The sequence below is a fragment of the Nothobranchius furzeri genome, chromosome 15 (genome assembly GCF_043380555.1).
Source record: "Nothobranchius furzeri strain GRZ-AD chromosome 15, NfurGRZ-RIMD1, whole genome shotgun sequence".
In the NCBI taxonomy this organism is placed as follows: domain Eukaryota; kingdom Metazoa; phylum Chordata; class Actinopteri; order Cyprinodontiformes; family Nothobranchiidae; genus Nothobranchius; species Nothobranchius furzeri.
This window is the reverse complement of record NC_091755.1, coordinates 56829463-57117820: the sequence shown is the minus strand read 5'-3', so window position 1 is coordinate 57117820 and position 288358 is coordinate 56829463. Positions and strand designations below refer to the sequence as shown.

General features: G+C 42.1%; 4 protein-coding genes across 15 annotated transcripts; 2 read left to right on the top strand and 2 right to left on the bottom strand.

Annotated features, from left to right (window-relative positions):
- Nucleotides 1-31280: 31280 nt before the first annotated feature.
- On the bottom strand, nucleotides 31281-35942 carry ren (renin). Its single transcript, XM_015968231.3, has 9 exons — nucleotides 35631-35942; nucleotides 35099-35246; nucleotides 34584-34707; nucleotides 34209-34327; nucleotides 33899-34095; nucleotides 32313-32435; nucleotides 32097-32238; nucleotides 31904-32002; nucleotides 31281-31782 (listed from the first exon to the last, which is right to left on the bottom strand). Exons 1-9 carry the CDS (start codon nucleotides 35705-35707, stop codon nucleotides 31621-31623), a joined length of 1191 nt encoding a protein of 396 aa, XP_015823717.3. The 5' UTR covers nucleotides 35708-35942; the 3' UTR covers nucleotides 31281-31620.
- A 29363-nt stretch (nucleotides 35943-65305) lies between these two features.
- magi1a (membrane associated guanylate kinase, WW and PDZ domain containing 1a) lies at nucleotides 65306-202337 on the top strand. 11 transcript variants are annotated; one of them, XM_015968242.3, is made up of 24 exons: nucleotides 65306-65829; nucleotides 105949-106065; nucleotides 155198-155317; nucleotides 158351-158539; nucleotides 159499-159721; nucleotides 160142-160224; nucleotides 160704-160739; nucleotides 161772-161829; nucleotides 161998-162110; nucleotides 164043-164165; nucleotides 164279-164464; nucleotides 164638-165249; nucleotides 178770-178804; nucleotides 181525-181780; nucleotides 184478-184569; nucleotides 187922-188117; nucleotides 188224-188526; nucleotides 189905-190108; nucleotides 194354-194438; nucleotides 194529-194586; nucleotides 196396-196539; nucleotides 196625-196763; nucleotides 197127-197218; nucleotides 200691-200977. In XM_015968242.3, exons 1-24 carry the CDS (start codon nucleotides 65532-65534, stop codon nucleotides 200745-200747), a joined length of 3819 nt encoding a protein of 1272 aa, XP_015823728.3. In that variant the 5' UTR covers nucleotides 65306-65531; the 3' UTR covers nucleotides 200748-200977. The 11 variants fall into 11 exon arrangements, with proteins under 11 accessions (XP_015823728.3, XP_015823727.3, XP_015823724.3 ...); XM_015968241.3 differs by having other exon boundaries at nucleotides 159454-159721; nucleotides 160701-160739; XM_015968238.3 differs by lacking the exon at nucleotides 197127-197218 and having other exon boundaries at nucleotides 161998-162092; nucleotides 200691-202337.
- Nucleotides 202338-205656: 3319 nt separating this feature from the next.
- On the bottom strand, nucleotides 205657-207561 carry LOC107391139 (rhodopsin). The gene has a single exon (XM_015968243.3). The coding sequence runs from the start codon at nucleotides 207162-207164 to the stop codon at nucleotides 206103-206105; it is 1062 nt and encodes a 353-aa protein (XP_015823729.1). The 5' UTR covers nucleotides 207165-207561; the 3' UTR covers nucleotides 205657-206102.
- Nucleotides 207562-237703: 30142 nt separating this feature from the next.
- LOC107391140 (prickle-like protein 2) lies at nucleotides 237704-288091 on the top strand. Of its 2 annotated transcripts, none has more exons than XM_015968245.3 (9): nucleotides 237704-237842; nucleotides 275833-276016; nucleotides 282412-282525; nucleotides 282624-282761; nucleotides 283306-283509; nucleotides 285228-285414; nucleotides 285851-286005; nucleotides 286123-286924; nucleotides 287002-288091. In XM_015968245.3, the coding sequence occupies exons 2-9, from the start codon at nucleotides 275885-275887 to the stop codon at nucleotides 287949-287951; spliced, it is 2682 nt and encodes an 893-aa protein (XP_015823731.1). In that variant the 5' UTR covers nucleotides 237704-237842; nucleotides 275833-275884; the 3' UTR covers nucleotides 287952-288091. The 2 variants fall into 2 exon arrangements, with proteins under 2 accessions (XP_015823731.1, XP_015823730.1); XM_015968244.3 differs by having other exon boundaries at nucleotides 286999-288091.
- The last annotated feature ends 267 nt before the right edge of the window (nucleotides 288092-288358 follow it).

Sequence of the window (288358 nt, the reverse complement as noted above, 5' to 3'; positions counted from 1 at the left end):
GCATGCTCTTCCACAAAGTATTTGTGCATTCTGAACAAACATTGTTTTTGAAAGCCATTAGTCATATGATCTTCATCCTAAGGTCATAGGTCATACTTGATCACCTAGAGTGTTATATGGCTAACTTGTAACATATTTGCTCCGACTGACACAAGAAAAGACGATTATTAAGTGAACAGCTCATTCTCTTCATGCACACTCGAGTCTACATGAACTCCAAAGGATAAACTGACCGTACTTCATAAAATCTGGGACCAAATACATAAAGCAAAGAAATGTGCACATGTATTCTTTCTAACAACGTTTAGAAGTGAAGCCATTAATGGAGTTCTATGAACCAGAAACTGCTTCCCTTTTGTGTTCCGTGTCCATTACTGATTGCTGTGATGTTGACCTGAAAACAAAAAGAAATAACAACAAAAGTTTTTAACTAAACATGAAATAAGTTTTCTTTCATGGTTTTGTATCTGCAATCCTGAACAATAAAAGAAAAATGACAGAAAATAAAAGTCTGTGGCAAAAAAGGGAAAAGAGAAATGATAATCAGATCAATGACAAGTCCTCCAATGGGTGCTGTAAACACCTTAACCATTTCTGTGGCCATTTCATTATTCATTTAAAATAAAATATGAAAAAGAAAAGATAATTGTATCAGATACAGACGTGGACAAAATTGTTGGTACCCTTTGGTCAATGAAAGAAAAAGGCAATCACTGCAAGCAAATGATTCCTCTTGCTTTCAATGAGACTTCTGCACCTCTCAGCGGGTATTTTGGCCCACTCCTCATGAGCAAACTGCTCCAGTTGTCTCGGGTTTGAAGGACACCTTTTCCAAATGGTACGTTTCAGGTCCTTCCAAAGATGATCAATAGGATTGAGGTCAGGGCTCATACGGCCACTTTAGAATAATTCAATGGTTTCTTCTTAGCCATTCTTGGTGTCGTTAGCTGTGTGTTTTGAATCATTGTCCTGTTGCGAGACCCATGACCTCTGACTGAGACCAAGCTTTCTGACACTGGCCAGCACATTTCTCTGTAGAATCCCTTGATAGTCATGACATGTCATTGTTCCCTACACAGATTCAGGATCCTATGCTGCAAAGCAGCCCAGAACATAGAGCCTCCTCTGTGTTTCACATTAGAGACAGTGTTCTTTTTTCATATGCTTAATTTTTCTGTCTGTGAACATAGAGCTGAAGTGCTGGGCAAAAAGTTCCTTTTTTGTTTCATCTGTCCATAGGACATTCTCCCAGAAACTTTGTGGCTTTCCATCATGCAGTTTGACATGTTCCTGTCTGGCTTTTTTATGATTTGGTCATCTCCTATGTCACTATAACTTTGGCTCAAAAAATGACAAATGGTGCGATCTGACACAGATGTTCCTTGAGCTTGAAATTCACCTTGGATCTTTTTAGAAGTTTTTCTGGGCTCTTGTGTTCCCTCTCAGATTATTCCCTCTGCTTCCTCTGGTCCATGCTGAGTGTGGTACATGTCATCTCACCAACAACGCAGTGACGACCTGGAGCCCTATATATAGGCCCACTGACTGATTGCAAGACTGTAGACACCTGTGATGTTGATTAGTGGTGGACACACCTTTAATTAACATGTTCATTTGGTCACATTATTTTCAGTCTTTACTAGGGGTACCTTCATTTTTGTCCTGGCCTGTTCCATGAGTTAATTTTTTTTCTCCATTGAAGCATGGTTGAAAAGCAATGTCTGACTTTCACTGGTTAAATTTCATAGATTTTTTATTATTATAACTTTTGTCTGATTCAAGTTATTTCTGTGACCATTGTGGGTTTTTCTTTCAAGGGTATTAACAATTTAGTCCATGTCTTTAAGTGCAGTTTATAAAAAGGAATTAACTTATTGTTAGTTATGTTTCATGGACTGGTCAACATCTTCATTAAAATGATAAAACAGAAATTTTGGCTCAATTTCTTTCACAACATTGCTTCAGTCTATTGAGATCTGTAGACATCACAAGTCCAAATCCAGCACCAGGACCATTCCATAATCTGGATTATTCTCTTTTTTGTTCATTCTCTTATAGATTTGTGCAGGACCAACCTTCAGTTGTTGATCAGATGGACTTGTTTAGAACTTTAGAATATGTTTGCATACAGATGAATTTAAGGTAACTGCAAGGTCCTAAACAAGTCCAAGAACCTGCTCCACAAAGGCATAAAGACAAATAACTACTAAGCAGAACAGAACAAAATGGTTTTGTCCTGGTGGTCATTAGTGATATCTGTCTATTTACATGTCACCACTCATTTTATGGCCATTAGAAGATTAGTCATTGGAAAAGGTCTTCAGAAATAACCATTTTATAAACATCATTACACATTTCTGTTAACACACGCTTGTATGCTCCAGACTAGCAGGGAACACACCTGGTGAGGTTCAGTTAATCAAGAATATTTGATCAGGGCTTTTAAAAAATATTGTTTGTATAGAATTAGTAAAAGGTGTCACACTTTGAGTCATTTTGGGCTGTTTTTCGATGGTGTTGTGAAATTTTGTCTTGTTCTTCAGAGGCAGTATTTTTCTAACCAGTCTGTTGAGGATCAGATTTGCTTTGTCCTATAAAGGCTTTGAATTAAAATTCTTACTTACCACAAGTGCAATTTGTTTCACAACTGCACCAGATCTGACATGATTAACCCTGAAATTATTTTAAATGCTACATTGACTGCGGTCTGTATATTGTGAGAAACGTACATGAAATCACAGATTAGTTTGATGTAAATACCACTTTCTGTGGTGGAGACCTGTTTTATTTTATGTTATGTGTTTTCAGTAATTTTAGCCCTCAGACTCGTCTTACCACAGTTCATGTAGAGATCTGACATGCCGGCATACCAGGATGGGTCACCAAATGGGTGGAGGGAAGGTCATAAAATGTGACTGTTGTGGAAACTCAGAAATATTCCTAAGAATATAGTTTTAGGGCTTGTATGCAACAGGAAAATAATTGTTATACTGTCATGACTTGTGGAAGGCGTTTAACCCAAGACATGCAGAATCAGCTCAGGAGTCAGGAGGTAAGAAATTAAAGTCTTTATTTAAACAAACGGGAACTGAAGTAGCACTGAAATCCAGTGAATGATGCCGAGGGCGATTGCTCAGAGTTCTTAGCTCAGCGAGCTGCGGGGTGCCAAGGAGACGAGTGTAGTAATCCAGCCGGACGGGAGGTGAGGAAGCAGAGAGGAGAAATGCAGGAGCGGTGGAGGAGGATGAGACGTGAATGAGGATCCGTGGTTCTTAGCAGAATTTGGTGAAGGTTGGGGTGGTAATCCTAGGAGGGCAAACAAACGGAGCTTCAGGAGCAAGTTCAAAGCCGTAATCCAATAAACAGTCCAAGGTCAAAATATAAGTAATCCAAACATGCGAGGTCAAACAAGTACGAGTGGCAGGCGTTACCTATACTGGAGTAATCATCCGGCTTCGAGTAGTGTCTCCATCCTCCTTTTAAACCCGAGCTCCAAATGAGTAACTCAGAACAGCTGGTACCTCTCCGCTCCTCACCTGTGGAACACAGAACCCCAAAGATTGTTAGTTGAGGAGGAGGACTCACCTAGACCCGAGAACGATGATATTACCCCCCCTCAACGGGCACCTCCTGGTGCCCCAGCGGTGGTCCTAGAGGCCTCGAAGTCTGAGATGAGGGAGGGATCCTCGATGAACGCCCGGGGGACCCACGAACGCTCCTCCGGGCCGTACCCCTCCCAGTCCACCAGGTACTGTACTCCCCGACCCCGAGGATGAGAGTCAAGTATCCGCCGAACCCGGTAGACCAGACCACCCTTGTAGTACCGAGCAGGCGGAGGCGGGTCCGGGGTCGGACAGAGAGGACTGGTGGCCACTGGTTTGATCAAGGACACGTGGAAAACTGGATGAATCCGGAGAGATCACAGAAGGTCCAGACGAACGGTCACAGGGCTGGGAACCGCCATAATCTTAAAAAGACCTAGAAACCTGGGAGGAAATTTCTTGGATGTGGCTTTAAGAGGTACATCCCTGGAGGACAGCCAGACCATCTGTCCAGGAGCGTAGGCTGGTGCCGGGCGGCGATGACGATCCGCCAACTGCCAGTTCCGTTCAGCAGTGCGTAGTAGTGTGGCTCTGGTAGCCGTCCAAGCTCGATGTGCCCGGCGGAGAAACTGTGGTGTAGTGACGGTGGAGTCTGACTGGTGGGGAAACAGAGAGGGTTGGTAGCCAAGAGAAGCTTCGAAGGGAGACTGACCTGTGGCTGTGGACACATGGCTGTTGTGGGCATACTCCATCCAGGCCAGGTGGTCGCTCCAAGAGGTGGGGTTGGTAGCACATACACAACGCAGCATAGCTCCCAGCTCCTGATTCATGTGCTCACACTGTCCGTTGGTCTGCGGGTGAAATCTGGAGGTTAATGCTACACGGGCACCCAAGGCGTTGGCAAATTCCTTCCAGACTCTGGAAATGAACTGGGGGCCACGGTCAGACAGAATCTCCTCAGGAATCCCATGTAGACGAAACACGTGTTTGATCAGGAGCTGGGCAGTGATGGCTGAAGATGGGAGAGATTTCAGAGGTACAAGACAGAGAACCTGTCTACGATAGTCAATATGGTATTGAAACCACGAGAGGCGGGCAATCCACACACAAAATCCAAGGCGATGTGCGACCAGGGACGAGACGGAACAGGAAGAGGACAGAGTAGACCAGCAGGTGAGCGGTTGTTACCTTTATGTTGGGCACACACATGGCACGCCAAGATGTATTCCTTCACTTCCTTGTAAATAGACGGCCACCAGAAGGAGCGCTTAATGAGGGCCAAAGTCCGACTGACACCAGGGTGAATGGAGAACTTTCCAGTATGAGCCAAGTGGATAACCTTGCCTCGCATGACCTGAGGAACAAAAAGTCTGTTTGAAGGACCGTTACCAGGACCGGGATCGACCCTGAGGGCTTCCAGAACTCTGTCTCTGATCTCCCAGGTGACTCCCGCCACCACGCAGGACGGAGGCAGGATAGTGCTCGGAACGGGATCATCCTCAGACGAGTACTGACGGGAAAGGGCATCTGGTTTAATGTTCTTAGACCCTGGCCGGTAGGAAATGACAAAGTTAAATCGAGTAAAGAAAAGTGACCAACGGTATTGGCGTGGGTTTAGCCGTTTAGCTTCCTTGAGGTAGGTCAAGTTCTTGTGGTCGGTCCAGATCACGAAAGGATGTTCTGCTCCCTCCAGCCAGTGCCTCCATTCTTCGAGGGCCAACTTCACTGCCAACAACTCTCGATCCCCCACATCGTACCGACTCTCTGTCGGCGTCAAACGTCTAGAAAAGAAGGCACAGGGATGGAGTCTATGATCGACGGGAGATACCTGGGACAAAACGGCTCCAACCCCAGTGTCAGAAGCGTCCACTTCAACAGTGAACTGCTGGCTTGGATCTTGCCTGGTGAGAACAGGAGCCTCCGTGAACTTCTTCTTGAGGGTCCTAAAGGCCACTTCTGCTTCTGGGGACCAGGAGAAGGTTCAAGTGTTAGAGGTAAGACAGGTTAAAGGAGCGGCTGTCTGGCTATAGTTCCTAATAAACCGCCGATAAAAATTGGCAAGCCCCAGAAACCGTTGCAACTGCTTCCTGGTAGTGGGCTTAGGCCAGTCTGCCACTGCCTGTACCTTCTCGGGGTCAGCCTTTAACCGCCCACTCTCCAGAACAAAACCTATAAACTTCACCACAGAGACATGGAACTCGCATTTTTCAGCTTTCACATAGAGTCTGTTCTCTAGAACACGTTGAAGCACAGCCCTGACATGCTTCTGGTGTTGGGCGATCGCACTGGAAAAAATCAGAACATCATCTAGATAAACAGTCACGAAGTCATTGATATAATCACCCAACACAGCGTTGACCAGTCTCTGAAAAACAGCCGGCGCGTTGGTGAGTCCAAAAGGCATAACCAAGTATTCGAAATGCCCCAGCGGTGTCTTGAAGGCTGTCTTCCATTCGTCCCCCTGGCGGATCCGAACCAGGTGGTAGGTGTTTCGGAGGTCCAGACGAGTAAAAACGGTAGCATCCTGGACGGGCTCGAAGGTGGAGGACAGCAGTGGAAGAGGGTATTTATCCTTCACGGTGATCTGGTTAAGACTTCGATAATCGATACAGGGACGAAGTGAACCGTCCTTCTTAGTGACGAAGAAGAAACCAGCACCCAGGGGAGATGTTGAAGGCCTGACTGTCCCGTTGGCCAGGGCCTCAGATATGTAGCTCTCCATGCTGTCCCTTTCCGGTTTGGAGAGGCTGTAGAGGCGGCTGGAAGGCAGCGGGGCACCGGGAAGCAAATCAATACCACAATCGAAAGGACGGTGCGGGGGAAGCGTCGCTGCTCGGTCCCTGCTAAAAACCTGTTGCAGGTCATGGTAGATAGCTGGTACTTGGGAGAGGTCAGGAGGCTCAACCAGGGTCGTGTTGGAGCCCTTCGAGACCGGAGAGGCCGAGTTGAGGCACATCTGGTAACACATCGGACTCCACGCCTCGATTCTGTTGTCCTGCCAATCAAGGTGTGGGTTGTGTTGCACAAGCCATGAGTGTCCAAGCACCAACAGGTTCTGAGGGGATGGAAATACAAAGAGTGAAATTGTCTCAATGTGATTACCTGAGGCTCTGAGCTGGAGCGGCGTAGTCCTGTGTGAGATGGTGGATAACGACCTCACGTCTAAAGAAGAAACAGTCATAGGTTCCTGAAGAGGAACTGTGGGGATCTCCCAGTCTCTGATTAATTGAGGGTCGATAAGGGACTGCTCACAACCGGAGTCCACCAGAGCAGTGACCTGGTGGTGTTGTCCCTTCCACATCACAGAGCAGGCGAGGTTGAATCGGGAGGTTGTATGTCCAAAACTGCTACCCACCAGTACACCCGGACCTACTGGTGGGCTCTTCCTTTTACCCTGGGACGTAATTTTTGGGGGGGACGGGTGGGACATGTCCCCCCCACTTTTTCAAAAGGCAGTTTTGGTCCCCTGCAATTTTTTCCGTCCAAAAACAATGTTACGCTCCATTAAATGGATTTGGTTGAGCACTAGGACCGAAACGGAAACCGCTTTACTATTAGACCCGCCCAAAAGCTAATCTATTGGCTCTGCTGATACTTGCTAACGTATTATTGGCTGTTGTTGCTGTCACTCAAGTTGTAAACAGTCAGAACATGCTCACATTGTTTTGCTAGTTTGGAGCCGCTAGGGAACACCGGTACTGAGTCACATCGTCAACTAGACGCTGTGTAATATCAGAGCTCAGCTCAGCTTCCACTACATAACATTTGAATAAGTGTTCATTTGTGAGTCTTTGGTAGTTAGGCACAGCTAGGAGGCAGCATGTCAAGAAAACGAAAAGTGGATATAAGAGACTTCTTTCAAAGTCAAAACGTAAGTTGGACATGTGACACCCCTGCATTAAGCTCAGACTCACCTCCTCCTTCACAAACATACTCAAAACTAACTTTTACAAACTCATCTCCTCCACATAACTGACTCCTCAGACACAATTTATTCGTATTATTATAATTATTATTTTTTTATTATTACTATTATCATCATAATTATTATTACTAGTAGTAGTAGTAGTAGAAGTGTAACTTCAAACTTTTATCATTTAACTTTATTGTAAACTTATCTATTGCAATGCATATTTTCACATTAAAAAGCTCTGAAAAATGAACAGTATCATCATCGTCAACAGATTTTTTTAAGCTTAATGTCAAAGCTGTACACTTTTCATTAGATTTATCTTATTTTTTCCATTTATTTTTTGTGTGTTGAAATGCAACAACTGTTTAAACACTTTTAAGGGGAAAAACATATTTAATATGTTTTTATACACTCAAATGTTAGGGTGATGATCATGTGTAAAACATTAGCTCAGCATGTCCTCTAACACAGCAAATGAACAAACGGCCAGATCTCAGGAGGGACCGTTTATGTATAAATAATTTTTATACTTTTGACTAGGCCTGGGAAAGTAACACATTTTGCTGGACGATATTTTGTCCAACAAATTGTTGATGATAAACGATATTGTCAACATTATCTAGACCAAAATAACCACTAATATAATGTTAATATATCATAATAATGCAAGTACACCCTTTAAAATGCAACAAAGAAACCTTCATTTAACATTGAAATGTCCAGAACCAGAACTTCTAAATGAATTAAAAATAACAAACAAAAATTAAATAAAAAAGGAATCTCACTCCCTGTTAGAAAATGTTGCACCAAAAACAATAAAAAAATACCCAAAACAATAAATACAATGGCCTATCCATTGTCAACAGCCAAAACTGCACTTCAATAATGATAATAAATAAAAATAATAATAGAGTTGTAAATTTTTTAACTTTGATTATATATATATATATATATATATATATATATATATATATATATATATGTATATATATATATATATATATATGTATATATTGAGGATGGAAAAATTATTGAGATGGGCACATGACGTGTCAAGGGGTCTTTACATAACACCCCCCACCCCAAATCCGCACAAGCCTGCTGTGTCCCCCCCACTTCTGAAATCAAAATTTCGTCCCTGCTTTTACCAAAGCCGGACAGGTCTGGACGAAATGCCCAGGCAGTCCACAGTACAAGCAGAGACCCTTACTCATCCGGTGGTGTCATTCCTCCTGGGTAAGGTGGGCCCTTCCCAGTTGCATGGGCTCCTCTGCCGGTTCTGCCTGGAACGGTGGTCTTGAGCTGGGTTGACGGCGCATTGAAGAGGAAGACGAAGCCAATGAAGAAGTTCCGTTAAACTCTCTATGTCTTTTATCGATTGAGATAGAGAGTGTAATGAGACCCTCCAGGGTGGGTGGCTCAGGACACAGAGCTAGCTGGTTCTTGACCTTGTCATTAAGTGCCTCAATAAAAGCTGCTTTTAAGGCCTCGTTGTTCCAAGTGGTCATTGCAGCCAAAGTCCTAAATTCCAGTGCCATGTCAGCTACCGTTCTCCGACCCTGGGAGAGGTGTAACAACTTCTTGCGTATGTCCGTAACTGTTTCAGAGCTACAAAAGGTCAATTTAAACTCCTCCAAAAAATCCTCATAGGAACCAGATAAAAACTCAGGGTTGCGACTCTTTGCCTCAGCCCATCTAAGAGCCTTGCCTCTTAACAGTCCCACAATAAAAGAGTTTTTTGCAGAATCGGAAGAATTAGCGCTTGGACAACGCTCGAAAGCCAGGCGACATTGTAATAAAAATCCATATCCGTCCTCGAATTCACCGGAAAACATTGGACAAGATGGCGGCGGAGCTAGACGGAAGTGGGTGAGTTCCGGATGTCCGGGTACTTCCGGTCCGGGCTGAATCAGAGCCGGTGACGCTAGTTCCGGGACCGCTACCGGAGCCTGGGCGGGAGCTGGAGGTGCTGCTGGAGCCGGTAATCGATCGTGGAGTTGTTGAACCAGAGCCTCCAACTGCTGGTACCGTTGATTAGCTACCGCCAGTTGATCGAGCAGGACAGGAAGTGTTTGTTCCTGCTGTGCCATCCGGTTAGCCAGGTCTGCTAGAGATGATTCCGCTGGGTTATCTTGTTGGCCGGATGATTCTGTCATGACTTGTGGAAGGCGTTTAACCCAAGACATGCAGAATCAGCTCAGGAGTCAGGAGGTAAGAAATTAAAGTCTTTATTTAAACAAACGGGAACTGAAGTAGCACTGAAATCCAGTGAATGATGCCGAGGGCGATTGCTCAGAGTTCTTAGCTCAGTGAGCTGCGGGGTTCCAAGGAGACGAGTGTAGTAATCCAGCCGGACGGGAGGTGAGGAAGCAGAGAGGAGAAATGCAGGAGCGGTGGAGGAGGATGAGACGTGAATGAGGATCCGTGGTTCTTAGCAGAATTTGGTGAAGGTTGGGGTGGTAATCCTAGGAGGGCAAACAAACGGAGCTTCAGGAGCAAGTTCAAAGCAGTAATCCAATAAACAGTCCAAGGTCAAAATCCAAGTAATCCAAACATGCGAGGTCAAACAAGTACGAGTGGCAGGCGTTACCTATACTGGAGTAATCATCCGGCTTCGAGTAGTGTCTCCATCCTCCTTTTAAACCCGAGCTCCAATTGAGTAACTCAGAACAGCTGGTACCTCTCCGCTCCTCACCTGTGGAACACAGAACCCCAAAGATTGTTAGTTGAGGAGGAGGACTCACCTAGACTCGAGAACGATGACATATACAGGTGCTGGCCAGTAAATTAGAATATCATCAAAAGGTTGAAAATATTTCAGTAATTCCATTCAAAACGTGAAACTTGTACATTATATTCATGCAATGCACACAGACCAATGTATTTCCAATGTTCATTACATTTAAATTTGATATTCATAAGTGACAACTAATGAAAACTCCAAATTTGGTATCTCAAAAAATTAGAATATTCTGAAAAGGCTGAATATAGAAGACACCTGCTGCCACTCTAATCAGCTGATTTACTCAAAACACCTGCAAAGGCCTTTAAAAGGTCCCTCAGTCTTGTTTTGAAGGCACCACAATCATGGGGAAGACTTCTGACTTAACAGCTGTCCAAAAGACAATCATTGACACCTTGCACAAGGAGGGCAAGACACAAAAGGTGATTGCTAAAGAAGCTGGCTGTTCGCAGAGCTCTGTGTCCAAGCACATTAACAGACAGGCGAAGGGACGGAAAAAATGTGGTAGAAAAAAGTGTACAAGCTCTAGGGATAACCGCACCCTGCAGAGAATTGTGACGACAAACCCATTCAAAAATGTGGGGGAGATCCACAAAGAGTGGACTGCAGCTGGAGTCAGCGCTTCAAGAACCACCACGAGGAGACTCATGAAAGACATGGGATTCAGGTGTCGCATTCCGTGTGTCAAGCCACTCTTGAACATGAAACAGCGCAAGAAGCGTCTCGCCTGGGCCAAGGACAAAAAGGACTGGACTGATGCTGAGTGGTCCAAAGTTATGTTTTCTGATGAAAGCAAGTTCTGCATTTCCTTTGGAAATCAAGGACCCAGAGTCTGGAGGAAGAGCGGAGAAGCACAGAATCCACGTTGCATGAGGTCCAGTGTAAAGTTTCCACCGTCAGTGATGGTGTGGGGTGCCATGTCATCTGCCGGTGTTGGCCCACTCTGTTTCCTGAGGTCCAGGGTCAATGCAGCCGTCTACCAGGAAGTTTTAGAGCACTTCATGCTTCCTGCTGCTGACCAACTTTATGGGGATGCAGACTTCACCTTTCAACAGGACTTGGCACCTGCACACAGTGCCAAAACCACCAGCACCTGGTTCAAGGACCATGGTATCCCTGTCCTTGATTGGCCAGCAAACTCGCCTGACCTTAACCCCATAGAAAATCTATGGGGTATTGTGAAGCGGAGGATGCAATACGCTAGACCCAACAATGCAGAGGAGCTGAAGACGACTATCAGAGCAACCTGGGCTCTCATGACACCTGAGCAGTGCCACAGACTGATCGAGTCCATGCCACGCCGCATTACTGCAGTTATTGAGGCAAAAGGAGCCCCGACTAAGTATTGAGTGCTATACATGCACATTCTTTTCATGTTCATTCTTTTCAGTTGGCCAACATTAGAGAAACAAACATTTTTTCATTGGCCTTTAGAATATTCTAATTTTCTGAGATACCAGATTTGATGTTTTCATTGGTTGTCACCTATAAATATCAAAATTAAACGTAATAAACATCGGAAATACATTGGTCTGTGTGCATTGCATGAATATAATGTACAAGTTTCACGTTTTGAATGGAATTACTGAAATATTTTCAACCTTTTGATGATATTCTAATTTACTGGCCAGCACCTGTACTCATAATATCGACAGAGGGTATACCAAGAAAATTGGAAAGAAAAATCCCACGTTTATACTTTAATGACACAAGGTCATGCATTTACTACTTCTTTGTTGGAATGTTGGAATTCTTAATTATCCTCAATAACTGTAAACTAACTTTCTGAAAGCTCAAGTTCTGCAACCAGAAAGACTGTTCTTTGATTCTCAGACCTGAGTCTTATATCGTTTTTGTGTTTAAAACTCATAATTACCAAGTTCCTTTTTCCATTTTACTCTTTTACAGACTGCAAACAGAACCTTCAGCTATCAGGCTGCATAGGCTTGGATACACCTAGCTGTTCCTGTGTAAAATTTATATATTTATGGAGTAAGTTCCATGACGTGCTGCTCAGTTCTTTCTTTGCAGTTAATGCTGTCATTAATTTTGTTTTTTCTTCCCTCATGGCTTTATGTTTATTTCCCCTCTGCAGATGGTTCAGGCAGATGTTGGTCTTTTCTGAGTCTGAATTTTTTAATGACTTTCTGTTTTCCAGGCACTGAAAACATGTTTCCTGATTCAATTAACTGAGTTTGATGAAACGAGAAAACTCATCCTGCGTACATCTACAACTAATTAACTTTTGGAGTTGGCCCCATTCAGGATGATAGCCGCAGTGCTACCCCTTCAAATAGCAGAACATGCTTTCTGATCGTATGAATATTCATTAAATTCAGTGCTTTATTTATTGACCTAATAACTGAAAATAATAATTCCTGTTTCATTGTTTATTGCCTTAGGATTTGTGCCTGATCTGTAGTTAACAGTCAAGAAGAGCTGTAAGCTACTGCTCAGTGTTAAAGTACGCTGCAACTTTGTCTTTCTTTGAGTTTCTGTTTGCTTTATTGCGCTAGCAACATTTTTTCTTTTATAAACTGAGTTTAAGTATCAGCTTCTGTTTGATTAAACTTGCTGGCTTCATGGAAATAAACAACTTTTAAACCTTTATAAAAAAACTCATAAAAAAGATTTCTAATTTTTACACATTTTTTGATAAGTTTTGGTAATGATGGTAATGTAAAGTAAGAATATGATAACTTAAAAGAAACAAATTGTTAATAGTGTAATACTAATGTAACATTTCTTGACTTATTATTCAAAAGTTCCTAAAATTTGTTTATTATTATTTTTCTTCTTCTTCTTCTTCTTCTTCTTATTATTATTATTATTATTATTATTATGAAGGGTTTGAACACAATTCCAACTGTATTAAATTGAATTAAGAGTTTCAATAAATTGATTTGGATCTAGTTTGATTTAATTGATTTACATTGAATTACTTTTAAAGAGACAATGTGCTGTTTTTTTCTGTTAATCTCTGGAAATATCCATCGAAATGTTGTTGACAATGAATTAAATGCTGCCCAGTTCAGTTGTTGAAAAATAGTTATTTGTAACAAATAACCATAAAAATTAGGTTTAAAATACATGGAAGCGGGTCTAAGGCCCAATCCCAATACTCGCACTACGCCCTACGGGCTTCTGGGAAGTGCATTTGAAGGAAGTGCGCTGTCAGGCTTTGAGTGTGTTGTACACAAGTGTGCAAATAATTGCCAAACTGGGACAGTGAGCATTGCATCATTAACTGCAACGCAGGATGCTGATCGCTGTGCAACTTTTCTTAAAAACCTTTATTAACAACTTTCAAACAAACAACAACTATTTAAAATACATTTACAGTCAGTGCTGCTCAGTCTAAAACATTCAGAGCATCAATTATCCTAAAATCAGCTACTTTCATTTGAAAATACACGTTCTCAAAAAAGGCACCTGAGCCCTTTCTCCTGCAGCAATGGATTGTGGGCAATATCCTTTCCCCAAGTCCACAACAATTCAGACTTAGACGAAGTGCAGATTAAAGTGCAGAAGGGACGTGATCAACTGAAGGTTGGTTTATGCTTGACGCGTCTGCGAGGTCCGCACGGCTCCGCGCGGAAAAGTTGCGTCATTGTGCGTCATTTTAACAACCACTCCCCTCCACCGCGCCTCCGCACGGCCCAGAATTTCCGCAACGCGCACCTCGGAAAATTTCTAACCACGCGGATGGACAGACGCAGAAAAACATGGCGGACCGGCAAGAACTATTACGGCAGAGGTTCATAAATACAGACATTTGTATGATTCAGCTCTCAGAGATCACCGTGATCAACGTGTTGTTAATAATTCTTGGAGAGAAATAGCTCGCACTGTCGGAAAAGACGAGAACGCTGTTAAAAATGCTAAACAGTAATTTCTACTTCTACTATGGTCAGTGGCGGCTGGCCAGTAGAGGGCGATAGGGTGCCGCCCTCCCAGTTTCCCCTGTGTTTTTAATTTTTATTGAAAAAATAAATAAATAAAATTAACAATAATCACATATTCTAAGTTAATTGTGTGTTTTGTAACAAAAATAAATCATATATATATATATATATATCTATATTGGTCTCTGCCGATCTCTGCCGGTCTCTGCCGAGCGGTGGAGGCTGTGTGCTGTTTTTCAATCGCCCAAACAAGACGGGACCAGTTGTCCAATTGCTGACAAGAAAATCAAAGGGTAGGAATGGGAATGTATCCAATCAGCGTCGACGTTGTTTCAGAACGTTTCAGAAGCATGATGGGCGATAGAGCTACCGCCAAGGCTTTCGTTGGTGTTCGGTAGAACTCGGAGAGTCTCGACTCCAGCACGTTTTTGGTCGTGACTCGTGACGGTCAAGACGCAGACATAGACATGGACGCCAGTGCGCCTAAAACATGGATACCGGATCTCAGCAGCCGCTGAATTCAGTTCGGTCTCTTCTCCAGTATCCGTTCGAGAGGAGAACTATGGTGGAAAAACTTAATGTCAAAGAGCTTGGACCAGATCAGCCCGACGTAAAGATAAGCCAGCAGGACAATGAGAGAGGTAAACTGTACACACGACGCTTCTCCCAAAATTGGTACACCAGGAAGCAGTGGCTAGCTGGATGCAATCACGCTAATGCGTTATTTTGCTTTCTGTGTTTGTTATTCAAAACGGCTGGGATCCACAGAAGGTGGATGTGGAACTTGTGTCTCATTGGGGACTCCATTCATTCTCTGACTGAGGAATGCAGCGCATCAGTGCAGCAGCCAACAAAGAAACGGAGGACGTTTGGACAGGGAGAACAGCAGCTGGGTGCAGAGGTAAGCTGTACATTACATTTCTGTAAACAAGACAATCAGAATCAGAAATCCTTGGTTGTTCCACAAACCGGGACATTTGTTTAATAACATGTACATTGTTAAATGTGCAATAACTGTAAAAACTAATTTCAACACACATACCTATTATACATATTTAATCATGTAAATGTGTATTTCAAGTAAATTTTGTACATACATCAATCTGATTCCATTTTACTTGTTACACTTCTGTTGCAGCAAACAAATTTCCCAGCTTTTGGGACAATAAAACATTTCTGATTCTCAATGAGATGTTTTTGCATTTGAAGTAATTGCCTATTTACCATTTATGGTCATGTTATTTTATGTGCAATTTAATGCAGTATTTTTCAACCTTGGTCCGCAAGGCAGCGTGCCAATAGTCAGACACACCTGGATTAATCAGTTTGTCCAATGATGTAAGACAGGAAATAAAAGAGCTGTGCTTAATTCAGGAAATAGTGAAGTTGTGCACAAAGCTCAGAAAGCACAAGTTTGTTTAAAAAAAAATAGCACAGCCCCACCAAAAATATTTTTCACCAGCCGCCACTGACTATGGTGTAGTGTTGGATGCTTGCCGTAGAGCTCCATGCTGCCCCATTCAGTTTGGGAGAATATTGGCTCACCGCAGAGACGAGCCGCACGAACCATAAACACTGCGAGCTGTGAAGCGCGTTCCATCCGCGAGCCGCATCACCGCGCGGAAAGTGAATGCGTCAAGCATAAACCAAGCTTTACGCACTTTTATTGAAAATTTGAGAACAAATCTGAGCAAAACTCCTATTTCAAAGCAAACTATCAACCTTTGTGGACATGGGAAATCTAAAGTCAAATGAGGCTTTAATTCACAGACATCCTCTGCCTCGCTGTAGGCTACTCACTCACTTTCATGCTGCTGTGGTCCCGGTGCACCATCTGATCACTAAGCCTGCCGGACCCTCCCATTGAACGTCCTCCTCACTGCCATCCAATGCCTCCAAGCATGCAATGTTTGACGCTTCTGCTGAATTGTCCACCATCATCTTAAAATTAGCATCATAACTCAGCTTTACTAGCTTGCTCCACTTTCAGTCCACTCTACTTTGGACCTCTCGTCTCCATTTTTTTTCTCCTTTTGAGAACATACAGCCTGCCGCCCTCTGCTGTTAAGAGCGTGTAATGACCCCCCAGACAAATATCAGCACATGTGAATGCTTAGACCCCGATTATAAGGCGACTCCACATTTCAAAATTATTTTCAATGAAAAAAACCTCGTCTTTTAGTCGGGTCAATACAGTATTGGGATAAGGCCAAAGTCTCTGGGTGACCCCATATTCGGTGCCATGTTTCCTTCTACAGGAGCCCATGAGGACAAAATTAGTTCACTGATTTGTAAGAAAAAACTTTCACCATCCATTAACATTGTTGTTTTACACTTACTCTTCAATTGTTGGCAGTGATGAAAGGGAGTTTGATGTTTGTCATTTTGATGGAGGTGGTGCTCCCGGGAATTTTGACCCTAATGGCCATCCGTTGTTAACTCATTCACTGTCAGCCATTTCCTGATCGCTACTGGCCTTCGCTGCCAGCATTTCTCATCGTTTTTACTGTTTTTTTAAGAGTCACAGAATGTTGCGCGCTAGCATGATGTCGATGCCAAAACAACCAAAACAAAGCGGAGACTCACCTCTTACATCAGGAAGAATCCGTGTGTTTCGAGCGTTATCCTTTCTTTCATAATCTGTTGTCGAATTGTGATCGGCAGACACTTTTCCGGTTCGCGCCTCACTTTTTTTTTTACTGGAACGGCCCAAAACGATCTCCTAATACATGGATGGTGTGCTTCCTGATCATGTGACGTGTGATGTATGCAGATGAAGATCGGCTTCAGGGCTGAGATGTTTGTTCTCTCAGCGCGGGGGCTCGTTCTGATGCTCAAACAGTAAAAAAAATGCAGTGCATTGGCAGTGAACGGTTGGATCTAAAATGACGACTTTAGTCGTCAATGGCAGTGAATGAGTTAAGGTCTTACTCAAACACAAAAATACTGCTTGCTTGCAATGATTTAGGTCTGCACTGCCCCCTATCACCAGGGAAAATAGACACACCATCACTTTAATTTTGAAACTAACTATATTGAGATGGACTACTCTGTAAGTGGAATAAAAAACACTTGTTTGTTCATTTATTTTATGTATTTACAATGAGATGACTGTTACACAAGTGAAGAGTTTAAATAGACTGAATTTCATTGAAAAAAAAACATAAATAATTTGCAATAAACACAGGAAAAGTATATGTCAGATGAAAAGTAAAGATCAGATGATAATCAGTTTTCATATTTCCTTTCAATTTATTCCCACTCTTTTTGTCGCTTTCAACAGCCTTGCTCTTCTCTGCCGCATCAACCTGATGTGATCAGTGCCTTTTCCTTGTGCTTACTTCTTGCATTTCACCCTTTCCTGGTAATTGAGTGCAGCCTTCCAACAAATCATTATTGAACGTTGTTGCCAGAGTTCATCTGTGTTCCCATAAAGCAAGCCCTTGTCTGGGTTTGCTGGATTTATTTGGTCACACACACATTATCTCGTGATCTGGCCTTTATACGTTAATATAACATGAGGTTTAGATCTTAGTTTGTGTGTTTTAATACACACAAGTCCTCCAGTCATGTTACACATCCCACTGAAGTGTGATTTGTGTAATTTCCTAAAGTTGTAAATAACATCCAAGATTTAAATGCTGCAGATTAATGAATGGTTCTCATTAGTGTTTCCAACAAGGCATGTTCTCCTTTTTTCTCAAATTATAAACCAGTTGTAATAAAAAGACTTTCATATGTTCTGGTTTTCACAGGTGTGTGAGAACATTTCCTGTATAGCAATTCACCATAGACAGATACAAAATTGTGAAAAAAAAATTCTAATTTTTGAACCACCTAATATTCTACATGTATCACATATTAAATAGCAAAGTTTTCAATTAAGCTGCGGTATGATGTAGAATCCTTATTAATGAACATTTGCTTTATAAAGGTGATCAAGTGAAATAAGTAAAATATTGTCACTTTATTCATCCATAAAAATCGTCAAAACAAATACCAGTTTTGGACGTTTGTGTCAGTGTGCAACTAGTCAAAGTCTTGGTGCAACTTTATTTCATCATGGATAAGAGTCCAAAGGGGTCAAAAAGCAGCACGACAACTTCAGATCATAAAAATTAAAGACAGCAATAGTGTAATTTTCTTTTCATCGCTAACCCTAACCCTAACTCAAAACGACAAACAGAAACACTAACACAGCACTTAAATAACACTGACGACACAGGCAACATAAAGTTCACATATGAGTCAGAAACAGATGGCAGTATAGCATTTATGGACATGAAAATAAGCAGGCAGACCGACGGGATCTTAAACATAAACACATATAGGAAACCAACACACACAGACCAATATCTATTATGGACATCAGAACACCCTACCATATACAAAATGTCAGAAATCAGAACATTATATTACCGAGCAAACATGGTAACAGAAGGACAAACACTTACAACATGCTTTAAAGACCTGCGGATACCCGACATGGGCAATAAACAAAGGAAAACAACAAACAACAACAGAAAGAAAAAACAACCAAAGCAAAGAACCAGAAACCCATAAAGACAAGAACAAAAACCTGTGATAACCTTACCATACATCAAAGGCATAACAGAAAAAAATCAGAGCAACAATAAAAAAACACAACATAAACACACCAACAAAACCATACACAACAGTTAGAAACAGACTAGTGCACCCAAAAGACAAGATACCAGCTGGACTTAAATGGGGAGTCGTTTACGAAATCCCATGCAAACTCTGCAATAAAACATACATAGGAGAAACCGGATGCCAACTCAACACACGAACAATAGAACATAGAAAGGAGTGTGAGAAAGAAACAAGTCGAAAACACACAAGAGCAGCACAACAAGAAGCAGGAAGCACAATAAAGAAGTCAGCCGTAACAGATCACTGCACAAGAGAAAACATATAATGGCCTGGGACAACACAAGGATCATAAACACCGAACAACAGAAATACAAAAAAAAAAGATGGATGAAAGAAGCTATCGAGATAAGGAGAAGTGGCTGTGAGACCATGAACAGAGACGATGGAGTTTACTTGTTGAATCGCGCATGAGACTGCATCATCGAAGAGGGGAGAGCGGGCAGCAGAGGGCGACAACGTCCTCTGCTGCCCGCAGATAAACGAAGGAAGTGACGCCACCATCAGCGTCAGCTCTGATGATGTTTGCAGCCGCAAACGAAATGTTGCAGGTAAATAAACCTTTTCTGTGTTTTAAAAAGAACTGAAAGATGGAATTTGAAACTCAACACAGCAAGAACACTCCAAAGTTGGCATTACTGTGTTTGGTCCTATCAGCACCTATCCTTCAATGAGGCTAGCGTTACGCTCATAGCTAAGGAAGGTAAAGACCCGACCAATTGTGCCTCATACAGGCCTATATCCCTTTTGAACACAGATGTAAACACTTCTTTACTTTATGGATTAGGCTGCTTTTCTCTCAACCCATCGCTAGGATACAAACAAATTCTTTACTCTCAGAGTCCTTTAGCTTGTAGCTGACAATGGTGCCCCCCTAAGCCTAGTTAATACTTCTCCACAAGAGAGCGACATGCACGCACTGACAGAGACATTTTTCCTTTGGACTTCTCCATCTGCTGGGGAGCATTGCAAAGCAATTCCCCTCCAGGGCAACAGAGGGCGTAGCATTGTTCAGTGGTATAAAATGTTCATATTTTTAGAGTTAAGCTGCTCCGTGTCTGCTCCTATATCTTCGGTTCTCTAAATGTTTTTGAAGGCACTGTAGCGTTATGGATGACCGTCCTTCTGGGACAAAGTTCACGTTCCAGCTAGGTCACAGCTGGGTCAAGAAGTAACCTTTATCCACAGATTAAAGCCATCAGGAGCCGGAGCGTCTGAAGAATAATCATCAGCCTGACTGTTTATCTGTGTCCATCCCAAGATGAAGGACATCTTCAACTATTATCAAATAACTCAATAAAAGCTTATTATTATTAAGGTTTATAATAACCATCATAAATAATCATCCTTTTCATATTAAATGTATTCTAAATAATGAAATGACTTATTAACCTTTGGGTAATAATTATTATTATTTATGATAATCAATAATGTTTAATCAGTAACCAGAAGATGCCTTTGCACGTGTCCAGCTCGTGCAGGATTCACTTCAAGGTAAATACTTCACACATGTTATTTTTTTTTTACCGTGTCCTGTCTGGCTGTGAAGCAAGCAGAATTGATGTCTGAATGCTGGTGACAAGCCTTACAGATTTACTCTCAGGTGGAGCATCAAACGTCTGCTTTTAATGTCACACCTGATACTTAAAACTTTATTGTTATTGTTGTTGAATGCTTTGTAATTCCGATCAGACACGGAGACAGAGGTGAAAGAGAAAGGAAAAGAAAAGGTGGGGAGAGAGGAGGGGGTGGGGGTGTTTCCACAAAAATAAAAAAATTAACAAGAGTCTGCTTCTAGACCTGCAGAAAAAGACAAACAAAAAGCAAAAGGACAAAAAAATGGGACACAACAACAATACAACAAGATCTAGCTATCACTGCGTCAACTTGATGAAAATATATAAAATCAACAGTGTTGGGAGTAATGCGGTACAAAAGTAATCAATTACTGTAATGCATTGCTTTTTGCTGTAATGTGGTAATGTAAGGCATTACAGGGAAAGAAAATGGTAATTTTTACTCGGTACAATTGTCAGTAACGCGGTAATTACAATGCATTTTAAAACCCAGAATCAAGATGTGTTCCTTAAAAATTCAAACTGCGGGAAACCCGAAGAAAGATCCAGTATCTGCATATATTACGTCATTTATGGACTCAGCTTTGCGGGCAGAGAGGACGCAGCGGTAACGGCTCGGCTGCGTCCTACACGCGGCCGCTGTAACATTCACAAAATCGCTCCACTAAAACAAAATAATTCACTTGCGATTGTTCATATCAGCGCATATTCTCTGGTATTTTGTGCTTTTCTGATGTGCTTTGCCTCAGCTGAGTTCATAATCTGTGCCCCGGTGATTTCAACTCATTACTGCTGGAGCGCAGCGCATGTGTAGATCCCTCTGGCTGATCATTAGAAAGTAGGAAGTCTAGGAAACAGTTTTTTTCTGGAAGACGGAGAAAACATGCAGCATGCAGGAAGGTTAGAGAGAAAAAGGGCCGGAAATTATTCAAATAAAATCAAGAAAAAAAGAAAGAAGTAGGTAGATTTATCCCCAATACACATTTTTACCAGTGAAAAGCAATAATATATAAGCATTTAATATTTATACATGTGATAGAATCAGATCACCCCAGAAGTCAGTCCCACATCTGTTAATATTAATATGGCTCTTTTAAATGTTTGTTCTCTGCTGAACTAAACGTTTTTAATAAATGACCTGATTTTAGATCGTAATCTTCACTGTCTGCTTTTAACAGAAACATGGCTGAGCTCAGATGCACCTGTTGTTCTCTCAGAGGCCTCTCCGCCAGATTTTAATTTAAAATTTTCAATGAGGAGTAGCAAAAGGGGAGGCGGTACTGCTTTTATTAGTTCATCAATACTTTCTGCCAAACCTGTTTTATTTGATAATTTTACCACTTTTGAATATACAGCAGCAGTTTTTAGCTCTCCTCAGATTTTATGTGTCACAGTTTATCGGCCTCCTAAGCAGAGTGCCATTTTTATTCAAGAATTTTCAGAGTTTTTATCAATCCTTCACAACTCCTTTGAAAGGATCATTTTAGCCGGTGATTTTAATCTACATATAGATAATCCTTCTGATCCTTTTTCAAAGGAGTTTTTAAATATTCTGAGTTATATGGATTTTAGTAAACATGTCACACAGCCAACTCACAACAGAGGACACACCCTGGACTTGGTCATCACATATGGCCTGTCCACCAGTATGTCCTCTGTTATTGATTTGGCTGTATCTGATCACTACTGTGTATTTTTTAGAATCACCAGTTTTATCCAGCTGGAACCCTCTGTGAGAACTGTAAGGAAGTGTCATCTCACCCCTGAAGTGGCTGCAGGTTTTCTTGAAGTTTTTAGAAAGATCCCTCCCACTCCGGTAACTGCCTCTTGTGATTTTACTGTCAATGATTTTAACAGTAGACTGAAATCCGCTCTCGACCTGCTTGCTCCACTTAAAATAAAAAGTTTTTATTCAAAACGTGCTTCACCGTGGAGAAATGAAAATCTAAAGAAACTAAAGAGAAATTGCAGGGTTGCAGAACGGAGATGGAGAAAGAACAAAACAACTATAAATCATCAAATATATACAGAGCTACTTAAATCATATAATAACGCAGTGAGAAATTCAAGACACGCATACCTTTCCAAACTCATTCTAGACAATAAACACAATCCCAGAATATTTTTTTCCACCATAAACAACATTTTAAACCGTACATCCAATTCACTTCAGAAAACACCCTCAAATGCACTCTGTGAGGAGTTTGCAGCCCACTTCAAAGGGAAGGTAGACACCATCAGACGGAATATTTTATCCTCCATAAGTAATAAGGTTTTAGATAAATCTGAATGTGTGTCTATACCAGAGGAAACACTGGACAGCTTTGTCCTGGTAGAAGCTGAGACTCTTAATAAAGTTTTTTCCTCAGTGAGACCCACCACATGTGTTCTGGACCCAATTCGACCTTCGTTCTTTAAACAATTTTATGGATCTTTTAGTGATGAGATTTTAACCCTGATGAATTGCTCACTTCAGACGGGGGTCTTTCCTGCTGCCTTTAAAAGGGCGGTGGTGAGGCCCCTGTTGAAGAAGAGCAATTTAGATTTTAACGAATTAAACAATTATCGACCGGTGTCCAACTTACCATTTTTAAGCAACATTTTAGAAAAGTTGGTTTTAAATCAACTAAATGATTTTATAAACACTAATAATGTCCTAGAGAAATTTCAGTCTGGTTTTAGGGTGAACCACAGCACCGAGACAGCCCTTCTGAAGATTTTAAATGATTTTAGAGTAAATCATGATAAACAGAAGTTGACAGTGTTGGTTCTACTGGATCTAAGTGCTGCCTTCGATACAGTAGACCACACTATTATTTTAACTCGTTTACAACAGATCGGCCTCTCTGGTGCTGTACATAGATGGTTCACATCCTACCTCACAGACAGGACTTTCATGGTGAGTTTGGATACCTGTTCCTCTAGGGTCCATGGGATTACATGTGGTGTGCCCCAGGGTTCAATTTTAGGCCCAGTGTTTTTTAATCTTTATATGCTCCCTCTTGGCGGAGTCATCAGGAGACACGGGGTTAACTTTCACAGTTATGCTGATGATACACAGTTGTACATCTCCGTGTCTCCGGATGACTCTCGGTCAATGGATGCACTTTTTAACTGTATTTTAGACATCGAATCCTGGATGGCAGAGAACTTTCTCCAGCTCAACCAGGACAAAACTGAAGTTTTAGTCATTGGTCCTGAGGCCCAGAGAGAGAGAAGCTTTTACCGAAATTACAATCTCTGTCTTTTAATCCATCTGAACAAGTGAAGAATCTGGGTGTGATTTTTGACTCTGAGCTGACTTTTATCCCACACATTAAAAATATCACAAAAATAGGTTTTTATCATCTAAAGAACATCGCCAGAGTCCGCCCCATTCTCTCTCGGGCCAATACGGAGACGTTGATGCATGCTTTTATCACCAGTAGGATAGATTACTGCAATGCCCTGCTTTCTGGTCTTCCCAAAAAGAGCATCTCAGGCTTACAAATTCTACAAAATTCGGCAGCACGTGTCCTGATGAAGACCAGGAGGCGGGAGCACATGACACCAGTTTTAGAATCATTGCATTGGCTCCCCGTATGTTTCAGGATCAATTTTAAGGTTCTTCTAATGGTTTTTAAGTGTCTTAACGGTCTTGGGCCTGCTTATCTATCAGAACTGCTTTTACAATATGAACTCTTGCGGACTCTGCGCTCCTCTGGCAGGCGTCTCCTGGTCATCCCTAAAGTCAGGACACACACTCACGGCGAGGCGTCCTTCCAGTGTTATGGCCCTCGCCTCTGGAACGAGTTGCCAGAGGACCTCAGGGCCGCAGAGAACGTTCATGTTTTTAAGTCAAGACTCAAGACCCATCTTTTTAGGTTAGCTTTTATCTAAATATTTACCACAGTTTTATTTCTCGTTTTACATGATTATATTTTATTACTTGCTTTGCATGTTCTATATGATTATATTTTAGCACAGTTTTATTATTTAAATTATTATTTTACTGTTTATATCATTTTATTTATTACTTATTTTCTAATTTTTGTCATTTATATTAGCTCTTTTATTACATTTTTACTCATTTTAATCCAGTGTTTCCTCTGTGGGGGCCCTCTGCCCCGGGAGCGGTAGTCGACTGTAGCTTCCTGGGCGCTCTATGGGTGGGGGTCTGCCCCCCCTCCAATGAGCGCCCTGACTTAGTGTGGAAGATCTGATGCTGCCGGGACAGACGGCTCCTCTGATGGCGTTTCCTTGCGTTACCATACTTGGCTCATCTGGACTCAGCCTAATATAATTTTTACTTGTGTGTGTGTGAGTCTGTGTGTGTGTGCGTGTGCGTGTGATTGCATATGTTTGTTAATGTTTTTAACCTGTTATGGGAATCTGGGGTCATTTTGTAAAGCACTTTGAATAACACTTTGTTTGAAAAGCGCTTTAGAAATAAAATTTGATTGATTGATTGATTGATCCAGGGCCGTATCAAGGCATTTGGGGACCAAGGCAAATATAGGCTTGGAGCCCCCACCACCTCACTCCCTGCTCAGTTAATATAAGATGGCAGTGTGCTGAGAGTACAGATTGTTGTTGCTTTTATTTAATAAACAATCATTTTAAAGCACTGTTATTATATCTGACTGTTTTTAACAGCAATCCTAGCTCAGACACCACATCACTTTCCACATATATGTCATGAGCTCACTGAGCGTCACATTACCAGATTCATACTGAAGTTGTATCGGTGAAAGTAACTTAAAGTAATGCAAAAGTAGTGTAATGCCTTACATTTTAAAATCAGTAATATTGTAATGTAATGAATTACTTTAAAATGAGGGTAACAAGTAATAAATAATGCATTACAGTTTTGAAGTAACTTGCCCAACACTGATAATCAACATTGCTTAACTGAAGAATCACGATAATAAATCACAGTGCATTAAGTGCCCACCATAGTCTTAAGACCTGTGTTTAACGTGCCCAAGCCCATACTTTTGAGAGCACCATGTGAGCACCTGTGTGTGTACACGCGCTTGTTTATTTAAGGTTTCTCTATAGGAGCGTCCAACAGAGAGTGTGAGGGACCACAGATCCGCCCCCCGAAGATGCGCAGGAGACGGGGGGAGCTCCAATTCCCAGAGATCCAGGTGCTGCCCCAGAACACAGGAACCCCAAGGAGACTGCAACCAGAAAGGCCCCCGCCCCCCTCAAGAGGCACAGAGGATCGCCCCGGGGCGCCACAACCAGCAGCCGGCCGAGCCTGGGACCCAGCGACCCGGGACCCAGGGGCGACCACCCCCCACCGGGGACCCAGCAGAGCCCAGGGACCCAGACCCCACCAGGCAGCCACCAGGATCTATCAGGCAGATGCCAAAATCTTAAACCCCCAGACCCGGTTGCCACAAACACTCAGGCAGACCAAGGCACAACCCCTCACACCAGGTGTGGCAGGGGGAGGGGGGGACGAAGATCTATATCATCAAGAGAAGTTCCAGGAGAGGGGAGGAATCAAAGGCCCCACCTGACATATACAGTCATACACAAACACAGTCACACACTCCCTCCCTCATGCTCACACATGCACATACAACCCAAGACTTACAAAAATGCATGCCGGACACCCACTCATGCTCCCCATACACACCCTATTCACTCTGGTCACACATGTTTTTGACGCATGTACAAAGCTTTCTTCCTGAGAGAGTGGGCGTGTCCTGGAGCTTGGTAAAACTATCCACCCCCAGCTTCAGAGAGAGTTCTTGAACCAACACCAGGAGAAAGGGGAACGGCCATCCCTGAATCTCCACCTGCTGTTCAGTCACGCCGACTAGAATAGCTAAAGAATAAACGAACTGTAACCAGCTAACGGAGACTCTCCCAGAGTCATTGAATTCTGAAGTTAAGTTAAGACAAGAACATCCATCTGCCAAACGCTTGACCAACCGGGTACCCAGGACAACTCTGGGCCAGACGATCGGACACTTGCGTCTCCTCTACCAGACTGTGTCATCTTGGAGGAACCATATCCTCCTGATCTCCGGATCCACAAGAGGGTCCTGTTTGGGTGAGGTAGCACACAAGAATGCGTTTGATGTGGTTTTTTCTCTAAATAACTCAGTTAGCCTCAAAACATCATCTTCATCCAGAATGCTTCCAACTCTGTGGGAAAGAAACCTTCTCATAACTTCATCCACGCATCCAAACTCGTATTTTCCATTAATCTTCCATTCAGACACAGGTTTGCTTTTAAAACAAGTTTAATATCAAAGCTGTTGAAAATTGTCATTTAAATTGCCTTCCATGAATTGTCATTTTATAATTGTCGTCTCAAATCTCTAAGCTTAAAATTGTTAGTAATGAAATTTCTTCATTTTTAAACTTGCCTCCGTATTGAAACGGAACACAGAAAAGGTATAATATTTCTGGTTATTTGAAAGCAAAGATCCTAGTTTCTGATTTAAAATAACTTTGCTATTAAATTTAATTATCTAAATTAAACATTAATCTTTGGATTTAAAATTAGATCAAATAGGTTGATGTATGAACTTAGAGCGATATATAAGTATCCGGGATATTTATATATGATCTAAGCCTCATAGGTTAATCTGATTGGTCATTTTTTGGACTCTCCACTGAATAGCACAGAGGTGATTTCAGTATGCAGATTTAACTCTACAGCTCAATGGCAGAGCTGTTTACAAAAGCGGCACCCTGACCAATCACAAGCTTCCATTTTCTGTCTAGTTGGGCGGATGTTTAGAAAACAGAGCTCGACTCCATCTGTCCTTGCAAGCCTCCTGAAGAGCCTTCAAAAGGACGGATAATGGCGTTGCGTGCATGTGTCTGTCCTGATGTCCCAATAACTTTAGTCCCACACTGTTTGATCTAGCCATAGAACCCCTTGCCATTGCTCGTCATTCATGCAATGGGCTAACTGGGGTCCTGAGAGGATGGGCAGAACACAGGGGTTCCCTTTATGCTGATGACCTTTTTCTTAGAGTAACAGTAGCTCAGGAGTTGGAGTGGGTTGTCCAGAAATCGAAAGGTTGTAGATTTGATTCAAGTCAATTCAATTCAAAGATACTTTATAAATCCCAGAGGGAAATTAGAGTTTCAGTACACACAATTCTGAGATCAGACATACATACATAGGCATAGACACATGACAAGAATTGGTGACTGTGGCCATTTGCAACCCGAGTCGCGCTACCTTAATAGAGATCAGAGGGTTTATATATGAGGATTGAGTCAAGTGGAGGAAAAAAAAAGACACTTCAGAGTTACCCGCCACAGGGAGGGCAGCTTTGCTATGCAAAATACACCTCAGACAGAAATGCAACAGACTTCAGACATTACACAACATAAGTGTCCACTAGGTGGGGAGGTAGGGTTGGGGACTCCCCACACATCAGTGCATGCAGCTGCGATAAGCAGTACTCGTCACCCCCGTTTGGACAGGGGAGGGAGGTATTTGGGTTTAGAAAGCACAGTGACTCCTGGAAATGATTCAATGGTCTACACCGGTCGCAGTCCAGCCAAGGCTGGGATAGGGAGACAGAGTTGCCATGGCGATGACAGCATTCCACATTTCTTCTGAGGGGGAGTAATCACTTCAGCCTCACAGGCTCAAGGGCACCAAATTCAGATAAGAACTTGTTTTGGGGCCAGACAGCGATAACTTCCTCTCTGTCTTAAAGTTCTGTTGGTCCTCAACCCCTCTAAATCCAATAATGGCATAATTAATCTATCCCAATCTGTGCTGATCCTTAAACTTTCTCCTTGATCAGATCCACCTTCTGTGCCAGAGTCTGAATCTCAGCCAAAGTCCCAAGCTTGCGACTCATCTCGACAATTATATGAGTTTGTGCGTTCACAGTCCGGTGTAATCCATCCCTGAGCTCCGGGATTGAGCCAATATTCCTCTACAGCTCATTAGTTTTTCGGTAAGCAAGGTAACCGCTCAGGCCAAACAGCAAGAAACCTGACACCAACACCACGAATATCCAGACGTCTTCAGAATCCTCTACAGACAGATGAGAGAGGCAGACCAGGTTCCACTGTTTCCAGGAGTCCATGATATACCCAGCTGGCTCTGTCCCAGAGGGGCATCCGGGAGCCCCTTCTCCCACTCTCGTTGTTGGAAAAATTTTGTCAATCGCGTTGAGAGACCAACTGACCAGGTCCATTTTTAATAATTTCCAGTTTCCAGAAAAAAATGCAGAAGTGCCGTACACCCAAAGAGAGACAAAGAGCCTTGGGGTAAGATAGGGAGGAGAGGAAGAAAAAAGCATCTGTACTCTCCAGAGCCCTTTTCAGATAGACATTCTGGAACATTTGTGGACAATTCAATCCGGTTTTCAACCGGAACTGTGTTTTCAGACACACCACTTTTGTACCGGAACTTGTCCTTTCGGCAGGGAAAAGTTCCAGATGTCTGACGGCGGCGGGGGGGAGAAGAAGAAGAAGAAGAAAATATCATTTCTATAGCGCCTCTCAAGATAAAAATCACGAGGCGCTTAAGCATAATTCTGCGCACACGACGACGCATAAGAGACCTGGATGATGAAGCTCAATTGTTAAAGGAATCACTGAAGCGGTGTGAAGCGGTGTGAAGCGCTCCGTCGCGCGTCTAGGCGGTACCGTAGGAGGCGAGCTGCCATGGTTCGCCGCATTCTACAGCAGCGGGCTATCTAGGTGCGCACAGCGTCCCCCGGTCCCCTCCTCCTCCCCCTCCCCCTTGTCCGGAACTTTACCTCACCAGTCTGAATCAGCCACCCTGTCCGTAACAAGTCCGGACCTGTTACTAGGGGCTTCGTCCGGATAAATTCCGGAACACGTTATCCGGATGTTTGTATTCAGACACAAAGGTCTTATGGACAGAGTCCGGAACATTTCCGTTTTTCATGGCCTGTCTGAAGGGGGCTCAAGAGTCGGAAGAAGAATCCCAGCTCCCCCCAGAGAATGCAGATGTTGTGTCCTTGAGCAAGACATTTAAACGCTTACCTGCCGGTGGTGGTTGGAGGGATCGGTGGTGCGAGTGCTCAGCAGTCTCACCTCTGTCAGTGCACCCCAGGGTAACTGTGGCTGCATTGTAGCTCATCACCAGCAGCATGTGAATGGGTGGATGACTGATTGTGGTATGCCTTGGGGGGTTGTAGATACAAATACAGCCCATTTACATTTTAATCCCAACAGAATTCCTTATGATGGTGAAGGTTCTCAGTCATCCATATTATGGTAATCCAAAAGGGTTCAAATGAAGGCAATTGGACTTCTTTGGTTTCTTGAAGACATTTCACTTCTCATCCGAGGAGCTTTGTCAATTCTGACTTGAAAATGAGTCAAGCTTATAAACTGTGTCAATTGTTGTTTACCAAGCCGAAACTACTCTGTGCACCCCTCCTCTCTACCCCCAGATGAGTCGAGAAAGACTCAAACCAAATCCCACTGTGGCTCTTCTTGGGGTCCTTGAAAATCAACAAAACCTTAATGCTTCCAAAAACATTCTTTATCATTTGCCCTGCTTCTGGACTGCCATGTTATTTTACTCAAATGAAAAGGTACCGCTCCTCTCACACACACAGTGGCTGCAGGATTTCAAGTCCTCTCTAAAGCTAGAAAAGAGATGTTCACTCCTGGCTTTTTTGAAGAGGCATGGGGCTGTTTCCTGCAAGCATTTCCAGCCTTGTGAAAAATACATGATGATTGTGTATGGTCCTGCATTATCAAACCTGTTCCTTGGTTTTACGTGAAGGTACCATCCGTGTATGGTTTTGTTTTTGTTTAGATTTCAGTTATAATTTTTGTTGGTTCTGCCCAACTTTTTTCTTATTGTTCAGATGTTTGTTCACAAACTTTTCATATTTGTTCATATATCTTGCTTATGCCAGAGGTCAGTTGCTAAGTGTAGTCGTTGATGACACAATCCCAAGCTTTATTGAGTGGAAATAAGGTTATGAATGTTTTAGTTTGAACATGAACACCGAGGTTTTATTTATTTTTGTTGTGCTATCTCACCAACTCAAATATGCTCCAGTTTCAACCTCCAGAAGTTACCTGGGAAAAATGTGCAAGTGTGAAACAACCATGCTTTTGTTTGAAGAGCTACAGCAGGCTTTGTGTGTTTTATAGTGGGGTGCATAATCTCATTTTCAGACTATTATGATAACTCTGCCAGAAATAACACAGATTATTCAGCTGTGTCTCCTGTAATATCTGTCTGCTATGTTTGTGTGAATGTTTTCTTTATTTCTTTTTTCTGGCAGGTTTCCAGACTGAAAAGTTTGGTTGACTCATACTGAGACGTGTTTCTGCAGCGGTTGGACTTCTGATTAGATGCCAGCGTGCTCGCTCAGATAGCTGCACCCTTCCAACAGATAAAGTCCCGAACAGACAATTCATGGATGCAAGCCCAAAGAAAGCGTGACATGTCCCATTGTCACTTTTGAGTAGGATGAGTGGACTTCCTGGTCATTTCAGGGAAAAGAGGCCAAAACATCTGACAGCAGCACCTGATAGATTTGGGTTTATTTTTGCTATTTTATTGTCTTGGTATGGCCCTTGTCCTCTTGGTGAGGGGAAGATTATGGTTTAGGTGAGCCAGTTTGATTTGACTCACATTTATTATCCACATCACTTTTTTTTTCAGTTAAATTCAAAACGCTTTTGCTTCCAAATGAGAAATTCCACTTAATGCTTTTTGTCACGAAGCTCCAAACCAGTTTTAAAAAGCGGCCAAGTTAACATGACAGAAAGAAAGCATGTGGCACGCTTTATTTGAAGAGATTGGGTCATGTGACGTGGATGCAGTCCACTGCAGCATCTGTTTCGAGCTTCTAGATTAGCTTTCACATCTTGGTCACAAAACCAGGTTAAGATTAAAACAATGAGGTCGATACTGGAATCCAAATTAAATAAAAATAAAATTTCAAACGAAACATTTTATTATCATTACGCTGAACCAAGGCAGACTTTATTTCTAACATCAAGCAGAGCGACAAGCAGAAAGAATTGACTGGCTTAAAAAAACATGTATAAAGAACAAGGTGTTTGCTGTGATCAGTACAAACCAAGTCAGAAAAAAGAAAGAGAAAAGTATGAGACATTATACAACCTTTTCTTTTTGTTGCTGGAGTAAACAAAAAGCTTTTTAAATCATGAATTTTTTTTTTTTAAAATTCACCAAGAATTCCGCTCGGCTAAAAAGAGACAGGAATCTACTGGGACATAGCAGCAAGAGACATTAAAGCACTGACATAGCAGAAAGTGATTAAAGTTGAACTTCCTGTCAGACCGCTGTAGCGAACCCGATACGATTGTTGCGACGATCAAACTCAGTGTAGTACCGGGCGATGAAGTTGGCTCCTAGGATCCAGATGGGCCCAGCAGGAGGTGGAATGTCCAAACCCCTGAAGGTGACGATGCAGACGTCCCCCTCAATCTGTGTCTGCTGCAACAGTATTATTAATACAAGCTAACTAAAAGGCACATGCTGCAGTTTAAGCATACTTAACTCCTAATTAATTTAAATGTGAGTATGATTACACTAAATATAGTGAGCCTTTGCTTACCCATAAGATATAATCCTCATAAGTAAGTGAGTACTCCTGACTTCCCAGGTGAAAAGTGACACTTGGCAACGTCTTCACTTTGTCACAGCTGACTTTGTACTGGTGAACAACATGAGAGGCATACAGCTGAGGATTAGTTTTAACAGACCTTTTAATGTGAATTCATGTGTTATCGTGTGTTTTTAGGACTTACTCCACTTTCATCCAACTGAGCTCCAAAGGCTTTCATCAGTGCTGACACGGAAGAGGCGGGACCTGTGATGTAGGAGGAGCCCGTGTCAATGATAGCCGTGCAGCCCTCTGCGCAAAACATATGCTCCGTCCCAACAGAGACGCTGAAAGAATAAAAGCTTCAACAGTAAATGCGTAGCCTCATTTTGACCTAAAACACTGAAACAATGTAGCTCACCCTTTCATTGATACATCCCATTTTCCTATTTCTCTGGTGTCTACATAGTTAAAGTGTCCGGTGTAGTAGTTTGGGTCAGTGCCCCCGAGAACCAGCTCTCCGCCGGGGGAGTGTTTTGGGTCTCTGAGAAATATGGAACAAACATGAAGAGATTAATGAGTGGGCCTCTTGGGTCCAGGCCACCAGGTCCAAGGGTTCAGAACGTCACTGGGCTTCTGTTCAAAGTTGCTGCAAACGTTCTATGAAAAGCTGCACAATAACAGAGCACACAAGATAACAAGAAATTACACAGATATAACTGTAATTATCAGAAATAGTCTGTGAATGGTCAAAATTCTACACAACGTGACAGCGTCATTACAAAAACAACCCAGAAAACTACCACAAAAACACACAAAGGACTACAAAGAGAACACAGCTCGCCACAAAATAAAACATTTGATCATGAAGTGATTAACCCGACCAAAACTAAATGAACAAAACCTGTGCAAAAGACATATAAACCATCTCTAAAGAGACTTCAAAACACATCTGTGCTGTCTTTTGCTCTAACAGCTCTGTGGCCAGAGGCTCCAACCCTCATCCCTCATAATGTGTCAGTGTTTTCAACTCTGTGTCGCTGCTGTCAGACGTTTGCCATTCATTCTCTCCTCATCACTGTTGAAAGTGCAAGTTTGGTGATTTATGTTTGCTGAAAATATCTCTGAGTAAATGGTTTAATTTGTGACTGCTTATTATTTAAAGGTCCACTACTATGCTTTTAAAAATATGGGTTAATATTAGGGGTACAAAAGTAGGGTTAAGGTAGTGTTAGTAAGTTAATGTAAAGATATAGACATGTTGGTATTCTCACTAAAGAGCATTGTCCCTGTCATTTGTGCTTTTGATTTAGATTTGTGTCTAATTCTAGATACAGATTGTAATTTGGGATATTATTCTGCTGTTTTACCATTAGAGAGGAAGCTCATGTTAAAGTGACGGTGTGCATTTTTCCTGGCGATAGGGGGCAGTACATACCTAAATCATAACAAGCAAGCAGCATTTTTGTGTTTGAGTAAGACCTTACAAACGGAGGACCATTAGGGTCAAAATCCCTGGGAGCTCCAGCAAATTGACAAGCACATCCCTTTGATCATTGGCAACAGGTGAAGAAGTAAATGTGTAAAATGTTTATGAATGTTAAAAGGTTTGTAACTATTTGCTACAAATTAGTATATGCGTTTTGTCCTCACAGGCTCCCGTTGATCTAATATGGTGTCACCTAGAGACATTGGCCCAATCCCAATAGTTGCACTTCCACCCTTGCACATCGATGCAGACTTGGGTGAAGGATATTACCCACAATCTAGTGCTGCGTGGGAATTTTGAGGAAAGAAGTTAATTTTAAGACGATAAATATTTATTCATGCTCTGAATGTTTTACACTAAGATGTGGACAGCAACAAATGTAAATTTTGTCAATTGTTTGTTTGAAAGCTGTTAATAAAGATTTTTTTTACATACACATGATTTAGTGTATTTTACTCAATGCACTTTCTGAACATGCATAACCCAGAAGTGTTGCCAAGTGGATCCATTAACCATACCTGCTGTAGTAGACAGAAAACACCTCTTCTTTGAGGACATGCTGAGACATAATGCGGTCAAACACCGGAGTGATCCCATCAATGGCCACGTTCGGGTAACCCATCCCCAGGACGCCATCAAACTTGGCAAAAATGAAGGGCATGGCCGACAGAGAGGTGGCTTCTGCAAATACCTGCACCACAGGGATGCCACCAACCTGCAGGGATCAAACAAGCTGAAGTTAAAAGGAGTGACATGCCATAGTGAGTGCAGGCGTATGTCATAGAAAGGGATAATTCTGATTTACAGCGTCCTGACTTTTGAACTCACCACAACCACATCCTCACTCAGGAATCCCCTGACATTTCCAGAGGCGTATTGGATGGAAAATCCGGTGCCGTTCTCAACATAAGTGTGGGATTTGGATGCATCGTACCTGTTGTGGGTGTCTGAAGAATTCATAGAACAGTTTTTAGCCCAAAAAATGGTATTAAGTGTTTTCACACCAACTGTCTGCCTCAGCTTTGTGTCTAAAACAACAGTGAGAGGGATCCAACCCAGAGCTTTCCACAAGTATCTATTGTCATCTATTGTATGAGTCATTCAGCTCATCACTCCCAAATAATTTCCTTTGATTTCTTCTCTTTGTCCAGTATTTTAATACCGTGTTATAGATTGTCAAATGCTATCCGTACTGACACTTACAACAGGCTGTGGAGAAAGGTGAGCAGCTCTGAGACGGCACCCACAAGTTGGCAGAACCGGTGTCAAACACCACGTTGAACATCTGGGCTGGAGAGCCGATGCTGATCTCACCGAAGTACTGGGTCTGTTCAAAAGAAACAGCATTGTGGTTTTGATGCTCTTTGTATCTTTTTAGAATAACTTTCATTCACTTCCTTGTGTGCAAACTCCACAAATATAGTAATAGGAAATAAAATATGACATTTAAAATGTGAAGCCAGGCAAAAGGTTCCCACAAAGTCTAATGGATCTGTTCAACTTCCCTCCAAGAGCAACATAAAGGTTCTTAGAAGTGTGGGGCCCTTTAACCCTAAAACTAGTCTGGTTTCATCTAAAGAGTAAAGCCAGATGCCTTCAGTTAAACATATCTTGATTTATTCTCACCTGGAGAACCTCTCACAGAACAACAAGGTGGGCGGCTTCAAACGTGTGTGTATATTATAGAAAATACATGATATTACATAATAGTGACTCACATCCAAGTAGTTGGTCAGAGGTGTGGGAACGGTTCCGTTGTTGGTCTCAGCAGAGCTCATCTGGGCCAGTTCAGACAACACCTGCTCTGCAGAAACCCCCATCTCCTGCAGCGTCTCTCTGATGGATGGCATCTTCTTCAGGGCGATTCTGCAAATATAACACAAGCAAAAAGGAGGAAATTCAGATACTCAACAAGAAAAGATAAACATAAACAACAGATGTGATGGTTCTGTGAAGTAAATATTTCATGCATCTGACACATGTTCCTGGTCATGGTCCCAGTATGACAATACAGACGTGCTTTTTCTTCCAGCTCCAAGTCAGAAAAATTAACAGAACCATGCTCGGCCACTGCGGAAATCACCAGCTTTTGTAATGAACCAATAGAACATGGTTGTTTTCTTGTCGTTATTTATTTAGCTGTACATGAAAAGAAAAAAATTTCAGCATGGTGTCTCTTGTTGGAACGCTCTCAAACTGTGACTTCTGTTCTATTGTTTTTCTAATAGCATGATAAAATACGTGTTATACCTCCTTAAACCATGGCTCGGGGTGGCCCTCAGTGAGAAAGCAACCAGACACATCCAGAAGCTGAGCAGTGGAGTCATGGTGATTTCTCTGGCAGCAGGCAGACGTTGTGGGTGTGACGAGCTCCTGGTTTAGTATAGATCCTGGTTTATTGAATCTGGGTTTGTGGAAGCTGGTTCTCTCAGTCTGGCCCAGGTCCTTTTAATACTCTGTCCGCTTTACCCATCTGCCATTTATTGTACAGCTTTCCTGGAAATGGCCAAACTCTCCTTCCCCCTCCCCTCCCCCACTATCAATCTTACTTCTTTGCAATGATCCAGTCTCTCCTGTGATAAACGTCCTAGAGAGACATTTGAACTTTGACCCAGTGAAAAACACTGAGGACTAAAAGGTTATGTACAGATCTCTGCAGACTGTTGACGTCAGGGAGCTGGACGTCTTCCCCGCAGGGCTCTGGGAAGCTACAGGAAATGAAACAGACTGTGACCTGTAAGAACATTTAGTGGATTATCTTAAAAAGAAAAACTCAACATAATGTAAAGCTTGGCTGTTGCACGCTGAGAAGGACACGTTACATATTTCATCTCTTTAATCCGACTACTTTGCATGTCTCATAGTGCCTGCGGCACCATTTCTAGGACTGCCAGGGAGATCCCAGTTTCTGCAACCAGGCACACCTCCCACAGATTGGCTTCATCCTTTACCTGTCTGCTCACTCACCTAATCACCTTTTTTTATTTTAATCTAGTCAGGCTGTGCTTTTGTTTCATCATCTGAGCGATCTCTCCAGTTCACCAACTGTTTTGCTTCCTGTAGTGAAGAAAAAAAAGCTTTCTTTGTAGATTGGACCCAGATTTCCTCACTGCTGCTTTCATTTCAGTGCTGTCTTGTAACCAATATGAAGTCTATCAATAGTTCTCTAAGAAGAAATAATTTTATTTTTTCATTAGTTTTCCAGTTTTGTATTTTTAATCACCTGCTTGCATCCATATGCCTGTGATTTCCAGGTTCTGCTACAACAAAGTTCTTCCTAAAAGCTCCTTCATAGCAGATATCTAAATTCAATATAGTTGATATTATTCAGGCCGCATGTATCCTAAAACAAAAACAGGATTCTTTTTCATCTTGCATCTTCTTCAGTCATCTTGGTCCAGGAATTCTGGAGAATTTTATAAAGCTTATGAGGACACCACATATCATAATCTATTTATCAAACTGCATTAAACTATGTCTGACTTGGTTTCCTGTTTTTCATATTATTGTTTTTTTTAGCTTTATCTGTCTGCTGGTTTAGTCTAGAATAATACAATAACAAGCCTTGAAAGCTGACAGAACAAACATTTTACTCATGAGAAAAAAAGGCTATAAATATAATATTGTTACTATATTTTTAATGATTGTTTTCATAATTATTATTACACACTGTATTGATATTAAAGAGACAATGTGTCGTTTTTAACTGTTAATCTCTGGAAATATTAATTGAAGTGTTGTTTAAAATGAATTAAATTGTGTTGTTGAAAAGGATAGTCAGCTTCATAACAAACAACCATAGAAATCGGGTCTAAAATAGATGGGAGAGGGCTAAAGGAATATCTGGCTTTTCTGGTTGCCTAGAACATGCTAGCATGATCTGGCACCAGATCCAAATGGCAAAGACAGAGAAAAGAGACCTCCATGAGACCTTGCAAATGCCTTCGGCTCTGTACCCCATGAGCTTCTCTGGACTACTTTTAGGTTTTTTAACATCCCGGACACCATCACAACCCTTGTCAAAAACTACTTTCAGGACCTGCAATTTTGCTTTTCTACGCCTGAGTTTACCACCTCTTGGCAGTGTCTGGAAGTAGGCATTATGGCCGGATGTACTGTTTCTCCCCTGACTTTCACCATGGCAAGGGAGATAATCATCCGAGCCTCAAAGTGGGTCGTAGGTGGACAAAGAATCAGCTCCTGCCGGTGTCTTCCTCCCCTCAGAGCCTATGTGGATGACATTACCACCTTGACTACCACCGTTCCATGCACCAGGAGGTTACTCGGTAAATTGGAGGAGAACATCACGTGGGCCCGTACGAAGATTAAACCGTCTAAGTCACGCAGCATCTCAGTGGTGAAGGGAGTGCTTACTGACTTGCAGTTCTTCATCGGTGATGACCCAATTCCTACTGTATCCGAGCAGCCAGTCAAAAGTCTTGGGAGGTTCTATGATGGAAGCCTGAAAGATAAACAACATGTGAAGCAATGACATCAATGCAGGCCTACAGGCAATTGGCAAAATCCAACTACATGGGAAACTCAAGACCTGGTTCTTCCATTTCGGCCTTCTACCCGAGTGCTGCGGCCCTTGGCACTCTATGAGGTGCCCATCACAACAGTAGAGAAGCTGGAGAGAAGAGTCACAGCTTACATCAAGAAATGGCTGGGAGTTCCACGTTGCTTCACCACCACAAACCTCTACGGAGACAGTGTCCTCAAACTGCCACTTACCAGCCTTACGGAAGAGTTCAAGTGTGCCAAAGCACGGTTGCAGATGACCTTGAACAATACCACAGATCCAGTGATCAGAAAAAATGTGTCAAACCTGGTTACCGGGCGCAAGTGGAGACCAGCAAGAACAGTAGAGGAGGCAACGACAGCTCTTAGACATGCTGACATAGTGGGGAATGTTAACCTAGGAAGGGGAGGGCTTAGACTAAAAACCAGCCGCCCAGCCTGGAGAACTGCTACTGCTCCAGCAATGGAAAATGGTGGTGGATGAGGTGCGACGTCAGGAGGAATCTGCAAGGTGGGCCAAGGCAGTCGTCCTTGGCAAACAGGGACAGTGGACACGGTGGGAAAGTGTCGAAAGGAGGAGATTGTGCTGGAGGGATGTATGGGCCATGGAAGCTAGGAACTTGAGCTTTTCCATCAGAGCCACATATGATGTCCTACCAACACCAACTAATCTCCACCAGTGGTTTGGTGAAGATCGTGGGTGCATCCTGTGTTCCAAGCCAGCCTCCCTCCGGCACATACTCACTGGGTGTAAAACCAGCCTTACCCAAGGACGATACACTTGGCGGCACAACCAAGTTTTGAAATGCCTTGCTGCTACACTGGAGGAAAAATGATCCAGCATCAACGCCCTTTCAGTACCTAACATCTCAACACCACCATGGGCAACTGCCTTCATCCGTGAAGGCACAGCAGCCACTAAGAGCAGCTTTAAATCATCAGAGAGAAGCCAGCTGTGCCTAGCACGTGACTGGAAGATGCTGGCAGACATTGGCAAACAACTGGTGTTTCCCTCAGAGATAGCTACCACAACCGTTAGGCCTGACCTGGTGCTATGGTCCTCCTCCATAAAGAAGGTTTACATAATCAAACTCACCGTACCCTGGGAGGATTCCATGGAGGAGGCCTTTGAGCGGAAGCATCTGCAGTATGCTGACCTAGCCGTCGAAGCAAAACATCGTGGCTGGAATGTGGAGGTCCGCCCAGTGGAGGTCGGTTGCAGAGGGTATGTGGGAACATCTACCACAAAACTATTAAGGGACCTAGGAATCATGGGCCAGAAACAGTGCAGATGCAAGTATGCAAGTATGCTCTTGCACAAGGAAATACCATCTGATCCTGTGTTTTCTGGAATCCGAAAAGGCCCAATCCCAATACTCACACTTCCAAAATTGCATGATCCTGGCCAAGGGTACAAGTGCGTAGAGTGTCCCAGTCCTCATCCTTTTGCATCCTCTATGTACACTTCACACAAGTCTGCATCGGTGTGGACTTGTTTGAAGGTTATTACCCACGATACATTGTTGCAGGAGAAAAGGCTCAAGTTCCTTTACAGAAAATATGTATTTTCAAATTAAAGTTGTTCATTATATGATGATTAATTTATTCTCTGAATGTTTTAGACAAAACAGCTCTGAATGTAAATTTATTTCAAACAATCGTTTGATTGTTTATTTGAAAGTAGTTAATAAAGTTTTTTTTTTAATGGAGTGACCGGCATCCCGGCATGCGTTGCAGTCGATGACACAATGCTCCCTGTCTTAATTCGGCAATTATTTGCACACTTGTGTACCGCACACTCAAAGCCTTACTGAGCACTTCCTCCAAGAGCACTTCATAGATGTATTGCGAGTATTGAGATTGGGCCTGGGTCACTGAGTGACACCATGCCATGTTTCCTTCTACAGGGGCCTGTGAGGACAAAATGCATTTACTGGTTTGTAACAAACGGTTATAAAACATTCCCCATTCATGAATGTAGTTTTACACATTTACCTCTTCATTCGTTGTCAGTGATGAAAGGGAGCCTGATGTGCTCGTCTTTTGGTGATGGTTGTGCTCTCTGGGATTTTTGACCCTAATGGCCATCGGTTGGTAAGGTCTTACTCCAACACAAAAATACTGCTTGCTTGCAGTGATTTAGGTTAAATCAATTAAAATTACAAAATGCGCATAAAAATAAAGACAGACTTATTAAAAGTAGTTCTTATTATTTCAAGGCGACCCTGTACTAAACAATCCATGCACTGTAGCAGTTCTGGGCCCAGTAACCTGAGGCAGCTGTTTCAATTCAATTCAATTCAATTCAAAAATACTTTATTAATCCCAGAGGGAAATTAGAGTTCCAGTACACACAATTCTGAGATCAGACATACATACATAGGCATAGACACATGACAACAATTGGTGACTGTGGTCATTCGCAACCCGAGTCGTGCTACCATAATAGAGATCAGAGGGTTTATATGAGGACTGAGTCACTTGGAGGAAAAAAAGGCACTTCAGAGTTACCCTCCACAGGGAGGGCAGCTTTGCTCTGCAAAAAACAGCTCAGACAGAAATGCAACAGACTTCAGACATTACACAACATAAGTGTCGACTAGGTGGGGAGGCAGGGTTGGGGACTGTCCTCACATTAGTTTATGCAGCCGCAGTGAGCAGTGCTCATCACCTCCGTTTGGAAATGGGAGGGAGGTAATTGGGTTAGAAAGCACAGTGACTCCTGGAAACGGTTCCACGGCCTTCACCAGTCACAGTCCCGCTCGGACTGGGATAGGGAGACAGAGTTGCCATGGTGACAGCAGCATTCCACATTTCTTCTGAGGGGGAGTAATCACTTCAGCCTCACAGGCTCAAGGGCACCAGATTCAGATAAGAACTTGTTTTGGGGCCAGACAGAGATAATTTCCTCTCTGTCTTAAAGTTCTGTTGGTCTCCAACCCCTCTAAATCCAATAATGGCGTAAATTAATCTATTCCCAACCGTGCTGTCCCGTCAACTCTCTCCTTGATCGAATCCACCTTCAGTACCAGAGCCTGAATCTCAGCCAAAGTTCCAAGCTTATGACTCATCTCGACAATTATATGAGTTTGTGCATTCACAGTGCGGTGTAATCCTTCTCTGAGCTCCGGGATTGAGCCAATATTCCTCGAAAGCTCATTCATTTTCTGATAAGCCAGGTAACCGCTCAGGCCAAACAGCAAGAAATCTGACACCAACACCACAAATAACCAGACATCTTCAGAATCCTCTACAGACAGTTGAGAGAGGCATCTAAGGTTCCAATGTTTCCAGGAGTCCATGTTATACCCAGCTGGCTCTGTCCCAGAGGGGCATCCGGGAGCCCCTTCACCCATTCTCATTGTTGAAAAAATCTTGTCAATCGCGTTGAGTGACCAGCTGACCAGGTCCACTTTTAATAATTTCCGGTTTCCAGAAAAAAATGCAGAAGCGCCATTCACCCAAAGACAGACAAAGAGCCTTGGGATAAGATAGGGAGGAGAGGAGGAAAAAAGTGTCTGTACTCTCCAAGAACCGAAAGAGAAGAGGAAGCTAAAGTTGCTGTTCACTTAGCTCAACAGAACTTATTGAGTGTGAACATCAGGGTCTACCATTTCAAGGCTGAATCAGTGACAGTAGTAGGAGGAATGTCATGGCTTCAGGCAGTCTACAAGAGATTTCATTTAGATTGCCTCTTTCCGCAGCATCATTTAGCTTTATCCATAGAGCTTACATGTCTGCGATGTATAACTCTCTGCGGCTCGAGCACTAACTCAGTATTTATTTTTATAAAACAGGGAAATGGAGAAGCAGATGACACGTCTGTGGGTTCAGATCACAGCCTCTTAGATAAAGATCACTGGCAGGAGGCAGAGCCCATGTTGAGTATCTTTTGCAGCACGAGGGTGTTGGCAGCATCCTGTGTTTTCCTTCACACCTTGTGCTGCTGCGCTGAGACTCAACACACACTTAACACAGAGCCTTTTCTGATTTTTTAACATCAGAGAGGATTCCCACAGTAACTGCTTTGCCAGGATTGGAGGAGTGGAGGATTATAGGACTGACCACCCAGCTGAGCCTGGGGAAATGTGGCTTTTCATGTCAGAGAGCTTTAGCAAAGGTTAAAGGTCAGTCACTTTATTATTCCCCGTGGCGTGGAGGGAGCTTTAAGAGCAAAAGCGTGCTTCCACTCAGCATAGATGCTACGTGGTTTGGAAAGAAGCCTCAGAGTGGGTTCAGTCCATTGACATATAAATATTGGACAATGGGTTTCCAAAGGCTCCAATAACACATTTTTGAAGAAAAATGGGAGGTGGCCACCACCGCCATTTTGACCGTGTCACAGGTTCCGTCAAGCCCACACAATTCCACAAAAGGGAAGAGAGGTGGAGCTGAGGGTGGGGCTGTAAGGCTGGGATCAACTGACGACACCCGGTCGAACTAGCTACAAGCTAACCTGAAGCTAACTCAAAGCTAACACGGAGGTGGGGGCTAAGCTAATGGAGGTAGCAACCTAGCTACAACCGGAGTTAACTGTGCACAACACCAGAGCTTCTGAGTCAGAGATACGCCGGGCTGACCACTGGGTAAAACCGGGTGGAACACAGAGGTCACCCGAGAGCTCCACAAGCAGGCAACCGCACAGCAGACAAGCGCCTCTGCGATCTGAGATGCACAGAGCTGCCGCTGGGGAGAACCGGGTAGAATGGTTTCCATCCCAGAGCTCCACAAGCCGGCAACCCGCGCAGCAGACAGAAGCCGCAATCAGACAGAGATGCGCCGAGCTGCGGGGAGGGGAGAACCGGGTGGAAAACATCGGTCTCCCGAGAGCTCCACAAGCCGATAGTCGGAACCCAGCTCCACCAACATGTTATATTTCAACCCATTTTCTAAAGTGCAGCATTATGTTAAATGCACTGGGTTTTACCCTATTATATTTAAATTTCATGGTTAAACAGTACATGTTAAAATCTAAGCTCAGCTCGGCAGTGACCTAAAATACATAAATATAATTTTACTTACCGAAAAAAATGAAGTGGAGACTCCTTGGACGCTCTATTAGTGCAATTAATGCCACAGCTAGTCATTTTGTCCAACAATTGCACAAATAATATCCAAAAAAGAATACACAAACACAGAGACTCTAAATCCCGGAACAGTTTCCAGGCCAGACCGAGGCTCTACTGAGGCCTTTCCACGGAGCTAGCTCTGTGGTCATGTGGGTCTGATGCTCATTAATTATACAGAATTTTAGGCTTTTAATACACTTAAACAGAAGAGTGAGACAAAACTTCACCCCCCTCAGAGTTGTCATGAGTGTAAACTAGATCATTTAAACCAAAAACATGTTTTGGTACCAGGCTGTAAACATGTTTATTTCTGCTATGAAATTGATATTTTTAACATGGGAGTCAATGAGGATTTGCTCGCTTCTGACACCTGCCCCTAGCGGATGAGGGTGGAACTGCAATTTTTGTCACTTCCGCGTTGGCCTCAATTTTTCACCCGCATTGTGGGGGCTTGGTTCAGTCTTATTGTTTGGACCATTTTGGTTCCTTCTGGGGTCTTACTGATGCATCAAGTAGCTACAGCCAGTAGAAAAACCAATCCTCAGTTCTCAACCGTCGCATAAGCTCCTAACAGTGTTTAGGGGATGAATATCTGCGTTGCATGAATTACAGACAGAATCAAGTAATCTTTTGTGGTCTAACTTTTCTGGCTTCTAAAATGAAAAATAGCAAGCAATAAAGACACTGAAATAGCTCAATTAGGCGTAAAAAGTATTAACAAGTCATTATTTACTCACAGTTTGGTCAGGGCTGGGGGGTGGAGGGGATGCATGCTGCTTTGGAAACAACAGGAGAGCGTACTGGAGGGAGTTTTCAACCACAGTGGTGTTTGCAAATGTGTTGCTTACTTTAAAGCAGACTTAAAAATGCATCTCAGTCTCACAGACGTTTGTCTCCTAACCTTTCTGGAGAAATAAACGACTAAGTTTCTTTCCCACACTGCAAAGCAAGACTCATACGTCACTTCTACATGGCCTCCCACCTTTCCGGTGAGTCTGCCCAACTGTTGGGCATGAGAAACATGAAAGCGCCTCCTCGGTGGTGATTTATTCCATGTTCAGGGTTTTGTTTATAATGTCTGTAAAATTGGCCTGAGTCCGTTCTCTCTGTTTCAAAAGATTTATAGAATAACGTGAAGGACACACAAACAAAATCTGTAAACACATCAGAAGCAGAATTAACAGATCTTGTTTTAGGAACTTGCATGACCAGATAGATATGAAGCACAAAGCAGTGATTGTTGGATGGAAATGAAGCTCAAGTGAAGTTCTTTCTGGAAAAAACAAGCCAGAAATACAAAGTCACAAAAATTAAACATCAAATTCTAAACAGCTGCTATGAACATAAAAAACAACAATGTGTTTGCATGCTTTAGACTTATTTTACAATCACCGACTTTTTGCAGTTTAGCAAATTAAAAATAATCTTGGTTGTAGTGATTATCTGCATAGTTATGCCTTTGAGTTTTGATCCAGAGATGACTTAGACTGCGATTCCATCTGGAGTCAATATGCATTCAAATGTGTAGGCCAGTCTTCACAACAGGAGGTAAAAAATTGAGACCAAAGATGTATTAAAAACATATTTGAAGCAGGCCTGAAGGATTTTCACTCAAGGACCTCCTGAGTGTTTCGTGTTTTTTTCCAGGATTATTTAAGGTTTCTAAACAGATAAATAGGAGTTTTTTCAAGTCACATCCAGACTTACGTTGACAAATGCACAAACGGTCAGCAGAGGGCAGCATCAGACTTTAAACTCATCAGAACTGAAGTTAGATTGTGTTTTTATTTTAGTCAGATGGATTCTGTTCACTCAAATTATTAAGGTTTATGAAGCAGGGGCCATGAGAACTTTCATGAAGGTTCGGCTTGTAACTTCATTTTTGGGTATAAATGTATTCTGGTAATCTTCAAGTTTGCTTTCACAACATGAGGTTGCATTGTCAACCAAGTGCTTAAAAATAAAATACAAACATCTTTGAAATTTCTGAAAAGAAAATAATACATTTATTGTAATATACAAGAATTATTTCCTAAAAATGCATCGCACATTTTGCACAAACATGACCTGAAATAGGAATTTTCTTATTTCTTGTGCTTTTCAATGTGAGCTTGTTATTTGCTTTGCTTGTTTAGTGTGGGACATCACATTAAAATGAATGCAGCAAAACACGTATGAAAGAAATTTGACTTTGACCAGCAATGTCATGATCCACCACGATTACATCCATCCATCGTCTGCACCTGCTTGTCCATGCAGGTTTGTAGGGGACTGGTGCCTATCTCCAGCAGACTTGAGACACACTGGCAGGGTACACCCTGGACAGGTTGCCAGTCCATCACAGGGCAACACAGAGACACACAGGACAAACAGCCGTGCACACACACACACACCTGAGGATTATTTAGACATCAATTATTCTGACAGTCATGTTTTGGGACTGTGGGAGGAAGCTGGACCCACACATGCACAGGGAGAACATGCAAATGTCATGTAGAAAGGCCCCGGGCCCGGATGCAAACCCAGGTCCCTGATGCTGCAAGGCAACAATGCTAACCACTCCCAGCATTTAACAGAAATTAGACATATCAAATGATAGTTTGGCATCATTTTAGATTAGGTTGCTATTCTGCGAAAAAGTTTATTTACTATTTTTACTTTTTTTGTTTCTTCTTCCGGCTCTCGGAGGGTGCAGATGCTTTTTTCCTCGTCTCCTCCATATCTTATCCTCAAGGCCCTTTGTCTGTCTCTGTGTGCTGGGTGCACGGCTGCTTCTGCATTTTTTCTGGAAACTGGAAACTGAAGCGGGACAGACCCAGTTGGACACATCATGGACTCCTGGAAACAGTGGAACTTGATTTGTTTATATCAGCTGTCTGTGGAGGACTCTGAAGATGTGTGGATATTTGTGGTGTTGGTGTCAGGTTTCCTGCTCATTGGCCTTGGAGGCTTCCTGGCTTACCGGAAAATTAATGAGCTGTCAAGGAATATTGGCCTGCTCCCGGAGCTCAGAGATGGTTTGCACCACGCTGTGAATTCACAGACTCGCATAATTGTCGGGATGAACTGTAAGCTTGGAACTTTGGCCGAGATTCATTCATTGGCACAAAAGATGGATGCCATCAAGGATAGGGTGGACGAATCAGCACGGATTGGGATAGATTAATGTCCATTATTGGGATTTTGAGAGGTTGAGGACCATCAAACTGTAAGACAGAGAGGAAATTATCTCTGTCTGGCCCCAAAACAATTTCTAATCGGAATCTGGTGCCCTTGAGCCTGCAAGGCTCCAACGAAAACTCCCCCCTCAGAAGAAATGTGGAATGTGCTGTCGCTATGGCAACTCAACTTTGTCTCCTATCTCAGCCTGAGCGGGACTGCGGGAAGGCCGCCGAATCGTTCCACGGTCACTGCAACCCTCCAACCCTCAATGCTCCTCCCCCTGTTCAGACTGAGGTGACATGCGCTGCTTGTAGTGGCTGCAGGAACTGAAGTGTGGATAGTCCCAAACCCACCACCCCAAGCCGACACTTATGTTGTGTGATGTCTGAAGTCTGTCGCATTTCTGTCTGAGGTGTTTTTTTTGCAGAGCAAAGCTGCCCTCCCGGTGGAGGGTAACTCTGAAGTGCCTTTTTTTCCCCTCCACCTGAACCAATCCTCATGTAACCCTCTGATCTCTATTAAGATAGCACAACTCAGGGTTGCGAATGACCACAGTCACCAATGCTTGTCACGTGTCTTGCCAATGTATGTCTGATCTCTGAATTGTGTGTACTGAAACTCTAATTTCCCTCTGAGATTAATAAAGTATCTTTGAATTGAATTGAATTGTATTCTGCGAAAAAGTGGTCCACAGTCTCTTTGCACTTCTACTGATAAACATCTATAAATAAACAAAGAAAGCAAGCTAAACTGATCAAGTTAAATCAAAGTGACATCACTGTGCAGGAATAAAACATGTCAACCCTGACAAGATGAGACACGTTACTAGCATGTTCTGCTACATCTCCAGAGAGCTCAATCATAAAACAGCTCCTCTACATAAACAAAAAACATCTGGTGCATGCAGGTAACCATGGAAACTGCTACGGTTACAGATGTTCTGCTGTACGGTTAAATATTTGATTAGAACAGACTTGCTGTACACGGTAATAGGCTCACTGATCACCTCAGCTTTTTTAGGAGGTTCTAATCATTAGTTTTGTTCTCTTTGCCACTTCACTTCCAGTAGAATTCTAAACAGAACATTTATGTTCATTTGTTCTGTGTCACAAATGTGCATTCAGGCTAATAGAGATTGTTACATCCATCACACAAATATTTAGTAATAATGCACATGTGCATATTATGGACTGAAACAGAGTGCGGCTGTTTACACAGCATCCAGAGCAGAAGGCAACAGCACTCCCAGCCAGGAAAGTTAAATCGATTCAGTAGATGAAAGAGCAAAGCTGGGGTGCAAGTCATTATGTAGCCAACATTTTTTGTTCTTCAAAGTTTTCCTAAGTGATTAAAAAAAGTACACAACTCAGATTATACACTTTCAGATCATAGCATATAAAAAGGGACAAAAAGCTGAAAATGGTTGTTGTTTAGGCAGTGCTATAACCCCAAATATCTTGTTGAGCTCATTGTAATTATTTTTTATCACTGGCTCTAATTATACAGGCTGGTATCATTTCTTCTATCTTTGATCTCAGGTCCAAGTAAGTCATAACGCCATCATTTAGCTTTTTCAGAGCCCTTTTAAGGCCAAAAACATTCACATGAATGCTCATTAAAACAGGACGACAGTTTGCATTCAGATGTTTTTAGTCAGCTCTGGAAAAAAATATTAAATATAAAACAAAATAAAATAAAATGTGAAGAAGAATAAAATGACGTAAATAATGTTTTGAACTTCCTTTATTTATTGGATGTTTTGCACATGATAACCATCAACAAGACATGAAAGATGCTTCCTTGAGACGTTGCCCGATGCTGGGAGTGTGTATGTAGGAGCAGTGTGCCTTGGAAAATGTACTGCAAAGCTTATGATTTCTACATGGTCTCTAAATACTCGAGTAGTCATAACAAATATTGGACTCAAATGGTCTCCTCATGTACGAAAGCCATCCATTTTCATCCACTTGTAGCCTAAGGCGAGAGGCCCAGACTTCCCTCTCCCCAGCCACTTGGGCCAGCTCCTCCGGGGGAATCCCAAGGCGTTCCCGGGCCAGGTGAGAGACATAGTCCCTCCACCGTGTCCTGGGTCTACCTTTAGGTCTCCTCCCGGTTGGACCTGCCCGGAAAACCTCACCAGGGAAGCATCCAGGAGTTATCCTGACCAGATGTCCAAGCCACCTCAAATGGCTCCTCTCGATGTGGAGGAACAGTGGGTCTACACTGAGCCCCTCCCAAATGACCGAGCTTCTCACCCTGTTTCTAAGGGAGAGACCAGCCACTCTTCGGAGAAAACTCATTTTGGTCGCTTGTATCCGCGATCTCGTTCTTTCGGTCACTACCCAATGCTCATGACCATAGGTGAGGGTAGGAACGTAGATCGACTGGTAAATCGAGAGATTTGCCTTCTAACTCAGCTCTCTCTTCACCACGACAGACCGGTACAACACCCACATCACTGCAGATGCAGCACCAATCCGCCTATCGATCTCACGCTCCAGTTTTCCCTCACTCATGAACAAGACCCGAGATACTTAAACTCCTCCACTTGAGGCAGGACCTCATCCCTGACCCGGAGAAGGCATTCTACCCTTTTCCAAATCAAGACCATGGTCTCAGATTTAGAGGAGCTGATTCTCATCCCAGCTGCTTCACACTCGGCTGCGACCCGCTCCAGCAAAAGCTGAAGATCACGTTCTGATGAAGCCAACAGGACCACATCATCTGCAAAAAGCAGAGACTTGATCCTCAGGCCGTGCGAAAGCCCAGATGGGCAATTTAGGTCATTAATGACTCTCATGGATCTCGCATGCAAATGTTGGCTGGTGTCTGAGAAAGATCTATTTATTAGGGTGAACAAATATTTTATTATTTATACATTTTATGTGAATCAGACCAATTTGTGAACAGTCATACATTATGTAAGTCACCATTACCATTCAATAAGGACCTCTTTTCCACAGGATGCTACCAATTTTAAAAATAAATCAGCCACAAAGTTGTCCCTGCAGTGTTTAGGTGAGGTTTCTGGACACTTATTAGGTGCATTATTTTTGATGCAGTTTTATGGGTTTAGAGCCCAAAAACCACTTAGTAGTATATTGTCATAGAAGCAGAGTGCCAAAGTCCAGGACTGCTTGGCTTGGACAACAAGGACTCTAAGAAATGCTGTATGTGGTCTCAGGGCCTTACCACCACTGTGTGGTCTGTGTTGTGTTTGCATGGCATCACGCCAGGAAGGTATCTCAAATATGTGGAGAATGGCAGGAGAAAAATCTATTTATGCAGCTTCATTTTAATGGATCATACAGCTCAGAAAAAGTAGTATTGTCCTAATTCAGTGCAAAGAAGTATTGGAAGCAATTTCTAAAAGTAAATAAAGACGTCGACAAAACTGTTGGTAACCATTGGTCAATGAAAGAAAATCCCACAATGGTCACAGAAACAACTTGAATTTGACAAAAAATGTAAAAAAATAAAATTTCCATGAAATTTTACCAGTGAAAGTCAGACATTGCTTTTCAACCATGATTCAATGAAATTATTTTAAAACATAAAATGATGGAAAAGGCCTGGGCAGAAATGATGGAACACCTAACTTAACCCTTTAGGCGCCATAGTTTTTTCAGTAAAATATGAATTTTTTACATCAGTATTTAAAGAGCTTGTAGCTTAAAACTGGTTAGAGATAGAGGAATATTGTAAATTAGAAAAATCTTCAGTATGAGCCAAGTTTTGTGATAGGAACAAATTCACTCACATAATTTGCATATTATGACGTCATCAGGTGGCAGCCATATTGGATTGCATCACATTTGCAGATAATTTTCTTTTTTTGATGTTTTTGTTTTATTTTCTTAGTGTTGTTATTGTTTATGATACATATATACCTATGTAGACATATATAACTATGTATGTATGCATATATATAATATTTATTACTTTATTGGTATTTTGTTATGTGTACTGCGTATCAATCAAGAACACTGTTTTTGGTGCTTCAGTGTCATGAACACATTTCACTCATCGTGGGTTGGGTGGGGTTCAAGCGCTAAATACTCCATAAATTTGAAGAGTAACACACCCACAAATGCTGCTTGGACTGAACTTACAGGTGTCTGCCACCCCGCTGTGTAATGTATTAACTGCATCATCATGACATCTGCCTCTGTTGCGTCAGGGCGCATACGACAGACCATTACCGCAATATTACTACCAAGCGAGGCGGAACGAATGCCGCAAAATTCGCGCAACGCCATGCTGGCATGGCGCGTTTATAGACATACCATTGCGGTAATATTATGCCGATTTGCCGCCATGGTGTGTCTTATAAAAGTATATAAGTGCATCATCTGTCCCAGAAGCCCCGGGACAGATGATGCCATTCATACCTTTCTAAACCCCCTAAATCAGCCTTGCTGTGAAAAGAGCTGTTTACCCCTCCCACTTGGCCAGAACATGAATATGATATTGAGAGGCTTGCTGATTGGTTGGTTTAAACCAGAAGGCCTCAGACACTGGAGACTGCAGATTGGAGGAGGAAGGGCTCCACGTTGTAACGTTTTTATGAGAGGTTTCTCGGGAAAGGGAGGTTTGTCTTGCATTTTTAAACGTTCTAATTTACATAAAAAGTGGGTCACACACACAGTTTTGACTTTTTGGTATGCTTTATTCACAAACAAGAAAATGTTGGTTTAGATTCTTTGTCCCCTTTAATATTTTGTTGCACATCTTTTGAGGCAATCACAGCAATCAGACGATTCTTATGACTGTCAATTAGACTTCAGCACCTCTCAGCAGGAATTTTGGCCCACTCCTCATGAGCAAACTTCTCCAGTTTGAAGGGTGCCTTTTCAGCTCCTTTCAAAGATGCTGAATAGGATTGAGGTCAGAGCTCATAGAAGGCCACTTTAGAATGATCCAATGTTTTCCTCTTAGCCATTCTTGGTGTTGTTAGCTTTGTGTTTTGGGTCATTGTCCTGTTGCGAGACCCATGACCTCTGACTGAGACCAAGCTTTCTGACACTGGCCAGCACATTTCTTTGTAGAATCCCTTGATAGTCTTGAGATTTCATTGTACACTACATAAATTCAAGAGACCCTGTCGGACATGCAGCAAAGCAGACCAGAACATAACAAAGCCTCCTCCATGTTTCACACTAGAGACAGTGTTTTTTATATGTTTAATTTTTCTGTCTGTGAACATAGAGCTGATGTGCCTTGGCAAAAAGTTTAATTTCTGTCTCATCTGTCCATAGGACATTCTCCTAGAAGATTTGTAGCTTTCTGACACGCAGTTTGACATGTTCCAGTCTGGCTTTTTTATGATTTGTTTTCAACAATGGTGTCCTCCTTGGTCATCTCCTATGTAGTCCACTTTGGCTAAAACAAGGATGGATGGTGCAATCTGACACTGATGTTCCTTGAACTTGGAATTCATCTTGGATCTCTTTAGAAGTTTTTCCGGGCTCTTTTGTTACCATTCAGATAATCCGTCTCTCTAACTCTTCCTCCTGCGGCCACGTCTAGGGAGGTTGGCTACAGTCCCATGGATCTTAGATTTCTGAATAATATATGCAACTGTAGTCAGAGGAACATCTAGCTGCTTGGAGATTATCTTATAGCCTTTACCTTTCCTCTGGTCTATGCTGAGTGTGGTACACACCATGTCACCAAACAACACAGTGAATATCTGGAGCCCTAACAAGACTGTAGTCACATGTGATGCTGATTAGTGGACACACCTTTAATTAACATGTTCCTTTGGTCACATTATTATCAGTCTTTTCTAGGGGTACCTTCATTTTTGTTCAGACCTGTTCAATAAGTAAATTTTAAAAATAATTTCATTGAAGCATGGTTGAAAAACAATGTCTGACTTTCAATGGTTAATTTTTTTATTGTTATTACTTTAGTTAAAGTTATTTTTGTAATCATTATGGATTTTTCATTCATTGATCAAAGGGTACAAATATTTCTGTCCACATCTGTACCTTACATTATTAGGCAAACTGTGAAGTTTATAAATATAAATATTTTTCCTTTGGAGGGCTAAGCTGCACCAAAATATATCAAAAGACAACTCACAGGACAAAATCAAGCAATACCACCCATCTTTAGTCCATAGTGTTGGTCTATAAATGAAACAATAGAAAGAAACCATCCTATAATTACATTTTTTTAATATAAAAAAAGTTGGTAAACAATAAAAACCTTGGTTTTATGCCACATGTTATGCACACCTCACACTGGCTCAAACTAATAACTGGAAAACACCTGAGTCCAGAAGGGTTCAGTCCCACCCAGGGCAAAGAGGCGTTTTTGTTATGTGCATTGGACTTGTACTCTAACTTTGCACTCTAACTGCTTTGTGTGTCTCTGAGTGTGTTAATGGCTCAACTGTTTGCCAACTCACTTGAAAAACTTAACAGGGCTATAATTATAAGTGATGTGTTTTCTGTTTGTTCTGCTGCACAAAAGCTTATGAAGTAGTCCAAAAGGCCACAAACATAAAGCCATGAATCGCGTTTGATTGATGTATTATAATGAAATCTTAACACCTGACCATTGGTGCTGCAGGATCTCTTTACCTCTTTGGCTGTATTAACTCTATTCACTCAGAAACATCTGTGTGGCAAAGGCAACCCCACTCAGTCTTCAGAGAATAGATTTCTGGAAACCATTGCCTTGATCATGTGACATTTAGTTGATTGTGTGTGCAGGATATCCTCATTTAAAAAAGACATCCTCTCCTAATTGCTTAGCTGTGCGACTTCCTGTACAAGTGTCCACATCCTTCACATTCACCAAACATCCTCTGTGTTCTTCACAATAACGGCCTGAAAAGACCTCTGAAGCAGACCGTAAAACATCACACTCAAGTTCCTCCATTGTTCTAAGTGGGACTTTTCAATGCTTTATTGTTTAGGCCTAAATATAGTTTAATTGTTTCTTTCTTTATTCCCCAGAATGCATTGCATTTTCCAGTGCTTCATTGTTAACTGTTGCTAAGCAAAGCAAAGCTGTTAGATGGATAAAATCAAAATCTCGTTTTTCTAAAAAAATTAAAATAAACACACGCACACACACACACACACACACACACACACACACACACACACACACACACACACACACACGAAACACCAATACAAGCATGATGAGTTAGTTTTTATCTAATCTTTTAGTTGTCCAGGACTTTTGTCTAAATGCTAACATGTTTATTTAAACTAGTGTTAGGAGCTGGCATGTCCAATAATTTTGACACATTGACCTAAAATGAAAAATATACAATTATCACACTTTATTCAAATGTGCACATGTGCATATGTAACATCTATAAACTGCCAACTATCCGCCCCATAACAACCTGTGGTTGTTTTTATGACTGTTTGCACATGCCTGTGGTTTCAAAGTCATTGAGACAGAAAAGTTACACAGATAAATTAGAAAATTCATTAGGATTCTACTGGAAACACTTTGCAAGCCTTTGCATCAGAAAACAAGGAACAACTCCTAAAATAAACTACAACAAATTATTCTAACTTTTCTATCACGTGAGAATGTTAAAAAAACAAGATTATATGAGATCACATGCATGAATATTTAGAAAATGTCCCAAAATCACACAGGAAAAAAGGTTTTATACATAGAGTTCATATGTCAGATATGAATTTAATGTCAATGTAAAATAAAAGAATTTAGGATTTAATTTTCTTAAAAAACAAACAAATATATTTTGAATTAAATTGGCCTAGAAGGACATTATAGAATGATCTTTAGAGAAATGTCATGTTATGTCACAATTAAACATAAAATACATAACTGGCTTCAGTCTTTGAGTTGGATTGTCTATGCTTGATTGAAGCTGTGAGAAGATGTAGAGGAATGTGAGATCATCTTGTTTGTTTTTAAACCAATGAGGTCTGATGTGAATCTCGTGGGTGGTAATTAAGTTCCCCAGACTGGATTCAACTCATGTGTGAGACCAAGAAGATTTCATCAACAGTCAACAAAACTCTTGTTAAAAACAAATAACTGTTTTTTGTTAAGTGTTCATTAAAAATAATGAGCAACCAATGCTGAAGTGAGTTTTAAGGCATCTGATTTATCATTCAGGTGAAACTAAACGTTTAATGTGATCAAACTGTGTTTAAATCAAATATTTGACAGCTGAACATAACACACTGTCCTGGGAGGAAGTCGGTTGTACTGTGGAAATACTGAATTTAGGTGCCTTGTTTGCTCTGCAGCTAACACTTTAATGTGTCAGGTGCAGATGTGACAGGGTGGGTATCACTGTATCCCAATTGATCACGCGTCCTGGCTGCTTGGCCAAGGGGATGTCACTTTGGCTGACTGGTAAGAACGTGTGACTCTCACCCAGGAGTCTTGGGATCACATCCCGCTCGAGCCCTCGTTTCTCCACCTTGCCACATACATAAACACACACTCACACACACACACACACACACACACACAGACCAAGAAGCCACTAAAATGAAATCTGTCACTTGTGAAGAGAACACCACACATAATCTTTATCTTCTGGCATTTCTCAAAGAAACGGCTCCTGAAACAGAAAAAGCAAACATGACAATTTGTATCTCACACATATCTAGGTCTAATGCTAAGTAGTCTGAATTGTTTATTTGAATATTCTGTGTAATTGCCAGAAATTACACTGGAGTGCAAAGAGCGTTAACGCAACAGTGAATTTATATCTGTGATCTTGAATGGACATAATCAGCTAGTAAAGAAGCTCAAACCTCTAGCTGAGTGCATTTACTTCACATCAGAAGTTCCCACACATGTTAGAAAACATGTCAGACCAACTGCAGATGGATGCTGCCTTTTAACATGAAATATGAAATTACATTTTTAAATGTCTTTGCCTCATTGTTCAAACTAAAACCGATCCAGGCCCACTCATGTCGGGATATTCTTTGTGCCTGAGTAATTCAGGATTGCTCACTGTCTGCTCCTGTTGTGAGCTGCATGGTTAAGAACCAGTGAAGGGGAAGGCTCAGTGCATGGGGACAGGCCGTGTTTTCTATGCCTGCAGCCAAGCGTGGATCTCTTATGTAAGAGAGTGGGAGTGGATGGCCAGAATGCAACATTCACTACAATTAACTCTCATGCAGACTTCACATCATGCCTCTCCTTCATCCCCACTTTTATTTTGATGGAGAACAATGTTTACGTACAGATCTTCATGCTCAGAAATGTTGTTGGCCATTTTTACTGTTGTTTATTTGAACTTTAAGCTTTATGAAGATCCTCACCATTCCTTTTCCTGTAAAAATATGATTTGTTATATTTGCACAATTTAGGATCATCAGATAACTGTCCTTCATAGGATAAAACAAGGTTGTTTTTTTTAGAATAAATTCTAAATTCAGCCTAATTTTCATTGGTTAGAAGTTTAGGATCTGGATTTAGAGACTTCTGAAACATGAAGATTCAGCCTGTTACTGCATTATTTAACTGAGCCTTTTGATCTTTCTCAGGTTTACACAAGTCTATTTCTCATGATTTTATGCCCCTCTGATGTTCTCAGAGTTACAAACAGCAGCTGACTTTATCGATGTATGGGTTTATTTTTCTGTTTCACAGCTTCAAGTGATTTCCAAATCTTTTTAAAGTTATCTGGCTATAAATAAGTAAATACCTTTCATCAGAGAACAGTTTTAATGTGTTTGATTTATTTTTACTTAGAAAATTTTATTTAAACGAAGTGGGAAGTGAGTGTGTTTTAAAGTCAGAGTGCGATTTGCAAGAACACATTTAAAAAAATAAAGCGTTCTTGCAAAAACACAAGTCATCAGGCTGCCTGCAGGACTCATAGTGATTTATTTACTCCAAAATGTATTTTTAGCTGCTGTGAGTGATTTTTAGCTGCACGTATTAAAACTATTAAAGTCAAACTGTCTGGATAACAAACAAGAGTTAGAAATATCCAGTATTCTCATGGTATTAGGATAAAGAATAATTTCCAAAAATGTACCTGAAACTAAAGAAAACCTACCTCTGAAACTTTTATGTAGGTAAATTACTTGAAACGTTTTTTGTACCTGAGTGTTTGTTTATATCCTGCTGCCTCAGGTAGAAAATGTAATATTGTTGAATAAAGATAAAAACCTTTTCTCACACTACGTCTCATTTCCCTCACAGCTAACCTTGACTGATGAATTCAGTGTTTAACCTGCTGGGTAATATTTACACAGTTCTTATGTATTGTGGACTGATAACATTCCTGAGTTTCTGCTGCTCGGTGACTAACTCATTGCACTAAACACAATAGATGCTTTATATTCATTGCTTTAGAAGTCATTGCTGTAGGGTTGCCTTCAAGTCCCACTCAGAGACTCAAACAGTGTGTTTCTGTTTGTTATTATATGTAATGACGATGTATTCATATTGATGGAGATATCTGTCTGGAGCCAAGGTTTGCTCTATGGATGACTGCAACAGCCGAGAAAAGATTAAACAACACCTGGAATACCCTTTGGCTGAATTATGTGTTTGGTCTTAGTTAATTTATTCATTTCCAAGATCAATTTATCTCTGTCTGCGTAGCTTATCTACCCATCTAAGTCAGAACCAGAACCTGGAGTGAATCAGACTCAAGAATTCAGCCAACACCAGAATGAAACAGTACTGTAATAGTTTATTGGTGAGGACTTATTGCTCTGTCCCAGATGCCGAGCACAGGAACTGTTTGCTGGACTGCTGAGAGTACCCCGATGAGCAGCACTGGAACATAAACAGAGCAGATGGTTGGCAATCTCTTGAGTGCTTTATGAGCTCAATATACAGTATATTACCTCTTCTTAAGACCAATAAGCTGTGATACTCTATATAAATATAGAATATCAACCTGTTTGGTCTTTTCGGTGTTTAATCAGAAGAGTCTAGGATTCTTTGTTTTATTCAGGGATTGTAAACACTTGGTTTTGATTCAGGAAAGAGTCAGGTTTGTAAAAGTAAGAATTTAATTCACAAACAATTAAAACTTGACAAGTTAACTAATATTTACAGTGAGTGGTTGGATCTAGATGGAGTAGGTGTAGAGTATGGTGCCTATGTGTGAATGCGATGTTATCAGAACTTCCGTATCTAGGAGAGCTGAGTTCTGGGTGTAAACAAATTTGGTTTGCTTTAAGCTACGAAGTTGATCATTATCAAAAGGCATCAGACGCTATCTGTGTGTCTACTTCACCCATTCTCGGGAGAGCCTCTTTGTGGATTCGAAGGTCAGAGAGGTCGGATGACCTCTGGCACCAAAGGGCTGTAGAATACTGTAGCACAGACTCTTCAGTCCAGAGATGTATCGGGTCACGACAGATGGATGGAACCACGTGTCTGTAGCCACGTTTACATGCGCATATTTAATCGGATTGAATGCCCATTCAGATTGAAAATTCTGCATGTAAACATGTCAATCAGAATATTCTGATCCGATTCGGCCCGATCGGATTGAAATTTCAATCCGATTGAGAGAGGTGGTTTATTCCGTTCTTCATTCCGATTGACGTGCATGTGCACAGCCATTCGGATTGTTGGGGTAAAACAATGCCCACTGCGCATGTGTGCAACAGCCAGCGGGCCTCTCCGCTGTCATTTGGACTGCCTGACTTCAAAAATGACGGCGTAATTAACAAGCGGCGGCTTTTAAATCCGACAACAAGCCGTCCCGTTTCAGTAATATTTAATTCAGAACTTGCATTTTGTGGAAGTAAAATAAAAATCTGATTATTGCACAAATCATTCGACAAAGATGTTCAAATCTTTACTGGAAATACGCAGGTTTATCGTGGGGGTTGCAGCGCACGGATCCCCGTTTCTGTCAGCTTTGAACACAGCAGCTTCTGCAGCAGGTGATGGAGACACGCTTGTAAAGAACACAGGATAATCTGGGTTTTACAGACCTGATTGGAGGCTGATGTTGGGTAGGAAAACGTCCTCGGTTAAATACTCTGGACGACAGTAAAGTCCGTGTTCGTTAAAAGCACGTAAACGCAGATGACCTGAGATGCGGTTCGTTAATGATGAACACAGGCTTCTAAACTTTCTGAACATCTTCTGTTATTTTGTTTGAACAGATTTTTCTCAACAGTTTCAGCTGATCGTCACATGTTATTAATAATAAGCCACAACAGAGCTCAGTAATAAAACATGAGGCTACCCCCCCCCCCCCCCCCGCTCTGTGCCGCAGCGCAGCGCAACAGCTGTCAATTCAGACCTGCGGACCAGCTGATCAAGAGGCAGACATAACCCTCCCTTATTTTAATCAACAATAAAATGCAGCAAAGCATATATCTGCAGTTATTCACTGAAGAAAACGTAACTTCTATGAGCTAAATAAAAATATTAAATTGAATAAATGGATCAGGAAAGCAGGAAGAATAGTTATTTCTGTTTTTACATTTTTCTTTTCGTTTCATGGCGTTTGTTTACAATTTTTCTTTCGTGAAAGGCAACTCTGCGCATGCTCAACCTATTTAATCGGATTAAATGCTTGGTGCATATGTACGCACGGCATGATCGGATCATTTCAGTTCGTGTCCATGTGAACAGAGATTCGGAAATTCCGATCAACCAAGATTTCAATCGGATTGAGGAAATTAGGCACATGAAAACGCAGCTAGTGACTCTTAAAGAGCAAGTAACCCCCTACCAGAGTCTAACTCCACTCCCACTTCATGTTTGAAAAATGCAACAAATGCTGTTGCCTGGCAGACCGAGAAGGCGGAGCTGCTAACAAATACACACACACACAGGCTCACAACAGCATTGTGACATCATAATGTACCAGTTTACATCATAGCATACCTCTTAGCCAATAGCGGTGGCAGATTTAAATTCAAATACAGTGCAGAGTTTTTACCTGACAACGGCACAACACTGCCAGTTTTAGGCAGAATATTTAAATTTTAACTAAAATGCACTGAAGTGCCAAACTATTGATGACACGTGTCTGCAGCACGATTAGACACTCATTTATTTAGTTTATCAGCAAAAAAAAAAAGTCTTTTTGGGGGGTGACTTGCTCTTTAAGGAGTTGGAACAATGTCAGCTTGTTCTGCAGGAACCATTTGCTGTATCAGCTTCGCAGGTGAAAAAATGATTTTGACGGCGTGTCAAAAGCTTTGACGGGTTAGAGAGGTTTTGCTTCAGATGGCCGGTCTGAAGCTTTCTCAAGAACTCAGTCACTGTAATGTGAGCTTTGTTTTTGCATTCTCATGTTATGATTTGTGTAGCCAACCAGAGGTTGACATGTTGAGGAATATTACCAAGACAACCTCAGAAGCACGCCTTCTTTGATACCGGATGCTCTGATCTGGGGTAGAGGACTATTTATGTGTCACGCGTTTGAATTGACTTTACTTTGTCCTTGTGTGAGTGCGAATGGTGATGACCTTGTCATATCAACATGATAAAACATATTTCAATCAATGTAATCATAACATAACATTCATTTCAAACTTCAATCACTCAAGCACAGATTAATGAAAGCATTTCATTATATTATAATTATTATAAGCAATAAACAAATGTTTATTTAATGATTATCTAACTTATAAGTTTTAAAAGTTCATATTTAATTTAAGAAATCATGAATTGATTTAGCAACTAATACGAGCTGTGAGTGTTCCTTATTCAGAGGCATGAAGAATCCTGTAGGACGATAAGGGAAGCTTGGAGGCCTTGAGGAGAGAACATCATTGCTGACAATACGTTATCATGTGTTCAGAGCTGCAGGGAGGCTCTGAACTCCAGCTGATGGGATGAAGGCAGGCTGATTAAAGTGAACACAAGCAGTCTCGTGTCTCCATTTTGACCAGATGTTGAAGGGTCAAACTGTACTTAAAACTGACCATTGCTGGACGTTACACATTCCACACACACACACACACACACACATCTGCACAACATGTATATAAAGTAGAAAATCAATGGCTACATTTCATAGTAAATATTCTATTTAGTAAGAGATAAACTTTAGTGTATTTATCTTAGTGAATCTATAATTAATTCAACAGGTAAACTAGTAGTAGCACATTCCATGTCAAAAAGAGTAAAATGTTATTATCAGGAGAGGGAGAATGATTAAGTTGTTAGCAGCAGTGTTCAAGCCGACAGCCCCACAGCTCAGCAGAACACCATTGTAGCTTCTTCTGGGGAGAAAAACACTTAGAGAGAAACTAAAGTTAACAGCTGAAATGGCAGAAAATAATACAGTAAAGAGAGAAACTGCAGAAGAAAGTAGTAGAGTGTGGAAAGTTGTCAGTATGTCATTCAGCAGTCTAAGCCCATAGCAGCATAACTACAGAGATTACTCTGGATAACTTAGCCTTTTAGATGGAGGCATGTTGGAGGCAGGGCAAGGGAGAGCTGTCTTTACCGACTGTACACTCCACTGTACACTCTACCTCTCTCTACTCCCCCAATTGTCCAGATCTGGGCTAACATCAGATTTTAACCTTAGGCTCTATCAAATAAAAATGTTTTAAGCCTAGTCTTAAAAGTAGACAAGGTGTCTGGCTCACGGACTAAAGCTGGGAACTGTGTAGAGAAGATGTTCTTACATTTAATTAGAAACCATAAAATGTGAAGTATCATGAAAATGAATAATTACCTTAATGGATCTTTGAGTAAATTTAACCAGAAGATCGGATCTCTTTATTGCAGGGATTGAGCAACACTTCGTATCAACTTCAAGAAAAGAGAGTGAGTCAGGTTTAAAAGTTTAAAGATTTATTACTAAACAAATTAAACAAGACTAACTTTAAACACTAGGTGTATGGTGCAACTAAGGTGAAGTAAGACTGAGGATGGTGTATGCGTGAAATATGTTCAGAACCAGCAAATCCGGAGAAACGATTAGTTCTGATGGGAGTGAAGATGATATTCTGTCACACACACACACACACACACACACACACACACACACACACACACACACACACACACACACACACACACACAAATGTTTGTGTGTACCATCAGTGAGAGCCAATCAGCATCCTGGTTTGCATGATGTTAACTGGCCTGCAGTCTTTTCTTTTCACATCAGGAAAATGTCAAGAAAGGAAAATGACAAACCCAGTTTGCAGTGTTACTTTTCATGTATCGCATCATAAGGACACATAAATGTTAAGAACGATGCAGTACTTTGGCTGTTTGAGAGAAACACGCTTCATGTGACAAGTAGGAGACAGTGATGTCACAATGAAAGCTTTCTGCCCTAGCTAAGATGAAATAGGATGGAAAGCTTTCTTTTTTCTCTTCTATCCAGGCCACTGCGCTCACAGTGGTGGGATGTACTTTATCTGAACATGCTGGAAACACAGAGAGCCTGTTTTACTTTGCAGAGCCATGTGTTTCTCACCTGATCTCCATTCTGCAGGAGCCCCAGCTATTTTTATAGCGGTGGATAATTTAATTGTGAGCCTAAATTGTCAATGACAAAAAATGCTTTGTCTGAAATGAGATTTGTTATATGAAGAGAAAACACGCTGACATTTTAAAGCATGAACTTAAAAAAATAAATAAACATAAATCCCTCAAGCCTTTATGGTGTCAAAGTTACAAACTAGATGTTTGGAGAATATTTAATGTTCAAATATAATGAGTGAAACAGAGTTAGTTGTGGAGTCCTCACAGCAAACCAGCTGAGAACCAGTTCGTAAAACTTGTGACGATGAGACAATAATCTTGTGAGAGGATCATGTATCTTTTTATAAAGGAACAGACCATGAGTCACCCTCTTCATGATCATTCTGATCACTTTGATCAGTTCTATTCTGCTTCAGAGGAACCTTGTTTCCGTGGAGATGACATGCTGGTGATCCTCTGCGAAGCACTTGAAAATAATACTCCTGATATCCTTCCATAAATTCCATTCTACAATCTCCAAAAGTGGCATCATCCTCTGATGGAAACAAACTATTTTGTTTTGATTCTGAGACGAGCAGAAAGGCTTGATGCCCCAAAGTTAAACAGGAAAAGCATCCAAAAGGATATATTTCCTAGCTGGGATCATAACTTACACTTTTCCTTTAATTTCCAAACATCTCAACCAAAACCGTCTTGTTCCAGTTCTCCATTCCTTATCAAAATCAAACCTTGTGTGCTGCCCTGCTGTCACACTTCAAGTAAATGACTGTTAATGTTTCTTTTATTTTGAATAAAGGTGTCTGTTTCTATGGATTGACTGTTTGGGTGTATGAAGTGCACACATTCAGTTACTCATCAGTTTTAGTCTGTAGAGGTTTGTATGATTAATATGTTTTCTTTGAGTTGCCAGTGGCCTTGGAGTTGGAGCAGCTGTAGCAGATCACTTGGCCTAATCAGCACCATTGGGTCATACCAACTCTCAAGGGAGAAGATTCCTGTGTTTATGTATTTAGTTATTCTCTTTCGTAAATAGTAGTTGGGTTTTGATAGTAATATGTTTTCATTTGAAGTAACTCAAAAAGAATGGACTGATTAGTATGAATTTTTTAGGGGTAGTTTGTTTATGTTCTTTGTTTACTGATGTCTCCCCACCCTATTGTGTTGGCAGTGGTCTGATCAGCCACTATTTAAGTTGATCCTGTTGTGTCTGTAGGAGTTTTTTTTTTGTACATGTCTGTAGTCAGGTCCTGAGTTTGGTTTACTTTGTTACTATGTCCATTGTCTTGTAATGTCAAGTGCTGGTTGGAACCCTCTTTGGAGAAAAGAAAAAAAGTAATAAATTAAGATGTCAAGAAAATCATCCGTGCTCTCCTGGCTGGTTTATGCAAGTCCCTGACACGACTGTAGATGTGTTTGTTCTACTCTACTTTAGCTGGAGGTTACTTGGGTTTAGGGTTAGAGTTAAACCTTTGTCCTTCAATGCAGGTAAAAATGCCACTGATGTGGGGCAGTAAAATAAAAAGTAAGATGTAGGATGAACGTGAACATCTGTGCTGATATGGGCTGGAGGCCAATAAAATTGGAAGGCCCCAACCAAGGGATGTGAAGACTAGGACAGGGTAGGACCTCCAGATCCAGGCTCTCAAAAGGCATTGTCAGAAAACTACAGTAAATGTGGTGATAGATGTGGTAATTCCAAACAACAGTAAGAAGTAGATGTATGTGAAACTCCAAAGTATGGAAAAGAGACTTAAAGAAGTTGTGGAAAGTGAAGTTGAGCTTGTTTCTGGTGAGAGTTGGACCCCGCCAAGGCTGCCTTTTGTCACCGATTCTGTTCATGACTTTGATGGACAGGAGTTCTAGGTGCAGCCAAAGTGTTGAGGGGATTAGTTTTGGTGGCCTAAGGATTTTATCTACTTTTTGCAGATGATGTGGTCCTGTTGGCTTCATCAGAATGTGATCTCCAGCTTTCGCTGGAGCGGTTTGCAGCCGAGTGTGAAGCAGCTGGGATGAGAATCAGCTCCATCAAATCTGATACCGCTGTCTTGAGTTGGAAAAGGGTAGAATGCCTTCTCCATGTCAGGGATGAGGTCCTGCCTCAAGTGGAGAAGTTTAAGTATCTCAGGGTTTTGTTCGCAAGAGAGAGAAAGACGGAGTGCAAGATCGATGGGCGGATTGGTGCTGCAGTGATGTGATCTGTTGTGGTGAAGAGAGAGCTGAGCCGGAAGATAAAGCTCTCGATTCACAAGCTTTGGGTCGTGACCGAAAGAACGAGATCACGGATACAAGCGACCAAAATGAGTTTTCTCTGCAGGGTGTCTGGCATCTCCCTTACAGAGAGGGTGAGAAGTTCAGTCATCTGGGAGGGGCTCAGAGTAGATCCGCTGCTCCTCCACATCGAGAGGTGCCAGTTGAGTTGGCTTGAGCATCTAGTTAGAATACCTGGACGCCTCCCTGGTGAGGTTTTCCGGGCATGCCCAACTTGGAGGAGACCTAAAAGAAGACCCAGGACATGCTGGAGGGACTATGTCTCTCAGCTGGCTAGGGACTGCCTAAGGATTGCCCTGGAGGAGCTGGCCCAAGTGGCTGGAGAGGGTGAAGTCTAGGCCTCCCTTAGGGTGCTGCCCTCGTGACCTGACACCGGATAAGCAGAATAGGATGGATGGATGGATGGATGGATGGATGGATGGATGGATGGATGGATGGATGGATGGAAAGTTGAGGCCTCCGTTGGAGGTCATCATCGGAGAATCCTGGGCGGGGAGAACTACAACAGAAAGCAGGATAAACCTCATAAATCTCAATCCACAAGACATCAACAGTGAGAACAGATGATGTGAGATAAAATCCTCAAGTAAAGTAAAAGATGACGCCACAGGAGGAAGAAAGAGTGAGCTGAGAAGTTGTTTTTTTATAACTGGCCCATTCCGTGAATGCGCAGTCCTCGTTGTAATTGTAAACGTGAACTTTTGGGCTCTGCAGTGATAAAAGGTTTAACAGCTGGATAAAAGGGAATGCAAATAACAAGAAACTTTCCAATTTGAGTTAATTCACAAACTGCATCCCATGTCCATCATGTTGATGACACTGATTGCAACAATTGCACTTTTGGGAGCCTGCAGACAAAAATGTTACAAACAGGAGAGAAATTTGGTTTTCATCACCATCCAAAACAACACGCAGCTCAGACATTTAGTTTGAGTCTGAAAGCATTTTTTTCTGTAGTAATTTAATCCAGAATTTCTATTTTGAAAGAAAGTTTTATTATTATTATATTTCCAGAGCAAAACCGATAAAGAGTTGAGGACCCAGTGATTGATCTGGGCGCAGCCGAATGATGCTGCTGGGGTTTGCACCAACACGGCCTCCCGGCGGCTCGGTGCGCGCGCAGAGGAGAGCTCCCTGCTGCGCGTTTCCATATTTTATGAATAAGGACAGAAGGCTAGTGAAGGTATCTGGAGATTAGACGCAGAGAGATATCCGTAATCTGTTCCAAACAGAACCCGGCAGGTTTGGGGTTGGACCACTTTTCCTCGTGGAGTATCAGCGTGACGCATGCGCCTCCTTCCACCTTTGCTTCATCCCCAGTAGAGGAGCAGAATGAACTTGCTGTGTTACCTGTTTAAAGGCGCCGCCGGCTGAGAGGGAGAAGCCTGGAGGTAGAGCTGAAAGTTTGAAAGGCAGTTTATTTAAATAAAATAGGCGGAACTATGCGAGTTTAATCCAGAAATGAGTCTCCGGGGAGTGGATTAGATCCCATTACGAGGAGAGCGCGCGCTAGTAAGGATGCGGAAACAACAACAGAAGCGGGCAAAGTCCGGATTGTGATCCATATGGGATGCGAACATGATTGACGCGAGGCATGCAGTGTCTCCAGGGAACCGTGAACATGTTTAGACTCGGACGACCTGAAAGTTTTCCGCGCGGGACAGTGCCAGTTCTATGATTATCACACCACTCATCGGAACAGAAGAGTTTGCTTTGGATCATCTCCATCATGTCAAAAGTCATCCAGAAGAAGAACCACTGGATCGCCAAGGTGAGCGAGTGCGCGGTGGTTCGGGACGCCGGTGGGGAGCTGAACTTGGAGCTGCGCGGCGGCGCGGAGAACGGAGAGTTTGCGTACGTCGGCCAAATAAGGGAGGATGCTGTGGTTTTTCAGGACGGGAAAGTGTGCGAGGGAGAGCTGCTGCTGGAAGTGGAGGGGCTGTCTGTGTCTGGATTACCACTTTATGACATCTTCACTGTGATCAGCTGCTGCAAAGGTCCCGTCAAGTTAAAAACTGTCCGTCAAGGTAAGTGATGATGGGAGACGCAACCACCGCACGATATTTGGGATATAGGAGTGAGAAGTGCTGCTCATCCTTCATCCTTCCTCAGCAGCAGCCTGGAACGAGCAGTCTTTGACATGAAGCTGCCCTGACAGGCATCCTGTCCTCATTTGTCCAAAGCCTCCCCAGGTCAGAGTCACAGGGTCACACAGATTAGGCCACTTACTCCAAACAATCCTTGTAAACTGACACTTTACCTCCGTGACTTGTCATTTAAAGCTGACAATGTCTTCCAGGAACCTTCTGATGCCCAAGTCTTTGTTTTGTGCTGTACACTCGGGTTATTTTAATGGCAAAACCCATATTTTTTGTTCTGAATAATCAAAAACAGAGTTTTTGCCGTGTCACAAAGTAATACTAACACCACTATAGATATATCAGCAAAGCCACATTAGCAAAACTCAAAAAAAGCTAGAAGACTCTTCATAGATTTAGAGCTGAGAGTCACCACAAACATACCCTAAACCCTGACTGACAGTGTTGGGTCTTCAGACTCTAATTAACCTTTTCATTGTTGTTAATCCCGCCTACATCCCATCCAAGAAGAATTGGCTTTGCTTCCGTCAGTTTCATCTCTAGTCAAAATGTCAACCTCTGCACAACTCTTCTGCCTATTTGCATTCTCATTTTGAACTTTGGCTTAAAATTTCCACCAAGTCCTGCACTTATCTGTAAATGAATGGTGCCTTTACATAATTTGAAGACATCTGCTGCCCGAGACTTGGGCAGGGCTGATGGGCAGCAGTTGTTATTTGTGCAAATGCTGCATGTGTATTAGGCAAGCTTGGCCCATTGCTTACAGCCCGCTGCATCTGTAAGACAGCCAAAGGGCCAACAGGGAGAGGAACAGAGCCTGAATCAAACTTGAGCTTAGCCTTTTTCTTATTTTTATTCCAGTGTTGTGCATCTCAGTCCCGGTCGGATTTACATGTTTTTATTCTTCAGTGTGAGAGGTAAAATAAGTAAAATTTGAAGGCAGATGCTCAGGTATCTCTTCCCACACACATGCAGGTTCAGGTACTTTCTTTATAGCACTGCACAAAGTTTGATAAAGCTGGAAGAGCCTACTCTTTGGGAAAATCATTAACTCTGTTGTTGAACCATATAATATCTGTTTTTGCCTTTGAACTTCATGTCCATAAGTGAACATTCAGTCTGTGGTGGAGCCTATAGAACTGGCATTTGTTTAACATTTGTTTTGTCTAAATATTTGAATGTCCATCAGCAGGTTTAGATTCATTTCTAAGTTCTATTGAAACCTTTTGTTCTAAAGAAAGCTGCTCTGCTCTCAGCCTTGACATAAAGGATATCCTAGCCCATCTGTCATCAGTTTCTTCCATGAGTCAGCAGATTCCCCATCTCTAATTAAGGGGGGGGGGGGGGGGGATTCTTCGATTATCTCAGCTCCTCAAAGACCTCCATTGTACCTAGAGATCTGTGAGGCTGCCATGCACAACGGGTGAGGGTTAGAAATCCAAGCTGTCCCAGATCAGACGAGAGACTGTCCAGCTTAATCAGATCTCTGTCTTATTCTTTACTAAGGGCCACAGGTCATGTTTCACCAAGACACACTGCACCTCAGCAGCTCCAGGGTAGCTGGAAACATTAGCTGCATGTTCATATAGGCAGCTTGGTGTTGTGGAGTCCACAGGTGTGTTGCTCCCAGAGAAGTAAAGAAACCAAATCCACCTAAATTATGTTTTTTGCATTCCTCTGGAGAACATGGAGCAACCAGCCATACAAAGTATTGGTAGGAAGGAACTTGTTTACATCTAGGGTCTCATTGATCCAAATGTAATCACCATATGAAGATTTGAGCTTAGATTTAGTCTCATGTTTTGGCTAGTCCCTTTCTTAAAGGGGCTTTATGGAAGTTTGACAGCCAAAACATGTATAGAAATAATAAATTTCTTCTTCATACATTCTCCTGCAATGCCCTGGTCCTGTAGAATGAGCCCTGGCATTTTTACTGTGATTGCCTATTTTTCTGTAAATCACAGAAAAAAAGAGCTGCTCGGGTCGAGCAGGCAGCTTCATGCACGTTCACGCTCAGGCATAGCCCTCCGAACCGTTCTTTGAACATTGGTTCAGCTGTCATCAAGGTTATAATTGTCACAGGTTCAGAAGACGCCACAGGCGCTTTAGCTCGCCTAGTAAGACTCCGGGCTTTCGTGCAGAAGACCCCAGTTTGATTCTGGATGTGAACATAGTTGTTTTAGAGTTTCTTTTTTACATTAATGATATATTTTTTTACAGTAAGATGCCCAAATTTTTATTTGAGACTCGCCGAGCGGCATTGAATTCACAGATAAAAAAGATGTGGGTTCGACTTTCATTTTGGAACAATTTTTCAAGCAAGGGAATGGAATTATCTGAGCATGGGGACTGACCCATCATAAACCTTTGTCGGTTGTGCTGAAGAGAAAGGTACAGAACCAAATTATTTAATTAATTAGCTGCATGTTCTCCTGTCCTCTGTCCTCCGGGCCACACACACACACACACACACACACACACACACACACACACACACACACACACACACACACACACACACACACACACACACACACACACATGGGACTGTCTCAGCTGTTATTTTCGTTAAGGAGTGTGCACGTACAGCATGCGCGCCTCGTGCACGAGCCTCCTATTGAAGCTGCCGTTGCACTTTTGGCCTGAGGGGGCAATCGCGAGCATAAAAATTCAAAACTCCGTAAAGTCCCTTTAACCATGAGAGACGTACCAGAAAAACCTAATAACTGTAGACCAAACCCAGATCATCACTCACAAACAACACACCAACATGCAAGCATTCCACCCATTTCTGGTCGAGAACCACGGCCTGAGACTTGGAGGAGGATGTTTGAAAACATGTCAGTCCATTTGCAGCCGGTGTCTGTTTTTCTGTCCTCAAGAATGTAAAGCAAGTAAAGATTTCATTGACTTCAAGAGAGATATGAATCAAATGGAGATATATTTAGTCCAAATTGCTGAAAATGTTGTAAAATATTTGTTTAGCACATTTTTTGTGTTGAGTCCTGTTTAAATTCTTCAATAAGTGGATTTATAGAGTTTTATTCAAGGACCTCATTCCTGACCTGGAGAAGGCATTCCATCCTTTTCCGACTCAAGACCGTGGCCTCGGATTTAGAGGAGCTGGTTCTCATCCCAGCTGCTTCACACTCGGCTGTGAACCGCTCCAGCAAAAGCCGAAGATCACGTTCTGATGAAACCAACAGGACCACATCATCTGCAAAAAGCAGAGACCTGATCCTCAGGCCACCAAAACGGATCCCCTCAACACCTTGGCTGCACCTAGAAATCCTGTCCATAAAAGTTATGAACAGAATCAGTGACAAAGGGAAGCCTTGGCGGAGTCCAAGTCTCACTGGGAACGATTGGAGATGCACCTGGGGTATTATTTCTTTAAAATGTGTCAAATAAGATAAAACTTAATTTTTGCCACGGGTGGGAAATTCACCGTGTAATGACAGATAACAGACAATAAAAAGGTAAGAGCTGTGATAGATACCCCCCTCCCCCCCAAAAAATAGAATAGAATAAAAAACTATATCAACAATAAAGTATTGAATAGTGCACTATACATTCTAGAGACATTGCACACTTTGCCCAGTAATAATACTCCACCTTAAAAATTGCACATGTTGCACCAGAAAAAACGGACATGAGAGAAACTACCATGGTGCATTGGATGAGTTTGAGTTTGCTAGCCTGTGTGTGTTTGAAATGTGCATCATATCTGTGAGTTGACTTATGGGAAGATAAGCCAGTGAATGCAATCTTTTGCACTCACTTATGACTCGTGCAGTTGGGAATGGTTGGGTATTTCTATCTGTGATAAGTAATGCAGCTGCTGACAGTGTCGGAGAAAATGGACAAAATTGTTGGCTCAGTGACAAATCCAAGTTCCCCCGTAGTTCAAACCACAACGTGCGTATGTCCCACTTAGCTTAGGAATGTAGTTTGAGCCACATGTCACTCCTTAATAGTTGTAAAACCTCTAATGTGCAACTTCTTTTTATCCTCCTGTGAGCTGCAGACATGTTTGATAGGAATAAATGTAGTAGAACTGACACAGGGGAACAACAGAATCAGAGTCTTTTCAGACATGTAAACCTCTTCTTCATTAGTTCAGCCTATATTGAAAACTCTTTTCCCCCTTCTCATTTGATTTGATGTAAATAGTGTTTCTCACATAATGCTCTCTTAAATCTGTGAACCTTAACGTAATAATAATCTTAATTTACTAACTAAATTAACATCTAAAGGGTCAGACTGTAGAGGGGTGATGCTGATCATTGGGATGTCATGGCCAGGTGGCCATGTGAGCCCAGCAGAAAGGACTCCTGAACCTTTTAATGCTAGCCTTGAGCTGAACTCAAGTGGAGAAAAGCAGACCGGCCTGCTGCATACCAGGGATTCCAGAGAGCTGGGGTTTTCACTGGACCACCCTGATGAAACAAACTAAAATTTATACAAAAACACTTTAACATTTTGGCTTTATCTTTCCTCTTGTGCCATAATTTACACAAATTTAAATGATAAAGAACACTGTTTACTAAATTACTTAAAATGTGTATTAAGTAGACGCTAGCCTGCCCTGTGTTACAATTACATATGACCTTTGATAGCCAGCTTACAGCACACAGATCATTGATATTACTATTCTGAAATAGCATTGACAAACATAGTGTGCTTTCAAGTCAAACCAAAATAAAACACTTACAAAGCTTCTCCTTCCTCTTGATCTCTAAACTAATTGTGGTCAGATTGTATCTCAGTTTGAATGCTAAGCATCATATATGAATGCGATATCACTGACTAGTCGGGTTGTTGCAAAGTCAAAAACCTGTTCAGAGATTATTTTAAGGATCACCTCCCCCCAGAATTCGACCCCCACCAGTTTGCATACCGTGCAAACAGATCCACAGAAGACACCATCGCCACAGCCCTCCATGCGGTGCTGAGTCACCTAGAGCAGCGGCAGAGCTACGTCCGAATGCTCTTTGTGGACTACAGCTCAGCCTTTAATACAATCATCCCAGACATCCTCATCAACAAACTGGTCACTCTTGGCCTCCCTCCTCTTACATGTGCCTGGATAAAGGATTTCCTCACAAACCGGCCCCAGACTGTGACAGTCGGCCCTCATCTCTCCTCCACTGACACACTGAGCACCGGCTCCCCACAGGGCTGTGTGCTGAGCCCCCTCCTGTATTCTCTGTACACCCACGACTGCAGTCCGTCCCACAATAACACTCTCATCATCAAGTTTGCTGATGACACCACGGTAGTCAGACTCATTTAGAAGGGAGACGAGGCAGAGTACAGAGAGGAAGTCCTGAAGTTGGCAGCATGGTGTTCAGAAAACAACCTGTCCCTGAACACCAAGAAAACAAAAGAGCTTATTGTCGACTTCAGGAGACACAGCACCGAATTGGCCCCCCTCTACATCAAGAGGGAGTGTGTGGAGAGGGTCCGCACCTTCCGGTTCCTTGGTGTCCTCATCTCTGCTGACATCTCCTGGGCGGAAAACATCTCAACGGTCATCAAGAAGGCCCAACAGCGGCTGCACTTCCTGAGAGTCCTCGGGAAGTACAAACTGAACTCCGACCTGCTGCTGACCTTCTACCACTCATCCATTGAGAGCCTGCTAACCTACTGTATCATGGTATGGTACAGCAGCTGCACCAAGGCGGATAGAGTGAGGCTTCAGAGTGTGGTAAAGACAGCACAGAAGATCATCGGCTGTCCTCTCCCCACCATGATGGACATTTATTCCTCCCGCTGTCTCAGTAGGGCAGCAAACACCATCAAGGATAGCTCCCACCCTGGCTTTAACATGTTCAGACTGCTTCCCTCAGGGAAGTGCTACAGGTGCATTAATACAAAAACCCACAGACTCAAAAACAGTTTCTTCCCCAAAGCAATAACCACCCTGAACTCACACATGCACCGATAACACAGCCCCCACTTCCCACTTCCTCCATTGACCACCACTATCCATTTATACCAATTCTATGTGCAATAACTGTGTATACATAACATTACTGTCCATATGTATATAGCGCTGCAGAACTGTACCAATACTGTGCAATAATTTGTATATAACACTTACTGTCCATATGTACATAGCGCTGCAGAACTGTACCCCCACCCGTATGTTTTTTTTACACTGAGTAGGAGATGCTCTGTATCTCACTTTACATCTGTATAGTGACAATAAAGGCATTCTATTCTATTCTATTCTATTCTATTCTATTTAGTGCAGACTGTTTAAAACTAGGATGCACAATATATCGGCATCAATGTCAGTATCGGTCAGTGTTAATCCGTTTTTAGAATATTGGGTAAGGGGGTGATGTGTATTCGTGACAGTGATTGTAGTCAGCTCAGAAGCGTAAATGTGTGTGTTGTGTGTAAATAATAACGTAAATTCAGCTTTAATAATTTTCATTCTATACAAAATCTGCTGATTTTAGAAGTATTATTTGTCAGTTTATTGATATTGGCAAATATCGGTTATCAGCCATAACGGTGATATTTATATCGGATCTCGGTATCAGCCGTAAAATTTCATATCAGTGCATCCCTATTCAAAACACAAAACGATTTTTTCACAAGAAATCGTTGACTATCTAAAACTGTTAGTGTTGGCTTGTGATAAACAGTAATCTAATCAAATAGAAATATGTACAATTAGATGAAGATGGAATATTTGTCAATTACTTTAGCAGGTGGACTATCTACTTTTGAATGGGTCATTAAAAAATCTCAGTTTGGTAAAACCGTTCAATCCAAAATACACACAGATTTTTTCCACTTACAAATGAAATAATATACACCAATAAAAAGTCAAGCATTTAAGCTCTTGTATCTCATGAGGCTGAGGGTTCATGCTGTTAGGTACAGCCAATAAAAATGATTTTAAAGCAACACATGGTTCATTGTTGCCTCATCAAATGAGATAAACTAATCCGGACAGCTTTTAGGTCCTAGTCCCATTGGGCTGTGACTGTTGTGGCTTGTTAGAGGTGCAAAATAGTCAAATTATCTCTTAGAATACTTGGGAGGCTTAGGACTAGATTAAAACTAGATTGTAACGTTTGCTTAAATTTTAAGCAAAGTTTCCTGTTGCAATTTAGTCACAAAATGTTCTAATTTATTCACTTATTAGCAATTTTTGTCACACATTTTATTTTACCAAACGGTCACAGTTTGGCTTCATAGGTTACGGAGTTCTCTCCAATTTAGTTTCATATTTCATACAGTGTATGTTATGGAAACCTGAGAGGGTTCTGACTGTGACTGTTATGGGAGGAAACTTCTGTTACAGATTTTTTAAGACATGTTTAAAATGTTAGCAACATAAAAATGAGGTACTGTGATTCTAGCAAACATAACGAGAGTCCAAACATTTTATCTAAAGACATTTTGGAAACTCCTTCTGCTGTTGGCAGGCTGTCACCAAAAACCTCATGCCCTTGATATTCCAGCTTTAAGTAAACACCTTGTACCTTGGAAAATTGCTCAAAAATAAATTTCGTTTAACTTTTTACCATCTGAAACTGAAGTCTAACTCTTACAGTTGTTAGAGGTTAAGATGCCTCACGCTCCTGAATGCTGTGAGAGCTTTTAAACATAGATCAATAAGTCCTATTCACTAAGGACTAAATTGGATTTATAATACTGGTCTTGAATTAATACAGCTGACTGTGTGTTAGTGGATTCCTGAATGTCAGCATGCTATATTTTAGAGGTGGGAATTGATACGTTTTTATCAATATCAATGTTGTTGTCGATTCTGTCTATCTATCGAATTCCTTATCAATTCCTTAGTAGTTCAATAAGTGTCAAAAATCAAATAGCACATGATGTCCTGCATTATAACTGTCAATTTAATAATGATAAATAATTAATTGTACCTGATATTGTTTGGAGATATGTTTCTTACCCCTTTTTTCCACCGGAGCTGTCAGCAGCACGTTACTGCAGCAGCACGTCTTGCTCGCGTAAGCTGCTGCTTGGCCCTTCCCACGAGATGCGAAGCAGCAGGGGAGCAGCTGTCACCGACAAAGCACGAAGTCACACGAGTGACTTCATCAGTAAACACAACAACAAGCAGGAGAAAACTACAACATGGCTCCAAAAGGTTTGTGTTTTATGTTCTGTCCGTTTTATAATCGCCAATACGGACCTGAAAAACAAAGGAGACCGCTAGCTAGGTGATAACTTCTCACGGGGCCGCACAGTTAGTAACTGTTTTTAAAGTAAAGCAACCGGAAGGCAGTACGTTTCTTTATTCTGGAAATCTCGGGAAGCTTCGCTCCGTTTCCACGTCCGATTTCCTGTCTTTCCTTCCCCAAAAATGTCGAAATTGACCCGTTTCAGAGGCGTTGCGTGTAGAAAATAGAACCGGCGCGTAAAGGCCGTGACATGCTGCTCCTGAGACATGACCGACTCGTGCTGCTGACGGCTCCGGTGGAAAAGGTTCTGTTGACCACAGCGGTTCCTATCAGCAGCTATGACGTGCTGCTGCAGTAATGTGCTGCTGACGGCTCCGGTGGAAAGAAGCGGTTAGCGTTCTCTTTTAAGCTCCTTCTGAAGGCAGAGTCATCTTCTTGCTTTAAGCTTTTGCAAAATCTCACCACAGGTCAGACTTTTGTCGCTGGAGTCTGCTAGTGTGGAGGTGTATAAATAAGGCTAATGACACTAACATGATAGGCAGTGTTAGTTGATTAATTACCTGCAGTATTAACAGGAGAGGGCGTGCAAACGCTCCCGCTGCTGCTGCGATGAAATTCACTAGTCCAGGGTGGGTCAAAAACATGACATCCACTTTAAGTTATCGCTTATTTTCTGTGCAAACACTTTTGCACATTTGTAGTGTTTCCTCCCTTTGATGAAATGTCTATTTTGCAAGTATTGCGACTTGTTGTCATCCTTTCTAGTTGCTGCTGTGTTCTCCAGACTCTGGAACTCTCTCCCTCTGAGCCTGAGATCAGTGGACTCAGTGGTCTCCTTTAAAAAGCAGCTGAAAACTCACTTGTTCAAGCTGGTTTTGGTGTGACCTTCATCACCCTCTTCTTGTTCTGCTCTCCCTACCTATTCCACCTTCCTCATGATCCATTGATTTCCCTCTTTCCTATTCACTCTCTCTCTCTTTCTTTACATTTTTAATCAAAACAGTCCATTTTTGCACATTTTAAATATATTTTTAATCATTATCTAAATACTTTTTCTATTTTTAAATTTTTTGTTTTTGTGAAGCGCCTCGTGATTTTTATCTTGAGAGGTGCTATAGAAATGATATTTTCTTTCTTCTTCTTAAAGTATAACTGAACTTCTAAATGTGTAACCTATGCAACATAGCTTCAGTAATCTACGCAACGTGCGTTGTGATGTCATTCACGCTGACTGGAATTGATTAGGGAATCATTTGCAAAAATGGCTAACGATTCCTAGGAATTCAAACAATGAACCGGATTTCGATTCCCACCCCTACCGCGTTTTCCCTATCATGTCTTTATAGACACTTTATTTTTGACAGCAGACTAGACTCAGATGTTTTGTGTGTTCCCCTCTTCCAAAAGGCTGGTTTTTGGCACAATACCTTTATTTTTGTTTTGGTTTTAGAGTTCATAGACTGTAATTTTATTTTACTTCACCTCCCACCCAAATGGCAGTTTGAAACGGGCACCAGCTCTATCAGACTTGCAGTGATCATTACCAAGGAATCGGTCTGGAAGATGAAATATTTCACCTTGGTCCTCTTAAAATGACTACTTGAATTTACTAGAAACTGCAGTATTAAACTGTGCATCTTGTGTCATAACCTCAAAGAAATAGCTGTGAATTATGGACTTTGCTTCAGAGATTTTATCAATGACGTTAAACAGGATATGTGCCAGAGAGGTAACCTAAAACAGCCAATTACTCTACAAATGCTGCTTTATATTTAACACTATGATAACAAACACCCAGCTGTAAAGTGCATGTGTGAACAGCAATTGGAGAAACAAGCCCAGACCAAACTGTTGGCCACTGATTTCAATGTGTGATAATGGCTGATAGAGGGTGTGACAGAATGTCACATTCAAAGGGTTTAAAACAGCAGGAAACACACAAACAGCTGGTGCCACAAATATTTTACAACATGGCAAAATAAATGCAAAACGAACAGTAAAATCACAGAATCAGGTCCATCAAATCCATGCTTGAATCAGTTATTGCAGAAACAACTGCTGTGGATTTTTCTCTCAGCTTGAAATACATGTGCAGCGATAAAGAGGTCCCCATATGTAGGTTTATACGGATCATTTTAAGCCGCATTAAAAGTAAATTATCAGTAATGTACACACAGTGCTTAATTTGTAAATCAAACGTTCCCGGAACACAAATACTAACGTCAACCTAAAGTTTACTAAAAACAAAACAGATGCCGGAACACGCACGGAGGGGTGGCGTGGTGGGAGATGTCCGGGTTGGTTCGCTGGAGTTTTTGACAATTAAAATTGCACCCACATTTTCTAAGTTAACACACATCTATTTTACCAATGGTAGTTTTTGCATCTTTATTGTTCCCCTGCTTCTGGGTGTGGAAGTTAAGGGTTCCAGGGGAGCCTGTCATCTTTTGGGGTCAGCCGGGATCCCTTCAGCTCACCCGTAATTCGAACCCTGCGTATAGCACAAGTTGGTCGCTTGAGTTGCCGGATCCTAGCAGACAGTTACCGGAACTGCCCTTTCAAAATACGACAGTTCCCGGATCTTGTTCCGGCAAGATCCGGCTCAAATTAAGCCCTGCGTGTCATGACTCCCGTCCTTCACCCTCCTCCACTTCCTCATTATACCTTCATTCATTTCACCTTGTCCTCTCACCAAGCTCCAGCCAAGCCCTGTTTTCCCCAGCAACCTCTGTCAGCTTCAATCAGCTCCATTCATTCCACCTGCTCCTGTAATCAGCCTCATCCCATTCACCTGCTTCCCCTGCTATAAAAGAACCAGCCATCCAGTCAACAGAGGCCAGATTATTACAGCTCTGCCAGTAGTTCTCCAGCCATCCACCCTGCCTGATCTCTCCCTCTGGACCTTGTTTTTTGCCTGACCCCTGCCTTGCTCGCTGCCTGCCATTTGGACCTTGCCTGTCTCTGACCCTGCTTCAGCCTTGCCCTCCAGGTACCTCTGCCTTCAATAAAGACTTTTAATATATTTTTACTGTGTTGGCATCTTCACGGGTCTTCTGAACTCGGTTCATGACAGAATAATCTGGCCCAAACTCTGACCCTACGCCGACACAGCACTTGGGAGTATTTTTTTTTCCCTTCATACCTGTCATGGAGTATCTCACGCTCCTGGACTTCATGGAACTAGAGAAGGAGCAGGCGTCACCGTTCTGGGGAACACGGCTGGCCATCAGGCCACAGCCTCGCAGAGGTTCCACTCCTCCATCCAGGCCTGCTGCGGCCATCTTGCGCAACGGGTACCTGACAACGCAACAGTGGCAGTCCCGAAGACCTTCTACTAATTCATGGCCTTCACAGACGCCAGGTTTTGCAACTACGCCGCTCAAGCCTCGAGTCCCTCCGTCCCGTTCACGTCCAGCGGTGGTCCCAGGAGGCGCACCGCGTCCACGTCCAGCGGTGGTCCCTGGAGACGCACCGCATCCACGCCCAGTGGTGGTCCCAGGAGGCGCACCGCATCCACGTCCAGCGGTGGTCCCAGGAGTCTCACAGCGTCCACGCTCAGTGGGGTTCCTACTTCCGCCTTTTGAAGAGGCTCCACCTGCCCCGGTCCATCGGTTGTTCCAGGGGTTGCATCGCACCCACGTCCAGCGGTGGTCCCAGGGGGAGCATCGCATCCACGTCCAGCGGTGGTCCCAGAGGTCGCACCACATCCTCGTCCAGCAGAGATTCCACCTTCGCCTGTCTGAGAGGCTCCGCCTGTCCAGGTCCAGCGGTAGTTCCCGGGGTCGCATCGCATCCATGTCCAGCGGTGGTCCAAGGGTCCGCACCACATCCATGTCCAGCAGGGGTCCCACCTCCATCTGTCCTGCTCCGGCGGTGGTCCCGGTGGACGCATCGCATCCTGCTCCGGCGGTGGTCCCGGAGGACGCATCGCATCCTGCTCCGGCGGTGGTCCCGGAGGACGCATCGCATCCTGCTCCGGCGGTGGTCCCGGAGGACGCATCGCATCCTACTCCGGCGGTGGTCCCGGAGGACGCATCGCATCCTGCTCCGGCGGTGGTCCCGGAGGACGCATCGCATCCTGCTCCGGCGGTGGTCCCGGTGGACGCATCGCATCCTGCTCCGGCGGTGGTCCCGGTGGACGCATCGCATCCTGCTCCGGCGGTGGTCCCGGTGGACGCATCGCATCCTGCTCCGGCGGTGGTCCCGGTGGACGCATCGCATCCTGCTCCGGCGGTGGTCCCGGTGGACGCATCGCATCCTGCTCCGGCGGTGGTCCCGGTGGACGCATCGCATCCTGCTCCGGCGGTGGTCCCGGTGGACGCATCGCATCCTGCTCCGGCGGTGGTCCCGGTGGACGCATCGCATCCTGCTCCGGCGGTGGTCCCGGTGGACGCATCGCATCCTGCTCCGGCGGTGGTCCCGGTGGACGCATCGCATCCTGCTCCGGCGGTGGTCCCGGTGGACGCATCGCACCCTGCTCCGGCGGTGGTCCCGGAGGACGCATCGCACCCTGCTCCGGCGGTGGTCCGGGAGGACGCATCGCACCCTGCTCTGGCCGTGGTCCGGGAGGACGCATCGCATCCTGCTCTGGCCGTGGTCTCGGAGGATGCATCGCATCCTGCTCCGGCGGTGGTCTCGGAGGACGCATCGCATCCGGCTTCGACGGATGAGGTCCAAGAGGCCCCGGTCCCGGCCCAGCCTTTCCAAGGGGCTCCGGTCCAGCCTGTCCAAGGGGCTCCAGTCCAAGGGTCGACGCCTCCAGGCTCTGAAGAGCACCTCTCCTGCCCCTGCTCTGAAGAGGACCCCTCCTGCCCTCAAGTTCCCCAGTCTGAAGTTCCCCAGTCTGAAGTTCCCCAGTCTGAAGTTCCCCAGTCTGAAGTTCCCCAGTCTGAAGTTCCCCAGTCTGAAGTTCCCCAGTCTGAAGTTCAAAGGTATGAATTTCCCCAGTCTGAAGTTCCCCAGTCTGAAGTTCCCCAGTCTGAAGTTCCTGTGTCCCCTCTTAGTCGTAGTCCAGTTTCCCCTCTTAGTCGTAGTCCAGTTTCCCCTCTTAGTCCTCGTCCACCAGTGTCCTCTATCACCACACTCCTACAGTCCTGTCTCCTGGTTCCCCGTCGCCGGCCCCCCAGGCTCTCACAGTCCCGGCTCCTGGTTCCCCGTCGCCGGCCCCCCAGGCTCTCACAGTCCCAGCTCCTGGTTCCCCGTCGCCGGCCCCCCAGGCTCTCACAGTCCCGGCTCCTGGTTCCCCGTCGCCGGCCCCCCAGGCTCCAACAGTCCCGGCTCCTGGTTCCCCGTTGCCAGTCCCCCTGACTCTTCTGGCCCTCCTTCCTGGTCCCCCCTCCTCCCGCCCTGCTCTGGCCCTCCTTCCTGGTCCCCCTCCTCCCACCCTGCTCTGGTTTCCTGTGGGCGTCTGGTATCCGCCCTTGAGGGGGGGGGGGGGTTCTGTCATGACTCCCGTCCTTCACCCTCCTCCACTTCCTCATTATACCTTCATTCATTTCACCTTGTCCTCTCACCAAGCTCCAGCCAAGCCCTGTTTTCCCCAGCAACCTCTGTGAGCTTCAATCAGCTCCATTCATTCCACCTGCTCCTGTAATCAGCCTCATCCCATTCACCTGCTTCCCCTGCTATAAAAGAACCAGCCATCCAGTCAACAGAGGCCAGATTATTACAGCTCTGCCAGTAGTTCTCCAGCCACCCACCCTGCCTGATCTCTCCCTCTGGACCTTGTTTTTTGCCTGACCCCTGCCTTGCTCGCTGCCTGCCATTTGGACCTTGCCTGTCTCTGACCCTGCTTCAGCCTTGCCCTCCAGGTACCTCTGCCTTCAATAAAGACTTTTAATATATTTTTACTGTGTTGGCGTCTTCACGGGTCTTCTGAACTCGGTTCTTGACACTGCGTATACAGAAAGGCCTCAGGATGTTTTAAATAATCACAAGTAAACGGGAAAAAAAACTGTAACAATGATTTTAAATGATAAAAATAATGACTCTATTCAAGCTCATAAGAATACCCTGACCCAGATGGCTGAGAATCCACATCGACCAGCCAGGTTTCAGCTGGATCTACGGCAGATATTAGATTGTGTCATTTGTTATTTAATAATTTTGAAAAACACTAGTTAAGTGACACCAAGGCGGCACACGCTGAATATCATACAAGTATTTGATCTGCAGACTGAATGAATCACTAGAGGAAGGTTAATTTTCTCAGTTTCACTCTTGCTTGCTTTTATTTTTCCTTAGTAAATGTGTGATAGAAATCGACTTCTTCAAAATTGTTTAAATTCAGGAGAACTTTTCACTAAACTCACTAAAAAGACTCATCACCAATACTAATACACTAATACTGAAGCTAGTTTCAGATCTGAAACCCACCTCCCCTGGAAGTAAGTCACTAATGTCCACTTTCTCTGAGTAGCAGGTATAGAGCGGTTGATGTTGTCCTGCAGTTGAGAATATTAACTTCATGCCATAGATGACTGTTGTGAATCTCCATACCCATCCGTACCAGAGGGGATATTCAGACAAATTACCTCTGCATTGGGGACAAAACACCACTGTAAAAACTAGGGCTGAATGATTAATTGCATATGCAATTAAACTGCAATGTGACAAAAAGAGATTTTCTAATTGCAAAGACTGCAATTTGACTGGCAGCGAATGGTTAGCACAATGCTAATATTCATGGAAAAATCCATAGGGATGCTAATGCTAATATTGTCAATTACATTCTCACAAATTATGAATTAGAAACACGCCAAATGATTACATTTGGAGTCTAATAAAAAGTTAAAACTGCCATGAATCAAATAAGTACAGACAGATATTTTAGTAAAGCCAGCCCTGCATGGACAAGACGTCAAAAAGTCCAAACACTTCAAACGGGACACACTTGTTTTCTGCAAATACAATTTCACAGGTGTTGTTAATACCTGTATGCTATCATTTTTATCATATACTGCGCCTACCTTTGCTCTCGGGGGTTTAAAATAGTATGATCTAAAACCTTTTTGAAACATGACAAATGAAGAATAGTGGATTTGCATGATGGATACAGCTTCGAGTTGGTCCCCCTCCACTGCATCTCCGTCTAAAACAGTTGAGCTCACTGAAAAAACTCCTGTGGTTGTAACACGTTTGGTGGGAACAGCTAATAAGTGTTTGTTATATCTGATGATGAGTCGCTCACGCTGTTCAGGAATGTTGGCAAACTCTTATTTTAGCTACAATTGAGGTTTTTCCAGCCTGGACAACCTGTTTAACGTCAAAGGTCAGACATTATTTTTCAGGTTTTTAAAGAAGACAACAGAATTCATAACTATCAGTTACAGCAAGTTGTCCAGGTCCTGAAACAGCTAAGCAGCCCCAGACCATCACACTACCACCCCCATGTCTGACTGTTGGGGGGATGTTTTTCTGAAGCTCCGAGGTAGTTTTACACCAGATGTAATGGGAGACACACTTTTCTGAGAATTCCACATTTGCCACATTGGCGAGCAGAACATTTTTTTTATCAAATGTCTAAGTGATTAGCAAGGTTGTGATGGTGGAGATGATGGACCAAGTGTGGTGGAGCTGACCAGGAGGCAGGAATGCAGGCACGGATTAAGTAAAAATGGGTTTAACGACAGGACACGGCAGGAACAACGAGAACAACACGACAAACAACAATGATCTGACAAAGACTGGCACAAGGAGGGAGGCATAAATACACAGGGAAATCAGGAACACATGGGCAGGTTAACGAGGGGCAGGTGAGAACAATAAGGGCTAATCAGGGCAGGAGAGGAACACAGTCAGGAAGTCAGGGGCAGATCGTGACAGTTGTTATTAAATAATTCTTAACTATCTTGTTTTTTTAAATGCTAAGTGACCTCTGACCTCAGCCTTTCCAAACAAGGCTTACAGGGCTTTTGATTCTGGGCATTATATGTAGCTTTATGTTGTCACATGACTTTTGTTAATTGATCAGGTTAATTTAAATGTGACAAAAATATTGCTAAATCAGAATGCATTGTTATGGGGGCAAACACTTTTTCACATCCTCATGCATTATAATGTGTGATCCCATCATCAATCTTTCAAGCTGCAACATAAGAATAATCTGTGCACGTGATTATTCTGATCTTGGCTCTGGAGTGTTGCTTAACAGGGGTGAAAGGTCAGTGATTGCTCTTCTTTCCTTCTTTCATTCTCAATCTGGAGCTTGAGGGACCGTGAGGTTGCTCATAAGCTCTTGAGTGACTGACCTGACCCAGGATTTAAACGTGTATAAAACGCTTCATGCACCATCATCTTATGGCCTGACGCTAATGTTCACACTGCTGTTTTATCTAAAAGCATGCTTCTTACAGACTGGTTAGCATTAAGATGCTGTAATTGCTCATGCAGCGGTAAGTGGTAAAGAAAAACTACTTTCATTTAGTTTCACCCGCTTATTGTTCTTAACAGACGGCTCCCATTGCTGTTAAAAGCCCATGAGGTTGTGAAGGCTTTCTCTTGGCAGGACATGGGTTGTTAATATTTAATGAGTTACGGGGTTGTTGCCACAGCACTGCCAGAGATTAATGTGGTCAGACTGTAAAAGCCACTAATGTCTACATCTCTCCCTCGCAGGATCGCTGCTCTTTATTGAAATAGCAGAACAGGCAGGATGAAGTAAGAACATATGGTGAGAAGGAACTACTGCAAAAAAAAAATTAAAATACTATGCTGGAATTTACAATTCCTGGGTTTTATATGAGCTGACACTAAGTAGTTTTTGTGGACCGTCCTCTGAGGTCATATTTGCTCCAGCAGACAAAGTTCAGACCTCTGTTTGGATTAGCAAACGTTTGTGGAACTCTCAAGTCACACAGGGAGACGATAAAGCAATTCAAACTTATTTTAATGCCTGTAAAAAGGGCGAAAAGGTTCCAAAGCAAAAACAAAACGTCCTTTTGATCTTGATTGAGCTTTCTCGATCTTTTTCCTCCTCTCATCTGTTTTAGAATTACTCCAGTAGATGTGCTCATAAACAAACAACTGTAATCTCTTTATCAAACATTTTATTGGATTAAAAACGTTCAAATGGCATTTCCCACCTTTCCCTCAGAGAACAGAAGACGTGTGCAGGGATAGAAACAACAGATTTCTGAGGAAAGTATTAATCTTGTTTCAGGAATAGAGAAAGAAGTGTATCATTTATGGTACATTTCATATTAAAGCTATAGGAAAATGTTAATAAAAATAACAAACTGTATATGTTTGTGCCAGGTTTGCTACAGCTCAGTAGAACCTCAAAGACTATAATCTCTTCTTAAAAAACAATCCTATTGCACAGAAATGCTTTGTCAGTGATGTTTATATACTTTTGGCATTAGCATTAAAACAACATCGAACACATAGTTGTCTCAGCTCTGACAGACCTTATCTGTGAAAGTTCACTGGAGATGAACACAAATCTCTGTTTGTCCAGACCAACTCAGTGTTCACCATTTTACAGAGGAATGGAGGTTCTTCTTCTTCATGTCACACCTCAACACAACCATACACAGACTAGAATTAACGAGTCAAGCTGTCTTTGATGTCTGCCAGCCTAGCTTTCCCATGATCTTCCTGCTCTGAGTCTTTGCCCTTAAAGAGGTAAAAAAGTCAGATCCCATCAGAGGACTTGACAGCTTCTAACAGGTGAAGACAAAGGGTCAAGCCCCCTCGTGAGCTTTGTGTATCAGTGTTTGGGTGTGTGTCCTTGTGATCTCATCCTCTCCTCTGTTCACCCTCATAAATCTGTGTTGTGTCAGTTGGAAGGAGGCCTTATCTAAATCAAAGCAGCTTTGCAGAAACCAACTTCCTCCAGCTGATTTTCTCATCAGTGTTGAGATATCTGAAGAGCGCTCTGATTGGGGCAGCTTGAGCTGGACACGGTGTGTAAAGGTGCTGGGGAGGTGTTTAAAGCCCTGCAGCTAAAATAAACCAACAAAAACCAACTTTATCCAGGACAAATATATCATCACTAGTGATGGAACTTGTGACTCTTTGTAGGGAGCCATTCATTTGAGAGCCATTTACCTCAAAGACTCGTTCAAAAGACTGGCTTTTGAACAAAGCGGAGCGATCTGCAGGGAGGGGGGTCTAAGCGTTTCACCGATGTCCATGAGAGCATGGAGGTTAACAGTATAACAAGATAAATGGTCCTCTAAAAGAACTCGGCTCTCATCGTTTACTTTAAAGAGCCGTTCAAAAGATTTGATTCATTCGTGAACATCACATGACTAATCATCACATTCTACTAAATTGTTCACACATTGCCTGACTTCCACACTCCATGGGTTTTATTTTATTTCACATTCAAGTAGTGCTTATGATAAAAGATTCCCTCCAATATCCAGGGCTGGGTCACCGGGGAAGCAGCCAGAGAGAGATGCCCAGAGTAGTAACGGGAACTCCGGCTCTTCTAAGAGAACCGATTCTTACGGTTCGACTCAGTAAAATGAACCGGCTCGTTCGGCTCTCAAACGGCCCCTCACATTTTTTGTTTCTTAAATGACTTCATCACCAGAAATTATACATTAAACTGTGTAAACTGAATTACTAATGTACGATATACAGTATATCAAAAGTTTATCATTTAATTAACTTATTTTAATCAACGTGAAGCAGTGCAACTAAAGCACATTTTAAATGACACAAACAAACTCTGCAAGTGAAATATTTAATAACTTTGAACTATTAGAGCCAGGTATGGTTAGATGTTCACTTTGCATGTTCCACACTTGTCACAATAGTTAAAATGTGTCAGAATCTTGGTGCCTATCTTGTTTTCACTAATTTCTTCATCTTTTTGTAGCGCTGTTTATTTTTCTTTTCTCCTTTTACAGCTCTGTCCCTACCAATATTCACAGCTCCCAACAGTCAATGTTATAGTTGTCCAAGGTATTTAATTAACGACACCTCTCCCTGCTTTCACAGCGATCAGAGGTGCGCTGCAAGCGCCCCAGATATTCTCATCATTTAGTTAAATATAGTGATTGATGCAGGCATCTTTTCTTATGTCTTTACCTTTAGACTGCATGTACAGCTTCTCTTCTCTCCTCCTCCCAAGACCTCCATAGCCTTGTGCTTTTATTCTTTTAAGGGTTTTCATGGGACATTTCATAAAGCATTAATTTTTGCTGAAGGTCTAATTTCTTGTTGCTGAGCCACTTTCAAATTATTGATGTATTTCTGCAGGCTAACACCTTGCACTGAGTGGAGCTCTAAGGGATCAACATATCATGTAAACCTCCCTCTAAGTATCCCGCTTCTGTTAGTTTCTATCTACTATTGTAGTTTCCCACTACATACACCACAAATTAAATCAATTCCTGTTGTTCACCTTCCCGAGGCTTTGACGTTTTCCATGGACTAAATTTAGATTCTCTAAAGTGAAACGATTGAAGCATTTTTTTTTTGCTGTGAATAATTCCACTTTGAAAACATAAAGCGTCCAATTCACTCTCCATCTGTGTTAAACCTTTAAACATCTGACCCAAAACTGACTCAAATCTCTCTGAGGCTCCAGAAGCAAAACACAACTTTACTCTTTTATGCTTATCTCTGTTCTCAATATAGAGATTGAGGCTGTACACGGTAGATAAGTGTGTTTAATCATTGAGTTGTCACTACAAAAAGCAAATTCATACCAAAAATGTCTTCAGATAACAGCTTTTAAAATGAAAAGCAGAGACAAAGAAATATTTTTGAAAGTCTTTGCAGTCGATGTTGCACGAAGAAGAAAACTGAATCTCTGTTTCTGCTTTTATAGAGTTGGAGCAGATATGCAGGAGGTGGACTGTTTACATGCTTCTGTCTTATCCAGGGGAGGGGTGACCTTGAGCTGCAGCTGTTTATCTGAAGTTGGCGGCATTTGGCTGTTCTGTTGAGTAAAAGGGGGGTGGTGGGGGTCCAGTCGCTCATACAGCAGAAATACTTTGTTCTGAGCAGACAGACTCTAATTTCCCTCTGGGATTAATAAAGTATTGATTGATTGATTGATTGATTGATTGATTGATTGAGACCATTGTGCAACAGAACTTTATTTGAGTGAGAAAGACAAATTGATAAAAAACAGTGGGGGAGGCTGAAGAGGATACTTTGACGTGGGTCATTTGGCAGGTTTCGGCTTGTTATGGACTAAGTGTGTACTCATGTCTGCCAAAAGGTTGGGAAAGATTGATTTCCAGTGGAGACCTAACACCTGTAACAACAAAAAGCTGGAACACAGTCTGTGTAAAGATAGGACACAAAGTCAAGTCTAATGTTAAAACCTAAATGAAGTTTGGTTCAGAATTTTAGTAAATGCAGCATTTGGGCCCCCTGTGTTGCTTTTCAAATTCTTAACCTTAAAAATGTTTAACAACCAGAGTGTCAACAATTTGGTATAGAGCTTATTTTAGTCCTTGTTTATTAGGGATGTCCCGTTCCAACATTGATATCAGAAGTGGGTCAATATCGGCTCAAAAACACTGTATCAGATTATATCGGACTGCATCAAAAATCTCCAATAAAAGCAGTCGCTTTTGCAACCAATGGTTTTTAAAAAAAAGCACTTTTTTCACACTTACTGTTATTGGCTCTTGATCACTGATTGAGTAATATCGCTTCATCAAGCCTATCATACATTCCACCCTATGAAATAGGAAATAGTTTGCATGATTTGCGCTGATATACTGAAGGCTGCAATATTGGTATCGTATTGGAAGTGAAAAAGTTGTATTTTGGCATCCCTATTGTTTATTATTGAAACCTGCACAAAACCTAATGGAGAAAAACTATTAAACAAAAAAGAGCATCAGCTCTGAGGAAGTTTACAGCCGGTAAACAAAACTGTCAGTAAGGTAAAAAAGAAACCTGTTCTGTGTTTTAAAAATGAACCAAAAATGCTATTAGAAACTAAACACAGCAAGAACATACCAAAGAAATATATAAAGATGGTTGATTTAAAAGTTTAGCGTTGCTACCTTACATTGGTATAACTTTAGCAACAATAAAATCATGTTACCATTATTATTATCACCATTACTATCCCTCATTACATGCTGATTTCTAGTTAAAGGTATTAATTGCAATTTGTTCTGTGTTTATTTACAGTTTTACCTCTAACCTTGTTGCACTGAGCATGTTGATGACAAAATCATTTCCCTCAGGACAATGACGTTTTGTCTTAGTCTTATTACCTGGCATTAAATTCTAACCCATATTGTGACCAAATTGGCAAATAATGTGGAAAACAAAGCATTTTCATTGCTTTTTTGGGTTGAAAATGTTCATGACAGCAGAGCTAATCTGCATTATTATGTACTTTTGCTTTAAAGCCATCAAGTTGGCGAATCTGGTTTGACATTATGGTTCTGAAAAAAACAGTCTTTGAAAAAGAGAAATTATCTGCAAAACAGGATGTGTCCAGTGTGACATATTATTATTTTAGCAGCATTCAAACTCCCTTTTCCTGGACTGGATAGTAAAACTCTGACTCAGTCATGATAATCTGTGAAACACCGTTGTGTCGAGTAAACTAGAGCCTTAAAATGATGGTTAAGTTCGGACCACCCAAAAATGTCCTCATCTCTCTGAAAACATAGCAGCTCATGCAAATGCTATTTTATACATTTTTTTAACTGTCATCAGTTCAACATTACTTGATTATTCTGACACAAATATGAACTGACAAAAAAGTGTTACACATCTGAGCAGACGGGGATGGGCTAAAGACATCTACAGGGAGAAGCTGGAGAAACAGCTGGGGCAGGACGATGCTAGTGGTGCATGGAGAGGGCTCCAAAAACATCACAGGACACCGTGGGAGGAGTGGTGCCCGTGAGTCGGCTGAAGGGGACCAGAACTGAGCCGATGAGCTTAACCTGTTTTTTTAACAGATTTGACTTTACCTCTCCACAGCTGCAACAGGTACCACCAATACAACCACCTCCACCCAGCCATCCAATACCCCCCTCCAAATGTCACACCATTCATCAGCTTTTCCCCCGACCATCAGCCCTCTTCAGCAACACACTCTCCCTCACTTCCCCCTCTCAGTTACATCTGACCAGGTGAGGAGAGAACTGAGGTGTCTTGAGAGCTGGAAAGCTGCAGGTCCTGACAGGATCAGCCCCAGACTGCTCAGACTGTGCTGACCAGCTTTGTGAAGTCGTCACACAGATGGTCGACCTGAGCCTTCAGTTGGAGCAGGTCCCCATCCTGTGGAAAACCTCCTGTGTGGCTCCAGTTCCCAAAACATCACATCCCTGAGAACCAGACCACCACTAGTCGCCTTGACCTCCCATCTGATGAAGACTATGGAGAGACTCATTCTCACCCATCTATGTTCAGTGATGAGCCCGGAAATAGAACCACTGTAATTTGTATATAAACCAAACATGGGGGTAAAGGATGTGCTCATCTACCTGCAGCACCGGGCTCTAACTAACCTCAAGGACTGTGAGAATTATGTTCTTTGACTTCTCGAGTGCCTTCAACACCATCCAGCCGTGTCTACTGCAGCAGAAGATGAGGGGTCCAGGAGTAGATGACCATCTGATTGCATGCATCAACTGCTTCTCCAACAGGCCACAGTACGCAAGGCTGCACATCTGTATGCCTGAGGTTGTTGTGTGCAGTACTGGAGCTCCACAGAGTATGGTGCTCTCACCCTTTCTCTTCACCTTCCACACCTCGGACTTCACCTACAACACCAGCAGCTGTCACCTCCAAAAATGATCTGATGACTCGGCCATTGTCGGCTGTGTGTCTGAGGGGAGTACAGGTCAGTCATCATGGACTTTGTGGACTGGTGTGAGTGTAACCACCTTCGCTTGAACACCAGTAAGACAAAAGAAATGGTGACTGACATCCAGAGGAACATTCCCGCTCACTCAGCAGTAAACATCCAGGGTTTAGACACTGAGGTGGTGGACACGTTTAACTCATTTACTGCCATTGACGACTAAAGTCAGAACAAGTCCCCGCACCGTGACAATTAACATCACGTCTCTAAAGCTGATCTTCATCTGCATATGTCACATGTCACGTGATCAGGAAGCAGAAAGTTCTTGAAGATCGTTTTGGGCTGCTGCTGTGAAAAAAGTGAAGAGCGAACCGGAAAAGCTTCTACCGATCACAATACGACAACGGCCTATGAAGGAACAGATAACGCTAGACACACGCTGATTCCTCGTGATGTAGGAAGCGAGTCTACGCTTTCCTTTGGTAGTTTTGGCATTTACATCATCATAGAGCACAATGTTCTGTGACTCTTCAAAAAACAGTACAGATGCTTAAAAGCGCTGGCAGCCAGGGGCTCTCTGATCAGGAAACAGCTGGTAGTGAATGAGTTAAGTACCTGGGTGTTCACCCCAACAGCAAACTGATGCACAGATGCTCTGTGTAAGAAAGGCCAGAGCTACCTCCACCTCCTGAGGCGACTGAGGTCTTTCTGAGTTAATTAACTGCTAAAATTCTTTTATCACTCTGTTGTTGGCTCTGTTAATCACTGCTGTGGCCTGTTGGGGTGCAGGCAGCTCTGACCGAGACAGAAAGAGACTGAACAAGCCAGTTAACAAAGCTAGCATGGTTCTCGGCTGCCAACTGGAAAGAAGGATGCTGGTGACGATGACCTCCATCTTAAAAAAAAAACCTCCCACCCACTGCACTCCACTGTGGAGACCATGGACAGCTCCTTCAGAGGCAGATTGAGACATCCCAGATGTAAAACAGAATGCTACCGTAGGTTATTCATCCCCTCTGCTGTAAGAGTGTACAACCACGGCTGCATACTGAAAGCATCTGCAGAGCAGGACGGATGTGGAACGCTTTACTAGCAACAATCACAGCACTCCGGTGCACATGGGGAGAATCTCAACTCATGAGATCACAAAATCCCCCGAGACTTCCCGCCAAATTATTCTCTTAAGTGTATGTGCTACTTTAAAAAGTGAATTTCCCCACTGTGGGATCAATAAATTCTATTCTATTCTATTCTATTCTATTCTATTCTATTCTATTCTATTCTTTTCTATTCTGTTAACTAGCTCCACTGATAAAGCTGTTATCTAACGAGGCTACATCTGTTGTCTGAGACACAAAACTGTGAGAAAATATACAGATTTTCACACTATTTTCTTTTCAAATTAGTTCTAAAAATGAGCACATTCAACACATTTCCAACAAATCTTTATCCATGGGGCACAGCACATATGTGCAAACAACTTCAGATGTTTGTGTGACTGTCAAATAGACCATCTTTTCTGAAAGTTGCCACAAACTTTCTTCATTATTTTTTAGTTTGTTTGGGTTTGCCCTGATTTAATTTGCAACATTGTCACCAGATTACAATTGTTAACATCCCCAAGTCTTTTACTTCTCACACTGTGGATGGAAACTAAATTGGGACTTGTTTTAAAAAAGATAATCAAATTTTGGAAACTTCCTTGTGAATGTTAAAAAAGGTGTTGTCGACAGTCCCAGTGACGTCTTAATTGTTGCCTCAAATAACTTTAGTTAGATTATACATGTTTAAAAGATCATTCACTTGAAATGCTATGAAATTGACAAGATTAGAGTGTTTTTAGTACAGCAGTGATCAATTTTGGACCTGGTCCTTCTGAGACTAGACATTAATTTATCTGCCTGGTTAAAGGTCATCTGTATTTCTCCAACATGAGGTTGCTCAAAAATCATGAGCTAACACATCCCTCTTTGTGTTTTGTATTGTGTCTAAAATGTGTGTATCAGAAACTAAAAGAGTTGGTTGAGCAGAAGCTCAGATCTTTGTAAAGAAGCTGTTCCTAATGTCGGTCATGTGCTTTCTGAGAAAAAAGAAACTCCTCACACTGGAACAGAAACAGTCCAAGTTACTGACTGTTGTTTGTATTGGTTCTTTCTCTTTTATTCAGGACAAAAAGACCACTTGTTTATTTTCAGATGCCTTTTAGCTGCAGGTCTTTATCGGTGTGAGAAGAAATGGGTTTTTCTTACTTCAAATTAATGTTATAAACTGTTTATATAAAAAAAAGTTTTATGTGGTGCAGTTCTTATTAGAATTTATTTGCTGTTGTGACTTCTTCATGGATATATATATATATATATATATATATATATATATATATATATATATATATATATATATATATATATATATGTGTATGTGTATGTGTATGTATATATATATATATATATACATATATATATATATGTGTATGTGTATGTGTATATATATATATATATATATATATATATATATATATATATATATATATATATATATTCTAATATTTTAATACAATTGAAACCTTCACCTCAGCTTTAACTTCCTGATTTCCCTACTGATTCAGTCCTAAACCAATTACATCATCACAGGTAACATATCGGTGAATCTAAAGAATGTTTTTTTTTTCGACTCTGCACGGGTCATAATGGTAACCTATGTGATGCACTACTTGTATACTGTTATGGTATTAATATTTTATTGACTTCTGTCTGAGACTCTACAGTGAGTGCTCACGCTGATAAATACCTTTAATAGTAGCGTTTACTTCTAATGCATTAGAGAGCGCGTTGGGAAAACAAACATGAACAATTGCTCAGTTACTTGATGGTAATTTTAGAATCTTATGAAAAACAGTTTGAATAATTTGGTTTGGATTTATTTCAGACTCTTTTGTTGATGTCGTCCAACCGCCTGTTAGAGATATGGGACAGCAAACAAGGATTTCTCAGGATAGCATAAAATAAACAAAACATTTGCCTATTGATGTCCCTTTGTATGTTCCTTTAGTAACAAATATTGTCAGAATCATTGCTTTTTTTATCGATATTAGACTGAAGTGTATTATTCATGTGTCGTCATATTGGTTTTGAGTGGGAAAGACTCTTCTGGTTTCGGCACCATCTGTTGTATAATCACTCATGGGGATACTTAGATTTACCCAACAATTCTGTTACAGTGCATCACAAAACACCTTTTTTATTTCATGGATTTAGGAAAGAGCTTTTTCCAGCTCAACAACAGTGGTAATATATAATTACATTTGACCGTAATAAACATGCGTGTCTCCTTCTGTTAAGAAAACAGTGTTTGCTCCTTCAACAAGTTGAAATGATTAATTTTGTTCTTTAACTAGTGTCTATGGTTAGCACGGTAAGCTGAAACAATGCCATCAGTCACAGAAAATGTTTATTTTATTAGATTTTATTGTATAGCTCCTTAAAAGAGATGGAGTTTGATTTTTATTCAAGATGATTGGAGTTTGAATGCATGTCTGAAGGTTTTCAGCATGGCAGTAATCAGAGTGGCTGCCAGGCCTGTCTTTAATCTTCCCTCTGCTGATCCCCAGCTGTCAGTGTATTGTTTTCATTCTGCCCTCAGTCTGATTTGATGGATACTGCAATGTGGGCTCCACTGCCAGTGAAACACTGTTTGTCTGTTTTCCAATATGTCTGGATTCAGATTTCTGTTTTTAATTCTTCTGTTAAACGCTAGTTGCAATATTTACTGACTTTCTGGCTAAGATTTCCTTTGAGCATGTTAGATTTATCCTCTCACAGATACGTCTTGTCATGGCACACTCCTGCCTGAAGTGTGATATATTCCAAACAGAAGACGGAGATGGAGGATGGGAAGGTGTGTTTCTCCTCCTCTTCCTCGTAGCCTGTGGTCGTGGGTTCCTGTGTGAGGGAGTATTTTAATGACAGGGGGGGCTTTATGTGTGACAGCCTGCCAGGCAGCGACATTTACCAGAAGCAGTGAGTTTAAAACTCATGGTCAGCTCAACTAGAGCTTAATACTTTCTATCAGCAGCAGGAAGGATCCTGCGCAGGTTGTCCAAAGGAGGAAAACTTACAATAGACATGTTTTTAAAAAGTGCTTTGTTGGTCATTTTTTATTTTGGAAACACAACATAAAGAATTATTTTTCCTTATTTTTTCTAATTTCTGGATAAGAATAAAAATCCTGTGTTGTGATGAGAGTATCTGTTCATGTTAAGTCTAAATGAAGTTTATTATAAATCTATTTTGTTAATCTTAGAAGAGGGTCACATGATTCAGCCCTCAAGCTTAAAGAGCATCTTTTATTCCTCACATTTTATTTCCTCAACGGTTGTTATAATTTTCCTGTCTTCTTTATTTCTTTCTCCACTGTTGGTCTACTCAGCTCACAGCACAGAGAGGAGACATCAGAAGTTCCGGGTTTCTTTTGGATATATTTAGCAGTGAACAGATGCAGCGCACTAGAGCGGAACACACAGCCTCTGCTGGCCTCGGTGTGTGCTTCTCTGTGTTTGTTAGTGCTTTTGTCTGTGACTCTTCCTTCAAACCACTTTTCCCATCATGCACTGCTGACTCTGACTCAGCAGCAACTGGCACAGCAGAACTGGGTCAAAACTGGCCTGCACATGCCTCCTCACATAAACCATATGTACATATGTTGTCAGAATAGGAAGTTCTAACCAGAACCTGTTCTTTATTAACTCTACCGTATAATCCTGATTAGCATATTGCACAGGGTCACGTCAAAGTTATTAAAATACCAATTCATAAAAGTTCAGTTCATCAAAAAGATTTAAGCACAAAAACATCATCTCAGATTATTAAAGCTACAATGGCAAATCTTCAAAACTTGCAAGCTTAAAACATTTTCTTCAGCGTTCTAACATAGTAAAGCTATAAATATTTTGTTGTGATAAAAAAATGTTAAAACTGAAATGGTTCTCTAGAGTTTGTCTAAAAATGGTGCAAAACCACCGATTGGACCATCTGCTTTTCTGTCTCGCCGGACCACAGCATTTTTACATTTGCCTGACTCCTCCACTCATATGCGCTCACGTAACTTGCAGCAGAACACCACTGAAGTGACTGGATCTCTGCTCAAAAATGTCTGAGAGGGAGAAACAGCCAGCTGCTACCACTTCAACTTTAAGACAAACTACTAAAGTCCCAAAAAGAAAAACACCATTTGGAGTCACGGACAATCAAAGAAATTTGGCCCTAGAAAACTGCTCCTGGTGTTTAGCACCCTCTTGTTTACCATGGTAATGTGTGTTCCAGCATCAGGTGCACGTGGTCTAGGGATGTAGGCCAATGAAAAAGGTGAGAGTTCTGTGACTGTGTGTTTGTGTTCAAAAGCTAGCTTGTTTAGCGGATTTGCCAGTGCAGCTTTAAATTCAGTTTTATTTTTTCTAGATTCTTGTACTTCATGAGTGGGTTTTTGTGTTTTGCAGTTGTAATGATAATAGAGGGTAAATTGCTTAAGAGCTATTTATTATTATTATTACCACCACTCGTGACCAAAGCTATGATACTCTATATAAATATAGAACATCCCCTGCTTGGTCTTAGTGTGATTAATTAGAAAATTCTTTTATTCATTAAGGGGCCGTACACACTTTGTAATGATTCAAGAAACAGTCAGGTTTATATACAAAATAAGAATTTATTTTACAACACTTAAGACTTGACAAATTGTTTAAACTATTATTTACTGTGAGTGGATGCGAACTAAGGATGGTGTCTGGAACCTATGTGTGAATATTGTATTCAGAATCTCCATTTCTCAGAGCTGAGTTCTGGATGGGAAGAATTTGGTTTGCATATAAGCTACAAAGATGTTATTATCAGAACCACATTCAGACGCTATCTGTGTGTCTACTTTACCCGGATTAAGAGACCCTCTTGGATCCGAAAGTGAGAGGTCGGATGACCACTGGCACCGTAGGGCTGTAGAGGACCGAGGTGCAGATTCTTTCAGTCCGGAGATGTCTCTCGGGTCACGACAGATGGATGAAACCGAGCGTCTTAAAAGTAACTCTGAAGGAGTTTTGAGTCAGCTTTGTTCTGCAGGAAACTATCTTGTTGGTTCACCTTCGCAGGTGCGAAAAAGGTTTTAAAAGAGTTTGACGACGTGTCAAACTCCTTGCTGGTTAAAGAGATGCTAAAGATGGCCGGTCTGAAGCTTGGTCTAGAACTGACAAATTACTCAAAGCCATCTAGTTTTAAAGAATTGATATTATGGTTTGGCCTGACAGGGGCTGACAAGTTTGAGAGATGTTACCAAGAATCTCAGAACACACCCTCTTCGACCTGGACACTCCGAATCTGGGCAAAAGGTTAACTTATGTGTCATGTGTTAACTTTACTTGTAAGTGCAAATGTTATGACCTCGTCAAGTAAACATACTAAAACAATCATTTAGCACAGATTAATGAAACATTTCATTATTTATAATTATAAATGGCAATATTAAATGATTATCTTTAATTATAAAATCTTCTTTCTTCTTCTTCTTGGAATAACGGAGTTTATTTAAAAGAGTTCCTTTGTGATGGACCTTGGAGGACAAAATGTTATTGTTTATGTTTTATTATCTCTGCAGTCCAGCTGGTGTGAGGAAGTAGGCTCTGATTAAAGGGACTACATGCAGACTTCGAGTCTCCTGTGAGGGGAAAAGATTGCAGGATGTGTCATAGCCAGGGTAAGTTGATCTGGCTGTGCATTTGACCTGTGGGATCTCAAAATCAGGCCATTCGTAACGTTACACAGAAAACAAAAATGTCATTCAAATATTCCTGATAAAATCACAAATAATAAGACATATATCTTCATTCATTATTATGCCAATTTGGAGAACACACCCAATAAAATCAATGGCTAAAACCCAACCCCAAACCATAATACCACCTCTACCGTCTTTTATCTTTACCTTCACCTCTTTATCAAATAAGAGTTCCAATTTTTAATTACGTAGGATTTTTTGCTATGATTTTTGGTTCACTTATTGTGAAATCTGACTTTTCTGTTCTTATAAGTCAACCTTGTTTTTATATTTTTTTTATATGTCAACAAAACATGTGGAAGCAAATCTGTCTTTTGCAACAGCCTGCAAGAGAACATGTATCTAAAGGTTCAATTTATTAGAACATATTTGTTGTTTCCAGGTTGTTTATTGGAGGTTACTGTAATGTCCAGCAATGGTCAGTTTTAGGTACAGTCTGACCTTTCAACATGTATTCAACATCTGGTCAGAAAGAAGACACAACACTGCATGTGTTCCCTTTAAATGAGCTGACTCCATACCAGCTGGAACACAGACTCTACAGCTCTGACAAATAACAAAAGTAAGCAATAAACTTTCTCCCAAGGTCCCATCTGCCTCCACAGAAGGAAGAACTCCTGCTCGAATCAATTGCTAAATTCAAAAATGATTTCTTAAATCAATATGAACTTCTTCCATGACTTTTAATCTAGATAATCATTAAATAAACATTTTTTATTGCTACTTACAATCATTATATTGTAATGAAATGCTTCATTAATCTGTGTTCAATAATTGTTATGTTATGTCTACAGAGACTGCCATGTATTCATGTTTAGACGACGAGGTCGTCACATCTGCACTCACAAAATAACAAGTAAGGTAAAGTTAAACTCCAATACATAGAGACTTTTAAGCCAGTCAGAATGTCCTGTTTCAAGAAGGCGTGTTTCTGAGTTGTCTTGGTAACATCTCTCAAACTTGTCAGTTTGATTGGCTGTGCAAGTCATAACATCAAAACCTTAAAACTGGATCATCCTGAGTGATTCAACAGTTCTAGAGAATCGCTCAGACCGGCCATCTGTAGCAAAACCTCTTTAACCATCAAAGATTTTGACACGTCGTCAAAACCTTTTCGCACCTGCAAAGCTGATGAGCAAACAGTTCCTGCAGAAACAAAGCTGATATTGTTAGACTCCTTAAGAGTCCGCCAGACGCATGGTTCCATCCAGGTGTTGTGACCCGAGACATCTCTGGACTGAAGAGTCGGTACCACGGTATTCTACAGCCCTCCGGTGCCAGAGGTCAGCCGACCCCTGCGACTTTCGGATCCACCAACATGGTCTATCCAAAATGGGTGAAGTAAACATGACAGATTGTGTCTGAATGTTCTTTTGATAATAACAATTTTATAGCTTAGAACAAACCAAATTCATTTCACCAGAACTCAGCTTACTTTGATAAGGAAGCTCTGACTGACATCGCATTCACACATAGGTTCCTTCATCACGTTTAGTTACATCCACTCACAGTAAATGTTTAGTTAATTAGTCATGTTTTAATTGTTTGTAAAATAAATCCTCACTTTTATAAACCTGACTCTTTCTTGAAATAACACGGTGTGGTTGATCACTGAAAAAGCAAAGAACCTAGATCTTCTGAATTAAAACCTAGAATCTTCTGATAATTACAATAAAGAGCTAGCAGGTTAATATTTTATATTTATTTAGAATATTACATCTTCCTGGTCATAACAAATAAAAATCATCGATTTGCCTACGCTACATTACTAACACATAATTTATAGCCATTTTAATGGTTAATGGTAGGTCTGTGTAAGCTGACAAAAACAAACAAACCCATTCCTTTATAACGAAATTGTTAAAGCACAAGGACTGGACTTTAAAAGCTAAAAAAAAGTATTTCCAAAGCATTCTGGCGCTAATATTTTTAACTAATTATGCTTGTTGTAGAATAAAGTTTAAATAAAGTTTTCTTGTAAATGAAATTAAAGGGTATCTGATGAGCACATCATCTAAGCTGCAGCCTGGTTTCTTCATGTACCCTGGTCTCTCATAGTGAGGGATTACAGTGAAAATAGCATGAAAGGGGCTGCGTGTGTGGCTGGCTGTAGAGGTAATTATAGCAGGAGACAGCAGAGATCTGGTACCGGGTTTTATGATGAACCACTCTGTGATTATTGTTTGTTTTTTCCCTCCATGTCACTGTGATTGCAGGGCTCATCAGCTGTAGCTATGGGACGACAGCCGCTAGTGGCAAATTCTAAACACACTGTGTGTGTGTGTGTGTGTGTGTGTGTGTGTGTGTGTGTGTGTGTGTGTGTGTGTGTGTGTGTGTGTGTGTGTGTAACAGAAGCACACAGATTTCATTTGTAAATGACAGTAGAGCAAAACAAGTGAGTAGTACGTTTAATATCATTACTATTGTATCTTCTGTATCAGCTATCATGATATCTCACAGCAACGACTTAACAGGAGGAGAGAGCTGCTTTATCACACCAGGATAGACAAGTGAAGCATTTTTCTGAGAGCAGTAGCACTTGATTAGCTCCATCTCTTTGTCTGCCTTCTGGTTTTCACCTCTGTTAGACAGCCCCTCTTCATGTTACTGGCTAATGCTCTCATCTGAAACCGTAGAGTTCAGCATTGACTGACGGGATGTCCTGAGATCCACAGGAAGCTGCTGGAACAATGGGATTTACTGTTTAAGAACCAGCATTTCCAGTTCCTTCTCTTGGCCTATTTTTTGAAACCATTCCAAGGAAATACAATATTTTTTGTAACCTGAAGGAAATACCAGGCCTCTTCCCCAGTTTTGACTATTTCACAAATGTCTGTTTTTGTACGTCAAAGTTTTTTTTAAATGTACTCTTGCAAAGACATGATGAGATCAATAAACAAGTCTTAAATGAAGATAAAAAATTGAGATGAAACAGACAATGACATATTTAAAAAGTGAACATTAATAGATGCATTCATGAACATCATCAAATGCAGTATTTTGCCAGATTTCAACTTAAGAGTTCTCAGCAGTTTTTTTGTTGAGTTGTGTTTGGGTTACAGCTGTTTGGGTCAAATCTTTAAAAAAAATTACATCATTCACAAAATCTCAACATCCTATGTGGTCTGTTAACCCTCAAAATAATGTTATAGCCATTTTTTGTGTTGGCTAATGCTCATTAGCTGTGGTGGTCTCTGTGAATTAAGTTTACTCACAATGTTAATCAGTTGTGATTATGTGATGACATGCTTGAAGTTCTATCCAACCAATTACATCCAGTGTTTCATGAGATATTTTCCCTGTTCTTGCCCAGCAATTGTTTATTACGTAAAAAGTTAGATCAAGTTTTTTAATCATAAAAACATCAATAGGGAGCCTAAGTCTCCACCCTTTCCGGTCAGCTCATGGATCCCCGGAAGAACGAAAAAATGAATGCAAGTCAACGGGGCTAAAAGAGCAACATGTGTTGTAGGGGCTGCATGACTTCATTTTTTTTAAGTCAACTGTCAAGTAATGAAAATCGAGTTGACTTTGACTAGTCGTTGATGACGTCACACACCTGAAGCGGCTAAAACTGACAATGGGTGACCCAAGAGTTTTTTTTCCGACGCATGGGGGGTGTTGGCTCATTGGAGTTTTTGACAATTAAAATTGCGCCCACATTTTCTAAGTTAAACAAATCTCTTAACAACGGTAGTTTTTGCATCTTGCTTCAGCCCTCTCCCCCCTCCCCCTGCGCAGCGGCCGCAAACTCACTGATGCGCCTGCAGCCTCTCAGAGTTTCTACTGCTCTAAACATTGAAATAATTATTTCATTTTCTGTTCCTCACTTCTGATTACCTTCAATGGTGTCTGTTTGTTGCAACCACCAGGTACAAAAACTAACTTGTTTTTATTTGACTATTTTTCTGTCTTGTCTGTTTATCTTCCTGCATCTCCTCTCAATCCTAAAGAAAAACGGCTACCTGGGTTCATATATATTCACCTCATGAGTTACCTTTGACCTGCAGTTCTAAAAGATCTACTGACCACAAAAACAGCGGAGTGTACGCTGCGCACCGGACGCATCAGTGAGGTGCATCACCGGAGGACAAAACAGGTGATGCGCTCCGCTCCACGCATCAGGCACAAATAAAAGACAGAAAACATAAAAGGAAGTAAGCCGACATGAACGATTGTGTGTTAAATTTATTTTTGAGGTGGCGACACCTAATTTGATAATGTTACTGTGGCCGTGCTCAGGACGCAGATGTCTGGAGCGTGTCAACGATCAGAGCTTTGCATGCGCAAGCTGGTTAAGGTTAGGATGGGGGGTGAGGGGACAGTTAAATTGCAAGAGGGTAAAGGTTACAATTTGGTTAAATGTCCGTTTTACGGCGGGCGTCAGATACCGACGCTCTGACACGTGTGTGTGTGTGTGTGTGTGAGAGGGAGAGAGAGAGAGAGAGAGAGAGAGAGAGAGAGAGATAAAAGTCCTGCTCTTCTGTCTCTCTCATTGTCTGTTTCTTTGAGTCAAAAGAGCAGCGCTAACCTCAAGATTTTACTACTAATGTATCACACACACACACACACACACACACACACACACACACACACACACACACACACACACACACACACACACACACACACACAGCCTCAGAGGTTTTTCACATCACGTGGAACCAAACACAGTCTTGATTAACACAATTTTCTTACAGATCATCTTTGTTTGCTTTGGACCGTTTTCCATGTGAATACTGTTGGTGATACAAGTCCAACGTTTCCACTGCCTCCACTCTGATCCTATGATGTAACCCGTAGTAATTACACACCTACTAACTGCAGAGTATTAACTCTGAAGCATTCTCCCAGAGAGCGGTTGTAATTTAGGGATTTTTTCCTCTCGTGATCATAACCCACACCTGCATGTGTGGCCTCGATCCTGAAGTTGTGTTGATGTTGGCATTAACTTAACAGACTTGGCGTTGCTTGGGTTGAGATTTGCCTGCTTTTGATGTTCAGCAAAGAGCAGTTTACTATATTCATCTCAATATATCAGAGTGAATTTCAACACCAACACAAACTTGAAACATTTATTTTGTGTTTTATTTGAAAAATGCTGCTTCAGTAACTTCCAGTCTGTTCTTGTACCAGATCCTTTTCATACAATTATTATTTTCTTGTTTTGAAATAGAAATGCTGATCTAATAAAGCTGAAGAGAGACATAGATTCAAGGTATTATGAATCAGTCTTATGTCTCCATGAAACAGATGATTAAGCAAAGTACCTGTGTAGATTGTTTTTGTGCAATCTGTGATTAGCAAAGATAAACAATTTGTTTTCTATTTTACTGTGTGAATTTCTATAAAGAAAGGCCAAATTAAACTAAACAAAATGGTATTGTTGCACAAACCAGGGGATTCCCCAAAAACTAATTTTCCTTTCATTCTTAAGAAACTATCCTTTATCTTCTGTACTCAGATTTGGACTTTTTTGGTTTTGTCTGTGTTTTTAAGAGCAAACTGCAAGTATTCAACTATTAGCTCTTTAAGGATCTTAATTTTGTACCTTTTAATCTATTTTATATGACGTTGTGTTTTACTTAAAAACTGAAGAAAAAAAAGTTCCCTGCATGACTGATTAAAGCAGCTGGGCTTCTGTTATGATTGTGGAAATATTTTACATCACACTGTAGTAATCTTTGAGTTTGACATAAAAAAAAAAGTTCCTCTGATGAGGAGTGAAGTATCTTCATCATCACCTCTATTATGACACAACTTCTCCAGATATTTGTAAAGTGTATTATGTCTCAGGAATATGCAACACTGCCTCACCCCTCGAGTTTAGATTATTTATTTCTCAAATGATGTATACGATAGGCTTAGGTGGCTTAATCAGCTAAAGCATTTAAATAAAGTTTTTTTTCTTTCAAACTCATGTTGGATATATTGCATTTAAATTAAAATATGTTCCTTTTATGAGAAGCTAAAGCCTAAGACAGTAAGCTCACTAAACTGTTTCTGACTCAAATAGCAGCTAAATCTGTCCTTTTTAACAGTAGTTGACATTCAAATCTATTTTAAGTCTTGAACTCCTAACTAAAACCATATGATGATAAGTGCCTCGCTCATTTAAAATCAGCCACATGAGGGCAGCATACTTTACTGACTACAGAGCTAAACTAGGCTCTGGGTTGCCATAGTTACACATCTAGTGAAGCAGAGGCATGAGGCTTGGAGACACAGAGGGCAGTGTTGAGCCAGAGGACTGAGATGAATCCTAATCAGCAGCTGAGCAGAGCTTTACACACACACACACACACACACACACACACACACACACACACACACACACACACACACACACACACACACACACACACACACACACACACACACACACACACACACAGACAGCACCGCAGCTGCTGATTGGCTGACCAGCACCCTGCTCTGAATGGCTATCACTGGCAGGTTTATTCCTCCGGTCGTGATTGACAGGCAGTAACGATGACTTGTAGTGAGGAGCAGCTGTTGTGTTCTACTACAGAATGCAGCTGCTTGGTTCGGGCTTCTGCTGATGTTTTAGGCTGCAGCTCCCATATGTCTCTACTCTGTTTTTATCTGGCCAGTCTTATTTTTTTCTTTTTCAGCCCCCTCCAAATAACCCCTTCTTTTCAAATACCTTGCTAAGTGGTGTTATGAAATCTCATCCAATTGAATCACTTCTTTGAGACATTTTGCATGAGTGCATGAATGTGTGAGCGAATGTGTGAATCCCTTCATCTTCAGAGGTTTGATTGCACTCGCTGACATCCTCCAGCCCCACTCCTAAAATGAAACAGGGATGCATAACTAGATTTAAGGTTATGTAATGCTGACTGGAAGCATAGAGGATGTGTATAATCTGCTCCTATTTGGGTTAAATCCATCTCGCTCTGAGAGCGTCTATTTGCAAGAAGACAGGGACCTCACATCCTCACGCATCTCTCCTCAGCATCATCGGACTTGAAACGAGTCATTCCCTGCCTTTCACCAGATGGCTCCACATACATCCATGTTCCAAAGGACTCATCATCTCACCATATACTAATGTCTCTGGAGTCACCGATTCTCCCTGATGGAGGGATTTTTAGGGTTATGAGATTGAAGAATATTCCCTCCCAAGCTCTGAAAGGAGCTATCTTATTGTCTGACAGTGGATTTATCTCTATTGATTTTTGACAGGATAACAGGAATACTTTTATGGGGAAAAAAACACTGTTATCCCAATTTTGTACCCTAGAAAATGACCCTAGGTGGGAGGTAGTACTTTTTTTTTTTTACTATAGGGGCTTTAAGGTGGTGAGGGAGCTCTCAACAGTTCTGACTTGTTGAGTATCCCCAGTATTCCCACTGACATACCATTAGAAATGTTCACATGGGGAAATCTAGGCAACTGCTGTTTAACAACAACACAACAGCAGCTGTCCCGTGGACTGAATGACTGAATGACACAGATTCTGGGTCACATAGGGCACATTATGCCTTTAAGGATGGACAATCCTGCCTGTGAGCTGTTAACAGTGCTACAACAGCATGCGCAGGAATACAGATGAATTTACTTTAAAATTCACATGTTCTGCAAAATACGTTCTGTGACACATTTAAAGTGTTTTTGCTCTTTACAGGAAAAACTCAAAGTTGCAAATTAGCTCTCCTGCATGTTTCTATGATGCGTTGCTCCAGCAGTTAAGGCATTGTTGTTCAATATGATAAATGATAAATGACCTGCACTTGTATAGCGCCTCTCAGAGGACTCCAAAGCGCTTTACACTACAGTGTATCATACACATGGTGCATTTCCAGTTGTATTCGTTTATGTTACTTTACACATCATTTGTTTGAAATCATGCTTTATTTTATCCCAGTCACCAGTTCTTCAAGATGTTTCGGTCCAATTCAGCTCTGAACTGAGAAGCAATTTAGCAAACTTTGAACAGTTGTTTGCTATATTAGACCTTTTTTGTTTTGTATTCACACCATATAGTTTCATTTTGAGTGCTGAAAAAGATTTGTTACAAAAGTTTGTGGTTTTCACTGCAATAAATATGTCATTTTTTCTACTTGAATTTAGATTTTTTTGTGTAATTTCAGGTTCAGTGTGCTGATACGGTATGACAAAATGAAGAAATGGCTCTAAATTCACATTGATGAGGTTGTGCTGAAAGGAATGACACCAAACATGGTAAACAATGAACAGAGTGAAATATAAAGGTGAACACTAAAAGTGTACCACCGACTCCAGAGGGTTAAGCTCATTTAATTTCACTGCAGGTAAAATGTGTCATAACTTTATCATCTGCATCTGCTTTGTGAGATAAAATTTGTGATAAAAAATACAGAACAAATGCAGTGCTAGCAAACTCACACCTATGACACCGGGGGGTGATTGTAATCTGGGATTCACACAGCATTAAGCCACATAAATATTAAATATTTGATGACTTTCCCATTGATAGAGCATGACACCTAGGCAGCCCACCACCCTGCTAACCATGCGTTCCTGTGGGAGAGGCTTGTTCCTGACAAGAGTCTTTATCTCAGGGAAATCATCTGAGCCAGCAGAACTGACAGGATGAAGAGAGCAAACACTAACATATGCGTAGCATATTTTATAATTAATTAGGTGCGGTCGTTATAAATCAGAAAAGAGCAGCAAAGGTTGCACTAATGGAAAGTTTGTTTATTTATGTTAAATAGTGTGTGTGTGTGTGTGTGTGTGTGTGTGTGTGTGTGTGTGTGTGTGTGTGTGTGTGTGTGTGTGTGTGTGTGTGTGTGTGTGTGTGTGTGTGTGTGTGTGTGTGTGTGTGTGTGTGTGTGTGTGAGAGAGAGTGACAGAGTGAGCGATAGTGCTGCTGTATCTGGGTTTTCTTTTACAATCAGACTTCTGCTTGCCTAGCAGGGACTGTAATCATGGTCGTCAGCACTGGCTGGTTGCTAGGTAACAATTACCTGACTGTGCTTCGCTTGCACTGAATTACACAGAGGGTTGTGTGTGTGTGTGTGTGTGTGTGTGTGTGTGTGTGTGTGTGTGTGTGTGTGTGTGTGTGTGTGTGTGTGTGTGTGTGTGTGTGTGTGTGTGTGTGTGTGTGTGTGTGTGTGGAGAAGCAGGAAAAATGCAGCAATGTAGAATACCAAGCAGTGTCTCCTCGTCTGGACAGAAAAAAATCTCAACCAGAAGCAAGTATCAACTATGTTTGCAAACATCAGCCTGAGGCAGAATCCTGGCCCAAGTGTTGTTTTTGGTGGCACAATTTGAGATTTTTTGTTTGTTTCCGACAAACCCCTCAATTCGCTAAAAGAATATTGGGAGCAGGTTTGATTTAGATTGTAGTTTTTCCTTAACCAGGCATTTAAATGAAGCCGTGTTGCTTTGGCTTTCACAACCATAGGTGAAGGACATGGAGGTGATGATGTGGTTCTTGATGAGCCACACCTCAAGTCACATGACAGATAATCGTCCAGTTGCAGAGCAGTTTTCTTTGTGTACACAGCAGCAATGGCGTCTCTGAGCTGATTGTCTTTTCTATTTTTTCCCTAGTTTCTCTGACTTTCTTTTGGGATTTGAGCACTGCTGCTTTCCTGGCTCATCATTCTTTTACAACCAACCAATCCCTAACTCCCTTCAAATCCTTGTATGATTTTTCTTTCATGCAACGACTTTGCTGTGATTCGAGTCTCTGTCATTTAAAGACAAAGCTACTTTAACTCTTATCCAATCCTGCCATCCTTAGTCCAAAGAGACCACTCTGTTGTGATCAGAGGCCGACAGAAGCCCACGGCACCTCCCCCTGAAACTACGTGCCAGCTTTGGCAGACATGGATGATATATTTGGAGATCATTAAATGCTCCTAAATGAGACCCTGGCGTGAGAGCGAGATCTGACCATCTGGACCTATTGTGAGCGGCGGAGCTCTGTTCAAACGCAGCCAGCAGCATCAGCACATCTGATTGGATGGGTGCTGAGTGTGCTAGAAATCTCCATCCAATCAGGAACCCTTTTAGTCAATTACTGAAACCTATTTCTGCCTCCGTCATTTAATGAAAAATGATCAGCAGTGGAACATCTTCAGTCAGGCTTTTGATTTTCTACTTTGATGCTTTACACACTTTCATAAAAAGGTTTTCTAATTGTTTTGTGCATTTTGCAGCATCCAGTCCTGTTGCGTTGTTTTATGTGGAAGAGGCCTTTACTCTGTTCATGTTATAAAATGAAAAAGTGCTGGCTTTATTTTTTTTAAACACAGTGTTTGTGTACCTGAGATGACTTTGTCTATCTGCAGGTCACAAACTCAACAAGGACCTAAAACACTTCCTGAGTTTGAGGTTCCAGAAGTCATCGCCTGACCACGAGCTGCAGAAGACCATCAGAGCCAATTTGTATCGTCATGCTGTGCCTTGTGAGTAAAACACCACACAAGCTCAAATGAGCTAAATTATCCCCCTCTTTATTTGACACTCATCACAGAGAGCATCAGCAGCTCTCCTTCTGATTGGTAAATTCTGAACATTTCCAAACACCTTCACTGTTCTGGTTGCCAGTTGAAACCAGTCAGGTGTGAATGTATGGACAGTCTTTGTTAATCTTCGTGGTTTTCCTGTATAAATCGTTGGTCATTACCATAAAATAATTCAGTTAAATATGTCACATAGTTGGTTCAAGTTAAGGCTCCAAGTGGCAGACCAAGAAAAATCTCAGATAAACAGAAGTGAAGAATGGTGAGAACAGTCAGAGTCAACCTACAGACCAGCACCAAAGACCTACAACATCATCTCGCTGCAGATGCATCTGTGCATCGTTCAACTATTAGGCACACTTTACACAAGGAGCTGTATATGAGAGTGATGCAGAGGAAGCCTTTTCTCCACCCACAGCACAGCGCGTTACGCAGGCGCCAGCACTTCTAGTTTTTAAGTCTCACCTGAAGACTTTATGTAATGGCGCTTCAGCATTAGGGATCGCAACATTGCCTTGATCTTTTGTTTTAATTGTTTTTCAGCTGATTAACATTTATGTTTCCCGTTTTTATTCAATGCTCTTTTATGATTGTTGTTTCCAGACTCATTAGAAGCTATAGGAAGTGTTTAGAGGCTGTTATTTCTGCTAAAGGAAGATCTACTAAATACTGAGATCATTTTATTTTTTGTGGTGCCGGGGTCAAATTTTTACACTAATCTTTAGTAATTCTGGTCACTAATGTCATGCTGGGTGGCCATTTCTTGACCCACGACATGCAGAATCACTTCAAGAAACAGGTAAGTGTGTCAAGAGGTTTATTTTTAAATGAGGAGCTAAAGGAGAGACAGGAACCGAAGATGCTCAGTACTGGCAGCAGGATTCCAGGAGGAGGTTCTGAGGGAGGGAGACAGAGTGAATATCCAGAGGAATAATGGAGATTTAATCTTGAGGCTGAGCTTACTGTTTCTTGGTAGCGGTGGAATGTACAGGGAGGGTTTTGGTCAGGTCCGGGTGAGCAGAGGAAATCCAGAAGGTGAGAACTGATTTATCCAGAGATGTAGGAGCTGAGGTTGATGAGGGCAGGTGAGCGGCTGAGAGCAGTTGGCCAGGGAAGGAGGCAGTGTGGTCTGGAATGCAGGAGTCCGGGTTGGTTCTGGAGATGATGGAATGTGGAGAGAAACCTGAAGGAGAGCAGGGAAGGACATTCAGGGATTTCAGGCGGGAGGTTAACTGGAATAAGGTACAGATACGGATACGGATACGGATACGGATACGGATACGGATACGAGACAGGTTAGAGGCTAACGCTACCCAAACAGAGTAATCATCCGGCGTGGTGAAGTGTCACACTGCTCCTTAAATCCCCTGGGCCTTGATGATGGGATCAGCTGCAGCTGGTAGCTCTCAGACACGCCCACCTGTAAACAATGCTCAGCAGAAAACAGGGTTGAAAGCAGGCAGCTCACAACGGACCATGACAACTAAAGTTCATTAAAATAAAATTCTACCTGATTTCAGTAAAAATAAGCATGCCCGTGCACTCATTTCATGTAAAAATCTCTTACTGAATCTTTAAGTGACTAGAAAATATTTATCTAAGTTACCGCCACTGAAACCTGTTGGTTGTTTTGGGCAACACGACTTTCTTATCCACATTCTTATCACGACCCAATCCCTTCTGCTTTCATTGGAACAGGATTTGTATGAGATGGTTTGCATGTGTTTGCTTGGGACTGCATCTTAAGAAAGTAAATCTCATGGAAAATGTGTTTTTTGATCGAGGCTTTTTGCTCTCAATCTCTGTGCCTCTTTTGCCCTCAGCCATGTGACTGTTAAATCCGCATTTCTGAGCATCCCCCGGATGCCCTGCCTAGGATTATGATGTTCTGATATATTGAAAATAGATTCCTGCCTGATTATGTGATAAACATTTCAGGCAAAGGTTACAGCATGATGGAGAGGCTCTAGCATACAACGGATAAACTGTGATGCTGCGGGAAAAGTAATGAGTATATATATATATATATATATATATATATATATATATATAATAAAAAATTATAGTATTTAATTGATTGGTATTGTGATGAAAATCTACTTTTTCAACCATTTGTGTCTTTTTGGAAAATATACTACTGAATGTGCTTTTTAAATTTAACATTTTTAACCTAACCTGTGGTTTACTGTTCAGTCATATTCCAGCTGAGCCTAATTTACAAGGTTGACACATCTACCACTTATATATGTTTTTTTAACTGAAAATTAAGGATTTAATTAAAATAATTCACTGAAACTGCTTTCAAATCACACAGCAGTCTCTGATAACACAGTAGCTAAAGTAAAAGTTCTTGTAAGAGCTAAAACCTTTTAGGTCAGTACAGGAACAACAGCGATTAACCTAATGCATTTCAATCAAATTACTGAAAGGTGTTTTTGAGTTACATCACAGTGTGAGCATGTGATGTGGTTCAAACTATTTGATGATTATGTTAGCATGATAACTTTAGTCAGTGTCTCATTGAGGGAAGACTGTTTGCAACAAAATGCAAACATTGGTTTGGCAGCAGTCCGTCTGCTTTAGATTCGCATAAACAAGGTATCAGAAACTAACATTTTGTGTGTAAAAGTGATTAAAACGACTCAATATTGATACCAATTATTCCTGGTGAGCTCAATAATTATGCCAACTGCAAATTAAAAGTAAGAAGTAACACGAGGAGCTTCCAGGAGCCGTTTCAGATTGGGACTACATTACAACAAAGCACCGCTGTAACCCGCCGCTGCAGGGAGCATGGCTGTTCACTTCCATTGTTTACGCTAAGCTAAAGCAGACGGACTGCTGCCAGACCAGAATGGCTGAGCCAGGTGGCGGTGCGGCTGCCTCACCTGGAGACCAGTGCGGTGCAGCCACGTATTTGCTGACGTCACTTTTTTCAGCTTAGCCATCAACCACAGCTGATTCTGCATACATGCGGAGCGGAGTTTTTAACCTGAAGATGGAGATAGAATTAGGGTTTGGGGCTCTTTAAATTTAAATTAAGTTGCACTAAACTGCCACATGAATAGTTACACATTTGTACAGCATTATTAGACACTCGTCAGGTTATCAGCAAAAGACAGTTTTTTAAAGTGTGACTTGCATGTTAAATATATGATGAACATAAGCTATGGCTAACTTTCATAGCTGTTGTTTTAGCTGTTTTGGCCAAACTGGGAAACCAACAAACCGACAAACATCAACAACAGAGTTACCATCCCAGTTTTTTCCTCAAATCATATAGAAATGACCAGAAATCCAAAGGAAAGCTGTTGTCTAAAACAATTAGAGTAATATTTATGCAGAAACATCAGACCAGATGGTGCATCTGAAAACAGATAGTCAGACAAAGAAATGTAAAGAAACGTAGTTTGCTGAGTAGTGATTGAGTTCAGGAGATGCTTTTGTCTTTGGTCGTTAGTCTTCAGGCAGAATATGTGAATAGCCAACACATTCTCACTCCCAGCGCGTCGGAAACAAACGCTTGGTCAGCCACCCTCCACGTCAGACCCCTGACGCCAAAAGTGCCCTTTTTCGTTACTTATGTGCGAAAAGGTTTTTTTTCCCTTTTGTAACTGCAGATCCCAATTCAGCGTAAAACTGACATGATGAGATATCCGCTGATGCGGCACCGAACCAGCTCATTTAACCGCACCTAAACCTTAACGTTTCACTATTTATAACCTTCCCCTCACCCTCATCCTAACCTTAACCCTCTTGCTACCCAAAACATTACTCTCACTGTGATCAAGCATTTGTTTCCCATGCATTCTGACTGTGAATTTTTCGTATTTGCCGCCCAAGGGAACGTTAGAACATACCATCTGGCGAGGGGGAAGTTACAAATACCCTCTACTTTTAACCTCCACTGTGGTAGTTGAAACCTCCCCCTCGCGTTGGCTCGGCCCAAACTCGACCAATGACGAGGCGGCTCCCACCGTTCACTTCATAGAGCCGACACATCACTAACGTGTTCACTAGCAAGATGGTTAAGGTTAGGATAGGGGTGAGGGGAAGGTTAAATAAGAGGATAAGGTTAAGGTGAGGTACAATGAGCTTGTTTGGTGCCCTGGCTGCGGACATCCCATCATGTCAGTGTAACGCTGCATTGGGATCTGCAGTCAGAAAAGGGAAAAACCCCTTTTCCCACATAAGTAACGAAAAAAGGCACTTTTGGCATCAGGGGTCTGAGGCGGAGGGTGGCTGACCAAGCTTTTGTTTTTGACGCGCTGGGAGTGAGAATGTGTTGGAATAGCTGCTTGCTCACTGCTGAAACTTGATGTTCTCTGCCTAACGGTGCGTTGCTTCTGTGGAAGTGAAGGATTTCATTTCCTCTCTCATAGTTGGAGGGCAAAGCTGATGACAGTGGTTTGCTAATTGTTGGCTGATTATTATTTGGGCTGGCTGTGTGCCTTGAGGGTGAACCTTTGATCAGGGTGAAAAATGCTTAAGGGCTTCTTTTTATTACTTCAGTGACCAAATGTATAAAAGACAGATGTGTTGCACCACTCAGTTCATTAAACCTGTTGGAGCCACATGTCTGGTCTCTAAACACTTGCTGCTTAATATTTTGGGTCTATAATGAGACATTTCTTCTCTGTTGTCTTGTGTTCTACTGAATCAACAGATTAAGACTGTTTTACTAATTTATTGGTCATTTTATTGACCAGGATCTCTCACTTCTCATTGGATAACCTGTAAAATCTGACATTTAAACCCTTTCATTAAATGTGACACTTATCTAAGGTGTTCTTATCAGAAAATGATGTAGCATGCAGTAACCTGATCTTGCTTAGTCACCATGCATTTAAATTGATTTATGTTGGGTCCATTCTGCATAGGATTAACCTGCGTTTTTAAGGAAAGTTTATCCTTTTTTCAGGGATTTTAAGACCAAAATGGGCAACAACACAATAGACATTTGCACCATTTTCCTGTCCTTCATCCAGCTTTCTCCCCCTCCAGTCTCCCGTTCATGGTGACCTACAATCACCGCCACCTCCCTTTTTATTGTGTCTTTCCCTTTTTTCTCGCACACTCATGCAAATATTTTCCTTGCATGACGAGGCAGGATAACAAAAGTAGTCAAATAAAAGCCACACTTCTCAGCCATGTGTTTTCTTTGTCCCTGTCTGTCTCCTCCCCCTCTCTTGAGTACATGTGTTGTTCCCTCTTCCTGTGCTCGACTCAAACAGGTGCCTTCCTGTCCACGACTGACTGAGGTTTTTTTAGAGAGCGAGAGGGCATGTGTGCATGTGAATGTGTGCTTGTAAGAAGAGCCTGCAGCCACTGAACCCACCCACCACTCCTTCCTTGCCCTGTTGCTCTACAGATGGCCATTGTCATCATGTGCAGCAAATGTCACAATTGATAGAGAAGTCTCCCTCTCTCCTGGGATTCATTTCCCTCTCACGTCTACAGCTGCTGCTTGCGGATGAGGGTTATCTTGGTGTTATCCCAGGGTTTGAAGCAATCCTCCCTCCCCCCACCTGATCCCTCCCTCCCTGCCTCCCTCTCTCTGTCGCTGTCCTCTCTTCTTCACTTCAAATCCTCCAGTGAGTGTCAGCGTCCCTGTGGCTCGACTGTGGCGGCTGCCTTCCTCCGTCTCTTTCTGTCACACTCTAGCTGCTCCTGCTGTCTCTTTGCCTCTGCTGTTCTCACCCTTCATCACCAACCTCTCTCTCTCTCTCTCTCTCTCTCTCTCTCTCTCTCTCTCTCTCTCTCGTATGCTTCCTCCCTCCCCTCACTGCTGTCTTTCACTCCCTCGCTTCCTTGTTTTCCACTCCATTGCTGCTATCGGGGAAGTCATTGTTGGAGACAAATCTCTGTTTGCTGCTCACACAAAGTAAAGGATTACAGTTTGATTTTCTGGCTCCAGGCGTTCTCTGCATCCAGGCAAGTGTCAGCTCCTTATTGCATTTTTTGCCCTCTCTTTCTTCCCTTTTTACACTCACCATCATCCAGCATGCAAAGCCTGTGGTGTATGCATGGCAGCGAGTGTGTGCGGGGTTGATGCTGTGTATATAGGCTAAGGGAGACAGGGAAGGCAGGGGGTAGGGGTGGGAATTATGTGAGGGGAGGGGGGGGGGGGGGGGGGGGGGGGGTGCAAGCACACTCGGAGCAGGCACGTTCAACCCAAAGGGACAGATGGCCAGTAGCCCTGGTGCTTTTTCCTCTTTGCCTTTCTGATTCACCCTGCAGGCTTTGTATAAGCTCCAGTAATGCAGAGACCTTCTTTTCAAGAAGCAAGACATGGCTGCTGTCCTCAGCTTCCAGAGAGTTGTGTAAAGATTGGACAAGAGGGGCTAGCTGTAGAGGAAGCAAGAGGGAAAGATATGAGGGAGCTGAAAAGAGAAGGAGGATGAGGAGGAGGAGGGGGGGGGGGGGTCATCAGCCTTGAATGCAGGGAGGTCAGGTCCAGATGCTGCTCAAACAAAAGGGCTTCTTTGGGGGAACGGCAGGGGGAAGCGTGGCACTCGCCATTGTGTGTGTCGCTGCATTGCAGGGTGCTGCCGGGGAGCCTCATGCTAATGATGGCCATTCATTCTGGTAACGGATGAGTGGGCCCCAGCTTTTGCTTGGCTGTTTTTCACATATGCACGGCTCAAATTTAGTTCATGTGATCAAATATCTGCTGTGCAACAACACACCGCTCTCCCTGTAAATGGTGAGGTTTGTGGAAATAGAAGCATCTCATCAAGGAGGCTGCAGGGAGGGCTTAAACGTCGCAGTGGTGTATAGAGACAGGTGTAGAAGACACTGTGTGTATTTACAAGGACTGTGTGTGTGAGAGAGGCTCATGATTTATGCATGTTGGTTTGTTCAGTGTGTTTATGATGGTTTACAGAAACAGTCACAAAAAGGCATCGTTTATCACCATTAAAATGAACAAGAAGCATCTTGCAGGACCGAATAACAGAAATCACTTATGTTTCATTGTTTGTGAGACTGTTGGCCATAGAAGTGGTGGTCTCGTGTTGTTTTGTTATTCCCAGTCTCCTCCAGGCCCATTTCAAAAGCTTCTACTGGTAAATTATCCACAACCTGTTCTTCTGTATGTGTGCACCTGCAGGACTGGACAAACTGTGCTCTCACCTTGATTGTTTCTTAAAGATTTTTTAAGTCACATTCATAAATCTTAACAATAACTCACTTGGTTCATAAATATAAGGTTTACTTGTTGGAGAAATCGTATTCGTGTCATCTTGCCAAGCTCCTGCGAGACATTCGCCCTTTGATCTTGTTAAATCTTGAGTCAGGAAGTGAAGATAGTTGACGAGATCGCCCCAGTTACTCAGGTCAAATTAAAGCGAGCAGACCTCAGCTTCACCATGTTTTGACCAGACTGAACTTAAGCTGAAGAGGGAGTGAAGTCTCGTCTAGTTAAGAAGCATTACAGGAGCTCAGGGTTTTGGACTAAACCAGGTGTAAATTAGTCATTTCCACTCATTTAAACTCATTTTTGTTGCAGCCATTTTACCCTCTCAGGCTCAAAATAAGTTTTGATAAAAGGACGAACAACTAAGTCCTTCAGGGGTACTTCTGAGATAAAAATGCTCATGAAATACTTATGTGGAGTAACCAGGTAGGCAGGTTTTAATGTTGCAAATCTGCAACGCCTGCCTCCACAGGGTTAATGGTAAAGATGAAGGTTCTTCGTGAGGTTGAGGGAATAAAGTGAGTGAACAAGGATTCTCTGTTATGACCAGAATGTGTGTGTGTGAGTGTCTTGTGATGAATTAGATGGGGTCTGTCTTTCAGCAGCAAGCCTCAATGCCCCTGAGCAATGAGTGTGACGGTGCTTCATTTGGTATGTTTTAACTTTCTTCGATATTTTGTTGATAAATAATAAATGTCCTCACCTAGCTGAGGTGTTGTTATGTCAGATAAACGTGAAGACAGAAAAATATTAAGACACAATCCCACATGGCTGCCTCACAAATGAAAACTGGTGATAACCACATTTATAAAGTCATTGGTTTTGCTTTTTCTGGTCACATGTCAATAAATAACTCACACGCATAGTACCGTACTTTACAAATAATTAACACAATTAACAAATCCTACAGATGTCCTGCCATGCACCTTGAGTTAAGTTAAGGAAATAATGATGCCTTAATAAAAGCATAGTTAAATTTTCATTTTAAATGCATTTTGTAGTACTTTTAAAATCTGTACACTGAACCTGGAGAAGAGTCGGAGTTAAAGAATGGAAACAAGATCATTTACTCAGTAAGAGTTCTCTTAAACCAATAATAAATCATGACATTTTGAACAGATTTCACAAGCATGATCCAATAATGAAACATTAAAGGTGTGGAACACTGAAAACCATTTTTTATGAATATTTCTGATTATAATCTGTCACTCTGACTTTTTCATGCAGGCTGAACATGAAAATAGTCTCCTACACCTATCTCCTGCATTAGCTTCTGATAGAAAATAGACAATGAAACTCTAGGATTAGAAAAGCCTGACAGATCTACGGTACACTGTCACTTAGCATTCATGGACTCACCCATCTTGACTCGCAACGGGGAAGGCTGTTGTTGGTTTAGCATCCAGGAAACAGCAGAAAACATCCAAACAAGTTTAAGCTAGCCGTTAGCATTAGCAATTTCACCACATGGTAGCAACTCCTCCTTAATTGTGTTATTTGTGGAGACAAAACATCAACGTTGCTTAGTCAGTGGTAGAGTCGCTTTGCTGTTATCCAATCTGAGGGGAACATCCAAAACCTGCCCTCTGAAGCTCAGTGGTGATGTCACTGCTAGTTCCTAGAATTTCTGCACCGATATATTTCTTCCCCCAAGAATGACCTACAAGGCTTCCTACTAGAGACCACTGCAAATGTATTAATAAAACAAGTGAACCACACCTTTAAAGGACATTTCATGGCAATCAAACCTATTGTGCTTCTTAGTTTGTGAACATGACTTTTTTTCCCTCTTCTTGTAAGGCTTGACTCGAGCTGAGCTGGACCGGAGCGAGAGTTTGGATTGTTGCGTGTATTTTGACCCAAGCGCGGAGTGACTGACACCGGGCAGATTGACACGCGTTTGCTCTAGGAGTCAAACCGTACAAAGCTAGTGAGCACGGCGGCTCTGAAAGGAAACAAGCTGACACTGTGAGTCGGCAGGGTGAGTGGCTTGGGCTGATCTGGTCAGAACAGGCTTGAGTAATCCGATAGGATCTGGTAGGAACTCGGAGCATAGTCTGGTTAGGAATGATGACTGAGTGGTTTGGTGTTGAGCTACACTTCCTTATGTAGACGTGGCGGGTGACGTGAGCCGGAAGGCTGGTGCTGGGAATGCTGGGTAGTGGAGTTCGACTGGGCTGAGTGAGTGTGGGTTACTCTGGGGGAGGATGTCGAGGGTTGAGAAGGAGGCAGTGTGACAGGACCCCCCACCCGAGGGACAGCCCCAGAAGTCCCAGGGCGACGGGCCCAGAAATCAGAGATGAGCGAGGGGTCCATGATCGCGCTCGTCGGCTCCCAGGAACGTTCCTCAGGGCCGTAGTCCGCCCAATCCACCAGGTACTGTCAGCCTCTGCCACGGCAATGGGCGTCCAGCAGGCGCTATATGGCGAAAATCCCATCCTCACCAACCCCTCGAGGCGGAGGCTCGGAATCCGGAGGAGGAGCGACGGGAGAAGTCCGTACATGCCTCAACCGGTACACATGGAAGACAGGATGTACTTTGAGAGGCCTGGGCAGGCGGATGCGGTACACCACCGGGTTAATGACCCTCTCCACCGGGTAGGGTCCCACAAACCGTGCAGCGAGCTTCCGGGAGCCAGCGGGCAGGCGCATGTTCCGGGTAGACACCCATACCCTGTCGCCAGGCTGGAAAGTCGGCCCCGTCCGATGGCGGCGTTTGTGCTGGCGAGCGTACTCCGTGTTTGCTCGCTAGATGGCTGCCCGAGCACGGATCCAGGTGAGGCGGCAACGCCAAACCAGGGTCTGGGCAGTGGGGACCTCAGTCTCAGGTTCCTGGTGGTGGAAGAGAGGGGGTTGGTATCCATAGCATAGCTCCAGTGGCCAAGGAAATGTGGAGATTGTGGGACATTTCCGCCCACAGGAGGTATTTGGGCCAAGTGGTTGGCTGAGACAAGGCAAAGCAGCGAAGGTACCGACCAAGTTGCTGACTGGTACGCTCGGTCTGCCCATTGGTTTGGGGGTGGTAACCAGAGGAGAGACTACTACTGGCACCAACCAGCTGACGGAAAGCTTTTCAGAATCTGGACATGAACTGGGGTCCCCGATCCGAAACAATGTCCTGGGGGAAACCATGGAGGTGCACCACCTGCTCCAGGAGGATCTTGGCCGTCTGCTTGGCTGTGGGCAGACCTGGAAGCGCCACCAGGTGGACCGCCTTCGAGAACCTGTCCATGATGGTTAGGATGGTCTCGAGCTGGTTGACAGGAGGTAACCCTGTTACAAAGTCCAGGCCGATGTGGGACCATGGTCGGTGTGGTATTGGGAGAGGTTGTAGAGCTCCAGTCGGGGGTTGGTTTGGGGTCTTGGAGCAGGCGCAAGTGGGACAGGCGGCCACATATTCTTTTACGTCCTTGGCCATGGAGGGCCACCATAGCGCACGTTGCAGGGTTTGGGACTCCCCTTGGTGTCCAGCCAGACAGGATGCATGCCCCCAGGCCAGGGCTTCAGAGTGGCAGGAGGAAGGCACATAAAGCTGGTCGGGAGGCGCATCGGCAGATGCTGGATCGGTGGGCAAGGCAGCCCAGATGGCATCCTCTACCGGCCAGTGGAGAGCTGCGACGATCTTCTGGGCTGGGAGAATAGGTGGCGGTTCCCTGGCGGGTGCAGATTGGGTGTAACGGCCTTCAGATTCTTTGAACCAGGACAATAGGCCAGGTGGAAGTGGTATGGTTCAAAGAAAAGCGCCCAGCGGGCCTGATGGGGGTTAAGTTGCCGGGCATTCTGGATGTGGATGAGGTTCTGGTGGTCCGTCCAGATGGTAAAGGGGTCCGTTGTACCCAGCAACCACTGCCGCCATTCCTCCAAGGCCCATTTTATGGCCAGGAGTTCCCTGTCACCTACCCCGTAATTACTTTGGGTTGGTGGAAATTTACGGGAGAAGTAAGCACAGGGATGCAGTTTGGAGTCGGGACCGTGTTGGGACAGGACCACCCCTGCCCCCACCTCAGAAGTGCCCACTTCCACGACAAAAGGCCTTGATGGGCCTGGATGTACGAGGATGGGAGCAGTGGTGAAACGGTGGACTAGGGTGTGGAAAGCCTGTGTGGCCTCAGGAGTTAGACGGAACGGGCAGGTCTGGTTTGCTGTCTTTGTTAGGGCAGTGAGAGGAGCCGCGAGGGAGCTGAAACCGCGTATGAAGTGGCGGTAGAAGTTCGAAAAGCCTAGGAAGCTCTGCAGCTGCTTCAGGGAAGTGGGTATCCGCCATTGAGCCACTGCCTGGACTTTCTGGGGGTCCATTGAGAAACCCTGGAATGAGACGACAAACCCCAGGAAGGAAATGGTCTCCTGATTGAAGGCACACTTCTCCAAATTGCAGTAGAGCCGGCTCTCAAATAGCCAGGAGAGGACTGCTCGGACGTGTGTGACATGTTCCTCTTGGGTTCGGGAATAGATCAATATGTCATCTAGGTACACGAAAACCCATCTGCCCAACATGTCCCTCAGGACGTCCGTGATCAGGCGTTGAAAAACCGCAGGGCTGTTGCACAAGCCAAAAGGCATCACTAGATATTCCCAGTGGCCTGTCGGGGTGATAAAGGCGGTCTTCCACTTGTCGCCTTGCTTTATCCTGACTAGATTGTACACACTGCGCAGGTCCAACTTAATGAAGATGGTGGACTGGGACACTACATCCAGGGCGGTAGTCACTAAAGGCAAGGGTTGACGATCGTGGACCGTGATCTTGTTTAAACCCCGGAAGTCGATGCATGGGCGAAGACCCCCCTCCTACTTTTTCACAAAGAAGAAACCCGCGGCTCCTGGCAAAGTGGAAGGGTGGATGAACCCATGTTGAATGGTGTCGGTGATGTAAGCGTCCATGGCCTGAGTCTCTGCTGGGGACAGGGAGTACAAGCAGCCCCGAGGTGGAACAGAACCAGGCAGGAGTTTTATCTCCAGGTCGTAAGGGCGGTGAGGAGGCAAGACAGTGGTAGGGTTCTTTGAGAAAACCTGAGCCAGGTCATGATAACAGGAGGGGAACTGTGACTTGTCGACATCCTCAGGAACTGGGTGGCCAGGCTCTGAATTGGGTTGAGGAGGTCGATGAGACTGGCAGGCAGCACCCCACGTAAGCACTCGGCCAGACGACCAGGAGATCTGGGGATTATGGCGCAGGAGCCAGTAGTGACCCAGAATCAGGGGGGACAAATGAGCTATCACGATCAGGAACCGGAGTGTCTCGGAGTGGGAGTTTATGTCCATGCGGAGACCACCCGTCTCCTGACGGATTGGATAGGGTCTGATAGGGGTTCCATTCACGAAGGTAACGGGAATCGTCTGGCGGAGGGATGACAGGGGAACCCCTGGACAGGTAACACGTCGATGGCCAGGAGCACCACAGTAGGCGCACATCCCCTCCCTGTAGCGTCTCTCTCTCTCTCCTCTGGCTTCAGGTGTCCCAGCTGCATGGGTTCGTCAGGGGACGCACTGGCTGGGCGAGGGCGAGCTGACGCTGAGGCCGTTGTCACTGGCGGTTCAGCGGATCGACGGGTAAAGAGACACAGGTCGATTTGAAGAGCGAGGTCGGCCGCCTCGTCTAGGGTTTCCGGGGTCTCCCTCCCAATCATTCCGTCTCAGATACGCGGGTAGAGCCCCTCCAGGTAGACTGCCTTCAGCGCATCATCCCCCCACCTCAGTTTGGCAGCCGTGGTTCGGAACCGGGACGTGTACTGGGCCACAGTCTGATTACCCTGTCGGAGCTGAAGGAGTTGGGCCTCCATGGATATCTCGCTGCTGGGGGAACAAAAGCCCTCCTTAGTTCAGCCACAAACACATTATAATCATTGCAGGCCTCCGACTTCTTATTGTACAGGGCTGCGGCCCACTCCTGAGCTCGGCCGGTGAGGAGGGAGGTGAGCAGCGCCACGCGGGAGCGGGCTGTGGCATAGCGGTGGGGCTGACACTCGAAGGTCTTGGCAAGTGTGGCTAACATGCCTTCAGGGGAGCCGTGTGTTCCGTCCCACTTCTCCGGGAGGCTGAGGATCGGTTCCTCCCGTTCTCCGGAGGTCCGCTGCGCAGCAGCGGAAAGCTGAAGAACTACTGTGGCAATGGACTCCACTTTATCAGCTAGGCGTCCCAGAGTAGCTCCCACCTGGACCACCTGCGATCGCAGGGCCTCGAACTCCGCTGGGTCAATATTGGACTCAGTCATCCTGTTAGGCCTGACTTGAGCTGAGCTGGACCGGAGCGAGAGTTCGGATTGTTGCGTGTATTTTGACCCAAGCGCAGAGTGACTGACGCCGGGGCAAATTGACACAAGTTTGCTCTAGGAGTCAAACCGTACAAAGCTAGTGAGCACGGCAGCTCCGAAAGGAAACAAGCTGACTTACTGTGAGTCGGCAGGGTGAGTGGCTTGGGCTGATCTGGTCAGAACAGGCTTGAGTAATCCGATAGGATCTGGTAGGAACTCGGAGCATAGTCTGGTTAGGAACGATGATTGAGTGGTTTGGTGTTGAGCTGCACTTCCTTATGTAGACGTGGCGGGTGATGTGAGCCAGAAGGCTGGCGCTGGGAATGCTGGGTAGTGGAGTTCGACTGGGCTGAGTGAGTGTGGGTTCCTCCGGGGGAGGATGTCGAGGGTTGAGAAGGAGGCAGCGTGACACTTCTGATACTGGTGAACTGAAGGACTGATGAGTCACTTTTAGTATAAAAAGCACAAACAGTTCAGTTGGTTATTGAGATTGACCCATTTTCTTTTGATAAGGGGCACATCAGGAACATGTGACTGGGATTTGACCAAGCAAATTCAAACAGGATGCTTCAGTTGTTTTTGTTTACAAATATTTGTTGGTTATTTATTTTTTGTAGGATTCCCCATGGCACCAGTCTATGTCCATGCAGGTACTGGTTTCTGTAATTTCCTTTGACCCTCCTCCAGTTCCATAGTCTTCCTAAAGCTCTGGTCAAGTCTCAGCTCTCTGTTCAACAGGAAGCCTCCACGATACTGCCTATACTAACTTTGTCTCTATTTGTCAACTTGTTCTTAACCATCTGCTACACCTTATATTCTTCTGTTGAGTGTACCTTCCATCTTCTTGCCCTGTCCACCCTTCTTAACCCCACATTCACCTCGGCAGGTTTTCTCAGTCAAGAGACCTGCATGAAGCTGGTTTTTTTATCACAAGAGACTTTGTATTAGGTAATGTCAAGAATCTGTACTTATGACTAAGAAAGTAGGAGACGGATGGGATTGAGGAGAAAGCTAGAGGAGAGGATGAGGGTGGGTGGGAGCTGGTGGGCGGGCATTTGCAGGGGGCTGTGAGGCTGCAGCCATTGGCCTCAGACAGGAGCTGAAGTGTGAATAGTGCACATTGGCTTAGCCTCTAAACTGGGCCGGACCTCTAATTTTCTCTGCTTGTGGAACTTTGAAGAAAAAAGCGACAGCTGCCTGCTAACCGCCTGCCTGAATGAGCTAGCGCCTGCTCATAGACAGCTGCATAATCCTTGGACGGTCTGGACGGAGAAGGAGGAGCAGAACTCAGCCTGCTCGGATTTACCTTTTTGAATTTCTGTGTGGAATACCGTGCAGGGAAAAGAGCAGAAGCGGTGGCTGCACCAGTGGCGGCGTAGAGGTAAATCTGTGACATTTACCTCTACTCGAGTGATGCCCTGGCTTCCGGGATTAAACTGGATGAGATGTGGGTGGGGAGAATGGATGGATGCACAGAGGCAGGTGGCGAGGCTTTGGCGATCGGTGCCTATGTATGCAGATATTTACTGCTATCGATGAGCTGTGATGTGCTATTTGATGGAAGAGCACCTGTGTGAGAAGATGTTTGGTTTTGGCTTCATTTAAACGTTGATCTGTTGACACTCGCCTGCCATTAGAGTACATTTTTTCCCCTCCATCATTAGCAACTGCTGCATCTTTCCCTTCCTTTTTCCCCTTTTCCATCTTCTCTTTATTTCTCCCTCCTTGAGTCTCTCTTTCCTTGCACACTAGCCCCTCGGTTCTCTAAAGAAAAGCTCTCTTCCTGAATTATCTCCATTAAACAGTCTTTCTGTAAAGGTGTTGCAAAATGCCTGGCCGTCTTTCGTGTTATTTTACAAGATTCCCAGCTAACGACGCTTCAGACTGCATCTGCTAGTCTACTATTCATTTTCAGCCTCCCCCCTATTCTTCACCCACATATTGAAAGGAAGAAAAAGGGAGGAGGGAGCAGAGGGAACAGCAGGAGAATAGCGGCTGGACTCAGCTGTGAGGAGTGTTGTGGCGTGAGCTGAAAGAATAGCCTGTTGTGCTGGGCAGTAGCCGTATTGTGTGTCTGGCTTTTCTCTCCCTCTTTAATGGGCAACTCCATCATCCTTTTATGTGAACAATCACAGCAAGGATCCTGCTTTTTTGTGGAAAAAAATGCAATAAAATGAGCTATTTGATTAGGATTGACACCATTTACATAATCTTAAAGCTGGGTGTTGGGTTCTGGATTCTAGGATGCACTATATCAAATACAGCCCATTTATTTTATCTCAGTTTCAAAATCACAACATGTTTAAAATCCTAATAGGCTGATACTTTAACTTGAGCAGACACAAAAGAACACCTTTTAGATTAGATGTTTTATTATTCTATTGATGAGATGTTAATAAGGAAGTGACACTTTTACATACATCATTATGAAAAACAGCAAAGTCACACATTTTTACATCTTTTAAACTGAAACTAGACTTGTTAGAGATTAATTGTAGTTTGGACTAGTGTGCAGCAGCAACTAACATAAAAACAGTAAAACACAAAAGTCAGTGTTTGGTTTCAGGGATACTGTAACAGAACAGTTAGCATAGCAGATTTGACGGCCTGGTTCTTAATAAGATATACATTTTAGTCAGCTTCTATTCTAGAAAAGCACAATAATAAAACATACTTCATATTGGATAATGATATTTTCTTAATTGTTTTTAGTAAACCATTGTATTAAATATTGATTTGACGACTGTCCATATACAGTAGACGGACACGATTTTGCTACAGAAAAAAAGTTTAACATAAGAAACAGACATTTTTTGCCTTTTGATGTATGAATTATAACGCAGGTTAGGGTTTGTTTTTGACGTTAGTTTAGAATATTCACTCAGAAGGATGTGTGTTTTGTGTTTTAATGTATGCATGTGGCAAGTAAAGGAATGAGAAAGGAATTCTGAGGAAAAACGAATAACATGAGTGGTGGACTGATCCTCCATCTTGGTCCTCAGATCTCTTAATCAGTCCAAATCCAAACTCAAAAACAAATAATCCCACACGTTTTTCAAAAGCAATAATAAAGAACAATGAAATATAAAGGTAACACTTTACAGTAAGGGTCCATTTGTTAATATTACTTAGTGGATTATTAAGCATTAATAAACAAAGGGTCCCTTTAACTTAGTCTGTTTTTAATTCTTAAATCTGAAATTGATTTGTGTTTAATTGGGCTGTCACATTGATTTTAATGTTCATGCTATTCTTGTTGATGAAAAGTACATCAAATTGCCTCTGTGTATGAAAAATGCTAAATAAATAAAGCTGACTTGCCTTTATGAAAGGTGTAGTTCACTCGTTAAATTAATAAACTTGCTGTAATCTCTAGTAGGAATGAACACATTGAAAATTGGACTCTGAGCACAAAAATCCCTGCGTCTCTTTGAGGATCTAGAAGATTGCCAAATCAGAGGAGAGCTTCATGCAGCAGGATTTATTTCCTGATATTTGGACATCTAGCCTCAGACTGGATAACGGCAACACGACTCTACCACTGACTCTGTTTACTTTGCAACGCTGATGTTTTGTCTCCACAAATAACACAAGCCTGGAGGAGTTCTGCTGTGTGGTGGAGTTGCTAGTGCTAATGGTTAGCTTCTACTAGGCAAGACGCTCTCTGCTGACTCCTGGATGCTAAACCAACAACAGCCTTCCCCGTCATTAGTCAAGATGGGTGAGTCCATAAATGTTAAGTGACAGTGTGACATAGATCTGTCAGGATTTTCTAATCCTAGAGTTTCACCATTTTTTGTATCAGAAGCTAATGCTAGTAGGATATAGGTGTAGGAGGCTATTTTCATGTTCAGCCTGCATGGAAAACTCAGATAATAATCAGAAATAATCATTAAAAATGGCTTTTCAGTGTTCCACATCTTTAACATAATTGTTAACTATTAAGTGTCTTCAAAGGGCCAAGGAGGGGTGTGTGCTTAGTAATGCATTAGTATGGAGTTACATAATAAGGTTAAGCAGTACCTAATAGTTTATTAATGCTTTATAAAGCACTATGTAACATTAATAAAGGGACGTCTTTTGTAAAGTGTGACCAATGTAATAGTAACGATACTGTTTCCATATTAGTTCATAATCTTTGGAGATAATTTTCACATAATCCACAGCAGGAAGAGATAACTTAATGATTTCTATTTTATGTCCCAAGGGGCACCTGATCAACATCCCCACAACTGAGTTGAGTTGGTTTTAACTCTTATGGCCTGACCGTGAGCTGGCAGTACTAGATTAAACAATTACCAGTAGAATTAAAAGATTTCCACCCAGACTGACTCAAAAATAATTTATGATATTATTCATATTATAATTTATTAGGGATGCACAATATATCGGCATCAACATCGGTATCGGCACATGTTTGTCTTTTTTTAACATATCGGTATCGGGCTTGTAAATAAAACTGGGCCGACATTAACAAGCAATATTTTTTCCATCTTGTTTCAATGTATTTATCTGTTTCAGAGGGTGAGGGAGGTGATGTGTGTTTAGTCGTATGACCGTGACTGTAATCCTCTCAGAATCATAAATGTGTGTGTTGTGTGTACATAATAACGGAAATTCAGCTTTAATAATTTGTATTCTATACAAAATCTGCTGATTTTAGAAGCATTAATATCAGTACGCTGCATATCGGCCATAACAGTGATGTTAATATCGGATATTGATATCGGCCCAAAGTTTTCATATCAGTGCATCCCTATAACTTATTATGGTTGCATTAACGAATGTGAGTCCACTATGGTACCTTCTGTGCATGTTTATCATCAACATCTTCACAAGAAGAGTGTTTTCTCTCTGTAGCAACTTTTTTTGCATCCAATGCTTTAAAACGACGATAATCACATTATTTTCACTGTTTTGCTTTTTTAAAAAACAAATAAGAAATTACCGATCATTATAAAAGCTGCTGATAATCTCAGTGTGGTTACTTTAACCCACAACAGTGCAGAGCCTTAACTAATAACTACTGAAAGGATCTGGAGTGAGACAACCATTTGCCTGATCATTAATCTGTGGGTCTCCATTATACCCATTCCCCACATTAATCATTAGAGCAGTTTTCCTTTAAAGCAGGACAGAAGTGCTGATGGAAGCTGGTGCAATAATATCAAAGACCTCCAAGTTGATTGTTGTTTTATTTTTTGATGTAACACAATGCTTTTGAACACTGGGATTAAACAAAAATATGATCTAATGTGTGATTTGAAAATAAGATATTTTTAAAGCTGACTATAATATATTTAAATCTGACATTTTAGGTGTGGGAGATTGGTGGTGAATGCACCATTTTGTAGGGGAATTTAGACATTTCAGTATAAAAAACTACAAATAAACACACTCATACAAACAGGAAAACACACAAGCACAGAAGCAAACCCCTTACAAACATGTTCCAAATATCATACTGTAAGGGAAAGAAAACATAAACGCACTCCAGCTCATTACATACCTGTACAAAGACTGCACACTCATTGCTAAATAGTTTAAATTAATTTATACCTAAAAATATAGATAATAAGAGTTATTGAAGATCAAGAGAAAGGTGCACATACTTAGTCACATTAGAACTATTCCACTGTGAAACTCCTTCATAATTTTATTTGCTCTCTGGCCTTTAGGATTATTCTAGTATTATCAGGATTATTATTGTAGACAATTGTTTGTACTTGGTTTTATTAATTATGTGTGTGATCATAAAAAATTGAATAATCTATTTAGCTGTAAAACTACTGATTTTATTGTTTCACCTGCAGATCTTTTTAACTTCACACATAAACAGAAACGTGGAGAAAATAAAGAACCAAGTCTTCAGATCTAAACCAAATGGCTACTTAAAAATATAGTGTGTGTGTGTGTGTGTGTGTGTGTGTGTGTGTGTGTGTGTGTGTGTGTGTGTGTGTGAGCATTAACTTTTTTCTTTCCTTTGGTGATTTTCACTGATCCAGGCAGATTTTTTTGCACTTTTTTTGCATGATAAGAATCGTTCAAACATGGCTTCCTCTTTAAACTGGTTCTTGTGTGTTTTAAAGAAAATCTTAAAACAATCTATAAAAATGTGTCCCGCTGACCCCATAATGGATTTAAATGGCCATCTATCCAGTTTGTGGTTGAGCCACTCCCATCATCTGACCAGTGTATTAAGGGACTGCTTGTGTAGATGAGGCCTTAAAGTGCTGCTTCAATCAATGTAACTCTGATAATTGGCTTAAAGGCCCAAGAGGGTTCCTTGCTAACTCCCTCTGTGACTGTTTGTCATCTCTGCCTCGCCTCTTCTCTGCCTGCTCACAGATATCCACGTCACTCCTTTCATTCCGTTTTCTGTTTTCATAACACTCATGGTCCCATCAACAAAAACGTGTTGATTCTGATAACAAGTTTTACTTGATCCTGTAGCAAAGATGTTCTTCAAGAAGTGCTTCTTCTATAGTTTCACTCTAATTTGATATCTTAAACAATCCTCTTGTTCTTTTTAAAATTTCTAAAGCACCGCTTGGCTTTTTCTGTTGAAATCAGCAATGTTCCTGCATGAGTTACGCTCAGGTCAGTGCTTGTTCTTGTGCAACACCCCCCTCCCAGTCCCCTGCTATGCTCACACTTATGAGCAGCAGGGGTTAAAAGCAGCAGATGTTGCATGTGTTTGTGTGTAACTACAAGTGTGTGTATGTCGGTGGAAGCTTCCAAGACCATCCACAGCAGGAAGGCCATGAACAGTATCAGATGTCACCAGAGTGCTGCCTGCACACTGCCTGTTGTTAATACTATGGTGGGCATTTTTCACCTGGATGTAAGCGTGTGCATGTGTGTGATTGTCGTACAGAACTGTTACATCAGGAAAGTTTATTTTGCAAAAGCATGCAGAGAAAGATCACGGTGTGCAAGCATGTTTTTGCAGAGCATCGTTTTGTTGATGGAGCTGCTTGATCATGACTACTATCTCAATATTCTCAACATTTAGAAGGAAATATGAGAATTCGTTACATAATGTGGGATTGTAGGTGTGAATATCTCGTATCATTTGTTCCAAACTTGTTCAAAACATTTAAATGCATTCTCTAGATTTTTATGCATGGACAATTGACAAGACTAGATTCCTGTAATGATGTAGTACAGTCATTTTTGGCATTTTGGGGCCACCTAAAATTTCAAACTACCATTGGTAGTTTGCATGTTTTTGCTTATACACTGGTGGTTCTCTGTCCTATAGTACTTATAATTACTTATCATCATATTTAGTGAGTCTTCCTTAGCTTTTGATCCCCCCCATTAGCACAAAAGGAGCTCATCAGTACATGATAAACTGAGTAGACAAGCAAAACAGGCTCTCTTCTCTACCAGCTATTGGATCATTGAGTAGAGCTAACTTTCACCATTGTCTGGTACAACATGCTCTTCTTTTAACTCTTTTAACTATTTAGGTTGTGGTCCTAGATAACATTTAACAAGTTTTCTAAGTAAAATTGTTTATGTGACCGTGCTGTTTACTGCTCCGTAATCTATTTGCATGCAGTATTTAAATACTCTCCACCAGTTCCTGTCATTTTCAATGTTGCTATCAAATTTATTTTAGTCACCGCTGTAGATTTTCATCATTCAGGTCATTTTCATTACCAGCTCACAAAATCGTAGACCAGTGACTGTGTATGAACTCTATTTGCAAGTGTCCGTTTCGGTTGTGAACATTTCACAAATGAGAAATGTCTTTGAAACCAACGTCTTAGTATTATCTCTAAGCTCTGTTATCCATTAAGACCTCTGTTCTGGGTAGTTTTTCTAAGAAAAGGTGAAATTTCCAGTTTGACCTGCTTCTTGTTTTGATTCATTCAACCTATTGCTGAGCATCAGATAACCATTATGCTGATTTTAGGTGGAACTGTGCCTGTTGTAACTGAATCCAGCACAAAGTAAAGTTGGACAGGCTCTCCTAATGGCTGACAGTATTAACCTTATTTCAAATATACACAAAAATTAACTGCCCTGGACACTTGTAGTGTTTGTTTATGATGATGGTAAAACTGAAAACGGAGCTGAAGATGAAATGCGAGTTCCTGAAGGGTTATTAAGGTGGTAATTTTGGCCCCTGGTGATTTGAAAACAAAATTATTCAAAGGTTAAAGGAGGACAACATTAGAGGCAGTGGAAGGTGTGGAGTTAGACACCACCTCTGGCCTGACAAAACAAACCTCATTTGGTTGTCTCTGGAGTTTAGGTCTGGTCTGACTTTAAAGGTGCATTATGTAGCAATTAAGTAAAAATTACATCCTGTGGTAAAATTTGGTTTCTGCAAAGACTTTAAACAACTCTAAAGCTTTTTGCTGGCTGTTGTCAAATTACAATTGTCGGTGCTGCAGTATTAGCTCGCAGGAGACACGGCAACCCCACACTCACTGATGGTAAACAGTAGTTACGCCTAGGGCTAGGCGATATGGACCAAAACATATATCTTCATATTGTTTAGCTGAATTCTGATATACGATATATATCTCGATATTTTTCTTCCTGTAAAATATTTACAAGTTAACTCACTTCACGCTGTCTTGAGAAATTATTTACATACATCAGTAGATTCAATGCATAAAAATGTATTGATTCTTGTCAAACTTTAACCTTAGTGCCTATTCTCTGCCAGTCTGAGCTTTAGAAACACTGGTACAGACTGGCTGTTAACACACACACACACACACACGCACGCACGCACGCACGCACACACACACACACACACACACACACACACACACACACACACACAGTTGAGAGCTAGAGATGTATCAAATGTCCCACAGGCACTTTTTAATTATATATTTACAATTAATGTAAAATTCTTTAAATTTCATCTAGAGGTGGCCCATATCATATATTTTTTGTCCAGAGAAAAAAAATCTATCATGTTAAGCTAAATTTATGATGATATAATCTACTGTAGATCATATGGATCATGCGCCGTAGAGTGATGAGTTATTTGGGCAAACATGGCTGGAATCTAACAGTATTGACTCATATCAGCGATTATACTGTAATGACTCAGAGTCTCTGGTTGCTCTTTTATGAGTATTATTTTCTAATTTCGCCGTAACCCACGCTTTACAAACTCTTAACTTTTTCAGCAGAATCGCTCATAACGGAGTATTTACTAGCATAGCAAACCAGAGCGGAAAAAATCGGAACAACATTTGTCACCTGTTGAGTTTGCTTTCAAAATAAAATGTTAACTATAGTTTATTATTCAAACCCTTACAATATGTTTGAGGTAATTTGGCCATTCCGGCTATCCGTAGATGTTTCCTCATTACATAGGGGGAGGGGTTTGGCTCATCTCCGCACAAGTAGGATGGAAAAACAGAACTCCGTTGGCGTTGAATGTCCCCAAGTAATTAAAAACCAGGACGCCAAATGCAAAGATTAGAGCAGCACATTTACCCAGAGGCTCTCAGATTGAGCAAACTTGTGAGAATACACATAATAACTGCTTAGAGACGGAGCAACATGTCCCTAGCATAGCGGCTAATCGCTAACATAGCAGTTAGACCAGTCATATCGATATAAAGATATAAAGACATCTTATATCTTGTATCTTGTTTAAAAATTATACAGATATTTAAAAAATATCAATATATCACCCAGCCCTAGTTATGCCCCTCCTTCCTTTGTTTTGAAAGGGAAAAAAAATGGACAATCCAGCAGCCAGCTGGATATGAAATTTTTCAGTATACCCTTCCTTCCAAAATGACTGATACATGAGACTCTTTTGGGATTTTCTCACTGAAAAAAATATCACTATATTCTTCCATACTGCACCTTTAACTTGGCTTTCGTGATATCTCTGTGTCTTTACTTAGTCACTACGTTGGGGAGTAGCTGTCATGGTTGACATGATTGTTGTTCTATGGCATAGTCCAGTATATAGCATCACATTTGACTGTAGGCTATGTTTTTTTTAACAAATGAGTCATTCTTTAACTGCAAAATAAAAGTCCCACATCATTACACCACCACCACCATGCTTAAAAGCTGGATCGTGTGTTGACAGCTCACTCTCTGTTTGTTCTTTGTCAAACATTCTGCCCTGTTTTATGGCCAAATATCAACTCTAGTGTCTTCTGCTCAGAAATACATCCTAAATCAAAGCTCTGCTTTCCTACCAAACTATATATTTTTTTCAGTTATTCCACTGTGTACCCAAGAACTTTAATATTCATTTGATTAGTTTTCATGTAGCTATTTTAAAGCATATTTTAGTTGTTTTTTTTTTCACATTTTTTCAACTCTGAGCATTGCATGGTCTGACTTGCTGTGATGGTCACATATTAGCAACTGTCTTAAGGAATTAAAAGTTGTAGATATATTTATTTTGAATATATTAGTAATTACAATAATAATGCACATTTGTATAGCGTAGTATGTTACTTCGTGGCCACAGCTGCCCTTGGGCACTAGGTGCTACAGCAGGCAAGTAGGGCTAATTATTTTGCCCAAAGACACTATGACTGATACGGACTGATGGCCCGGGTTTGGCAACCCAGTGTAAACTCCTAACCATCAACCATTGGCTTTTAGAATGATGTTCTACTAATTGGTTGTGAATATCTTGATTACGAGTGTTGGACATTAATAGTTGATTTTCCCAAAAATCACAGAAAATATCTGACAAAACTTTTCAGCCAAAACAATAAATGCCTAAAACAACGACTATGGACTTACTTTCAAAACATAAATGTAGAATTTTCACAGAAAAATTAAAATTCTGACCTGTGGCTGGTGCTCCAAAAGAAACACAATAAATCAGTGCCAGCTGGATTAGAATTAGAATTTCAGATGCGTATAATCTTCTTCTTATGTCAACTGAATTTTAGTAAAATTGTGTGTATCTCTGACCTTTCTGCAGTCTCCTAATGTACTGAGTTTGGGTCTGCTTCACATTTGTGATAATCACATTCCAAACTATATGATACGCATTACGCAACATAAATAATAGAAAATGAATCTTTTGCACAATGGTCAAAGTTGAACGAGAATCATCTGCTTTAGATTGCGATTTTATTTGTGCACCAAATCAAATGGCTGCTTTGTTTCTAATTTACATTGCTTACCTGCTGAAGCTTGTAGAAAATGCAAACTTAAGGGTGTGTTTCTGAGTCAGATTCATCAAGGAAAATGAGGCTAGGTGCTGAAACAGGTTTAAGCATGTCTTGTGTTTTAGATTTAGTTCTCAGTCTATCTGTTACTTATATCTTGTTACATTTTGAATTTCTTGACATGGTTGGCGTTATGTGTGAAAAATGGATGAACTAATAATAATTTACTATCTAAAATAATTGGTGCTCCAGATAAAATGTCACTGAATCTTATTATGTTTTGATTTCATGAAGAGATGATGCTACTTCACTAAATGTAAAAATAACTGTTATTGTTCTATGAGAGCTTTTATAATTATACTCAGAAGGGTTTATTGTGTGTTTTATTGAGTATTTACTATTACTGAGGTGAAGTTTTTCCCTAAAATAACAATGAATACTTTGTGACGATGTTGTCATTTCTCTTTGTACAACGTGTGGGTCATTCATTACCATCTTAATGTTGTGTAGCAGCTTATGGTGGATGTTCAGCAGCAGTGAATCAATGGTTCAGTTTTAAGAAGCAGGATGTGGGTCATAGCACACAAGCTGCTTTAGGGACACACATCCCCTGCTCCAGAGCTTTTTATGAACAGCCAGTGAGGGCAGAAACTGGGTTCACTTACCTTTTATTTATAGTTCACCCTCCCAACAGACTTCTTCTCTTATGATTGTGTTTACTGTAAATTTGTTTTATGTCAGACACTAACTGGATTTACATTTAATGCAGAGAAGTCATTTTGAACCACACTTTAAACAAGAATAGTAATATTGGATTACTTTCCAGAGGAATGTTGTTCACACGTGTAATGTCTAATATCTTATGCATAAATATCGTCTGACACTATTAGAACTAGTGATATGTATGTTATTGTTTGTGGTCATTGCTGATAATTTAATTTCATGGCAAATTATTTAATTTTCTTAGCTTAATATCTTATAGGGAGCCTAAGTCACGCCCATCTACTTCCGGACCACAGGTCCCCGGAAGAACGACAAAATGAATGCAAGTCAATGGGGCTAAAAATGCTGTTTTCTAATTCCGTTTGTTATGCGCCATGGATTTCAAATATGATGTTCGTGAATTTTAAAGATGCATTTTGATACCAAGAACGAGCTTATTTACGAATGGGGGAATCAATATTTTAGGTTTTGTGTGAAAATAAGTCCAGGACTACAAATGTGCTTAACAAAAGTGACGTCATCGAGCCAGACACGGAGAAAACTGAGGAAAAATGGCTGTAAGTTCAGCAAAATTCAAATCCTTCCTTAAGGAGGAAAGAACCACCATAAATCTGGCTATTTGGTAAGTAGCAGCTACGCTAGGGGAGAGGATGTTATGGTGATGCCATATATGTGACGTACTGACGTCTGGTTTGTAGTCATGCTAATTACGAACTTTTACAAGCTGATAAATCTCAAAGTACATGACTGGTGTGGCTGAAACACCCATCATTACTTTCTGTTTGAACTGAAGTACAACATATGTGTTGATCCAGGGTCTAAGGCAAAGCAGATTAGATAATAGCTCTTTCAGATCCACTGACTTGCATTCATTTTGTTCTTCCGGGACCCGTGAGCCGACTGGAAAGGGAGGAGACTTAGGCTCCCTATTTTAGTACACTCTGATGCTGTATTTTGCAGTTTTCTTTCAGCAAACCTTCACAAGTTTTAGTTTTACTAGACAGATTTCAAGAAGCATGAGCGATTGTAAATTCTTAAGCATTGTGGCTTTTCATTGCTTTGTCTCACTGTGTATCATTTGCAGAAAGGTAGGCTCACTAAAGCCACACTGCTGTTAACCCTCTCTGACAAGGTAACACGTGGCCGCTGCATAAAGTGGATTTAATGTTTTGTGGATTGATTATGGTCAGCAAGCTAAAAGTTCACAATCAGTGATCTAAAGATGTAATGAGTGAGAATTCCAACTCTTGTTAAATTGATGAAAAGAAGCAGTTAAAATGTAATGCTTATGAATTTCTGATTGAGTCCATTTAATAAAAAATCTACAACTACTACCATATCAAATATTAGCTGTTGTAGCCATCTTCAATAGTTTACTCCAGAAGTTAAGCAGTTATAGGTGTGCTGCCGATAATTTCATTTAAAGTAAGAGCTCATCTAAAATATGTCCAGTGTTTCATGACATAATTTGCTGACAGGATTAATGGAAAAGTTTCAAACATACATATCATGTATAATGTGCAGCACTCGTGCATATCTTAGGAACGACTCTTGAGACTAAATTTGACTGGTTTTTGCAGAGTGAATTTGCAACGGTCACCTGCTGTGGTGGCTAACTGTACTTTTAGTGATTCAAAACATTTCTCAGTTGCAGAAATCCACCTAGTTATTACTTTTTGAATGTTTATTAGAATTTGTCCAGTGATTCATAAGATAATTTGAGATACTAGAATAGAGGTGTCCAGTCCTAGTCCTTGAATGCCCATATCCAGCATCTTCTAACTGTTTTCTTGTTCCAACACACCTGATTCAATGCTTGAACCACCTGTTCAGCAGGACATAGAGCTCTGCATAAGCTTGCTAATCACCCACTGGCTAAAAAAAGGTGTGTAGAAGCAGAGAAACCTTAAATATGCTGGATATGGACTCCTCAAGAAACAGGGATGGACACCACTGTACTAGGCAAACACATAGATGCAAACACATGCAAACTTGTTGATGTCCGCCTTTTGTTCTATACAAAAGGAAGAGATGTGATTGTTAAAACACCAAGCCTAGATGGAGATATGTGAGAGAAACCAAACACAGAGTTTACCGCACAAACAGCTAAAGCTGCTGTTGGTGTTTGGGTTTGGGCCTGTCATCAGTGTAATGATTGCTTTTCATTCAGAGGTGAGAATGCGGGAGAAAGTGTGAGCTCCCTGTTTTGTGAGGGATTTCACAAGCCCATTAAGTGATTGTTTTTGTCGTTGTGTGTGTCATGTGTCCGTACAACCTTCATCCTTTTTTGCTCTCTCCATCTCCTCTTTGTGCCGACCCACCATTTGGCAGATGCTCCCTGTCACAGCGGCCCAGAACGACCTCCGCTGCTTCCCCAAAGGGAACGTTGCCATGTTGATGTTTAGTTTTTATACATGTTTGTTTTTTTGGTGCACAAATGGCTCTGTTTGTCCACCATAAATCCATGAATACTTTAAATGTCTGTCTAGTTAAAAGCAGGGGAGCAGACAGTTAAAATTGTCATTTCACACTAAGCAGCAAAGATGATCTAGGCGTGCATTGCTGCCCTTTTCAAAGCCATACTATATCATAGATGCAGCCCACATGACTCATTTTGTCCAACACCCTAATGCAAACAGGAGATTACGAGGATTGCAGCTTTAGTGTATAGAAAACATTCTAATGGCTGAAGCGAACATCCCCTTTTCCAAGGTATTATCAGCAATGAAACACAGTCCTGATCTACTGCAGGAAACCAAACATACTTTAATAAACAGCAGTCATGTCATTTCTAACTAGCCACACCAGTCTGCGCTCAAAGTTCACTTTTTAAAATGAGGCTTGTAAGAGTTCGCCTCTACTGAGCTTACTTTGGCTAAACATGCACCATTTCACCCGTATAGTGATATGTAGTCATTCAAGTAATGCATGCCTTTCATTTGCTGGACCCCCCCCCCCCCCCCCCCCCCCCCCACACACACACACACATCATTTATGTTATTAAAAATCAGGATATAGTGTTTAGAATTGTCCTGAAACGTTTTCATATTTTTAAATCATTTACCTGAGCCAGTATGTGCCAACATGACCCTTTACAGGATTAATGAAATGTCACTAAGAGCACTGGTGGAGGGAGCTGTGGAGTGGAGCTGGCATGGTGGAGCTGGAGTCTGTTCTCAGCCTGTGTCCTGCACGTAAACACAGCTGATTTATTTGGTTTGGTGATAAATCACTCCTGTAGACACAATTGAAAGCTGAGGAGACATTTAAGCAGTTTGATTAAGGTGGAAAAAAAACTAATGCACAGCGAGGAGACAAGTTTCACTTTTGGTTTCACTAAACGGAACATTAGGGGTGGCTAAAAGCAAGCTAAATCTGTTAACTTGCTCCACTTTATAATTTTTTTGTTTGGTTGAAATTTGCAAATTTAAATGATGACAGACAATTACTTTGAGCCATTAAAATCACTTTTAATCAGTTTTATTTAAAAAATTCTCTGATCTGTGTTCCTAACAAACCTGCTGCAACAAGTACAGCTTAGAAAGTGTTTAAATAAGCTTAAGGGAGAATGTAAATGCAATAATTACATCTGCTTTGTTAATCATCCAATATCATAAGCTAGCATTCCATATGTGGCTGTTTTATTATTCCATAGTTTTGTTTAAACCTGGTCCAACCCTCTTTACACAGAGAAATTATAAAAACAAGAGGAAAACTCTACAGTCTCCCTTTTAACTCCCTTCTCTGTGTGAGTAGGAGTGTTTGAATCCACCAGTTTTAATAGGTGAATTTTCAAAAACAAGTCATGCATGAATTTTTCTCCAAAGAAAACTCTGTTACAAATAGTTTATTGCTGAGTCTCATTCAAATTTGTAATTTGAGCTCAGATGTACTTAAAGATAGGATAACATAAATGAAAGCACCTTTCCTGTGGTTTGTGGTCTTAAATGGGCCGGGCCGCCTCAGTAAGACGATCTGCAGAAGCACTGGAGTGAAATTAGATTCAGTCACCATCAGGATTAATCTTGAGCTTGTGGATTGATTTTCTTTTAACAAACCTCCAGTGTATAAATTCCATATTTATACTATATTTTATTTTAGTCCAACTCTTTGTATGTAAATGCAACACAAATTGGTTAATACCTTCCATTTTTTATGGAGCAAAAACAATAGATAACTTGTCAAGCACAAAAACTCATCTATACGTTTTGGGTATTAATGCAGTTGAACTGCATCTAAGTGTTAATTATTAGGTGTGTGCTGATGAAAAGTATTCATTTAGTATATTTACTGGATGCACAAACAAGTGCAGTTATTTTAAAACATCTTCACCATCAGGCTAAAACTGAAATTGATTGAAATGAAGTCCTAGCTAAATATCCACAACGTTTTTACTCATTGTGCTAATTTGTTTATTTGTGGTAATCAGATGAAACAGCTGTGATGAGAATCAGCTCCTCTAAATCTGATACCATGGTCTTGATTCGGCAAAGGGTAGAATGTCTTCTTCGGGTCAGAGATGAGACCCTGCCTCAAGTGGAGGAGTTTAAGTATCTCAGGGTCTTGTTGATGAATGAGGGAAAGAGGGGGCGCGAGATCAATAAGCGGATTGGTGCTGTGCCTGCGGCGATGCGAGCGTTGTACCGATCTGTCGTGGTGAAGAGAGAGCTGAGCCAGAAGGCGAAGCTCTCGATTTACCGGTCGAGCTACGTTCCTACCCTCACCTGTGGTCACGAGATTTGGGTAGTGACCGAAAGAATGATTGCGGGTACAAGCAGCTAAAAAGAGTTTTCTCTGCAGGGTTTCTGGGCTCTCCCTTAGAGATAGGGTGAGAAGCGCCATCCGGGAGGGGTTTGGAGTAGATCTGCTGCTCCTCCACATTGAGAGGAGCCAGTTGAGATGGCTTGGGCATCTGATTAGGATGCCTCCTGGACGCCTTCCTGGTGAGGTTTTATGGGCACATCCAACTGGGAGGAGACCTAAAGGGAGTGCCTGGACACGTTGAAGGGACTATGTCTCTCACCTGGCCAGTGAACGCCTTGGGATTCCCCTGGAAGAGCTGGACTAAGGGAGAGGGAAGTCTGGGCCTCTTAACTTATGGGCTCGACACATGGGAGGTGACATTGCCTCTCCTCCCTTCATTTTCAATGAGACATGCGCGACAAAGCGATAATCGCGGGTCTCCCTCCTACTAAGCGAACCGCGAAAAACGTGCGTGTGAAATTTTGCGCTCGTGCACGTGTCGTGCACAGGCGACCCAGCGACGCGATCCGAGAAAGTTAAAACATTTTCAACTTTTCATCGCTGTCGCTCGGACGAGGACAGATCAACGGAGGTTTCATTAACTGACCAATGAGCGGACAGAATGCTTTGTACATCTCCGAGCAAACATGAAGGAGAAATTGATTATTATTATGTTTTATATAGTAAAATCAGAAGTAAGATGTCACATAACTCTAACAGCACCTTGTGAAACATCATATCTACCGCTTTATTAACTCTGAACCACTTAAATAACCTTAATTCCCTCCAACCTGACACAGCCAAACAAAACAACGGAAGTTTCGATTTCGCCATGGAACAGAACGCGTAGACGGCTTTGCCGCTGGCCTCTGCCGCGGGTCGCCTCCCGTGTGTCAGGTAATTAAAGTGACGGCGACAAATTTAGCTGATCGCGGTCGTTTGTCGCCTCCCGTGTGTCGAGCCCATTAGGCTGTTGTCCCCGCGACCCGACTCCGGATAGGCAGAAGAAAATGGATGGATGAACGATCAGATGAAATTACCACCATGATGCTACATTCTCATCAGATACAGATTGCATTTTGTATCATTCATATTGTTTTGAAAATTAATTAGCTAGTTGTCAGGATTTATTTAAGCATAGAGACTTAGTCTATCTTAGTTTTGTGTGCAGCTTTGTTGCTCAGTGTTGAAAAGGCAGTAGATAAAAACGTAGATGGAAGTCATTGTTTCCTGCGATTTTTTTACATTAAGCACCAAAAACCTGCAGGGGCAAAATAAGTTTAATAGCATGCACGCCACCATTACTCTGAGTCAGCATGTTTACATCTCTTTGCTTCTGTTCTATCCAACAAGAAACTTTTTTTTTATTCCTTTGTGTGTGTTTCAGTTTCTTTTAACATGTGAGTGTAAAACAACCATCCATGCAGTAAGACATCACACTGAAACTGCCACTTTTTGACAACACTTTCACTTACAGGGATCAAAGGCAGCAATAAAAGGAGTGTTTTCTCCCACTATCCAGACTTCTAATGTGACACAAAGACAACTCTGTTCATGTACGAGCAGCTCACTGCTGCAGCTGCTGACTGCACCGAGAGAAAAGGCAAAGAAGTAAGAGACACTTAAAATCTAGTGCTGGGGACGTTTGTAGAAAAAGTTGATAGGTTTGGCATTTCCTTTGAAATCAGTTTTAATAGTTTCGGTGACAAGCGCCAGACTTGTGTCCAGTAAACGAGACATTTTCTGGTCATTGACCAGTTGGAGCTGTAAACATTTGGTGCATTTGAGACAAAAGCTGAAACCGCTACTGAGCCTGTGAGGTGTCTGGTGGCTTCAGGAAGATTAGTGCGTTTCTGACAGGACGTGAAGTCTGAAATGAATCTTCTGTCACTATCTTTATAATAAGCTGACAGACAAGAAACAAATAAGGCGAAACAGCAAATGTTTTATTGTTATGTAACTCTGCAGCTTTGTTCTGTTCCTTGTCTGATTTTTGTTGCTTTTCCTGCGCAGCATCCTTAGTCATCACATACACATGAGCCTCTTTGCTGCTTGTTGTCTCAGTATAAAAATAACAAGCTTAAAACATTCAGTAAATGCAAAATATTAGCAGATATGATAAAGAAATTAATGAAGAAAATGTATTAGCACAAAAATCTAAGCTAAATTTAAATGCTATCAGTGAACTGATGTACACTAGCCCTCCCACTGTCCAATAGGATGTGACCCCATGAGGAAAGTTGACCAATGAGCAGGGTTGATGGTTTATCCCTTAGGTCCATGTGGCAGGGGTGAGGGGTGAGCACCACCACACCCCTGCCATGTGGACCTCAAGGGATAAACCACCAATCCTGCTCAATGGCCAACCTTCCTCGCGGGGTCACCCGTAAAGTGGGAGGGCTAGATGGGTGCTTAAGATGGCAGAAGATATTTTTGTGGATTCTTATTTGACACATTTTATTCATTCATTTTCATGCACAGATGTTTTTTCACGGTGAGAGAAGGGAGCCCGTTGATGAGTGTCAGTAGAAGTTAGTTAATAAGAGCCGAGGTCATGGCTGACTGTGGCCTGTCATTGTTTCACTAGAGACTGAACACAATGATAGTAAGAGCATGAGGCTGATCTCACTCTCACTGCTGCACTCTAAAAGGGCTTTGCTGCTTTTTGCCTGCTTTCGCCCACTAAAGACTAAAACATCTCTTACAGTTGACAAAAAACAACAACGAGGATGTGTTTTGACAACAGTTAAAGGTGTGGTTTGCTGAAAAAATAATTTTTAATGATTGTTTCTGATCATAATCAGCCACTCATGTGGCTGATTATGGAGTTTTTCATGCAGGCTGAACATGAAAATAGTCTCCTACACCTATCTCCTGCATTAGCTTCTGATAGAGAATAGACGGTGAAACTCTAGAATTTGAAAAGCCTGACAGATCTACGCCACACTGTCACTTAATGTTCATGGACTCGTCCATCTTGACTCATGACAGGGACGGCTGTTGTTGGTTTAGCATCCAGGAAACGGCGGAGAACGTCTCTGCCAGTAGAAGCTAACTGGGCTGCAAGGTGGCGCAGTTGTTAGCACTGTTGCCTCGCAGCAAGAAGGTTGCAGGTTCGAAACTCAGCTGTAGCCTTTCTGCGTGGAGTTGTATGTTCTCCCCATGCATGCGTGGGTTCCAACTGGGTACTCCAGTTTCCCCTACAGATCACAACATGCCCTACAGTTAAAAACTGTATGTCGCTTTGGATAAAAGCGTCTGCCAAATAAATAAACATAAACATAAAACATAAAACTGTTAGCATTAGAAACTTCACCCCACAGCAGAACTCCTTCAGGCTTGTGTTATTGGTGGGGTTAAAACACCAATGTTTCAAAGTAAACAGAGTCAGTGGTGGAGTTGCTTTACTGTTAAGCCTGGTTTATGCTTCTCAGTCAGCTCCGCAAGGGACAGACACGCACGGATTGACGGAAGTGTTTTGCTCTTTTACTTCTCCGTCTCCTGGAGAGTGTTGCAAAGCAATTGCCCGGCAGGACCACAGAGGGCGTAGCGCTGTTCTGTGGTATCCTGTCATGTATCGGTCCAAGATAGTGTGTTTATATTGTGTTTTTTGTGTATATAAGAGACTTTTAACACGGACATATTTGTCTCTCATTCTCCCACCGCTTCATGCGCTCCCCACCTCTAAACCCACGTTTCCTGTAATTTCCGTCCACAAATAAAATGCTTGCTGCGCATCTTTTCATTCCTCCAGTCACGGGAGGATGAAACGTTCATATTTTTTGAGTTTTTTCGCGAGGTATTCTTCAAGCTTCTCTGTGTCTGCCGCTAGTTAAACTCGGCTCTCTTTGCAATGGCGGCGTTGTAAACAACAGCGGCATCCTGACCAATCACAAGCTTGCGTAATCCGTTTCGTTCGACGGATGTTTAAAAAAGTGGGCTTGACTCCGTACGTACTTGCGTGCCTGCCGGATCCCTACGCAAGGACGGATAATGGCGTTGCGTGTGCTCCGCACTGACGCAGACGGAGAAGCATAAATCAGGCTTTAGCCAATCACATGAGAGATGTCCAAATATCAGGAAGTATGCCTCCAAATCCTGGTGTCTGAACTCAACTCTGATTTGGCAATCGAAAGATTGAAAGATCGAAAGATCGAAAGATCTTGAAGCAGCTTTTTGTACCCCGAGTACGACTTAAGAGACATTCATTCTAGAGACCACTGCAATTGTATTTAATTTCATGAGTGAGCTACACCTTTAAACATAATTTGACTGATTGTTCCCCATGGGACGCTATTTTGTCTTTCCAGCGGGGGACACCCTGGACAGTCCATAACAGGGTCCCACAAGGACAGACAACCAGTCACAAACTCCCTCACAACTAGGGACATTTTAGAGTTTCTAGTTCACCTAACGTGCATGTTTATGACCTGTTGGAGAAATCCGGAGTACCAGGAGAAAGCCCATGCATGCATAGGGAGAACATGCTAGCTACACATAAAACGATGCAGACAGGATTCACACCTGCAACCATCTTGCACCCAACAGTGCTATCTACAGTGCCACCCAGCAGCCCTATAAAAATATCAGAAAGATGGCATTTTTCTTTTACTTTGAAAATGAAAAACATTGCTTCTATTTTGTGGACCGATTTCCAATTCACTGCTCTGATCTGCCCATACCCATTTGGGCCGATTCCAATTTATCTCAGAGCACTACAGATAAAGCCTGAAAATTTAGGAAATGGTGCAAAGTTCATTTATTTCAGTAAAAGCCAAATGGACCCAAACCAAGTGTGGAGTACATATGCATGATAAAGATTTTTAAGATGGCTGAGATTTCTCTATTTTAAATCGTTTTTTTAACTGATTTCATGTAATATTCTAATTGTCAGAAATTATAAATTTGGGGTTTCAAAATCTGTAAGCAGTAATCATCAAAATTATAGCAAATAAAGGCTTGAAACATTTTGCTATACTTGTAATCAGTCTCTGTGACCTAGTTTCACTTTGAACATTCAACTTCACGTTGAAATAGAAATAAATGAACTTTTGCACCATGTTCTAATTTTTTAGGTTGCACATTAACAAAATCCCTACAATGAAATTAATCTATTTAATATGATATGTGTTTATTATGATTCATGTTTATTATGAAATATGTTTATTATCATTCATGTTTATTATGATACGTGTTTATTATGATACATGTTTATTATGATGTGTGTTTAATATGATACATGTTTATTATGATACGTGTTTAATATGATACGTGTTTATTATGATACATGTTTATTATGATTCATGTTTATGATGATACGTGTTTATTATGATACGTGTTTAATATACAAGTTCATTATGATACATGTTTATTATGATACGTGTTTAATATATGTGTTTATTATGATATGTGTTTATTATGATTCATTTTTATTATGATGCATGTTTATTATGATAGATGTTTATTATGATACGTGTTTATTATGATACGTGTTTAATATACATGTTTAATGTTACGTGTTTATTATAATACGTGTTTATTATGATATGTGTTTATTATGATATGTGTTTATTATGATACGTGTTTAATATACATGTTTAATATGGTACATGTTTATTATGATATGTGTTCAATAGGGATGAGCCGGATACTCGTTTCAGATGAGTATCCGGTACGGATAAAGCGTTTTTGACGAATACGAGCATGACACGAGTAAACCTCGTAAATATCTGTAATCGTGCTAAAGGAAAATCCTCATCGGGTAACTGACTGTCTTCATGCTCTGTGATTGGCCAGTCACATAGAGCGCCCGCCCCTTCCTACACACAAAACTCTAGCCGGCCGGGAGCGCAGTCCGTCCGGCTCGTCCACACACAGACAGTAACGGATATCGCTGTGATTGTTTCACTGTTGCTCACGTTTCTTCAGTTTTCCCTAGGTTTTCTTCAGCTCGCCTCTTTTTCAGTTGAATATTTAAAGTAACTTTTTTCGTAACTTACATGGTGCATTTGACAAGACAGAGCTGACCTGCTGCGTCAGTCACTCACTACCTCCTCTCCGGTCGGGTTTTTTAATTTTTTTTAACTCCCTCTCTATCTCTCTCACACACACACACCTCAATCAACATTGTTTTGTTTAACTTTGTGTGGGAAAATGCTGAGAACGTTAAGAAAAACATCAGTTTAATCAAATTAAATTAATATATATATATATATATATATATATATATATATATATATATATAAAGTTGTGTCTGGTTCTAGCATTTCATATTTCCTAGTTCCTACTGCATGAGGTCAGATGTATTAATCCATGCACTTAAATATTAATGTTCTGATTTTATTGAAACACTTGTTCTGTAATAGTTTCTTTACTATTGTGATCAAAAACATTTAATCTCTATTCTGAGGCTGCTCTGTAAATAGTTTTCAAATAAACCACACACATATCAACTTCTGATCTATCCACATCAATTTCAGACTTAAAATAATATATTGATGTAAACCACGCCCACTTCTGGGTTATGCCACGCCCATTCCGAGTACAGATACAGATACAGATAATTTAGTTGGTTGAACAGATACAGATACAGATAGTGGTGTACTCGCTCATTGCTAGTGTTCAATATACATGTTTAATATGGTACGTGTTTATTATGATACGTGTTTAATATACATGTTTAATATGGTACGTATTTATTATGATACGTGTTTACTATGATATGTGTTTATTATGATATATGTTTATTATGATACATGTTTAACATCCATGTTTAATATGGTACGTGCTTATTATGATACATGTTTATTATGATATAGGGGCGATTAAAGGAGATCTCATCAACAGTAGGACAACGGTTACTCTAAACCAGGGGTGTCAAACTCATTCTAGCTCAGGGGCCACATTGAGGGAAATCTAGTCCCAAGTGGGCCGGACCGGTAAATAAAAATAAAAAAAATTCAGATTGTTTTCTTTGTTTTAATACAATCAATATGAAACAAGGCTGGAGCCTGAGGACAGTGTAGTACAAGGACAACACCTGAAGTGTACTTGAAAATTTGAAAAAAATAAATAAATCAATACATAATAAAAAATTCCTTAGTGATTCAAAGAGCTTACAGATCACATGGCTAGATCAGTTTCATGCAGCACTTAAAGTTTATTTGACTCATTTTACTTAACATCTTTTAGCTTTCACCGGCACATCAACATCAGAAGTCACATCCTGAGTGGCGGCCAACTTCAGGATGAGATTCAAGTTCTTGTGTGAGCCTTGAGCGCAGCTTTGTTTTATTTATACTCATTACAGAGAAAACTACGTTTATTTTCACTCTACATTGTAAAGTATGAAAATAAAGTTTACACAACCATCTCGCGGGCCGGATTTAACCCGCTTGCGGGCTGCATCCGGCCCGCGGGCCGCATGTTTGACACCCCTGCTCTAAACAAAGGAGTTTTTTGTTCATAAATAAAACAAAAGTACATGTTTTACTATTTATCACTTGGCTAAAGTATTTCTATTGTTTTAATAATTTTTATATACCACATTTTTCCAAACCAACTAAGATAAGATAAGACTTTATTGATCCCTTAGTAGGGAAATGTGTGTGTTACCAGACCAGACAGATAGCAAAGTACAAAAGTTACCAAGAATGCAGAAATAAAAATGACAAGATATTATATACAACTACTAGTACATATACTTCCAGTTGAGTAATAGTAATAGAATACCAGTTTGTCTTTTTGTTTATTTTTTCTGTCTGTCTTTGGACTGTCTGGTGTTTAATTGGTGGGATTAGAAGACACACAAGCTCTGTTAATGAGAGTTTCATGGGAGAAACACTTTAAATAATTATCTGTGATCAGTGTGTAGCTTCTCTGATGGTTCAGAGTCGATCACACACAAATCAAGAAGGTGTCGTCCACATGAAAGCTTTCGTTTTAAAATCCTTGTTATAGTTTTATCTCATTTAATTTTATTTATTCAAAAATGATTTTGTGGAAACATGTTTGCATTTTGTGTGTGAACGACTAAAAGTATCTAACAACAATATCAAAACACTGGCATCATAGCCTGACCTTTAGTCTAACCTTTTACCCCAGGCAACCTATGTCTTTATCCTGCATTGTTCTTGTGCTGACCCAGCATCTCAACTTTGTGCGCATACTCTACACTTTGTTTTGCGAGTTTTTGGTGGCAACAGTACTGTATCTGCATACGCATTACTGTGTTTGTGTCATTTTTTTATGTTCATATGTAAATGTTTCTGAAACAAACCCATGTTTACAATTATATTAGTAGAAATGGCATATAAACAACAAATATCAACATCAACAAATAAACTGTGTTTCTGCTTGCGCAAGAGCTTAACCTATTTTCTTGTTGCAACTTTAATTTGGATTCTTAGTTTGGTTAAACCCTGTAATGTAATATTTGGAAAATGGGAAACATCATAAAATCACAGCAGAAAATTGGTGATTATTTATACAAATAAAGAAGCGTCACTAGTTTTTGTATATATAGTATATTTATCTTGCACCACAGGGTCTTACTGGCTCTAGAAATCAACCTAGTTTTTTGCAGTTTTTGTTTTTCAGAAGCATAAGAGCGGTTCACAGTTTGAACCACGTTGGTCATTAAAAGATATTTTGGTCGTTGGAGCTGCAGCTTTGATTTGTTAATCATTTCCTGAATGCCCAGCTGTCATTCTGCTTATTTCTTTCACTCTGACTGATGCCTTCCATTTTATGCTAATGCAAACCTCTTTTATTCCTTTTAACTGATTTCTAACTGAGGTGATCATTTTCCCACCTTTTTGTCTCTTAATTGTGTGAGCCATGTTTAAATAGCTGCTTTCTAAAGTCAGCGTCATCATAAGGACATGCTCATTAATATTCTCTAAAATGCATCTTGTATTGTACTAATCTTTAACCAAAGTATTGGTAAATACATGCTTTTCTTTTAATGATGTAACAGAGGTTTCAGTAGTTGGTAATCAGAGGCCTCCTTGGTGGGGAAAATGTCTGCAGCGGCTCTATTCCTGCCTCAGCAGACTGTGTCTTTAAAGCACACTGAGCCTCAAATGCATCTCCTTCTACCAGGGGACCTCCCATTCTTATGATTCAAACTCCCAGACACCTTAGCTTTCATCTCATCCAGCCCCTCTGTGGTGAATACAAAGCAGCACTTTGCTTGTGTGCTGCTTCTGTAAACAACCAGTCAGGTGATTTATCATGTTTCTACATAAGAGAGAGCTGGGTTTGTTTATCTGTTATTATTTTTGAGCATCCAATTGAACCAAGTTCCCCATTTTAATTTGTTGGCTTATCTCGAGTATGATTTTCAAAATGGTCTGAAGAAGACTATGAAGAGTTTCCTCAGCACTGCAGGTGCAGCACTGAGCAGTGCTGGTTAAAGCTTGCTTATAATGTGCTGCTTGTGGGCTGATTGTACCTTGAGGGATGAGTGTGAGTTGCGTACTGGAAAGGCTGAGGCGAAGAGTCACACATGAAAAAAAACTTTAATACCTTTCTCTTTAGGAAAGAATACAGAAATAATGTTCTAAAGAAGCAGAACTGTTTGCACTGCAACACTGCAACATGTTTGCACTGATCTGCTGCCTAAAAGCAACTTTATGACATATTTACAGCAGCTGGATGGGATAAGGGCATCCATTTGACTCAAATTATTATCCAACTTGTATTTATTATCGTATTACCATTAAATGAAGTTTGGTATTTTATGGGTTAATTAGGGCTGCACGATATTAGGAAAATCTGCGATATTCGATAACAGTGCTTAATATTGCAATATCGATATTACTCACGATAAATGAACAAATACTAAAGTATGCAGTGTTGATGTCGTCTGGTGTGTGACGTCTGCTCTGGGTTCAAAGCAAACAAAAACTAATGCATGAATTCCATTACAACATAACATTTTTATTGCAAAAATATGCAGCTGCACCTGCTACTGTTTAGCAGCAAAACAACAAACTGCATGCATGCAGTTTCTCAGTGACTTTAAAACATCACCTCCACCATAAAACTTTTTCTGATGCTCCAAATACAGAAAAACATCCCTTACCAGGGTTTTTGAGTAAATAAAAAAATCAGAAAATAAGTTTAAATGTTAAATAATAGTTAACATCACTTAAATGCAACAGCAAATTCTCTCATTGCTACTGAACATTTTCTCCACTTATGTGGTTCTGATATAAGGCTGTTGCTGCAACTGGGAAGTGAACTGTGCCTGGCCAAAGTAGGAGAATATTAAGATTTTCTGAGGAAAAGAGAAAAACAATTGTCTACTTTTCAGAAGAGGAACTGGCAAAAAAACTATGTGGAAAATATGTGAAAACGTTTGTTTTTAACCCCAAATTGAACAAGTTTACCTAGATCTTAAAAAGCAGCTCAGATGATGAAACTGCAACTATGATTCTGATAACAAGCTAACAAATTGAACTAGCTCCTCTAACCGGCTAGCAGAGCTTCTGACTGACAGTTTATGTGCAGCAGCAAATCAACTATCCTGATTAACAAGGTTATAAAAGCTCATAAATGAAAAATCACTTTGATGTGTGGGGGAACTTTTCCAGGCCCTCTTTAGCAGGGTGGGACTGGGAGGAGAGAGCTGTAGCCTTTTAGCTGGAAGCTAACCGGAGCCTGGGGCTAACATCACCTGAGTGAAACACTAGCGACATGTAGGTAGGTGGGTTGGTTCACCAGCACGTGTCAGAGTCAGCCCGGTTATTATCAGCTGCTTAACGACACCGAGCGGTGGAGGTGGGAAAAATGATTGATTCAAAGATGCATCGCGATTCAGCCGTGCATGATTCCGCACCGATGCAGCAACGTGACATGATGAGATTTTCTCCCTATGTCGGGGGTTGGCAACTCGCGGCTCTGGAGCCGCATGCGGCTCTTCCATCCATCTGATGCGGCTCTCTGTGCTTGTAAAATAATGAATGGATATTTAAATAAAATGCTTTATATTTTACTGCATTAATTTTACATCTGTGTGCCAATTCTAAATGTAAAGATTGTCTGCGTAAACCTGAACAGTTCCAACCCGGTCTTACTGTGAGACCGGGTTGACGGGTCACGCTTGTGCGTAATCATATAGGCGCTTCCTGAGCTGAAGAGGATGTGGGATTCTGGGATTCTCCTCAGACAGGCTCATGGATGTGTCGCCACATTGGAGACAGGAACAAGCACTATTCAGCCAAAGTTTCATAATCAGGGAACATTTTCTAAGTGACAAGTCTCGCTTCAGTCGGAGGAATCATCCTGCATGCGCTCTGGTTCTGCGACGCGCCCCAAGCCCCTCTTCACATCTTCAGCTCGCTGTGCACCGTACGTACGCGCTGACAGTGAGCTGCGCTGAGCAGTGTCCAGCTCAGATGTTCAGATGGGAATCTTTTCTTGAGTGATTTAGCTACATCTGCGATGTTCGTAAAGAATAAAGTGTCAGTTCGTCTGCATGCGTCGGGGTAATTCTTTCTATTCTTTCTCCATCAAAATAAACGGTCAAATACGGGAACTGTCTGGCCAACACAAGCCCTGCTTTTAACTTTTCTGTTTTCTTGTGAAAATTGTTGCAAAGAGACATAATTTTACTTGATTAACACCAAAGCCAGGCGCACTGCGCCGTTATCTCCGTCACTGTAAATGAGGGAAAAACAAATTGATCGGATCCTTTTCTGACCTTCCCCACCTACAAAGTTTAATTACAACAATCAAACACGACAGCCTGGATTTGTATTCTGAACAGTGTAAACATGTTTTAAAAAGAAACGTATGACAAAAGTGGCACCTGCTCAGTAAAACCATCAACAGGGTGAAAAATATCAAAATATTGTAGGCAGAGATGGGCTACAACTTCTGGATCCATTTTATATAAATCAATTTATTGATTATCTTTTTATGAAAGATAACTTTGACGTACACGAGGGAGCGGTACTGGCTGCTGTCACCTGTTGTGAGCAGCGCTCTGCTGTCTGAGGGTAGGCCCCGCCCACAACGCCGCGGCTGCTGTGGCTCCCAGTGTTTTCTTTACTGTGGGAAATGGGTAATAATGGCTCTTTGATGGGAACAGGTTGCCGACCCCTGCCCCTATGTCTATGCAGGACAATAAAGTTTTGAGGTTTTACAATTACTTCTGGGGGCAGAGTTGCAATGACATGCGGACTGCGTTGCCCTAGCGCCAATTTAAAACAGAAAATGCGGACAGGGATACAGGGCCAACATTACCAGTAATCAAATATGTACCTGTTACAATTAAAACGGATGTCTGGGCTAATTTCGGTTTTGGGATCCTGGATGTGAAAGAATCACTTAACACAGTATTTGTTTACTATTTTTAAGTTCAATAATATTCTATCTTAAAGCTGCTCTACCGAAAACATTATTTCTTATATTATTTAAGTAATTATAGGCAGCACACTTTAAAAATTATTGCTCACTATAGTGAATAGATGTATGTTCTGTTTTTCAGGGATTTCGAAATCAAAAAGAAATTGAAAACTATTCTACTGCTTTTATTAAGTAATGAAAATTTTTGTGTGAAGAATCGTGATGCATTTCAGACTCAAATCGAATCTTTAGGCAGATAATCGGAATCGGATCGTGAGGCAGGTAGAGATGCACACCACTACCGAGCAGACTCACGTTCACGTTTGAAAGCAGCGCTGATTCCAGAAACCTCAGCACAAAGTCCGTTTGTTGCTCTGAGCCAGCATGACGAACAAGGGAACGGCGCCGCTAACTCAGTTCGGATGTTGCATTCCACCCACCCATCCAAAGGGTCTACATGGGGGCGGGCGTATTACGTGAACGGACCCATCTGATTGGCCGCATATCAGAAGGGCTACATTATTTGAATGGTCAAATAATACTTCCGCATAAAAAACAGAGCTGGTTTACAAAAAGTTGATGTATGACATGGATGGAAATGTTTGAACCAAACATTTATCGCCGTTTTTGATGTGCTTTGCGATGGGCCTATCGCACGTCCTGTTATCGCGATGACGAAATTTTTTCGATATATTGTGCAGCCCTAGGGTTAATGTATTTTCATAAATACTTTTAGTTTCACGTGAGTTATTTTCATTTGTGTACCCTCATGTTCAAACTTAATACATTTGGCAAAATTGAGTGTTTAATCCCTTGAAGGTTATTTGACAGCTGCAGGAATAGGTGCTTTGCACACAATGTCATTGCCGACATTTAGTAAATTGGTGAAGGCCATTGAGCGGCTAAAAGATCCCTAATGAGCATCAGAGATATTTAAAAATGCAAAACAAAATTAAAAGAGATTTCATGCAATTAATGGTTCAAATTCTGGCAAACTGCCTTTATGGACTTTCTAAAAGTAGATAATCGAAACCAAATGGTTTCCTAATGACTGCACACCTGCATGTCTAATCATGGTTTTGCTGTTCTTTCATTTTCCTTTTATAGAATTGCAGTTTTACAGTTGTTCTGTCATTTTTTTTTACATTCTCAATAATATGGAAAGAAATTCCAACATTTTGTGTGATTTTTTTGTAAGTTCTGTAACATCCCTGGTCACATGTAATATGTTTTGTCTCATGGGCAGGACGTTGAAATGCTAAAGGCTGAACAATAATCAGTCAGTCCTAGGTGGCAGTGAGGCAGCACGATGAATCATAAAGGGAAGTGAACAAGGAGTAGACAGTAGAGTGGGGGATGGGCGCAGGAAGGGTGCTAGTTTAGAAGATGCTCTCTGAAGAGCTGGGTCTTTGGGAGTATCCAGAAAAAAGACAAGGACGCCCCTGTTCTGAAAGTGCTTGGTAGGTCATTCCACATCTATGGAACGACACATGAAAAGAGTCTGGATTGTTCTGAGTGTGGTGTAGGCACTGCTAGTCGACATTCCTTTGATGACTGGAGAGGCCGAGCCATGATGTAAGCCATTACAAGAGGATTCAGGTAGATGGGAGCCATACCATCCAGGACTTTGAATGCTACTGTTAACGATTTGATGTATGCAGCTAACAGTAGCCAGTGGAGCTCAGTGAACAGAGGGATAATGAAAACACAACAAGTTAAAGTGGGCATGTAATGAAGATCCACTTTTTGGAGCTTTTTACCAATTCAATTCAAGTTTATTTATATAGCGCCAAATCACAACAAGAGTCGTCTCAAGGCACTTCACATAGTAAACATTCCAATACAGGTCAGTTCATTAAGCCAATCAGTAAATAGTTTCCTATATAAGGAACCCAGCAAATTGCATCAAATCACTGACTAGTGTCAGAGTCCTCAGCAATCCTCATACTAAGCAAGCATGTAGCAACAGTGGAGAGGAAAACTCTCTTTTAACAGGAAGAAACCTCCAGAGGATCCTGGCTCAGTATAAGCAGCCATCCACCACGACTCACTGGGGATCAAGAAGACAGAGCAGACACACGTATACACACACACACGCATACACACACACGCATACACACACACACACACGCATACACACACACACACACGCATACACACACACACGCATACACACACACACACACACACACACACACACACACACACACACACACACAAGACAAAGCAATGTGTCTATAGTTATATTGTGATTTCTTAGTAAATATTCTATTTAGTGAGAGATCAACTTTATTGTATTTATTCTAGTGAATCTATAATCAATTCAACAGGTAAACTAGTAGTAGCACATTAAATGTCAAAGAAAGTAAAATGTTATCAGGAGAGGGAGAATGTTTAAGTGGTTAGCAGCAGTGTTCAAGACGATGGCCCCCTCCATGAGGCAACCACAGCTCAGCAAAACATCATTGTAGCTTCTTCTGGGGAGAAAAACACTTGGAGAGAAAATAAAGTTAACAGCTGAAATAGCAGGAAATAATGCAGTTAAAGAGCAGATTGTAGAAGAAAGTAGTAAAGTGTGGGAAGTGGTCAGTATGTCCTCCAGCAGTCTAAGCCTATAGCAGCATAACTACAGAGATAACTCTGGATAACCTAGCCTTTTAGATGGAGGCATGTTGGAGGCAGGGCAAGGGAGAGCAGTCTTTACAGACTGTACACTCCACCTTCTTCTACTCCCCCACTTGTCCAGATCTAGGCTAACATCAGATTTTAACCATAGGCCCTATCAAATAAAAATGTTTTGAGCCTAGTCTTAAAAGTAGACAAGGTTTCTGTCTCACGGACCAAAGCTGGGAGCTGGTTCTACAACAGAGGAGCCTAATAGCTAAAATATCTGCCTCCCATCCTATTTTTAGATACTCTGGAAACCACCAGTAAACCTGCAGTCTGAGAGCGAAGTGCTCGGTTAGGAACATATGGAACAATCAGATCACTGATGTATGATGGAGCTTGATTATTATGTGAGAAGGAGGATCTTAAAATCTATTCTGAATTTAATAGGCAGCCAATGTAGGGAAGCTGAAGCCGGGCGTACACTGTGCGACTTCTTCACTTTTTGAGCCGAATTTCCACTCGTGCGAGAATCCACGAGATCGGGGCGAGTTTTGCGCTGAGCGGTCGTGTAGTGTTCAGGGCGTTACGAGAGGCGATTAACACCACGTGACCAGCTACCGATCAGCAATCCTGAGCTCGCACAAACTTCTGGCGTGTTTGAAATTTTGCTCGTCCCTCGTGAGGGTATCGCACTGTTGAAGCGGCGCTGCGAGCAGCTGCGACCCAAAAAGTATCAGAACCGCTCACGGCGCATACGCAATCATGCATCAACACCGCTCGCCCGCTATTTCCCTAATAACACACGTTGTTTGTTTTTATTTCTACATGTTTTTTACTCACAAGGATTGTCAAGAAAGCGTGTTTGTCGTGTTCATGTCACATTAAACTGATCACAAAACACAGATTTACTTTCTTTATTTTGTTTTCCTCATCCAACCCCCATAAATCCCTGTGTGTCCTCCTGCAGCACTCCCGAAGGACAACAAGCAAGACAACACAAAAAAGTCTGACATGTTGAGTAAAAACTGCTATTTTTAGCATATTTTTAGGGCCAATGTGTTGCTACCAGACGTACAGTGTGAGCAGTCAGGTCGCAACCGAGAACTGGGTTGTGCAGTGTGAGCGCATGACTCGTGAGATCTGCCCTGCGAGGAAGTCGCACAGTTTGAGTTGAAGCTGAGGGCTACCAGTGAAAAAGTCGCACAGTGTCCGCCCAGCTTAAGACAGGAGAGATATGATCTCTCTTTTTAATTATCATCAGAACTCTAGCTGCAGCATTTTGGACAAGCTGAAGACTTTTAGCTACATTCTGTGGACTTCCTGTGAGTAATGAATTACAGTAATCCAGTCTTGATGCTTCTAATCTTAGCAATATTCCGAAGGTGGAAAAGGGAAATCCTACAACCCTGTTGAACGTGGGATTTGAATGACATGTCCTGGTCAAAGATAACACCAAGGTTCCTTACTTTGTTCTCGGAGACTAATTTAATGCCGTTCAGGTCAGGTGATTGACTAAGCAATTTCCTTTTCTGGATTTCGGGTCCAAAGATGAAAACTTCAGTCTTGTCTTGATTAAAAAGCAGAAAGTTTACAGTCATCCAATTTTTTTACGTCTTCCAGACAAGCCTGTAATCTAACTAACTGATTAGGTTCATCAGGGTTAGGGTTAGGGTTAGGGTTTCAAATATAACTGGGTATCGCCAGCATAACAGTGGAAATGTGATATTGTTACTTCTTCATAAAAGAAAAACCCCACCAAAACCTGTTTTTGGTGAATTTGTGTATTTTTCTGTATCAGCAGCAAATTTTGTTTCACTTAGAAAATTCTGAAAACGTCTGAATCAAAGCTACTTGCATCATCAGACATTTCTCTTCTCCCTGAAGTTGGTAGTCTCGATTCTGAAACCTGGATATTCTGACGCAACACATTCTCACACCCAAGGCGTCAAAATATGGCGCGTGTGACAGAGCCTCAATATATGATGATTCGGGACGCCCCAGCGCGTCAGGAGATGACGATCAGGGACAAACAGCTGACGCAGCATCCCAGAGTGTCGGCATCCGACGCCGGTGGTGAGACGGACATTAGAACTACTTGTGAACTATTTAACCTTCCCCTCACCCCAATCCTAACCTTAAGGTCACAGTTTATGGACCTTAAGGTTAGGATTGGGGTGACGGGAAGGTTAAATAGTCGAATAATTTCCGTGTGACCATGCACGTCAAACACTGACGCCAGCGGAGCCATGTGACCCAGCGTGTCCCTGATCGTCGTGTCCCTGATCGTCATCTCCTGACGCGCTGGGGCGTCCCGAATCGTCATATATTGAGGCTTGGTCACATGTGTCATATTTTGACACCTTGGGTGTGAGAATGCGTTGCCTGACAAACTACTTCTGCATCGGGGCCAAAACACAGCCTTTAAATCATGCATCCTGTCTGCTGACAAACGTAATGGCAGCACATGATATGTATGTTGGACGACTGTTGTTTTTGTAACAGACTTGGTAGTCCAGTGGTTAGAGTGCCAGACTGCCATGTAGTTTCACACAGGCTTGCCTCCAGGTTGCAGCAGTAACTTTTTTTTCTTTTTTTTATCTACACTTACCAGTATTATGTTGTCAACCCTTTATTGGTTAACTGTTTGAAGTATAAAGACTAATATGTTGTTTTTTTTTTACTTTCTTTGTTTATTTAGCCAGTGTGAGTCCACGTGAGTTGAGCTCGTAGGTGCATTTGTCGGAGCGGGAGTAGGCTGAGTTTCACTGAATTGGACTGTTTAATTTCTGGGTATAAATTCAGGCTGATGAAAGTATGACATCTCAGTAGAGCTAACAGTAATATTTTATCATGTATTGTACCTACCTTTGCTCTCGAAAGTTGAAAATATCACGATGTGGCTCCTTTAAAATGATCCAGTGGTCACCGATAAGTTTTTGGGTGACAGCGTTTTCTGCATTGTCGCATCAATAGATTCACATTTCCATTGTTCACAATGAATGATAACGAAAACATTTTTACTGATTTTTATTTTCACTACTACCTGCATACTTTAATATCGGATACAATTTGTGGTTTTCAATTGCTTTTTCCAACATTTTCAAATTTCATTGAAACACACATCATTTTGAGGTGTTAAAGCCATCCCTGTTTTACTGTAGTCTTACAAACTACAGACTACATAGTATTTCATCATCATTGCTATTTTCTCCTTTTTTTCTGTATGATGAAACAATGATTTTAATTAATCAACCTGTGTGTGGTCTGGAAATTAAACTGGAACCTTTCTCCCAAGTGAAAAGCATTTTGCTAAACAAATGTGCTGGTATAGATTAGCTTCAAGGTAAATTAATATATGTTAAATGTTACTTTACTACCCTGCTTGTCCACTAAATTTGATAAACTTACCAGTGAATCTCACCAGGTGGTCCGACCGGGCATCAACAGCTTTGCATTCAAATGTGCATGACATCTACAGTTTTCTGTGAAGTAATGGAAACAGAGGCACCCTCTCCTTATGTGGTGTCAGATTCCTGCTACAGACTCATTTTGCTACAAAGTCAAACACAACAGCCTCCTATATGCCTGACAAAACAAACACCGTGTCACACAATCAATTAAAATTAAAATCAGCTTCAGTGATTCAACTGCAACTCTTATTATATTAATACATTTTCTGTGTCACATTGACCGTGAGCAAAACGTACAGGTTGATAAGAGTATCAGCAGCAGTGTGATGCAAACGGTGACCTTTATTTTATCCACTGACTTGGCAGGCTGGGTCCCCATGAGACAGATTGATTGCTCAAGATGCAAGTCATGATTTAATTTCTTGACATAATATTTGCAGCCGCTCAACAGATAGTGAGCTTCCAATGATGGTGCTGAATTATAATCACTACCCTCTTCATTTCAGAGCCACTCCTGGTGGCTATTCATCTTCAAACAATAAACTGAAGGGGGGTGATGAGATGCTGGATTTATTCCTGCTCTACTGACAGGCTTTGGGCATTGAGAATAAAGGTTTTTACCTCAAACTCAACATTTTAACCTTTGTTTTGCTTTTCCCAGGTACAACCCGCGCCCCTCGAGACGGCGAGGTCCCGGGGGTGGATTACAACTTCCTGTCTGTGGACGATTTCCTACAGCTCGAAGAGAGTGGCACACTTCTGGAAATAGGAACGTACGAAGGTGAGGATGACGGTGATGACAGCTGGCACTTTTTGTGACTGAGGCATGACTTCGCAGGTGTCCCCGTTCTCCACGGATACGATGAGCAAAGCAGCCATCAAATTGTATTTTTTCCTACATGAAAGCAGGCTGTAGGACCACGCACTTGGTTGATTCTGATTAGACTGTGCCTGATGAAGGGAGATGCATCCAGGAGACAGCAGGTCTCTTCGCATCTGCCCCTCTCACTCTGATTAGAACACTGTTGTGTAGAGCTAAGTCTCACAATGACACAAACCTGTGTAAACAAGTGTTTGTGTGTTGAATTGTGTGTTCTGCTGTGCTAAGTCTAGGCATGTGTGCATGCATGTGTGTCTGTGTGTGTAAGGCAGAGAGTAAGAGAGTGAGTGTGTTCATAGGGCTTGGAGAGATTGTTACGACATTAATCTGCTTGGCACCAGCTCTGTTGTGTGTTGGCACGTTGCTCTCGTTCACGCAGACAATGTCAAATAGCTGTCCACAGGAGTCTGGCAGTGCGGACAACAGGAAGACAAACAGATAGAACTAGTCCATCAATTTTTGCATAATCTGTGTTTAATTGGATGGGTTAGGGTTAGGTTAGGGTTGGGGCTAACCCTAACCTGTGGACTAAGTCAGATGTTTAAATAGATAAAGCACAGTAACACATTTCCTGCCCACTGGCCTGGATGACCCCCCCCCCACATAACATATTGTTTGTCTCAAAAGATAGGTAGCGTAATGTAAAACGTACGTTACGTAAAGTAACGTGGATCAAGAGCTTTGCCCTCCGGCTCAGCTCTCTCTTCACCACAACAGACCGGTGCAACGCCCGCATCACTGCAGACGCAGCACCAATCTGCCTGTCGATCTCGCTTTCCATCTCTCGAGGCCAATCAGAATCCTAAAAACCAGGTTGTTTGTTTCCGATTTATCCAAGCAGCGATAATATGTCTGACTTTTTTCCCTCTGTTCTGTTGTCGAGGATTATTTCACACAATAACAGATCTTACATGAGGAATTTTGGGTATATTTCCATCCATCCATCCATTTTCATCTGCATATCCTGAGTCGGGTCGCAGGGGCAGTAGCCTAAGGCGAGAGGCCCAGACTTCCCTCTCTCCAGCCACTTGGGCCAGCTCCTGCGGGGAAATACCAAGGCGTTCCCTGGCCAGGTGAGAGAAATAATCCCTCCACCGTGTCCTGGGTCTACCTTTAGGTCTCCTCCCAGTTAGACGTGCCCGGAAAACCTCCCCAGGGAGGTGTCCAGGAGGCATCCTGACCAGATGCCTGAGCCACCTCAACTGGCTCCTCTCGATGTGGAGGAGCAGCGGGTTTATGCCGAGCCCCTCCCGAATGACCGAGCGTCTCACCCTATCTCTAAGGGAGAGTCCAGCCACTCTTCGGAGAAAACTCATTTCGGTCGCTTGTATCCGTGATCTCGTTCTTTCGGTCACTACCCAAAGCTCATGACCATAGGTGAGGGTAGGAACGTAGATCGACCGGTAAATAGAGAGCTTCGCCTTCTGACTCACCTCTCTCTTCACCACGACAGACCGGTACAACGCCCACATCACTGCAGACACATCACCAATTTGCCTATTGATCTCATGCTCCAGTTTTCCCTCACTCGTGAACAAGACCCCGAGATACTTAAACTCCTCCACTTGGGGCAGGACCTCATCCCTGCCCCGGAGAAGGCATTCTACCCTTTTCCGAATCAAGACCATTGTCTCAGATTTAGAGGAGCTGATTCTCATCCCAGCTGCTTCAAACTCGGCTGCGAACCGCTCCAGCGAAAGCTGAAGATCATGTTCTGATGAAGCCAGAAGGACCACATCATCTGCAAAATGTAGAGACCTGATCCTCAGGCCACCAAAATAGATGCCCTCCACACCTTGGCTGTGCCTAGAAATCCTGTCCATAAAGGATATGAACAGAATCGGTGACAAAGGGCAGCCTTGGCGGAGTCCAACTCTCACTGGGAACGAGCCCGACTTACTGCTGGCAATGCGGACCACGGTATATTTCCGTCATCCATAATCGTTCCCAGCATGATAGAATTAGAATCACTCCACACATACGGAGCCTTCTTTTAGTTGTTTATCTCTTTTGCTCAGCTGTACTATTTAAAGAAAAACAATCAAAAAAGTGTATACGTTTTTTTGTGTACCTTGAACGAATTGTAAGCTAGCCATGCCACCACATAAGTCTAAAATTTATTAGTGTAATAGTGATTTTCCCTTACCTAAACATATCCCATAATAGGTGTTTCTTCACTTGTATCTACACAAAATATGTATTTTACTCCGCTACTTTAAATGCAACATTCAAATACATAATACAGATAATCCCTTAGAGGGCAATAAGGAGTGCACTTCGGTGTATGATTCTGTAAAGTCCTCTTTTAAGCTCTCCTTGATCTCTTGACAGCCATTATTTCTTTATCGTCAGCTATCCATGACTAGGAAAACTCAGAGTTGGCAGCAGAGTCAACCACACAATGCATCATAACAGCTGACCCCGCAGGAATCCTACAAGCAAGTCTGGCTGAGGTTATCTGTGACCTGCACGGATGTTGCCACCTCATAAGGGGCTCCGTGTGCCAACCATTCTAAACGTGGGTCCTTTTTCAAATAAACACTGATTAAAAGGGGTTTATTCCCCATCTAACTTTTGTCAGGAAAGTGATGAAATGAAAGCTAGTATAAAGTGGAGGCCTGCAGGCCTCCGATATATGAACCCATGATTGATGCAGCATCCAAACTAAAACTAATGCTCTGTTGATTCGTAAAAGTTTTATTGAGTTAGCTAAGATTTCAAACACAAACAATACCTCTATTGTTTTGCCACCAGCTGCTTATTGCCACGATTTGTAGTCACCCAGTGATCCACCTTCGTGTCTCTCACTCAGCGTAGGATTACGCTTTGTCCCCCTGCACTGCCTGTTTTCATCCCTGGCTCCTTCTCTTCATCTCTTCCCCTCTCCCTCTATGTCTCTCTCGCAAGCATGCTAATGTCCTTCTTGTTGCCTAGGTAACTATTATGGGACCCCAAAGCCTCCAAGGCAGCCCATCATTGGGACAGTGACTCTCAGTGATGCAGGCTCCCATCAGTCCACACCAAAGCGCACCAAGTCCTACAATGACATGCAAAACGTCCGCGTAGTGCCTGCTGACGACGACGATGACGACCAGGCCACGGAAATGAACAACAGTTTTACAGGTGAGGGCATTGCTTAATCATGTAGAATTTTCTGACTCTTCAGTTCCTCTGGTCTGTGCTTGTGTCATGGTCTCCCATCAGCTTCCCTCTAAAAATGATGCTTCTGTTGGATTTTGATACAAGCTTGAGAATGGGAGTCGTGAGGGAAAGACAGAGTGTGTTTGTGTGTTTATGATCCTCTCCTCTGGAAGATAATGGGTGTCTGGCAGTTACATCATGTTTTTGTGATGCAGATCCTTTTCCTGTGAGCCTGTTAACACTGCCATCTGCCTGTGAGGAGGGATGTGCTGGTGGATCAAATAGATCACAGGCTACTCCTGCATGAACTCACTCCTTTTTACAATCAGTTTTGATCATGCATGCACAGTTGTTTGCATAACTTCATAAAAAACTGAATTTTTGAATAAACTATGGATTTAGATTACAAACCATTTAGTGTTTTTATGAAGCCAAGTCTTCTATTGCTTTGCTTCAACCTGCTTCAAGTTTGAAAAATGTGTTGTTGTTTTTCTCTCGACTCGTTGAAACTTTGCACTTTCTACGTCCCCCTGCCAGGCTGCCAGCAGGCTGAATTAGCATTTGATCAATCCTGGAAAGCCCACAAAAGTGGTGGAGAATATCTGACGAGAAGTGGGAATGGGAATGAGAGTGGGGGGTTGGGTTAGCTGTACGAGAGGTAATCTGGGTGGGGGTCAAATTGAGCTGGTGAAAAACTGTTGCTGGAGAAATTAGCATATCCCTTTAGCCTTGTAGTTACACTAAAGAAGGGCTGGAGGAGTTTGGTGTGAAAGCTGCATGAAACAAGTGAGCATGTCTGATTATTGCTTCTTGCATGCGTGACACATAAACTGTGATTTCCTCTTCTTTTTCTTTTGTTTGTTCTTGTTCCGTGTTGTGCTTCTCATGTTACCCAGGATCTTTAGTGCGTAGCCTCTTCCCCTCTCCTTTGTTGTGCGCAGGTAACCCTAACGACCAGGACGAGAGCCGTAGCAGCATCCTTCGGCCATATCCTGCACGTGACAATGCTATACCGTGTGGTCTGAACAATGCAACTGCCTCTACTGTTGAAAGCGGGCAGCAAACACTCGCAGAGCCACAGGTCTCTCCAGATGACCCTCTTGGACCATTGCCTGAGAACTGGGAGATGGCCTACACCGAGAACGGGGAGCTGTACTTCATAGAGTACGTATCCACAGCCTTTAGTCTGTCCAGCTTGTCTTTTTAGGCCTTCTCAGCCCCCTGGGTGCTGCTGCTGTCCTGTTAATCCCTGCATGTCCCGATCTGAAAAGGAGATCACATCTTGATCACCTGACTGCCTCCACCTGCCTCCACCTCTATGTCATCTTTGGAGCTCAGAAGCAGGGCATGGCGGTGTATTCTCAGAGCTTGTATGTTCAACACTGGTAGAAGAATAAGTGAGGTAGTTTTGTGCTACTTTGCCTGCATCGCTTTTTATTCCTGCCTGTCCTTTATAAACTTGCAGATTTTTTTTTATTTGTGTCTAATTCATGCTGACGCGATCAGGTGCTCCTGCTGTGCTTTGATATGCCCGTTTGACGGCCTGTGATGAGTTATTCTGTCGTCTTGTTTGTTTTCTCCCAGCCACAACACAAAGACCACATCATGGCTGGATCCCCGGTGTAGAGACAAAGCCTTCAGGCCTTTGGAGGAGTGTGATGATGATGGTAAGCCTCTAGACATTATTTACTACACAAATGTGTGACTTCACGGTTCTGTGTAGTGGTTTAGAAGCAGCGTGAACTCTACAACAGATGTATAGTGTGATGTCCTTGTTAAATTCTTGCTTTGATTTTTGCTTCTCTTGCGTGAATTCGTGATTTGGGATGCGTCTTACACTCTTCATGTGACAAAACAGTGTTGCTGTTACAAATGACACATTGACACAATGACAAAACACAGTTTTTAAGTGAGATTCGATGGTTTTGTTTTTTGCAATGTTGAAAAATTGCCCCATCAAGTGGTGAAAGTGTAACTAAGCATCTAGTGCGCTCCAGTTGCTTTTAGACTCTGTAAAACTCTGGGTTAACCCATTTCTCAGAGCGTTCTAATCCTGTGTCTGTTTCCTTTTAATTTTCACATCATTCCTTCATCCCTTTTCTCTCCTGCTTTTTATTTGTTTCATCCTGCTTTCAAATTGGAGAAGAAGGGATACATACAGAAGACCTGGAAACTGATCTAGGTATGATTTTTAATTTTGTGTTTATTTGTTGAGCTTTTTTTAATGGTTAACAAAATGGTCTGGATCTCATTAGTTAAATGTATAACATGCCTGCAGTTCTTAACTTGAAATAAATCCCAGCAGCCGTGGTCACTCCAGTAAAATATTCCCACATATTGCACCAAAACCCAAGAAAACTCAGAGGTGAGCCACATTATTTTTATTCTCAGTCTAGAGCAGCATTTGAGGTAAATCCAACATGAATTATGCTGCAACTGAGCTCACTATTCAGATTTAATGATGTACTTTGGATTATACTACACAGACTGCATGTCTCAGCGACTGAAAAAGTGTAAGACTTCAAGCTGTTATTATTGCCACTTAGATGCAATAACTCAAGACTGTGATTTTTTTACTGGACGTGAGAAACAACGTGAAAATACAAAGTATAATAAAAATCTGAGGGGTTAGCAGTGAACATGTTGGTTTAGTCTGCTTCAGCATTGGGGCTATTATCTATAATAGAGCAATGTTTAGCTACACCTAATATTGTGGAGACAGAATCATGTGGTCCCTTGTTTAAAACAGTTTGCCCGCAGCTTGTTAGTGATAATGAGCATATTAACAAAAACAATAAGTAGGGCAGCCATAGCAGAAGGACGGGAACCAAGTTGTTGTTTGAATTCCAAAAGTAGCGATGAAAGGTGAACAGTGTTGCTGGCACAGCTGGGATCATTTGTACCTAGAAGGCTAATGATTGTACTTTACTGGTGCAATAAGCCCCTGACTTCAACAAGAGCATCAAGAATCGATGGGGGTGTTAAAGTAAACTCAAAGCAAACCGTTGTGTTTTTTGTTATAAAGGTTTTCCGTACTTTATTGTGTTTTTCATATTAATTTTGGGTAATTCTAATAAATTTGGCATCACTAAGAACACATGTCCCGGGGGAATGAAAAACTTAAATATGGAAAAATCATCTAATGATCTGCTTGAGCATGTGCACTTACCTGTGTGAGTGACTGAGATGATGCTTTGTGCTCTCTGTGTTCTAGAGCTGCCTCCAGGATGGGAGAGAATAGATGACCCTGTGTATGGGGTGTACTATGTAGAGTAAGTAAATCACCCTGTTGACACGTCGCCACACAGAAATAACCAGCTCTTTGATGTTTAAAACCCTCTCACAAACGTAACAGCACACCAATGGAGATTTGTTGTATTCCTACCTTTGTTTCCTTCTGCTCTTGTGTTATGTTGTGTATTTTTTCTTGTCTGTCTCAGTCACATAAACAGGAAGACCCAGTATGAAAACCCAGTGGTGGAGGCGCGGCGTCAAAAACTCTTGGAGCAGCAGCAACAGCCGCAGCCTCCAGAAGGTGAGCGGTATATTCGAGGTTCGTTTCCTGCCCTGACACGGCAACCATTTCTTTCTTTCTTCATGTCTGTCAGTGTCACATCCTTCTAGTTGGTCTGGTGTTTTCCAGGGTTTTGGCCAGACTTGACTTTATACTCCCTCTTTAAAAAACTGTCTTAAAGTTTGGCTCTTTTAAACTGGTTTCACTAAAGTAAAGCTGGCCTAAGTCCTGTTGTTGTGGTCACATTTTTTCATTTATGTATTTTGTAGTCATAAATGATGTAAACCATTTTGGTATTTGATCATAGTTTGTGTACCATGACCAAGTCAGGAGCAGGTTTATAGATATTTTGTCCAACTGGATGCATGTTTCTGTGTGACACTTAAGAATATTTACAATCTTACCCATACTAGACAGCTTCCTGAACAGCCTCTGTTCAGAGGAATAGCATTTACTTCCTACATGATGGATGAGCTAATGGCTAGCCAAACACGGTCAAGTCCAACGTGTGTTGCTGTTGATTTTAAACAGCTTCAGTCTTGCCTGGGGCTGGAGAGCAAGAAGCTGTTACCTCCCCGTTGACCACAGTTGTGTTTATCTGCTAAATAGCAACACAATAAAATCTATCAGCCTGGTCAAAACATGTTGAGCTGTAGGCTGCACAAATAGAAGCTGATAAAATACACTGAAGGCAGTGGTTAATGAGCAATTCTAGTGGATAAACCACCCACATTGTGGCAGAAAAAGTCTTGTGACAGAATAAAGAAGTAAAATATCTGCCCCACATGTCCAGCAACAAAGTAGTTATAGCCATCTAATGACTTAAATGCTTTTATTATATGAATATGCACGACCACAGGGACGAGGAGCCAGGGAGGACTGACCAAGCTCCAGCAGAGAGGAGGAGCTGTGCTGCAGATCAGTCTTGAAAAATAAACTGAGTGTGTGAAAGTGACAGCGCTGGTGTGGTGTGTAGTTCTGTGTCCCGTGGTAACAGTCTTGTTACAATTGTTACGCAAAATGCACTGTGTAATTGGAGCGTGCAGCCTCTGATGTCATTCGTGTTTCTGTTAACGTTGCTCATCAGAATAAACAGAGTATCCGTTAATCTCCAAAGAAGAGCGTTGTCACGGCGATCGTTCAGCATTAACCCGCAAAACGTAGAAGAGATCCAGTTATACCTCCGTTGTCCAGACGGCCGGTTCTGAAGACTGTCATCCCCACAGTTCACTAGCTATTTCAAACGCATCTGGAAGCTTCGTGCTAAACAACGTTAGCTTTGAGATTTTTATCTATTTTTTGTTCATCTGCACAAAGATGTGTTAGATGATCTACAGTAGTAAGATCTAAATGCCTAGGTTTCATTGTGTTAGCTTAAATTGCAGATATACAGCTCTGGATAATGGCCGGAGATGGCGTTCTTGCCCTCTAGCAAGTGTGGATGTGTGCAGTTAGTTACCCAGATGTAAACAATAACACGCAATGTGTCTATACCAGGTAAGATAGTGATAATTTACTTTACACACCTAAGAGTGTCCAATTATCCCTTTTATTACTGACGTTACGACAGTCCGAGGGGATTGACACGATTATCTTATTTTAATTTGAGTGAAAAGTATTTTCTACAAATCAGTATCTTTAACAATGTTAGTTTTCCAAGATAAAAACATCACAAAAATACGGCTGATATTATGCCCGTCTTACTTGTACTTATTTAATTTTTGGACAATTATCTTTGCACAAAATTTTAATATGTTTAATAAAACCATATCTGTACTGTAAACAAAATTAGGAAATAAGTAGAACGCCATCATTAGTTAATGGTGATGATTAAAGAGACAGTCACATGAAAAGTTTGCTTAAAGCTGTGCTTGTTTTGATGTGTTTTAATATGTGTGAGTAAATGTTTTCTATGAATGCACATTGGATGAGTGTGTGTGGAATAAAGTGTGAATGATTGTGTCTGAACAGAGTGGATAGAGGAACACTCAGCAGCAGCAGCTCCATTAGCAAATTATGCTCCGAATCACCTGGAGACCTACAGAGACCCACAAGTCCCTCCGGCACTACCTCCCGGCCCTGCGGTTATCAAAAGTAAGTTTACAGTCAAAGACCTTCTTGAGTTTTGCTTTACTCTCTTTAGAAGTGCAAAAATGTATCTTGTTGGAAATGGAAAAGAAACAGTTTTTCCTCTCCATGTTCTCCAGGAGGCAAACCTTTCTTCACAAGAAACCCAGCAGAGCTGAAAGGAACCTTCATCAACACAAAGCTGAAGAAAAGTCACCGCGGCTTCGGCTTTACCGTGGTCGGTGGTGACGAGCCCGACGAGTTCCTACAAATCAAAAGTCTGGTGCTGGATGGGCCTGCTGCTGTAGACGGCAAGATGGAAACAGGTGCAGTACAACACCATGATCCACAGGGGGCAGTGTTTTCATTCAGTAACATGAAACTGAGTTGTTCCATTCCTCAGCTCTAACAGAGTTATGAACAATGGGAAATATCATGCACTAGACCTTTAAACCAGGAAGTAGAATTATAACTAATGGCATCGTTTTGCTTTTTGCAGGTGATGTGATTGTCAGTGTGAATGATACTATTGTGCTGGGCTACACCCATGCTCAGGTGGTGAAGATCTTCCAGTCCATCCCCATTGGCTCCATGGTGGACCTGGCCTTATGCCGTGGCTACCCACTGCCCTTTGACCCTGATGATCCTAACACTAGCCTGGTAACCTCAGTGGCAATTTTAGACAAGGAACCGATCATCGTCAATGGACAAGAGTCATTTGACGCTCCTCCTAACCAAACCGGACCTCTTAATGGCCTGCGTGAGCCACGGCCGCTCAGCCCTTCAGCTGAGGTCACGTCTAATGGCTCCCACGCATACTCCAGTGATGTGGTTACGCTGGCCTCATCAATAGCCACCCAGCCCGAGCTGATCACCATCCACATGGAGAAGGGGGACAAGGGTTTTGGTTTCACCATCGCTGACAGCCTCACTGGAGGAGGGCAGAGGGTAAAGCAGATAGTGGACTATCCACGGTGCCGTGGCCTGAAAGAAGGGGACATTCTAATGGAGGTCAACAAAAGGAATGTTCAGAACATGAGTCACAATCAGGTGGTGGATCTGCTGAGCAAATGTCCGAGAGGCAGCGAGGTCACTATGTTGGTGCAAAGAGGTACGTCTGACTTTTGTTTTGTTTTAACCAGTAGGATGCTTGCTTACCAGAACTGAAATGTTGGCATGAAAGGCCGTGACATCAAAAGCACTAATGGATGTACTTTGGCTCGTTGAACAGACAACAGCTTGAATATCTGGCATGTAGAGAGTGACATAATGAAGTAACAGGAGAAAAAAGTGAGGAAGAGAGTGGGAGGAAGGTGGAAAATGCTCAGAATGGATGGTATGGAATCAAGAGGCAGAGAGATGACAGGAAGAGATTAAAGTGTGTAAGCAGGGTAGCGTGGGATGAAGGGGAGAATGGTCAAAGAGCCAAGATGGATGAATGGAGGGGAGGGGCAGTACACAAGGTCAGGGAGTCGTACATCACAGCTAAACGTTTGCTGTCTGAAATTAGTTTGTGTTTTCACACATAATTATAGTCTGAAGCAAATGAGTAGAGAAGATCGAGACCTGTTTTCCTTCTGTAGTAATTTAGGTTAATTTATTTTACTCAGTAATGGTTCTGATATTTACCGATTCTGTCACATATAAATGATTTAATTATAATAGTTAATATTTGTTAATAGTTTAACTAACTTTGTGGTGAAGGGGTTTGTTCCTCAGCTTTTTGAACCACTTTCTGTTTCCTTCACTCCAAACGTTTGGCGTGTAATGACCAAAATGAGAGATGTCAAATGAAGAAAATGTTTTTCAGAGTGAAAAATATCCTAAAGCAAACAGAAAGACGTGTAAGGTCGTTCCTCTTTGTCCAGTTCCTTGTTTTTGTTAAATCTTGGTGCCGTTTGGACCTGCTCTGTATTGGTGGCAGGTTGGGATCTGCAATGCACATCAATTATGTTCTCTAATGAGTTGACCTCGTGCACTTCTGCTGGAGTAACTCTGCTGTATTGTGTTAAATGTCAGCATCATTATGAACCTGTGTGTGGGAGAGAGAAGGGGAATCGACGGTGCAGGTGTGTGTGTGTGTTGGGGGGGGGGGGGGGTGTCTGGAAAGAGGGAACAGCTGAGAGGATAAGCAAGGATGGAGCTGCTGAAAGTCACTGGAGGTGGGGTGGGGGTGTTGACATTACCAAGGAAGATGTCAGGACTCAATAAACAATATTTCAAATGAAATGTATTCATGCACAGCTCTCAGATCATCAGTCAAATGTCTATCAAATAAACCTATAATTTAAAATTATTAACAAGAGATCGACATTCATAAAATATAAAGTCTAAGCAATAAATTAAATATTTAAAATAATGTGTTTAAAACATCTAAACCACTCAGTTCTTTTAAAGTTAAGTTTGTTTCACAGCTATTGAAGTTGCTTACTCTCTTGGTCGTGATGATCATTCTTTTTTGTTTCTTTCAAAGGTTAAATAAATCTAAATGAACATTTTTTCAAATCCACTGTTGAACAGGAAGCTGCTGCAGAAACTATCTCTGCTTCTGGTTCCAGTTAGAAGTCTAAGCCAAAATAAAGTGATAGATGCATCAGCTTCTTTGGTGTGTTCTTGCTGTGTTGAAATTCTAATTCCATCTTTTAGTTCTTTTTAAAACACAGAAACATTGAAGGTAAATCAAACCTTTCTGTGTTTTAAAAAGAACTAAAAGATGGTATTAGATGCATCAGCTTTTTAGGGGAGCAGTGATGAGAAACTATCTTATGTTATGTTAAATGGTATAAATCTCTAAGAACATCTTGATTTTATAATAGCTTGTAATAGAAGTTTACCCAGACTAGGGGTGGGAATTCATAAGTTTTTATCAATATCAATGGCATTGTCGATTGTGTCTATTGCAGTGAAATTACAGTTTATATTTAAATCAATATGATGTGATGATTCCATATAAATATGAAATATCAACCTGATTGATCTTTGAATGTTTAATCAGAAAATTCTGGTGGCTCTTTGGTTCTTCAGGGACCATAAACACACTTTGTATTAATTCAGACAGAGTCGGTATATAGTTTCTAAAATGAATTTTATTATTTTTCCTAAACTAATGATTATACATGACAAGATATGAATGAAGAGATGTTATGCAATGGATGAGAAATGATTTAATGTGATGTGTGAAATTGTTTGTATCTGAGAGAAATTGTGAAGTCTGGGTTGTAAAAGAATTTGTTGTTTATAAACTAGAGAGTTGTTTATTAAAAAAACCATCCAGCCATCCATTTTCATCCGCTTATCCGGAGTCAGGTTGCGGGGGCAGTAGCCTAAGTCGAGAGGCCCAGACTTCCCTCTCCCCAGCCACTTGGGCCAGCTCCTCCGCGGGAATCCCAAGGCGTTCCCTGGCCAGGTGACAGACAAAGTCCCTCCAACGTGTCCTGGGTCTACCTTTAGGCCTCCTCCCGGTTGGACGTGCCCAGAAAACCTCACCAGGGAGGCATCCAGGAGGCATCCTGACCAGATGCCCGAGCCACCTCAACTGGCTCCTCTCGATGGGGAGGAGCAGCGGGTCTACTCCGAGCCCCTCCAGGATGACCGAGCTTCTCACCCTATCTCTAAGGGAGAGCCCAGCAACTCTTCGGAGAAAACTCATTTCAGCTACTTGTATCCGCAATCTCGTTCTTTCGGTCACTACCCAAAGCTCATGATCATAGGTGAGGGTAGGAACATAGATCGACCGGTAAATCGAGAGCTTCGCCTTCTGACTCAGCTCTCTCTTCACCACGACAGACCGGTACAACGCCAGCATCACTGCAGATGCAGCACTAATCTGCTTGTCGATCTCACGCTCCAGTTTTCCGTCACTCGTGAACAAGACCCCGAGATACTTAAACTCCTCCACTTGGGGCAGGACCTCATCCCTGACCCGGAGAAGGCATTCTACCCTTTTCCGAATCAAGACCATGGTCTCAGATTTAGAGGAGCTGATTCTCATCCCAGCTGCTTCACAATCGACTGCGAACTGCTCCAGCGAAAGCTGAAGATCACGTTCTGATGAAGCCAACAGGACCACATCATCTGCAAAAAGCAGAGACCTGATCCTCAGGCCACCAAAACGGATGCCCTCCACACCTTGGCTGTGCCTAGAAATCCTGTCCATAAAGGATATGAACAGAATTGGTGACAAAGGGCAGCCTTGGCGGAGTCCAACTCTCACTGGGAACGAGCGCGACTTACTGCTGGCAATGCGGTCCAAGCTCTGACACCGGTCATACAGGGACCTAACAGCCTGTATCAGAGGGCCTGGTACCCAATACTCCTGGGGTACCCCCCACAGGGCCCCCCGAGGGATGCGGCCAAACGCCTTCTCTAAATCCACAAAACACATGTAGACTGGTTGGGCAAATTCCCACACACCCTCCAGGATCCCCCTAAGGGTATAGAGCTGGTCCAGTGTTCCACGGCCAGAACGAAAACCACATTCCTGAATCTGAGGTTCAACAATCCGATGGACCCTCCTCTCCAGAACCCCTGAATAGACCTTACCAGGAAGGCTCGGGAGTGTGATCCCCTGTAGTTGGAACACACCCTGCGGTCCCCCTTTTTAAATAAGGGAACCACCACCCCGGTCTGCCAGTCCAGTGGGACTGCCCCCGATGTCCACTCAATATTGCAGAGCCGCGTCAGCCAACACAGCCCCACAACATCCAGCGCCTTAAGGAACTCCGGGCGGATGTCTTCCACCCCTGGAGCCTTGCCACAGAGGAGCTTTTTAACCATCTCAGGGACCTCAGCACCAGAGATTTGAGAGGTCAACTCAAAGTCCCCAGACTCTGCTTCCTCACTGGAAGATGTGTCGGTGGGATTGAGGTCTTCAAAGTATTCTGCCCACCAATCCACAACGTCCTGAGTAGAGGTCAGCAGCACACCGTCCCCACTATAGAAAGTGTTGGTAGTGCACTGCCCCCCCCCCCCCCCCCCCCCCCAGGCGTCAGATGGTGGACCAGAATCTCCTCGAAGCCATATGGAAGTCTTGCTCCACGGTCTCACCGAACTCCTCCCATGCCCGGGTTTTTGCCTCGGTGACCACCCCAGCCACGTTCCGTTTGGACTGCCAGTATCCGTCAGCTGCCTCTGGAGTCCCACAGGGCAAAAATACCTGATAGGACTCTTTCTTCAGCTTGACAGCATCCCTAACCACCGCTGTCCACCAGCGGGTTCGGGAGTTGCCACCACGACAGGCACCGACGATCCTGCGACCACAGCTCCGGTCGGCCGCCTCAACAATGGAGGCAGGAACAGGGTCCAGTCAGACTCAGTGTCCCCCGCCACCCCCGGAACATTTTGGAAGTTCTGTCAGAGGTGGGAATTGAAGCTCCTTCTGACAGGAGACTCTGCCAGACGTTCCCAGCAGACCCTCGCGATACGTTTGAGCCTGCCCGGTCTGTCCGGCATCCTCCCCCACCATCTGAGCCAACTCACCACCACGTAGTGGTCAGTTGACAGCTCTGCCTCTCTCTTCACCCGAGTGTCCAAGACATGCGGCCGCAGGTCAGATGAAACAACAACAAAGTCGATCATCGAGCTGAGGCCTAAGGTATCCTGGTGCCAAGAGCACATATGGACACCTTTATTTCTGAACATGGTGTTCATAATGGACAATCCATGACTGGCACAGAAGTCCAATAACAAAACACCACTTGAATTCAGATCAGGGGGGCTGTTCCTCCCAACGACACCTCTCCAGGTCTCACTGTCGTTGCCCACGTGAGTGTTAAAGTCCCCCAGGAGAACGAGGGAGTCACCAGAAGGAGCGCTTTCCAGCACCTCCTCCAAGGTCTCCAAAAAGGGTAGGTAGTCTGAACTGTAGTTTGGTGCATAAGCACAGACCACAGTCAGAACCCGTCCCACCACACATAGGCAGAGGGAGGCTACCATTTCATTCACTGGGGTAAACTCTAACGTACAGGCACTAAGATGGGGGTCAACTAGTATGTCCACCCCTGCTCGGTGCCTCTCAGTGGGAGCAACTCCAGAGTGGTAGAAAGTCCCCTCTCAAGGAAACTGGTTCCACAGCCAGAGCCATGCGTTGAGGTGAGTCCGACTATATCTAGTCGGAACCTCTCAACCTCACACCAACTCAGGCTCCTTCCCCACCAGAGAGGTGAAATTCCATGTGCCAAGAGCCAGCTACTGTAGCTGAAGATCAGACCGCCAAGGTCTCCGCCCTTGACTACCACCTGTCACACACTGCACCTGACCCCTTTGGCCCCTCCCATGAGTGGAGAGCCCATGGGAAGGGGGACCCAAGTTTCCTCTTTGGGCTGTGCCCGGCTGGGCTCCATGGGTGAAAGCCCAGCCACCAGCCGCTTGCCAACGTGCCCCACCTCCAGGCCTGGCTCCAGAGGGGGGCCCCGGTGACCCACGTCTGGGCGAGGGAACACGGTTTCCATTTATGTAATTCATCATGAGGTCTTCGGGCTGCTCTTTGTCTGATCCCTCTCCTAGGACCTGTTTGCCATGGGTGACCCTACCAGAGGCATAAAGCCTCAGACAACTTAACTCCTAGGATCATTGAGACACTCAAACCCCTCCTCCACGGTAAGGTGGCAGCCCAGGGCCATCCGACGCAATCCGTGCCAAGTCTACGTACCCTTTGTGTGGAGATTCTCATGCAATCCAGGGGGTGGATGGACACTGCCAGTGGAATGAACCTCTGATTTCAGGAGCCCGTAGATTAGCTCCAATAGGACTCGTCTAGTCTGAGTGTGTCTCCAGGTGACGGCAGGAAACTGGAATACTTATTTGCGTCAAAGGCTGTTTGCTTGGCTCTTAGATAAATAATCAGTTGTGCCTGTATCGGTTGGAAATATCTTTCCAAATGTTCTCCTTTATGCTCACTGTGAAGGCAGAGTCATCTTGGTCGGTGTGGTGTTGTAGCTTTTGTAGAGTTGGAAAAATCTCACAACAGGTCAGATCGTTGTCACTGGAGTCTGCTAGTGCGGAGGTGCATATATAAGGTAAACAACGCTAACATGATAACCAGTGTTAGTTAATTAGTCACCTGCAGTTTTAACAGGAGAGGACGTGTGAACGTCATCGCTGTTGCTGCGTTGATGTTCACTAGTCCGGAGTGGGCCAAAGCACGTCAGTAACTAAGTTATAACATATTATGTGCCCAAAGGCTTTTATATATTCGGAATGCTTCCTCCCTTGATGAAATATCTACTTTGCAATTATTGCAAGTTACCCTGTTGTAATTCTTTCTTGTAAAATATAACCAAACTTTTGAGCGTGTCTGCCGCTTAGACGCCATGTTTCTTGCTTCCGTAAACTACGCAACATGTGCGGTGACATCATTTGCACCGACCGGAATTGATAAGGGGAATCATTTGCAATAGTGGCGAACGATTCCTAGGAATTGAACCAATGGGAACCGGTTCTCAACAAGAACCCGTTTTCGATTCCCAACCCTAACCCAGACTAATAAACCATTAATTGGTTTACAGTTTTTCATGCAGTTAAATAAGGATTTCATTGCAATTAGGTTTCATTATAATAAAATCTTTTGTGGATCCGATTGTTTTCTATTGAAATCAAAATAAGGAGAAAAAGAAGAGGAAAATCAAATCAAATCAAATCACTTTTATTGTCACGTCACATGTGTAGGTACACTGGTACAGTAAATGCGAGTGAAATTCTTGTGTGCGAGTTTCGCAGCAACAGAGTTGTGCAAAAATACAGTAACGTAAAAACAAGCAAAATATAAAAATGGCTAATCTAAGTAATAATATGTAAATGGATATGGAAAGACATTTGGTTCTGCTTTTCAATGATTGCAGAGATTTTGGTTAGCAACCCTCAGACGTGCAGCTAGATGCGAATGGACCAATAATCCCTCAAGGCCTTGCCCGTAATTCTGAGCCAGATATAAGGTTGATAATTATGAGAGAAACTCTCTGAGCCTCAAACCAAAGCAGAACCCTCTGTGAGGTAAAACAACAGGTGCTCCGGTGAAATTCAGATAGTGTTTGAATTTTAGAACCGGGGACTCAGAAAACAGTGACTGATGTAACACAAGAAGATATTCAATCACATGATTTGAGGAGATTCAGGTGGATGTGGCACTCGGGCACAGGCTGATCCCAACCACCTCACACAATGTGACACGATCAAAACAAAATGGTGAATTTTCAGAGTAAAGACACCTTTCATTGAGTAACGATGAATTAATTTAGAAAAAGTACTTTTTCCAAACAAGAGGATTTGCACATTTCAGAATATTCTATTGAGAACATTTGTTAACCACAGCTTCACACTCATTAATGAGATTTGTGCTTTGTTTTCTCTCTGTGACTTCAACGGATCAATAGCTGCTCCTGTATAATTGTTCTGTATTATAGCTAAAAGGGGAGCGATGAGAAGAGCGCCTGAGATACGAGAAAGGCCGAGATCACGATGTGAGAGAGTGGAGGTGGAGGATTAGAGCAGTGAGAGTGAGAAATCTGCTGAGCAGCACTGGAAGTTCACCGAGGGGAGCATATAGGATAGGATTGGTCTGTGAGATGTAGCTACAGATGGAGGATTTGAGGAGGAGGAGGAGGAACAAGGTAGACTTCAGATAAAGGAGGAAAAAGAAAGTTAATCTGTTATCAGTGACTCATCAATCTGACTCAGTCAGCAGAGACCGTTTTAAGAGAAGGTGAAAAGCACAAGGTCAAAACATATCTAACAACAATGATTTTTTTCATCTCTGTAGCTAATTTACCTTGGTTATTTATTTTTCTAAACCAATGTGTGTCATGAAATAATTCATTTATTCTACTGAATGATGGGATGATTTTAAATATTCAGACATAATGTAAATAGTTCTGTTCAAAGATTTGGACTTTGGGCAACATTGTTGCATTTAAATGTGCAATACAAACAAACGTGATTTGATTTGATCTTGTGTAAGTTCCTTCTATATGATTCGATAAATTCCATTGCATGGTTCTTTTCTAAATGCAGCTTACTGAAGATTTGTTTCGGCTAACGCTGTGGCCTTCCTCGGAGCACAGCTGATGGTGCTCTGAGGAAGGCTGTGTTTAGAAAAAAAACAAGCAATGGATCATAACAACAAAGAAGATGAAGGCAAAGACAAAGAACAAGAAGAAGAAGAAGACAGAGACAGCAAATTAGAAGAAGACAAAGAAGAACCTCCCGAGATAAAAAAAGAACGCTCTTCACAAGAACAAAATTTTAAGAAATTATTTAAAACATGTATCATAATAAAAATGGGGGAAAAAACTGAAAAGAAAAAAATGTAAAGAAAAATGTGATCCCGGGATCCAGAAATGAGAAGTTTTGACATAATTAAAGGTAATCATAACAATCCCACCCGTAAGATCCAGGACACCTTTGACTCCTCTATCTTGTCTTTCCATCGTTGTTGCTATGACAATCCTGCAGAGGGCTTCTGTCCCCTGAGAGATCGACAAAAAGAGGAGAGAAAATGAAAAGACAGAAGGAAGGGTAATAAAATGAAGCGGAAATGAAAGTGGAGGAATGAACATATCCTGACAGCTGATGTGGAGCAGGACGATGTAATTCAGTGCTGATGAAGAGGGAGGACAGTGGGATAATGGGACGATCTTAAATGGAACAAGGACAAATGATGATGGGCTTTACTCAACAGAGCAGAGCAATGCTCCTGTTATGCATGCTTTAACAGAACACACAGAGAACATGGAAGAACCATTCACTGATCTGGCTGTGCGTGGGCTCTACAAAGAGCCACCAAAGCCGCAGCCTCAGCACCAAACACTGCTTCAGATCCACCTTTTAATGAAATTGCTTCACGTTTGTGCCCACCTAACTTCCAAACGTAGGCTTACCCAGCTTTCTTTTCAATCAGTGCTGCTTTTTGGTGAAAAAAACTGCTTATTTTTTATATCAGACTCAAATTCACTTCCATCATAATTCATCATTTTCTGATGTAATTTGACAAATGGCAAAAGGAATATTGGAGTTGATCAAGATGAGTTGGTCTCATACACTCCTACATTAACAGCACTGTTTACTCCATGTTCAATGCCAAAGATGTGCACTAATTAGTCTGCTGGCACCATGTAAGCACCCATACTTCTCTATTATTTTACCACAACTGCTCTGAAAGAAGAAGCACCTCTACTGTTTCAGACAAAGTGAAGATGTGCAGCATTAATAGCTGATTTCTTTATAGATGTGTTCTCTTACTTTTCAGCTGAGAAAATTATCCTTTTTTTCCTACTGAAAACAGTTTCTTCTCACTCACTGCCAGAAGATCCAGTTAGGTTTTCTCACAGAAAGAAAGGCAGCTGGTTGGCACCTGGTTTTCATATTATGTAGCAGTGATGGCAGCACCACATTCTGACAAATTCATTCATCAGTCTACCGTGCATTTATCTCTAAACAAGCAGAAAGGCCTTTTAAGATTAACAGTGGCATTGTCAGCGTCCCTTGTCACCATGGCAACAAAGAGCCCATTGAAAATACTCTAATTTTCAACTCACATGCGTACACACACACACACACACACACACACACACACAGTGAATGTCATGGGCAGTGGGGGGACTTCGGCATGCTTGCAGAAGCTGAGGCTTGATCCTCCAAACTTTTGAATGAAAAACATCTTCCCTACTTGGGCCAAAGCTGCCCCCCCAATGTAAAACCTTGGAGACTCAAGACATGTGATGTTGAAATCCAAAAAAAAATGTACTGTACTTGTCAGTTCAAATGTTTGAATCCTGGCTGCAGGTTCTAAACCTTTTAATGGAGAGGGAAAATCTGCATTTAGCTAAATACGTGGTTTTGGGGAGAAATATTCAAGTAAAATACCTTTCAGACCACTACATCTCACATTTGGCCTCTAAAAGAGTTTTGAGACCCGGAATTCCGCCACACACAGGAGTTATATTTAAAAATAAAAAAAGATACTTTAATAAAAGGAGTAAGGATTGGGGCATGAGCTGGGTTTCTGCAGCTAAGTACTGTTGGAGGGGTCAGTGTGGAGAGAAAATGTGGCTGAGGCAGAGACGGGGGAAAACGTTGGTTTGGATTGGAGTTCCAGGATGTTCCTTTGACAAACAACTCTCCTTCCTCTTCTGTGACACAGACAAATGTCATTATCCACAATGAATAATACTCAGTCCATATAGGCAGGGTTCAGAAACAGGCGCAGATCATCAACAGAGAGGCAGAAGCAGGTACACAGTACTTAACAGGAGGAGCAGACTAGGATCAGAAGCTGTGGTTCAAAACAGGTTTGGAGTCCAGAGGTCAGAAAAGCAGTCAGATTCTTTAAGGGCTAGGCATGGACTCTCCGGGAACGTGAACATTGTACAGGGTTTTGTAGATCTGAACAATGAATTGATGGAATATTGAGACAAAAGGCTACAGACAATCTGGCAGAAAGCAGAGATCACTGATGGTTTAAATAGAGGAAAGAACAGGTGTGCTCCGTGAGGCAATCAGGCAGAACTCAGGTGAACTAAATGATGCTGATTAGTGCAGGAAGGGCAACCAACATGACAGGCAGAATTTGAGGAACATGAATCATTACACTACTTCTTTCAGAGGATTAGTGCATCCCTCATAAAACAGCATTTCATGGTGGATGTAAATCCTGCTTGTCTTCTTCCTTCTAAGGACATCAGGATGTGTTAAAACATTAAATATACAGTACTGTGCTGAAGTTTTAGGCAGATATAGAAAGAAGACATTGAACAATGAATGCTATATTTACTAAATAAAAAACTGAAGAGTGAGTGACCCCTAAACCCAAAGTCATAAAGAAGAACAACAAGACCTGGAAGTGATGATCTGTTCCCCACAGTTCAGGCTAAGTCAGTTTCCATTGATTACGTCCACGGAGCCACATTTATGGTTTACTGGCTGCAGCAGAGTATGTTCCTCCAGCATCCAGGCTCCAAAGTACGATTAGTTATCAGCATGTATGAAGTGTGCATAAAAACATGCCTACCTTGTTGTTTAATTCCCATGATAATAGCACATATTTAAATAGCATGAATACATTTATGTGTGCTGATCTGAGCCTCAGCTGGATGTTAAATTCATCCAGATTTAAACGGCATTGGATTTTATTACTTCATCATCACAGTGATAAAATAACTGAAGCAGATTTTATTCTTCTTTGGTGTGTTCTTACTGTATTTGGTTTCTAATTCCATTTTCAGTTCTTTTTAAAACACGGGAAAGATTTTTCTTTACCTTGCTGACGTACGTTTCATTTGCCGACTGCAAAACATCCTCAGAGCTGACGCTGATGGTGGCGTCACTTCCTACTCCGTTTATCCGCCTGCTCCCCCCTCTCCGATGATGCAGTCCCATGCGTGATCCAATGAAAAACACAACATAAACACACTAACAAAACCATACACAACAGTTAGAAACAGACTAGTACACCCAAAAGACAAGATACCAGCTGGACTTAATTGTGGAGTCATTTACGAAATCCCATGCAAACTCTGCAATAAAACATAGATAGGAGAAACCGGACGCCGACTCAACACACAAACAATAGAACATAGAAAGGAGTGCGAGAGTGAAACAAGTCGAAGACACACAAGAGCAGCAAAACAAGAAGCAGAAAGCACAATAAAGAAGTCAGCCGTAACAGATCACTGCACAAGAGAAAAGCTTGTAATGTACTGGGACAACACAAGGATCATAAACACCGAACAACAGAAATACAAAAGATGGATAAAAGAAGCTATAGAGATAAGGAGATGTGGATGTGGGACAATGAACAGAGACGATGGAGTTTACTCGTTGGATCGCGCATGGGACTGCATCATCGGAGAGGGGGCAGCCCGCGGATAAATGGAGTAGGAAGTGACGCCACCATCAGCGTCAGCTCTGAGGATGTTTTGCAGTCGGCAAACGAAACGTACGTCAGCAAGGTAAAGAGAAACCTTTCCTGTGTTTTAAAAAGAACCGAAAATGGAATCAAATTTTATTCTGATTTTTATCACATGCAAAGATGCATCAATACAGTTTAAATAATCTGTTTTATAAGCATCAGTAATTTTAAAGTTAAATCTTCATCTTTATTTTCTTTTTTCCTTCCCATGGCAACATTATCTGTCTGCACACTTAATCCGCTGTAATTTTCAGAGGTTGTTTCAAAGTTGGAGGTTTTTTTTTACCTTCTACATCACCCTGTTTAGAGCTCACGGGTCACGTAACCTGCTGCCGTAATCTGACACTGTTATTTTTTAACTTTGACCTTGTGATGTGTGTCCCTCGTGTGTCAGCCGCACCCACAAGTGCATCTGCAATCACTCAGAACAGGCAAAAAAAATGAGAGAGAGAGAGAGAAAACAGGGATAAATTATAAATCGTGGAGAGAGAGAGAGAGAGAGAGAGAGAGAGAGAGAGAGAGAGAGAGAGAGAGGCTTTGCAGCAACAGTGAGTTTTAACATTTAATGATTTTTTTTTTTGCCAGTGCAGCAGACAAGCCTGAGATGGATGTTTGCATGTTGCGTGTTAATGTCACTGGGAGATTCTATTTATATCCACTCTGCATGCTGGGTATTGGATATTTTAAGGGGGTAAAATACTAAATTATTTCTTTATAATAAAGCTCAAGACAAAAAAAAACGTGATGGATGTCAACCCTTTGCAATTCTAAATGTTCAGGCAAAAAATCCCCCTAACTGCTGCCTTTTGTATACAGAACCACTTGATTACCTTGACAACGGCAGCCCCTTGTCCCAGTCCCTCCTCGTATCATTCATGCATTCATTTTTCTATTTTTGTCCCAGCCTGTCAGGCTGTTGTGAGCGACTGGAAACAAGTAGTTTTCTTGAAAAGTCTTGCTGAACAATCAGGTGGAGTCTGACTGAATCCGTATAAAAACAACACAAGATGATCAGAAGCGTACAGTTGTCTGCTGAGACCGACACGCTGTGAATATTCCCTCCTGACATCTGGCTCGATGTGTTAATATTTCATTAGCACAAATGGCATTGATCTTCTTGGTTACTCTGTACAGTGTGTCGTGTTGGAGAGTGAGAGAAGGATAAAGGCACAGCAAGTGATCGTGCACGGCAAAGGAGAAGGGGGAGGGAACGAGGAGAAGAGTGAGGAGCTTCTCAGTGCAAGCCTAGTGCAAAGCAGTGGAGTTGAGAAGAGGAAATAGCTCTAGTTACTCAGAAGATGTGCATATCCAGACTTTCGTTTGATGTGATGCTTCTTTGTGGGTAACTCCCAGAGACCTTGTGTTGGGGACAGGTGCTAACCAGAAGGACCTGTGGCTCAGGTGGAGTTGCTGCAGCATCGGGAGTCTGTCTGATGCAGATCAGTAACCCGCTTCTGTTAGCACGGGGTGAGAGCGCCAAGCAGAGCTGGATACAGAAAAAGGGGGAGGAGATCACTTGGATTTGCAAGCAGTCGAGTGCAGCGTGCTGCTCACAGAGAGAGAGGGAAAGCAACAGAGGAGGAGGAGAAAGAGGAGGCCAGTTGTGTTCTGCTCTGCAGCAGGACCACGGGTCCATCTCATCGCCCTGAGGAGGTTTGGTTGAAAAGGGACGGAGGACAAGCCCCGCAGGTCATTAATGCTCTCTCTGTCTCTCTGCCGATGTTTTGCAGGAGTGGTGCCAGCCAAGAGGAGCCCGAAGCTGGTGGTGAGTCTTCAACTCTCTTATTTGTGTGCACATCATGCATGCTCCTTACTCAAAGAAGTGCTATTTTAAGAACAAAACAGCAGCACAGAGGTGTGGTGTGTATCTCTTACTCTTCTGTTCTGCATTTGAAGTGTTAGAAACCTGCTGCTGCCATCAGTTCTCCTCCATCGCTACATGTTTCCTGTCAGTTTTTTTTCCTGTTTTATTTTTGTCTCCACGACGTCACTTTTTTGGGTTATACATCTTCTGGCTGTCTCTCCACATCTCTCCATTCCTGCCATGCTGCCTTCCTGTGACTGATTGAGTGTAGCCTGGGTAGAGGGGTATAACTGTGACCAGCTGTTGGGGAGGAGGGTAGACAGCCACAGCTGATGGAAAATAGGAGGAAGGAGACATTAGGATAAGGAAGAAGTGGGAAAAATGGGATGAGGGAGGGGACGACCAGTGTGGAAAGTGTCTCATTATAGGTGTTCGTGGATATGGAGGGTGTTCAGAGAGCTGGAGGCAAAGAGGGGAAACGAGGGAAGCAGACGCATCTGAGTTTTATAAGCATTTATACTTGAAATTATCAGTGAATTCAACCTGAAGTCAATGACAGGTTCAATTCCCACCATGTTTAGAGGAAAAGCAAAACTCCTCAAACGACTCATTTTTCAACAAACCACCTGACTGGATGTTGGAATTAGATTTAATTTGGGATTCACTGGGAATATGGGTGTTAACTTTCCAGCTCACGTGCTATGCCAGCCTGGCGATGGTGAGCGGTGGGGGCTGTTTGGGGTTAAGTGGGACCAATAGGGCCTGCCTGTCACTCCAGATTAGTGTTCATCTGTGGAAAAAGCCAGTTTCTTCCTCGGTTACCTCGGTGAAATGTCACACCGCATGTGACTTTAGCCCAAAACAAGCATTTCTCCTTCAGCTCAGAGTCTAAAAGGATGCTCACAGTAAACTCTGAGAGACCGCTGTGTCCCACCTCATTAAGCAAATCCCCTGTGATCAAATGGGAAGACAATATTGTGTGGCTGTTGTCCTCATTAAGAAGCATTGCTGGAGTTTTGACTTTTCATCTCATGCAGGATGATGAGGTAGTACCTGGGATCGCAGCACCATGACTTCTCTGACAGTTATTGTGCTACTTTATTATTCTTATTAGATTTTTAAAAATGATTCACATGTCAGTGTTGCCTCCTTTCACTGTCAGTAATCACATTTTGTGAGTAGGGCTCATTTTTAATGTGCATCTGCAAATATCAGCATGCTAATGTGGATAGTAGTAATATTAGAATGAGGAAAGCACAAGCTGTAAAATTGCATGATGGTCTTTAGTTTTTGTCTGCATTCAAATACTGCAGAGTTTGGGTGTCTTTATGTCAGATAAGTGACAGGTTTTAGAGTTATGCCCTGTGCTCAGTTTCTGTCTCCACATTTTCAAGGAGTTTAAGTTGGATTTTCTTAAAATATTTAAATCAATCATCCCCAATTTTATCATTTTTAATTGATAAAAGAAAAATTCAACTACTCTATATTCACTTTTGCTAGATTACTCAGATTTTCTGTATATTTTGACATAATTGTTAAAAATTCTAGTCTAATTATTATTAAACTTTTTATTAATACTTTTTATTATTATTGTTACAATACAGGCTGTCTATGGGGCCTGGGGTAACAATTGAGGACGCATGTTCTCGTGTTAAAAGTAAACAACATTTATTTACATAAGTATTAACACAAAACACAGATTATCTAAACACAGACACATCAGCAGAAACTCAAAACTAGCAACAGCTAAACTCTCTCTTTAACCTAATCAATACTGAAATGCCAAAAGTCCACCGCATAATTTCCTTAACGAGTGATTTAAAGCAAAATGTAAAGTCTCCTTTACACTTAAAGGGTTAAAGTTAAACACAGAGTTTTTCTAAGCACCCACCAAAGTTGTTACATAAAACTTAATTTAACTAAACCAAACCAAATGCTGCTGAGGAGACAACAGACCAGAGAGAAACTCTCTGTTCTGCTGCTCCCTGAACTGAGGGCTGGCTGATTTTTATGTTGCCAGCTGAGCTGATCATCAGAAACAGCTGGGAGAGTCTAACTGGGAGGCAATCTAGTGAGATGGGAGACAGGTGCTGCATCTCCTCTCACACACACACACACACACACACACACACACACACACACACACACACACACACACACACACACACACACACGCAGGGAAAAACCCAAATGCCCTGAGCCATAACATTATTATTATTATTATTATTATTATTATTATTATTATTATTATTATTATTATTATTTGTTGTTGTTGTTGTTGTTGTTTTATGATAACTTTTAAGATTATATGTGTAGACTTTCCTTTAGCAGATTTGGGTTTTATTTTATTTTTTTTCACAGTTAGAAATGAGGTTTTCTCTTTGTGGACTGTTAAAAAGCAGCACATTTCTTTAATAAAAATTCACTATCTTTGTCCTGCATCCATGGAAACCGTGCTGTTTCTCCTGACTCTTTAATAGACTTTTTATGTGAGAGATATTCAGTAGAAATTTCTAAAAGAGATGACCTTGAAGGTTTTTTTCTCACTCTTTGTCCTCTATCTCCCTCCTATCATTGACACGTTCATTGTGCCCCTCTCTATCCACTCCTCTCTTCACCTTAAACATTTTCCTACCTCTGTCCTTCAAACACACTCTCTTCTTGGTTTTTCATCCAATCAGCACCAGTTGGAGAGAAAAGACAGCCAGAGCAGCTCCCAGCACAGTGTGTGCAGCCATCGCAGCACCCACACTGATTCCCCAAGCCACCCTCCTTCTAACATGCCCAGTGAGGCGGTGGTTCCCACCCCTGCTGCTCCCACCCAGCCCTTGCCAGTCTTGCCTCCCCAGGACACCACAGATGGCACTCTCACCCTCCAGAAGAAGCCAGATCCCTTTAAGATCTGGGCACAGTCCAGGAGCATGTATGAAAGTCGACGTGAGTAGATTTCTTTTTGGTTTTTCCTATTTTTTGGTGGTAGTTTTTTATTTATTTATTTATTTATTTTAGGTTTTATGCATAATTTTGTTCCATTTTGTAAAAACAAATAATTCCTCTGATCTCTTTCAGAAGATAAATGAGAATTGCATTCAAGATAAAAATTACTTGATCTCCTTAAAGTCCGAGGCTAATGTGTGCAGCATATTTCTGACTTTTACTGCCATTTTTGTGTTTGCGTCACAATTTTATCACATGTCACAACTGATCATGTGACAAAAGGTGCCTCCAGAGAGAAGTGTCCTTGAAAATGTGTGAGTGGTTGAGTGTGGTGGTGTGGTTGCACGTGGCTCTTGTGTAAACGTGTTCACGTCAAACGCAGAAAGCATAAAATTGAATTGCACATTTTATTTGTGCATCAACCAGTAGAGAAAAAGTTGTGAGAACACTTTGTATTGTTGGAAAATTAAAAGTGTGACTCTGAAGAACTCAAAAGTCACAACTAGGATGGTGGATTAAAAGGGGACTTTTGAAATGTCACAAGATTACTTAAGATTAGACCAAGATGGCTACATATCCATTATTTTTCTGTATAAGATGTTTTAAGTTTAAACATGAAAGGCAGCTGGCGATGTCCATTTCCTCAACGAAAGTTCAGCCTGTAATTTAGTCATGCTATGTCCGTGCATTATTCACGGGGGAACACTATAGGTGGTCTTGATGAGAGAGTGATCCTCCAAAATAACTATTCCACTCTCCTGCTATGAGTGATCTAAATCATTTAAACCTCCTGTTTTTGCTCCAGAGGTGATAAGTCAGAGGAGTACGAGGCACCATATGCTTTGAAACGCAGCTCTGTTTGAAAAGAATAAAACGATCTGCATTTTTAAGCAGCAGAGGGTTGGCGTGTGGCAGATTTGTGTTAAATAATTGTTCCCTGGCAGTTGTGTTGCAGTGTTGTTTAATGGTAACGTCAGCGAGCAGAATCTAGGACTGGTGCCAATTAAATATTAACTGGGTCTTGAGAGGGGCGCTTTAAGCTGCAGATGATGTTAGACACCCTCTGAAGGGGCTACGGCCCCCTTTTGGATTCAGCAAGGGGAAGAGAGGAGACACAATGAAACAAGGAAGCGAGGTAAACAGAATGACAACGAGGCTCCGAATCTTCCTGTTATTCGTGGTACCACATACCAGCACACACTACTTGAATTTTTAAGGAGTGTTTGTGCATTCACTGTGCACTCTCAAAAAGCACTATTTCAGTGGGACGGCGCCAAGAGAAGGCAGCTGGACAATGTTTTACCTCACATAACAGAACCAGGTGAGAGCTTTCAGAGTTTTGCCAGAAAGCAGCAGCAAGAAGATTTCCAACGAGTGAACAACAGAGCCATTTGCATTCTGACTTTTAGAATTTTTCTGGAAAATGTTGATTCTGCAGTGCATGTTTTGCACAAATCACTATTTCCCAGACTCCAGCCACATGAGGAATGTCAGCATTTAAAAGCAGTGCGGCATTTGGGTTGTTATCAGTTCCTGGCTGGCTTTACAAATCACTTGTATGTTTTGATTTCAGTTATGAAAAATGAGAATGTTTGGAACGTGCTTCAGATAAGAACCGGTCCTGGTAAAATGTCCTCATGACTGTCAAGCGAATCTATCTGACTGTGGTAGTTAACATGTGGATCATTGAATCAGTTTGAGTGTGCATCCTGGGTAGAGTGGCAGCTTCCTTTCCCATCCAGTTTCAGGCTTTCAGGGCTCGATAGCAATGAGGGTCAGAGATTCCTGTGTTCTTGTATGAGAACTGCATGAGTTTGCGTTTGGTCTCTTTCTGCCTTCATAGGGAAATTCTCAGCCCAGTAGAACAGGATTCTGGTCCAAGTGGTAGCAGAGGTCAGTGGGTTTTGGTTTCTGATCCTCCAACACCTTCTCTTGTAAACTGACGTTGCTGTGAAGGATTTAGGAACCTCGGATTAGAATTGAAATAGCTTAAAATAGGGGGGGAAATCCAGCTGCTGTCTGCTTAAGCTGTTTCTAGTAAGCTTTGATTGCTACTCTTCACAGGTCAGCCGTGGATTAATTACATGTCTAGCTGTGGCATTTTGTTTCAAACTAAGCACATTAGAAGAGGAAATGAGGTGCTGGTGCTAATGGGTTAACTGCTGCCCTGCATGGCAGCCGTGCAGACAGCAGGCGGTGCAGGATAAAGTGGCCCGTGCCTTCTGTGCGCACTGGCCCCGTGGGTTGAAGGGACACTGAACTGCCTGCGTCCTCCTCCACAGTCTGCTTGCTCTGTGGCAAGATGCAAATATGTGTAAATGTAGAGTAAAGGAGATTCAGCACATGAGATAAACGTGATTCCCCGGCTTTAATATTATCTCACAGTGTTGCTGTAAACAAAGCCAGATCAAGCACAGTTTAAGGTTCCTTGTTTCAGAAGATATTGAGACTGCTTGAAACTTTGCAGATCAGTTTTTAGACTTTGTTTGAGGACAAGCTTTGATTTGAATCTTAACACCAATAAAACACACAAACACGTTACCCTGGTAGCCAGTCTGCTTCATGTGGATTTGCAGGATTGAGGGGATTGAACTTGTTGATGAAAGTAACAAGGATTTAAGCCAGTACTGAATAAAACATGCACATACATGATCGCCCTTCATGTAAATCTAATACTGAGTCTCTTGTGGATTGCAGTGCCAGATTGCCAGGAGCAGGACATTTTCCTGTGGCGGAAGGATACAGGTTTTGGGTTTCGCATACTGGGAGGAAATGAGCCTGGGGAGCCTGTGAGTATCTCTTTAAATCTCGTGATTATTTTACTATAACAGCTTAAGTGTTAAAACACCAAAATGCACAGACTCTCTTGCATACAGTGTTTTCTGGATGCTTCTTTTTTTGTTTGTTTGTTTTTTTTTGCTTCATTGTTTTTCTCCGTTTTTCTTTTCTTCTCCTTCCTCCTTTCTGTACCGTCTGCCTTGCTTCACCAGAATAACACAAAGCCCTAACACGTTACTCCCCCTCTCTGACTGGAGCTGTTGCTCTCTGGAGGATCACATAGACAGCTTGTTAAGAGAAGCAAAGGCCTTCTCCAACAAATCCTCGCTATTGTGCATCATATTTGTCCTAAAAGTTGGAGCAAGGAGGACAGTGATAGGCAGCAGTTGAGGAATAGTGTGATGAAATAAAAATGGAAGCTGGCTTTGAGTTTGTCTCACAGGAGTTGGGCTTGTGAAACAGGCCCAAAGTGATGCACAATGTGCAAATTGGTTTGGTTTGTGCACCAGGAGACCTGGGGAGACTGGGCTCAGTGAAGAGTGGTCTTCCTCTCACTGTGAGATTAGCAGTTTAACTCTCAGCTTAGGTGTATAAAACCCTTAATGCAACGTTTTGTTAAAAATGCCAGTTTATTGAGGACTGTTTAGAAATTTACAGTATTCGTAGAAAATTGTAAAAATAAAGCAACGGTGGATTCTTCCTTTTGGTTCAGACTGTGTCATTGCTTCAAACAGATGTAGTGTAATGGTTTATGGCTCTTTTATGAAAGAGGAACCATCCTACAGAATAATCTGGAATATTAATTTTTACAAATTAATAACCAAATGTTATAGAGATAAGAAGACTCAAAAGTTGTTTTCATCGATAAACTGACGATCATATCCGTGTGTCTGTGTTTCAGTTCAATGAAAAGACAAGTTTGAAATTTAAGAGTTTTAATTCTTCAATTTAAACTAATGATTTGAAATGACAATCATAGGAAAAATAATCAACATTGGCAACCTTGTTGGACAATCTTTAACAGTTGATATTTTAAGCTTGCACAAATAGGCCTTGTGTTGGATGTGCTAAGATTGAGGATGATGGAATTATGAATGCGTGCATGTATGTGTCTGAGATTGCTTCAGGGAGAGAAAAGGTGAATCTGAGTGAAAAATTATGGTTTGAATTAAACTTAGTTCTTATTAGAAAAACTGCATCAGAACGCTATCTATTGTGTTCTGCCTCACCGACCTAGGACGTCACAGGAGGATGTTTCATCCATGTGACACCTTGGCTGGCAGAGAAGACCAATCAATCAATCAATCAATCAAAGCTTTATTTATAAAGCTCCTTCCGCAACCCTGTCAGGAAGCCCAAAGCGCTGAACATGGTACAGCTGTAAGTAATTATACTGAATAAATCAACAATAAAAGAAATTCAAATTACAAAATACAAATTACAAAATACAAAATGGAAATTACAAGATAGATGAAACATTCCGGTAAAATACAAATGTGTGAAACACAATTGGATTGAGTGGATGGATTGAGTGTACCAATGAAAACTGGAATGGATTCAACATAATAGAGGGCCATAATCAAACATGTTCTGGAAACGCCAAGCGGAGGAGGTGTGTTTTTAGGTGATTCTTAAAACGAAGGTGACGCTGACGAAGGTGTGCTGACGGTCCAGTCCAGAGTTGATCTCGGTACACGTTGATGAAGCGTTTAGCAGATGCACTTTCTCAAGTTTAAATTAACTCAGAAATCAAAGACTCTGGGACGGGTCTGCGTTAGCTGGTTGCATTTCAGCTATCCTGTCTGGCTTGACAGAAATAGCGTGGGGGGGGAGCCGGCGGGGCTCCGTTCCCCGTTGGCGTTTGTTCTGCACGTCCTCTCTCTTTCGTTGTCAATCTCGTTCTCTCTAACTTACCAAAAACCACTTCTCTTCCCAAAGCAAACTTGTGCGTCAGAGCAAATGTGTTTTGGAGTTACTGTGGATGCAGACCTGTGTGAGCGAGTGTGAAGGTCATCGCTAAACATCTCCCAAAAACATTATTTAATTAAGTATTGATTCATTATAGTTCATTATGATTACCCAAAGCATAATAATCATTCATTTGATTAAAATGCATCTATAATGAGTAAGGTGATAAAATGATTATTTAGCATTAATAATGGAGAAAGTTTAAGACTCTTTATTATGACTAGATTGTGTGAGAATTCCTTCTTCTGGAGATGCAGGTGTTAGATGTTGTGGTTTCTTCCAGACTTGCTGTTGGCTCAGGTCTTAATCTGTGGGTGAAAGTTGCTGGTGACCCAGCTTTGACCCAGCCGGGCAAATACGACCTTTGGCACAGAAAAACCCATACTTCCTCACGTTACACAGACGAGTAGCTGGTCGTCTCATAGACGACTGATTGGATCAAGAGAGAGATGGACCAGTGGAACCAAGCTTCACCTAGGGCTCCGGTCTGTCTAAGTGAAGGAGGAGATGAGTCAAAGGGTAGTAACTATTGAGGATCTGGAAGATCTAAGGTTGGATAATGATCAAAATGACAAGATGCCAGATACAAGAAGGTTAAAGTGAGTTCCACCTGGCCATGCTCAGCCTTATAGGGCTTCCACACTAGCGTTGGCTCTACTCTGCCTAGACTATCATTTCAACGTGGATTTCTCTGCTCTTTTTTTGTCCTGCTCACATGCTAGGAGATGTGCTCATGACATCGCTGATATCTTTGCACCAATGTTGGTGATCACCCATATGCTCAGTCATGTCTGCATTCCTAAGGATGTGAGTAATCAACCTGGCCAGGCTGGGGCATTAGATTTATGATAAGCTCCGCCTGAGGAGAGCTGATCCTCCTCATCAAAAGCAGTCAGCCAAGGTGTTTCATGCATCATTTTTGGACGCCTTTGGGTAAACTCCCTCTGGGGGTTACTGGACACATCCCACTATGAGGAGACCCCAGAGCAGACCCAACAGTTTTATGTTACCTCTCTGGCCTGGGATTGCCTTGGGATCCCCCAGGAGGAGCTGGATATCTGGATTTTCCACCTAGATCTGTTACTTCTGTGACCCATCCTGTAAGTGGTGAAAAAATCTGGTAATTTGTGGGCTTCAGTCAGAGCTGTTTGTCTCCACACAATGTCAACTTTACAAAAGCAATCTCCGAGGCCCCAGTTGGTTTTACTGGCTTCTCCTGTTTTTCAAATGTCATCCAGAAATAGCCTAAAAATGCCACAGCAGCCTTGGTCGCACAAAGAGACAACACTTCCTGCAGTTCATCGACTCCTCATTTGCTTCCTTGCATAAGTGTAAAGCTGTTGTACGAATGTCAGTCGGTCAATACATAAGGTTGTATTTATTTGCCTTTTTCAGATATACATTGGGCACATTGTGAAGTATGGGGCCGCCGACGAAGATGGCCGCCTGCGGTCGGGTGATGAGCTCGTATGTGTGGACGGCACAGCAGTGGTGGGCAAGTCTCACCAGCTGGTGGTGCAGCTGATGCAGCAGGCTGCCAAACAGGGCCATGTCAACCTCACGGTCAGACGCAAGACTCCCGGATACGGAGGTGTTTCCTCTAAAACTTCCGCATGCACTGTCACACAGATCACACTAACAAATCACTTGTTCCTTTTCTGTCTAACCAATGGACTGTCCCCCTCCTCACTTACTAGTGTCAAAAGGGGAAGGTGACGTGCCTCCATCTCCAGCCTCCTCCCACCACAGCAGCACCCAGGCCCCCAGCCTGACAGAAGGAAAGCGAACCCCTCAGGGGAGCCAGAACTCACTCAACACTGTCAGCTCTGGCAGTGGATCCACCAGCGGCATTGGCAGTGGTGGCGGAGGAGGCAGCGGGAGTGCGGTGGTGCCAGCCTCGCTGCAGCCTTACGACGTGGAGATTCAGCGAGGAGAGAATGAGGGGTTTGGGTTTGTCATCGTGTCGTCTGTTTCCAGGCCTGATGCTGGCACGACTTTTGGTAAGTGAGATGTCACATCAAAACTGAACCCTTTAAAGGTCCTCATGTGGTACATGACATTTGACCCAACCCCGGAAGGAAGTGTGCTCTCGGCCACAGAGCGAGGTCATAGACCCACTCCTCATGTGCTGAGCAGACTCCCCCAGGATCTGCAGCTTCATCACAAACCTCACCATGGGACAGTCACGCCTTATAGCAGCTCTCACCAATTCATTCATCTTGTAATAGAAGTCCACTCAGCCCCACTCATGGCTGTCTATACCATTTATGGATCAGACAGAGGCAGAATAGCATCCAGGACATTTGCTCGGGCGCTGAGGAGAAATTGCAGATATCAGCCTTGAACAAATTTGGATTGAACCTCTAAGTGATGAACATGGATGTCAGATCAAGGACCCTTATGATGATGTAATGTGATCTGTCTTGGGCAAAACACAAGAAAATATGATACTCTTATTTAAGTGCGCTGGAGAACTGCCATTGATCCCAGAGACCAGTGTAACTTAAGAACGTATTACCTGTGGCACCATTAGTAAGCAGCTTCTAGCATTTAAAGGTTTTCTTTGACTTATTTTCTTTATGGGAGAAAAGGATGGATAGTACACTGCTCTAGGATCATACAGTAGCACTCGGGGATAGGATTTTAAATCAAGATCATCCTTAAAGTAAAGACTTCTCTGAGAAAAGATTTCAGAATTGTTGGATAAACAGTTTCAGCCAATGGAATCCCCCATGCTTCATTGAAACAAACCATTTTAGGGCCATCAAGGCCCATCCTCCTCTCAGTCCTCCCACCCTGACCTGGAGCGGGGGTCAGCAGATTGGGTCACTCTCTGTAATGTCCCATAAGTCATTATTTTAAAAAAGTGACAGCATGCAAGCACATTTACAATCAGGACAGGGGAAGAGTAACTGAAAGGAGATGTAATTAATATGGATGCTGCAGATGCTGCTGGATGAAAGGGGAAGCAGAGGAGGAGAGATGGTAGAAAAAAGGAAGTGAGACTTTATTTTAGGTTTTCTCTGTGAAGCTTTGAAAATCTCACCCTGATACTCAGTCTCCCCCCAAAAACACTGCAGCTTACTTATGCAAATGTGCAGCAGTCTTTAAACTGATATGTTAAACCTTTAAGCCAGATGACGTCTTCTGCTTTTTGCTGCCTTTTCCATTAGCAGTGGGCTAACTATCCGTCCAAAGGTTAGGATGCATTCTCTGTGGGTAAATGGGGAGTTGATGATTTGGATAATTAATCTTTTCTTTCTTCTTGTTCTTTCCTTCTGTCATGAAATACAAATTTACCTCACCAATCATTATCAAACGCATCATCACTCCACACTCTTTCAAAATGAAAAATATGTGCAAACGAACACCAAAAAGCCGGGAATGCTTGCGTGGCCATGCCCCACAAAATAGGACGGATCATCGAAGGCAGCCCGGCGGATCGCTGTGGGAAGCTGAAAGTGGGAGACCGAATTCTGGCCGTTAACTGCTGCTCCATCACCAACAAGTCACACTCGGACATCGTCAACCTGATCAAAGAAGCTGGGAACACAGTCTCACTCAGGATCATCCCAGGTGATGGTAAGGCAGCGCTTTGGCTTCTTGCCTCGCATGGCGGCTTCATAATGCAGCGTGATGTAACTTATTCATAGTGAGAAGGAAAAGGCACTGATGCTTTTCACAAGCAGGAGCACTACTCATCAGGGTGTGAACCCTCGTGTAAAAAGGGAGACTCTGAGTGGGAGGAACGCAAAACTACCTCTAGAAGCTTATGTGGTCATTCCACAATGCCTCATTTTTCTGGTTTGCCTGACATGTTATAGTTTTTAAAAAAGCTTTTGAAGCCATTTTATGTCCTCACTCAGAAAGAACGGGCAGATTCCAATTTATGTTAAAGGTGTGGAACTCTGAAAAACCTTTTAATGATATTTCTGATAATAATCGGTCAGCGTGAGATTTTCATGCAGGATGAACATGAAAATAGTCTCCTACACCTGCCTCCTGCATGATCTACTGTATTGGAATGTTTACTATGTGAAGTGCTTTGAGATGACACTTGTCGTGATTTGGCGCTATATAAATAAAATTGAACTGTATAGAAAACAGACGGTGAAACTCTAGGATTTGTAAAGCCTGACAGATCTACGTCACACTGTCACTTAACATTCAAGAGAGAGCTAAGCGTATCTCTGCTGGTAGAAGCTAACTGTTAGCATTAGCAACTCCACCACATGGCAGAAGCTCTTCCAGGCTTGTGTTATTTGTGGAGATAAAACTTCCACATGGAAAGTAAGGGGTAGAATTGTGTTGCTGTTATCAGTCCAAGGCGAGATATCCAAACATCAGGGAATAATACTCCAAAAGCTGCCGGCTGAAGCTCAGCTGTGATGTGGCTCACGTCTAGTTCCTAGAAACGGTGCACCAGTGTTTTTTCCCCGTCAGGAGCAACTTACAAGGCATTCATTCCTACTAGAGACCCCTGCAGATGTAGTGGTTAATGTATTGGAAAATTGTGATTCTGGAAGTAAAAATGTCCACATGTATGCATTGTTATTGTTAGTGTTTGCACTAGACTCCACAGACCTGAAGTAAAAAGCAGATTTTTGAGTTTCAGATTTGCCATATAGTTAAATCATTTTTTTACCCTTTACAGGGTTAATGACATGTCACATACCCTCACTGGCACGCCCTCTGTGGCCAGAATACCGTATTTGCAATCAGAGTAGTGGTCCGTTCTGTTAGAAAAAATGGAGAAGACATGTGCTGGAGTCTGCTTCCAGCACGTTTCATGTTTTAGATCAGGGGTGGGGAACCTTTTTCTCATAAAGGGCTATTACATTTTTTTAATGCTTCTCTGAGGGCCATGCGATGATAAACACATACCAAATGATGCAAAAGAAAGAACAATATAAAGTCTATAACTACTGTGTTCTAAGCATGGAAATTGCTGAATTTTTGCACATCAGGCTCACCTAATGAGATGGCTGGAACGGTTTATCTTTGGAGAGGTGTTTGATGTCCGCTAGTAGGGTTGAAGATGCTATTCCAAGCTGGTTTTCCAAGTTTGGGTCAGTCAGTTTTGAGCGGAAGCAACTCTTTGCGAGTGTCAGTTTTGAGAAGAACTGTGTACTCTGACTCAAGCTCGCAGAGGAGCTCTTTGAACTGGCGGTTGTTCAGCCCTCTGCTTTTGATGAAGTTTATGGCTGACACAAAGGTTTTCATTACGTTGTTTAGCTTCAGGGAATGTGCACAAAGACTCACTTAATGTTTGATACAGTGGCAATTAAATTACGTGCATCCAGACCCAAACGGCTCATTTCTTTTTTTAACTAAAGCAGCCAGTCCTTTCTGACCTCCAACCATTGCAGGTGCTCCATCAGTGGCGATCCTGCTCAGCTTTTTGAATGGCAGTTCAAAATTGTTCATTGCCACAACAACTTGTTGAAACAAATCTTCACCTTTAGTAGTGCCGTGCATGGCTTGCAAAGACAGCAACTCCTCCTCTGTTTCAAAATCAACCGTAATTCCACACACTAAAATTGCTAGCTGTGCCGTGTTAGTGATGTCTGTCGTCTCATCACAGGCCAAAGAAAAATACTCAAAGTTTCTTGCAGTGTCCTTGAGTGTTTTTTTAAATATCTTGAGCCATATCAGCAATCCTATCAGACACGGTTCTGATGCTTTGAAATAATTGCACCTTGTCGGGGATGAGCAGCTCCGCGGCAGCTACAAGGCACTCCTTCACAAACTCTCCTTCAGCAATTGGTTTCAGCTTCTTTGCTATTAATGCACTCACCTCGAAACTTGCATGCGTAATATTCTTTCTGTCAGTCTGTGGACGTGTGAAAGCTGCTTGTTGAAACTCCGATGAAGAGCACTTATTTTATCCAAGCGCATTTGTCCTTTTAACTACGCAAGTTTACCATGTTTTGAAGTGAAATGGCACTCGAGATTCACCTTTTTCCTTACTGCCAGCGCATCACCATAAACTAAGCACATTGGCTTGCCTTTCACTTCAACGAAAAAAAAGTCATTTGTCCATTTTTCCTGGAATATGCGGTATTCTGCGTCCACCTTCCTCTTCTTGACAGCAGCCATGATTAACCCTTAAGCCTGATTTATGCTTCTCCGTCTGCGTCAGTGCGGGGACACGCAACGCCATTATCCGTCCTTGCGTAGGTCACGCAAGTACGTACGGAGTCGAGCCCACTTTTTTAAACATCCGTCGAACGAGATGGATTACGCAAGCTTGTGATTGGTCAGGATGCCGCTGTTGTTTACAGCGCCGCCATTTCAAAGAGAGCCGAGGAAAACTAGCGGCAGACACGGAGAAGCTTGAAGAAAATCTCGTGAAAAAACTCTAAAAATATGAACGTTTAATTCTCCCGTGACTGGAGGAGTGAAAAGATGCGCAGCAAGCATTTTATTTGTGGACGGAAATGACAGGAAACGTGGGTTTAGAGGTGGGGAGCGCATGAAACGGTGGGAGAATGAGAGACAAATATGTCTGTGTTAAAAGTCTCTTATATACACAAAAAACACAATATAAACACACCATCTTGGACCGATACATGACAGGATACCACAGAACAGCGCTACGCCCTCTGTTGTCCTGCCGGGCAATTGCTTTGCAACACTCTCCAGGAGACGGAGAAGTATGAGAGCAAAACGCTTCCGTCAGTCCGTGCGTGTCTGTCCCTTGCGGAGCTGATGGAGAAGCATAAACCAGGCTTTAGTCGTCGTCTCAATCACATAATGACGTTCATCTCATCGTGCATTCACTGACGCTGAGCCTAACTCGGACATTCAATTCCATCTGTTTCATCGCTCAAAAGTAATTTTTTTCCCAACTTTCTAAAAGAAATTTAATTGATTGACATTCCCCGCCCCTGTTTAAGATCATGAACACAGCTGAATGATTTAGTGATGAACCACTCCTGTAGAAACTAATGAAGGCTGAGGAGACATTTCAGCTGTTAAAAAGACAAGCGCGCAGTGAGGAGATAGGTTTTGCTTTCAGTTCTACTGAACTGACACTAGAAGGTGCTAAAAGCTAGCAAAACTGCCAAGTGTGCCTTTAAGCTATATTATGTTATATTTTCTGACAGAACATCAGCTTAACATCCAATCATAAGGTCTGTGATCTTTGCAAATTTCTGCGGTTGCCATGGAGAATAAAGGCATGGAGGCTCCATTGATACCTTTTCTGCTCAAGGTGAAGATGCTCAGAATGGATTGAAATCAGTTGATTTTGAGCCCAAACACCCAGAGTTTTAAAACGTGTATGGTGAACACACAGTTCATAAATTCCTTTCTGGAATAAAAGACCAGTTTTATTTGAAAATCAAGATATAAATATTACAGTGAGGTCCAATGAAGGCTACATGTATAAGAGTAACAGACACACATGTATAAAGAAAAGAGCCTGAGCTGAACGAGTCAGGTTTTTTTGTGTTAATCTGGTGAGAAAACAGAATTTTTACAAAATAAATTACCTTGTTTTTCTTTTTTCGTTTCTCTTGGAATGCAAATGAACCAAAACTAAACTTGCCACGAGTTTCTTTGCTGTTGATGTTTTAAAATTATCTTGGGGTCTTTTTTTTTTTTTTTTACTTTTTTTTCCATGTTGTTCATGAGCAAATGATAAATGACAACATCACACACAGTTAGCATCAGGTTGACTGGAGCTGCCTGTGGCTGGTTTGGAGGGAACTCCTCTGGACAGCAGCACTTTGTTCTCCAGAGTGTTGTTTAGTCTTGTAGAAATACAGCTGCAGGCCAGTGCATTTTATAAAAAAGTATTATGGTGTTTGACTGTTTTTGCAGAATCTTCCAATGCTTCTCTGCTGACTAATGCTGAGAAGATAGCTACCATCACCACGACACACACACCTCATGCCACAGAGTCCCGGTAGGTGGAGATCCATCCTTCTTCCTCTTGGAAACACGTTTTATTTGTTTAGCTCTTTAAACAACACGGCTGTCTGTCTTTGTTTAAAAGGAATAATTCAAAGTCAAAAGGAGCTCCTCCTCCACCTCCATCACAATCTCAAACACAGGTAAGTTCGGATATTTTTTGTTGCACAAATCTGAGTTATACAAGCATTATGGTAATGCATCTTTAGCAGATTAAAAAGGAAGACAGATGGAAAGCTGGAAGTTTTGACAGGATGCAGAGCTGAACCAATATTACGGTGCTACGAGTGGGACCTGTTTAATAAACCATAACATCACAAGAACCAGCTCATAACATAACATTCAGTGTAGTTTAGCATACATTTTATATGTTGTAACAAATAAAGTAAAATCCATAATTACTAGCAAATGGATAAACAATTATTCAAAAGGATCTAAAAGTATTAACTGTGATTTTAATGAGCTAAAGAGATGCAGATCAGTTCAGGAGAAAACACCTGTGGTTAAAAACTGTTTTTTAAAAAGTCTTAAAAATGTAACCAAATGCATTTGTAGAAATAAAAGTAACTAATCTAGTAGCAATTTCCTTTTGGGATTCTTAATACCACAAATTTTACCTTTAGATATTTTAAAAGAAGTATTTTAACATTTATAAAATAAAAGCTACATGAAAAGCTGCATTTCTTAAAAAAATAAGATAAATATTGCAATAAGAAGTGTCGCCTCAAAATCTAATGAAAATTAAAAGTAATTATATTCCAATAAAAAATCGAACTTGTTAAATGTATTTCTAGTAAAAGTAAGTCAGACATAAATCTACATTTAAACAAAAACGTTTGGTAAATGGTCTGTATTTGTAAAGCACCTTTGTAGGGTTCTACAACCCCTAAGGCGCTTCACAACACAATCAGTCATCCACACATTCACACGCTGGTGAGGATGAACCACAATGTAGCCACAGCTGCCCTGGGGCAAGCGCTGGCACCACCGGTCCCTCTGACCACCACCAGCAGATAAGGCGGGTTAAGTGTCTTGCCCAAGGACACAACAGCAGTGTTCCCTGCTTGCATAAATATTAAATGAAATGACCTGTGTGCGAAATGACAGATTAATTTTACCAGTGCTGCAACAAGGCATTGTCAGATTGCACAATCCTCTGTTTCTTTGATAAATTACATCTTTTCACTGTTGAAGAAGAAAAGACTGAAGCACTTTTCAGGCTGTGTATCTGGGCTATCAGCCACAATGTGCAGTACTGACCAGCAGGGGGCAGTAACACACTGATAGATCAAAGGAGGAGGAGGAGGAGGAGGAAGACTTACATGTTCACTAACATAAGTCCAAGTTATCAAGCTGAAGGTTACTTTATACCAGATATTGGAAACAACATAGATTTAAGTTTTGATTATGTTCAGTCACAAATGGACTTATTGTTTTTACAATGAGAATTGCATGTTTATTTTTTAAATTTGATGCATTTGTGTTTATTCTGACTACAAATGATTCATTTACATGCTCAAACCATTTTATTATTTTATTTATGATTCACACAAAAATAGAATGTAAAAACCAAGAACTACACATTCAACTTTTCCTTAGAGACTAAAGGAAAATTATGCTCTAAAGTTCACTCAAATTAACAATAATAAACAGATTATGGTCTGAGGTTTTTAGTGACACTGGGTTAATTCATTTTTGAGAGGCTGAACTTGTGCTGGGGGGTACAGCTTTAGGGTACAGCCCTTGTGCTGCCCTGGCTTAGCATCAGTATCCTGCTTAGTGAGCTCACCTCATTAATTATTCATGCATGCCAGGGTTTTGTGCTGCCATTGACATTTGGAGTTTTTTGGGACATTTCTTGATTAGTCAGTTTCAACTCACCTGCTCTGAATAAATTAGTCATTCTTCTCTGCGGTTCCTGTGATATTTTTGTCATGTTTCCTGTTTCACAGGATGCAGAGTTCTACTCTGTGGACCTGGAGAGAGACAGTAAAGGCTTCGGCTTCAGCTTGAGAGGAGGACGGGAGTACAACATGGACCTCTATGTGTTGAGACTAGCAGAGGATGGAGCTGCTGTCAGAAATGGCAAGATGAGGGTATGAAACTCCTCTTCTCTTTGTCTTTACTGATGATGCCCTGTCACTAACCAGCCGCCCCACTCACACATCCTGTCTATTTAAGGTGGGAGATGAGATTCTGGAGATAAATGGCGAGAGCACAAAGAACATGAAGCATTCGAGGGCCATTGAGCTGATCAAGAACGGAGGTCGAAGGGCACGCCTCGTCCTGAAAAGAGGCGATGGATCTGTACCTGAATATGGTAGGCAGACATGTTGTCTGTTCTTTCTAAAGGCTGCTCTTCACCTGCTGAGTGAAACGCCACTGGGACAAAGTTAACTGATCTGATTATTTTATATTTCACAAACAGATCTGTCAAATATGCATGAAAGAATTCTTAATACAGTTTTTAAACTGTTAAAACATTTAGCTAAACATCTCATCTGCTCAAATGCTTTTATTTGAGTCAGCGTAAAGTGTAATATATTTAGACTTTTACAACGAATCCCTTCTTCTCAGTTTTGTAAAAACAGCCTGTTGTCTGTTTTATTTGTTTCCTTCTCTCTGCTGCTCCTTCTTTCTCTCTGATTGTCTCTTGTCGCTGGGCTCTTCCTCCTCTCTCCAGCGATGATGGCTCCTCATCTCGCTGTTGGTACAATGAGGAATGACAAGATGGGAGAGCCCTGTTTCTACCTAATGGGCCAAAATCAGACAACGGTTTGTAGCCAAGAGTCTGTCCCTGTTCGCCCTCCCTGTCATCTTTTGCCCTCTTTAAGTTGGTCCACACGCTCCCCTGCCTCACCCTTTCCTGCATCCTTCTTTGTTTGTGTTTGTGGGCAGATGTGTTTACGTTTGAACACACGCTTCATGTCATCGTGCCTGAATTAACCCGTACTTAATCTAAGCTCTGAGTCATATACATATATCCTGCCCCTCTGCCAACATCTGAAAAGATGTTTGTGAAGAATTAAAACAATCTGAGCGCTCATCACATGCTGCTGCCATGGCGAACCTTTTACCAAATGCACATTTTTTATTTGCTTTTCTTTTTTTTCCCTCTCCACTTAATGTTTATATTGTTTTGAATGACTTCCTAGGTGCCTGCTGTGTCATTGATAACCCCCCACCCTACACCTGCTGTTGTTGCTGAGATCACCTTGTGTTTCAACCCACAGCTGTAACACGCAGAGCAAGTTTCAGAAGTTATTGACTCCTTCCATTACAGAAATAAAAACTCACAATGTTCACCAAAATGACTTGCATCTGATCAAAATAATAATAATTTAACAGTTGTTTTGAAATGTAGGTCAACAGAAGTATGGAAAAATAACAATAAATAAACATGACAAATTTTTGGTACCTCTGGAAAAGACTGGAAATAAGGGGACAAAAGGGCGATCACAAGTGTAGTCACAGTGCCGTTTGGTATCGGTGTGTGTATCACACTGAACGTGGTTCAAGGCAAAGGCTAGAAGACCATCTGAAAGCAGCTAGGTGTTCTTTTGACCACAGGTGCATAATTTATGCAGAAACTTAAAGAGCAAGTAACTCGTAAATCTACTTTATTTGCTGATAAACTGCGTAGATGAGTGTCTAACAGTGCTGTACACATGTGTCATCGTTATTTTGGCAGTTTTGTGCAATTTATTTTAAATGTTATTTTTAGCCCAAACCCATCTTTGGGTTAGAACTCAGCTCCACATTTATTTTGCTGATGGCTAAAGAAGAAGAAGAAGTAAATATCACTTCTATAGCGCCTCTCAAGATAAAAATCACGAGGCGCTTCACAAAAACAAAAACGAAAAATATAAAAATTTGTAAAAATATAAAAAAGCACTTTGAAAATGTTTAAAAATATATTTAAAATGAGCAAGAATAAGCAATTGCGGTTTAAAAGAAAAAATGTTAAGAAAGAGAGAGAGAGAATAGGAAAGAGGGAAATCAGTGGATCCTGAGGAAGGTGGAATAGGTGGGGAGAGCAGAATAAAGAGAGAGTGGTGAAGAAGGTCATACGAAAGCCAGCTTGAACAAGTGAGTTTTCAGCTGCTTTTTGAAGGAGACCACTGAGTTCACTGATCTCAGGCTCAGGGGGAGAGAGTTCCAGAGTCTGGGGGCCCCAGCAGCAAATGATCTGTCACCTTTGGTCTTTAGCTTGGTGCTGCACAACCAGTAGGCTTTGATCACTGGACCTCAGGGACCTGATGGGGGTGTAGGGACTAAGAAGATCACCAATGTAAGATGGCGCTTGTCCATGTAAGGCCCTATAGACCAGAACCAGGATCTTGAAATGCACCCTGAAGTTGACTGGCAGCCAGTGAAGCTGGAGGAGAAGCGGGGTGATGTGGGTGTATTTGGAGGACTTGGTCAGAAGCCGAGCACAGGCGTTCTGAACCACCTGTAGATGGTTCAGGGAGGTTCTGCTCAGACACGTGAAAAGAGAGTTACAGTAGTCTAAGCGTGAGGAGATGAAGGTGTGGATAACTGTCTCAAGTTCAGAGCGAGACAGAATGGGACTCAGCTTAGCAATGTTCCTGAGATGGAAGAAGGAAGAGCAAACAAGAGAACTGACATGAGAATCCAGGGTGAGAGCTGGGTCAAAGGTCACGCCAAGATTCCTGACAGAGGGTTTGGTGTGAGAAGCAAGCTGACCAAGAGAGTCTCTGACTTTGGGAACCAGCTTGTCTGGGGCACAGATGAGGATCTCAGTCTTATCTTCATTCAGCTGAAGAAAGCTCCCAGCCATCCAGGTTTTGATAGAGTCTAAGCAGGTCTAAAGAGGTGCAGGATGATGCTATCTGTACAGCACTAAGTAGGGATGTCCCATTCCGATATCGATATCGGAAGTAATTCGGCCCAAAAACACTGTATAGGATTATAACGGACTGCATCAAAAATCTCCGACATAAGCAGTCCGTTAAGGTTCACGTTTTTGAAACCAATGGTTAAAACAATTGTCATTTTTTTCATACTTACTGTTGCTGGCTCTTGTTCTCCAATTGAGTATTATCACGTGATCAAGCCTTTCGTACATTCCACACTACAAAATAGGTAAAAGTATGTATGATTTGTGCTGATATCGTATCGGCGTGATATCGGTATCAGTCAGTACTGAAGGCTGCAATATTGGTATCGTATCGGAAGTGGAAAACATTGTATGGGGACATCCCTAGTACTAAGTGGTTGCACAGCACTGGACTCCAGCTGAGTCTCGGCGGTACCTCCAGCTGGCTCAGCTACACACCTGCCGATATCTAACGTCACGGCTCAGAGCGCGGTGGACAGGAAATCCTCCAGCTAAGTGAAACGTACCTCCTCGCTGTGCGTTAATCTTTTTAACACCTTAATCTAACTGCTGAAACGTCTCCTCAGCCTGTATTTGTTGCTACAGGAGCGGTTCATCACTAAATCAGACAAAGCAGCAGTGTTCATGATCTACTGTATGCAGGAAACATGCTGGAAGCAGACTCTTGTGTCAAGCATGTCCGGTAGAGACCTGGCAACCCCTCTGAAGTTGCAAGTGTGGTATTCTGACCACAGAGGGCGGAAGGGGTCTAAGAGACACATTGTTAACCCTGTAAAGGGTCATTTTAGCACATACTGGCTCAAGAAAATGATAATAAGTTTTATGGTCCAAGGCAACCTGCCTGGACATGGGTCCAGTTGCCTCTTGGGTAGGCCATAATGCTTCTAGAAGAATATCCATTGGACTAATGAGACAAAACTTATTGTGCAACAGATTTTAAATATCGTATATAATCAGTTTTTTTCTAGGCCAGTTCCGTTTATGTTATTCTGTTGAGCCACAATTCAATAGCACTTTACTATTTATATTAGCTAGTAAATTTGAATTTAAACCAATAATTACAGGTTATTTCGGTACCAATTGTGTTTTTTTACTTCTGTAAAGAAAGAGCACCAACAGTATCCACTACTGTGTCCCTTAAGTGCTTTCTGCTGTGTGTGCAATCCAGTTTAGATTTGGCTGTCTGTTTCTGGGATGACATGGAGCATTTTAAGAAAACACAACTATGCATGATTTCCATATCTGAATTGAGGTTGTTTCTTGTCAATGCAAAAGACCACATCATAGAAAAACCCATGTGTGTTGAACATACGTTTTGCATCATGTTTGTTTTGTTCAAAGATTTTGTTGTTCAGCTTGCCTGTCCCCCTTTCTTCTCTCCTGCAGACGGCAGCAGTGACGGGCACCCTCCCACACCCAGGGCACAAAACACTCCGGAAGTGAGAATGTTGCCCCATAACAGCCGATATCACACCTCATTGGAGTCCAGTTATCCACCAGACCTTCACAAAACATCACGCCTGGAGGAGGCTGCACGTGGCCGTGGTATGGAGAAGAACAGGGACAGGGCTGGGTCAGATCAGATGGAATTCCAATGCCGACAGTTTAACCCCCATCATCATTACACCTGGAATAATAATACCCACAGTCAAAGTACCCCCAGACAGCAGTCCCCCGACAACAGTAACGGCAGTAGCAACAGCAACAAGAAGAACAGAAGTCGTAAAGTCAAGAAGTCGGAATCGGAGAGCGGCATCTCTAAACTTCTAAAGACTCTGAGGAAGGACACCTCGGGCAAAAAGGCTGCAGCTGCCGAAAAACTACGAGGCAGAGAGCTCTCAAGCAGCAGTTCCACTTTGGACGGGAAGTTTCGTCGGCAGCGCCGTGGATCCCTTGACCGCTCACCAACCAGAAAGCGCGTCTCGTCTCCAGATCGTAGAAGGGCAAAATCTATGGACCGCAGAGCAGAGCGAGGGCATCGGGACCATACGCCTGAGAGAGAGCGTGATGACGGAGGGTTCCTCTCAGTCACCCCTGAACGGAAGTTCTACGAGCGGAGGCTCCTTAAGGACTCACAGATGGCTGGGCGAGTTAGTGAGGCTTCTACCCCTGAGCGCACCAACAACAGCGCAGATTCCTTGCCTCGTTCCAGGGGCCGCACGTATGATAAATCTGCAAAGAACGGCAACCTTCTGAGAGACTCTTCCTTTGAAAGGAGGGCGGAGAGACACTGCATGAACGGGACGATGGAAAGACGATACAGAACGGAGCGGGACTCTTCCCCTGACAGCAACTACAGCCGGGACGAGTTGAACTATGCAGCAACTCCTAGACCGAAGGACTACTGCAGCATGATAAAGAACAACGCTGCACACAACAATGCTACCTACAACAACACAGGCCATAAAACCAGTGCGGTAGGCCGCAGCTCAAACCAGATCCCTGAACCCAAGAGAAGGCTGTACAGAGAAAGCCCTAAAGACCTCAGCATCTAGAGCAGAGATTCCCTCACTACTCTCTCCTCTACCTGTGCAAACGATGTACAATACACTGGAATTGGATTTCTGATCATACTAACTCTTATTCTTTATTTGATCAAATTGTTTATTGATTAATTTGATTGACTAAACTACTTGTAATCCCATCCAGAGAAGAATTAAACAGCAGGAGTACAATCCTTCTATCAGTTTCTACTGGTTGTGTTGTCATTGTTCTAGTTATTTTGAACATAACAGAGGTTGTTGTACTGTAGTAAAGGTATTGTATGTGCCTGCATATGAAATCAGTGGTATTGCTTTTTTGTAAGCATTGCTAACTCTTTGTTCCCCCAGAGGTATGAAAACTGCTTCCCTTTGTGCTCATTTCTAATTAATGATTTTGTTCCAAACTTGTTTTAAATGTCTGTTTCACTTTTCAGTGACTGTGGAGCAGTAGGGGAAAAAATCCTGAAATTCGAGCAAATATCCAAATTTAAGCTCAGATGCTAAAACTAGAGTTAAATTATAAGAATTACTAATATATGAGTTACTGAATTAGCTTTTTATTTATTTGAAATTTTACATATTTTGAGTAATTCATTGAGGAAGTTTAAGCATGCTGTACCCTTAACTTGTGTTGCATCGAAGTGTGTGACGGCTCACACCTTTTGCTTGAATATCAGAGTAAAAATCAGAAAAGTGAGGTGAAAGCTGGCATTTTGTGTATCCTTTTTTGTGCTGATGCAGCACACAAATGAATGACGTACTTCTACTTACAAGGAAAACAACTGTTCTCTTGTGGTGGAAACATAGTGGTGACATTAATTTGTTGCTCATCAAAATTTCTGTTGAATAATTTAGATTAGTTTGAATTTTGCCATAATACCAGCTGAAGCTGCCATGAAGTATGATTGTGCAGATTTGCCAAAAAAAAATTATAAAAGGAAACAAATATGTAAATTATTCCTGTGCAAGATGCATGTGTAAATTAAAATGTAGTGTAACCACTTTATCTGGTAGGCCTGAGAGAGATGAAGGAACTCACCCTGTAATCCCACAGTATCCGGGGGCCTGACACACTAAGAGCCAATGTGGTTTTGGTTGTGATGGTAACGTAGTCCTGGTAGAGGAGACAACCGATCTGCCATGCTGAGCCACGCCGTCATACCACTGGAGTCTGACTGCTGCTTTTTCATGTGTTTGTGTGTTTTCTGTCCTGTTTTGTTTAAGAGCTAATACTATATTTTGGGTTAAACCACAATAAATCCATCGTTCCATCCCTGTTCTCACTACGGTACTGTAATAAAAAAGGTTAGAACTCATAAACATGTAAGAGGTCCCCCGATGTAACTATAGGAACATGTCAATGATGAAAATGTTGCCTTTTTCTTGCACAGAAGAGAAATCTATGAAGCCCCTCATCAGAGGAATGTGATATTATGTTTATATCTCTGAAATGGACCTGATGATTTATGGTAATATGTTGATTTACTCTGGATCAGGTATGTAAAGACATTTTAAAGTGAAAGACTGTATTTGGTCAATCAGAAACTGTTTGATGGTTTGAATCTCTCTATGATTAGCCTGCCTTTGTATTATAAAGCACTTGTATGCAGTCTGTGTTCTTCAAGCATTATTTCTTGCAATGTGCTCTGGACATAATGCTGTCTCTGTGTTGATAAAAGCAGTACATGTATATGGGCCAATCTTTTTATATAACTATGCATATATAAATACTACATTGTTCATAGCTTTATTTGACCCATGAAGTTTAACATAACATTAGTCAAAGTACAAGTTAGATGTGGACTTTTCCAGCTTCTTTCCTTGAGACGGATTACGATGTATATGTAGCTATCAAAAGAAGTCTGTGGATGTTATTTTTATTATCAAATAAAGTTTTCCATACAAATTCAAAAGGACTGCAGGTCTCTACACAGCCATGTGTCCCACGAGAGGTGTTTGATGGTTGGAAAAATATATAATGTAATTATTGATACATATTCACAAAATTCACAAAAGTTACTTCTGACTACTCCTAAAGACTTTATGTTTTTGGCAAACTAGTTTTGAACATTGTTCCTATGTAAGTTTTTACCTGACTGGTTTCTAATGCGGGCTCCACAGTGGTGCAGTGGTTAGCACTGTTGCCTTGCAGCAAGAAGGTCCTGGTTTCAAATCCCACCCTGGGGTCTTTCTGCATGGAGTTTACATGTTCTCCCTGTGCATGCGTGTGTACCCCAGCTCCCTCCCAACTGTCCAAAAACATGACTGTCGGGTTGATTGGCCTCTCTGTCCCTGCATGCATGGTTGTTGTCCTGTGTGTCTGTGTTACCCTGCCATGGACTGGCAACCCGTCCAGGATGCACCCCACCTGTTTGCTTGAAGACTGCTGGAGATAGGCACCAGCGCCCCACAACCCTGCGTGGATCAACGGGTAAAGAAAATGGATGGATGGTTTCCAATGCAACTGTACTAGAGCTGTATTTCACAACTTAGATCTCTGCAGATTGATTGGTAAAATCCCAAGAACCTTATTTTTATTCATCTGATTCTGGGCTGGCCAACAGGTCATTACTATGGAACGTCCTGGAATTGATTCCTGTTGAAGATATTCTGCGTGAATGTATATGTTCTTTTCACGCATGGGTGAGATTCCTCCAGATAATCTAGTTTCCTCCCACTGACCAAAAGTGTGCACATTAGGTTTATTAAATATTAAAATTGCCCTGGATATAGCATTCATAGTTGTTTGTATTTGGACCTGATGATTACCTTTCAAGTCTTCTACAACCTGCTTCCTTTCTAATCTGAAGTTGATATTTTTTTCATGTTGGAGACCTCACTGCAACGCTACCATCTGCATCACCATGGTGCCTACTTGGTAAACTGACACATACAATGCATTTTTTGCAGATGAAATTCCAGCTTATGTCCAACAATCTATTTCAGCTAAGTCAGAAACCTACACCTTGTACTTAGATGTTTCCTAATAATTCAACAGTATCTTTGCTGTGAAATCATTCGCATGTAGCTAGAGACTTGAATGAACCCAAACAGCACCATCACCATTGATACCATATCTGTCCTTTAACTGAGCCAATCTACATCCATACCATGGGTCACCTGCTAAAGAAAATGAAAGAGAAGATAAAAGTTCTTTTCTGACACCAGTTGATTCATGCCATGGATTTCATATATGATTTCTGTGAATTTCAAAGAATTTTGATGCTAAGACTTTATTTTCAAAAGGCGGCAAAAAAATCATTATAGGTTTTGAGTGAAAAGACACATCAGATTAAAAATGTTCGTTTCATCAAAATGACTCTTTGAACCAGACACAGAGAAGAGAAAATTAGTCTAGGGAGCTACAAACCCTTCTTCCAGGAAAAAAAGGGAGCATTAAATGTATTTCCAATAGTTTAGAAAAGAAAGGAAGACGGGGAGTTGCTGCCCTCCAGGGTCTGAAAACTGGTTCTACACTTCAGCTTTTTTTTTTTTTTTTGTCTAGAAGCAAATATTCACCATATCTCTAAGGGAACTTAATATATATATGTGTATATATATATACATATAGCAGAAAATATTTTATTATTGCCTTCATAGATTGTTCACTGTAGTTTTGTTGGATCCAAGGTGTCTGTAGTAATTACAGATTAGGATTAATAATTTATTTATCATTTATTTTAGAGTAATATTCTAATCCTTTTATTAGGTTTAGTTCTAAGTCCAAGGTGACCTGCTAGGATTTAGATTACATTAGCTTTGCAGGCACCACTCAGAAAGAAATTCAAAAACATTTGTAGTAATCCAAAACTGGCTAAGGACCCAACTTCACTATCATAGCAGTTAAAAAAAACGACTCAAGACATAAATGCAGGTTGAATAGATCATTCACATTTATTTGTTAGATTAAATACACTACAGTTGATTAGGTTTTCCACCCAAGTTATAATTAAAACATAAACAGGATGAATCGTTTGCAAAGTGCGTTTTATTTTACGTTGCTTTGATTACATGCCTCTACATTCAAAATTAAGCCAGTATCATTTAAGATCCAACTGTGAAGAAATAACATTTTTTCCTTTCGTCTGAGGAAAAAAATTCTCATAAATGACTTTGTTGGATACTCTGTACATACAGGAACAACGCTGTAATAGGCTGACCCTTCCTGCAACTGTCTTTATGTTGAACAAACTCGTTTGTAAAAATACAAAAAAGGAAGATGTTTCTGTAGACATGAGCCTTCAGTCGTTTCACTGGGGGGTCAGAGGTCGTCTTCTTAGATAGTGGATCGTGGAGCCTTTGCCTGGTGCTCCTTTTAAGCAGGGGACACGGAGCTGGAGGAAACAGAGGAAGCCTCGGTTTTGGAGGCAGTAGTGGAACCCTCCTCCTCTTCGAAGGGGTTCTTCCCGCAGCACAAGGTGGTGATCATGCAGTGGCGGAACTGCTTGTTCATGCAGATGTAGATGAGTGGGTTGTAGATAGAGGAGCTCTTGGCAAAGAAGGCTGGGAGTGTCATGAAGAGTGGCCCAAACTCAGATCCCTGATTTGTGAAGATGTACCAGGCCACTCCTGCATATGGGAGCCAGCAAATCAGGAAGGAGATGACCATGAGGACAACCATGCGGGTGACTTCCCTCTCAGCTCTCTGGGTGGTCTCAGACTCCTGCTGGGCAGCAGCAGCCTCCTTGACAGCGCAGAGCAGACGGCCATAGCAAAAGAACACCACAAAAAGTGGAATGCAGAAGTGGCAGATGAACATGTAGATGACAAAGGACTCATTGTTGAAACCCTCTGCACGAGTGTAGTAGTCAACTCCACATGAGCACTGCATTCCCTCAGGAATGTAACGAGACCAGCCGATGAGAGGGGGAGCAGCACAGGACAGGGCCATGATCCAGGTGAAGGCCAAACCCATAATAGCATGATTCTCACCAAAGCGGAAGTTGCTGATGGGCTTGCAGACGACCAACCACCTTTCAATAGCCAGGACAACCAGTGACCAGAGACCGATTTCACCACCAAGGGTAGCAAAGAATCCTTCCAGATTGCAGCCGAGGCGTCCAAGAACGAAGTAGCCATGCATGGACGTGTACATCGTCGTGGTGAATCCTCCGAACACCATGAAGAGGTCGGCCACCGCCAGGTTTAGAAGGATGTAGTTTAAAGGGGTTCGCAGCTTCTTGTGTTCAATAGTGACATAGAGAGTGAGGAAGTTGATGGGGAAGCCAACGAGGATGAGGAAAAACATGTAGGCGCCCAAGGCAGCATAGGCTGCCGGGTTGACAAGGTAGTACTGAGGGTATTCATAAGGACTCCGGACAATGCCGGTGGTGTTCACCATAGGGACATAAAAAAAGGGTCCCTCTGTGCCGTTCATGGTTGCGGCTTGTGGTTGCTCTCAGCCCCTTCGGTAGTCTTCCTTCTGGCTGTTGGAGATTGATGGAGATGGACCTTGCTACAAATGGTACTGATGGCCACAGTCTGGTCTTTTTAAGGGCACACCTTGGATTATCACTTTCCAAATCCGTCAGCACAAATAGATTTAGGCCACAGTTAATACCTAATCCAGTCATCACTGCAAACATAACTAATCACTCATCAAGTTATTAAGGTTACACCTGTTTGTGCCTGTCTTGGGGCTACGCAATGGATGTTTATTTTGTAGGATGATTACCAGTAGATTGAAAAAAAGAAAGTTATAAAATTTGCCCAGGTAATTTGAGTGAAATGTTTTATAAAAACCATTTTTGTGTCTCTTTTCCCTCTGAAAACAATTTCAGGTGTTCCCTGCCTCTTTACCATTAGGGCCTTTAAAACAGAAGTTGAAGGTTATTACAAATCATTAAAAACTTTATTTCTCAGACTGTTTAGCAAAACTAAATATAAGTGGGCAGATTAAATCCAGGACGTAACCTTTAATGTGAGTGGGAAAATTGGCATATTGATGAAAACTGAAACTGTCCATAGATGAGGAGAAATATTTGGTGAGAGGGTGAGTCGTATTGTCCATATGAATATTAAAATCACCAAGTAAAATTACATTCGGAGAGAGAGTGGAGAGATGGGTGAGAAGAGCAGAAAATTCATTTAAAAACTCTGAGCTGAACTTGGGGGGACGATAGATGTGGTGATGATTGTGGGGGTTGGGCCAAATAGTTGACAGGCGAGCCATTCCAGAGTGTTGAGAGGAGGCAGACATACAAGAAGGACCTTCGAAGTATGAGATGAGGAAGTGGACCGTGTAAGACCACCGCCACGGCCCGACCCACGTGGTTTGCAGGTGTAAACAAACCCGGCAGGAATACAGGCATTGAGCTGTGAGAAATCACAGGGCTGTTGCCAAGTCACGGTTAAACAAAGAATGTCTAGCTCACGGTCCTTGATGGTGTCTTGGAGGAGATGTCCTTTACCAGAGAGGGAGCAAATGTTGAAGAGACCAACATTAGCTGTGCAGTTGACACTGGCGACAGAAGCGTTAGCCGGACTAGCCAGTCGGGCTAACACGCTGGAGCCGACAGCTCGGCAGATATTCCTGGGTAGCCGCCGGTGAATCATGGACCAGAAGGAGGGTATTCCTTTGGAGCCGTCGAGATGGAGGTTCCGCCAGGACCTTCGATGGATATACCGCCGGCGAGGCTGGAAGGCGATGCCAGGGAAGAGGCACAGAGCTGGTGGTGGAGATCCGGAGTGATGAAAGCGGAGGTTGAAGAGTTCCGCCGCCGAGTACTGGAGAAGTCCACCCACGGATAGATGGATGAGCGACAAGATGATCCAGGCCAGTGTGAGCCCCAGAGAAATCCTGCTGGCCCACATTTAAGACCGATGATCTTTGCTGTAACTTTATGAATAATTTTGAAGCTTTTGCTTTTCCCTAGATGCACTGGAAAATAGTTGGAAAATTATAATTTTATAAAAAGGCAACGGTAGCCAGAATCGTCCATCCGTCCATTTTCTTTCCCCGCTTATCCTCGCAGGGTCACGGGGGGCTGGTGCTTATCTCCAGCTGTCTCCGGGCATGCATGCGGGGTACACCCTGGACAGATCATGTTTTTTGGACTGTGGGAGGAAGCTGGGGACCCAGAGAGAACCCACGCATGCACAGGGAGAACATGGAAACTCCATGCAGAGAGACCCCAGGTTGGGGTTTGAACCCAGGACCTTTTTGCTGCAAGGCAACAGCGCTAACCACTGCTCCACTGTGCAGCCTAGCCATAATCAGAAAGAATAAAAACATTATTGAAGCCTTGAATCTATTACAATTGTATCCCATAAGCTGCAGTCGTTAATGAGTGTGTGTATTATACTGAATGTGGAGCAGAGGCTACTGTGTTGCTGAGTGGTGAACCACCTTAGCTGCTGCCAAAGAGCTCAGCACTTTCCTAATGGGTGTTGTATTAAAGAGATTTGAAGCTTATGGCTGTATTACCCTCACAAGCTTGTGATGGATTTAATGTTACTGAAGGGTCACTCTCGCTCAGGGAGATGCAGCATTCCCAAGAGGACTTCCTAGGTCTTTTTTTTTGTTTGTTTGTTTGTTTATTTGTTTTCTTTATGTTTATTTTGTTGGTGAACTGGTTGTAAATACTTGTACATCTTTTTTTTCTGAAACATTTAATTAATTAAATTTAATTAAAGGTCAACTTCACTGACAAACCATTTTTTATGATTATTTCTTATTATAATCTGTCCCTCTGAGTTTTTCATGCAGTCATCACCAGACTTGTGAATGCATACAGTATTACGCCTTAGCGCAACAGAGGGTGGTGTCATGATCTTTATGACCATTGACCTTTAAAAAAAAAAATGTATAAAATTATTTTCATTACATGCAGGCTCAAAAGTCTGGAAAACTACTGGTTATCATTTAGCTGTGTGGAGCTATATGCACCAGAATAGTACTGAAATGTGATGGTCTCAGTCACAAATTCCCACCAGTTCAGTCTAGTCACTGCCAAAAGGCCAAAAAACCTACAAGTAGAGCTGCTCTGCTATAACTGATCACTCACTGTTGGACATTTAGCTTCTGCAAAACAAAGAGAAGTTCTTGGTTTATAACCCTTCATGTGTTCACAACGAGGTATCTGATGCAGTCACAAGGAGACATGGTTCCTGGTATCTAACTTTTACCAATACCAGTATCGGTATCTATGCATCCCTAATTCTAACATGCATTAAACACCTGATAATCCATTGCAGGTTAATCCTAGGCAGCACATCTCTGGTTGTTATGATTAAAAAAACATATTTTTATCATCTGCCCTGACATTTTAAATGTTCGAACTGAGTCATAAGAATGTTCAAAATCTGAGTAAGCATCCAGCTTTGATTCCAAGAGATTCTGTACTTACGTATTACAAGTCTTCGTCGTCTTCGTCTTCCTCCGCTTATCCGGGTCCGGGTCGCGGGGGCAGCATCCCAATTAGGGAGCTCCAGGCCGTCCTCTCCCCGGCCTTGTCCACCAGCTCCTCCGGCAGGACCCCAAGGCGTTCCCGGACCAGATTGGAGATGTAACCTCTCCAACGTGTAGTGGGTCGACCCGGGGGCCTTCTGCCGGCAGGACATGCCCGAAACACCTCCCCGGGGAGGCGTCCAGGAGGCATCCTGACCAGATGCCCAAACCACCTCAACTGGCTCCTTTCGATCCGGAGGAGCAGCGGTTCTACTCCGAGTCCCTCCCGAATGTCCGAGCTCCTCACCCTATCTCTAAGGCTGAGCCCGGCCACCCTACGGAGGAAACTCATTTCGGCCGCTTGTATCCGCGATCTCGTTCTTTCGGTCATTACCCAAAGCTCATGACCATAGGTGAGGATTGGGACGTAGATCGACCGGTAAATCGAGAGCCTGGCTTTCTGGCTCAGCTCCCTCTTCCCCACGACAGATCGGCTCAGCGTCCGCATCACTGCAGACGCCGAACCAATCCGCCTGTCGATCTCCCGATCCCTCCTACCCTCACTCGTGAACAAGACCCCGAGATACTTAAACTCCTCCACTTGAGGTAGGACCTCTCCCCTGACCCGGAGGTGGCAAGCCACCCTTTTCCGGTCGAGAACCATGGTCTCAGATTTGGAGGTGCTGATCCTCATCCCAGCCGCTTCACATTCGGCCGCGAACCTACCCAGCAAGAGCTGGATGAAGCTAGGAGGACCACATCATCCGCAAAAAGCAGAGACGAGATTCTCCTGCCACCAAACTCGACACACTCCACACCACGGCTGCGTCTAGAAATTCTGTCCATAAAAGTGATGAACAGAACCGGTGACAAAGGGCAGCCCTGGCGGAGTCCAACCCTCACTGGGAACAGGTCCGACTTACTACCGGCTATGCGGACCAAACTCACGCTCCTCTGGTAAAAGGACTGAATGGCCCTTAACAGAAAGCCACCCACCCCATACTCCTGGAGCGTCCCCCACAGGGTGCCCCTGGGGACATGGTCATAAGCCTTCTCCAAATCCACAAAGCACATGTGGATTGGTTGGGCAAACTCCCATGCCCCCTCCATCACCCTTGCAAGGGTATAGAGCTGGTGCACAGTTCCACGGCCAGGACGAAAACCACATTGCTCCTCCTCTATCTGAGATTCAACTATCGATCGGACCCTCCTCTCCAGTACCTTGGCGTAGACCTTTCCAGGGAGGCTGAGGAGTGTGATCCCCCTATAAATGGAACACACCCTCAGGTCACCCTTCTTAAAGATGGGGACCACCACCCCGGTCTGCCACTCCCTAGGAACTGCCCCCGATGACCACGCAATGTTGTAGAGACGTGTCAACCATGACAGCCCTACAACATCCATAGCCTTGAGATACCCAGGACGAACCTCATCCGCCCCCGGGGCTCCGCCGCTGTGTAGTTGTTTGACTACCTCAGCAACTTCTGCCCCCGAGATCGGACAGTCCATCCCCAGGCCTCCCAGCTCTGGTTCCTCCTCGGAATGCGCATTGGTGGGATTGAGGAGCTCCTCAAAGTATTCCTTCCACCGTCCGACTATAGCCTCAGTTGACGTCAGCAGCTCCCCATCCCCACTGTAAACAGTGTGAGCGAGTTGCTGCCTTCCTCTCCTGAGGCGCCGGACAGTTTGCCAGAACCTCTTTGGAGCCGATCGATAGTCTTTCTCCATGGCCTCACCAAACTCCTCCCACGCCCGAGATTTTGCCTCGGCAACTGCCACTGCTGCACCCCGCTTGGCTATCCGGTACCTGTCTGCTGCCTCCGGAGACCCACAGACCAGCCACGCCCTGTAGGCCTCCTTCTTCAGCCTGACGGCTCCCCAAACCTCTGGTGTCCACCAGCGGGTACGGGGGTTGCCACCACGACTGGCACCGGCCACCTTACGACCACAGCTAGCAACAGCCGCCTCGACAATCGCAGAGTGGAACAAGGCCCACTCGGACTCAATGTCCCCCACTGCTCTCGGGACGTGGTCAAAGCTCTGCCGGAGGTGGGAGTTGAAGACCGTCTTGACAGGTTCTTCTGCCAGGCGTTCCCAGCAGACCCTCACTATGCATTTGGGTCTGCCAGGTCTACGCGGCATGTTCCCTTGCCATCTGATCCAACTCACCACCAGGTGGTGATCAGTTGACAGCTCCGCCCCTCTCTTCACTCGGGTGTCCAAAACATACGGCCGCAGGTCAGATGATACGACTACAAAATCTATCATCGACCTGTGACCTAGGCTGCCCTGGTACCAAGTGTACCGGTGGGCATCCTTATGTTCGAACATGGTGTTCGTTATGGCCAAACTGCGGCTTGCACAGAAGTCCAATAACAAAACACCGCTCGAGTTCAGATTAGGTGGGCCGTTCCTCCCAATCACACCCCTCCAGGTCAAGCTGTCATTGCCCACGTGAGCATTGAAGTCCCCCAGCAGGACAATGGAGTCCCCTGATGGAGCACTATCTAGCACTCGTCCCAGGGACTCCAAAAAGGGTGGGTACTCTGAACTGATATTTGGCCCATAAGCACAAACAACAGTCAGGACCCGTTCCCCGACCCAAAGGCGCAAGGAAGCTACCCTCTTGTCCCCCGGGGTAAACCCCAACACACAGGCAGAGAGTCTCGGGGCTAACAAAAAGCCAACCCCAGCCCTCTGCCTCTCACCCGGAGCAACTCCAGCAAAGTAGAGTGTCCAACCCCTCTCCAGGTCTCGGGTTCCAGAGCCAATGCAATGTGTCGAGGTGAGTCCGACTATATCTAGCCGGTACCGCTCAACCTCTGCCACAAGCTCCGGCTCCTTCCCCGCCAGCGAGGTGACGTTCCATGTCCCAAAAACTAGTTTTCTTGTCCGGGGATTGGACCGCCAAGGCTCCCGCCTTGGTCTGCCACCCGATTCGCATTGCACCGGACCCTTCATGTTCCTCCTGCGGGTGGTGGGTCCACAGTTGGACGAGCCCATGTATCCGGTTCGGGCTGGGCCCGGCCGGGCCCCATGGGCGAAAGCCCGGCCACCAGGCGCTCGCTCACGGGCCCCAACCCCAGGCCTGGCTCCAGGGTGGGACCCCGGTAACCCTCCGGGCCGGGTACTCCGACTCTTCGTTTTAACCGCCATGAAAGATCCTTCGAACCGTTCTTTGTCTCACCCTTCACCTAAGACCAATTTGTCATGGGAGACCCTACCAGGGGCACTAAGTGCCCCAGACAACATAGCTCCTAGGATCATTAGGGCACTCAAACTCCTCCACCACGATAAGGTGACGGTTCAAGGAGGAGATATTACAAGTTTAACTTTAAACTACCTCATTTTAGTTTGATAAACTTTAAAATAACTTTTTAGCACACACACACACACACACACACACACACACACACACACACACATATATATATATATACATATATATATATATATATATATATATATATATATATATATATATATATATATATATACTGGGAACTGGCTTCATGCTTTGAGTAAGAGGATTTAACTTTGAAATCATGACATTAAAACAGCAGCTGATGTGCAGTACTTTAGAAAATGTTGGATCTTTGTGACACTGTTTAAACCAGGGCGTGCAAAGTGTGGCCCATGGGCCGTTTGCAGTCCTCTTGGTGATGTTGTATTATCATTTTATATATGATATATAAATTATTCATTTTAAACGCATCATTGATTAAAGCACAGATTATTCAAACATTTTTGGATTTAAACATCTTGTTCATTCAACACATTTGATTACTTCAACCTATACATTTTAAAGTCATTTATAACTTCAAGGAAGATGAACTTTATTCAGAGTAAAGATGCAGGAGTCTTGCTCCTGCATGAGACCTTGGCTGAAGATATGTCTTCTTTGTATGATAAGAAGGTCTGGGGCAGGGCTTTCTGGTTTGGAGGCCAGACAGATGGGGTGTTTGTGTCTGCAAATTAAAAGTAACTTTCTGGTCATTTTTTTAGATGTAAATTTGACCTTTGATCTGCTACATTTTTTTTTTATAATATCCATCCATTTTCATTCGCGTAACCGGAGTTGGGTCGCGGGGGCAGTAGCCTATGGCGAGAGGCCCAGACTTCCCTCTCCCTAGCCACTTGGGCCAACTCCTCCGGGGGAATCCCAAGGCGTTCCCTAGCCAGGTGAAATACATGGTCCCTCCACTGTGTCCTGGGTCTACCTTTAGGTCTCCTCCCGGTTGGACGTGCCCAGAAAACCTCACCAGGAAGGCATCCAGGAGGCATCCTGACAAGATGCCCGAGCCACCTCAACTGGCTCCTCTCGATGTGGAGGAGCAGCGGGTCTACTCCGAGTCTCTCCCAGGTGACTGAGCTTCTCACCCTATCTCTAAGGGAGAGCCTAACCAATCTTCGGAGAAAACTCTTTTTGGTCGCTTGTATCCGTGATCTCGTTCTTTCGGTCACTACCCAAAGCTCATGACCATAGGTGAGGGTAGGAACGTATAGATCGACCGGTAAATTGAGAGCTTTGCCTTCTGACTCAGCTCTCTCTTCACCACGACAGACCGGTACAACGCCCACATCACTGCAGATGCAGCACCAAGCCGCCTATTGATCTCACTCTCCAGTTTTCATTCACTCGTGAACAAGACCCAGAGATACTTAAACTCCTCCACTTGGGGCAGGACCTCATCCCTGACCCGGAGAAAGAATTCTACCCTTTTCCGAATCAAAACCATGGTCTGAGATTTAGAGGAGCTGATTCTCATCCCAGCTGCTTCACACTCAGCTGCGAACCTCTCCAGCGAAAGCTGAAGATCACGTTCTGATGAAGCCAACAGGACCACATCATCTGCAAAATGTAGAGACCTGAAACTCAGGCCACCAAAACGGATGCCCTCCACACCTTGGCTGCGCCTAGAAATCCTGTCCATAAAGGTTATGAACAGAATCGGTGACAAAGGGCAGCCTTGGAGGAGTCCAACTCTCACTGGGAACGAGCCCGACTTACTGCCGGCAATGCGGACCACGCTCTGACACCGGTCATACAGGGACCTAACAGCCCGTATCAAAGGGCCTGATACCACCCCTCTCTTCACCCGAGTGTCTACACATGCGGACGCAGGTCAAATGAAATAACAACAAAGTCGATCATCGAGCTGCGGCCTAAGGTATCCTGGTGCCAAGAGCACATATGGACACCTTCATGTCTGAACATGGTGTTCATAATGGACAATCCATGAGGGGGGCCGTTCCTCCCAACCACACCTCTCCAGGTCTCACTGTCGTTGTCCATGTGAGCGTTAAAGTCCCCCAGCAGAATGAGGGAGTCACCGGAAGGAGCGCTTTCCAGCACCTCCTCCAAGGTCTCCAAAAATGGTGGGTAGTCTGAACTGTAGTTTGGTGCAAAAGCACAGACCACAGTCAGAACCCGTCCCCCCACATGTAGGCAGAGGGAAGCTACCCTCTCATTCACCAGGGTAAACCCTAACGTACAGGCACCAAGATGGGGGGCAACTAGTATGCCCACCCCTGCTCGGCGCCTCTCAGTGGGAGCAACTCCAGAGTGGTAGAAAGTCCAACCCCTCTCAAGGAAACTGGTTCCAGAGCCAGAGCCATGTGTTGAGGTGAGTCCGACTACATCTAGTCAGAACCTCTCAACCTCACACACCAACTCAGGCTCCTTCCCCACCAGAGAGGGGACATTCCATGTGCCAAGAGCCAGCTTCTGTAGCCGAGGATCAGACCGCCAAGGTCCCCGCCCTCAACTACCACCCGTCACACACTGCACCTGACCCCTTTGGCCCCTCCCACGAGTGGTGAGCCCATGGGAAGGGGGACCCATGTTTCCTCTTCTGGCTCCATGGGTGAAAGCCTGGCCATCAGGCGCTCGCCAACGTGCCCCACCTCCAGGCCTGGCTCCAGATGGGGGCCCCGGTGACCCACGTCCAGGCGAAGGAACATGGTTTCCATTTATATAATTCATCATAAGAGGTCGTCGGGCTGCTCTTTGTCTGATCCCTCTCCTAGGACCTGTTTGCCATGGGTGACCCTACCAGAGGCATAAAGCCTCAGACAACTTAGCTCCTAGGCTCATTGAGACACTCAAACCCCTCCACCACGGTAAGGTGGCAGCCCAGGGAGAGGATGTTTTTATTGCTCCAACAATAATAATTGTGTGTGTGTGTGTGTGTGTGTGTGTGTGTGTGTGTGTGTGTGTGTGTGTGTGTGTGTGTGTGTGTGTGTGTGTGTGTGTGTGTGTGTGTGTGTGTGTGTGTGTGTGTGTGTGTGTCTGCTGTGAGGGCAGCTTTCATGCTACTCCCATTCTACTGCTGAAACTTTGATGGCGGTGTCTTCGCTGCCTGCTGGAGATGACTGTGGCTTTTAGAGGACAAACGTGTGGGCAGAGTGTGATGCTCTCTCACTCTGCCCACAGAAACTCTCTTGCTGAGTGACCGGTAGAGAGGAGGGAACACTGTGACCAGGACATGGCACATTCCACACATCCAGCTCCCACATACATTTCACACCGCAGACTTATACATCACCAGGCCCGTAAGAGGAAAAAATAACATCAGCCGATGTCCAGCATGTCAGGATCCATCAGAAATCGGATTTTAATCAGGATTAATAGGTTTGATGGTTGTTTAATGGCTTTTTTTAATGTACGGTAGTTTAAAAAAAACAGAATCAGAGCGTTCAAAGGTTTAAATGGGATATTTAGAATATATTTATGTATGTATTAAAAACGTTGTAATTTCAATCTATGGGTTTTTGTTGTGAAGAATAAATAATTAAGTTGCAGACAAGTTGAAATGAGAGATGAGTAAACAAAAACAGTGACATTCGCAGGGTTGGTCTTAACGCTGGTTCTGTTGCTGTCAGTGGTTAAACAAGGGTTGTGCTGATGGTAAATAATCATTGTGGTCATGGTTTCAGAATTTATTCCATTCTAGCTCTTTTCTGAAAATGTCTTAGGGGAAACCTTACAAATTCTGCTTTTTCCCCCTGCTCTGGCTCTGTTGCAACATCACAATTCCTTAAGAACCATCAAAGTTGTTTTAATTATCACGTTAATGTTTCAGTGAGGAAACATCCCCGGTGCTGCACAGAACTCAATGTTTACCAGCAGTGGGAGCTGTTTGCCTTCAGTAAACTGCATGACAACAATTCTGCATTATTATTGATCCCACACGAAACAACTGAGGCCATTTTTACATCTTATTACGGATTTCTTTTTAAGACAATTTCTGCATTGTTTTTATTTATTTTTGTAATGCACTATCCTGCTAAAGCATGTCTTTTTTTTCTAATACAGTCTTTCACACCACTGCTATTACTGTGCAGCGCTACAGTGCACCAAATGGATCTTGTGGACACTCCCTCTTGTCAACAAAGACATTCATTTATCCTGAAAAAACAAATGTAGGTCCTTTTAGCCGTGTTAAGTATAGAGGAGATCAAGTCAGAGGCGTTGTTAAAGCTTCCTGCAGGAAATCAGTGTCTGATCTCACCTAAAAGGTGTAAAGGTTGGACTACTCATGAGACTTGGACCTGTTTTCAGATCTGTGTATAGTTATTGACCCAAGACCCACTGGAATATCTTAAAAACCTCTTACTGTTTCAACTCAACTTCTATTTTTAGTCAGGGAAAAAGCTTTTTCAGCCACATTTAGAGGTCAGAGGCTCACAGCTTCTTCTTTTTGCTCTGGGTTGCTCCCTCTGCTTTCTGTTCTCCATCACCTTCGGTTAGCCCAGTTTTGGCCTGCCTCCCCTTTTTTTCCCCCTTTTTGTCTCTTTATGGTCTTCGTCAAGTTGACACACACACACACAGTGACATTTATGTAGCTACTTCATACCACCCATTGTTCATGTTTGACAACTGCAAAGAAATTAGCCGTCTTTGGCATGATTCATCATCTTTCAATCGACTGGTTGCTAAGGTGATGAATCCATGGTGCATGTGCAGAGTGCTGAAATCCTGCAGTGAGTGGAGAGTAATGGCCTGATTTTGACTCTGACTCTCTCTCTCTCTCTCTCTCTCTCTCTCTCTCTCTCTCTCTCTCTCTCTCTCTCTCTCTCTCTCTCTCTCTCTCTCTCACACACACACACACACACACACACTTGTATTTATATGCTTGTGTGGACCTCCATTGACTTCCATTCATTAAAGTGAGTCTACTATGCCAAACCCTAACCTTAACCTTAACCAATGGGGTTCTAGTCCTAACCCTAACCTGAACTAATCTAAACTAAATGTTAATTCACTCCATACCTCTAAAACAAGCTATAGGGTGCTTAGCATGGTATGGACCAGCAAAAATGTCCCCACAAAGTGGAAATGTTCACATGTTACAGGTAAAGTCTAATTTGTCCAATTAAACATATAAAGACAAGCGCGCGCGCACACACACACACACACACACACACACACACACACACACCCACACCTCCCACTCTCATCTGCACATGATCAGACAACAACCACTTCCAAGCCACATGCATTCATCAGTCCTGTCTAAACATCATTCTTATTCTAAACTCTACGGATTCTGAGGTGGTAACCGCCGGGGTCTTGCTCGACTCTCCTGCTGGGATGTAATTTTGGGGGGGGACGGGTGGGACATGTCCCCCCCACTTTTTCAAAAGGCAGTTTTGGTCCCTTGCACTTTTTTCCGTCCAAAAACAATGTTACGCTCCATTAAATGGATTTAGTTGAGCACTAGGACCGAAACGGAAACCGGTTTCCTATTAGACCCGCCCAAAAGCTAATCTATTGGCTCTGCTGATACTTGCTAACGTATTATTGGCTGTTGCTGCTGTCACTCAAGTTGTAAACAGTCAGAACGTGCTCACGTTGTTTTGCTAGTTTGGAGCCGCTAGGGAACACCGGTACTGAGTCACATCGTCAACTAGACGCTGTGTAATATCAGAGCTCAGCTCAGCTTCCATTACATAACATTTGAATAAGTGTTCATTTGTGAGTCTTTGGTAGTTAGGCACAGCCAGGAGGCAGCATGTAAAGAAACCGAAAAGTGGATATAAGAGACTTCTTTCAAAGTCAAAACGTAAGTTGGAACATGTGACACCCCTGCATTAAGCTCAGACTCACCTCCTCCTTCACAAACATACTCAAAACTAACTTTTACAAACTCATCTCCTCCACATAACTGACTCCTCAGACACAATTTATTCGTATTATTATAATTATTATTTTTTTATTATTACTATTATCATCATAATTATTATTACTAGTAGTAGTAGAAGTGTAACTTCAAAACTTTTATCATTTAACTTTATTGTAAACTTATCTATTGCAATGTATTTGTTCACATTAAAAAGCTCTGAAAAATGAACAGTATCATCATCGTCAACAGATTTTTTTAAGCTTAATGTCAAAGATGTACACTTTTCATTAGATTTATCTTATTTTTTCCATTTATTTTTTGTGTGTTGAAATGCAACAACTGTTTAAACACTTTTAAGGGGAAAAACATATTTAATATGTTTTTATACACTCAAATGTTAGGGTGATGATCATGTGTAAAACATTAGTTCAGCATGTCCTCTAACACAGCAAATGAACAAATGGCCAGATCTCAGGAGGACCGTTTATGTATAAATAATTTTTATACTTTTGACTAGGCCTGGGAAAGTAACACATTTTGCTGGACGATATTTTGTCCAACAAATTGTTGATGATAAACGATATTGTCAACATTATCTAGACCAAAATAACCACTAATATAATGTTAATATATCATAATAATGCAAGTACACCCTTTAAAATGCAACAAAGAAACCTTCATTTAACATTGAAATGTCCAGAACCAGAACTTCTAAATGAATAAAAATAACAAACAAAAATTAAATAAAAAAGGAATCTCACTCCCTGTTAGAAAATGTTGCACCAAAAACAATAAAAAAAGACCCAAAACAATAAATACAATGGCCTATCCATTGTCAACAGCCAAAACTGCACTTCAATAATGATAATAAATAAAAATAATAATAGAGTTGTACATTTTTTAACTTTGATATATATAAATATATATATATATATTGAGGATGGAAAAATTATTGAGATGGGCATGTGACGTGTCAAGGGGTCTTTACATAACACCCCCCACCCCAAATCCGCACAAGCCTGCTGTGTCCCCCCCACTTCTGAAATCAAAATTTCGTCCCTGCTCTCCTGTGTTCTGGCTGTGGTTGCTGTCTAAAGCTTTTTTGGGTGATTGTTTAGTTTCCTCGGTTGCTTTTGTTGCTCTATTCAAAGACTCCTTTGTTGTTGTGTTTGATTTTGTTGTCGCATGTAGCCAGCTAGCCAAACAGGGATCCAAGTCCAGCAGGCTTGATTACTGGAATCGTGCCAGACAAGTAACAGATGATGTTCCAATGCAAAAATAGCATTTAGCTATTTACCAGTGGAAATGAAAATAGGTTAACTTTATACTTGCCTGTGCATTATAATGTGTTAACATTGGAAGCTCTTTTTTTAGGCTGAAAGGATTTACAAATGATCAAGGATGCACTGATGGTTCTGATAATCAGTTTGAATATAAACAATGATTTGTCTCACTGAAGCCTGTTTCACCGGTTGCAGAATAAATGTGATCCATTTTCTGTACAGCTTTTGGATGGACTGTCATTCCCACCGACCGTGGTTAGTGTGCTGAACATCTCTGGAAATTTGCTCCGGCAAAACCACCAGATTATTAGAAATTTGGCACATGTGTTCAAAGATACAGCTGTAAAAATAACATGAGCTATCACACACTGTGAACTGATACAGATGCCACGAATAATAAAACAAAAGCTGGCAGCAAACGCTCAGGAGGAGTGGGTTGTCCAATAATTGGAGGGTGGCAGGATCAATCTCAACTCCCAGCAGATAATTCTGCTGTTGTGTCCTAGGGCAAGACACCCTTCCCTGCCTGCTGGTGGTGGTCGGAGGGACCGGTGGCACCTGTGCTCGGCAGCCTTGCCTCTGTCAGTGCGCCCCAGAGCAGCTGTGGCCACATCGTGGCTCATCAGCGTGTGAATGTCTGAATGGATGAATGATACACTGCATTGTAAAGTGCTTTTGAGTCTTCTGGCTCTGAAAGTGTGGGTCATTTATCAAAAACATCACAACACAGGCTTTATTTTGAAATATACTTGATGCACTTTGCTGAAACATGCCTCACTTCCTGTCTGCCTCATGTAATTTCTTTGACTTCATAACAATCCACATGCAGCATCCAGAAAAAATAGATTATGGAGCACCTGATCAGCTCCGCAGCCAGTGTGAATGCTCTGAATGGAATATTTTTTTGTCAACGTGGAAGGTATTTGGAAACCGAACAGCATTCGTTCTACATTCGGTGTGAAGAAGGCTTTAATTTCTTTACTCTCCACTTATTCTTTTTTCCACTTATTTCTATTAGATCCATCTATTTATATATTTTCTCCACCTATATGAGGTCGGCTCATAGAGCCAATCAGTCCTGGAGGGAAACTCAGGCATCCTCTTCACATTTTGGGTAATGTTGAAAAAACATTACATCATAGTCTCATTTCTGCTTGGGAATTCCAAAGCTTTCCCAGGCCAGAGGGAATATGAAATCCTTCTATCGAGTTTTAAGATTGTCAAAGGGTCTATTCTCCACCCAGCAGGATGTGGTCAGAAAAACCTGCAGAGACCATTAGGGTGCTCGGTGTCTGAACCACCTCAGCTGACTGCTTTTTGATGCAAAGAAGCATCAGCTCTGCTAAGTTCTTAACTGATCTCGAAGTTGATCCTTGGCACATAGGAGGCAGATTTCAGCTTCTTGCATCCAAGATTTTTGTTCATGATCCACATCTCAGGACTGCCCAGTATAGCATTAACAGGAAAAACAGGCAAAACCATCATGAATGAAGACAATGGCTCGTTCCACTGGCCCCTCTCTAATTCCATTACTCCATCACTTGTGAACAAGCAATCAAAATGCCTGAACTTTGAGATCATGATTACGAAAGCCACCCCCCCATACTCCTGGAGCGTCCCCCACAGGGTGCCCCTGGGGACACGGTCATAAGCCTTCTCCAAATCCACAAAGCACATGTGGATTGGTTGGGCAAACTCCCATGCCCCCTCCATCACCCTTGCAAGGGTGTAGAGCTGGTCCACAGTTCCACGGCCAGGACGAAAACCACATTGCTCCTCCTCAATCTGAGATTCAACTATAGATCGGATCTTCTTCTTGCCATGTACATAAATTGTTAGTTTAGGAAAAAGAATGAAATTCGTTTTATAAACTATATGCCTGACTCTGTCTGAATTAACATTATTGTTTATGGTCCCTAAAGAAGCAAAGAGCCCTAAAATCTTCTGATTAAACATTCAAAGATCAATCAGGTTGATATTTCATATTTATATGGAATCATCACATCTTATTGGTCATTATCAGAAACAATGATTAAATGTTTTTTCAGTGAACCACACCTTTAAATAACTCACACTGCTTCTGATTCCAGTTTCCAATTGAATATTTGTTTTTGTAAGCCTACATACTTGTACGTTTTGAAGGCGTTAAACATTAAGCTCATAATTTAACATGATTATTAAGCAAAGATGAAATCGTTTAACAGGAATATGCATCACCGAACCTGCCTCCCTAAATTTGTCAAGTGTGTCTCCGATGTAGAGGAAGTAAAGAGGAGACTGAGTTTCAAACATGCTCCGTTTAATGGGAAGGCAGGACTAATGCAGAGCACAGGATGATGGATTGGGCTCCTGGGGGGACACGAAAGACTTTACACCCCACCTGTCTGGTAGCTAGGATAGTCTCCTATGATGGAGGCATTTATGGATCAATCATCTTTTCCCTTTAAGTGTTTCAGGAGTTTCATCTCTCTAAACACTAGAATTTATATTTGCTCACCTCACTTTTATGAAACATCCCAGAAAGGTGTGACAGCTGCGATTGAGGAGCTACAGCCTGAGAGCTGACTGAAGTCTGCTTGTTAGATGGAGATTCTTGCAGAATCAGCAGCAGCAGACAGACTTATTGTTGTGTAACATGGAGGGGGTGTGATGATTGACACAGCATCTGGTCAGCAGGAAAAATCAACTGTGACAAGGTGCAACTGGGGTGGTATTGGCCACATGATTGTCTCTATATAATTTGAGCTGTTATTTGTTTTATTGTAGAATCCGAGAGTTCAGAGGATGTTACGGAATAAACACAAATCAATGACAAATGAGCCTCGGTCTGCAACTGAAATTTAAAAAAAGAAATATCAAGTAATCCTTATTTAATCCTATCAATTTCCTCTGCTGGCTATACTTCATCCTGTGTCCTCTTCAGTAGTCAGCTGCAGCTGGCACTGTTAACACCTCCTCCTGCCCCGAGGTTCTCATCCTGATAACTCATACATTCACTGTGCATTTTTCACCTTGTGTTTCATGTGTTTGCCTTGCATCGCAGACACGTGTCCACCATTGTGTTCTGCTCCTCTCTGGCATCAAGGGCAAATATAAAGCCATCTGTGGCAATAAATGGTCCAGTTTTCTTTGACACAGGAGTGTCTAAATAATTCATTCACACAGCAAGTTGACAGAGAAAATGGGAAAATGGAACAAAAACAATCATGCACTAAAGCGGAAGAGCAGTGAAAGGATGTTTACATTTTGTTGCGTAGGTGAGAATTTGCATGCAGAAAGGACATGTTAATCTTTCCTTAGGGAAGTGAAAGAGTTTTACAAGGCAAAGAAGGGATTAATGCACGCACACACACTTGAATCAACCTCCCAGCTTTGGAGATGCTGAACTTATTTTAACTACTCTTAGTCTACTTTGTACCTCGACCATACAAGTGATTAAAAATAAACACAATATTTATTTCTCTTGTGTGTACATTCATGTCTTTATAATGATCAGAAACTAAAGCTTTATATAGTGTTGGTGTTCAATGTGTTTTTTTAATTGTGAAAATTGTACATAGCATTTCATTAAGGTGTGAAATGTTCATTTGGTCTTGGTGAAAAGAAGAGTCTGTCAGTTTGATCTAACAGCCTCAGCAGGTGAAAACAGGCACAGATCTTCACTGTGACACTTCACAACATGTCATTCATCATTTAAAACCTGAAACAGAATAAACATTTAAATGCCAAGCACCCCTTGCTGGAATAAACCACACTCGGTTTGTTGTGACTTGGATTATGTTGTTGTGGTGGGCCCTCAGCTACCACCACAGTTTAGCACAATATCTGTGAATTAATCAATTAGTGACAGACATCAATTTAGTTGACTCAACTTTTATATACATCTAAGGTACAAAAAAACGACAAATTTTTGCTCAATATCGAGAAAAGACTTTTATTCCTTTTCCTGAGAGCTAAGATTAGCCATAGCACACATCTTTAACCCTAACCCACAAAAATAAACAATCAATGATGAACAAGAGTCTGCTTCTAGACCTGCAGAAAAGGGACAAAGTCAAAAGTCAAAGTCAAAGTCATTTATTGTCATATTCTCCACATGTGCAGGACATACAGAGAAATGAAATTCAGTTTCAGCACACACAATTCAAAGATCAGACATACGTGGGTAAGACACATGACAAGAATTGGTGACTGCGGTCATTCGCAACATGAGTCGCGCTACCTTAATAGTTAGATGAAAAGGTGTTACATGAGGAAAATTCAGGGAGGGAGAAAAAAAGGCATTACAGGGTTACACCAGCAGGGTGTAGCACTCCAATGCAAAAAAACACCCGACATGGAAGCACAGACAGCACGTATACAACATCAGAGTCCAATGGGGAGGTGGGTGTGGGCGGGATCCTGAAGCCTCCAATGGGAGCTGCCACTGCGGCGCATCGACCAGCTGCAGAACAACAGGTGGGAGGGAGAGATAAGGAACAGAGAGCACATTGAGGTCCCTGCAGACATGTCAGCCTGAAGGAAGAGGGTGAAGGTCGGGACACAGCATCTGTCGGCATTCCTCCTTTTGTGGGGGTGTGTTGAGGCAGCCTTGAGAGGCTGCTATGGCATCAGATAAGGATAAACATGACTTTGTTTAGGGCAGACAGAGATAATCTTCCTCTCCGCCTTGGAGTCTATAACCGGTCATTCATGTCCACCAGTGAAGCCAATTTTACATTCCTCATCCCCGCATCGTCCGGCGACCCTCTCCGAGATCAAATCCATCTTGCGCACTAACACAGGCAACGCCGCAAGGACATTGTCCAGCTTACGGATCACCTCGAGTAACGTCCCAGTCTGTGAGGTAAACCGCACGAGCGGCACATTCCGTGGGCACGGGTCGCACTCCAATCGCTCCCGTCTTCCCAAATTTCCAGAAAACCAGATATCCTCCCACTCCAATCAGAAGAAATCCAGTGATCATTAGGCCGAATATCCACAAATCTTCCACGTCCTCGATGGACAGCTGAGAGAGGCACACGATTCGCCAGACCTCCCAAGAATCGAGTGCATATCCCGATGCGAATGTCCCCTCGGGACAGGTGGGAGCCCCCTTCTCCGTTCTCATCGTAGAGAAAATTTTGTCAATCACGTTGAATGACCAATTAATTAAGTCCATATTTCCAAAAAAGAGTAGTGGTTTCAGGAGAAATGCAGAGAAGTGCTCTGTAGGCAGACAGGACAAGAGCCTTGGGGAAGCCGATAAGGGAGCTGAGAAAAAAGCGTCTGTACTCTCTGAAGGCTGAGAAGAAGCCACACAACAACACAACAGGAGCAAGCTATCACTGCGTCAACTTGATGAAGAAATATAAAATCAACATTGTTTTACTGAACAATCATACGATAATGGTAAATGTAAATGGCCTGTATTTGGTATAGCACCTTCTAGAGTCCTGTAACCCCCCAACCCCCCAAAGACTGAGCAGGGCTCGAACCTGCAACCTTCCAATTACAGGTCGAGCATTTAACTCCTGTGCCACCATCGCCCAGTGCATTTAGTGACAACCACAGCCTTAAGACATGAGTTGAATGTGCCCAAGTCCATACTAATGAGAGCTCCATGTGAGCACCTGTGTGTGTACACGCGCTTGTTTATGTAAGGTTTCTCTATAGGAGCATCCAATAGAGAGTGTGAGGGGCCACAGATCTGCCCCTCAAAGATGTATAGGCGATGGAGGGATCTTCAAGCCCCAGAGCACAGGGACCCCAAGGAGACCGCGACCAGAAAAGCCCCTGCCCCCCTCGAGAGGTGCAGAGGATCGCCCCAGGGGGCAACAATCAGCGGTAAACTCACAGGCCCGCCCACAGCCTCCCACCCCCCAGCCGGCAGAGCCCGGGACCCAGGGGCGACCACCCCTGCCGGGGACCCAGCAGAGCCCAGGGACCCAGATCCCACCAGGCAGCCACCGGGATTGATCAGGCAGATGCCAAAAATCTTAAACCCCCTGACCCGGGAGCCATGAACACTCAGGCAGACCAAGTCACCACATGTGCTCCGCTGTGTTCATGATCTAAAACGTGCTGGAAGCAGATTGCAGCACCAGGTAAGTCAGCTCAATTTTCCAAGTCCAACAGAGCGGCCCGTCAGGCCGAAGTTGCAAGTGGAATATTCTGGCTGCAGGAAGCGATGGGGGCTGGCTGGCCTTTCATTAACCTTGTAAAAGGTCATTTTAGCACATACTGGCTCAAGCAAATGATTTGAAAATAGGAAAATTTGCAAGGTATCCCTTTAATTTGATTTCCAACTGACAAACAACATTGATCTCAAAAGTATATATCAAAGTTTTGTGAAAACATTCACACAATATGTCATATCAAACACATATCCTGGAGAGGACTCTTAGCTAATGCTACACCATATCTTAGTTAACGATCCATAAACCTGATGGGTTGAGGCCATTTCTGTAATCTCAAAGGTCAGTTGGCTGTGATCATAACTGGATTCCCTCCAAAGTGAATCAGTTGCAGATACACCTAATTGTTACTTTTTATGTTTTTCATTCCAATATGTTTATTCATTAATGAGATATGCTGCTAACAAATATGAACTTGCGCAGAAAGAAAACTGTTTCTGAGCGGCTCACTGTCTCACAGTCTAAACATGTGATCATGCATGCAGAAACCAGGGATCACAGTATCTACACTGCCAGAGAAGAGGGTCTTATCTGCTGCACAGGCCTGATTTGTGCTTTAGCTTGGCTTTCAAGAAGTGTTGCACAACAAGCAGCTGCTTTATCTTTCATGATTAATGAGTGAGTGTCCCCCAGGAGGATCTCGGTGTAGAGATGCTCATCTCAAAAGGAGTCAGCGGAGGTGTTTTGTGCATTAGATTACGAGGCCTTCTATTTACCTTGCTTTGAAGGCAGGTCCAACTGGGAGGATCTCAGGGCAGACCCAGAATTCACATGAGGGACTTTATATTCCTTCTAGACTGGAAACACCAATGTGCTGCAGCACGGCGGTGAGGAGATGACTGTTTGGGGTTTCTAAACGGGCCCTCTGCAACCTGGACCTGTATCGCAGAGAAAAATTGATGATGTATTAAACATTCATTCATTCATGTTTCATCTATCTATCTGCCTGTCTGTCCTTTCATTTATCCATCTATTATTCCATCCACCCATCTGCCTGATTCACTTGTCACTGCCAGGAGGGAGACAGAGGTCCACGTTTTCCTTTAAATGGAGAGAGCTGAATAAATAATTACAGTAATCCACATGACTCCCGGTTGATCATTTTAATGCCTCATCCAGGTGAGAACAGAAGCATGATCCATAATATGTCATTTCAGAGGCTACTTTATAAAATGATTTTCAAATAATGTTCTTTATTCTGAATTGATGAGCTGCGGATTTCAATATATGTTCCAAAAGCTTAAATAGAAACAAGCTGGTTATGATAAGATATGAATTTGAAAACAGATTTAAACCGTCTCCTTTCATAATAAGGTGAGGGTGTCCTATCTCCTCTGGTTTTGAAACGGTTAATAGTCAGTCATACATCTTCATTATTCTTTTAACACAGATTTTCTTTCTCTCTTTCTACTCAGGATCAGGCCACGGGTGGGTTGGAGGGTTTTGAGTTGCAATCTCTGAGCTCATTCTGTTTATGAGACCCAATCAGAGGTGATTTATTGCCCCTCACTAACATTCATGTCTGTATGATAAAATAAGCAATCTGATCCTCCGATGCAGCATCTTTTTTACTGCGCTTTCCTGCACAGAGGTATTACTCAGCATCACACAGAAGTTTATATTTTTGCAGCTTATTGGACTAATTAGAGCTTTTATAATGAAATTTTAGCCTTTTTTAAGCTCAACTTTATTTAATTTATCTGCACAGAAATAGATTTACAGAACTTTATCTTACAGAATGTAATAACAGATATTAGAAATTTTGACTCCGGAAAGAACACAGAGGGATTCTCATCCATGAAATTGCTGTCTTTACGTGTCTTTATGTGTCTTACACTTAACTGCAGAGAATGAGGCAGTTTGCAGGGATCACACACTCCTTTTTTTTTTTTTTTGCTACAGTAAGAAACGCTTAGAGGACCACACAGTTTATGATTGTACAAGTCAGAAAAAACACTAGCTAATGAAACCTATTGTTGAATACATTTGATCACATGTTTGTTGGTATTGTTGTGATTTAAAATGAATGTATCTGCAGGTAAAGTGACTTAATGAATCACTAAAACGAATGGGAGCAACTTTGACAGAGACAGTTACAATGAGAGGAAAGTCTTATCTGTTGATATGCTGTTATCCACCTTCTTACATGATTCTTTTATTTGTTTTATGAAAGTCTGCTTTTAATCAGAATGCTGACCTCATTTAAGAATAAAGGAAAGAGAAAACTTAGTATCAGCGGAGTTAAAGGTGTGGTTTACTCTTTTATTCAGTACATTTGCAGACTTATCTAGTGTAAATCAATGCCTTCAGTGTCATTAAAAAAGAAAAGCTATGATGCTCCTGTTCTGAGATGCAGATGTTTTCTGGTGCTGAGTTGGGCTGAAAACAGCAGGATTGCTCATTATTAATAATGAAATGCACACATCTCTCTTCTGATTGGCTAACAGAACACGTTCAACCTTGTTGCAATGTCACATCACCAAGATTCTCTGAGCTCTCTCGCCTAACTGCAAAAAAAAATAAGTAACCTTCCTGTGGGTGGGCTCAAGCCAAGATGGGCGAGGCCATGAATGCAAATTCCCATTGTGACGTAGATATGTGAGGATTTTCAAATCCTAGCATTACAACGTCTATTTTCTATCACAAGCTAATGCAGGAGACAGTTAAGCCTGCATGTAAGACTCAGAGTGACTGATTATATTCAGAAATAATCATAAAAAAATAGAATTTCAGACATTATCATGTTTGACAGAATCTCCTCTGCTACATTACAGTTGCTAAAGCTAGCGCTGGTTATCGTTATAGGCCTCAAAAATATGTCTGGAAAGTTGATTAATAAGCTAAACATAGACATAAAAGTAGTTAAAATGTTAATAGAGCAAATAGGAAGTGTGATATTTCAGCAGTGTGTGTTTTTTGTTAATAGTGATTTAGTGGTGCATTCACCTTTTTTCACACAAACAGATTTTGAAGCAGCCTAAATTTTCCTTCAAAAACGTACGTTTGATCCGAATGCCTTTTCTGGTCCATGAAAGTGGATTATCCCTGCTCTGATTCTGCTCCTCCTTTATTGTGGTACTGCAGTTGTGCATTTAGCCAGCAGGGAATCAATGTCTCATCTCCTGAAAGCTCTTCTGGTGACTTGCGCACAAGTAGCTTTCATGTCGAGTGAGCCTTGTGAGTGCTTTGATTCAGACAAGATGTTAGAGCTTTAAAATGAGCTTCAAACAACAAAAATCTTTGTCTTTTATGGGGTTAACTAAGCCATAAAACCACACAAGAGTTCCAAACCTCCTCCCATCTAACGGTAAGTTCTGCCTGACTTCCACAGAAATGTATGTTTATTGCGTGTTAAAAACCTCCAATTTCCCCGGAAAAACTGGTGTAAAATGTATTTTTAGTTATATTTGTCCAAACATATACACAGGCTGTTCTGAAAAGCACACTTGGCCAGTTTTGGCTGGCTTTTAGCACCTCCTAGTGTCTGTTTAGTTGAACAAAAAGTAAAACGTGTCTCCTTGCTGTGCTTTTGTCTACCTTAAAGGGATACTTTGCAACTTTCCAAGGTTAATAAAAGTCCATACAGCCCCTATCGCCCCAGTGGTCCGAACATTCCACTTGCAACTTCAGAGTGGCGGGCCGCTCTGTTGGGACTTAAACAAAAATTAACTGACATACCTGGCGCTGCAGTCTACTTCCAGCATGTTTCCTGCATGTTTGACTTCATGGATACAGCTGATTTGTTTAATTTGGTGATGAATCACTCCTGTAGACACTAATGAAGGTTGAAGAGACATTTCGGCTGTTAGATTAAGGTGTTAAAAAGATGAACACACAGCGAGGATTCAATTCTGCAAACGAACATTAGGGAATGCTAAAAGCAAGCCAAAACTGCCTAGTTCCCCTTTAATCTTCAATCAGCCTTCATTAGTTTCTGGTCCGACAGATTCAACAGGTGGCGGCTTGCTAGCCTGAAGTTGCAAGAGCAATTTTCTGGCCACAGAGGGTGGTAGGGGTCTGAGTGACATTTTATTAACCTAGTTAATTTTTTATTATTTAGCAAATAATAGCTTTAAAAGTTATTTTTAACAATATGAAAAAGTTGTAGCCTAGCCCAAGCCCTTTTAAATAGGAAACAGGATGAAATACATCAACATTTGAACCCTCTGGAGGCAGGCGTTGCAGATGTGTAGGTTAAAACCTACCTACCTGGTAACTCCACATACGTATTTCATGAGCATTTTTTAACTCAGAAGTACCCCTGAAGGACTTAGTTGTTTGTCCTTTTATCAAAATTTATTTTGAGCCTGAGAGGGTTAAAAATAAAATAAGTTACATTATTTTTGATACATGTGTGAAGAGAATGTCACTTGGGGTTGTCTAACTCGAACATATGATGCTTGAAATGGGCTGTGACTCCAGGTCAGTCACCACGGGTCCTTAAGGGTAAAGGTGTGTTAAGTATTTAGAAAACGGACATGGGAATGTATTTATTCCAACCATTTTGGATCGTTCCAACTCACACTGTTGCCACAAGATGGCACATCCGATGGTGATGATGATGATGTTTTGTTTGCAGGTCCAAGGTCATCTATAAAAAGCAGATTCTAATAAAAAAATAAACAGGCACAGTGTGTCCCTTCTTCAGTTTTCACCCAGAGGAAATGTGTATTTTTCATGGTGTGTTTTCTTCACATGTGTTGTGTTTTCAGTCTTGTCCGTGGAGAGGACATGGTGGGTCTTTCACCCTTTGAACATAGTGTGAATTGTTATCTGGTCTCAGCTGAATAGCAGCTGAGGAATATTTATTTTTTTTTCCTGTGTGTTTTTTAACTCATGGTTCATTGTAGCAGCTGTAACACATTGTTATTCTTTTTTTTTAGGTGTAAAAAACAACCTGATTTAGTCACAGTGAATTAGATTCAGCAGGACGGAACGGTATTTCCTGAATGACTGAATGTCTCTGAATTAAAATGTACCGTAGATATTTCACTCTTCATGTCAGATGATAAAAATGACAGCATGTCAGTTTCTTTGTGCACAGCAGGACTAGAGATGCAAGTAAAAGGGGTGGGAGGCAGTCGCCATGGAGACTACCAGGCACTCCCACAGCATCCACAAGCACACAGGCAGGAAAACCACAGACAACTTTATGTAATCAGCATCATTCCAGTCAGTCAGTCACCTGTTAAGTTACCTTGTATGCAAAAGGCAGAAGCCCATAGTTTGTTGAAAATAAAAGTTTTAGGATTAAGATTGAAAAAAATACATTAAAACCTGATATTTACATTAGGAACATAAAATCATGCCTTTTTCCAGGTGTGCTGTGGATTCATGAAGCTGCTGCAGCTACTCGCCTAGTTTGTTTAGTTCGATACACTGAATATGTTCAAATGCAAAATGATATTGTGGTACCATGTTTCCATAGCTGTACAAGGTGGAGACACTTGGTTTATGTTTACAAAGCACCTTTTAACACCTAATAATATATAACTATTTATTATTCTGCAACTTTAGTGGATTTGGTACCACGTAGTTCTTTTTTGTTCTGTAAAAGCAGCAGAGACTCGGCGTCAACTTCCTTTTTGTGTGAGTGGACAGTTCCTAGAGAACACCAAGCTGGATCAGGGCTGGCCAAAAAAATTAATGTATGAATGAATACATTTAAAAAATAAAAAACGTGTAAATTTGCATTCAGAGATTGTAAAATGCACTCTTTGAATTTGCAGTCTGTTTTTTGTAATTTGTAGTTTTACAGATTTGTGTGTTGCAGACCATGTTTCATCAAGGTATGGAACAGTGTATGCATGAACTGATCACTTTTATAGAAACGTTTCACACGTACACTCAAACATCTTTAGTAACACTTATATCAGTACAATCAGGAGTGTGTGAGGGTGTGAATTCAACATTTGAACAATAAGAGCTTCTGAGATTCTAATTTTACCTCCTGAGCCAGGGGAAATCAACATGCAACACAGAGTGAAATCACAACATAAATAAGTTAGTAAAAAATAATAATAATTTAGGTCTGGTGATGAATAAAAACATTGATTATTTTAACTATTAAATAAAAGTATTGTATTGCACACTCAAACAGGTGGGTGTGAAATGAAGAGGGAGCTTATATTTTTGTTCCAGTTTAGTTTTTTAGATTATTCATCCTTACTTTGCTTCTCCTCTGGAGAAAGTCCCGCTGTCAGGCCTCTTTGTCTCAGAGACAAAGACGGATTAGACTCCTGCTTATCAGGCTGTGCGACTTGTGTGATCAAATCAAACAGGAAGCGGGATGACACGGAGTCTAATTGAGGCGACGCGTCACTGTCATTCTCATTATCCTCCCTCTTTATTGACCTCTTTCAAACATCTCAGTCAAAACAACAGGTCATTACGATGTGAAAAATGTCCATCAGCGTGCTGAATCACAGCAGATTCAGCCAATCGGGCCAAACTAAAAAAAACAGTAACATCTGTAACAGACACCTACGATGACAAACTCTCACCTTTTCTTTTTAGTTTTTGGGTCGGCAACTTACACCTAAGTCATCTCTGATAACAGATGGAAGAGATAAAACCGCCGTCCGTCACACTCCCCCAGAGCTCCTGAGTCAGCGCGACTGAATGGAGCTCCACTTCCTGCATCATGGAAGGAGAGTTGGTTCTCAGGGGAACCAGAAAAGATCACTGTGATTGAAAGATGACAAACACACGAAGTGGGAGAAACAAAAGTCCCACATGTGGTAGGAGCTTCTTGACAGATACAAGTCACTTGTGGATAAGGTTTTGTTATTGTATAGATTTCTTGTCTCTCACCTTTTCGTGTCATGATCTCCGTTAGAAACACGGCGATGATCAGGGAGGATCTTTCAAAGTTTCTCCCTCAGAAGCATAGCAAAAATAATGCTGAGAGAGCCGTAGAACGATGTAATGAAGGCGGAATAAATAGCCGAGTGAACTGATACGATTGTGCCATTTCGGGCACACAATTGTTCATGATGATCACGTGACTGTGAATAAGAGGGCCTAACAAAGGCCAAAGCAGCTTGCTTTGATGAACAGGGTCACGCTGATCTCCTTCAAAACACATTCCTCTTTTTATTTTTTCTGCTCCCAAATAAAATCGTTGGGCATTTGTGGTTGTGTGACATTTTTGTAAGTCATTTACTTGACAAAAGTTTTTTGTATGCCAAAGATGAGAGGAACAATGCTCCATTAATATTGGGCGATATGGAGGGATGACTAATGTCTTCACATCTCAGCTGATATTTTCAAGCCTGCGATGTAAATGTCAAGCTGAGTTTTTATGCGGTTGTCACGCCATCTATCACTATCAGTTGGATACAGCTGCTTTTACAAGGTCTTGTGTTATGAAAGGCGGAGCACAGACCTCTTCCATTTTGCATCGAAGCGCAAGGCTAACATTTTCTACCTCGCTCTGAATCAACTCCAGTGTTTTTCTGCAATAAGGAAACAGTTTCAGTCACATTTTCTGATGCTCAGAATAAAAGATTTTTCCCTAAACCATAAACTTTTGATTCCATAGAAAAACAAAGGTTTTACCAAGGTTTGTTGCAATTACAAACCTGTAGTCCTCCAAAGATTCCTATGTGCCACCTCTTAATCCAATGATCTACCTGCTGATCCAGTTCATCCTTGTTCATTTATCATTTGTCACACAGCTTCCTGCAGTCCAAGGCTTCAGGTCATTCTGGTCCTGTTTATTCAGCCATCATGACAGGAACATTGGTTGGTTGATTTTTACATTTATTTGTTAATTAGTTTGTTTGTTTGCTCATTCATTCGTCTGTTTGTTTACTCTTTCGTTCTTTCCTTTGTTTGTTCATTTGTTCATTCTTTGGATCATTAATTTGTTTGTTTATTCGTTTATCTTTAATTATCTGAAACAAAGGGATGTGTCTTCCTCCGGAGACTTCTTGTCAATAAGGTGGTTTAAAAACCGAAAAATATTCATTCAATATTATTTATCTAATGATAATGCTTCATACAACAAATCAGGAGGTAATTGGCTCATTAGGTTAAATAAAATATGTCAATTAAATCTAAAGCATTTTTTACAATTAAAAGTAAAACAAGTAGTTTTTGTTTCAGTGCAGTTTTTTAATAAAGCTCAGATTATTTATTTCTGTAAGTTTATTAGAAAACGATAAGAACAATTAAAGTATTTCCTGTCATAAAAAGTTCTTTAAACAACCTCAGTTTGGAGACACAGAGATTAACCCTGAGCAGATTGATAAACTAATTGGAAGAAAAAAAAAATTTAAATGCTTCTCAAGATAAAAATCTTGAGGTGCTTCACAACAACAAAAAACATAAAAATATGTTAAAAATGTAATCAAAACGGGGGAAAAGGAAAAAAAATAGATTCAAAGATGTGAAGGAAGATAAAAAACAAATTAGTCATGGCAGGACCAGTCTTAGAGTGTATTAAAACAACTAATCTGAAATAATCCCAGCTGTCCATGCTGACAAACACGAGTGGTGACAAACTCATTCTACCATGATGTTCAAAGTGTGTGACAAACATTATTTATTATTAACTTATCAATAACTTTATTTTAAAACATTGAACGTTTTCATGTTTTATGTAATTAAATTGAACCTTTTTACTTCTTGTAAAACACTGTTAGAAAATCCTGTTTGGGGATTAATAATCTGAACCTTTATGCTGCCATCCGTTCAGTCTTACTCTGTTATTCCAGCACACATTTTATGGAAATCTGACCATAAGTGTTTGACACACTGAACCTATGACTGCTAATGACTACGGGACTTTATGTAAACACTCGTATGTCTGAGACGTCTGCAGCAGTGTGAAAGTTTACAAAACAGCATTTATAACAATATGAATTCTTCTCCAAACGGTCATTCAAAGAACAAAGTGAGACATCACTTCTGAGCCACATATTTAAAAGCATGAAGTCATAAAAGTATGAATGCAGAGAAGCATCTGAAGGCTAAATGCTTTCTGAGAAATGTTCCAGAAGAAAGAAGCACGGGCTGTTTAACATGCAGCTATTCCATTGCATAGGTTTTTCATCACATTAGAAATAAAACGTCAGACTTGGGCTAATCTTAACACATTTGCACTAAAAGGTGTTCATTACGTCTAAGATTTTTAAGGGGTTCCTTTAAACAAGATGCAGTGATGAGTGTTGACATCAGTGTTTGGTGGGAAGGGCAACAGTGAGACGTCCCGAATCCAGACAAAGGAGGCTTGCAAAGAAATGTTATCACCATCGTTCATCGGAAGAGAAGAGAACACATTGTGCAGTTTTAATAATTCTGGCTTGAAAGGGAAGCAGCAGCAGAGACCAGCAGTTAGTCAGCATCGTCCAGTCATCCCACGTTAACACCCAGAGAGTTTATTCAGGTTATAACAGTTAAACTCATTAGCTTCATTATTTTCACTCAGCAGTGAGCAGTACTTTACTCCTGCCTCGATGCTGGAAAGTTCTATTGGTTCTGGAGTGTGTGTGTGTGTGTGTGTGTGTGTGTGTGTGTGTGTGTGTGTGTGTGTGTGTGTGTGTGTGTGTGTGTGTGTGTGTGTGTGTGTGTGTGTGTGTGTGTGTGTGTGTGTGTGTGTGTGTGTGTGTGTGTGTGTGTGTAATGATAGACTGTCACATTCCTGAACTCGGAGGTAAATCCCAAATCTGAGCTGCTGGTTCACTGAGCGAGGGCCCAGACAAGCAACTTTCTCCAAATCCGTGAAAGTTGAATCATCACCTCATCATGTTACTTCTCTTATTCCCTATGACTCAGTTTCCACAACTGTCCTTGAGTCCTGTTGAATAGATTTTAGAAATTTTCTTTGTCTTTCTGATTTTTATCTAAAAAATGTTTTATTATTTAGAAAAGTGTTCTTAGAAAATGTCCCTCTAAGACTGCTCTGACTTGCCTTTTGTTGGGACTAAGTTCATGTTTTGACATTGATGGTATCCTCCTTGAATCACCTAATGTTTGATTATTTGGACTCCTACGGCAGAACAAAGACTTTTTCTTTGTTCCTTTGATTCCCAGGATACAATAACTCCAGTTTTCCTGAACCAGGATCTTTTTGGCTGGTTGTGTGGGGATAAAAATTACGGAACACACTTGTAGATATTTTTCTTTTTTCTGTGATTTACCTTCTCTTTTCCTAGGACAGATACCAAGGTTAGACTGCTTTACTCGCTGGTGCCTGCAGCGTTGATTGAATGAATCACATACAGTGAGTCACACCTCACAAGTGATGCAGTGATACAGTACTTTTCCCCAAAATACACACGTGTTATTTCTCTGTCCTAACTCTTAGTGATGTGGCACTAACACCCAAAGTGCTCAGCTGATTTGACAGTAAATCATATAAAACTGATGCGCTTCAAGGCTTCACCATTTGTGAAATCTTCCCAGAAAATTCTCCATTTCATCTTCATCTCCTTATGGGAGAGCATAAATACGCCTGTTATTCTAATCTGTGATCTGTGTGCCACCGTGCCATTGGCTGATGGCTGATGACTCATTTCAACAGGCTGGTGTGGGGCTGGCAAGACGAGAGGTGGGTCGACGTTTATGAAAAGGGGGAGCAGAAGGTGGGAGTGAATCTCCTCACACACACACACGCACACACACACACACACACACCTCCACAGCCACCTGCACACATTTGTGCGCAGTGTTATTGTTGGTGCACGCTATTCCCTCACACCCAAATGCACAACATAAATACTTGACAAAAGAGAGTCCACCACACCTACATGCTGTTGTTCTCCTCATCTCCTCAGCCATCGTTGCCCAAAGGCACACTTAAAGAAAGACTCGCCGGCTGCAGGAGAGGGAGATCGAAAGAGTTGTGTTGATCACAGGGTCTGCAGTCCCCAGCCTTCCCCTCTCATGCTGCTGCGTGTTAGAGGCAGGGAGGGAGCGCTGCTGTTTGTCTCTGACACTCGGAGGGAAGAGGAGTGAGCTGTGCAGCGCAGAGCAGAGCCAGTCAGTCTTCTCCTACGTACCAACGTGAGCAAGTCGACCCAGTCTCTGCACACCTCTCGCTCATCCGGAGCCTGAAAACAGCAACACAAACAGGTGAGTGTGATCAGCCTCACCATGACACAATGCTTCCCTGCGAGTGGTGTGGTTTATTTCATGGTTGTCGGTATAATGATGAATATTTGTGATCACATTTACAGCCAGAATGTATCGATGCAATTAAAACAGCTGAGTGATTTTTAACAGATTGTTGTGACAGATTTGGTGTTTTCACACATATATCGGTGTGTTTATGTAATATTTAACCACATGAATGATAATGTAGACCATTGAGTACGTACAGGTGATAGGATCAATAATGTAACTTCAGTACGCGTAAATCCATGCATCCCTGAGAGGGGGGGGAGAGAGAGAGAGAGAGAGAGAGAGAGAGAGTGGGTGGATGGTTCAAGCTCTTCCACTGTAATCTTTGTTTTTGTTTAGAAGCAGATAAAAAAATCTCAACACTAACATCTCAGATGCTGCTGCGTTCAGGGCGGACTAAACTATCTGATGGAATGCAGGCTGCGCAGCCCGCAGTGAATCTGTGAGGAGTTTAGTGACAATGGTCTGGAAAATCTGCAGGCTTTTACATCTCTGGTTGTTTTTCTTGAGCTTAACGGGACATTTTCAGCTCAGCTGAGCTAAAGAGCTGCTGTATTTGTTCTTGTTTGTTGTGGGTTGTGACACGATTGCAGCGCAAAATTACTGAAATATTCCTGATTTGTTGTTTGAGTCATTACAGTAAAATGGCACAAGGTCAAAACCATCAGAGCTCCGACAAATGCTGATCATGTTTTATGTAGATTTGAGTTTATGGAAGCCATTCTCTCAAAACGACACAAATCTGAGCTCTGACTCTGCACCTTCTCCTCCATGTTAGTGTGAACCACCTGTGGCTCAGTGCATCCTGGGATATCATTGTGTTTAATGGCAGCTCTTTGTTTACCACTGAGAATCAGCACAGTTCTTTCCTCTGTCCAACCACTTGTTGGGTTAACTTTTGAAGCTGGCATTGGGGTAGAAATCCTTCAACCTCTCATGATAAATGTGAATCCTGTTTGATCTGAAAGGTTTTTAAATACCATACAGCAGGAAGAGATTTCATCTGGAGACTGTGTCTGTGTGTGGACCCCCTGAGCCCTGACCGTGGTCCCCCTAGTGATTTTGTCCTTCAGCATGAAGCTGCTGTTGTTTGCCTTTGACTGTCAATCTGTCACTGACTACGATGTCGAGGAATCAGCCCCAGCTCCCTGTTGACCCTGCCACATCCCTCCATCACCCACCCTCCAGCGTAGCTCCCTCCTCCCCTCCCCTCACCTCCCATCAGCCCATCCAATCCCTCCATGTTTCTCCCACCAGGTTTTTGAAATGTTTGTCTCTTCTCTTTCACCGAGCACCTCCCTCCCACCCTTCTCCACTCTGGTCGCCACAGAAACGGCTGATTCAGGAAGGGTGGGCGGGTGTCTCAGAGCTCTTGCTGCTCTGCCCCATGCGGTGCTTTCACAGTACATTTCTGCTTCTGTGCTGCTTTTATGGCCCTGATATGCTGACAGCTCAGGTGGCTCAGTTAGATGTTACACAATTCCATCAAGCACACAAAGCCTGTTTTGTGCAGTTCAACCTGAGAGCATACGTGGAGTTGCGTTGCCATTCATAGTTGGTTCTTCCTCCAGCAATGGCTCACAGGGAGCCACAGGTAAAAGATCAAAGCATCAGTGACGTGTGTGTTTGAAGATTTGTCTGATAAATTTATGAAAACCTCACTCTTTGTAATTACGTGAACCTGTGGCAATTGCCGACTAATCTTTACCTAAACTCATAAAAGCCGAGTCGTCCTATGTGTTTGGAGGATGTACAGATCGAATCAATAATGCAATATACCTGACCGAGTCATTTAATAATAGATATGCTGTGACCTTTCTCTTACATAAGGTTGATAAAACAGAAGAGGAGCGATGGAGTGCAGTGAGGAGAGGGAACAGGAAACTTTCCAATTTCCTGTTCCCGTGAATTCCCAATGAGAATGCAACATGTTTCTTTCAGGAATTTGATATAAATTAAGGAGAACTGGCTCTTTTTTTGTGTTGTGCCTTTATCCATTTTGTTGCGTTTTTGCAGAATGTTCTGGTTGCCATAGCGATAGTTTGTACAGCACATTTAAGCGCAGCCTTTTTAGAAAAGTTCCTGAATAAGAAAATAAAAACCTGCGTTGCATTGCAGTCAGCAGAACCTTTGCTGCTGCGCCATAATTAGTTAAAACAGGAGTGAGGAAATCTTAGTGAGGTCCTCATATGTTTACATCGTTGTGCTTCATTGAAATCCACCTTTAGATGATTATGTTGTCACTTTGAAGAGACAGGATCACATCATTCGTCACATCAATGGTGGAAACAGACTTTAGTTTCACTATTTGGAGGCAAAACAGCAACACTTAGGTTGTCTGATCCCCACTAGGAGTCCGTAAAATGTAATATTGATGTTTCATGTTTTTATCAAATCGTTGCTAAAAGGTTTTCCATCAAGTAAATTCCAAATAAAATTTGCAGGATGCAGTGGGGGTTTTTTTTTCCACCCTGCAGTGTTCAGCCATTACAGTCAGCGGTGACGCAGCTCGAGACTCACACAGCACACTGCAGACCCGTCACAAGACACAGCTAGAACAAAGAGCACACACCGTCATCTAAGAGAAGAAGTCAACGCAGAAGCTGCCTTCACACATCAAATGACTGTAGAGCCAGAAGGTCTGACATCCTGTATGAAGCTGCGTGTGCTGATGCCTGATTGGCTCTTGCTGCACGCATGTACGGCTGTTATATGTCACTCTGAATCTCTTTGATTCCAGTAACTATATCAGTTCCCTTTTCCACAAAAATATGAGTTTGATGTTTGATCATGTAGATCAACAAACTTGTATTTAAACCACAGCTTTAACACTAAAGGTGACTTTAATCAGAAACCTGCCAGCTAGCTTAAACTAAGGTCAAATAAATGGGACAGTGGAGGATAAACAGCCATACCATGGTCTCACCCATGGAAAATGTTGCCATATCCTTTATTGTTATTATATTCAGTTAAAATATACTTCATTTAATTTGATCATGTTTGTTTTGTTGTTGGCCAACAAGATGTGTTGAAATTTCCTCCATTGAATTAAATATCAACAAATGTCTTCACATCATTTTATCAGTTTTTCATTAATCAAGCAGGAAAAACGGGTTAAACAAGTGTTTGTAACTGTTTGCGTAGCAGAGTCGTCTTTCTCATCCTTTAAACCCACTTGATTCAGAAGGCAGGGGCCTGAGAAGCAAAGTGACAGAAAAAGACTTAAAAAGTAACGTCTGCAGTTGGATCCTCTTAGCTCTGGTGGGATTTTGTCTCAGTTTCTTGCCAAGGATGTCTTTGTTCTGTTGTAATACTGGTCACTGACCTAAGCCCCTTCAGATTTGTTCATGCTCATTATTCCCTCACCATCCAAATCTTCAACACTTGTGCCAAAACTTGTCCTTCTGTTCTGGATTCTGTTTCAAGCCTTAGATTTATCCAGCATGTTATCCGTCTAAATACATCTCTTGTTTTTATTATCTTAATCTATGTGTCAGAGGACTTTTAGGTCCGTCTACCTGTTTAGAAATCTGCATTTGTTTAAGGTTTTTAGGCACGTATATATATATTTAATTTATACATAAATTCTCTAAGGCTACAGTCAACAAATTAAACCAGCTCAAAAACAAGATGGTCCATCTCAAACGGCATTGTCCTCCTAAAATTAATTATATACATTAATTAATGTGCTCTATTCATCAGTTCTCATGTCGTTTTCAGTCTCGGTCATTTTGCTGCAACCCCATCACCCTGCAATGGATGTGGAAGGATTAGATGTAAAAGTCATGTGATGCATGTTACGTTGTTTTTTATAGATGCGTCAGTGCTTTATTGCAGCTTTAGATGTTCTCACATTTATTTATTTCATATTGCAACACCAGATGACTTTCAGAATGATCACAAGACCCTCTTATTTAGAGCCGCTTTTACATAAATCTTTTGTTTTTAGGTCAAATTGTGTATTTACATCGACGCGAAATGGTGCAAGAACTCTGTGCTAGCTTCTGGCTATTGCTCACCGCTGGTGGAGTTTGTGACTGTTAGATGCAGACCTTTTTATTTACCACAGGAATTCACCACTGTTTTTATCGTCGGAGTGTACATTCCACCTTGCGCGAATGCTAAGGAAACGTTGGGAGAACTGTACACAAACATCAGTGAACTGCAAATCAAACACCTGGATGGACTGTTCATTGTTGCTGGAGATTTTAACCATGCAAACCTCAAGTCAGTGCTTCCTAGATTCCATCAGTATGTGGACTTTGCAACGAGAGGGGAAAACACACTGGATTTTGTTTACACAAATATCCCCGGCGCATATCGGGCAGAGCCCCGCCCCCACCTTGGCTACTCAGACCACATCTCTGTTATGCTAATTCCAGCATACAGACCACTCGTCAAGCGATCAAAACCGGTTCTGAAGCAGGTGAAAACCTGGCCAGCAGGAGCCACCTCTGCTCTTCAAGACTGTTTTGAGAGTACTGACTGGAACATGTTTAGGGAGGCTGCAACTTACGGCGACTTTACTGACTTGGAGGAGTACACGTTCTCAGTGTCCAGCTACATCATCAAATGCACTGATGACGTCACTGTCTCCAAGACCATCATTTCACGACCCAATCAGAAACCTTGGATTACTGCGGAAGTGCGTGCACTTCTGAGGACCAGAGACTCTGCCTTCAAAGCGGGAGATAAGGTGGCGCTTAGCAGAGCTAGAGCCGAACTATCTCGGGCCATTAGAGAGGCAAAGCGCGCACACGCCCAGAGGATCCACAACCACTTCATGGACAGCGGCGACACACGGCGAATGTGGCAGGGCCTACAAGCCATCATCAACTACAGGATGACAACACCGGCCAGTGTCTCACTGCAGCGGAGGTGAGGAAAACTCTACGCAGAGTCAATCCACGTAAAGCTGCTGGTCCAGACAACATCCCAGGCAGAGTGCTAAGGGAATGTGCTGAACAGCTGGCAGACGTTCTCACCAACATCTTCAACATCTCTCTGAGTAGTGCCATCGTTCCCACGTGCTTCAAGGCCACTACCATCTTCCTCGTTCCCAAGAAGTCTTCTGTGTCCTGTCTCAACGACTACCATCCTGTTGCACTCACACCTACCATCATGAAGTGCTTCGAGCGGCTTGTCATGACACACATCAAGACCCTGCTGCCCCCCTCACTGGACCCACTGCAATTTGCATACCGCCGCAACCGCTCAACGGATGATGCCATCTCCACTGCACTCCATCTTGCCCTCACACATCTGGACAAGAAGGACACACACGTTCGGATGCTGTACATAGATTTCAGCTCAGCGTTCAACACGATCATCCCCCAACAACTGATCTGAAAACTGAGCCTGTTGGGCCTGAACACCTCCCTCTGCAACTGGATCCTGGACTTTCTGACTGGAAGGCCTCAGTCAGTAAGGATTGGGAACTGCACCTCCAGCACCACCACACTGAGCATGGGGGCCACACAAGGCTGTGTGCTCAGTCCTCTGCTGTTCACACTGCTGACTCATGACTGTGTAGCAACGCACAGTTCAAATCATATTATTAAGTTTGCGGATGACACAACCGTGGTGGGTCTCATTAGCAAGAACGACGAGTCAGCGTACAAAGAGGAAGTGCAGAGGCTAACGAACTGTGTAAGGACAACAACCTGTCTCTGAATGTTGACAAGACAAAATAGATGGCTGTTGACTTTAGGAGGATACGAGGTGACCACTCACCACTGAGCATCAACGGCTCCTCTGTGGAGATCGTCAACAGCATCAAATTCCTGGGAGTTCACCTGGACAAAGACCTCAGCTGGTCCCTCAACACCAGCTTCTTGCACAAGAAAGCCCAACAGCGTCTCTTCTTTCTGAGAAGACTGAGAAGGGCCCAGCTTTCACCACTGATCCTGACTACCTTCTATAGAGGAACTATTGAGAGCATCCTGAGCAGCTGTATCACTGCCTGGTTTGGTAACTGTGCAATCTCTGACCGCAAGACACTACAGCGGATAGTGGGAACAGCAGAGAAGATCATCGGAGTCTCTCTCCCCTCAATTAAGGACATCTACACTACACGCTGCATCCGCAAAGCCACCAGCATTGTGGCTGATTGGTCACACCCCTTTCACACACTCTTCAACCTCCTGCCATCTGGAAGAAGGTACCGAAGCATTCGGGCACACACATCCAGACTGTGCAACAGCTTCTTTCCACAAGCCATTTGTCTCCTCAACATAAAGGGACTGGACTGATAAATGCGCGCATGCGCACATGCTCACACACACACACACACGCACGCACACAAACACACACACACACACACACTCATGTTTTTCTTTGTATATTTTTTATTATTCTTTACCACCTACATACTAAGTATGTTTACGGGGTTTTTTCTTTTTTTCCTTTGTACTACTTACTTAGAGAGGACATGTCATGTTAGGTCAGTCTGTTCTGTCCTTAGTTAGATAATTTAGTGATTTCCCTGTTATTTCATGTTGTAAATTTATGTTGCATGTAGCGCCTTGGTCCTGGAGGAACGTTGTTTCGCCTCACTGTGTACAAACCGTATATGGCTGAAGTGACACAAAAGTCGTATTGATTGATTGATTGACTGATTGATTGATTGATTGATTGATTGATTAATTGATTGAAATTCATAATCATCTTTCATTAGTTGTATGATATTTGTGATCATTTATTAACTTCATGACTTTGTTTTCCTGATTTTAATTTGTTTAAGATCATTATGATTTTATGACCTTATGATTAGTTTTGTTTTTGCTTCCTGTGAAGCACTTTGTAGTTATATTTCTCTGATGAGTGCTCTATTAAAAAAAATTTACTTACGTTTTCTGTGTTGAACACATTGAAAAATTACTCAAATGGTCCATCATAAAGGGTCATAATTACCATATGCAGGCTAACCAGGATGAGAATTAATGTTTTCTCTTTGCCATAAAGTAATCTGCTACTTTTATTTGTTGTGAGATATTTTTATTCTCATACATTTTGATGACCTGAAACAAGAAGCCTATTTTTAGAGGTATTTCTCGAAAAAACCCCTGAAGCATCTCACAAAAAACTAGCCCCGATCTATAATCAGAAAAACTAATCAGCATCATGGAGGGTTGACCAATTTTCAACTATTAACTCTTACATAAAAGTGTTAAGGGGTCATGGGTATGTTTATCTCTACAAAACGTGTAAACTGCAGCAGGTTTTGTGCTGGTAAGCAACATTTTTAACCTTGAAAACTCAAAAACAAAAACAAAAAAATGAAGCTGCACAACCAAAACAGTACACTCGAAGGCTATTCTATGGAGGAATGACAGTATTGTCTATTATGTTCACATCTAATTGTGTTTTTTTTTCACCTTTGACTTGGCCAGTGCTTGCTTCAGTCCAGACTGTCTCTAAAAGATCATCAGTGAAAGTATTTTGAAGTTATTCTATGCATGTAGGTGTGAACCGGTACTCCCTCTGAAGACGTAATCTGTTTCAGGGGCTGTTGAGAGTTTTTCTACTAAAATAAATCTGTGTTGTAGCTTAAGCCATAAAATGAGTCTTTTGGGTAATGATGACATCACACAGCATCATCTGAAAGGTGTTTAAATGAACCAGGAACGTGTCCAGGGAGTGGCCTGGGGTAGCACATGCCATGGAATCTGATTGGCCACACCAGCTGCTACATTCTATTGTCCATAAAAGACTTAAGTACCCCAAAACAGTATTTGGAAGCATGTACCTTTAACATTGGTTTCTAGACCTAGGCCTACAGAACAATTAATATTATTATTGTTAATAATTTTTCTTCATATTCACAAAGCTGTGGAACTTGTTGCCCATTGGAGTTCGGCAGGCTCCATCACTGGTGGTTTTTAAATCTCGTTTAAAGACCCACTTTTACGATTTGGCTTTTAGACAGTGACTCGTTTTAGTGTTTTAATGTGTTCTTAGTATTCATCATGTTTTATCTGCTTTGACTGGTATATTTATCCTCTGTTTAGTTCCTTAGAATGGTCGTGTTTTGTTTTAGCCTGTGCAGCACTTTGGGCAGCTCCCATGCTGCGTTTTAAACGTGCTATATAAATAAACTATGGTATGGTATGTTTATGTTTATGTTTATGTATTTAGCAGACATATGGTATGGTATGGTATGGTATGGTATGGTATGGTATGGTATGGTATGGTATGGTATATTGATCTAAATAGTAGGAAAGTCCCGTTTGTGGTGGTCATGAACCAAGAAGTGACTTGCTGACAACTAGGAGGAGGAGAGAAAAATGGTCATGGCACAATGTGGAGCTAACAAATTCACTAGAAACCAAAAACCACCAAAAACAGAAGAAGCATAACCATAGCTGCATAAACAAGTGCCCCACCCGGGCCACCCCATTTTAAAAAGCCTGGACTCGCCACTGAAATGTTCTAATCTATACAATCTCTGCTGCATCTATTTTGAAAGTGAAAAGAGGTACATTTTTGCTGAATAGAAGCAAAAAGTGAAAGTCACTGTGAAAACATAGGGGAATCATGATTTATTTCATGTATGAGGTTCAGGCTGCTTGATTTGATTTCTACATGGAGTGAAAGGTGAATATTTATCCTACAATCACTCGTTACCACAATCAAGCTCCCCTTGAAGCGGATCCAGGATTACTCCCTGTGGCTCGATGCTGTCTGATGACTAACACCCCCCCAAGTGCTGTATTAAAGTCCTTTAATTGGTTAGAATAAACCAATCGTTACCTTGCTCATTACAGCTTATTGAAAGAGAAAGTAAAGCTACATCGTGATCCTGTTTGGGATGAAAATCAGCCACATCCCGACATTTCTGAACTATTCGTCAGATTTTAATATTTCTGGTTAATTTAGGGGTTTGTTTTCCTGCACTGTTCAGTCCAAGACTTTTCACTTTTTGTCAGATGAAAAGAGAACGCAGAGATTTTTTAAGCTTGTGGTTTAAAGTTTATTTACCACAGTTGTCCTCTCTGTGTCATGGCGGTGTGCGTCTCAGCAGTTTCTAGCTAATCTTTTTCTATCCCAGAAAGTGCTGAATAGCTTACAACAGGGATCACTAAGGTAGAAAAATTTGCACTTTTACGCTTAGTCAGAGAAAGACCGTTTCCCTGAAATTACAAGCCACAGAGAGAATCAGGTACAAATGGAGGCTGTAGTCACGGTGCAGGTGTATGGATTATTGCCAGGGGACAGAGACAGCATGATTGAAATGCTGCTGCTTGTGTTGGCATTGTTGGCTGGGGTGCTAGTCTGGCCTGACTGAGTGATGAATATGAGGAAAGTGAACTCTTGGGGAATCATCTGCGTAGCTGCTGAGCCCCAAGGTTTAATGCTCACTCCATCTTCACTCTAATGGCATCATTAGGAGCCTCTGAGAACGCATTTTCATACTCCCAAAAGCTAGCACAAGGCACAAACTCTGAGACGGACACATTAAATCAGTCATGCATTCATGCCTTATTGATTATGATAGCACCGAGCAACTGGAAACAGAAACATTTGGTTTCACTGCATTAGTTTTGCAAAAATTATTCCAGTTGATTCTTGCAAATAGGTACAGAATGTTGTTTTCTTTGTGTTGCTGATAAAGAACCAAATAATGTAGAATCAGTAATTGTGTTTATCTTCTTCTCATAAGCAAAACAGGAAAAGGAATAACTTGGATTTAATATTATTGATAAAAGACAAATTATGTATTTTTCTTAAAGGGTTTGGATTTATTTTTGTTTTTTCTGTTTTTGTTACTTTTGTTTTGTATATATTGCAAGGCCATGTTGGTTTCTGTGCAGTTTTCATGAAAGTTTGCACGACTAGAAAGCTCTGTGGGAGGTTTTCTTATTTTTATCTAAAGGATCAAATAGATTCAAATTAAATGTCATTTATCCGTTTTGTGATAACAACCCAACAGGCCAGACCCTTCATTTGAAATCAACAATAGACTCCACTGCTTGCCGACACACGCACCGAAGATGTGTACAGGATTTAGTCATCTGTCATGCCACATTAACAGGTGGATTAATGATCTTATTGTTAATTATAAGACCACACACCTGCAATGATATTTTTGTACCCATAGCTCCATTAAAATAAATGACTTACATAAGTAAGAAGAATGTATGATCAACACCCAAAAATTTCGTTTGGTGTCCAAATCCACCAGAAGTTACAACGATGGAGCAAATTTCTTTGTGTTAAATAGAATAAACCACAGAGACATACAGAGAGCAGATTTCATCCAAGATGAGACCATGAACTTTTGGGTCTAATTATTTACCTCAGGTAACCATCACATAAACTCATGATAAAATCATTGCAGCTAATAAAAGTTTATTTGCTGTATGAAATTACAGGTGCATGTACATTGTTTGCCCCTCTTTCATCTGAGCCAGATTTTATTAATTAGTGCTTGTCAAAGAAATGATGAATGAATAGTTAGTTAAATTTTACATCCAGCTGAGTACTGGTCTAGTAGTTGATAGAGTGCATGCTATACTGGTCATGATATGCAGAATATGGAAGATCCTTGGTGTTTGAGTTGGTCTCATAATGAACTGGTAACTGGGGGAGGTGGATGACCTGTCTATAATTATAAAAATGAATAGAGAGACTATGTGTATGTTTTACCACTTAACTTTGGAAATATCCATCAAAGTGTTTTTGAAAATGAATTAATTGATGCCCGGTGATTAAAAAAGGTTGGCAGCTTTGGAACATTTAACCATAAAAATTGAGTCTAAGATACATAAATGAAATGGTAAATGGCCTGTATTTGACATAGCACCTTCTAGAGTCCTGGAACCCCCTAAGGCACTTTACAGCACAATCAGTCATTCACCCATTCACACACACATTCACACACTGGTGGGGATGAGCTACGATGTAGCCACAGCTGCCCTGGGGCACACAGACAAAGGCAAGGCTGCTGAGCACTGGCGCCACCTGTCCCTCCAACCACCACCAGCAGGCAAGGGGGTTAAGTGTCTTGACCAAGGACACAACAACAGTGATAGACTGAGCAGGGCTCGAACCTGCAACCTTCCTTACGGGGCGAGCACTTAACTTCTGTGCCACCATTGTTACTACATGGGTCTAAGTCTCTAGGCGACGCCATATTAGATGTCATGTCCCGTGAGGACATAACGCATTTTCTGATTTGTAACAAGCGGTCACAAATCTTTTGCCATTCATGAATGTTGTTGTTTTACCTCTTCGCTTGTTGCCAGTGATGAAAGGGAGTCTGACGTGCTTGTCATTCTGCTGGAGACAAAGTGATCTGACTAAATATTCATTCAAAAATTGTGCTTCCAGAGATTTTTGACCCTAACGGCCATCCGTTGGTAGGTCTTATTCAACACAAAAATATAGGTTGCTCACAATGATTTAGGTATGTACTGCCCCCTATCTCCAGGGAAAACACTTTAAAGACAATAACATGAACTTAAATAAAGTCACCCATCCAACGGAGTTTTTACCACAAGTTAAAGTCATTAGGAAAATATTTTATTTAGTTTGGTTCTCATAATATGAACTCATATTTAGGTGGTCAACCAGCTCATTTTTGGAAAATAATTACAACCTAGAATATTTTGGGACATTTTAGAGTGTTTTTCATTTTCAAAAATATAAATAATTATCAGCTTCTTTTTAATACAATAGCATCCAGCAGGACTGATGAGCTAACAGCTAGTCTGTGCAGTAAAAGCAATGCTTAGACTTGGCCAACCCTCAATGCTCCTCCTCCTATCCACACTGAGGTGACATGCGCTGCTTATTGTGGCTGCAGGAACTGAAGTGGGGATGGTCCCAACTCACCACCCCACCTAGTGGACACTTATGTTGTGTTGTCTGAAGTCTGTTGCATATATGTTTGAGGTGTTTTTTTGCAGAGCAAAGCTGCCCTCCTGGTGGGAGGGTGACCCTGAAGTGCCTTTTTTCCCCTCCACCTGAACCAATCCTCGTGTAACCCTCTTATCTCTATTAAGGTAGCGCGACTCATGGTTGCGAATGACCACAGTCACCAATTCTTGTCATGTGTCTTGCCCATGTATGTCTGATCTCTGAATTGTGTGTACTGAAACTCTAATTTCCCTCTGGGATTAATAAAGTATCTTTGATTTGAATGTCAAAGCTAGTTCTATAAAGAGAAGGAAATAGTATAATTTCAATTATTTGTAATTTAAAGTGAGCAAAACTAATTTTAAATGGACTTTTGTTCATTTGAATGCAAAATACCTCATCGCCCTAAAACGCCTGCGTGTAAATCTGGCATTTCCACAAAGCTAAAGGGAATTACTTTACAGAATAAAAAATCTGTTTCACTCTAAGCAGCTCAGACGAGCTTAGAACATGATAAAGACAAAGCTGTTAACTATTACACTTCCATCGTGAAAACCAAAACATACACACACCTCAATACTCCCAAACTATCCTCTCTATTTCTGCACCACCTGTCTCTCTCATCAGTCCCTTACCAAGCTGAATATCATCACTGTTAATCCACTGGTTCTTTCCATGGCGTACAAGCAGCGTTTCCACTGCAGGCCTCGGCTGTTCCCTCTGGGCTTCAGAGAGGTGCTCACAGCCTACACACTGGCTTCACTATGACTTTCTGTTGCTCTCGCAGTTCATACACAGCCGTTGTTGCCTTTTACCTCCACTGCACTGTTTCACTGCTTCCAAATGGTTAATTATAAAGGCCATGTTGAAGTGGCTGTAATAAGTGATGTCTTTTACATGGTCTGAAAGGTTTGTGCAGTAATTTCCACAAGGGAAGATCTCAAGATCCCTAAATGAAAGAGATTTGATTTTATCAAAGCTCAAGGTCAGCTTTCAGGAATTAATTCCATATTAAAAATGTATATTTTTGTTTTAAATGAATAAAGTCTCATGGTGGATTAATCAGCTCCTAACAAAAGACTTGAAGATAAAGCATTGGTGAAATTCTATGTAACATAATTGTTAACTAAGATTCTGTTTCTGGCTTCGGTCCGACTGATTTGTGCAGGGAAAAGGTGTTTCCTTTTTCTCCAATTAATCACTAAACACCTGTCAAAACATTAGGACTGCTTGACATTAAAGCAGGTGCTGGTTTTAGGTGTTAAGCCAAGCAGATGAGAAGTGTTTAAAACAAGTCAAAAAACAAGTTCTGACTAATCATAATATTAACGTCATTCATCAATAGATTAAGAAGGACATTAGTCCGATCCGTAAAGCTGCAGGTCAATAATCTTCATTAATCACAACATGGATTTCATTTAATTGGTTGACTGCAGAGATTCAACATCTGGACCCAGGCGAGCATAGCTAATTAGGACTGTTATTTGATTTTTTTTAAAAAAGCATAGGTTTCAGTCTTTTACACACTGCCTGACGAAGTTTGCAGCCGCAAACGAAATGTTGCAGGTAAATAAAACCTTTCTGTGTTTAAAAAAAACACACAGTGATATTTGAGAAGAGAAACAAAATGTATGTGACTTACATAAAGTGTGCAATAATTCTTTAAACAAAATTATACAGTTGCATAAATTACAGCACGGTTGTCATTTTATTGATTCCAAAACCTTTAAAACTAATTATTGTTACTCAAAATTGGTTTGGTAAGCTCAGTGACCCTTGACCTTCTTACACAGGTGATTCCAGTTATGAGAAAGGCCAAATGTAAGTTTCCCTTCTCTTTGAATATTCTCTGAAGAGTAGCAGCATGGGTTGTTCACCCTCATGGGTTAGGGGAAGGATCCAGAAATCAGCCTCGTATATTTCAGCTGACTCTTTTCACAGTAAGGAACGTGTTGAGGAAATGGAAGATCACAAACCCTAACCCACAGTTCAAGTTGAGGCTCTAAGTGGCAGATTAAGAAAAACTTCAGATAAACAGAAGCAAAGTCAAAGTCAACCCACAAACCAGCACCAAAGACCTACAACATCATCTTGCTGCGCATGGAGTCTCTGTGCATCGTTCAACTATTCAGCGCACTTTACACAAGGAGATGCTGCATGTGAGAGTGATGCAGAGGAAGCCTTTTCTCCACCCACAGCACAACCAGCTGCCTGAGGTTTGCTAAAGCACATTTGGACAAGCCAGCTTCATGTTGGAATGAGGTGCTGTAGACCGATGAGACTAAGTTATTTGGGCATAACAAGGGGTGTTATGCATGGAAGAAAAAGAACACAGCATTCCAAGTAAAACACCTGCTACCTACTAAAACATGGTGGTGGTTCCATCATGCTGTGGGCTGTGTGGTCAGTGCAGGGACTGGGAATCATGTTAAAGGTGAGGGACGCCTGGATTCCACTCACCATCAGCAGATTCTGGAGACCAATGTCTCGGAATTAGAGACAAAGCTGAAGCTGCACTGGGGCTGGATCTTTCAACAAGACAATGACCCTAAACACTGCTAAAAATCTACTGAGACATTCATGCAGAAGAACAAGTAGAACATTCTGGAATTGCCATCTCAGTCCTCAGACCTTAATATTGTTGAAAATCTGTGGTGTGAGTTAAAGTGAGCTGTCCATGCTCAGAAGTCATCAGACCTGAATGAACCAGAGATGGTTTGTAAAGAAGAATGGTCCAAAATACCTTCAGCCAGAATCCAAACTCTCATTAGAAGCTGTAGGAAGTGTTTAGAGGCTGTTATTTCTGCAAACGGAGGACCTACTAAATACAGAGTTCATTTTATTTTTGTGGTGCACAAATTTATGCACCAACCTAATTTTGTTTAAACAATTATTAAACACTTCTCAAATATCACTGTGTGTGTCTCCTATACGATATATCTAAATAAAATGTTATTGTAACAACCATCTATTCATGCTGGAAAACCATGAAGATTACAAGGCTGCCCAAACGATCACACACAACTGTATATGACCTAATTTAGGGGACAAACCCCTTGATGGAAACATTGTTCAAAATCAAACTTCATCTTACTGTTTATGCATTATCTAGATACCATCAAAATTTTTATTCTTGCTTAGTTACAAATGACAAAATACCTATCTCAAGGTAGAATAGAAATGAAAACATGAGATTTTCACCTATAGTTGAGGTTTTTTAGCCTGGCAAGCCAGACTAAATAAATGTATTATATATACATATTTATACATATATATATATATATATATATATATATATATATATATATATATATATATATATATATATATGCAAACTTTGCTAAGCAAGATTTGGTCTAGTTCACCAGGCTACAGGTTTTTGACACTGTCTCTGAACGCTGTAGGTGTTTTGTCCTCCACAGGATGCCTGATTTGATTTGAAACTGAATGCATCCAGTCCTGCTGGTCACTCCTACGGCACGACAAATTGTCCCCCCTTCTTTTGATTTGCATTTGTTTACTTTCTAAGCTCCCTGCCAAGTTCACAAATGCTTCTCTAAAAGTTTCTGATTGTGTTGACGGCATCCCTGATCTTGGATCTGCTGCCTAAGTCACAAAAGCAGGAAAGTTTAAGCAGGTTTTTTTTTTACATGACCATCCAGGGAGATCAAATGAACCTGAGCTTACAGCTACAGTGTTTCCAGCTGCAGAACAGTCATGCACGGCCTCAGTAGCATGCTGCTCATGCAAGAACCTATCATCAGTAATAGCTTTAGAGTATCTGAGTACCTCTCACTCCTTTAGCAAGCATAATTAAATAGCACTTATTAATTCAACAAAGTATACCAAGCACTTCATTTTGTGTAGCGTTATGAGCTTTCCTGAAATGATGCTACACTAGATTTATTTACTTTGGACAAGAACAAAATGGTCAAAATCTATTAAAGGGGACAAAGAATGCAGTTTATCAGCAATCTTAAACACTGCTTTGAATCTCTAAGAAGCAAAAAAAAAAAAATGCTGCGAAAAGAGCTGTTTACCCCTCTCACTTGACCAGGACATGAATATGCTAATGAGCTGCTTGCTGATTGGTTAGTTTAAACCAGAAGGCCTCAGACACTGCTGATCGGAGGAGGAAGGGCTCAGCATTAAGATGTTTTTATGAGATTTCTCAGGAAAGAAGTTTTTCTCTTGCATTTTTAAACTTTCTAATTTACAGAAAAAGTATGTCACACACAGTTTTGACTTTTTGGCATGCTACTTTTGACCACCCAAGCTGTCTTCATTCACAAACATCAAGAACATGTTGGTTTGGATTCTTTGTCACCTTTAAGGGCTGATAGGAGAAAAAAATTATTTTAGTTTGTCAATTGTTTTAACAAGGCAGCCACATCTGTGTCTATAATCAATGCCAGGAACATGTAGAGTTTGTATTGACTGAAATAATCAGACCAAACGCTTTTGCCCTAGAGAGACTGAACGTTTTAAAACTAGCTTTGCCCGCAGTCAAGCTGTTTTATCTTCATTTTTAGTTCATTTGGGACTTGAGATTTCTTTCTTCAGTCCCCCAGTGTCCTCGTCTTTATTTAATTGTTTCATGTGGCTCTATGTAACCTCTAATTCACTTTCTATCTTGTTTTACTCTCAACACCATTCACTCATCTGCTTTCTATCAAGCTGCCTCATATGATAATTATTCCATCCAGCTTAGGAGTAGCTTGTATCAAAAAAATGATGGTCTCAGTTTTTGCTGTTATTCAACCCTGTCTCAGTCCATCACTCACACACACACACACACACACACACACACACACACACACACACACACACACACACACACACACAGGCTGTCTGCCCCGCTGCTCTGTAACCCATTTGGGTGCGACATCTTGCCATTGCCCTTCAGCTGCAGAAACTTGCCTCTTAATGGCTTCTGAGCTCTTTTCTCATTAGCTAATTATGTTTTTTGATAATGTCTTCAGCTTGAGCTTTTTTCCTGAAATAGCTTTTAGGCTTACAAATCACATTTGCACTCCCACTGAAAAGTGTATTTTTGCACCTTTTGTTGGTTCTGTCACAGCCATCAACTGACTCTAACAGCAGTCTTCATTCAGCCTCGAAGAGAAAAGCTCACATTTGTCTTGATCAACTCTGAGAGATGTTTCCGACGTCTGACTGTCATGTCAGAAAATAAAAGGTAAATGTAGCCACTTTAGCGTCATCTGCTGATTTCTGAGACATTTTGATGTATTTGTCTAACAAAAGATGGTGAAAAGAGATTTCAGAGTTTTGTGATGCTCCTAAAAATATATTTACTAAAACCTAAAGAACAATACAGATCGAATTGGAAGACCTGAAGTACGATGTAAAATAAAGTTGATCTGAAGGAGGAATGGTGTGGACTCTGTCATTAAGACCTGGTGGGTGAAAGAAATTTGATGGATGAATAAACGGGATGGATGGATTTACCTCAACAAATCACTGCCAGCATCAAAGGTCAACTAAACTGGCACTACCAGGGAAATGCCATCAAAATGAGCAGACAGCATAAAATAAAAATCATAAAGAAAATTCGGTCCACACATTTCATAAATGACTTTTGATGGCACACGTTTTAAAAAAGGGAAAGAGAACATTTCAAACTATAATGTAGATTAATGTTAACAGGAGTTTGGGAACAAGAACAAAAAGGGCCACAGACTGTAAATTAAATGAAATTAACCAACCCTTAAATTGGCAATGTTTAGTTTGCACCTTTAATCTCTGCAAATATCCTTCAAAATGTTGTTGAAAATGTATGAAATGACTTCCAGTCGTATGATTTTGGGACATATAAGTATAAAAATAGAGTCTAAAATACATAGGGTGCAGGTCTAAGTCTCTGGAGGACTCCTTATTGAGCCTGACTTACACTTCTCTATGAACTCCATAACGAAGAGATGCACAGGGAGTGTCAGAAAGGTTTCACATGCAAACATCAGCAAAGGCAGCGGAGCGTTGCAAAGCAATTCCCCGCCATGACAACAGAGGGCGTAGCGCTTTTCTGTGGTGTCCTGCCACCATACCACTCATGTATCCTGTTCACCATAGCGTATTTACTGATGTGTTTATATATTTCTGAGACATTTTAACACAAACAAATTTGTCCTTAATTCTCCTCCACCTCTTCATGCGGACGACACTCATTTCCCGTCAACTCCATCCACGTTTGCTCCGTATTTTGTCTCCGTCAGTCACGGGTGAATAAACCTTCATATATTCTGACTTTTTCTGAGATGCATTCTTCAATCTATTCTGGGTCTGCTGCCAAATACTTGTTAACGGAGCAACGGCGGTGCTGGTGGCAAATATATGGGAAGCAATCTCCCGACCAATCACAAGCTTGCAGTCTCTGTCACTTTCAACGGGTGTTTAAAATTTTGAGCATCCGTCACGCTCTGTGAGCCCGTCAGAGAGCCCTTGCGCCGATGCACAATGGTGTTGCGTGTCTCCGCACCAACGCGGAGTATAAATTTTACGCGAGTCTGTTCGGGGCCCTGTGCCTTCTGATGACGTCACACCACATTCATGAAAGTTATGTTAACGCATTGAAGATTGAATATTTTGATTGGTCCAGAAAAATTTGCAATTGTAGTCCTTGCGGTTGAGTGCTGTAGTAAAAAATTAATAATAATAAATAAATAAAATCATTTTAAGGGAAAATACGTTTGTCTTGCCAAAGGAAGCGTAAAATAAAGGCAAGCATATCAGATGATAATTGGAGACCCTGAGAAGCTCTCATTTTGATGAAATGGGGCATAAAATTTTAATTGCCTTTTTGAACAAATAACAAGTATACAACATTTTGAATGAAGTACTTAATTAGCAGATTTGTTTACATAATAACTAAAAAAATATACATAATTTCCCATTTATACAAACAGAAAGGGCTGCAAATTTTGCAAATACATTTAAATTTTTTCACAAATAAGAACTGTTGTGCTTTCTGGCACAGTCTGATGTTGGTTTTATGTAGTTTCACACTCTTTACAAAACGAAGACTATATGGTGTTCAATTACATTAGTTATAAAGAAAACATTTCGGTAGTAAGAAACATGAATTTAATAACAAAACTGCTAAAATCTTTCCAAAAGCAACGTGAAAGAGCAGAATCGAAAAAGAGATACAATATAATTTGGCCGAGTGGTGTTGCCGTAGTATGATGTCATCATCAGCAGACGCAGGACCCCGGGTGGATGCGAAACCTACAACGCCTGAAAACTATTATTGGCATTGCTTTCTCTCAATAGAATTCATGAAAGGACCATCAAAGTCTGAGGAGGTTACACTCGTTTACCGTAGTGTTTATTAAACTAGCAATAGCCACGGAAATATGGTGTAAAACTACCCATAAATGTATATACTGCCCCCTGGTGCCCGGAAACTACACACTGTCACTTCAAACAAAACCAGATCTCAGAAAAAGGAAGTTGAGCATTAAGACCTGCAGTGTCAAAATTAATTAAATCAGTTGAATATTAACTTATTAAAAACTGAAGTTATTTAATTAAGCTCAGTTGCTTTTCTTTTTACAGTGAACTCCCACTTTTTGAAATCAGTACAGGCTTTGCATAAATATTTGTTTTTTAACAGTGAATTATATGGTGAGATCGCTTTTAAGCAACTAAGTCATTGTTTAAACACCTGAATGGAGCCTTTCTTCATAGAATTAGCATGTTCTCGTTGATGTGTCACTTATTTCTTCCCCCGCAGTCCCAAAAGATGCAGATTAAGTTAACTGACTATGTTTCTAAATAAAGATGTTACCATCTTGGTCATCATATGTCTTTATCAAATATTTAATCGTATTTAATATACTTAAAAAGTTGGGGAGTCACAGCTGGGTGAACCTGAGCATGAGTGTGACACAGATTCACAAAAATGATTCACAGTAAGGAGAAAACACCTGTAAAAATCCTGTATACACAATAGTTCATTATTTAGTGTAGCGCTGGAGTTCTGATCGACATGTCCCATCTCATTGTCTGCTCATTTAACACTGTCACAGTCAGTTTATATGTCTTTGTTAGCTTTTGATCAACTCTGGCATGAGTCATTACTGGTCCATTGTTGGCGGTGTCAACTGCCTTCACAAAGAAAAGGTTTATTTGTTCTGATGACAGAGAGTGTCACATGAATCATGCCTTCAGTGGCTGGTCTCTTGACTCACTTTTAACTTTGGACCAAGTTAAAACTGAGCTACTTCTTTGTTAACCTTTGGTGTAGAGGTGATTGGTTTTATTAAACTCCATGTTTGGTGAGAAAGAACAATTAAAAAATGAACACATTAGCATAAAATGATACCTGTGTATTCAGCGAGACTCCACTCAGTCCCTGTCATGTCATTCTGTCCCGGGCACAAAGATGAAGGGGTCAAGAGCATCACACCAACTACAACGACTCATCTTAGGTTTGGAGATCAAAATATCTTTTAAATTCTAAATTTGTGCACATTGGTCATCCTTTTATATATATATATATATATATATATATATATATATATATATATATATATATATATATATATATATATATATATATATATATACATACAATACATATATAATACATAATACATACTATATATATATATACATACAATATATACATAATACATAATACATACTATACATATATTATAGAGAGAGAGAGAGAGAGAGAGAGAGAGAGAGAGAGAGAGAGAGAGAGAGAGAGAGAGAGAGTGAGAGAGAGAGAGAGAGAGAGAGAGAGAGATCCACACCGAGCCGACGAGTTATCAGCAAGGAAAGTAGTGAGTGAGTGAAAAGGGAGCCTCCTGTATTGATTACAAAACTAAATTAGTTTCTTTATAATCCATCCCATTGGGAGTGTCATGATGTAACCGAGCCATTGTCAGTGTTGGATGAAACCCCGGTTAGAAGTGACACAGGCTGCACAATAACTGATGTCAGAATACTATAAGTTACACAATGAAATTAATTTTAACAGGGACTGGAGCAAGAACTGTCTCAGCCTGGCTGAATGGTAAATGATCACAAATTGGTCCCATTAAACAAGCTTTTTCCATCTGGCACCTTTATTTTTTGCCTTTTTTTCTGAGAACTATCACAAGGTCAGCCATGATTTCATTTAAAACAGAAAATAAAAGAGGAGGATGGGCCAAAAAATTGTGTGAAGGGACGACGTTTGGTCAAAACATGATGGAAAAAAGGATACACATAGAAATAAAGTTATAGTTTTACATTTGATGAATAAAAAGAAAGTTTTTCTCCATCACTTAGTGACACGTTCAACAATCCTCATGGGTAATGTGACAGCAACAGTATTTATACGTGTAAAATATAGCTGAGCTATTTCATATATTTGTAAAAAATAATGTCTGGTTTCAACATAAGGACTCTCATGATATAACAGGTGAATGAAATGTGTGGGCATTGCGATTGTTAGCTAACCTAAAATCAAACAATTATCACACTTACCTTAACACACAATCCAGCCTTAATGAAACATCTTTGGTCAATTTAACAACAAACAGTCTAATCAGATCAAATAATCATCTAATAAACAGATGAAGTCATTCAATGTCACATCTTAACAAACATGGCTACAGGATTCTTGGGAAACTTGTGGGAAACCTTTTAAAGTGAACATTTAGAGTTTTTAAGGTGGAGTTTAATGGAGAAGTTGTGAATCTGTTGTATAGCTCTTTGAACAACCTCAGTTTGGAGAAACAGAGAGTCATTTTGTCTTCCTAAACTCTTTCTAAACTCAGAAATTGTAAACTGGTTCATAAGAACATTATGATTTTTTTAACTGCAAACTTCTAAAACATTTTACATCAAATGATTATTTTGTAGAAAGGGTTTTATAACATGAAGCAGCACAAACATGTACATATTTTAAATGAGAACAGTCCTTTGTTTTTCTGTTTAAGGGTTTTGACTTACTTTTATCTTGTATGTTTTTATCTTGTCTTATAATTTAGGGTTTTCTTAAGTTTGAAGTGTGTGTGTGTGCATGCTTCTGTATTAACGTCCAAAAGCAATGCCTCTCTTTTACAAATGCGCGCCTCTAGCTGGCAAAACAGAGCTAAAACACACTGTTTTACAATTTTTATGCTCATGTTATGTTGTAGTTTCATATGTTTATATTTTAAAGACTTATTTGTCCATGAGTAAGGTCGCCAACTCTGCATCAATTGAGGTACGTCCTCAAATGCTCGAGCACGCTCTGTGATTGACGTCTGTAAGTAGGCAGTAGTCTAACACTATTGGTTAATGCTGACCGGTGCTCCGATGATGTTGCATGGAGCTCTACGGAACAGGGGCGGGCTCAGCAACAACAAAAATAAAAAAAGACATATACCTGACTTCATAATACATGATGAGACAATCACTTCTACAGATTTCTAAAAATAAATCATACATATTGCAGCTTTAACCCTTTGATGCATGGATTGTGAAATCTTCAACCACGATTTTTTAACAATTATTTTCATTCATCTTTAGGTGTGAATGAAAGAAATTTCAACAATTTTTTTTTTTTACATTTCATAATTACAAATATGTAATTACATGTCCACCTCAGTGGACAGCGTGCATTCTGAACATCTGTTGGCTTGACTTACTGAAGTCCAAATGGAGGGGCTCAAATGCAATAAAGTCTTCAACAGCTGTGCTTAATAGCAAAAAAATAAATAAAAATTACAACTTTGAGTACCTGTCCACTGTAGTGACCATTATGCATCAAAGGATTAACTGTTTTCAAAACTGTCTTCAAAAGATCTGAACTATGTATTCAACATAACTTTCTCCCTGAAAAATCTAACAGACTTTTTCGATTGGTAGAAAAAGGACAGAGATCATTTCACCACTGAAGTCACATAAAAACTCACTACATGAGTCTTCAGTACCATCGGAACAACATAAGGCACTGATAGAACAATAAAATGCTCTGATGACTTCCCCTCTGCTCTCATCAACCAGGAATCCATCAAAATGATGAAGGTCTATGGCTAAACAAGAAGCAATAAGGAGGCTCAAGCCCTTTCTCCTTGCAGCATAAAAGCCTGTCTGATCTGTGCCCAACCCATTCATGTTCCACTTTCAAGGCTTTTATTGCAAAAATGTTGGTGCACCCGAAAAAATAAAAGAAAATCTCTGTTATCTGTGTTTATCTCCTCTCTGCCGAGATGTTCCATGTGAAGAGACCAGTGGGAGGACGTCTAAAAATGCATAGCAACAGACTCTTTTCTCTCATGTTCCTTCTCTACCTCTCACACTCTCACAGCCACATTAACATACACACAAGTTCTCAGGCAAATAAATCCACGCCTGCACAGAAATAGCACACATGTACCCTGCACCCCAGCAGCTAATTCTCCAAGGATTAATAACGGTGCCAGCTGTGAAGAGTGAAGCCCTCGGGCAAATGATGCAAAAGGCGTAACACAACAGGAATTAGCCTCCGTTCATGAATCACCAGCAGCCACACAGGTCACAGCCTCGGTCAGGAGACTGCTCTGCCTCATGTTTGAATGCTTGTGCTGCCATTCCAGATCATCTGTGTCATGCTCGTTGCCATGTTCCCACCTGATTGCACCCGATCATTTTGATAAAATTCCCACAAAGATGGCTGAGCTTGAAAACAGCCCATCCACGTCGCTTCTCGGGTTGCAGGATGGAGCCTGCATGTGCGGCACCGTAGAGCGCGATTTGCTCGTTGAAACCCTGCAATTCTATTTCAGGCCATCCCACACACAGTGGGAGAGGAGCAGAAATGTGTCACGCTTTAATTGTAGCTTTTCAGGTCTTTGTGGAAATTTGTGCATCTGTAGGTAAGACAGTCCTACTTTGGATTTCAGGAACACACCTCCAGCAATTATCACATCAGGGACATGAGTAGTGGTGTGTGTGTGTGTGTGTGTGTGTGTGTGTGTGTGTGTGTGTGTGTGTGTGTGTGCGTGCGTGCGTGCGTGCGTGCGTGCGTGCGTGCGTGCGTGTGTGTGTGTGTGTGTGTGTGTGTGTGTGTGTGTGTGTGTGTGTGTGTGTGTGTGTGTGTGTGTGTGTGTGTGCTTTAATTGGTCTGATTTAAGCCTCTGGGTCTGGTTGCCCATACATTTGGGATCAGCACATGGAAATTATGTCCTTGCAGCTTGTGATGATAACGCTGTGTGCGTAATGTAGACGACAAGTTTCAGTGTGTGTGTGTGTGTGTGTGTGTGTGTGTGTTATGTTCCAAATTACATCACCAGTGTTGTCACTTTCTGTGAGCTTTCCTCGCTCTGTTCTGCCAGCTGAACTGCAGAGATTTTATTCCTATAGGGTCAGCCCCTTTTCAATTAATTTCTTGTTAGTCCTGATCCAAATAAGCTGCAGTAAGAATTTAATCCTCATAACTGGATTATGAGCTGATTGGTACTACCCATAAAAATACACAGTTTGCCATGGAAATGAAGAGTTATGTAAGGATGGTGTATTGACAGCCAATCAGAACAATTAATTAGCTGTGTTTAGCATTGCAGCATATTTCATTTGGTGTCCTGAATAATAATAATTTCCAGGAGAGCTGATAACCACACACACATATTTCCTTCTGGAGCTTGTCGGGGTTAAAAGGATATTTTTCCAATTATAAATTAATTGCTACACCTGAATATCTTTGTTTGTTTGCAGAGATAACATTTAATAAATATTTTGCTGCACTGGTTCTAGGGTCAGGACCCTGCTGTGGCTGATAAAACTTCAGACAGAGGGTCTTGAGAACATTTGCAGATCTCAAATTTAATTTTTAAATAATTACAAATCTCATATTGTCCACTTTTTGTGCGCACAATTTTTTCTGTAATTTCTGCCAGATTTGACACCTATAGCTGGTTGTTTTGTTTTTTAAATGATTCAGGAGGGCAGGAATACACCTGACAGGTGGGGTTTAAAATATTTATTACCATGTTTAAAAATTTGCCCATGGGTTCCTGCTTCGTCTCTCTACTCTGCCGCAGAACTCAGAAACAAAAATATTTGATGAATAAAATTGTATGATGATGGCTTGAAACACAAATGTATAATAATTACCTGTGTAGGTTTCTGTGGGAGACTCATATACACACACACACACATATATATATATATATACATATATATATGTATATATATATATATATATATATATATATATATATATATATATATATATATATATATATATATATATATACATATATATATACATATGTCATCAGATATCCATCAAGGGTGGGGTTAGAGGCAAAGCAGAGGAAGTAGTTCTTGCAAAGAGGCAAGAGCAGATAACCATGGTCCTAGGACAAGACAGAGAACGGAAACCAGTAGAGCAAAACTGGTTCATACGCACTTGAATTGATCATAAATTTAGACAAAACATTGTTGGAGTATAGAAATCTGTTAGTCACCTTGAGCCACCAGCTGAGCCTTCCCTGAGGGTTGGTCAGGACTTTGTGTTTGAAAACCATGAATGTGTGCAGGCAAATGTCTGTGTGTATAAGGCCCTGTCCACACGTAGCCAGGGATCTGCCAAAACGTAGATATTTTCTACGTTTTGGCCTGTCATCCACACGAAAACAGAGTTTTTTCACACGAAAACGGATCTTTTTTAAAACTCCGGCCAAAGTGAAGATCTGCATTTTCTCCGTTTTGCGTGTGGACAGACAAAACCGGAGTTTTAAGGTCCGCAACGTCACTTTCTGCGACAAAAAAATGCTGACATCACGTGTGCGACCTGTGTTTACACTAGCCGACAGCATGGATGCCCTCAGAGCTGCGCTCGCTTTATCAATCGTCCAAGCGCTTTTTGCTTGTTTGTTTTTGCAAGCGGAATTACTGCTCCTTGCGGAAGACCACAGACGAAGGACGAGGTTAAGAACGGGGGAAGTACTGCCGCCTACAGGTCTGGCATGTCCTTAACAACGTATTTATCCGGGTACGTGTGGACAGAGTTATTTTTTTAAAACGAGGTGGTGTGGATGCAAGTTTTTGGGGGGGCGGATATTCGTTTTAAAAAAAAACGGCTACGTGTGGACTAGGCCTCAGTCTTTATTGCTAATCAGACATAACTGTGAGGTCAGCAGGGGAGGGGAAAGAGGCTAAGGGTTGATATTTGATGTGGCTGTTCATCCCACAGAGAGGCTTCAGAGAAGTGTGTTGCTGTTTCAGTCCTGTCAACAGAGCTGTATTTCTCTCACCAGTGATCTGTGTGAATGAACATTTTTACAAGTTAACCACATGACAGTTCAGTGTGGCTGATTTCAGAAAGAGTTTCGTCCATCATTGTAAACCATTCCATTTGCCTCTTTGCTGTTGGTTTCTGGGTGAGTCATTAAACACTCTGGGCCCAGAGGGCCAAAACCTGCTGAGCCATTTGAAAGTCATTTGCATCAGGGAACTGGCCGAGGTGAAGAGGATGGTACCAGATTTCATCCATCTCTGGTTCTGTAAAATTGATTATATCAGTTGGTTATGTAAGTGGGGAAGGAGATGAGCCATCAAATTAGTTCCATGTAACACTGGGTGCCAGCATGAAGGGTGCCAGCGTCGCCTGATGAAACCAAAATTTATAAATGGATGGCAACGCAAATCAGTTTAATCATCAAACTGTGAACGCTCATCAGCTGAGAACCAAGACAGATTCAAACGACACAAAGTTCTGTTGCCTTTTTTTGAATTAGAAACCTATTAGGATCAGTTTAGTCATCTTTTTGTTTGGTAAAAGCCAAAGGATGATTTGGCTCTTGCTGCCCGACTAAAGCGGGTGATTGGGGTGGATTTAAGATGCCACTTAGCACTAATTACCAGTGCTCTAAGGATGAGGGCGACAGCTTTGGATGTTTTCCCACTCATGTATACTGAAACAACAGAAAGAAGCGTGTCTAAACAAGAAAAACATAACAGGTTCACTTGTGTACTTTAAGCAAATGTGCACAAGGAATAAACAAATATTTCCAAACATAAACTGGTTCAGAGTTAGTTTGTTTTCCCCACTTTGGCTTTGATTTGCTTCTCAGTGATTGTGCTGCTGCAGCTTCATTTCTCTTCTGGACAATCCAAAAACAAGGGCTGTGTTTGTTTTTGTATGAAGGTTCTCACAGCAGAACATGCTCTTCTATTCTTCTTCTAAATAAAACTCTTTCTTAAACTGTGATCAGAGCCTCTGATGATGACACGCAGCTCTGTAGACTCATGGAGCATGTTAGTATTTAAAATGTGTTTGTTAAATCTTGCTTCTTGTGAGGCTTATCCCTTTGGGGAAGAAGCCTTAAACATGTGTTCATCACAACACACACACACACACACACACACACACATACACATTGAAAATTCACATGTTGAAAGCATCAAAGCGTGTATCTTTCTCGGGCTCTTGTTAAGAGCAGCCATTAAGGATGGAGAAAGGAGTCGGTGCGAGGAATATGTTCCAGGCAGACTGATAAATGGCCGAGCTGCACTAAAAAAAAACAGTGGTGTCGAAATCCATCTGCAGAGTCCATAACAGGCATCAGGTGAATAATTACTGTATGTTGGACTAATAACTCTGCTCAGTGTTTGTTTACAGTTACATAATTGTCTACACACAGCCCTGACAGTAGCTGATAACCAAGAACCTGCAGGTGCGATGCCAATTGTCTCAGCATCGCCTCTTTGTTCTGCTTGTGTGTAAGGATTTAAGACTGACAGGTTTTAGACTGCAGATTTATATGTTTTGTCTTAGGTAGGAGGATTGTATGTAAACTGTGGAAATAGGCACGCTGTTGGTGTGAGAAGACTGAAAAGTTCCTTTTGCATTGTTCTTGTCTACGTGGAGAACGTGGTGTTGAAGGATTTGGCCGTGAAGGGTTAACAAAACCTCGGTCCAGTTCTGTGCATCAGCTGAGCACCTTCTCTCATGTCAGCTTTTACATAAATAAGAGCTTTTTCCTCTGCATCACTCCCTCTCCTTCTCTTTCTCTCATGCACACCCACACAGAGCCTGTCAGAGGCACATGAGGATGGGTGGAGGAAGGAGGGAGGTGGGTGAAGCATGACACGTGAAATAGGAACAGCGTCGCTCTTAACACCGCATCTAACAGCTCTTTATCTATAGCTTCTCGGGATCCTTTCTTCCCTCGCTACCCCCCACCCAACACCACATGTTTTCTAAAGGAAATTCTCTCAAAGAAACTTGAACTATTGTGAATTTATACATGAGCCTCTACTCTTTGTTCACATGAGTACCCACATTCTTGTGAAAATCACCCCTCCTCTGGCAAAGACATTTGGGTTAATCTCAGATAACTCGTTTGTAAATGAGAAAGCTGCTAATTGGTTTAAACAGACAGTGATAAAAAAAATACTGGAAAATAATCCGGTCCAGTGGGGATTTGTGATGAGCAAGTCGTTATATGGCAACAGCAAGTAAGTGATCCTCTGTTTAACCTTGTGTGAGGCAGCGAACAGCAGATTATTCCTCCCAGTGAAGACGGGGGCCAGAAATGAAACATACTCCAGGTCTGTCTCTGTGCTCGTACTGCCTTACTAAATCAATAAAGTCACACATTCCTACAGACGCTGGCGCATGGGTGTTGTTCAAGTCTTTGCACACCAATCGGTTGCCATGGCAACGATCACGGTTTTTTTTTCCCCTCGCTGACCGACAGTGAGATGCCTGCCGTCTCGCTGAGTATCCTTCAGATGAGTTGTCTCCTCTTCATGTACAAGTCATTGCACCTGGCTGAAATAGCTTTCATCAGTGTCAGCTGTAAGTAAACAAAATGTGCGTTTCCAAATTGAATCCATCTCCCAGGGTGTGGGGTTCTGCACTATGGAAGCAGATGAATTCTTCTCCCACTTCTCTTAATATTATTTAGGAAACCTAGAAGAGCAGATGTAGTTTTTCTCATCTCCTCTGTGGTTAGCATCATTTCAGGTGTCACATTATCAGCTCAGTTGTATTATAAGTACACTAAGTCCACGTGTGAATAAAAGTGAAAGCCATGGACACAAAACTATTTCCAAGTTTGTACGTCCCTCAGAGTTCAGCCAAATCAATTATTCATGAATGGAAAAAGCATCTAGGACAAGCTGTCCTCAAAAACTCAGTGACCTTTTATGAAGGCCCGTTATGGAGGCCATCAAGAGACCTGATGCCAGTTGCCCCGACGTTTCACCCGTCATGATAAGAGAGCGGCTAAGAACAAATTCTCGAGTGTGTTGAACCCCCTCCTTTTTATTCAGGTTGTGTTCTTTAAGTTTACAGCTGCTGAGGAACCTCAAACTCATCTTTCACAATGTTGCACCACCAAACAACTGAGAGCCTTTCACTTATTTAGCAGGAACCAGAATCCATCTTTTAAACTTAAACGAGGATCTCACTGGGATGCATCGCTGGATTCACTTGTAAAAAAAAAAACAGACTCCTGAATTTCTTTCCAGCAGTTTCCAGGAAGAGTCTTAATTATATTTCAGTTCAGTAACGAGTTGGTTGCTAACCTCGCCCGACGTTGTACTTGCACGTTCTGACAACCGTAAATTAAACTGAGAAAGGTTGCAGACACCTATGAGGACTTTGTGCCTTTGTGGATTACAGCTGAGATTCCTGTACCACAACAGCAAAACCCTGCAACTCAACTTCTTCGTCTTCATCATTGATCTTCTGCTTGATCAGCCCCTCAGATTGCTCTCTTCCCAGCCACTTCCACCAGCTCTTTTGGTGGGATCCCAAAGCATTTCCAGGCCAGCCCATCATCCCTGCAGCCCTTAGGCCTTCTCCCAGAAGTAGGCATCCTGACCACATGCCTAAACCACCCCAGCAGAATCCTTTGGATGTGGAGGAGCATCCTTTCTCCTCTGAGTCCCTCCCAGTTGTGTGATCTCTCACCATACTTCTAACCCCTACTTCACCCAGGAACTATCAGCGGAGCGGAATGGTTTACTCGTGACTTCAGCTGCACACCAGTACACACCGGGAGAATCTCAGCCACGGGGCGGCTACTCTGCCTTGCTGCTTGCTGGACTTGTGAGACCACAAAATCCCTCGAGTTTACATCATTCACCATTAAACCAAAAAGAAGGAAATCACATTTGATATCACTGTTGGAGGTCATGCGATGTTGTACCTCTCCACTGCCAGGATTAATGCCATGAACAGCACACTGCTGCCCTCCTGCAACAATGCTGTGAGTAAATATGTTGGTAGTCACTTGCATTGACATAACTTACATAGAAATAAAATCGCATAACTGCAATAGTCTTTTATTTTGAAAATTACCGAGGGTTTTACACTGAAACTGTATGTGATTTCCTGTCTAGCCCTATGTTAACTGCCGAAATTGTCATGTCCCAGATGGCAAAAATTGAACCCAATCCTACCTTTAGCAGTGTGGCGTGCCGGCTCTGGAACACACCTGAAAGTGTCCACGCCGCGGCTGGTTTGAATCACCCACATAGACTATAATGGATTCTACTTGAAGCAGTGCCGTTCCGCTGCCGTTCTGCTGATGCTTCCAATGTGAAGTAGGGTGAGACTGAGCCAGAGGACATTTTAAAAATTCCCTCACAATTTTAGTTTGTCTCCAACAGTCCCGGTCCACTGAGTTAGTGGACCGGGACTGTCCACTAACTCAGGGTTAGGGCTAGGGACTAACCCTAACCCTAACCCTAAAGCCGGGCGTACACTGTGCGACTTTTCCACTCGTAGCACTCAGCTTCAGCTCAAACTGTACGACTTCCTCGCAGGGCAGATCTCACGAGTCATTTGCTCACACTGCACGACCCAGTTCTCGGATGCGACCTGACTGCTCACACTGTACGTCTGGTAGCAACACGTCGGCCCTAAAAATATGCTAAAAATAGCAGTTTTTACACAACACATCAGACTTTTTTGTCTTGTTTTGCCTGTTGTCCTTCGGGAGTGCTGCAGGAGGACACGCAGGGATTTATGGGGGTTGGATGAGGAAAACGAAATAAAGAAAGTAAATCTGTGTTTTGTGATCAGTTTAATTTGACATGAACATAACAAACACGCTTTCTTGACAATCGTTGTGAGTAAAAAAACGTGTAGAAACAAAAACGAACAGTGTGTGTTATTAGGGAAATAGCGAGCGAGCGGCGTTGATGCAGGACTGCGCATGCGCCGTGAGCGGTTCTGATACATTTTGGGTCGCAGCTGCTCGCAGCGCCGCTTCAACAGTGCGATACCCTCACGAGGGACGAGCGAAATATTAAATACGCCAGAAGTCCGTGCGACCTCACGACTGCTGATCGGCAGCTGGTCACGTGGTGTTAATCGCCTCTCTACACGACGCTTGGCGCAAAACTCGCCCCGATCTCGTGGATTCTCGCACGAGTGGAAAATCGGCTCAAAAAAGTGAAAACGTCGCACAGTGTACGCCCGGCTTTACTGGCCTTTTAAGACAGAGATGTATCAGTTCTGCTACTTTGCCACTAGATGTCGCTGACCCCTACACACCTGGCAACCCATTCACCTATGCTGGGTTCCTCACATTTCAATTTAGCTCCTCCTTGTCTTCTCTACTTTCTGTTCTGTGACAGACCTGAAAATCAGAGTCACTGTGAGTTGGTTTCATTTCATCGGGAGAACTCTTCCTGGCAGCTGTGACTTATTCTTATAAAAGGACATGGCACGTTATCCCATGCTGTTAATGAAATTAAAAGGAAATAACTTGTCACCATCTGTGTTAATACCCATCCCTGACGTATCAGAAAGAACAACAGTAGGCTCTAAAGATGAACGATTCGTCTTTTATTTTTCTGTTTATTTTTCTCACTTTGTTAAGTGATTGTTGCTTCAACCTGCTCCTCCTTCATCTTCCTGATTATCTGCTCTTCGCTCAAGAGACTAGGAAAAGTAAGTCTGGGGAAAAGTGAGGATAAAATAAAGAGTAAAAAGAAAAAGAAGTAAAAAGTGAAATGATATGTATTCATTTCAAATGTTTAAAAAAAGATCATTTTGGTGGCCCTGGTTTTTACATGTGCTGTGAGAACCAATCATTATCAGACTTTGATTAGTTATGACTTTGGTCATACAGTTTCATAAAGTAGGAATGGTTTTAATCAGGATGCAAAGATCAACTTAATAAAAACTGGGAGGGCAGATAAGGACACCTGAGCACATTTGTAATGACTGCAGGCTGCATGTTCTATATTTGAGCCAATCAAGTGATTTCAGTGACTAGTTGGAACAAAGTGGAGGTTTATTGATTAGCTGTGCAATCACTTAAACCTATAGTACAGCCCTGCCTATCTCTGCAGTCACTAATCTCTGTCAATCAGGGGAATTGGCTCTAAATGTACCTTAAAGAGCAAGTCACCACCAAATCACTTTTTTTTTTGCTGATAAACTATATTAAGGAGTGTCTAATCATGCTACAGACACGTGTAGTCAATAATTTGGCAGTTCAGTGCATCTTGGTTAAAATTCAAATATTCTGCCTAAAACTGTCAGTGTTGCGCCGTCGTCAGGGAAAAATTCTGCACTGTATTTGAATTTAAATCTGCCACCGCTATTGGCTGAGAGGTGTGCTATGATGTCATCTGGTATATTATGATGTCATAATGCCATTGTGAGCATGTGTGTGTGTGTATTTGTTAGCAGCTCCGCCCTCTCGGTCTGCCAAGCAACAGCATTTGTTGCATTTTTCAAACATGAAGTGGGAGTGGAGTAAGTTTATTGTAGGGGGTGACTTGCTCTTTAAGCAGCAACTTCTGAAATACAGTTTTTTAATTTCTTATTTTAACATCAGGCCCTAACAAAATCAATAAAATAGTTAGACAGTTGACCTTTGAATTATTAGCACTGATTTTTTCCTGAACAAAATCACCTAAAATATTTTCATCCTTCAGTCACAAACTGCAGCAGCAGGAAAATCAAGCCTCAGCCCAGTATGGCTTCACATAGCTGTTACAACATTTGCATGGAAATGAGAGCTCAACAAGAAACTCCCATAATCACTAAATTCCCTCATAAAACTGAGAGAAAAAAGAAATTTGCTGACGTTTCATCCCCAATCTATTACTCTATCTGTCTGAATTAAAAAAAGAAAGAAAGAAAAGCCCAAACTCCTCCAGGAAGCTAAACTTCATACGTTGTCCCTCTCTCAGTGTGTTGCTGGGTAAGGACAGAAGAGTGTGTTGTGAGTCGGCCTGGCGAGTGTGTATTACGTCAAAAAGTCACACTCATCAGCAGCCTTCTGTACAATGTGACTGTGCGTTCAGTCAAAAGTTTGGGTGTAAAGATGACACATAGCTTTGAAACTGTTAGTAAAGCTGTGTGTGTTTAACAATGCAGAGCAGAGACTTACAGCACATCTCGATGAGCGGTGTGAGGGCTCCATTTACGTACGCAGAGTTCAAACACAGAATCTGGTACAACTTGGTCAATTTTGATGATAATGAGCTACAAACTTTTGTGGCCGTGGCCAAGCGTCATCCTGAATGACCAGATTCAACATTTTTGGTTAGAAGGAGTAAACAGGCTCTCTGAGCATTTCCCAATTGAGCACTGAAGCTCAATAGCCAGGACCACATCTTCCGCTTCACAGTTTTTGGTTAAAACTTAGCCAAAGGAGTCAACCAGTGGCGCCCCCAAGGGGTGGCCTGGGGTGGCCAGGGCCACCCCTGGAAAGTTTCTAGCCACTCTACTGGTCACACCAGAGGAGACCAGCATGTTTTAATTAATCATATTATTGTTCATACAAATTCTTTAAACAGACAAAAATAATGTAAAACCAAATCTGAAATTAAAGAGTATATAATTAATCAGATTTTTTAAAGTATTTATGTTTCTCCTGCTCACCATTTTTAAAACAAAAGTTTAAATCTCTATGTATTTTGTGAAGACAGCTATTAAAGTGTTTTTAAAAAATTATACAATTAATTTTTAAATACCATTCCAAATATCTGTTAGAAATGTCTTTTTCTGGAAAAAATTGTTGAAATTTGAGGTAAGCGTGTTGGATGCATATTGTGTTTTGCTGAAAAAGAATAAAGGAGCATGTAATGCATCACCACAAGCTAAACTCTCCTAGAGCTACGACACGGTCCAATGTGCCACCCCCAAAATTTTCTCTGGCCCCATCTGGCCACCCCTATGAAAATCATCTGGGGGCACCGCTATGAGGAAAGCAGCTCATGAAGCACCAACTCTCTTAGGAAGTAATCATTAAATGTATCGGTGTTCTTCCTCGGCTGATTACCTTCTAGAGTCGACCCATATTGGGATGACTGCCACACCCAAATTGCAATTAACAAGCAAAAAAATGCTACTATTTGATCATTTTAGGTATATCGTGTTGGCATTGCTGTAGTAGTAGCTGAGAATCTTTCACAATAAATCACAACACTCTAAAAAAGGTGACAGAGGTGTTATTTAATTTTCATTGGTTGCAATTGTAAATATGAGTTTGGTTCCTAACTCAACAGAATTTTTTTATCACCTGAACTCAAATCTAAAGTGAATTCTTCATTGTGAGCTAAATGTAAAACTCCAAATGTTCCTTTAACTTGGGAAGTTCCTTCAATGAGAAACAAAATGTTTTCAACAAAGTAAAGACACTCATTTGCCTTATTTAAAATGAACTAATTGCCCTAGAAGACTGAGATTGAACACACACTACAAACTGTCACTTTGTCTTTTTTTGTTTGTCCATTAAAAAAGAGTCTGACATAATGAGCATTATTTTATTAGTTTCAGCTAGAGGTTGAGATCGTTACAATTTTGGATCCCAGCTGTCTAATGACTTTAACTCTGGAAAACACACAAACACAAGACCCCGTAACTCTGTTTGCACATCTGTTTCTTTACAAGAAACAGCTGTACTGATCTAAAAATGCTTTTACACTGAACTTCAAATAATGATTAGGGGCTGTAAATGGGTGATGTGAGCAATTCATGCTAGCAGTGTTTCTTGGCGTTCAAACATATGTCAGAGATTTAGATCAAACAAAATGACAAACAGAAGCCTGTTGTTGTTTTAGCATCCATGAAACAGCATTGAATGACTAGTAAAAGCTAACCGTTAGCATTAGTAACTCCACCACACGGCAGAAGCTCCTCCAGGTTGGTGTGAGTTGAGAAGATAAATTATTCACACTGCAGAGCAAATAGAGTCAGTGGTATAGTCATGTTGCTGTTATCCAATCAGAGGCAAGATGTCCAAATATCAGGAGCTGTCACTCTCTGCTGCTGATCCAGGTGCTTCAAAATGGACAAACACCAGCAGATGACATGCCATCCCAAACCATCACTGGCTGTGGAAATTTTACACTGGACCACAAGCAACGTGATTCTGTGCCTCTCCTCTCATCTTCTAGACTCTGGGACCTTAGTTTCCAAAGGAAATGCTAAATTTACTTTCATCAAAGAACATAACTTTGGACCACTCAGCAGCAGTCCAGTCCTTTTTGTCTTTAGCCCAGGTGAGATGCTTCTGATGCTGTCTCTTCTCCAAGAGTGGCTTGACACAAGGAATGCGACAGCTGAAACCAAGTCTTGCACACGTCTGTGTGTAGTGGTCGTTGAAGCACTGACTCTAGCTGCAGTCCACTCTTTGTGAATCCCCCCCACCTTTCTGAATAAGTTTTGTTTCACAATCCTCTCCAGGGTGCGGTCATCCCTATTGCTTGTACACTTTTTTCTACCACATCAAAATAAAGAAGTAAACATTCAAAATGTTTGTTTGTAGAATGAATCTAATTTACAAGTTTCACTTTTTGAATAGAATTACTGAAATAAATAAACTTTGACATGCTTTTCTAATTTATGACTAGCGCTTGTAAACAGAGTAAGGAGTCAACGTTTGTGTTTTAAATGTGTATTCTGTGACAACTGTTCTTGTGTGATGAAGTCTGAGGAGTCATCTTAAACAGGCAACAGGAGAACGCAAGAAGCTTTAGTACAACTGTTTTAATACGCTGCCGTTTTCAACTCTGAACGTTCTGACTTTTGAATGAAACCTGGTAAGTTTCAATCTGTGGTCTCGTTAGTATCTCAGAAAGCATAATCAAATATTTCTGAGTGTTTCTTGAATGCTAAAGATCCTATATTTGGCTCCACATAATGTTAAACAAGCGCCAACTTCCTTGTGACGTAGTTGTGGTTAAAACTGTTGTCAGCCTTGAATCACTGATCTGCAGGTCATAAGTCACCCAGCAGGCGAGCTCACTTAGCCTCAGTGCACTAATGACGATGAGCCTCGGGCCAAGCTAGACGCTCAAGGTTACATGCCTGCGGTCTTTCTTCACAAAGAAATCAGCAGCTCTCATCTTAGGGGAATAAAGCCAAACCATATCTCTGCTTGGATGGAGGCTGACTCACTGGCTCACTCTGCTGCTATGCCGGCTGTTCCTTGGCTAAAGCTCTGTTCTTCTGCAATTTCTAATCTGGGAAAAGCTGCCTTGTGGTTTGGCCTTTTGATTCACAGATGTCAGGACCTGTTCACACTTTCTCACCTTCCATCAGCTGGTGTTGTTTTAGTCAGTGAGCTGCAAAGACCTTGAAACAGGACCTGCACGCACAAAACAAGCACCTCATCTGCTGCTGTGATTTCTGTACAAGCACGTTTATCGCTGTCTGATATGATTACTTTAAATTAAACAAGTGTACAAAATATACATTTAGTGTACATCAACTAATTTTAGCATCTTTCTAATCAGCAGTTTTAAATATAGCAACCAATGAGATGCAAACAAGACTCAATCTCTTTGCTGGCTAGCGAAATATTCAAGCTGCCTGCAAAACAGGTTGCATGTCATTTCCATAAATTGGTGGAGGCGATACCTACTGTTGTTAATTATTCATGTGCCAGTAATGTGTGCATCTGTTCTCCTCGCAGACAGAAAAAAAGGAGGAGGAGAAGATCCAATTGATCAGTTGCAGATAAAATGGTATCTGGTGCTGCTGATGCGTTGTAATTGAAAACACTGGTGTGTTATTATGTTCCTTTTTCATACAAAATATGTGTGAAAGCACTTCACACTGCAGGAGGAGCAAATTTGAGAAGAATGAATATGATACCTGAATCTGAGTTGTGCAAATGTAAATTATAGTGTTTGAATTAGAAGTTTGTCTTGCTTTTATAGTACTCTGAATACTTCTTACAGGTCTGAATAGTTTTGTTTTGGAGCGTGATGAAGGGTTCCGTGAGGTATGTTGGTGTGTCAGCCATGAAGGTGGCTTTCTCTCAAACATCGCCATGGTAACTTGTGATAAACTCCTAATTTGCTCCAGTGGAGGTTTGGGTTCAAAGAAATGCAGCCTTATACAGATTATTGTTTTACTCACATAACATGGATGTATTCTTGTAGAAGACTTTATGTAAGCAGGTTAGTGATACCACCTAACAGAAAAAGCAGGTAACACAAATTGCATTGTCTCCAGTCACTACAGGAACATGGACTGTGTGCATTCAGGGCGTGATGCAGAAAATGCACTGGGTGAATCCAGTTTTCTTAACTTTTGCTTGCCGTTGTTTCTACTTTCAGTAGATTGCCTTGTGCACGCAGCGTAGAAGCCTAGCCAGGTAATGTTCCTGCGGAGCTGAACCTAAACAAACGCTCCAAAATAACTTAAAAAGAACATATAGAGTTTAGGAAAACGGGCCTGTGATGGAACAAAGGCACAGAGAGAAGCTGGAGGGTTACACGCCGCTGGAGGTGATCAGATAACAGGGAGCAGGTGTGATAGGTGGTGAAATGAAAAACTGAGAACTGAAAATCACAAGAGGATAAAGATGTCAAGTAAAAGAAGGAATCAAAATAAAACTCAGATTTGAGACATAATCCTTTATTCTTTTCTAAAGCTGCACATCGTCACCTCTGTTAATGACAGACAGGAGGGAACGGGACAATTCTTGTTTCATTTAGTTGAAAATAAAATGTGTGTTTTACAAAAGAATGCATCATACAAGCAGACACTGATTCTCTACATCAAGCAAAAGAGACTTCCTTTAAAATATTCAAAATTCAGATCACAAACAGGATGAACTACTTTAAGTACGTTTTTGCCTTCTGTTGACTCTCCTGCACCTTTGTTTACCAGGAATACCTGTGTCCACTGAAGGGGTTTGTGTAGAGGAGCATGTTGTGACGCCATGTCTCTGGAGATGGAAAAGACCATCACCAAGCTGATGTACGACTTCCAGAGGAACTCTACATCTGATGACGACTCTGGTTGTGCTCTGGAGGAGTATGCCTGGGTTCCCCCCGGTCTCAGCCCCGAGCAGGTAAACAAACAAACAACTCACAGTTCAACTCTTATGTTTCAGCAGCAGAACCAAACTGTTTGATTGATTCAAAACTCTATCATGCTGGCCATTTTCAACACTTTAGAGGGATATTTTTCAGGCACAGCTGGCACAAGTTGGATAATAGAGCTAAGCCATTCCAATTTAAATACATTAAATCGCATGTTCTGTTGAATTGTCTTTTTATTTACACATGCACATTTTGCAAATTTAAGCCTTGTAACACTGGATAAAACCACACAATATTTCCAAAAGTGCCACCTTTTTACTGCTCAAACAATCCTGTCGGATTTAGTACGTCTTTAGTGCATTGGGTGATAGACAGGTGTCTTTCTACGCCCCTTCAACTTGCTGCTCAATTAACCACGGGTCAGCCCAAGGCGACAGGTGTCAATCATTGAGGGTGGACATACAATAATGCATATCTTTAAGGTGTTTGTGGGTGTGGTTTGGCGTAGACTGGGTGAGAGGGTCTTGGTTGCAGAAAGGGGAGGGGCCTGATACTGGCTGGGCAAGGTCAGTCGCCTGACTCCACTCAGTTTTGATTGGATTGTTCTCCCATCATCCAAATGTAAATGTTAGTAGTAGTAGTAAGTAGTAGTTAGTAGTTTTTCCAAACGGTGGAGGTGTTTCATGGTTTCTAGATGAGTAAACAAGATGTCTGACTCCGCCCACAATCTGACCACGCCCTATGCTGTGTTTGGGGGTTGAAGTGTGCTTCTCTTTAGGGTAAGGTATGTTTATTCATGTTGAGTTCAGTTTGATCAAAGTGATTAGTAATAGTGTCGAGCCGTTTGAAGTTGCGTTTTGCAAAGCCGTTAAATATGGAAGAATGAACATAAATGACAGTTAAAACTCTTATTAGAGCTTTTGAGACATTTGTTGCAGAGACTGTGTGTAAGGTTTACAGTATGTGTTTTACGTGCTGTTATACCTACTGGGCATTTTGTTGTTTTGAAGCAGGTTTTCTTTATTTCAGATGGGATGCTGCTGCTGCTGCTGGGATCTAATCTGCAGCTGTTTTGTAACATATCTGTTAGATCTTCCTACAAATATCACCACCAGCTGTCACTTAAAATTTGGAATTCTAAAGAAAAAGAAATGAATAGTCTGTGGTCACTGTAAACCCACAGTACGATATCTGTGTTTGGATTGAAGGAAATGAGAGGGCAGGGCTGACATCCACGACAAATCACAGAGACTTGGCTGTCACAGGAGAATAATTGTAGGGACATTTTTCAGCTGTCAGAGTTTAAACTGATGTTATCCAGGAACCTAATTCAGAGTCCAACAGACCACCAGGCACAAAGCTGATGGTACAGTCAGCAGAAACCAGGTAAAAACATAGGTAAACTGTTTGGTTTGTGTTTCAAGTCTAGTATCGGATCATTTAACAATCGTTTGCACGTTTGAATGTTGAAATTAAAATTTCACGTTTAAAGATAATTGTTTCCCTGATCACCATCGCTTGCACAACAGTGCATATTTTAATTTTTCAGGCACAGTGATGCTTTTAGTTCACTGGAACTCTGTTTGTTTTATATTTTAACACATTCTTGCAGATTTAAACCCTGTGGAGGAGAAGTAATTAGAGTCAGTGAAGCCTAATTGGAAATGTGATGCAGTTTATATGAGCTTGCAGATTTTACTATTCCCAGTTTGGAACATTTGCAGTTTAATGCATTTAACTTCATGCACATCTAAGCCTAATGAATCAACGCTTTGTCCTTTGTGTGTGTGTGTGTGTGTGTGTGTGCGTGCGTGCGTGCGTGTGTGTGTGTGTGTTTACTTTTTATCTTTGCATTTTCTGAGATAGCATCTAAATTTTATGTTCAGCTGTATGAGCTCTAAACACTTTTGTCTTTATTCAGTGAGAGAAACACAATAATGCATCAGGCCTCCCAGGGCTCAGATGACAGGAAGAGCCGATAACTGTCATTTTCTCTAGTCAGCCATCTTGACAGGATGTTGAAAGAGACTGCAGCCTCTGTTATCCGGCAGGAGGTGCAGCCAATTGTAGTGGCCTTTTTCATTTTTAATGCACTTGAATGTAATGATGTTTAAGCCTGTCAATTCTCATGTCTTTCTGTAAATCGGTGGGGGTGGGGGGGTGGGGGTGGGGTAATCCCATTTGTGAAGAACTGCTCATTGAGCTGTCACATTTCCAATCATTTGACAACATTCATTAAGATTGTTTTTTTTTTTTCAAATGTTTTGCCTTCTAGAATAAACATCTGTGTCAATATTCTATGTTCACTCCTCCTTAGCACCCTAACCCAACTCAAGCACAGAATGTCACAATCTGAGAAACAGAAAAACAAACAGCAATGCCAGACTTTTGTTGAAATTTCTAAAATTATTTGCTTTAACACATAAAAAGAAACTTTTCATGTCATGCCTACAAGGACTGGCTACTTGGACTGCAATTGGGCGAGAGCTGAACTAATTCATCCTATTATTGATTTAATTAACTTCAGACAGAAAATATCACAACCTCAGTTTGGAAGATTGATGGGCTAACAGCTAGTCACATGAGGACCAGATTCAAACAATTTTTACAGTTTTAGAACATCTTTAAGGTCTAAAACTTTCATAGCAGTTTATTTATCCATAATTTCCTTCACTGATCCATGGAGGAAGTTACAGGTTCAAAAGGGACATCCAGACATTCCATTCCCAGTGAAACTCTAAAGCTACTAAAGAAGCATCCCTGGGTTTTCCCAGACTAGAAAGAGCATTTATTCCCTCCATCGGGTTCTGGGTCAGCCTCATTTACTCCTTCTAAAAAAACATGCACAGAAAACCTCAGAACTATGAGAAAAACTGACTTATTTTGATGTGGGGCTTTACTCTGAGCTTCCTCCAGATGGTGAAGCTCCTCACCTTCTCTAAGGCTGATCCTGGACACCTTACAGTGGAAACTCACTCCAGATGTTGTTCTTTTGGTCAGGGATCAAAATATCCTGATCATGTTGGAACTTAGGCATACCAGTTCGACAAGAGTTCAGCCTTTTGTCTCAGATCCTTCTTCACTACAACACACCAGAGCATCATATTACTGAAGATAAAGCCTTTTTCTGAGGGTCCATCACAAACTCTGTCCTACCAATTATCTTCAAAATCACACTACAGTCTACTGGTATTTTAAAACCTTAAAGCCACCATTAATTGTGTTACATTGTTTTTTATAAGCTAAGGAGCTAGCTAGCTGTTATACTTTTAGTTGTCATTTTCATTTATCTGTTACAATAACCAATAACCGTTCACCAATAATCTAATTTGATATTGTAAAGTGTAAAAACTTTAAAAGTGATAAAAACATTAGTATTTATTAATATTTTATGTGTCTCAATCAAGTTGAAATGAAGGTCACATTGAGACAGATTTACTTCTCAGTCGACAAAGGGGTTGTCAGTTTTTTCTCCTTTCAAAATGACCAAAGAGCAAAGTAGTCTTTGTTCACAATATGTCAGCCTGAGGGGTTGCTAAGTCTTCTGCAGTGTCGCCATTTGTAATTTGACATGGGCCTGCGCAATGCAGCAGTGTTTTGTGAAAATCCTAAGCAAGATACAGGAGCGACCCAGAAGTTATTTCTTGTATTGTTAAGAAGCCACTGCGTCTTTTTGAAAATAGTGGATAAAGAAAGCTAGAGGCTAACGTTGAGCTAACAATGCTAAAGGGAAATTTAAAAAAAATAATCGGCTCTAGTGGCAGACTGGGGTGGTGGTCCCTATCTTTATGAAGAAGAGACCAAAGGGTGTGGTCCAACTATAGGGGGATCACACTCCTCAGCCTCTCCAGAAAGGTCCACTCCAAGGTCCTGGAGAGGAGGGTCCAATCAATGGTTGAAATCGGATAGAAGAGTAGCAGCGTGGTTTTCATTCTGGCAGTGGAACTGTGGACCAGCTCTTTACCCTTGTTAGGGTGATGGAGGGTGGGTTCACGGCCAAGTGTTAAGCGGCTGGGATGATCAGCACCTCCAAATCCAAGACCATAATTCTCGACCGGAAAAGGGCATCTCGTCAATTCTGGATCAGGAGGGAGGTTCTGTCTCAAGTGGAGGAGTTTAAGTATCTTTGGGACTTGCTCCATGCTGTAGTTCTTTTTTAAAACACAGAGCCGTTTTATTTACCTGTTTTCCTGCTACGTTTCATTTGCGGCTGCAAACTTCCTCAGGTAGCGACAACCTGAGGAAGTTTGCAGCCGCAAACGAAACATAGCGGGAAAACAGGTAAACAAAACTGCTCTGTGTTTTTAAAAAGAACTACAGCATGGAATTAGAGATACGACACAGCAAGAACACACCTAAGATGTTCAAAGAAGAATTTTGGACTTGGTCATAAGTGAGGGGAGAAGGGAGCGGTAGAACGACAGGTGGCTTGGGGCAGCATCTGCGTTGGTGCGGACCCTGAACTGGTCTGTCGTGGCGAAGAAGGAGCTGAGTCAGAAAGAAGGCAAGGCTTGTGATTTACCGGTCGATCTACGTCCAGACCCTCACCTATGGTCATGAGCTTTGGGTAATGACTGAAAGAATAGCATTCCACATACGGTTGGTCGAAATGAGTTACCCCCAGAGGGTGGCCTGGCTCAGCCTTATAGATAGGGTGAGGAGCTCGGACATTCAGGAGGGACTCAGAGTAGAGTCGCTGCTCTTCCATATCAAAAGGAGTCAGCTGAGGTGGTTTGGGCATCTTGTCAGGATGCTGCCTAGACACCTTCTTGGGGTGGTGTTTTGGGCATGTCCTGCCAGTAGGAATCTGGCCTGGGAATGCCTTGGGGTCCTGCCGGAGGAGCTGGTGGAAGTGGCTGAGGAGAGGGCTGTTTGGGATGCCCTACTTGAGCTTCTACCCCCGCGATGAACAAATGACATCAGCCCTAAAAAAGTCTCAAGCTACTTTTTCAATGAGTGTCAACTTGATATTACAGTGAAATGCATTTATCTATTTGTCAGCTTACTGTGTATGACTCGACTTTGCTCGTCGACAAGCTTCTGCTGGTGGAGAGTGAGAAAGTCACTCTTTGCTTGAAAAATGGGCATCAGAAAACAAATTTCACCACGGGATGTCGTTCTTACTTCTTTCTTACATAATGCACCTTTAAGGTTGGAGTTGTTTTATAATGGTAAAAAAAATCAAGGTGTCTAGCTGTTAGCATTTCAGTCTGATCAGAACTGATCTGTTTCTCCAAACTAAGGTCATTCAAAGATCTATCGACAACAGAATATTAGTTGCTTCTGACCTTTTAAGAAGAGCAGAACTGCTTGAAAGACAGTAAATGAAGCTTGTTTGTACTTCAGCTAATTATTGGCCATGAAAACCATCTGCAGATAAATCACTGAGGGAAAAAAGAGGAGTTGTGTGCACAAGCTCACCTATGGCTCATTCAAAGAGAAGAGATGTTTCTCACCAAGCCAATCTACGTGGAACAGAGCACGAGGGGCGGAGAGGCACGCCCTTTTTTCCATTTTCCACCTGACTCATTATGTAAAATGAATAGGAAAAAACTTGACTGAACATAGAGAATTTTGCATTAAAGATTACCTCGCTGAAAATCAGACAAGCAACAAGATTGCTTTCCATCCTTTGAGTGTCTCCCTCTTGTTTGCCAATCAGGGTTTGCTTTATTTCACCGACTAGCATGTAAATACAAGGAGACGGAGAGGACACCGCAACCTGCTGCATCATGAATCCTAACTGCAGCGAGGGTTCGGAAAACTGAGATCATTTTGTCTCTCTTTCTCTCTTAAAGCAATGAGAATATTGGCTGTTAAAATTTTAAAGAACCTCATTCTGTTCAAGGTGAAGTCGGCAGCAGCAGCAGCTCATTGTGCCGCTCAGTTTCCCATCGTGGCACTGACTTCCAAGGGCGACAAAGACAGAGGGCATAAACAACATCTATTGGCATGAAGAGCATGCTGAACGAATTTAAAAGTAGTTTAAGACTCATTTGATTGGGTTTGTTACATGAATTAATGAAATAAGCCCTGGTATGTAACCTATCCTGCATTAAACTCAGTGCAATTTACAGATTCTGATACCACCAGCTTCAGATTTTACTCAAAGTTGCTGTAATTAATATTTTATTTTACAATGGGAAGCATAATTTGTATGCCAGCAGCGTTTCTTGCAACAATAAACCCTTAGAGAAGGATCCCTTCACTTCTGTTTCTTTCTCTGTCCTGCAGCTTTGCATCATGCTGTAATGGAGCCTTCTAAGGCTTTAAAACCAGATCTTTCTGTCAAGTGTACAGAAAAGCATTCACAGCAATAAATAGAGAGTCAATGTATAATCTGCCCCATTGTGTCTCTGTGACGTGTCTAAATGTTATTGCTGTTGCAACAAATCAAACATAAACATGTTTATTTTATTTTCAGGTGCATCAGTATTATAACATCTTACCAGAAGAGAAGGTTCCTTACATCAACAGCCCAGGGGAGAAGTATCGCATCAAGCAGCTGCTTCACCAGTTGCCACCACATGACAATGAGGTGAAATACTGCACAGATTCCTCTTCTGCATGTGAAAACTAAGAATTTCTGTTTGCGTTCTGCTGTCGATGCATGCTGATGATGAACCGCTGTTTCAGGTGCGTTACTGTAATGCGTTGGATGAGGAGGAGAAACGAGAGCTTAAGATCTTCAGCAACCAGAGGAAAAAGGATAACTTAGGGAGAGGCAGCGTCCGGCCTTTCCCTCTTACCATCAGCGGAGTGGCGTGTGAAAAGGTAACACCCACATTTTCCTCATTTAGAGGATTCTTATTTTAAACGCATTTTAAAAAATTGTTTTTAAAGGGATACTTTGCAACATTTTCTTGAGCCAGTCTGTGCTAAAATGACCATTTACAGGGTTAATGAAATGTCACTCATACCCCCACTGCCAACTGTGGCCAGAATACTGCATTTGCAACTTCAGAGTGCCGGTCTGGTCTGTTAGACGTTGACAAAAATGGAGCCGACTTACCTGGCACTGCAGTCTGCTTCCTGCATATTATAGATCATGAACACAGCTGATTTGTTTCATGTAGTGATGAACCACTCCTGTAGGCACTAATGAAGGCTGAAGACAAAAGTTTTGCTTTCTGTTGTACTAAACTAAAACTAGGGGGTGCTAAAAGTAAGCCAAAACTGCCTAGTCTCTCTTTGATGAAAACCTTTTTACCTTCTTTGTCTGCCATCTTGCAGTTTGCATTCAACAACTTGACTTCCTTCATCTTTTATCTCTTCACTTTTTCCTTCCTTCCACTGTCCTTTCTTTCCTTGATTACAGTGCAGCGGTCAGTTAAACGGAGGTGAAATTGTAGTTTTTGCTGCCAGGGCGGGGCCTGGAAAATGCTGGCATCCTCGATGCTTCGTCTGCAGCACATGTGAGGAACTGCTGGTGGATCTTATATACTTCCACCAGGACGGCAAGGTCTACTGTGGTCGGCACCACTCCGAGAGGCTGAAACCCCGGTGCTGTGCCTGTGATGAGGTGCGCCTGACTGGGCTGGGGGCTCTTCGAGAGTGGAAATGTGGAATGGTTCATAGCTCACAGACTGGGGTGGCTTTAGAAACTGGTCTGACGTGAAAAGATTTAATCTCTTTCATAAAGATAATGGAAATCCTTATTTTGTAAAGCTATGACAATTTAACTCACTTGAAGTTGTAGGATCTATGTTCTAGTCCAAATGTTAATTTTAATTATTTACCTCAGAATAATAAATATGTGTGAAGGGCATTTAAACAGACAAATGAGAGGCATCCCAACATGATGAACCCAATAATGGGACAAAGAAAGAGAGCTGAAGGACAGACGTCCATGTGTAGCTTGATTTAAATGAGGAACATTAGTTACTCTGATCAAAGATTACTGATGTAACTAAAATGTAAGTGCTCACAATACAGAAGCATAGACATAATCTCAGTTTAAACAGAAAACAAACCATTCTCATTATGTTAATTTCATAGCTTTAATATGTAAATGACAAGTTAGATAGATAGATAGATAGATAGATAGATAGATAGATAGATAGATAGAGAGAGAGAGAGAGAGAGATAGAGAGAGAGATAGATAGAGAGAGAGATAGATAGAGAGAGAGAGAGAGAGAGAGAGAGAGAGAGAGAGAGAGAGAGAGAGAGAGAGAGAGAGATAGATAGATAGATAGATAGATAGATAGATAGATAGATAGATAGATAGATAGATAGATAGATAGATAGATAGATAGATAGATAGATAGATAGATAGATAGATAGATAGATAGATAGATAGATAGATAGATAAAAAAAATTATAATAATGCAGAAAAAGTCTAGAGATTTTATAATTTGATGATTTGGGACATTTTTAGTTTCAACAAAAAGATGCTTAAAATGTGTTCTTTTTCACATTAAATAATCTGCAATGTTTATCTGCTGTTAGGTAATACATGATTATCAGGTAACACTTTACAATAAGGGTCCCTTTATTAACGTTACAGTTGTTAACTATTAAGTGTCAGTAAGGTTAAGGGCTGGGGGTGTCTGCTTAGTAATGCATTACATAAGGTTGTTTATACTTTATTTACTAGTTTTTTTAACCATATTTTTAATTCGTTTTTTGTTCTTGTGAAGCTCCTCATGATTTTTATCTTGAGAGGCACTACATAAAAGATCATTCTCTTTCTTTCTTTCTTTCTTTCTTTCTTTCTTTCTTTCTTTCTTTCTTTCTTTCTTTCTTTCTTTCTTTCTTTCTTTCTTTCTTTCTTTCTTTCTTTCTTTCTTTCTTTCTTTCTTTCTTTCTTTCTTTCTTTCTTTCTTTCTTTCTTTCTTTCTTTCTTTCTTTCGAACATTAATAAAGGGACACTTATTGTAAAGTGCTACTGACTTACCTTTTACTTAGTGGCTGACAACAAATGTAAGCTTCACTTTTCTATTTTTCTCTTGGCTGCTTGACTTCTTTGACTTTTGTCTCAGATTAGATTTTATAAATCAGCTTCCAGGGACCGTGGTGGTAATCCCACCTAAAGACACTGATGTTATTTGTCATCCTATAGTGTTATAATCGTGAGAGCTGATTTCTTTATTTAGACTAGAGCACACTTGACATTGTGTTTAGCCATACTTGTGCAAATACTCAGATAAGCAGTTTGCTGAATAATTCAGAATGCTTTATCAAAACATCTTCTGATCATTTTTTGTGTTTGCTGATACATTTTTCCTCTGAAACACACAGTTAATCTTTGCTGATGAATGCACTGAGGCGGAGGGAAGGCACTGGCACATGAAGCACTTCTGCTGCTATGAATGTCAGACCACCCTCGGTGGCCAGCGCTACATCATGAAGGACGGACGGCCACACTGCTGCAACTGCTTTGAATCTCTGTATGCAGAATACTGTGATGCATGTGGAGAACACATAGGTACAGCACCTACATTGTTGTTCTAACATATATGAGCAGTTGCCAAAACACTTGGACGTGTTTTTCTTTCACCAAAGCGCAAACAGCTCTTTAACGCACGTGTCGCTGGTGTCAGCTCTGAGCCTTATGTGCCGCAGCTGCAGAGAGGCGGGTTCAGTGCAGTGAGATGTAGATGGTTATTATCAACCCCAGTAAAAGTGAAAATGTTGGTTTCAGAGGGTGTCTGCAAACTGTACCCAGATGGGAGCGGTGAGAGATGATTACTGCTAAGAGCTGGAGAGCCTATGTGAAGGCATTGAAATAAATGGAAAAACCTCACACAATCAAGACGAATACTGTCTGGTTAACACTGGCTTCTGGATTGTGTTCATTTGTTCACTGGAAATAAATTAACTTATAGGATGAATGTAAAGACAATTTTCTTTCCTGTTTTAAGGCATTGACCAAGGCCAGATGACATATGATGGGCAGCACTGGCACGCAACGGAGGAATGTTTTTGTTGCGCCCGCTGCAAGAGATCTCTGCTGGGCCGCCCCTTCCTTCCAAAGCAGGGGCAGATCTTCTGCTCACGTTCCTGCAGTGCTGGTCAGGTGAGAGAATTCAAAACACTCTTAGATTCTGATGGCACCAGTTATAACTTTTAAAATAATGTTTGGGTGTCTGTTTACGGAGTACTTACTGTATTTCTGAATGTTTCAAATAATCAGGATCCAGAGGACTCTGACTCTTCAGACTCTGCCTTCCAAAGCGCTCGCTCTCGTGAGTCCCGCCACAGCACCAAGATTGGAAAGAAGGAGCGCAGGAATGCCGAGCAGGATAGGCGCAGTGCCGAGACTCGCCAGTCAGCTCCTCCACCCATGCCTGACCGTCTGTCTACTGAAATTGATCCCCTCTCTGTTCAGATGGACCGATTAAGCCTTTCATCTAGCCAGACTCCAAGCAGAACGCCTAATCGCACACCCAGCCGCACTCCGAGTCGAGCACCGAGCCTTAACCAAGTGTGGATGAGCAGGGATGAATCCTACATCCCTGCTTCTTATGAGGGCCCCCAACGAGATCCCTCACCCACCCCTGCCCCTATACATCTGCTGGGTCAGTGCAATGCTAGGCAGGGATACAATCCCAACACAAATGCTCATCCGCCTGCCCAGACTCCTGCCAACCCTGGGAAAAGGCCCGATTCCTGGGGGAAGGAGCAAGGCAATGCCAAGAGGACCCCTATGGCTGCCCTGAGGGGTCAATCCTTCAATGAAAACTGGATCCACCACAACCAAGAGGAGTTCAGGCCAAACAAGCTCCGAACACAGATGAGCTTCAATGAGATGCCAAGCCAAAATCAAGGCTTCTCTGACAAGAGGAGCATCAGCCTGCACGGATTCCAGAGAGACGGTCGGCCCCCACTGACTAGAAGAAACCACATCACTGCCATGAGCTTTAATGAGCCCCTCACTCCCCTAGAACAGACCCCTCGTGGATCCATGGACTCTCTCACTATGTCTAACCCTACAGGTAATAAACAACACAACTGGGTTTAAATCTATAGGATGTATCTGAGAAATGTAACGTTTGTTTTACTGTTTTAGCAGGTAACTCTCTGGATGGTGTCACTAAACGTCAGGAGCATCTGTCACGGTTCTCCATGCCTGACCTGAGCAAGGACTCCGGTGTAAACGTGTCTGAAAAGAGCAACATGGGCACCCTCAGCTCTTCAGTCCAGTTTCACAGCACAGAGTCTTTGTCCTCCTCTCGTCCCTACAACAACATGTATGCTCCCCTGAGAGTGGGGTACCCACTGCAGTACTGGGATGGACCGCAGGATCTTGGCTTTGATGGCAAAGGACGCACTGGAGTGATGGGGAGCAGCGGAAACCTACGGATGGCTCCCATGAGTGACAGAATGCCCCGCCGACGCATAAATGGGCAAGAAGCTGTTTCACAGCAGCAGCAGCCACAGCCCAGGCGCCGCAAGCACCATCGCGGAAACAATGGCAATGGTCAGCACCGCAGCAGTCGCCACCACAAACGCTCTCGCCGCTCTCGCTCCGATAATGCCTTACACCTGGTGGCAGACCGCCCCACTCAAATGGTGGAGCTTCCCTACCGCCGCGTCCAAGAGGATTATGATCGCTTCCCTTCTGGCCAAGCAGCTCGAGAGTTGTACGGTCTGGAGCCAGGCGGATACAGACAGCAGCCCCACCGGACCTGTCCTCGCACCACTTCTGATCTTACCTTGCAGAATGCTGGCTGGCAGCCCGTAGGACTGGGTGGACCATGCTGGGGTGATGGCTACATGGAAGGTCCTGACCCCTGGTGCTCCAGCTGCTCCTCTTCCTCTGAGTCTGAGCCAGATGAGGGGTATTTCCTGAGTGAACCGATCCCTCGACCTGTACAGCTGTGCTACATCAACAACGAGGACCTGCGTCACCGCTACAGCCCATCTGGGATGGGTGCCCATCATGGACCTCTGCATGGACCAATTCATGGCCAGCTACACACTCGCCAGAGGAGGAAGAGCAAAAACTGTATAATTTCCTAGATTTAGAGCAAGGAGCTAAGGAGGGATGGAAGAGTGAAAAGGATGAGAGAGAAAAAGGTAAGAAGACAGGAGAAAGAGCAAGAGAGAAGGAACAGAAAGAGTGGGAAGGTGAGAGTGTGTGCTTGTGTGTGTGAATGTGTGTGTGTGTGTGTGTGTGCACGCGCAGAAAGGTAGAAGAGAGAAATCATCCCATGTTCTGTGCTTGTGAACTTGCACAACTCTACACTGGGTAGTGTTTGTGTACACCTACACAGGATGATTTAATCTTAAGAGGAAGTTGGGCTCTCTTACACAACAGGAATGTTTACAGCGATCAAGATCAAGTCTTATTACGGCACCAGGAAGCACTGATCCACTTGACTGCTAAATATGCTGCGGTCAAGGTAAATAAGATGTATGTGTGTATG

Bases quoted from the DNA above. Each gene is read 5' to 3' on its own strand.
- LOC107391140 (XM_015968244.3), top strand. From the start codon at position 275,885: ATGTCTCTGGAGATGGAAAAGACCATCACCAAGCTGATGTACGACTTC. The intron at 282,526-282,623 runs GTGAAATACTGC...CCGCTGTTTCAG, and splicing joins TGCCACCACATGACAATGAG to GTGCGTTACTGTAATGCGTT. The intron at 282,762-283,305 runs GTAACACCCACA...CCTTGATTACAG, and splicing joins GCGGAGTGGCGTGTGAAAAG to TGCAGCGGTCAGTTAAACGG.
- magi1a (XM_015968232.3), top strand. From the start codon at position 65,532: ATGTCAAAAGTCATCCAGAAGAAGAACCACTGGATCGCCAAGGTGAGC. The intron at 164,166-164,278 runs GTAAGTTTACAG...CATGTTCTCCAG, and splicing joins CGGCCCTGCGGTTATCAAAA to GAGGCAAACCTTTCTTCACA. The intron at 178,805-181,524 runs GTGAGTCTTCAA...TCATCCAATCAG, and splicing joins AGAGGAGCCCGAAGCTGGTG to CACCAGTTGGAGAGAAAAGA.
- ren (XM_015968231.3), bottom strand. From the start codon at position 35,707: ATGACTCCACTGCTCAGCTTCTGGATGTGTCTGGTTGCTTTCTCACTG. The intron at 34,096-34,208 runs GTGAGTTCAAAA...TGATCCCTGCAG, and splicing joins TGAGTGAGGATGTGGTTGTG to GTTGGTGGCATCCCTGTGGT. The intron at 32,436-33,898 runs GTATGGTTAATG...CATATTTCTCAG, and splicing joins TTTTCTGTCTACTACAGCAG to AGACCCAAAACACTCCCCCG.
- LOC107391139 (XM_015968243.3), bottom strand. From the start codon at position 207,164: ATGAACGGCACAGAGGGACCCTTTTTTTATGTCCCTATGGTGAACACC.